This window comes from Ceratotherium simum, chromosome 15 (genome assembly GCF_057802395.1).
Source record: "Ceratotherium simum simum isolate JZ-2026a chromosome 15, ASM5780239v1, whole genome shotgun sequence".
Lineage (NCBI taxonomy): Eukaryota > Metazoa > Chordata > Mammalia > Perissodactyla > Rhinocerotidae > Ceratotherium > Ceratotherium simum.
The window spans coordinates 48342190-48630547 of NC_141914.1; the positions used below are offsets into that span (position 1 = coordinate 48342190).

At 37.4% G+C, this 288358-nt stretch overlaps 1 protein-coding gene across 1 annotated transcript; it reads left to right on the forward strand.

The window, feature by feature from the left end:
* The first annotated feature begins 23304 nt into the window (after positions 1–23304).
* On the forward strand, positions 23305–243325 carry SPATA16 (spermatogenesis associated 16). The gene is made up of 10 exons (XM_014783174.2): positions 23305–23904; positions 78055–78200; positions 120027–120116; positions 153930–154014; positions 172146–172293; positions 199638–199784; positions 200838–200950; positions 207220–207384; positions 209921–210004; positions 243175–243325. Exons 1-10 carry the CDS (start codon positions 23305–23307, stop codon positions 243295–243297), a joined length of 1701 nt encoding a protein of 566 aa, XP_014638660.1. The 3' UTR covers positions 243298–243325.
* Positions 243326–288358: the final 45033 nt, after the last annotated feature.

A 288358-nucleotide genomic window follows, 5' to 3' on the forward strand; every position in this document is an offset into this window, starting at 1 on the left:
TGGTGGGTTCACTTTGTTATAATTCTTTGAATACATCTGCAGTTTAACTCATTTTTCTGTACGTGCCATTATTTCCTTAAAAGTGATACATATATTATTTGTTAAACTATAAAGAAAAAGAAGGGAATGTTTGTCATACAATTCCTAACAGTAGTGAGGAGAACGATGCCATCCTTAGGGATACATAGGTTCCTACCAATGGATTGATAATGTTCTACTTCCTAAAATGTGTGGACGGTACATACACGGCTGTTTTTTAAAAAATATTTGCTCTTTAACATATACAATAGGATTTCAACTTCTAATATGTATATTTCAGAGTAAAAAAAATTTTAATATTTTTCTTAAAAAAGATATACAAAACTTTAAACAGTGTATTTATGTACATCATATCTATGCATTGGAGTGTGTGCAAGAGGCCAAGAAGTGGCACGATCTATTTATTTTTTCTCTATTCAAACTAAAGAGTCTGCAAAGATACACACTAAAACGGTCTTAGCGTGTCTCTTTAGAATACAGCTCTTTTTTATTTTATGTACACCTTTTTGTAACTTCCAAATTATTCTTAGCGATCACATTACTTTTAGAAAGGAAAAATACAAACCTTTTCTTACTATGGAAAGAACATCAGGCCCCACGCAAGAGTCACGAGAGCGCCCGGGGCGAGCGCGGCTGGTGGGCGGGGCCGCGCGCGGCGGGGCGGAGTCGCGTGGAATGGGGCGTTACCAACCTGGGCGCCCCGCGAGCTCACGGAGCAGCGTGGCCTCGGATTGGGACGTTTGGGCCCGGGCGTGGGCAGATGCTGCCCCTGCGAGAAGTCCAGAGCTCCGCCCCGCCGCTGCGGGGCGTAACCACGACTGCGTAGGTAGGAGGAGATTCAGGTGTGCTCAGCTAAAAGTTTTCGCCTTCACTGGGTTGGTGGGAAGGAAGGGGGAGAGTTTCAGAGGACAGTTCCAGTAGGTTGGGGGTAAACGGGAACTCCTTTCTTCCTTCCTACCCGAGGAACGGGGCACGTTGCTTGTACATAAGCCTAATAAGTGGCCGAGAAATCATTTCCTGCAGGCCGTTAGAAGACAGGGAGTTCCAAAGTGGTTTCCTGTCCCCCATGGGCCACACCCCATCCCATTCCCACTTTGGTGAGAAAGGAAAGGCCAAGATCCGATTTGGTTTCCAACAGAGTTTTTGTTTTCTTTTATCCTAACTCGTATATCCTAATAAAGTGTGTAATTTGAGGAAAGCTACCACTGGTGATGTGAAAGATGATAACTATTTCATAGTCCAGATTTTTCTTACCATTTGTGATGTGGGCTGTTGTCTCCTTAACTCATGATTTTACTGTGGACTGAAGACGTTGAATGTCACTGAGTAGGGTAGAGAGACAATTTGAGCTCTCTTTCTCTAAAACACAGACCGTGTCTTAATCCGTGTATTCGAAGATCATGCCTGGCATAAAATGTGTGCTCTGATATACAAGTGAGTGAGTGAATGAATGAATGAATGAATGTATGTCTTTCACAAGGAGCCTGCCATTGAAAAGTGGTACAGCCTGAGCAAAGAAAAATAACTGTCAAGCTTGTTTAAAATTTGCGTGTCACATGCTTGTCTGTAAAATATTTACAGATATCAGTAAGGGTCTCTGTTTTTGGAACACCGGGGAAGTGTTTGCCATTTTTAGTAAGCCAGTAATACAAACTTACTTTGTATTGATAAATATTTTTGTTTAACCTCTTATGATTAAATTTAATGTGCTAATAATGTTATTATACACACCAAAGGACTTTGGATGTTTCAAATTTCACCAGTAAGACCTTGGATATCATACAGGTGCTCTATTTTAAATATTATTGCAGACTGGATGGACCATTTTCCTGCAAATGGAAAAATAACTTCAATTAGGACCCAATAATAATATTTTACACGGTTTGTTTTTCCATCATGTGTGACAAAAGCGCAAGGATTTTTGCAAAGGGAAAGGAAAATAAAGGAAGAAGAGAAAAAGAATGCATTACAAGTAAGAGATGGGCCAGAATCTTTCAAACTACCTAGGAATAAGGAAATAAGGAATGAAATACTGATTCTGATATGGGAGAAAAGGATACAACTGAAGGCAAGACTGTGTTGTGTAGTGTTTCAGAGAGGTTTAAAATAATTTTTAAGCCTCTTTTTCAAATGCATAGAACCAACCTAAATTGGTGAGTTGTCATGGTGTGCAACACAAGTACATAATCAAGATAGAACTGAGATTTTTTTTTGTTCCCAAAGTGGACTTTTCATTGAAGTACCTTTTCAACCCTGTTCAATCTGTTACTCATCAGTGTTATTATAATCAAATGGCTAACACTTCTGATCTGGTCCTTTTCAAAGACATTTCCAAAAGGAAATAATTTTAAAAGCCATTCAGGAAAAATGCTTGCTTTTTTTTTTCTTGCCACAGTTCCAAATGGAAAATAACTACTTGTAACAGAAACCATCCTAAATTCATAAAGTTATTCATCTTCTGAGCAGTGAAACTAGCACATTGGAAATTGATTACACCTTGAAAGAAAACTACAAATAAACAGGAGTCATAATCATGAGATCCAGAACCTTAAAATGATCTGCAGGCATAAACTCACAGTTTATGCCTTCCTGTGGGAGAATTTTTTCTAATTAAGATGCACAATGACTAAAGCCACATCTCTCTACACAGAATTTGACTGCAATTTCTTTCTTTCTTTTTTTCTTTTATGTGACACATCAGTTGAAAATAGATGAATAGGTAGCCCAACAATGGTAGGCTATGGTGACAAAAGCCATGCAGACACCATATGCTCAAGGATTTTTAAGTCCTTTTACATCAGGGAGCCCAGAATATTGTCTCTCAACTAGGATAAAATATATTGAGTCATCTTCCTGGAAAGTAACATTCAAGTTGTAACATTTCACACCCATGAAGAGCCTTGTTGAATTTTTTCAGGGATGTTAATAAAATAAAATATTACAGCAGTCTAGCTTAAAGATCTCTGAGGTAGAGACTATAACTTATCACAGCTCCGGCTAAATTTCAAAATATACATGATGAATGAGCATGAGCCAGGTGTCCAATAGAAAGAGCGTCTTTCTAATTGTCTGATTTTTAAAAATTGCTGGGCAGTAATAAAAATGAAGATAGCAGTAGTATACTAGTTAACCTTTATCGAGTACTGACTGTTATCAGCAACCTTCTTCTATTACTCTTCTCAACAACTACATGAGGCAGATATTATCATGAGCCCCATTTTGTCAATGAGGAAACTGAGAACCCGAGAGCCATGACTGTTATCAACATTATTCCAAATTCTCTATACGATGGGAAAAACGATTGTAAAATAAATGTGATAGCAAAGATTCAGCTTTACCTCTACATTTTAAAAAGCCTTAAGGGATAAATTTATTTACGTATTATATGATGTGATACACGTCTATGTACATCTATGTACATCTATTATGAAAAGTTCAGGATTCGTGTATTTGATCCACTATTTCACAAATTTTAGGCAACTTTGAAAAGTAATTGAGCTGATTTGACACCAGTTAAGTGTTAGAATATATCCCTTTAACCTTAATGAGTAGAAGCTGAAGTTGAAGTCAGTTGCAATCTAGAGTTGCATGAGAAGTGGACAATTGATGTGGTTTTAAGTAGATCATTTAAAAGAAAATGTTTCAGGAATACTAGTATTATAATTACTGAGTAGAAATAGAAACTACTAAGAGAAATCAGAGCTCCTGATTCAATTCCTTTTCACAAATGAATTAGTTGTTCTAGCTGGCTATTTACTTAAAGAAGATTTATTAAAACATAATAAAACATTAAATTATTAATAAATTAATTAAATATTATGAATAAATAAGATTTATTTACTTAAAATTTACTTACGTTTTCTGTGTGCCTTTCAAGAGTAAGCATTAATACATGGAACCAAAATTAAGAAAGTAAGATTAAATTCTCTTCAACAGAGGAAGGGAATTGTATATAACTTTGTTTAAGCTGGTGTTTTTTAAATGTGTTTGAAAATATAGAGGTGAAAATGTTGGTCTCGCTTTTCTTCAGGCACCTTTAGTGGTTACTTATTAAGATGATAGCTCCACATGTTAGTTTCAAAGTTCCTGGCACTCAACCTGGGCCTGTGTTTCTCTGCTAGAATGACTTTCCTTAGGAAATTCCACATTGTGGGTGTTCATCTGATTTCACATGCATGAATGCTCCAGTGCTCTCCCACAAGTTATCACTTAAATTCCTATTAGCCAGCATAACTCAAGCAGAAGAATTCAATGCTATCTTTAAAGATCACCTAAGTTATAGCTTGAAAAGACATTGTATTGTCACCCCCTTCCAAAAAAAGTGTGCATTTAACTTGTTAGAAATCAGCTCAATTTTGTTAACTTGAAGGTGTAAGGAGCAAAACTATGACATAATAACCACTTTACATCCCTGCTGAACAGACATTTGGAAACCTAAGTTTAAGTTGTAGGGAAAAAAAAGGATTGCAATAATCTATTGCTTCCACAGACAGCTCTCAGCATATATTCCCAAGGCTAACATATCTAGTCTCTACTTTGGGGAGATATGTGTGTGTGTGTGTCTGTGTGTTGAGAGACCATGGAATCCTACTCGGAGAAGAAGGATAATGGAGGAGGGAACACACGGAAGGCATCTAAATCTCCTTGGGTCCTGGGGACAAGGCTTAATTAAAGACTCTCAAAAGTTCAGACCTCAGTTAATTCCCTCATCTTTTATATTGACTAATGTAGTTAACAGTGAAGGAAACATCACATTAAACATGAGGGTCATTACCAGACTGAGGGACAAGACTTGATATACCTTAAAAATGACACCATTTATGAGTTTAAACTTTTCAACCTGACTTTGTACAGAATCCCTTCAGATGTTGGCCATACATTCATTGGCCAATTCCATGAATGTAGGATTGAGTGTTGACTGAAGTAGTGTTGATCCTGAGGTCATTGATCTGGTCATCAGGTCATCATACTCACCAATTAATGTAACAAACAATTGTAGGGAGATTGGGTCATGAGGCAACAGGCACAGATGGATTTTTTCCCTCTTACCATGACTAAACTTTAAAGAATTATGATAATGATAGCAAGCAATTTCTGCATGTCCACTGCAGTTTGTTCAGGCTCTTTGGGGCCTTCAGAAACAGGCAGATCTCTTCCAAGCTACCCACCATACACACAGTCTAATACTTTCCAAGCCACTTGCATGAACTGCTTTTCATTTATTTTGTGTGGTTTTGCCCTCCTGGAGAGTTTTGTAGTAAAACACCTCCTGACTTCCTGTCAGATTCTTTCCTTGTTGTATTACTCATATTTTCAGGCAACACAGAGATTCTAAGTGGGGGAGTAGAGGACATGTGTTTAAGAAAGTCTTGCCTTAGGTAAACTCAAAGTTTTTAATATGTAAAATTTCAAGCTGTCCTGATCTGTGATTTTCTTAAACCTTTTATTGATGTATAATGTATATTTTGTAAAGTACACAAATTGTAAATGTACTACAGCTCAATCTTTTTTTTTTTAATCAAGAGACCACACTTGTTTAACCAGCTTTCAGACTAAGAAATGGTGGTATCAGTAAGCCCAGGGGCTCCCTCCTGGCCCATTTCTGTTACTACCCACCCTCCTACTAGTGGGAACCACTAGTCCGACTTCTAACACCATAAAGTACTTTGACTGCCTTTAAACTTTATTTAATAAATCATACAGTATATATTCTTTTTTATCTGTCTTTTTTGACTCAACATTTTACTTGTGAGATTCTTCCATGTGGTTGCTTGTAGTTATAGTTAGTTTATTCCCACTGCCATATAATATTTTTCCGTTGTATATATATCCCACCATTTATTTATCTTTTCTACTGTTGATGGACATTTGGAATATTTTCAGTGTTTTGTTGTTATGGATAGTGCTACTGAGAACATTCTTGTCCACGTATATTTTTGAGCATATATATGCATTTCTGCTGGGTATATAAGGAAAAAATTACCCAGACATAGAGTATGGGAGGAAGTAGATGCTGCGAAACAGTTTTCCAAAGTAGTTATCCAAATTTGCATTCATGTCAGCAGTATGTAAGTGTCCCAGTTATGCCATATACTTGTCAACACTTGGTATTGTCTAGCTTTTTAATTTTAGTCATTCTGGTGGATTTTTGGTTGCATCTAACCTGGGATTTCAATTTGCATTTGCTTAATGACTAATGAAGTTCATAAAATTTTATAAGTTTACTAACCATTTGTAGATCCTCTTTTGTGACATGTCTATTAAAATGTTTGGCTCATTTCTCTAGTGGGTTATCCTGCCTTTTTTATATTTATTTATAGAAGTACTTTATATATTCTGGATATGAGTCCATGTCAAATATATGTCTTATAAATATTTTCTCCCATTCCATGACTTGCCTTTTCATTTTCTTCACAGTGTGGTTTGATGAACAGGAGTTATTATTTAGTAAACATAACCCAATTTATTATCTTTTGTATCCTGCCTAAGAAATCTTTGCCTACCCCAAAGTCATGAATATATTTTATGTTTTCTTCTAAAAACTTTGTTATTTTTTTACACTTAGTTTTGCAATGCATTTGGAATTGATTTTTGTGTATTATGTAAGGTAGGAGCCAAATACATTTTTTCCATTTGACTTTGCCCAGTACCATTTACTAAAAAAAAGATATAATTTCCCCCATTGCATGTAGGGCCACTCTTCTCATAAATTAAATGACCATTTATGTGTGGGTCTGTTTCTGGAATTTTTATTCTGTTCAAGTGGTCTAATTATTTTTCCTTGCATCACAACCATACTGCCTTAATTATTATAGCTTTATAATAATTCTCAATATCTGGCTGTTTAAATCTTCCAGCTTTGTTCTTCAAGTTTAACTTAGCTATTCTTGACCCTTTGTATTTTCATATAAAATGTGAAGTTTGTTGTGGCTTGACTTATGATTGGGCCATGGTCAATTTTGCTAAACGTTTCAGGTTCGCTTGAAAAAGAATGTACATTCTGATGCTCTTGGTGCAGGATTCTGCATATATCAATTAGGTTAAGTTTGTTACTTGTGTTACTCAGAACTTCTATGTCCTTAAAGGTTTTTTTTTTTTCTTTTTCTTTCCTTCTTTCTTTTTTTTTTCAGGGAGGGGTGTCCTGAAATTCCATCAGCTATTGAGAGAAGTGTGTTAAAATTTCCCACTATGATTGGAGACTTGTCAATTTCTCCTTTTATTTCTGTGAATTTTTGCTTTATGTATTTTAAGGCCATGTTATTGACTGAATACAGATTTAGAATTGTGCTATCTTCTCCTAGTATAGTCTTCTTTTTGTTATAAAATATCCTTTTATATCAGTTAAGGTACAGTCAGAAAATAGAAACTAAATTAAACAGGTTTACTACAAAGATTTGTTAACTGGATTAAAAAGTGGTTAACTACTAAAAGGAATAGAAAGAGAGCTCCAAGGATTATAGAGGTAGAACCCACAGTGCACAGGCCACTCCTCTTAGGGCTGAGGGACAGTTAACAAAAAAGGAATGTAGGGCCTTAGAGGAGGTCCTGCAAAGCTAAGATTCAGACCTCTGAGAAGAAGGTGTGACTGCCTCTGGAACTCACTGGCCACAGATGGTTAACTAAAATGAAATTCTCTTGCCTCGGATCTGGGAGAGCAGCATGGATGTGGTGCAGAAACTTGCCAAAAAGACACCTCAGCTGAACTGTGAGGGCCGCAACCCACAGAGGTAAACGCTCCCTGGACCCCTGCAAACCAATCCACTTGCTACTGGCTCAAACAGAACACCTGAGGGAAAAGTGCATTCTTCCTCTTGCTACCTTGCAGTGTTTCTCCAGGACCCTTTACTGGTAGGGTACTCAGCCAGCTGGTAAAAGGGAAATGTAGTCTGCAGAATTTGGTTCCAGTTAATATAGGGCGAAGGGTACTTTTGGAGCCGAGAAACAATCAATTAATAACTAACACACCTTCTTTATGTCTAGTAACACTTTTTGCCATAAAGTCTACCTTGTCTGATGTGAGTTAGAGCCATCTCGTTCTCGAGGTTATGTTTGCATGCTGTTTCTTTCTGCATGGTTTTATTTTCAACTTTTCTGTGTCTTTATATTTAAGGTGTATCTCTCATAAGCAGAATATACCTGGGGTTTATATTTTTTCCCAATGTGATAATCTTAGACTCTTAGTTGGAATTTTTAGTACTTTTAAATCTTGCTGATACATTTCAGTTTATATGTACCATAGTGCTATCTGGTTTTTATTTGATCCTTTCTCTTTCATTTCTTGCCCTTTTTTGGATTAGTCAAAAATATTTAATTTTTCCCTATATTAATTTGTTACTTATACATTCTTTTACTATTCCTCAATTTTTACCCTAGAAATTGGAACATGAATCCTTGACTTATTGCAATCTAATACAAATAATTTTGTTTGCCAAATTCCTGCTAATTTTAGAACATTAGAATTCTTTCACTGCATTTACTCTTCCCATCTTTTGTCTTATTTTTGCCATTCTTTTAATTCTATATACATTTTAAACTTGGTAGAAACCTTTCTGTTATTGTATACAGTCAATGGACAGTCAGCATTCATTTTTGTATATATATTCTCACTTACTTGCTTTTACAATTTCTCTTCATTGCAGTTCTTTCTTGCTTCTGCTTCGTTCTCACTCTGTGCTCCTTTTGGGTTCCAACTCCACTTCTGGTAGACTTTTTCACTGTGTTCCACGTGTCTGTAAAGTTCTTTTCTGTATTTTTCATTATTTTACTTTTCTGTCTAAATTCAGATATTTTCTACTGACTGTTTCTTGAGTTTACTAATCCTGTCTTCCACTGCATCTAAAAATCAGTTGTTTAATCCATCTAATGAGTTAATTTCAAATGGTGTATTTCTCAGTTCTAGAATTTTCATTTGATCCTTTTTTACAGATTCTAATACTCTTTGATAAAATTCTTTTGTCTTTATCATGCTGTGCTCTGTTGTCTTGACCATATTGAGTTATTTTAAACTCCTTAGCTAACTCCAATATTATGTTCACCTATTGGTGTGTTTCTATTGTCTACTTTTTCTTTTGTTTTTTTGATTATGTTATCTTGAGGGGGGTTGGGGCATACTTAATAATTTTTTATTAAAGGATGAATATTGTGTATAGAAGATTGAAGAGGATCCAGATGATGAATCTTCCTCCATAATGAATTCATCCTTCCTTTCACCAGGTAGATAACATGGTAGTTCATCTTAATTTAATCATGAACTGTTCCACCTTGAGGCTGTGTTGCAGCCCTGGAAAGAGTCTACCTCTGGTTCACTCTGGTTCTCAAGAGTTTTCAGCTGAAGATCTGATGTTTCTCTAAGGCCCTTCCTCCTGCTGATCCTTGTCTCACAAGACTACCCAAATTTTGCATTGCTTGTCAGAGTCTTTCCACCTAGGTCTTCAGCATCCAGCCCCATGTAGCCCCAGAAATTGGCATTCTTTTCTGTGTAGTAAACATCTCTGCTTGAGGCCCCCCAAGTATCTACCCAGAACCACGCTGGTTTCTCCGTCACCCAGAGGTGCTCCTTCTTCAGTTGAAATGCTGAGATTCTCAAGATAAAAATGGCTGTAAGTAGCTCACTTTGATGAAGGAATTATACCCTCTCCATTTCTCATTGTCTCCCCAGCATTCCAGTGCACTCAAACAGATGATTTGGTGTTTTATTCTGCTTTTCTATTTGTTCTCAACAGAAGTTCTGATCTGCGTCAAACTATTCACTCCACCCATAAGCAGAAGCTTAAGTTAGAAAACCAAATAGTTTGAATGATATATTTTGGCAGATTCAGGCTGTCAAAACAGTAATTTAAAACTTATGTCTTTGTTTTAAGTTTGATACACATCAAAACTTTTTTTCCAAGCAGTTTTCTGACTTTATGGTTCTCTTTTTCTGAGATAAACTGTGACAATATTAGCGGATGATTAATATACAATCAGTTTTCAAATATTTCTCAACTCCATAAACCTGTAAATCTTCATTAAATGTAATTGAAACCTGATTGAAAAAGTACAAAATATATTTCTAAACTATTTTGATATCTCCTCTATCTTAATTCCAAAATTAATTTCTCCCACAGACAAATGCATTTCTGCGAAGTCAGTATCATTTCTTATACTTGTAAAAGATTCTGAAGAAATTTTCAAATAATAGTATTATGAAAAACCATACAAGTAAGAAATTAAATTATTTTTTTTTCTTTCTTTTTTTTTGATGGAGGAGAAGGGGCAGTCTAGTGTGTATGGTAGGAGAGGCCCAGAGGGCTTTCTTTGTCCCCTACCCCCTTTTTATATCCCAGGGGAAAGTAGTGGGAAGCTGACTACACCTTGAAATAAGGCTGTGTGTTTTAAACGTGGGAACAGGGGTAACAGGGATCTGAGCTTTGAGCAACCTGAGCCAGAGGCAGAGGGGTGTTGGAGGTTTGAGGGGAGGGTGCGTGATGCTTATCGCTTTGTGCCTTTCACTGGGAAGGAGAGCAGCAGCCAATAGCAGCTCACAGGTTTGTAAACTGAGCCCGCTGTCTTCAAGAAGGGAGGCAATGAATTAAATATAAAAGAGTCATTTGTGCAAAAATAAATATATACAAGATCTAAATAGTTCCATTTGAAAGTACTTCAAAATTATATTATCTTTAATGAAATATCAAATTGAGAATCTTACAAAGAATCAGGTAAGCCCTACTTTTGGCTCAGATCTCTATGATGTGAAATGGCTTGGCGTACATAGATAGGTAGATAAATAGATATATGTTTTTTAATCTCTTTCTCTCTGTCTTTCTGTTTCTCTCTGTCTCTCGTCTTCTCTTTCTCTTTTCTGCCAGTTTCTGTGGTAGGTGCTGTACAACATTTTGCCATTAATCCTCAGGCAAATCATACAAAAAATCTTATCCAACAATTTCTCAAGGTTTAAATATGATTCTTTATTCTTCAACTTCTAAGGGGAAGGACAATTTAGGGATTGTTAAGCTAAAATGCATTGTAAATGTATTAGAAAATATTAAAATGACAACAATGATAGTTTTTGTTGTTGTTGTTGTTTTTTGTGAGGAAGATCAGCCCTGAGCTAACATCCATGCTAATCTTCCTCTTTTTGCTGAGGAAGACCAGCCCTGAGCTAACATCTATTGCCAATCCTCCTCCCTTTTTTTTTTCCCCCTTTTTCTCCCCAAAGCCCCAGCAGATAGTTATATGTCATAGTTGCACATCTTTCTAGTTGCTGTAACAGTGATAGTTTTATTATACAATACGTTTGGAAATTAGGGGATTTCTATGTTTACCGTCCACTCCACTCCAAAAGGCGGTTTACAGAGACTTATAATGATTTTAGATGAAAATAAACATCCATTTCAGCCTTAGGGGGAAATAATTTAGAAGTAGTCTTATCTTCAGGCCTCAGGCTCTGTTTGTGAGGTAAGAGTAGCCAATATGAATTCTTCACGCGGTACGCGTAGTGTACCCATCTTATGGATCATGCAGTATTTGGCTGGGTATGTATGATAACAGTGGAATGTAGATCAGCTATTCCTGTTTGTGATGGGTGTTCTCTTATTTTACCAACTGCTCTCCAGGACACACGATCCTCAGGGAACAAATATCTTGAGATTCAATTTTTATGTAAGTATTAATTGCCAACTTGTTGAAATGTAGGAGGAAAAATGATATATATATGTGTATGTGTGTGTGAGCATTATAAACAAAGTTTCACAATGTAGAGCAAAGTACCAATAATTAAACATTATTAGTTTGTTTTATGTGTAAATATTATGCTTATAATCTGTTCATGATATAGTGTGTATACTATACTTAACACCATAATAGCTACCCTTTGTAGAGAACTTATTATGTGCCGGATGATGCATTAGTTCCTAACACATGCTCTTTTATTAATCTTTCAATCATCCCTATGAGGAATGAGTAAGTTTTCATGTTTTATGGATGAGGAAACCAAGATCCATCAAAGTTAAGTAACTTACCGAAAGTTTCTTCAGCAAAGAAACAGAGTTAGGATTTTAATTCATGTCCCTCCAAGTCCAAAAGGCATGTCCTGTCTTCTGTGCTGCTTTGACTCTTGAGCTTGGAACACTCTCCCAGGAAAGACAGAATAGAGGCTCTGATCTCTTGCTCCCAAGCTCCTATGAAGCATGATCCATTTTGTTCATCTTTGTAATCCCCCAGGAATTAGCTCATTATTTTCACCTAGTAGGAACGCAACAAATGTTTGTTGACTAGATGGATGAATGAATGTCTACCAAGAATCCATCCTTATAATCTTCTTTTTGGGGAAGGTGAGCATGTAGACCTTACAGTGTCTCTTTAGCATCAACAGCTATCAGCTGAACCACCTAAACCAGATCAACAGAGCATCGGCAACCTCTGTCTTCCTGGCAGAGCTTCATCAGTGCCAGCTCAGGTACCAGTTTTACCTCAGCAAAATAAAGCATATGAATGCATTGGCCTGGGACCAGCATGGTCACTAGACCACATATATCAGACTCCCCTGGACTAGACTGACCATGAACATGCTTGGTACCAGTAAAGTAGCATTACCAAAAAATAATTTTTTGGGAAAACTTGGTCCTAGCATTTAATATTTCAAAAAAAGTAATTATCATAGTAATATCTGAACCTTGAGCATTTAAAACATTTATTTTATAGTTTGGTATTATTTTTACTGATACTTTTAATTTCAAATGGTAGGGGGTTGGAATGGGAAAGTCAGGAGGTGGTGCATATACTGTAACCGTTTTAATGTTTGGACTTCTTGTGGTTCTAGTACAGCCGTCTTCTCCTTATTAAACACGCAGATTCCTATGCATTCACCTCAGACCTAGTGAATCAAAAACTATGGGGCTGGAACCTAAGAGGCTTCAGGGGATTCTGATGCCTACTAACATACGATCTCCTACTACCCCATAAACTCCTGGAAAATAGAAGTGATCTCTGGTTCAACATGGCATCCCAGTGCTCAGGTCATGACACAGAGTAGTTGCTTAGTCAATCATGAATGAATAATTCAATGAACTAATGAATTTTTAAAAGGTGTATTTTTTAAATCATGACTGTATAATCCACCCTTATCTTGCCTACTTTATGCCAGGAGTTTTTGCTTCCAACTAATGAGGACACTATGTTTTTAACAAAAAAGTTTTGATTACATTTAAAGTAATGTGGGTATGATGGAAGCCTAGAACCAGAGCCTGTAGACCAACTCAAGGTCCTGATGTTGCCACTATAAAGGGATGTGCCCTCGCTGGCCCTCATCTCTAAAATGAAAGAATTGGAGTAGATGTGCCCTGTGACTCCCTTCATTTGCTAAAAATTCATTTTTCATATTTAAAAATGTTTGTTTTAAACTAAAATGTGCCTATTATTTAAATGTTTTAGTACACTTTTACTTAATTTGTGTTTCTTAAAAGCACAGGTTTTACTTTGTTTAAAAAATGAGAATAAAGTTAAGAAACAACAAAGCATTGCAGAAAAAGACAGGGTAAATGTGTTTTTATCAGATTGTTTAGTGGTGGCCAACTCTCTGTCTGAGCATTCTAGTAATACTGTGAATTAAGAAGGGAAAATCACCATTTTGCTATCATCATAGTTAAGAATGGTTCAGGCAAGAATCATCAGTGGATGCTAAATCGAGAGAGGGAAGCTTGATGAAGAGCAGAATAATTTCATGGTTTCAAAGTGTCTCCCAAAGACTGTTTATAAGTGGCAATGGGGAAGTGTTTAACCACACTCTGGAGAAGCTAGGTAACGTCTTAGCCAGGTGATTAAAATGGGCATTACCAAAGAAAGGCAAGTGGACATGTGTACTTCTGAATGTGATACCTAGAGAAAGACACCACACCGTTCTTGTAGTATTCTGACTGGGTGTGCTTAATTTGAATCTAATCATGTGGAAATAACAGACAAACCCAAACTGAGGTAGATTCTATAAAGCAGCTGGCTCATACTCTTCAAAAGTGTCAATGATATGGAAGACAAAGAAAGGCTGAGGAACTGTTCCAGAGTAAAAGAGACTAAAGAGACATGACAACTATATACAATACATTATCCTAGACTGAATCTTATACTGGAGGAAAAAATACTAAAGGACATTATCAAGAACACTGACAACATTGGAAAAGGGACTACAGCTTAGACAGTGCTGTTGTATCAATGTTAACATCAATGGTTTCCATGACTCTATTGTGTTAACATAAGAGAAATATCCTTGATCTTAAGAAATGTGCACTGAAGTAATAAGGGCTAATGAGGCATGGTGTATGCAATCTACTTGCAAATGACTCAAAAAAAAACAAATGATATACTATAAATGTATATATGTATGTGTCTGTCTACACCTGTCTACACTACACGTATGCACGCGCACACACATACATATTAGGAAGAGAATTATAAGTGTGGCCAAAATGTTTAGAATTGGTAAATATGGGTAAAGGGCAATTGATAGTTTCAATATTATTCTAACAACTTTTCTATAAATTTAAAATTATTTCCAATAAAAAGTTGGAGTTTGTTTATTTAAAGATATATTTCCCACCTCTGCGTAGATTTAACTTTAAAACATGTTTGAGGACAATTAGTTAAGTAATTAAAAGGGTATGTCAAAAGATAAGAAATCTTCCTGGTTACTGTTCATTAACTTTGTGAGTCTCTGCAAACAAAGCACTGAACTGTCCAATATATATTTCTTCGTTTGGAAATGGCAATTGTGATAACCATTTGATGGTTATCCACGCGATGTGATAACCTCGCGTATTGCGATGGGAGGCAGTGGAGTGAGGTAGAAAGCATTCTGAGAGCTGCAAGATGTGAGCTGCTATAAGCACTGATTTGCTGTGTGACCATGAGCAGGTCATTTCACCTGCCCCTGAGGCCATTTCTTCATCAGCAAAATAAGGAGATTAGATTAGTGTGTTGAAAGCCTCTCCATCTCTACCCTCCTACAATTCTGAGTTATAGTTTAAGAAATAAAATGTGAACATCTAAGAATTAACAACTATATCAACAGAATTAAAGAGTTGACCAAAGTTAAAGGAGAAAAAAAATTTTCTTTACACATCTGTACAGTCTCAGCCTCTTAAGTAAATAGAAATTTGGATCATTTTTGTAGAAGGACAGAGCAATGTTTGCAAAGAAACAGAACAAGATTCAAACTTTCTCTCAGGATGCCCATGAATTTGGCAGACTGATTGCATTTATGTTTCGAGAAGAAATGTAGCCAAAGGTCTCTGAAGTACGCTGAAACATTACTTCTCCTACTCTCATATTCCTGCCACAGCAAATGAGTTATTGTTTTTACAATCAAATTAGATTAAGGATTTTAGAGAAGTGGAGTTGTGTCCGCATGGACCACACTTGTAAAGAGAGCAAGTTGTACCATTGTCACTTCCCCAAAAAGGTCTGATTTTTCTGATGCTTTTGGTTCTGAATGAGCCGCACTTCATGTCAACAAAGAATCAGTGAAATTATTTACTCTCTAACAAAGACTAAAATAAAAGAGACCAGAGTAGGTGCATCATAAATATTGTTGACTTAGAGTAGCAAACAATAAAAAATTGAAAAAAAAAAAAAGAAAGAATCAGATGTCACAGTGCCTGGAGAAGTTTTCCATGATGAAGCCAATTTGTAAAAAGCTAGCTTATATTTAGGTGACTCCCAACCAAACTGTCTAAACATTTGTAATGTGGTGCAGCAAGGAAAAAAAAGATAATTTTGAATTCTAAATTAAATGTGCAATAAGATGAGATACAATCATCCATTTGTCTAGTCAACAAATATTTACTTTGTATCTACTCTGTGTTGAGTACATTCTGAATAAAAAGCAGTGAAGGGCCGGCCCTGTGGCTTAGTGGTTAAGTGCGTGTGCTCTGCTGCTGGCGGCCCGGGTTCGGATCCCGGGCGCGCACTGACACACCGCTTCTCCGGCCATGCTGAGGCCGTGTCCCACATACAGCAACTAGAAGAATGTGCAGCTATGACATACAACTATCTACTGGGGATTTGGGGGGAAAAAATAAATAAATAAAATCTTTAAAAAAAAAAAAAAAAAAAAAAAAAAGCAGTGAACTAGGCATACAAGGTATGTTCTCTCATGGAGCTTATATTGTGGTGGAGGAAGATAGATATTGATGAAATATACATAAGTAAATATCACTGTGATAAGTGGTATTGAGAGATTTAAAATTGATATATGACTGGGGGGTGGTTGCTTTAATTCATCAGAGAAAGTTTCTTTGGGAACAGTCATTTGAGCTATGATCTGAATAACGTGAAAAACAATAGAAAGAATATTCCAGCCCAACTAGCGCAAAGGCTCCTAGGTGAGAATGAACTTGGTAAATTAGCAAAACAGAAGGAAAGTCATGTGGCTGGAACATTGTCACAAGAGAGGAAAGACTTGTGATGAATTTTTAGGGAGGGAGGCAGAGGCATAAGGGATTTGTATTCTATTCTAGGTGTTATGGGCAGCCATTGGCAAGAACATGGTAGGATCTGATTTTCATTTAAAAAGGATGACTTGGACTGATGTGTGTGAAGAGGAGATTGCAATAATCTAGGCAGGAGATCATAGGGCCTGGAGGAAGGTATTGTCATGGATATGCAAAGAGGTGGAGCTTTGAAAGAAAGAGTCAATAGGACCGGATGATGGATTGGAGGATGGGGGTTAAGTGAAAGAAAGCAATTAAAGATAACTTGTAAAGTTCTGTCCTAGCCAACTGGATAGATGTGGGGGTATGTACTGGAGTAGCGAAAACTGGGAGAGGGGCAATCTGAGGGGATGGGAATTAAGAGATCTGTTTTGGGCTTGTTAATTTTAAGATACACATTAGACAATCCAAGTAGAGATGTCATATGGACAGTTACGTGTACAGTTTTGAAGTTCTGGGAGTATATAAGGGCTAGAGTTGTGACAGTGGGAGTTAAGAGTATATAATGGTATTTGAAGCTATAGGACTGAACAAATCATCTAAGGAGAGAATGTAGTTGGAGGAAAGAGGTGGCTCCAGCTCTTGGGTGGAACAGAAGAGGAAGAGCCAACCCAGGAGACTGAGAATACGTGGCTCGTGAAATAATAGGAAAATAGGAAGGGCATGGTGCCATAGAAGGTGAGAAGAATGTGTTCCATTAAAGAGAGTGTCACCTGTGAAGAATGCTACTGAGAGGTCTGGCAGATGAGAGCCTAGGAGTGGCAACATGAAAGTCATTGATGACTTTCATTGTGGAGGGGAGCAGCGACATGGGATAGCAACAGATAGGCCCTGTAGAGGCAAGGAAGTTTGTTTCCTTGTTTGTTTTTCTTAAAAGAAAAGTGTAGCTAAATCAGTGTGCACATCAACAGGATTAAGCACAAAAGGAAGAAGTGATATGGAAAGGTGACAATTTCAGGAGCATAGTCGTTGAGAGGATGGAGACCTGGGATCCAGACAAAAGGGCTTAGCCTTTGAAAGAGCAGGGAGATGTTCAAGGAGGCTGCTGGTGTAATTCCTCACCTCTTAAAAATTTATGTGCCATTAAGTAAGTTATCTCATTTGATACTTACATGATTCTTGTGTATTCAAATATTCCCATTTCCAGAGGAGGAAAATAAAGTTTAGAGAGGTTGGATAATTTCTCCTAGAATATTCAGTTAATAAATAATAAATCTAAAATTCAAACCTTTCTTGCAACTCTAAACTGAAGTTTCAAGTTTGAAATGCCTGGAATCCATTCATGTGGAAATTTAGCATTCACATCATTTTTTTCTGAATTTAATGACTGCTGGAATATAACAGGACCATACTTAACACTTGCAACTAACGATCGTATAAGAAACACCTAAATCTAATGTCTTTCTCAACAAACTTGGTTCCTATACTTGTTAACTAGAAATTGCCAATTCATTTTAATACCATTTTAAAAGGAGTCCCACACAATAAAACAGTGGTAAAGTTAAATACCTGGTTATTAAATTTAAAAAGCATTTTTTAAATTAAGGAAATTACAAATCGCAATCAAATGGTGCTGCAGTGCATAGGAATATGTTATCCTATGGTCCAAAAAGTATGGAATTCGACACCAAATGTCCTGGGTTCAAATCTTAAGTCTGGTAAACTCTCTTGGTAATCTCTTTCAAGTTGTTTAATCTCTTGGTTTCTTCATTAGTAAAATGAGGGTAATGATATTTATGCAAAAGAGTTGTGAGAAACAAATGGGATAATCCAGTGACAGAACTTTGTAAACTGGGAGTACCTCTTGGTTGGTATTATTTATATAATACTACATGTTATGTTTTATTTTGTATTTCTTAACAAGCATTGTGAGCCAAATTCACTCTCCCTTCTGATAATGGTGAACTATTTCTCGTGGGTACTTGGATAAAAGAGAAGAAAAATTGCCTGATAGGGACACTACTCATTCTGCCTCTTCTAAAAAGCAAATCTCTTGAAACTGCATCAGTCCCATGTTCCCACAGAAGCACACCCATTATTTCTACTATAGTACTCACTTCAGCCACACACTCATTTGAATAACAAATGTGCATTGAAGGCCTATTACCTTCCAGGCTCTGAAGGAGCTAGACATGAGAATAGAAAAAGGATTGTAATACATTTCCGCCTCTCCAGCAGTTCACAGTCTGGTGAGAGAGTGTCTCCTCTGTATAAAGTTATTTATCTAAACACCCGCCTCTGCATCCTCCACCCCTACCGCTGGCTATGAGCTGTAGAATGCCAAGACCCTGTCTTGGTCATCTTTAGTTTCCTTCATATTACCTAACACAATACATTGCTTGTAGAAGGTTTTCGATAAATAATGATTGAATTGAAGAAATATTTTGTGGTGTGTTTTAAAAAATATCAAGGTGTGCTAGTGGACAAACAAGCAAAATGTTTTTCCCCATAATGTCTTTCTGGTTACATTTAACAGCAAGTTAAAATTAGATCCTTTTCTTTATTTTTTTTAAGAAAGAAAACCATAGCAACTGTGATGTTGAATGTTTCAGAGAGCACGTTTTTAAAGATTCTCTTTTTCTGAATTGCCCATGTTTGAACTGTCTATTTCAATCGAAATTGTAATAAATAGTTTGTGGTATTAATAGCCATGTAAACTACTGATTGTATCTATGAAGTAATAGAAACTCCCACATAGAATAGAATGCTTGATGAAATGCTTGAAGAAAAAAATAAATGTGTTGAAAGTCCGTTGAATAAATTTTAAATGGTTATCTCCTGGAAGTGATTGAATATTAACCTCTCTTTTCTTCTTGTATCTGTATTTATTTTAAAACCTTGGAGATTGTTCGAATGTTTCATATCAATATTTGCCAGAGATCTTTTTTTAAGGCATGTCTCTATGAGGAAATCAATTTTACAGTGCTGTCTTCTGTATTAAAGAATGGGCATTTTTACAGAATGTTATCAGTGAGTACTTCTCTGACATACATAATGATTGTATAATAGTTTTCTCTAAAAGTATTTTTATGGAAGTAGTGATTAAAGTATAACTCAGTGCCTCGGGAACACTGACTAATGTCATGTTAATCAACTTGACTACTGAAAAAAATGAAGAGGTTGATAGTTTAAGTCTAGTTGGTACATGATTCACTTGAACTATCGGAGAAGAAAATGTACTTTATCCAGGACCAAATTTAAAATAAAACAAAACGAATCTAGCAAAACCCCTCAGAAACAAATTTTACAAAGTTACAGGCCATACCTTTAGAAAAATCCAATTTTGTTTCTCTTAAAACGTGTAAATTAGCCTTTGATTCGCAGCATCCATATTGATCAACATCTATTGAATGCCTGCTCTATGCAAAGCACTGGACTCATGTCAAGATAAGTAAAGCATATTTCTGCTTTGAGGGAGCTGATTGGAAGAGATGAGTCATTCACGCATAACTGCAGTATAGAAAATAAAGACTGTAAATGCCGTCGGTATTCTGAGGAGGGAGAGATGGATAACTGCTGGCTCAGTTTGGACAGGTAGAACAAGGCGGGAACAGGAAGATGGAGAATTCTTAGTAGACAGACTAAAACCAAGTATCTTTTGGAAGTAACAAGAAGTTCAGCTTGACTTCAGAGCAGTTTACAGAAGGAGTGCTAAATAAGTCTGATAACACACATCAGGCTAGGTGGTGAAAGGCCTTGAATTTCAAATTATTTAAATGGAGTTTTATAATTTTTTTAAAAAGCTCCAAGTGAGCAGTTGCATAACTCTTCTGTAGACGTGCAAGAATTTTTGTAAAGAACAGGCTCTAAATCTGAAGCAGAAGTCACCTGATTTGCAGCCTACATTGAAAATTATTGGTTGGGTGTGGCTTGCTTTTTCATTTAGGCCACTTTTAGACCTTAGGATATTTATTTTGGGTTTTTGAGGAGGCCTGAATTATTGTTTCTTGGATAAATTTGGAGTAATTGATCTTCCAGGTGTTTGAAAATGAGACATTTGCTTACAAATTTATTCCCTCTGAGTGCTGTATGTACCATATATACTTTTCCCCCTCTATTATTGATTCTTGTACAAAACTGCACTGAAAACCAAAATTATGATTTCTATGGAGAGGTTTAAGGACTGATGCAGAAATACTCAGAAACCTGTTTCTTAAAAATAATAAAACCTTCCTTCTTACAAAGAAAAGCACAAGGAGGGGTGGGGGACAGCTGGGAGAAAGATTGGAATGGGAGAGTTTGAAGGAAAAAATAGGCAGAGGAAGGGAGGGAGAGAGAGAAACAGAGAGAGAGAGAGAACAATTACCTTCTAGAAGAAGTGGTTGTAAAGATAAGTTTATACATTTACATGTGTTCAAGATGTGAAATAAATGTAGAAGAGATAGGTAATGCTGCTGTAGGTGCTAAAAATGTTACTAACTACAAGCAACTACAGATATTCTGATACATTTTAGCCACTGGTGCTAACGTAGAGAGAGAGTTTAGAAAAGATACCTGAGAGATACCACAAAAATTTGGAATACCTCACTCACCAGCATTTCCTTTTCGTATTTTTTTGTCAGTTGTAAGAATGAATATGAATCTGAGATCCTTAAAATCAAATATTTTGAGCTTTGAACAAGTTTCAAGAGCTTCACATCTCTTTTACTTAACAGATAACATTGGGCAAAGAGGGAAACATAAATATAATTTCTATCGTATTCATAAGAATCAAATATTTTTTTGGAACTTAACCACACTGTGGAATATAAATTTTACTCAAAATGTCATATGACACTAAAAAGCCATACCATGCATATATGAGGTGTTGGAGTTGTGCTACTTCCGTTTCTGCATCTCTGCTACTGAGACAAACTTGTTGGTGTAGATGTATATCCCTAGTGTCCATCCACCAGAGATCTCAATTCAAGGACTGAAGCCAACTTTTTCTCAATCCAAATCATGTGTGGCACAAGAGCAAACATAAGATAGAGTGATGGTCAAGATAGTTTTCCCCTCACCACTCTGATTATCCACATCAGTGGTCCAAAAGATGCATGTTTTGGGTGCCAGGAATGATTCTAAGAAAGGAAAAGAAAACAGGGCTTTGCTGAAAGTAAAGCTGTGTTGAGGAGCCCATGATTCCCAGCCATGATGATCTCCTTTGATATTGAGTATAATACAGACTGGCAAAAATTTTAATCTTTTATGTGTTTTCGCCCCATAGACATACAATTCTAATATGTCAGTATAAATCACTGGAGAATCCAAGATAGCTGTTATTGGAGTTACTGGAATTCAATCTTTCCTGTGAGATAATATGAGATCATCACGGTAGATTTTCTGGTATATTCACGTTTGACCTAAACCGTTTCTGACGACACAAATGTACAATGGTAGGGACAGGGCAAGTGGCTCAAAGGTTAGAGGCTTATATACAGTTTTGTTTCTTCCTTTACTTCTCTTAAGAATTACTGGGTCAAAGTTCAAGGTGTTTTAAAGAGTTTCTATGGCAAACTGCTATCTTTCAAACAAATGAAAATAATCAACAACATTAGCAAAATCATAAGTTTTGAGAAGCTACTCAAGCTTTATTTTGAGTCAGGCACTGTCCTTGTGGTAGTTGAAAAGAAGCAGGAATGTTAGCTTTTATCTCATTGTTATCTTATTATCATCCTCAGCTCTTCTTTCTTGCATTTTCTCTTCTCTTTGTGTTCTGATGTAAGTCTGCCATTCGCTATCCTGAAGAACAGCATGCTTTAGAGGAAGAACCCTAGGCTAGGAGCTAGTGAGTGCAAGTCCCAGGAAGGAAATAGCAATCCAGTTTCTGCTAATGACAAACAGTGTGACCTAGATGAGCAACTTAACCTCTCTATCCTTTAGTTTCTTTGAAAAATGTGGTCCTTACTCCTATTTACCCTACAGAATTGTTTCCAGGACAGAATATATAGGTGAAAGAGTTTTAAAAAATAGGCACTAACCTATATTATTAAATGTTAGGACATTTTGTATTTTGAAACTAATATAGAAGCAGAGATAGTATGCAGAAACCTTTGACTCAAAAGACTTAGTTATTATATTTTTTTGAACATTAGTGAATTAGGAAAATGCCTCATCTTCATATAATGTACAGTATTGATATCATTGCTACAAAAACATTAATACAGTAGACTCGAGATGAATATGTGGCTTCACATTTAATGTGAGATTGAAGGTCGTGTTCTCCTGCTTTCAAGTCGGTTCTGAATAACAGTTATCTTTAAAGCTCTTTAAACTTGAGATTTTCTTTACTAATAGAAGAAACAAATCAAGGAAACATTGTGCTCAGAACATTTCTGGAAGCTTTTCAGAAGCAGCAGCTGTGGTTTCTTTAGACTCCCGAGTCTATTATGCAGGTTAGCAGTATACTTTATAATGAGTTCTAGACCACCTGCCTTTCTGAGGAAATTAATATCAAGATGGATTTTTTTTTGTCTTTTTTGACCTCAGTAGCTAAGTATAAGATTTTCCTATGCGATGAATTTGAGCACCCCCTAAATATGTTCATTCAATGTTGTTCAGCTATAGATGATTATTTTTTAAGACATTGTCTAAATGTGTCTTCAACAAATTCTTGGTGAATTTTGAGATTGAAACATATACTTCCTTAGTAAAACAGTCAACAGATAATGTACATATAGTTTTACTTTAAGGTGATAAATACCTATAATGAATAAAACAGTGTTTTAAATGAATTTGACTATGGTCTTAAACCATTGGAATTTCAAAATATTGTTTTAATTATTTTTCTTCTTCTCACCCTTACAGGAGTTTCAGGGAGGAATAAATGGATTCAGGAAGCAGTAAGGGTTTGGAGAATACAGTTAATAGAGTCTATCCTGACCAGCTGGTTCCAAAGATAAACACATCCACCTTAACAAACCCATCCATCATCCCGGAAATGTCACAAGAGATTAAGACAAGTTGTGGAGATAAACAGGTAGAAATCACAGTTGAAAGAATAAAAATGGCAAAGAGCATCAAAGAAAAACAAAGCAATGATTTAGAGAAAGTGGCCTTTAAAAGGAAGGCAGAAGGGGAAGAAAAGCCAACTGGAAGGAAAGAGGCAAAGATAATGGAACTTGTCAGCCCGTTGACGACCATGCCACTGCCTCACATCCCCTTAAAGAACATCATGGATGTGGAGGGGAAGTTGGTTTATGTCGACGAAGAGGACGTCAGCTATGAGTTTGTAGAATCCTTTATTTCCACTGAGATGCGGCCAACATGCCAAGCTGCTGAAATAGTAGACCCTTTGCATGTACCTAATTTCAGCTTTCTGCCTCAGATTGACAAATGGCTTCGGGTAGCCTTAAAGGATGCCAGCTCTTGCTACAGACAAAAGAAATATGCCGTGGCAGCAGGACAGTTCAGAACAGCACTGGAGGTATGGAATTAAAGAAAATATAGATTGATGACAGGAAGCTGTGAAAAGGAAAGTTCTGATTACATTGAGCAGCTCTGATCATACTATAATGAACAGTGATCATGACAAGGGTGAAAATATTGAATGATAACAGGATTATGTGGCTCCCAGTTTACATAAGAAAATAAGATAGGCCTGCAAATTAATATACCTGTGTGTACTTGACATATAGAAATCACCCCAAAAGTATACCTCGTGCTTTTTCTCTGGTAACCTACCCTGCAGTGAATGGTAGCATATATAAAAATGCAGCTGGTTTTGTAATTTAGATGTACACCTATAAAAGCCATAAAGTTTTAGTACAGTGGTGGTGGGTAGAATATAGATGCTCTAGAAATAGGCAGTTAATGAGTATACGAATTGTCCCCTTTTGATATGTGGTCTTTATGATTAAATGTAACCATCTTTACTTTTTAGCGTGGCTGATAATTTATACGATACTTAGTAAAAACAGAATAACACCATTTTACTTTATCATCAAACTTTGCTTTCCTTCCCATTCTAGTGAACTTTATGAATAATTATGTGTCTCTTTGCAAGCAGCTAAGTTTGTCAATATCTTGGCATAAAGAAATAGCCCACGGACTAAAATAAACTTGAGAATCAGCACTAAAACACAAAATAGTTAGTGGGAAAATTACTCCATCTCATGACTCACTGAACCTAGAGAAAGATCACGATCACGGTGTATAACTAGAAGTCTCATTGGACTGGCAATATTGGTGACTGCATATTTCATTAGTTACAAAAAATTTTCAATGCATTCTAGCATTCTATATACGCCTGGTGGCCAGTAGAGATATAAGAAATGAGTTAAGACGTGATCCCTTTCCTCTAACAGTCTGATGAGGGAGACAATTAAATAGAGATGGCATAAAGGAGTGATTGATCCACCATGGGAAGGCGGACATGGGCAGGAGTCAAATGTGAGATGTTTTGTGATTGAGATTTAGAGAGTAAAGTATTATTTCCACTGTTACTTGCAGGTTAAAATGACAGCATCTATAATGAATTATTAATGGACAATACCAGACAATCATCCCCTAAATATTTAAAAAGAAAGTCTAAGCACAAAAAGGAGGCCCAAAGATATATGAAGTGATGAGGTAGCAAAAAATAGATGGGTCTATAAATATTTGTGTCCTCGTAAAGGGTCATCTACACAAAGAAGGGAGGAGTGATGCACTATGTAAACTTCTGAACTTTATAAACGATGCCCCCCCAAATTAAGTTATTCACAAACTACTGAGAACTCTGCTGTTTTTTGAGTGCAAGTCCAGCAGCCTCTGGCTAAGGAAAAGATGCTAAAGACAGACACCAGGAAAAATCCTGGGCACTTCTGCTAGAACCATTTTCAGCTGAAATTTTTTTGGAGAGGGCAGGGAAATTAAAGGGTTAAAGGTATAATTTTATAGATAAAGAAAAGTAATCATTTTGGCAATAAAAAGGCATAAAATAAAAGATATATATTAATTTAATATAGCCTTAATATATGTAATAATAAGTTTCAGTATATGTATATAATGATATAAACTTCAAATTAAGTCTAGGTAGAAGCCCAAGATATCTGATTAACTGGAAGAAAATACCCTGTTTTCCATAATACCCCAGTGTTTAAAACTGTAAAATTTGAATCAGGTTTTAATGACCCCAAGTAATTGTACTAAAAAATGCTCTTGTTCTGAGAGAGTCAGAACTCTCTCTTGTACACATTCTCTCTCTCTCTGTCTCTCTCTCTCTTCACCCCCAAGGGTTGTTAGGAAACCTTTGGATGCTGACACTAATTATTGGTAATTAACAAAGGTAATTATTTTGAGACCACAACTTAGCTTAGACATCTGCCCTAGCTTTTGTCTAATTATCTTGGAAGCTAACTTTGAAATCTTACCTAGACTGTCTCTTAATAAACCAAAGCTACTGGGAATAGAAAAAGATTTTTAACTCCTTTAACCGTTTCTTCTCCTGAATTTAACTTCTAAATTTAACTGCTTCAATACTGAGTGTTCTCAGGTATTATTTAATGGATCTCTCTCTTTTCCTGAGGTCCTAACGTGGCTTTGAGTAAGGTAGGATGGACAACAGATACCACAGCATAATGATAAAGATCACACCTGAAAGACGGATGCATCGATAGATCTTTGAGTGTGTGTAAGTTAGGATTAGGTTGGGTGCAAGTGGCAGAAAACTCAAAATAACAGTGTCTAAAGCAAGATAGGACTTTATTTTTCTCACACATAAATGTAGATAGTCAAGTGCTGGTATGGTATGATCATCAGGGTGCCAGATTCTATTTTGTTCCTCAAGATGTGGCTTTGACCTCATGATCCAAAATGACAGCTCCTGTTAGTCTCATCACATCCACATTCTAGCCAGCCAGAAGAGGAAAAAATGGAGAGAGGCACACTCTGTTCCTATAAACACACTTCACAGAAGCTGCACACACCATTTCCATTGACCCAAGTATAGTCATGTGGCCACACAAACACACAAGGGAGGCTGAAAAATATAGTCTATTCTAGATGGCCCTAACATTCATGGTCCTGTTACTGAGGAGGAAGGAGTGAAGGGTAACTAACAACTTTCCCACAGACTGGTTATTACGTGGGAGGCATTGCGAGGCATACAAAATGCTTGCCAACTGGGTGGTACAAAGTCAGCTGTAGGAGTCTACAGAAGACTGGTTATGGTTAAAGGGAAGACCACAAAAAAGAAATAGAAACGTAAAAACTGGGAAAGGCCCTGGAGAATTGTGAATATTTATTAATTGACATAACAATTTCTAATGCATCCAAGAAACCCATTAAGAATATTCTGCTTATATGTTAGTTTCCTTGTGCTCTTGATAAAGTATTAATTCCTTTTGTTTTCATAACACTGTCATTAACTAGATAGGTAAATTTATGATAACATTTTATAATGATTAACATAAAATGTTATGCAATGATTCAGAAGGCAAGAGTTTAATTTCCAAAAAGCAGTCAACTTTAATCTTTTAGATTTTCAGAACACAGGTGGCATTTATTTAAATGTGTTTGAGGGGATAACTTATTTTTGTATGCTTTCTTTTCACTATATAAAGTTGAACCAGTTATGTAGCTAAGATTAGTCCTTCACTCTGTGACCAACTCATCAATCTTTGTTAAGTTTTGTTAAAATCAGTCATGTGCTCTTGTGTTTGAATTCACATCAGAAGTCACATCAGTAGAGCAAAAAGTATAAGCTGAAGGTAAAAACACAAATTCATATTAAATCACATTTTCATGCCTAGATGCTATTCCCTGTGATTTTTAAAGGACAACTGTATACATTCACCCACTATAAAAATGGTAGTGGTTCTATAAGGAAAAATATAAGATACTGACCTCATGCAGTTATATTTGCATATTAGGCAATACACACTACTATTCAATAAATTGCTTGGCTGTCAATAAAAAGTAGGAAGGGATTAATTAATAAACATTCTAGCTGTACATTCATGGGAAGAAGAATAATTATTAATAAAGTAAAGACCTAGAGGAGAATTTAAAGGTGTGGGAATGTACTAACCGGATTTTTCTTATCATTTATAGGAAAAAAACTCAAAGAAATTATCAAAGGTTCTTCTAAGTTTGTGACATTCAACCTAAACAATACCATCATTTCAACGTTACTCATAGGATCTTAGTAATTAATAGGCTTACACCTTTTGAATTAGAACAGATCTATATATACCCTTCAAGATTCACAGCTTCAAACAATCTCACTGAACCAGCCAAAGGAGGCAGAACACAGCTTATCCCTTACCAACTGGAACTTTCAATTCTGATTTCATCACATAGGAACCGCTAGAGGTGCTAATCTTTTTCTAATATCTTGGCACTCCAGTCACTGATCTGTGAAGTCAGATATATATAATAACTCACATTTATGGAGCTCTTTCTATGTGTCAGGAACTGTGTTTTACATTCTGGGAATATCACATCCGTTGTTGCATTTTATTATCACAGCAAGCCTGTGAGATAGGATGATTATTATTATTCTTTGGTTACTAATGAGAAAACCAAGGGTTAAGTGACTTGCTCAGGGTCAGCATCTGGAAGTGGTAGAGCGAGGAGCTACACCACAGCCGTCTGCTTTCAGAGCTCACCAGCTTGGCCACTAAGCCTTTGCTGCTCTAAGTGTGAGTTTGTTGGAAATACAGAACTTTGGACGGTGCCAGACCTGCAGAATCAGGATCTGCATTTTAACAGACACCAGGTGGTCCTTGTGAGCATTGCAGTTTGAGGAATACTGTACTCTGATTTGCCCTCCAATTAGAAGTTTGGTCCCTAATTTAAAATGTTCTAGGCCCAACACTAATTTCATAAAAAAGCATTTCCTTTTAAGCAGTTGTTTCTATAACAATGATTCAGAATTTTAGGATTTCAAGGACCATAAAATTTTTAAAAAATGGGAGGAGAGTTGACATTGCATTTGCATTATGTAAAAACATTATAAAAATTACCCTCTAATACTCTTATTATTTATAAAAATATGGAGCAGTTTAACACCAAAAAGATAGAAGAAAAGATAGACAGAAAAAAGAAAGGGCATATTTAGAATGAAGGGTATTTTTAAAATAGATTATATTTTAATTTTATGAAAAGTTGACTAAATTGTCTTCATTTTTTTTGTTTCCCCTTGAGTGAGTAAAACATTGGTCTGAGAACCAGCTTTTGGGAATCACTGTTCTAGAACACATTCCCTTTATGGTAAATGTTAGGTATCCAGGATGATTGAACCCACACCAGGGCCTTCTTATAAGATTACTCCCAGTGTAATGGAATTTGATATGAGGCAGGTCCATTTTGGAGCCCATCCAAGGGGGTTTATTTAATGAAGTAGCAAAGCTATCTCATTATAGCGCAGCCTCACCTATAATTGCTCTGCTGAGAATGATTCTGTAGCAGATCTCTAGGGCATGAAATGTGTATATCCCAGAAAGCTTAACTTGAATGGATTCTAACACAGTTAGTTCCTAGTGCAACATAATCAGGAAATTGAGAGTTCACTAAATTCTGAGTGCCTGAGCTGTCTTTTTATACATCTGTGGATTTGTATATGGATTCAGTATACCTTTCTTAAACTTCTGCTAGGGTCAGGGCACTTTTATTCAGATAACCATCACAATAACCCTTGAAATAGATATTATCATCCCCATTTTACAGATGAAGAAACTGATGCTTGTAGGGGAGGAAGAAATATTCCTTTACCCTTCTAGGTTCTTCTGGCTGGTCTAAGAATTAAAGTGACATGAGACAGAATAACAGGAGAAAATCAAACAAAGCTTAGTAATATGTATACATGGGAGAAACCCAGGAAAACTGAGTAATCCCCAAAATGACCGAAGCTGCCACCTTAAATATCATCTTCAGCTAAAGACAAAAGAGGATGTTGGGGATAATAGTTTGGAACTTCAAAGGAGAGGAAGGCAATTCACATGGAGACAGAAAAGCCAACATTTGGTAAACAAATGTTTGCCATGCCTTGCAGAGACAATGGGACATGGAGAGGACTTTGATCAAATGGGCCTTGCTGGGTTCCTCCCTATCTACCACACCTAGTTCATATTATACTATAGTTATCTATGGTGATAACTCCTTCCTGAAACAGGCCTTCTATCTTAAATTCTTTTAGGCAGTTAGGAGAGAGGTCCAAGTTTCTTCTTGGTCTTTTGTTCTTAAAAATAATCAAGCCAAAGAGAGACATTTTGGGATAGCAAATTCTGCTCCCTTACATGTTCTAAAAAGTCTTAAAAATTTACTTCAAGTGCCACAGCCTGTTTCTGGTAGGGCTGCAGTTGAATTCTAGTGCCCTGATTTCACATCTGGAATTCTTTACACTATTGCTTTTCATACTTTAAAGTGCATAAAAAATTGTATAGGTATATTGTTAAAAATGCAGATTCTGATGTGTTAGGTCTGTGGTGGGCACCAGATGCCTCATTTCAAATAAACTCCCAAATAATGTCCATGCTGGTGGTCCTGGGACCACTCTGAGTAGCAAGGGTTTATGCCACACCACTGGTAGGTTCTCAGTGCCTGCCCTTGCCCCTCTAGCAAGTTAGTAGTAATCACTTCCATATATCTAGCTCATAGAGCCCTAGGTGGCCACACAGGTTCAGAGCTATGATGAATGGGGTCAGACTATGTGTTTGATGCCACTTCTGGTGAAGTGTGACTTTGAGCAATTATCTTAACCCCTCAGAACACAGTTAAGTAGGAGTGATAATAAATAATGCCCAATTACAAGGTGCTTTCCCATAGGATATCAGAATTGCTTGTTGAAAACCATGATGAACTCTAAATTCATGTACAAGTTGTCATTGTACTTCTCAAGCACCTCATTTCCCTGTACAGTATGTACTTAACTTAAAACTTTAGCACCCCCAAGGATTTTGCCCAACTCGGTGTTTCTCATCATTGTTTTAATCCATATCCTATTTCTGCTTTGATTAACGTTAAAAATTCAGTCTTCTTTTAATGAAATTGGAAATTCAATCAAAGTAAGGGGCCAAAATAATGCATTGCTTTCTACTCTGTACCCCCTTTCAGAAGCACTAATCTAAATCAAACACTATTTTGAACTATTAACTGCTTCTGACAAAAATATAAGGTTTCACTTAAAATGTACAAATTGTTATGCTAGAAAGAGTTCAGTTTTTCTTAGTTGTCAGGTATAAACTGACTGTTGAACTCTGTATGTTCAGGACTAAACATTTCAGTTTTTAACTTGATTGTTGCCATCTTTGTTCCATCCAGGAACACCATAACTAATAAGTATTTAATGATAAAAGGTATTTTTTTAAATGCTAGCAAATTTACATAGCAGGAAAATACAAAATGAGTGCCTCTCTTAACCTCAAAAATAAAATAATAAATTAGATATATCCCTATAATTAAACACTAGTTAAATAAGGCAAATCTCTAGAAAAGCAGGATTTGTCATTATAAGAAAAAAGTATGTTAATACCACTAACATTTACCAGCCATTTCAGCCTGACATACTGCTAGATGCGGGGGATGCCTATATAAATAGAACTTAGGCCCTGTCCTCGAGGAGCCAGAGTTAAGACACAAGGAATAGTCCTGCTGCCTAAGTTCCAAGACTTCATTTGCATTTTCAGGTTATGTATTTTTTTATTTTTAGTTTAGTGTGTTATTATTGTTTATATCTTAAAAGATTTTTTTCCCTGAAATGTGTCCTTTAAGTGGACGTTTAGAAGGACTTTCTACATATTTCAGTGTAATTTAATCAACTTCCATGGTCATCATCCAGACCCCAGTGCAATCAAAAAGATTAAAAGATTCATGTTAAACAAAGGAGAGTTGATAATTGGTTAAAGGAACACAATATTTTTCAGACTGGGTATTATTGAAAGGAGATGGGAAGAATGTTTAAGGTGTTTCCTCAATTTAATGGGCCCCTGTCACTATCAAGGCCTTTTATCCAGATGGCCCTGGCTCCCCTGCACATCTACCCTCCAAGTTATCTGACTTACCCCCCTACCTTTCCTGCACAAGAGCAGCCATTGACACAGCAAGGAAAGGAGCAACAATTCTTATTTCTATGCAGTGCCCATAATATGGGAGAGCTTGTGCAGAGGGATGTGGGGAGAATCAAAAGGAGGGGAAGTGTGGAAAAGGGGGGCAAGTGAGGATTGCAACGCAGGCATTGGCTGTCTCAGGGAGAACTGAGTTTTCCCATTCCATAGATAGTGGTAGAATGTGGAGGGAGGAGACAGTAGGAGAATTTTCAGTAAATAAGACTATACTATAATTTTTATCACTTTACAAATGAAAGAAGAATCACATTCCATATAAAAATATTATGAACCTCATAGATTTGTGACATAACTAGAATCACCCGGGGGGCTTTTAAATATATATGAATGCCCAAACCTACCCTCAGAGAGTCTGATAGAATTGTCTGGCGTCTAGACAATGAGCATGCCTGAGGCATTTTTAAGTTCCCATGTCATTTTATTAAGCAGCTAACAATTGAGAACTGCTGGCATAGAAGATGCTTATCCCTTCCTTCTCCTTTAAAATCAGCTACAGTAGGTGTCAACCCATATGCACCTTTCTAAAGGGCATTAAGAGAAGTATTATTTAAACATGCTAAAGCTATTAAAAAGCATCAAGAAAATGTACATGTCATTGTCATGAAAATTTACTCTTTGGAAATTTACACTTAATCTTCTCATATTCACTTAAAAAGCAAATTAACTTAATGACTACTTTCCTATTAACACTGAGAAATGGATTGATACTAAACTTCAACCAGTGGTTAGTATGTGTCTCGGAAATATTAAATTCATCCCATGAGTGAAAACTTGATGAAAAATGAATTATTAATCCACAGGAAGCTGAGCAAGATCTTTCTAATGAGCAGGATCATTTCCATAGTTTACAGGTGGTCGTTATGTGTGTGATTCAAATGACAGTAAATATCAGTATGGTTTTTAAATATAGTTAACCCTTTTACAGTGTTATGAATCAAAACCCAACCAACTCATTCACTGAAGTCTTACACAACCCTAAATTGTAATTCAATTTGATAATTCCATGTTGAAGTTCACACATACAAAAAAAGACGATTCTTATCCAAATATTGGATAATGTGGCTCAACATTTCTTCCACTATCCAACTTTCCAAATTGATTGCAGGGCTCCCAAAGCCAGATAAAGTCAAAGACAGAAATCCTGTCTCTTTTCCTCCACTCCTTTCTAGCCTTTATACACAATGTGGTGTGATGTTCCAACAGATTCTGCGGGTACTGAGTAGGTGAGATCCCCTTGAATTTGCTCACAGAAATGTAACACAAAGTGAGCCTGTGGTTTCTCTTTTGATTCAGATTATCTAGAGGAAAGGGGAAAACTTGTATTTCGGCATCTAGTTATTTGTTTAACTCTTCTGTTGCCTCATTTGACGTTCACTAAAATAGAGAAGACTTTGTTTCTACCTGGGAAATGATTCTATGCCTATCAGAGAATAGGATGTAGTTACGCAGTGGGTAATAAAAAAGGGAAACAGATAGATTTTTATTACACTGTCTCAGTGTGATTTCCTTATTTTGTGTGAATTGTTACGTGTACCAAGAACATTAGAGTCATACATGAATGCTACTACCAAAGTATGTTTTATATCCAGAAATAAACAACTTCTGGAGTACTTGTTTTGGCCTATGATGATGATGATGATTCAGGTTACGCTACTAGTATATGAATAATTAAACATTGATTTTGTGGGGTGAGTTATGCCAAGAAATCAAACACAAATTATTAACTGACCACTTTCTCACTGTTTTCTATCAACTTGTTGAGTGACATGGGGATAAGAGCACATTATATGACAGGGCTTTGGTTCTCAAGAAATTTAGAGTCAAGCTTTAGATATAAGTCCTACAGCTGTAAGGCAATTAGGAATCTATCAAGTGTTCAGTGATGTGCAATGGTTATGTAGAACAAAAGTTTAGGATGGGAAAGTTCTATGGAGTTTGTGATACACATTTATAAGCATGAACTGTGTGGCAGGCACTTTATGTATATTAACTCCTCTAATCCCCAGAACAATCCAGTAAGTCAAGAACTGTTATCATCCCCTATTAAAGATAAAAAGATAAAAATACATACAGTACTCATGGAAATGATCAGACGACTTTGGGTGAATTTGGGGGTTTAACTGGACCTCAAAAATAAATAGCTGAATGGAAAAGTGGGGTAGGTAGAGGGGAGGAAAAATGAGCATGATATGTGAGAGAAACATTACTAGCAGGATGGAGAACTTGAGGAAAGAAGTATGAAACAGAAGGACAGCAAAGAGATGGGCAAGCCAGGGAAACCATTATTATGAAATAAGGGTAGATAGATAGAGCCAGATTCTCGATGGTCTTTAAAACCAGGCAGAGGAAATTGGAATTGGTATTAAAGGCAAAAGATTGGTTCTTGGATAGGAAAGTAGTAATGTAAGGAAAAAAAGGATTAATTGAGAATCAGTAAAGGAAATGTTGAATAGTTACTATTATATCAACATTATGCTGGTTATTACAGGAGCTACAAAGAAGTATAAGATTTCAACCCCCTAATTATAGTTCTTTATGCTTTCTTCAGTTGCCTCTGAAATATAATTAAACTGTTGTTATGGTAGACATTTTATTTGCCATGACCCAATTGTTGATTATAGGGGAAAATGACCAGGGAGATGAGGGTATGAGGTAACCAGAAAGGCAAAACTCAAGGGTAAAATAGGAAGGATTTGAGTGTTGCTAGGGTAGACGGTGCGGGGCAAAATGGGAAGAAATGAAGTTGGAAGAGCTGGCAAGTTGCCAGGGGGTCATGCATGCCTTGTCAAGATCTAGGACATTATCCAGTAGGCAATAGGAGGTCTCTCAAAAGGATTAATGTGGGGAATGGTGGAGTCACACTTTTGTGTTGCTATGTCACTTTAGCATATAGATAGAACACAAACATAGTGCTTAATCTCTGGGTTATAACCTATTACTGAACTGTGAAATCAATTTAATGGGTTGTGACCAGCATCATGTTTAATTGAAATCAATAGAACAGAATAGAATAAGAATATAATACAATAGAAAATGTCAGAGTTCATGGAATATTGGAAGGTAAGTTTTGCTTTGTGAAAGTTTTGTTTCTGTTGTGTATTCAGGTATATCTATATCTATCTATAAATAGAAATATAAATAGGAAGAAGAGAGAAAAATAAGTTGTGTGTGCTCTCTATCTAACTCTGTGTGTGTGTGTGTATACCCTGGTTGTCATGTAAAATATATTTCTTACCTTTCTTACCATGGATCTTAGTCAGAAATCTTTGAAAGCCACCGATTTAGGGGCAGATTTGAGAGGGAAAAGACTAGAGGCCATTAGGAAGTTATGCCAATCATAATCTAGGTGAGAGAAGTAGACAGCAAAACCAGGTGAGTAATAGTAAGTATAAAGAGGAGAAACCAAAGTAAAAGAAGTAAGGAAAGAAGGAAGAAAAATTTTCACACCTTGATGTCAGGGGAGAAACAAAAGAAGCATTTTCAAAGGATCAAAGTGCCACTAACTCAGGAAGATGAGCACATTTAGAGTTAAAGTGGATGAATGCAATTTTGCATGTGTTTTGCATGAAGGCTGGTGGCAAGCTCAGTTGGAGCAGCACATTTGTTAAAGGGATGTAAGAAGCACAGATGAGAGTTTATGACCACAGATAGACATTGAGGAATCATCCATACCTGATGACACCTGAAGTCTAATAAGCAAGAGGGAAAAGGAAAGAATCCTGGAGAATGTGAACAAATAAGAAATGACTATTGCTTAGATTAAGAAATGATGAGATCAAATTAATTAAAAGGAAACTCTAAGAAGTTACTCCTCGTGGACTGAAGCTTTGGGAAAATAGCTAGTTACAGAGTTTCCAGGGGTAGCATTAAGAGTGAAAAATTATCTGTTTGGCTGTCAAAGGTCCATGGAGAGAACAATTTTAATGGTTATTGCTGCAACTCAACTATGAAGACTTGCTTCCTCAAGAATTGAACTAGACAGAGAGTTGGATCAAGACAGCTGAGTAGGAAGATCCTTAGCTCACCTCCTCCCATGGACACACCAAAACTACAACTACATATAGAACAATGATCACTGGGAACAATATGGAGACTAGCAGAGCAGATTTTCCACAAATAAGGATATAAAGAAAAAGCCACATCGAGACAGGTACAAGGGGCAGAGACGCAGTCTAGTCAGGACCCGCACCCCCAGCCTGGCAACCCACAAGTGGGAGAGATATCACACCGTGGAGGTCCTCCAGGACCAGTGAGGGGCTCAAGCACCACATTGGGCTCCCCAGCCTCAGGTACCTGCACCAGGAAGATGAGCCCCTATAATGTCTGGCTTGAAAACCAGTGGGGCTTATGTCAGAGAGAGCCAGAGGGCTATAGGAAACTGAGACTCCACACTCCAAGGTGCTTGCACAAACTCACTTGCTTCAAGTCCCAGCTCAGAGGCAGCAGTTTGACAAGTCCCTGGGTTATATGTGAAGGAGATTCATTGACTAATTTTAGGGTATGTACCAGAGGGATCTGTTGGAACTTTCTGCAGGGACAGAAGCACTGGTGGGTAACTTTTATTTCTCTCCTTCTACCTAGCTGGCCTTGACCTGATGGGCTCCGTTTCTAACACTCTTCTTCTACCTTGCTAGCACTGCTCGCGTGCCTGCCATTCCTCTGCAGACCTACCCCAACCGATGACCCTCCAAAGCAGTTTCCACCCTGCCCCACCTGGCAGGCAGCCCCAGCCAGCACCAGAGCCCTTCCAAAATGGCTACCACCCCACGGGGCTAGCCCCACACCTGCATGCCTGCAGCAATTGTAGCCCAAGCACAACAGGAGGTCACATGCAGCCTACACAGGGGATGCACCTGGAGCACCTGGTTCTGGTTACCAGAGTGGATTACCCTACTAGGCCCCAGAAGATACCTTCTACATAAGGCCACCCCTTCAAGACCAGGAGATGTAGCTGATCTACCTAATATTTAGAAACAAACACAGAGAGGTAGGCAAAGTGAGGAGAGAATGGAATATGTTCCAAATGAAAGAACAAAGCAAAAACCTCAGAAAAAGAACTAAACAGAATGGAGATAAGCAATCTACCAGATAAAAAGTTCAAAGTAATGGTCATAAAGATGTTTACCAAACTCAGGAGAAAAATGGATGAACACAGTGAGAACTTAAACAAAGAGATAGAAAATATAAAAGAGAATCAGTCAGAGCTGAAGAATACAATAACTGAAATGAAAAAAAAAAAAAAAACCACTAGAGGGAATCCACAGCAGATTAGATGATACAAAAGAATGAATCGGCAATTTGGAAGACAGCGTAGTGGAAATCACCCAGTTGGAACTGCAAAAAGAAAAAAGAATTTAAAAAAATGAGCATAGCTTAAAGGACCTCTGGGACAATATCAAGTGTACTAACATTCATATTATAGTGGCCGCAGAAAGAGAAGAGAGAGAGAAAGGGACAGAAAACCTATTTGAGGAAATAATGGCTAAAAATTTCCCCAACCTGGTGAAGGAAACAGACATCCAAGTATAGGAAGCACAGAGAGTCCCAAATAAGATGAACCCAAGAGACCCATACCAAGACACATTAAAATTAAAATGTCAAAAGTTAAAAATTAAGAGAAAATCTTAAAAGCAGCAAGAAAAACCAACTAATTATATACAAGGGAACTCCCGTAAGACTATCGGCTGATTTTTCAGCAGAAACTTTAGAAGCCAGAAGGGAGTGGCATGGTGTATTCAAAGTGCTGAAAGGAAAATACTTACAACCAAGAATACTCTACCCAGCAATGTTATCAATCAGAATTGAAGAAGAGATAAAGCATTTCTCATGCAAGCAAAAGCTAAAGGAATTCATCACCACTAAACCAGCATTATAAAAAATGTTAAAGGGACTTCTTTAAATGGAAAAGAAAAATCCACAACTATAAATAAGAAAATTTTGAAAGGAAAAAGTCTCACTTGTAATGGCAGACATATAGTAAAGGTAGTGGATCAGCCATTTATATAGCTAGTTTGAAGGGTAAAATACAAAAGTAGTAAAATCATCTATATCTAAAATAATTAGTTAAGGAATATAAAAAATAAAAATATGTAAAATATGACATCAAAAACATAAAATGGTGGGGAGTAAAAATGTAGTGCTTTTAGAGCATGCTCTAACTTAAGTGGTTATCAACTTGAAATAGACTGCTGTATACATAAGGTTGTTATATATGAACCCCCACAAACCAAAAACCTGTAATATATACACAAAAAATAGGAAGAACTATAAACATAACACTAAAGAAAGTCATCAAGTCACAAGAGGAGAGAACAAGAGAAGAACTACAAAAACAACCAGAAAACAACTAACAAAATGGCAATAACTACATACCTATCAATAATTACGTTAAATGGAAATGGATTAAATGCTTAATCAAAAGACATAGGGTGGCTGAATGGATAAAAAACAAGACCCATGTATGTAATGCCTACAAGAGACTCATTTCAGATCAAAAGACACACACAGACTGAAAGTGAAGGGATGGAATTGATCAAATAGGTTAAAAAAACAAGATCCATATTTGCTGCCTACAAGAGACTCACTTCAGATCTAAAGACACACACAGACTGAAAGTGACGGGAAGGAAGAAGACGTTTCATGTAAATGGAAACTAAAAGAAATCTGAGATAGCAATACTTATATCAGACAAGATAGACTTTAAAACAAAGACTGTAACAAGAGACAAAGAAGGGCATTACATAATGATAAAGGGATCAATACAACAAGAGCGTGTAACACTTGTAAATATCTATGCACCCAACATAGAAGCACCTAAATGCATAAAGCAAATATTAACAGACATAAAGGGAGAAATTGCCGATAATACAATAAGAGCAGGGGACTTTAGCAACCCACTTACATCAATGGATAGATCATTCAGACAGAAAATCAACAAGGAAACATTGGCTTTAAACAACATATTAGACCAGTTGGACTTAATAGATATATACAGAATATTCCATCCCAAACAGCAGAATACACATTCTTTTCAAGTGCACATGGAACATTCTCCAGGATAGATTACATGCTAGGCCAAAAACAAGTGCCAACAAATTTAGAAGATTGAAATCATATCACACCTCTTTTCTGACAATAATGGTATGAAACTAGAAATCAATTACAAGAAGAAAACTGGAAAAAACACAAACACATTGAGGCTAAACAACATGCTACTAAACAGTCAACGAGGAAGTCAAAGAGGGAATTAAAAAATATCTTGAGACAAATGAAAACAGAAACACAACATTCTAAAATCTATGGGACACAGCAAAAGCAGTTCTAAGAGGGAAGTTTATAGTGATACAGGCCTACCTCAGGTAACAAGAAAAATCTCAAATAAACAATTTAACCTTACACATAAAAGAACTAGGAAAAAAAGAACAAAGCCCAATGTTAGTAGAAGGAAGTAAATACTAAAGATCAGAGTGGAAATAAATGAAATGGAGACCAAAATAATAGAAAAGATCAATGAAACTAAGAGCTGGTTCTTTGCAAAGATAAACAAAATTGATAAACCTTTAGCCAGACTCATCAAGAACAAAAGAGAGAAGGCCCAAATAGTAAAATCAGAATTAAAGGGAAGTTACAACCAACACTACAGAAATATGAAGGATCATAAGAAATTACTATGAACAATTATACACCAACAAATTGGACAACCTAGAAGAAATAGAGAGGTTCCTAGAAATGTACAATCTTCCAAGACTGAATCAGGAAGCAATAGAAAATCTGAACAGACAAATTACTAGTAGTGAAATTGAATCTGTAATCAAAAAGCTTCCAACAAACAAAAGTCTGAGACCAGATAGCTTCACAGGTGAATTCTACCAAACATTTAAAGAAGATTTAATATCTATCCTTCTCAAACTATTCCAAAAAATTGAAGAGGAAGGAACACTTCCAAACTTATTCTGTGAGGCCAGTGTTACCCTGATACCAAAACCAGACAAAGACACTACAAAAAGAGAAAACTACAGGCCAATATCTCTGATGAACATGGGTGCAAAAATCCTCAACAAAATATTAAGAAAACTGAATTTAACAATACATTAAAAGGATCATATACCATGATCAAGTGGGATTTATCCCAGGGATGCCAGAATGGTTCAACATCCACAAATAAATCAGCATGATACACCACATTAACAAAATGAAGGATAAAAATCATATGATTATCTTAATAGATGCAGAAAAAGCATTTGGAAAAATTCAACATCCATTTATGATAAAAACTCTCGACAAAGTGCATATAGAGGAAATATAAGTTAACATAATAAAGGCCATGTATGACAAACCCACAGCTAACATCATACTCAACGGAGAAAAGCTGAAAGCATTTCCTTTAAAATCAGGAACAAGACAAAGATGCCCACTCTCAACAATTTTATTAAACATAGTATTGGAAGTCCTAGCCACAGTAATCAGACAAGAAAAAAAAAGGCATCCAAATTGGAAAGGAAGAAGTAAAACTGTCACTATTTGCAGATGATATATTATATATAGAAAACCCTAAAGACAACACAAAAAAATATTAGAACTAATAAATGAATTCAGTAAAGTTGAAGGATACAAAATCAATATACAGAAATCTGTTGGGTTTCTATACACTAATAATGAACAATCAGAAGGAGAAATTAAGAAAACAATCCCATTTACAATTGCTTCAAAAAGAATAAAATATCTAGGAATAAATTTAGCCAAGGAGGTGAAAGACCTCTACTCTGCAAACTATAAGACAATGATGAAAGAAATAGAAGATGATACAAATAAATGGAAAGGGGCCAGCCTGGTGGCGTAGTGGTTAAGTTTGCACGCTCTGCTTTGGTGGCCCAGGGTTTGCAGGTTTGGATCCCAGGCATGGACCTACGCACCTGCTCATCAAGCCATGCTGTGGCGGTGTCCCACATACAAAATAGAGAAAGATGGGCACAGATGTTAGCTCAGGGCCGATCTTCTTTACCAAAAAAATAAGTAAATAAAATAAAATAAATGGAAAGATATACCACGCTCATGAACTGGAAGAATTAATATTGTTAAAATGTCCATCCTACCCAAAGCAATCTACAGATTTAATGCAGTCCCTAACAAAATACCAACAGCATTTTTCATAGAACTAGAACAAATAATCTCAAAATTTGTATGAAACCACAAAAGACCCTGAACAGCCTAGGCAGTCTTGAGAAAGAAGAACAAAGCTGGAGTATCATTCTCCCTGATTTCAAACTATATTACAAAGCTGTAGTAATCAAAACTCTATGGTACTAGTACAAAAATAGACATATAGATAAATGGAGGAGAATTAAGAGCCCAGAAATAAACCCATGCCTATATGGTCAATTAATCTATGACAAAGGAGGCAAGAATATGAAATGGGGCAAGGACAAGCTCTTCAAAAAACAGTGTTAGGAAAACCAGACAGCTATATGCAAAAGAATAAAACTGGACCACTTTCTTACTTTATCTACAAAAATAAACTCAAAATGGATTAGAGACTTAAATTAAGACCTGAACCATCAAACCTCTAGAAAAAGGCAGGCAGCTCTTTGACATCAGTCTAAGCAATATTTTTTTTGGATTCGTCTCCTCAGGCAAAGGCAACAAAAGCAAATGGGACTACATCAAACTAAAAAGCTTCTGTACAGCAAAGGAAACCATCAACAACAAAAAAAATGGCAACCTACTGAATGGGAGAAGATATTTGCAAATGATATATCTGATAAGAAGTTAATATCCAAAATATGTAAAGAACTCATACAACCTAATATCAAAAAAAAACAATACAATTAAAAAATGGGCAGAGGATGTGAATAGACATTTTTCCAAAGAAGACATAGACACATGAAATAGACACATGAAAAAATGCTCAATATCACTAATCATCAGGGAAATGCAAATCAAAACCACAATGAGATATCACCTCACACCTGTCAGAATGGCTGTTATCAAAAAGACAACAAATAAGTGTTGACGAGGGTGTGGAGAAAAGGGAAACCTCATACGTTGTTGGTGGGAATGTAAATTGGTGCAGCCACTGTGGAAAACAGTATGGAAGTTCCTCAAAAAGTTAAAAGTAGAACTACCATATGATCCAGCAATTCCACTTCTAGGTATTTATCTGAAGAAAATGAAAACACTAATTCGAAAAGATATATGCACCCATATGTTCATTGCAGCATTATTTACAATAGCCAAGATATGGAAGCAACCTAAGTGTCCATCGATACATGAATGGATAAAGAAGATGTGGTATATATATACAATGGAATATTAGCCATAAAAAAGAATGAAATCTTACCATTTGTGACAATATGGATGGACCTAGAGAGTATTATACTAAGTGAAATAAGTCTGACAGAGAAAGAAAAATACCATATGATTTCACTTACATGTGGAATCTAAAAAACAAAACAAATGAACAAACAAAACAGAAACAAACTTGTAGATACAAAGACAAACTGGTCATCACCAAAGAGGTGGGGGGTGGGGGGATGGGCAAAATAGGTGAAGGGGATTAAGAAGTACACACTTCTAGTTATAAAATAAATAAGTCATGGGGATATAATATGCAGCATAGAGAATATAGTCAATAATATTGTAATAACTTTGTATGGTGACAGATGGTTACTAGACTTGCCATGGTGATCATTTCATAATATGAATGTTGAATCGATATGTTGTACACCTGAAACTAATATAATATTGTATGTCAACTATACTTCAATAATAAAAAAAAGAAGAACGGAACTGGACACACTCTAGTTTAGCACACCTGGGGACAAAATTGTTTGGACCTGAAAAGTTAGGCTAACCATGTTCGTATGTCTCATGTTTAAGATGTGGATCAAAATTTTAGCAAGCATAATTTGTAGCTTGAAATTTCACACACTGGCACAATTAGTCCTTGCATTCATTATATGGTTGAGCATATGAGATAATCTCAGTGACCTCTGTTAAAAGTATAAACCATCATCTGAAACTAACACCTGATTTCATTGCTTATAATCAAGGCAAACTTTGCTTGTAGGGCACAGCCTTTCTGAACAAAGTCAACTGCCAGAAGCAGAGGTGAGACAGGAAAGAGAAGTGGCCACAGCATCCAAAAGATTTAACTTGAAATGAAGAGTAGAAATGGGATGGTAGTTCAAAGGGAATGTAGAGTGATGGGCTGATTTTTACTTTTTTAAGAAAATGAGCAGTGGACATGATTATATTGGAAGATCCCATGGAGAGAGAGAGAGAGAATAAAAGTAATGAAAGGATGATTGAAGGTGTGAGACCCCCAAGGAAGTATGAAAGGATGGGAGTCTGGAGACAGATGGAAAAGTTAGACTTGAACACATGGATACCTATTCCATTGAGATTGGAAGGAATAGTTTTTATGGGTGGAGGGTAAATTGAGAGGATTCTTAGCTTATATTTTTTTAATTGAGTTGGAAGCAGTTGAAGAATTGGAAACTTGAAGCCAAAGACTGGACACAACAGAGACAAATTAGATAAGGGCTAAATAGGATTAAGGCAGAGGATTCAGGACCTGTCGAAGGAGAGGGACCATGAATCTATAATGACAACAAACTGCAAAATTATATGATTTTCTACAACGTGTCTCTGAGAATCCAAAGGTTTAATTGACTCAGATTTGAGGTTTTGATGAGAAGGACGAGAGGGCAGAACTATTGCGATTAACGGTGAGAGAATAGTTATAATGGTGGACTGCGGGTCCAGGCTGAGTAGGAAAGGACAGAAGAGAGCTGTCAGACTGAGTGCATAGTGGTCCAGGGACTGACGGTTAAAGGCAAGCGTTTGAAGATAAGAGAGTGAAAGAGCTGAAACGCCAGGAGGTTTGGTCACGGAGAAGTACTGGAGTGTGAGATTTGAGACGTTAAGCAGTTCCATGGGATTGGGTTGCTAAATTAGAAGAGTTAAGAAGATTAAAAAAAAAAAAAGAAAGGCCAGGATATTAGACGAAACATTCACAGCTGGCTGTCTGAAGTGAGGATGATGTTGGGACAAAGAGCAAAGAGGAGCCATAATCCAGGTGTCAACTCTTCCTAAATGTGGGGAAATAATGACAGAGTCAGAGAGGGTAGCATAGCTGGACGACACGGTGTTCTGCAATACGGTGCTAAGGGACAGGAATGACAAAAACCTCCCTGTGACAGAGGCTATAGGGGACAGATGTGAGCTCCTTGGAGGGCCCAGCTTAAATTGAAGAACAAGGAAAGAATATTCAACGTCTCGATTAAGGGTATGGGTTGATTGGTCTACAATGGGATGGACCATGTACATGAAAGTGAGCAGCAGAGGGAGGACAGATTTCAGAGCAGAAGCCACAGAGCACAATTGGAATGAAACTTTGGGAGTGTCTCATTCCCAGAGGGGTTGAAACATGCTTGGGGCAGCAAGTATTCATTACCGCCCCTCCATTCCGACAGGTCGATAGTCTAGCCCGGTATAGTCAGTAGGTAACCCACCTTTGCTCAAGCAGTCTTCTTGGAAAGCTCAGCAAGCCTTAGTCTGAAGGAGAAGGAAAAAGAGGGCTTTCATACTCAGCAAAGTGTATGGATAATTTTCTTCTTTTTGTTACTTGTACCTCTCCTGTATCCTTTTTTCCTACATATGTACAGCACTAATGGAAAACCAGTAAGGGTTATTAGAATTATGTAAACTGCTACAATGATAAATTGCTTTTATAATACACCTTTGAAGTTAGCCAGCAAGGTTGTTTGTATATTTTGGCATGTTCATTTATGTTTATTGGATTTTCCTCTTGTTTTCGATATTTGAAATATTACTGAATAATTTTTTAGGACTACTTAGGAGGAAATGTATCAACGCATATAGCGGTAAGCACATCTTTTTAATGAAAATATCACCCAAATTTACCTTGAGTGTTTAAAAAATTAATTTAAAATATTGATAAATAAGAATTCTCAGTGACTTTATTAACATACCCTGTGTGTGTATATGTGTGTGTGCATGCTGTTTATGCTTTTAATACCCTCTCTTTGGGATGTTTCCTAGAGCACTGGCTTTGAGATAGGGTGATAATTATTTGTTGGCATGTAAAGTTTTAAACACAACAGATAAATATTTTTAAATACCAGGCAGAACGGGGAAAAATGAAAATTAATGAAACAATCAATATTCACACTTTCTGATATGTTGTGAATGTTGAAAGCTGGTAACTTCACACCAGTTGGTTCTTTTGTTTTTATTTTAATCATTTTATAACTTTAAAACTTCACTCAGCAATGGACTAAAAAAAGATACCCAAAGTAGTTTTAAAGTAGCCAGCCGTGATGCTCATCTCAAATTAGGAATGAATGGAATGTTCTACCATTTGTATGGGTTATGGGAGCAGCAATCAAGGAGCCACTTAAGCAAAAGAAGAAAGTAAAATATTATGCTGTGTAAGACCAGGGACATATGTCATCTTAGACGACAGGAAGCCATCGCTGGCACCAAGGGGCCTGCTCAGCATTTCTGGCTCCCACAGAGAGTTGTCTTCACAGCTGCTTTAAAATTGAGTTATTGTATATTTCCCTCTGCTTTAGTGGCATAAACATGGAGGGTGCATTCTAAAGCAGGTCTCAACTGCTAAGTGGTGGATTTAAGCCGAGTTCTTCTCAGAAGGGGCGTCCAGAGAACACGATCTTACACATGGGGATGTCCACTTAAGGCATCACACAGTTGCTGCCACTGCTACTTGTTAATTTAGGCTATCAAAGGAGGAATGTGCAACAATGAAAATGAATGCCAGAAGGCTTAGCTGAAGCTAGAGAGAGCTGTGGCTGTGATAGGTTTTTGACCTCCACTTAACTGCATCCTGATGACAGTAGCATGCACAGTGGAATCCTCAGGTCAGTCATCAGCTATCCCACACACAGCATGACTATCACAAATGGAAGGTGTGCTATGCCACTCACTGCGTTTGTTTTATATATTTTAAATTTCTCACTTATTTTTTGAATAGGTAATATATTCACATAGTTTGAAATTCAAAAGGTGCAAAACAGTATGCATAAAAAATCTCCTTTCCACCTCTATCCTCCTTCTATCCAATTTACCTTCAAATGGGCAACCATTGTTTATCTTTTAAGTTAATAAATATAAGCAATATGGTAGTATATAATATTCTTGCTGCAACTTTATTTTTTCGCTTAGAAGTAAGACTTAGAGGCTATTCTATATCAGTGTATAACATGTTTCCTCTTTATCATTGAATAATATTCCATTATATTGAAGATATACAGTCCTCACTGATGAATATTTGGGCTGTTTCTAATGTTTTGCTCCTAGAAATAGTACTGCAATTGATAACCGTGTATACCTGTCATTTGGCATGAATGCAGGTATGTCTGCAGGATACATTTCTTGAATTAGAATTCAAGAATTTGCACATTTGAATAATATTGCCAAGTTACACTCCCATCAGCTGTGTATGAGAAGACCTATTTTCCTTTACTCTCACCAAATCAGTGTATTATCAAGTTTTTTTATCTTTTCCAAAATAATAGATTAAAAAAATCAAAGTATAAGACAAATTTGCATTTCTCTTATCATGTGTGAGTTGAGAATCTTTTCCTATGTTTAAGAGTCATTTGCATTTGCTCTTCTGTGTATTTCTACTTCAATGACTATATACCCCAATTTTCTAATGAGTTGTTGGTGTTTGTCTTAGGAATGCAGTGGTTTTAAATTCAAAACAAATTTGAAAAGTTCTTTGGGCAAATAAGTTTTCCCCTATATAATTCTGGTAACTCTCTGCAGAGTGGGAGAAAAGCAACGTCCCTTTAATTTATGTGAGTTATAAACTGGCATTAGAACCCAGTTACCATCCTTTAGTAGTGCCAGTGCTGACCTGAGTGGCCGTTTCCTACAGTGTGAGGTAAATGTCTCTAAAATGAAGTGCATGCTCATATTTTCAAGAAATGGGATAGTAGTTAAGCAATAACATTTAGAAAAAATATTCCTAGTCGATAAAAATCAGAAATCTCTTTATTAGTAGTAAGTTTCTTATATAAAAGCATTATTTCTCTTATATTTGGAGATTGTAAAATCTTTGGCAATTTAGGAATTGTTTATTATTTGAGATTGCAACATGTTAGATTTTGATGTTGTTTCTAATGCACTAAGTCTAGTGTTATCATTTCTAGAAAATGCTGAGAGAAAAAATATAGTAGAGGTTAGTAGCTAGCTAAAGGGAGATTTCACCTGGAATATTCATCTAATAATGCATTTTATAGGTAGCGTATGGTAGCACAGTTATATTAATTCTGGGTAAATTTTTCTTTGTTAAATTTTGTTGAAAGTGTTACATTTTAATTACTGTCTAGTACAAACCACTGTTTTCAAATAGGAAAATAATTTGATTCCTCCTACTACGTATTTACTCGAGAACAGGAAATATGAAGTCTGCCAATAATGGCTAAGTCAACCAAGATACCCAACTTGGAATTCTCTCTGACTGGTGGCATTAATTTGATAGAAAGGCTATTTTTCCTTTGTGACATCAGAAGACCAGTGCTGAACTTCGAGTACCGATTGTCTCTAGTAACACTGCTTAAAAAATTATCTGAAATTTATATATGTATATTACAGATACATAGGTAGATTTTAATATTCTTTTTATTCATTTTTCATCTCTAAGATGTAAAGGAGAAGAAACGTTTCTTTACTTTCATACCTAGCAAAAAAAAAAAAAAAATGCTTTTCTATTATTGTCCTGAAATTGCTTCCATTCAAATACTTAGAGATGTGGTCTTAACTCCAATTTGCTTTGTTGTTTGTGTGCTTAAGGCAGCATTTATTAAGTGGTTAGTGTGTGCCAACAGTCCGCTTACTATACCTCCTTGGATTCTCACAATCACCCAAAGAGGTAGGACTATCGTTAGTCCCATTTTGCAGATAAGGAAACTAAGGCTCTGGGAAGTCAAATAACTTGCTTAAGATCACCCTACCAGTAAGTGGCAGAGTTAGAGCTTGAACTTAGGCCTATGCAATTCTAAACACATAGTAACTATAACCACTATGCAGTACTGCCTACTTAGCAGTGAAGCCCTTTTTCAAGTAAAATCTTACCTAGAACTATGAGTGATATTCAAAATGTTTTATCATCAACATAGCCAAATCACTGAACAATCATAAAAAGGGCACTCATTAATCTGAACAGACGCCTACAATCAATGGCTGAATATGAGCTCAATAAATTTAGATAAAATGGAGCAGTTCTGAGTCTACCATGGAGGGCCTATGACTCACCCCTGTGGCCTACCCGTCACACTCTTCTGGAAGAAGCTTTTTTCATCCACATTTCCCCCTCCAACCCCCACCTCGTAGAGACTGGGGTTTGATATTAAAAGAAAAAAACTCTCATAAAGCCTCATACTGTTTGTCTTAATCCATGATCTAATAGAAGAGCTCATATTCTTCTTATTTGTACTCCTCATGAGTAACTGGAGATAAAGATATAGATTCACTCAAATCCCTTTAAAATATCTTTTGACTAAACCTAATTCTAATATTTCTGGTATCATTTCATAAGGAAACCTGTCCTCGTACACTTTAGCATACACCTGCTGGGAAATATATGTCTGTCCTTTATAGTCATTTACTGAATTTCACAACTATATGCTTGCAATTCTCCTTTAGCTCAAAATTACTTTCCCTTTTAAAACGTTATACAGAGAATATAATATCCAAGAGGGGGTTTGGCTTTAAACATTTATGCTTCATTTATTTACATAGTTACCGGGTAAGCTACACAGTGGGAAGATGACCCTTGGATGTTGTTCTTACTGTGAGAAAATCAGACAAAGTCTGGAGGAAAGCACGTAGGACAAACTTAGCAATTGTGGCAGCTCGTGTATTGGGGCCTCAATACATCAGTGACTGAGTCACTTAGTACCTTAATTTTTTTTTTCAGAAAGTACTTATGGTGGCTTACTATACAAAAAAAAATAGCTAAAATAAGAGTAAAGGAACACAGATCAAAAAGGGAATGGAATAGGGAAGGGGCAGAGGGAGTAGGGTAGGAAAGAGGAAATGGAGTACATCAGAAAGCCTGTTCTGTGCTCCCTGGTGCTCCAAATGAGACGAGAAGGAGCCAAGGTGAAAAGAGAAATGGAACTCATTTAGCTAACTCACATTTACTAATTTTAAATAATACTGATCCATGAGAAGAGAGTTTTTTTTACTACTACTAAGCTCTAAAAGAAATTTGTTACATAGGAATCTATAGGAGGAGTAGCAGCATCTTTTGAAGTCATTGATTTGGGAATATAAATATAATTTTAGGAGCATGCTATATGCAAAAGCAATGGCTCTGTTTTTGTCTCAAATGCATAACTTTCACAGGTTTTTATCTTGGAGTGTTTGCATGGTGAATATGATCTTAATACTTATAGTATCATCATATACATATTAATCTCCTGGAAATTTTTATTTCCTAATTCAATGTCATTCAACAAATTTTTATTGTGTGCTTGTTCTGTGCCAGGCACTGTGTCAGGCTCTGGGAATGTAATCCAAAATAGTCATGTTCTCTCCTTTATGAGGATTCTAGTTCAGAAATGAAAAAGCAATAAAAATGAGATGTGATGTGTGTTACAGTGAAGGAAGAGTAAGATGGTATGATAGCACATGGCATTTGACAACATCGAGAGCTGTGGTTTCCAGATTTTTTATTTCATGAATCAGTACATTTTTTTAAAATGGGGATCACCATAGGTTGCCAACATTTTATTAGCCAAGAAAAGAACATTTAAAAAAGAGAAAAAAAAGGAGCTACTGCTTTCTAACAACATCATTTCACTTAAAGGACATTTTAAATTAAAAGTATAGGAAGAACATAGTCTTAGAATGAAGGGCAGACTTGCACCAGAAAAGACAATAGATGAAGACAACTGTCAATCTTAACCTGAAATATTATAAGATTTTAGCTGCATAAAAATTACAACAAAACATGATTTTAATTACAATTTGTAGAAAGTGCTACAGAAAAGCATAGTGCTGTGATAGATAATAACAGGAGGGAGCATCTTCAGAAAGAGAACAGAGACCTCTCCTTTGAACAGGTAGGACATTTATACTGGGCCCAAAGGATAAGCATACAGGCAAAGATAAAAAACAAAATTTTCCCTGTCAGAAATGTTTACCATGCTCCCCCTGTGTTAGTATGCTATGGTTGCTGTGAAAAATTACCACAAACTTAGTGGCTTGTACAACACAATTTATTATATCTTAGTCTCACTGACTAAATGAGACTCACTGGACTAAAATCAAGGCATCTGCAGGGCTGCGTTCCTTCTGGAAGCTCTAAGGGAGAATCTTTTCCAGCTTCTAGAGGTTGCCTGCAGTCCTTGGCTCATGGCCCCTTCCTCCCTCTTCAAATCCACAGTGTAGCATTTTCACATCTCTGCCTGACTCTGACATTGACATTTCTACCTCCCTCATCCACATTGAAAGAACCCTTGTGACTACATGGAGCCCACCCAAATAATCCAGGATAATCTCCTTTTCTTAAAGGCAGCTGATTAGCAACCTTAATTCCATCTGCAGTCTTCATTCCTCCTTCCCATGGTACATGACATATTCACAAATTCCAAAGAGTAGAATGTAGATATCTTTGGAAGGCCTTTAATCTGCCTATCACAGCCTCTGACTAATGGAGAACACTCTGTGCTAAATTGCTTCCTTCCCAACTACTGGCTTGTCAAGAACTGTGAAGAGTATGAGATTTTACTTTACTTGCAAGCTAATAGGATAGCCTGCCGGAGTTCATGTATGGCAGTAGAAGACACAAGACTCCTGGGTCACAAACAGGATTTTATTTATGGCACAGCAAGCAGCGTGAGCATCATCACATTTGCATCAGCTCCACTTATCTCCACGTCCCAAGGGGGCGATATCGATGAGGACTGATGGATGTCTGTACACATCATGGACTGTGTTACAGGAGAGGAACCTCAAGCTTAGGGAACCTGAATCATTTATAACAGGCAGTAAGTGATATCTAACCTCTTAATCTCAAGTTCATGTGCCCAACACACAGTAAGCCAATCACTGATACATCTCCGGTGCTTGGAGATGGAGACAGGTTTACTCGAATTGGCCAAAATGAGAAAGTGGGAGAATAGATACTCTCAAATCTGCCTTAACAAGAGAAGAAAGCAGGGGGTTTTATAGAGCTCAGGGGCTTGACAGGAGGAGTTTTGGAGAAACAAAGAGGTAATCTGTGTTTCTTTCACTCTAGATAAGCCCTTGGGCAATCTGACTTCTGGGCATCAAGGCAGCTGGGAACTGGTTATCTAGTGATCATAACTTCCTTGAAGGCATTTTTTTTCTTCTCTAAAACAAGCTCGTAAATCCTTGTGACCCTTGAGTCACCTGTCAGGTTAAACAAGAAAACAGCAAATTAACAAGATTAACTTCTTTTCATATGTCTGTGTTGGGAACAAGGTCAAAAGGTAATCATGTTCTTATTGAATATTTACAGTAACCCTCAGGTACCCAGCTTCATTAGCATGCTTTCTCTTTTTTTCCAGAGGGAAACATTACGTCTCTCTTCCAAGGCAATTCATTACACAAACATGCTTAAAAAGATAATCCAGAACAAAGGGTGATTACTGTCGGGGGAAGAGGGAGAATCTCCCTCTGCCCTTTCCCTTAAGGTTCTTCTGGCTGGCCAAACAATCAACAAGACAGGTTAGCAGGAGAAAATATTACCAAGTTTAATAACATGTATACATGGGAGAAGCTCAGAAATGAGCAACTCGTCCCTCTGTCTAAGCTGCTTGCTTAAGTATTGCAGCTAAAGGCGAAGGAACGTGTTGGGGGTGGGTAGTGGCCTGGGACTTCAGAGGGCAGAAGGACAATTCTTTTCAGGGTCATCTATTGATAATTTGGTCAGGGAGAGATAGAGTTTTTTGATAAAAGGGGCTTGGTGCCCCTCCCATTGCAACATCTATTTTACATTATCTTTATAGCCATCATGATAGAAGATCTGTTCCAGGAATGAGCCACCATGCCAGATTCTCTAGGCAGTTAGTGGGGGAGGTCAAATATCCTTATTGTCTTCAGCTCGAAATAATCCGCATACCAGAGTGGTGCTTCCTGGGGCAGCTTGCCCTGAGTACCATCATTACTAACTTGTTTGCAAGACATGCAAAAAAGCTAGAAACCCTTGGAAAATTGTCCTCTAATATCTTTATGCTGCATCTGCATTTACTAACTTGGTCTACATCTTTTCAAATGTAGGGACTAGTTCTTTGAAAATCATTTTAAAATCAGTTAGTTTTAAGTTAAAAGATTTGTTTTTCTCTTTTCGAACACCATTTTTTCAACTTCTTTACTTGTTCAACAGAACCTCCATTTATTTATACATCATATTTAAACATTTTTCTAGTGCCTGCTCTATTCCTTGTTATTGTCTTATTAGGTAATTTTATATGAAAACATGTTTACTTTTTGGCTAATTTAATAAGCAAATGACTAATGCAAAAAGACAACTTGACCTCAGTTCAGAATGAGGAGACAAATATTAGCAAATTTAGTAATTAAGGCCCTGACACAAACAAGTAACTATGAAGAAAAACTAGGTGCTAATATTACCTTGACGCAAAATGTCATTCTATGAAAACAGTGACTGAGAGAGGCCCTTCACTAAGAAGCGGAAAACAGACAAATCCATTTCTACATGCTAAATTCAAACTCATTCTCACAACAATGGCTGCAACAAGTTAAAGAGACCCAGTTAAATAAACAAATGATTATATTTGACATTGGAAGTATCAATATTTATGAATTTGATAATGGGTCTATTCCCTCTTTTTCTGATATTCTCCTAAGTTAAAGCTACTGACTACATATGTTTCAAGTTTTAAGGGCAAAGAAGGCTACAAGGAAAATATTAAACCATCTAATGATAAAAATGAGCTAGGCCACAAGAAAAAAGAAATAAGAAGAAATATATTCTATCCTTATGATAGTAGTAGGTGTGTATCAGTAAAACATATTCTTTGAGCAACTTTTTCCCCAGAAATGATAATACGTAAAGTGAGTTGTCAATGTCCTCCCTTGTAATAGTCCTGAGACCAACATTATGATGACAGGGCAAGGGGAAAGTGACAGGCCTTATTCATAAAAGAGTCACTCAGAAGTCAACTAGGTTGTATTTATACTTTACATATGTAGTGATTACAATCTTGCCACTCATAAGTTTTTATCCCATTAACGGTTCTGAAAAACTGAAGTAAAGCACCATCCCTACTTTTACTATAACCTGTGCTGTAATCGATCATTGCTCCTATGTTAAATTTGTCAATTTGAATATACCGACAAAAGAAGCACTTACAAATTGCCAAGGAGCATGACAAACTGCAGCAGCTCTCCTTGACAGGTAAATTGCTGCAGCAATTCAGTGGAAGGCATTTAGGAGTTGCGATCAGAAAACCTGCGTTTTAAATCTGGCTCCTCCTCGTCCAATCTCTGTGAGCACTAAGCCTCAGTTTCCTCATTTACGAAGAAAGGATGAAAATATGTAGCCCTGCCTCTGATCTCACAGTGACATGATGCGGTGTTTGTGGAAGCATCTTAACTCATAAGTGTAAGGCTTTTTTTTTTATTCTGGATTTTATCCTCTTCGTTTTATTTTTGTTTTGGAATTTTCTTTGAGGGAGTTCTTCAGCACCTGTTAACAGTGGGCTTTTTAGTAGCTAGCACAGTTGAAAACCAAGGAGTGTGATTACAACTTGCAATTTACAACCTGCTCAGGTCAGAAATCTTGGAGCAGGTCTCACAATCCCAGCCCCACCTCAGACCCTGCTGTGCAGAAAGGGCTGCAAGCGCTGGGTCCAGGAGGAGCCACACTTCTGCAGTGCACCTTCCCATTTCCTCCTGCCTGGCGTCCCAGGCGTCCCAGTCCCTTCCCTTTCGCTCACCATTTTCCCATTGGTGCCTTTCTCACTCCCCATTTTAACAAGGCGCAACATAATATACCCCTGACTCTGACAGCTCCTCATTCTTGCCTTTCACGTTCCGACACAAACTGCCACCACCATTTCTTCACGTACCCTCAAGTTGCAGAGACTCTCCTCTTCAGAGCCTCCATTGGCTCGCTTCCTGCAGAAACTAATGGGCCTTCATCCTTGTCTTCACTGACGGCTGTCATTGATATGGGCAATCTCGCTCTCCATCTCAGCTGTTAACTCCGTGGCCTCCTCTGTCTCCGGGTTCTTTCCTGAAATTCCTTTTAGGTACTAATTTCCTCAGCCATCTACATTTCAATAGCTAAGCTGAGAAAAACTTGCAAGGACCATCTGATGTGGCCTCCCGCCTCTGGAGGAGGAGAGAATGTGCCACACAAGATGCGTGTTTCCACGTCCTCTTGCTGTGTTTCCGGTAACTTCTAGTCACAACCTGAAGTGAATTGTTACTCTGAAAATAAGTTCTTCCCTTATGTCCAAACCAATTCTCCACTGAGGTGGTTTGAGTCTTATTGTTCCTCTTTGATCTCCTCTGGAGAACTCGGCCCTGATTTGGGCATGAGATAATGAGATTCTCAAAGTTTGAAAGTCATCTGGTCCAATTACACATCTACTTTTTATTTATTTATTTTTTTGTGAGGAAGATCAGCTCTGAGCTAACATCTATTGCCAATCCTCCTCTTTTTTTCCCCCAAAGCCCCAGTAGATAGTTGTATGTCATAGTTGCACGTCCTTCTAGTTGCTGTATGTGGGACGCGGCCTCAGCATGGCGGGAGAAGCGGTGCGTCGGTGCGCGCCAGGGATCCGAACCCGGGCCGCCAGTAGTGGAGCTCGCGCACTTAAGCGCTAAGCCACGGGGCCGGCCCACACATCTACTTTTTAAAATACCATCACTGCCAGTGAGTTGTGCAGCCTGAAAGGAAATTTGCTTAATTGTAGGTGGTCTGTCCATCTTTGAACAGCTCTGACCAGGAGAAATGTTTAACTTGAATTCCCTAAAATTTGCCTTCCTAAATATTCTATCCTCTGATTATACTTTTTCCCATCAGGATGTCACAATAGCTTCCATGGTCAGACACTTGCCTGTCTAGTACCATTCGTCACTGCTTCTCCAGCTCCTAGCACAGGCTCCTAAAACATAGTAGGCTCTTAAGAAACATTTGTTGAATGAGTGAAGGTTTGTGGTCCCTTCTACAGGACACTTTGAGACTAAGACTTTTATGAAATATAATCTGGGTCTTCTCCAGACTAGAACTTTTCCTTCATAAGGAAAAGTTTCAAGTTCAACACAATTCCCTTTTTCTGATCTTTCTCCAGCGTGTCTAAATTCATCTAGGTAAACATTAAAAAAAGATATTAAGTATACATTTATATATACACTTGTATATAATCAAGTGTGTGTGTGTGGGTATATATATAAAATTCAGTTAATCTATTTTTCTAAATAAATAAAGCTACATCAAAGTATAGAGCACAAGTAAACAAAAACTAATTAAAAGCAGTCTCATTAACTTATTAAAAATATACTTTGGCACTCAAAATCTACTCATAGCTAAGTGGTTTTATTTAGTATTATTAAATTAATTTTTATTTTTGGACAGACACTTTGTTATATCATCAAACTATTTTTAAAAGAAAAATTTGAACCACAATTCTGCCATCCTGCTGCAGCTGTTACATTTTTCTGTTTTTCCCCATCTTGTTCATATATAAAAATAACTTTAAGTTACCAGATCTATATGATATACATCTTGCATTGTACTTTTTTCACTTAAAATTACAATGTACATATTTTTTGTATCATCATGAATCTTTATTGTTATAATCTCTTTGGCTTAATAGTACTCCATCAATTTGATATACCATAACCATTTCCCATTTAGTAGTGATTTAAAATGCTTTCAGTTGTCTTTCTTATAGAAAATGTTGTTAGGAATATTACATACATACAGATTTTCTTTCTAAATCTCTTGCTGTACTTAAAAATATTCTCTTCTCTCTATTATCATTTAAAAGGATTTTTCAGTTTCTATATGTATGAGTTTCATTTATATGTATGCTATTTATTTCTAGTTTTAAGCAATGTAGTAAAAATTTGAAGCCTATTAAACTTTGACTTTTAATTAAAATTATTCATTAAGACCTAAAACCTGATAATTTTGATAAATGTCACAGGTATACTTTAAAAGATATAGTCCCATTTAAAAATGACTAGCATTGTTTTCATTCCAAAAATATTTATAAATATCTAATTGATGCCAGGCACTCTGCTACGAGCTGGTGATGCAAGAATGAACAAGGCAGATCCCTGCCCTTGTGGGGTTTAAAGTCTAGCAAGGAATAAAGAAGTGAAAATAAACTGTGATAAGTGTTATGATTGATTAGATGGTCCAAAGTACTACCACCACCCTTAGACTCAGGTGAAAAAGGCATTTGCCCTTGGCCCCAGGTTTCAGAGAACCCCACTCTGGCTTTCCCCCAGCTGTGCCCCTTCTCACCAGGCAAAGAGACCATTGCATTTGTGGGGCATCCTGGACATGCCCATCTGGAGCCCACAGCACCCACTAGACCCACCTCTGGGTAGCAGGGATGCCGGAATTCCATGCTCAAACAGTTCAAACCCAGTTCTAGGGCCAGAGCAGACTTCTTTAGCTCTACCTCCTGAAGGTGGACACATAAGCACAATGCTTGGGGGAGCTTGTGAACAGGGTTTGAATATGTGGTCTGGGTTGTCTCCACACATGCAGGAGAAGCCCCTCACAGTTCTGGATGGAGGCAGGAATGGAAAGGGAAGGAGGAGTGGCCACAGACCGAGGACAAGGGGCTGGGGCCAGTTCTCCCCAAAGTCATATTCTAGCACAGAACTCCAAAGATTCTGAAAATTCTAATTTGAACCCAGTTTTCCAGGTGGCTTTGAGGATATATTTGTCAAGGTAGGAGAGTTGAACATATTTCATTTAATGGTTTGTTAGCTTGATTTATAGTTTTAAAATATTTAGACATATGGGACGTGGGCCTTCATTTGTGTTCTTGCCCCAGGCCTTGCAAATGCTGGGGCAAGCCTGGTACAAGGTGCTATTGGGACACCTAACAGGGGGATCTAAGCTTATATGAGAGTGTAGTAGAAGGCCTCCCAGAGTAAATCAGCCATGGGCTATTCTACTTATGTAATCCACTGCATTTACAGGCAAAAGGTGAAAAGTCATATGTTCATCTTAATAAATGCCAAAAATGCATTTGATAGAATTTAAAAAACAGTCATGTCCAAGTTAACTCTTAAGATTCTAGAATAACAACATACTTAGCATAATAAATGATATCTATATGAAACTAAATACTAACATCATACTTAAATGGTAAGTGCTAGCAGTGTTTTCTTTAAATTTAACCAAAGACAAGATTGCAATTATCACTCAATTATTTAACATGGATCTTAAATTTGCAGCCAGTTCATTTTGGCAGATGTTAATTTCTTTTTCCTTTTCTGGGGGTTTAATGACAGTTTTAGGTGAGAAGAACTGTGTTTTCATTTACTCCATCACTTTTTGAAGTCACTTACCTTGTTCTGGTTTGCTGTCATTTTTGTTGCTGGTCTATACCCTGTCTTGAAGGCATGAGTTCCATAAAATTACCACCTACTTGTTAAAATACATTTTTATTTATCTTGAATTTTCCTCTTTCAAGATTCAGTGGAAGCCTCCATTTTCCTCTTTATGATTTTGTATTTGTTTGGTCAGCCATTGCCTGGAGCTGGTGTTTAGACCAGGAAGCGACTCATTATTCTCCCAAATGGTTCCTGCGTCTCAGTTATTAATCTGCATCAGCTGGAGGCAAATAGCATTCCCTACACCCTCCAGCCTTAACCCATAATCAGGAACTTGGCATAGGAACAGGAGCGTGGTGGTGGATGGTGCAGGCCTGGCTGGCTAGGAGGAACAAGCAGTTAATCGAATATAAACAAGTCATATGGCATTTTTAATTTGAGTAAGAATACAAGTCTATTTTAAAGTTGTTTGTCTGGTCACTGCCAGGCATCTGTTAGCTACTGTGTTTGCAGATTCATTCTCCCTCTCCCTCTCTCACTCTTTCTCTCATATTTCTAAACTAGAAATCCCCATATAGGATTTCGATATTTTGATATTCGATATTTGATAAAGGACTGTTATTAAACAACGACTAGTGGAAAGATAAGGCACCTTTATGAAACAGTAGTTTTGGTGTTGCTTTCTGGCTCCTCAAATTTTACAATAGAACACTTGAGAACTGGGATGCTGCCTGTTCTCACGGTACCTTTTCAGAGAAAATATCTCATTCCAAAGTTGTATAAGATATAATTCTTTTCCCCCCAACAATTCAGGACCCGTGATAATTTTTGGACATCAAGCGTATTTACACAGAACTCGCTGACATTAACTAGAAGGCAAGACTTGAAGATGCATGCGTTTGCTCCTCCCTGCAGCGCCATTTTATAAGTTCATAAATCAGGGAATCCATTCAGAATTTGTCTCGCCGTGCCCTGTTCACTTAAATTCAAAGCCTTGGCAAGATCAGAAATTGCCTAAAACTGATTCTTCCATTAGTCATCAAGTACAATTTTGACAACAAAAGAGATCTCTAAGATACTGTTTCCATAAAATAACAAAATTCTCCACAGTGGCTTCCCAGAGCCTCACTTCCCATCACCCTTGTCCTACCTTTCTCTTCATCCCCATTACACCCACAGCTCTAGGTCTCAGAAAGAACAATCAAACGACAGGTGAGGGGCACCAAGATGGCTTCACCTAGCATTTTGGAGTTTGAGCATGAAAAGCCCATCCTTGGTTTCTCTCCTCCACGGGGAGCACTCCAGTCAGCTCTACAATTTTCTTGCCTGCCTTCTGACTCTCTCTAGTCTTTGCCTAATCTCTTTAACTACTTGATCCTCTGAGGAATTTCTTCACCCTTTTTTGCTTCCTCCCTTTGAAGAGTAAGTCAGTGGGTTCTGGTAAAAGTCCTGGCCTGGGCCTAGGGAACCTCTTACCCTAGGGCAGTGCCAAATTGCAAGGCTTATGTTCTGTCCTCTCCTAGACTTCTGTTCTAGAAAATCAAGTTGCCTACAACTCCACACACTGAGTGGGCAATCAAAAGGAAGAAAATGAAAATCTCAAATAATCCCATAACTCAACAATGATAAACGTTGTTGATACTTTAGGGTATGCTACGGCATGGTATGTTGTGATGTGGTGTGGTGTGGTATAGTTTAGTATAACTAATGCATAGAACATAATTATACTAAGCGATTATTCGTTATTTATATAAAATTCAATTTTAACTAGGTGTCATGTTTTTTATTTGCTAAATCCGACAACCTTATAATAGCTCTAATCCCAATAGGCTTGTTTTCCTTTACATGTACCCTCACTAATAATCTCACGTTTTCAGACATTAAGAACGAGTAAAATAGCATTTCAGGAATAATTTTGCTTAGGAAATTAATAACATTTTGCTACTCATGCACTGGGTGGAAAAATTGTCTCCTTTATTGATTAGTAGTATATTCATGAAGAAAATGAGAGTGATTTTAGTTTACACTTTTGTGTTATTGATTGGGAGTTATAGCTTCAATATGTACTAACTAGTTGATCAGTGTATACCAGTTATTTCAGTTGTCTCTGAGTACTAAGTGAGGAAAGATTTTTATTTAAAAGTAAATAAAAGATAAAGTTGCCAGACTAAAATCTTACAAAGAGAGGATAGAGTAAATTTATGTGGAAAAGATATAATAATATCATTACTTTTTCTTCCCTAATGCATAAAAAATGTGAGATATGCAGTTTTTGTAGTCCTCTACAAAGGAAAAAAAGTATTATTTTATCAATGATCATGGGGTTTCATTTTTGGGAAAAGGGTTGCAGATTGTTTTATTAATTTTTAATTTTTTTGCTCATTTTAAATGAGGAGCTTGTTATAGACATTATGATTTTTCTTATGTTCACCATAGTATTGTCAACAATGCACTCGTTGAACCTCGAAGTGATTTCAAGTCATAATGAGGACTGCATATAAGATTTTTGTGACTTGTCAAGCTCACAAGAAATACAGAGAATTGTACCTGAACTTCTGCCCTATCTATATCAACTGACTGTCAATCTTTTGACAGTATCATATTTCAGACAGTAACTTTATAAATTTGGGCACCTAGAGAAATTCTTAACAAACTAAAACATTTTCAGGGTGACATTAATGACAGACATTTTTAGGTATCACATGCAGGCAAGAATTGCAAAATTGGTTTGTACCGCAAAGTCTTCCCAGTTCTTGTAATTAGGGTAACCATAATAGATGGAAAATAATGCCGTAAAGATTTCTTTCTACTCATCTGCAGACCCGTTTCCTTCTATTCATCACCAAAGACTAGTGTGGAAGACAGTCATACAGGTTGGACATTGGAGAGAGTCTGCAGCTGTGCATTGGGTGTTTTTGGAAAGTGACATGGCTTCAGGGCTCATGAGGAGCCTGAAGGAAGATCTGCAGTACTAATTAGGGGAAAAGCAATTCTCATTCATCTGGCTTGTTCTGATGTCACTTCTTGGCAGTAAAGAGAGACTAAGATAATATGCAAATCTGACAATTGGGAAGTCGATGAGTTATAGGGGATACTTGATATCATCTCTCCTTTCTGGTCGTCGGGCATCTGTGCTATTTTAAATATTATTTTCAGTGTTGAAATGATTTTACATGGTCAGAATCACTCAGGTATGGTCCGCAGTAAATATAACATTGCAGCAACTAAAATCAGAACCAATGCATGTTTCTAGTTGGTTCAGTCTTCAACTATATTTAACCAACTGGTATGTTTTTATTTCAAGGAATTCCCCATCTTAAAAATATGACACTTTTAACTGTTTTTCCTCAATCCATTTGTCCTTTTACCTTTGCCGTGTTGGAGGAGGTCATTGAGAGGACGTGACTGCCAGTTCACTCACAAATTGACCAGAAAATTGGACCTGGGCAATCAGAGGCTCCTCCCCGCCTCCTCTGTTCTTGGAATGTATGTTCTGCCCACTGTTCCCATAGCTGGAGCCATTTCAAGGATGCAGTCTTGAGAGAGCAATGTGTTGTTGAAACCATCTGGACTGGATACGTGACTGAACCCAGTTAAGGCCTCTATATAAACTTTTTTTGTTGTTTTTGTGAGGAAGATCAGCCCTGAGCTAACATCCATGCTAATCCTCCTCTTTTTTGCTGAGGAAGACCAGCTCTGAGCTAACATCTATTGCCAGTCCTCCTCCTTTTTTTCCCCCAAAGCCCCAGTAGATGTATGTCATAGCTGCACATCCTTCTAGTTGCTGTATGTGGGACGCGGCCTCAGCATGGCCGGAGAAGCGGTGCGTCGGTGCACGCCCGGGATCCGAACCCGGGCCGCCGGTAGCGGAGCACGCGCACTTAACCGCTAAGCCACGGGGCCCCGGCCCTATATAAACTTTTAAGATTCTAGCGGGCTGATTCATCTTGCAGCCACCCAAAATCAGCCTTATATGTAAATTCTCTTGCTTATTAAACCTACCACCTACCAATCTGGAGTGGTCTGCCCCTTTCTTCAGTCTCTCCTTGCCCTGGGTTTATCAGGGCCCAATTTGCAAACCAATAGCCTTGACCAATAGCCAAGGATAAGGGGTAGTTTCCTATGGAAAGATGTATATACATTTCCTGTCTGGGAGTCAATACTGTAGTAACAGTACTGTAGTAGCCAGTATATAAATACAAGAGTATTTAATAATGCAGCAGTTGGGCCTGGCCCAGTGGCCAAATAGTTCAAGTCTGCATGCTCTGCCTTGGTGGCCCTGGTTCTTGGGTTGGCACTCCAGGCACGGACCTACTCCACTCACAAGCCATGCTGTGGAGGTGTCCCATATACAAAAAAAAAAAAAAAGAGGAGGATTGGCACAGGTGTTAGCTCAGAGTGACTATTCCTCAGGAAAAAAAAAAAAGAATACAGTGGTTAAGGGAATACCCTCTGGGCTCTGAGCTATGTGAATTTGAATCCAAGCTTAGTTGCTTACTATAGCATTGTGACCTTCAGGAAGTTATTTAAACTGCCTAAGCCTAAATTCTATCATCTATAAAGTGAAAATTATATTAGTATCCATCTTAGATGGTAATACAAGTAAAGGGTTTAGCACAATTCATGGCACATGTAAATATTCAATAAACAATTGCTATTATTGTTACTATAACAGATGTCATTAACAAATTTAAGTTACGTTATAGTATAATTCACTATAGAAATGTTGTAATTATCATATTTCCTTGTGAGTTTTCTCCCATCATATATGACTAGCCAAAATATTGAGGCAGAAATATTTTTTTCCTTCAGACATTTTCTTCCAGGGGCTGCTGCTGTTCGTAGCATACAGGCAGACAGGAGATAGGAAGTTACATCTTCATGTTAAACCTATATTTCCTAAGCCAGGTCAGTACAGAAACTCACTTCCTATTTGTCTGGGTGAATCTTTCCCTTTCTTCCAGAAATGGAAAACATTTTCACAGAGCCTTTAGGAGACTCTGATATGAGGGTATTAGTTGGTGAGAGAGAGAGTAATCATTTCCTTCTTGAGCACTTGGACTGAGAGCCATCAAATAAGTTATCACCTGTTCTCACATCCCTTGAAATCCTGATTACTTCTCTAGCAAAACTATTCCTTTCTGGTATGTCTCACCACTAGCCCGAAACTTCAGTGGTTGTGCGTTAAATAAAGTTTTATCCTGGTGTGGAGAATGACTTGCATGTACTATAAAAACTTATTTTCCTCTGCATAGAGCCATAAATATTGCTCTAAAGTCCCTTTCAGGAATTCAGATCCTCTTCTCATTGCTTTTATGCCTTTTTTCCCCTAAAATATTTAAATTTGAAAAAAATACTTTTTTTAACTCCCACCACTTCTACCATTTCTCAACTAAATCGTGAGAGAGAGATGAAGTCTAATTTATAATATTAGCTACATATACTTGGGTCAGAAAACAAACCTTGTGAGCAAAACATTTCGAAAAGAAATGTATGAACATATATGGAAAGCACTGAATTTGAAATCAGAAGAATTATTTTTAATTTACTCCTTGGCTATATATGAACTGTGTGATCTTGGACAGGTCACTAGATCTCTCTGATTCTCAGTTTTATTACCCACAAAATGAAAGTCAGTGCCTGCCTGACCCTTAGTGTTGCAGTTAGGAGAAAGAAAGATAGTGTACAGAAGTGTTTTATAAATTCCAAATCCCCACTCAAATATTTTTAGCAGTACAGGATTAACTGTTCAGCTGCTCTTCAGAAACTTTCTTTAAATGTTCTGAATAGTTTGCTGCCTTTTATCATTGGGGACCATGCACTGCCCCGCCATGTTGGAGGGCTTGGGGTCGCCACTGCCAGAACATCCTACACCACATAATCTTTCTTTGAACATTAGGATATATTGATAAGAGAAGGATTATGCAAAAACATCCTGACATTTTACCTGAAAGATTAGTAGATAATTTTCCTTTATCCTATTTTTAAGAGCAAACTCTTAAAAAGTCACAATGTTGGCTAATATATTGCCCTCATCTAAATAATATAATATATTCTTCAAACTTTTTATTATCCCTGAGTGGCTATAAAATCTCAGCTGTTTAAAATGTATTTTTTTTCAGATTTATAACATTCCATAAAAATTTTAGATGTAAAAAATGTTTCCTACTGAGCTAAAACTGTCCCAGCCTCATGAGTGTTTTTCTTAAAGTGTTATCTCCATAGCATAACATCAAGGTGTTAATTTTGACATGCATTCTGAAAAGAAAAATATCCATTAGTATCACTGATTTTTTGTGTGTGTGTGAGGAACATCAGCCCTGAGCTAACATCTGCCAATCCTCCTCTTTTGGCTGAGGAAGACTGGCCCTGGGCTAACATCCGTGCCCATCTTCCTCCACTCTTTATGGGACGCTGCCACAGCATGGCTTGCCAAGTGGTATGTCAGTGTGCGCCAGGGATCCGAACTGGCGAACCCCGGGCCGCTGCAGTGGAGCACGCGCACGTAACCGCTGCGCCACCAGGCCGGCCCCAGTATTGCTGATTTAAAAAAAAAAATTTTTATACTAACCAGAATTTTACACCTGATATGGATTAAATGACCTCAGAACTTCATTCTTTCTGGACCTAGAAATAGAAATCTCTTGGCATCCGATATTAATTTGTAGTATACTTTAAACATGCACAAAAACATCTCTGAAATGTTTAAAAAGAGAACTTTAAAAGACAGTGAGAGGGGCCAGCCCCGTGGCTTAGCGGTTAAGTGCGCACGCTCCGCTGCTGGCGGCCGGGGTTCGGATCCTGGGCGCACACCAACGCACCGCTTCTCAGGCCATGCTGAGGCCCGCATCCCACATACAGCAACTAGAAGGATGTGCGACTATGACATACAACTATCTACCAGGACTTTGGGGAAAAAAAAAAAAAGGAGGAGGATTGGCAATAGATGTTAGCTCAGAGCCGGTCTTCCTCAGCAAAAAGAGGAGGATTAGCATGGATGTTAGCTCAGGACTGATCTTCCTCACAAAAAAAAAAAAGAAGATAGTGAGACATGCCTGGATTTGACCAACTTACTAGTAACATGAGTAACGTATAAACTGAAATAGAGTATACTAGCTCCTATCAATAATATAATTGCCTTGTGATCAGATGTGCTAAACCTGTTTCTTCCTGTCCTCAAATTCTTTTTAGAAACACTTATCTCAAAATTGGGGTATTAAATGATGCTAGCCCCATTTGAACTAAGTAAGAAAGATGGAAGTTGCCTTAGGACAGCATTTCCCAAAATGAATGCCACAAAACTCTAAGCCCTCAAGATGTTGCAGGAAGGGGATTCTATGATCAAATAAATCTGTGAAATATTGTATGCCACACCTTCCTCTTAGATATTTACAATATGCATCAGTATGCTAAGTAGTTTTACTAGCCCTATAGTCAAGCATGTCACAAGCTTATTTGATCTGAGAAACTTTTCTCATATAATAACTCCTTAACATCCTGTAGAACATACAATTTCAGAATTGCTTTTATCCCGAAGGAACCTGTGGTACTAAAAGAAAAGTAGTAGAGATCCAGACTTTTATCTCATATAACTCACACTGCACGCCTCCACACGAGGGCGTATGGATGAGGAATTTGGAAAAGAAAGTTGTAGAGAGATAGATCTATTTCTCTGCTTGTGGTAAATTAAGCTATAGGTCCCAATTCTTCACCTCCCACCGCCAACCAGTCATAGCATCATACATCCTTACCTGGACCATGGTCTCAGCCCTTGATGTGGGACTTGGCCATGTGACTTGCTTTGGCCAATGGGATGTTAGTGGACCTGAAATGAGTAAGGCTTTAAATGTGTTTGCCCAGTTGTCTTACCCTCTTCTTCCACTGCCTTTTCCATGAGAAAAACATGTCTCAGTTCGCTGCTGTTACAAGTCCTAGTTAACCTGGAGTTAGCTGTCATCTTAGAGCCAAGCCTGGCTGAATACAGCCTGAATTGGTCAACCTTAGTAAACCTGCAGATGCATGGACAAGAAATAACTGCAAATTGTTGTATGCCAATGAGTTTTGGGGTGGTTTGTTTTTCAGTGTTTTCATGGTAATTGCTGACTTATATACTGTTCCATAGGAGTTTGCACCAAAATAAATACTGCTGTAAATGCTATAACTGAAAAAGAACATGAGAGTGAAAATAAGTGGTGTATCATAGGGCGCTGAATTTGTGGATTATTGGTTTTTTAATTCCCTTAATTTTTAAGTTCTTGAAAACTATATCCTGTCAAAAGCATATAATTTTTTGATATGTCACTTGTCTTAGTATGGTTATCCCAACATTTCTAAAGAAAACACCCTCCCAGACAGCCCACCTTTCCCCACTTAAACAAAATGAGGTTATGAAAAATATTTAATTAACATGAATGTAAATTAGAAAAGAAATAAATCTGCAGTTTATATATTAGACCAAGGGTCCCACAAAATCTCAATTATTATCAAATGTTCTAAAAATATTCATTTTAATTTTACTGCTATTCAGCAAAGGGGATGAAGGAGTAGACCAGAAACTCCCTTGCCTAGGGAACAACGATTGGCCCAGCAGGCTCCTCACTGCTACCAGCCAAGGCCTTCATCGCTGGACCCAGACAGGGACGCCTGTGATCTTGACAAGACCTGTGTTCCCTTTCTCCCTACAGCACCTCCAGCGTCTGTTCTTTTTCTCGTTCGTTCACACCATCTAGTCCTTCTCTCCATTTCTACATGTTCTAGCCTCCTCTGCTTCTTGAATTAGTCAACTTTCTGTCTGTAAAATGGGTGATTGTTAGAATTAAATGACTCATGGACGTAAAAGTTCCTTACCTGGTTGCTCAATAAATGTTGACCTATCTCTCTCTTTTCCTGTCTATCCTACCTACCCTACTATTTCTTAATGGTAATCCAGTGAGATAGAGATATAGGTATCTGTGAATATGAATGCCGTGGGCATAAATAAGAAACCAGTGTTATGATAGCTGTTGGGATTCATATTGGTCCTTCTAGGATTTGACTGTGGCTAACATTAGTGGCCTGCTGAGGAGCACACCATGTCTGGAACACAGGATCTAGGTGAGACAGTATATCTGGATTTGAATCATAGCTCTAGAACTTACTGTCTGATAAGTTAGTACCCTCTCTTAAACCCAAAGCTGGTCTGAAAATTGAGAATAATTAATATTTAATAAGTTACCATCTATAAAGGGTAATATCTAATGGGATGCTATATATAAAGAGCTTAGCACAATGCCAAACACATAGTGCTTAATAAATGTTAGCTATTACAATTATTGTACAAAAGCTGAGTTTGTATGTGATAATGTATTTACTTTATAATACAAATAGCTACCTTAAAACAGGCATGCTATTAATATTATCTTCATTTTAAAATCACTACCTTTATGAGCAGAAACACAGGAGTAAGAAGGAAAGAAGATTTATGGTATTAATTCATCTCACTCCTGCCATATTTCTAATCTGCTTTACACATCAGATAGCTGGAGTTTAGGGGTATCCCTGAAAAAAAACTGAAGGTTAATGTGTATCATCTACATGCTTCAGAGCATAAACAAATTACTGGCTGGTCAGATCAAGGTGAAACACAATGGAATGAACCCACTGTGGCCACACCTCTATTTAAAGGCTACCTGGGGAAAAAAAAAAAAAGACTGAAGCACAGCTATTTTAACAAATAGAAGTAGGAGTGATTAATTACTTTTTACTGTCATTCAACAGCTTCTCACCCAGGGAGTAACCTCATTTCTCCAATTCCCATAAATTTAATAGAGGTCACATGGTGGCCTACTTGGCTGAAAAGCATTGCTCCTAAAACCCTGATGGTACTTTTAAGTCTGCTGATGTGTGAACATAATTCTCTGCATCTCTTAGCCCCACACACTCTGTCTCTCCCAGGGAGACACTTTAGTAGATCTATGTGGCACCATGTGGAAAGTTACAAGTGATGAGCTCTCTGATTCATTCCTCTTTCATGCAACAAGACGATAGAAAATTTAAAACCAATGGGTGTTATTCTACAGTGTAAAGCTTCCTTCCACTCTGTTAAGGGAGTATAAAAAGATATTTATCAAAATTGGAAACTATTAGTTACAAGACCCTTGCAGTCTGAACATTTAGTTTGGCATCTAAAAAGGAATTTTAAAGATCCCATTGAAAAATATGCAAGTTAGGATGGTGGTTATCTATTGTGCTTAATTCTCATCTCTTCATATGCATTAACCCACATGAAGAGATTTATAAAAAGTAGGATAACTGCAAAGATCTGCCAGGCATCAGGTGGAATTTCCTAAAAACAAATCCCCAAGGAAGTATAGATGATATAAAGTAGATTATTACCTATATCTATTGCATGACCAACTCAGTGACGCATGGCCTTCTGCTACTAGAATGACAGCAACCCCTCACTTTGTTCAAGGACTCATTTCCGGGGCTCTACTGCTATTTCATCCCCTAATCCCACTATTAGTACCTCTCTTTTTATAGCTATGCATAAATGTTAATCCCTTTAACATTTGGGGAATGGAAATTGACAAGCGGTGATTTACTTTACCTTGAGATATGAAGTTGATGAGAAGAAGAGGTGGTGAAAGAAAGACCAGTGAACTCTGAAGGTTGAAGTTTGTTTTGTTTTAGCTTTTTCCCCTGTCAATTCTCCCGGCAAAGTTCTGTATGTAAGTTCTAGCAGCACTGAGATGAGCTGCGGGGAGAACCAAGAAAAAACCACCAACCTAATCTCTAGCAAACATGTGACTTGGACCAGTGTCTTATACAAGGGCAGGCCTTTGGAAAGATTCTATATGGTGAAAAAAAGGAAAGCATTAAACTCAGGTGGAATCCAGAAGCCATATTTTCCAAAAGAAAATCATTGGAAGTTGTAATGAGAAGGTCTACTGAATGTCTAACAGAGATGCTAGGTACTAAGATTTTTTTTTTTAATTTTAGTGAATAGAATAATTTAGGACAACGAGCCTGATGTAGAGGAAAGAGAACTTTCCATTAAAAGAAAAAAATCAGTTCTAGCCTCTGCTACTTGCTGGGGCAGATCACTAGACCTTTTTTAGCACAGGTTTTAATATCTGTCAAATGGGGCAAATTGTTTTATCTACTTCATGGAGATCCTAAGAAGTTAAATGTAATTATATACATGAAAATGTCTTAGAAATAACAAAAAATCATTAGTAATGAAGTGTTCAATATTTTTCATTTTTTAGAGATTGTCCTCTACATTTCTGATTTGCTTTTATAACTTATTGATTCTTCACTTATTGCTTCTTGTTTAAAATTCATTCTGCAATATCATTTTTAATTTCTTTATAATTTTTTTTATTTCCTCCAATTCTCTAATCTCACTTTTTCAAAATAACCAAAGAATACTGACTTTCAAATTATCTTTCATATTTTGATTCAAGAGAACATCTTCAGGATTCAGTGTTGGGCTTTCCAGCTTCTCCATCTTTGGTTCCACTCGTTCTATACTGGCTTCATTCTCAGACAGATGTTTGTCCCATGTAGCAAAAAGGGGTCCCTCAACACTGGGCTCCTGCAGTCATAACATCCATACCTTGAAAAAGGGGTAGAGGCAGTTTTCCAGAGGAATTCAAATCTGTAGGATGGGGAAAAAATGCAGAACATGCCAAAACACCATGCTTCCATAATTGACCTCAGAGAAATTAACAAGAAAAATTGTAAGAACATAAAGACAAATGGTAAAGGATCTGAGCAGATAATCCACAAATGATGAAATATAAATGACTAACAAATATGCAAAAAAGGTCTAGTCTTACAAGTAACTAAGGAAAGCAGGTGGTAAAGTTTTAAAGAATAATAATAAGCCCATACTTTCTTAAATAGCTGTTGGCAAAAGAGATAGAAATAAAAGCTGTGATTTTTTTTTTCTGAGTAAAGCACAGAAGCATACAACAAACATATAAGAAAAACTAAAATAAATAAGCTACATATTCAGCTAAAGATGTCAGTAAAAGAACTACAGGAAAAAAAACTAAGGAAAGCAAGAGAGAAAAAATAACAAAGCCAATACAAAAACCAAAATCAAGGAATTAGAAAGCAGAATAGGAGAACCGATAAATTAATCTGAGTTTATTGTTTTTAGAGAAAACAAAATAATCAAACCTCTGGCAATTCTAGTTAGGACATAAAGAGAGAAAACAAAATTACATAGTACTAAGCATGACACAGGGAATGACATCACTACTAACAGGCATTTAAAGTGTTCTAAGAATATAATGTTCTCCACTGTCATGACAGATTTTAAAATCTGAGTGAAACTGATAATTTTCTAGGAAAACATAAATTAACAAAATTGATGCAAAACACCAAAAACCTGAACAGAAAAATAATCAAATAAGAAAAAAAAAAAAGAGGTGAAAGGAGCTGGGCTCAAGTTTTTTTCAACTATTTATTTCAAAATGTTCCAGAGTATTGAAAAAGATGGGAATCTTTCCAATTTGTTTTACAAAGCTAGCATAGCATAAGCCTGATACCAAAATGTGATAAACAAAATTCAAAATAAAGTGCACATTTGGAAAAAATCTAATTATATATTTACTAAATGAAAATAAGTCAATAAGAATTAGAATAGCCCAATTTAAAATTTTTTGCCTATCTGATTAGCAAAGAATAAATAGATTAAAACATTGCTGACACCTAGTGTGGGTGAGGGTATAGAAAAACAAGAACTCAAATACCTTGTTGGTAAAAGTGTAAAACTTGTCTGGAAAGAACGTTCATGATATATATTCCAAAATATGTTTTTTGGATTGTAATGTATGCTCCTGACTTGGCAATTGCAATATGTAAGAATACACTAGAACAGATAGAATATAACAATTTGGAAATGATTGAATGTGTGGGCAAAGATGTATATACAAGGCTGTTCAATGTACATTATTTATGACTTGAGAACTTTCAATGTCACTACAGAAATTTCTCACTAGGGAAAACATTAAATGGGGATCTAGTAAAATTATGCAGCCATTTAAAAAATTTAAAAATATACATCTATATTTATTAACGTCCATAATATATTCGAAGAAACAAACAACAAAGCAGGTTACATAATAGTATGAATAATGAATAATATTTTTGTAAATGAAGGGATAAAGAAATAGATGATAGATAGATGATGGATAGATAGATAGATAGATGATAGATGATAGATAGATAGATATATCCACACCAATATCTAACAGTGGTCATTTTTTAATAATAGAATTGTGAATGTTTTTTTCTCCTTATAATTTCTTAATTATCTACATTTCTAACAGTTTAGTAGAGTTCTTTTCACTATCTGTGGTGAAGAACCAGTTCTGTTTGGTTTTGAGTTGTCCTAATCTGTTGTGAACTGATACTTTATTAAATATAGTAAAAATAAATTACTATGAAAAATGAAGTAAAAATTAGACATAAAAATATAAAACCTTATTTTTTATTAGGAGATTCAACAGATATAATGTTTCTCTGTCGAATCGCTGCAAAAGTGTCTCAATGCTTACGCTCTCTTTCTGTACTTACCACATCACGGATCAGTAGTTCATGGAATGACACTGTGCAGCACTGGTGTGGTGATTAAGGACACAGACTCTAGGGCTAGACATCCAGGTGTAAATCCCAGTTACTACCTCTGTAGCCTGAGCAGATTACTTAAGCTCTTCGAACTTCACTTTCCTCATCTGTAAAATGGGTGCTATAGACTGAATGTTTGTGTCCCCCCCAAAATTCATGTATTGAAGCCTAATCCCTAATGTGATGATATTTGGACGTGGGCCTTTGGGAGGTGATTAGGTCATGAGGGTGGAGCCCTCATGAGTGAGATTAAGTGCCCTTATAAAGGAGACCCCAGCGAGCTTTCTGGCTCTCTTTCTGCCATGTAAGGTTAGAATGAGAAGTCAGCCATCTGCAACCTGAAAGAAGGCCTTCACCAGAACTCAACCATACTGGCACTCTGATCTTGGAGTTTCCAGCCTCCAGAACTGTGAGAAATAAATTTTTGTTTTTTAAGCCACCCAGTCTATGGTATTTTGTTATAGCAGCCTTAACTAAGACAACGAGCATGAAAATAGTGCTTCGTATTGTGATTATTAAATGAGGTAATAGATAGAGAGCACTTGGAACATTGCTTGTAACACAGTAAGCACTATTTAAATGTTTGCATTTATTATCAGGAGTATTGCTTTTATAAAAAGAAGTAGAGTTAATAATGGGGAAAATAAAGCCAATGATGTAACAGACTTTCTGGAGACACTGTCCTAGAATGCAGAAAAAAATCAGGACTCCTAATAGATAGGAAGAATAGAGATGGAAGATGCAACTTAAGAATTACTTTCTTAAAAAAGAAAACATGGCAGTTGGAATAGGACCAATAATCAAAGATGTAACTGAAAAAACCTTTTCTAAGTTAAAAAAAAAAAATACCTGAGTATGGAAACACAAAGACCTTACCTCCTTCCAGGCAAAATAGATGAAAATAGAGCACATCTGGACTCATGGTAGCAATAATTTTGAATTACAAGAAGATAGAAAAAAATACTACGTGCTTGAGGAAAAGGAAGAAAATTCATCATAGGAAGTTCTCTTAAATTATGTCTAGTTTTATCCAAAAATTATTATATTTTTTATCTACATACTAAATACAAGAATATAAATGGAGAACTATGTATTTACAGAGAAATAGTATGTCTCAAGAAATGTATACTCGGCTACATTCATTTACATGTATAAAGTCAGCAAAAATACATTCTCAGCTATGCATGAGCTTGGAAAAGTTACCATATGCATAACCCCTCTTGATAAAATTACTTGCAAGGTGAATACTAACATACTGAAAGATCATTAAGAAAAAAATAAATAATGAAGTCATTATGCAAAAAGACTTGCTAACTTCCCTCTGTGAATAACAGTAAATACAACCCTCATCTTACAGCAAATGTCCTCAAATAAGAGACCAAAATAATGAGAAGGTGGAGGAAGTGATTCATCCTTTCACAATGGCTTCTGAATAAAACTTCAGAGCAAACCTCTCAGTTATTACCCTTCATTATAGGAATCAGTCTATAATTTGACAAGAAAAACCCTATGGAAAACTGTTTCCCTCAGATATGATTTATCTTCTCATCCAAAACCCCAGTTAAACATGATTATAATTGTGCTAAAAAGAAGGGGGGGGGGGAGATAAAGTGAAAGACATGTAAATCTTAACATGATTATTTTTAATTAAACTTTATTTTGAGATAATTGTAAATTTGAATTATGCAGAGAGATCCCATGTACTCTTTATGCAGTTTCTCTCAAAGGTAAGATTTTGCAAAACTATAGTATAGTATCACCATCAGGATATTAACATTGATGCAATCCACCAATCCTAAGATTTCTCCAGTTTTACTTGTACTCGTGTGTGTGTATTTAGTTTTGTACAATTTTATGATGTGTGGATCGTGTATCTACCCACCCACGTTGAAATACAGTACAGTTCTATCACTACAAGGATTCTTTCCCACTGTGCTTTTATAACCACGATACCTATCCCATCCCTAATCCCTTACTATCACTGATCTGTTCTTGATTCCTCTAATTTTTTCATGTAATCATATAGTATGTAACCTCTTAGGATTGCCTTTTTTCACTCAGCATGATTCCCTAGAGATTCATTTAACTTGTTGAATGTATCACTCATTTTTTTCCTTCTCATTGCTGAGTAGTATTCCATGGTATGGATGTACCACAGTTTGTTAAATCATTTACCCATTGAAGGACATCTAGATTGCTTCCAGTTGGAGGCTATTATGAATTAAGTTGCTATAAACATTCATGTATGGATTTCTGCGTGAACATGTCTTCATTTCTCTGGGATAAGTGCCCAGGGGTGCAGTTGTTGAGTTGTACAGTAATTGCACATTTAGTTTTTTGAGAAGCTGCCATATTGTTTTCTCCAGTGGCTGTACCATTTTACATTCCTATCAGAGTGTGTGAGTCAGCCATTTCCTCACCATTCTCAGCTTTTGATGTTGTCACTATTTTTTATTTTAGCCATTCTGATAGGTTGTATTGATATCTCATTGTAGTTTTAATTTGCATTTCTCTAATGACTAGTGATGTCAAACAATAAATATGTTGAACATCTTTTTATGCACTTATCAGCCATCTGTGTGTCCTCCTCAGTGAAATGTCTGTTCACGTCTTTTGCCCACTTTCAAATTAGATTGTTTTTTTTTTTCACTGTTGAGTTTTGATTCCATTATGGTCAGAGAAAATACTCTGAATGATTTCAATTTTTCAATTTGTTGAGGTTTATGTTATGGCCCACAATATAGTCTATATCAATAACTTTTCCATGGGTGCTTGAGAAAAATTTGTATTCTGCTGTTGTAGGATGGAGTGTTTTATACATATGTGAATTACATCCTGTTGGTTGATTGTGTTGTTCAGATCTTCTATTATGTTTACTGATTTTCTTTCTAGTAGTTCTATCATTTGCTGAGAGGTATTTCAAATATTCATTGAAATACCCAACTATAATTGTAATATGAGTATATTTTTAACATGTTTTAGATTTTTAATTGAAAACATATAAAAAGATGCAGAGCATATGAAAAATGAATGCAAAAATTATATACAGTATATAATTTATTATGATACAAAAATATGAAAAGTATAAAAAGAAATATGCCAATAATTAATGGCAATCATATATGTTGGTAGAGTTATGGGTAACTTACTCTCCAACTTCAGATTTTTTTTTGTAATTTCCAAAAACAGTATAAAAACCTTAAAAATTACTAATTGGATGAATGATATATACTCTTTTTTTTTTTTTGGTGAGGAGGACCAGCCCGGAGCTAACATCCAATGCCAATCCTCCTCATTTTTGCTGAGGAAGCCTGGCCCTGGGCTAACATCCGTGACCATCTTCCTCTACTTTATATGGGATGCCGCCACAACATGGCTTAACAAGTGGTGCATCGGTGCTCTCCTGGGATCCCAACCGGGGAACTTGGGCCGCCGCAGCGGAGTGCGCGCACTTAACCCCTTGTGCCACCAGGCCAGCCCCTATATATACTCTTAATTGTAGAAATTTGAAAACTCAATTAGTATTACATTTTTTAAGGTGATTATTCGCTCTTAGATCTTCAGGGATCACTCAAAATTATGTACCAGAAATATAATGGGCACATACTCATCATACAATATTCTAGTAAGAGAGAATCTATTGGTAACATCATTCTTGCTAATGATGATCCTAATTAAAGAAAAATGTTTGGTTCCATGGAATTCACAATATAATACTAATACTAAATATACAATATAATATTAGTATTTAATTTAATGTTGGTTATTTCTGTTATTATTGGGCTTTATGTTATTTTTATCTGTGTTTTTAAACAAACCTTGAAATTCCTTTGTGCCATAATTTCTGAAGATAGGTTTGATATTTACTTCTTAAAAGAACTTTGAGATACCTTAAAAAAAAGTTTCATAACTCCAAAGTATTATCTTGTTTTCAAAAAGTAATCAAATATATTTTGTAAAATAAGTATTTTCTTATTAATATTTGCACTTATGGTTCTAATTTACAACTGAAATCTCATTTTAATATCTAGCTTCTCACTGAAACAACAATTATAAGAGTTTTCACTACATTTTCCCTTAACTATTATGCTTTTAATTTGTGCTTCATTCAAAAATATTTAGGCTTCCTTTAGAAATAAAAAGTTAACACCTTAAAAACTAGACTATTGGTGGTGAACATGATGCATTCTATATAGAAGCTGAAATACAGTAATATACACCTGAAATTTACACAGTGTTATAAGCCAAAATAATTTTCAAAAAAAGATATGGAAACAAAAAAGATTAACACCTAGTATTATTTTTTTCTAATTCAAAGCATTGTCACTGATCTACTATAACAGGTAGTTTAAAAGTTTTTATTCCCTTATCTCCATGACTTATTTCACCAAAGACTTAAAGTGTATAGTTTTAGACAGACATAACTTGAGCAAAGTCACCTTTCCTACATTCAAACAAATTCATACCACATTAAAGTCCTTCATCTTCTGGGGAATTAACTTCTTGGTCTCTACAAATTTCTGCATGGAAATTTAAAAATTCAGTAAAATATCTGGAATGTTTTTTATAATCCTGATACCAGTATTTTGTCTACATTTTAAGTCTACTTTTAACTTCAACATATTTTGTAATAATTTGCCTTATTGCAAAGCTTATTTTAAAGATTTACCATTGTGGCAAAACAAATAAAGCAATCTTTGATAAAATCAGAAAAGTTCTCTATCTTTTAAAACTTGATTGATAAACCAAGATTACCACAAATATACATAAAGTCGACCCAGCAGGCTGCCTGTTTTCTCATTTTAATGTGAGTTGAAAAATCATCCTTGTCTTTCACTGCTGTCTTATAGTTTGGTTTCATGAAGTGTATGAAGAGTGGTCATTTTTATTCCTTTTCTGGCCTTGAATCTCATGGAAGTAGAGAATATTGCAGACATTAGAAAATCAGGCATTTATTCTTCACCTTCTCTCAGTGTTGGTAGACAAAGCCTTTAATGTTAAATCTGAAGGTCAGCATCCTCTTGCCATGCGAGATCTGAACATCCTCATGGAAGCTACTCCCTGACTACTCCCTGAATAGCCTACACATTCATCCCAGAAAAAGTGTGCCTGAGGAAGGAGGCTTGTTTGTTCCACCGCATCAGAGAGGAACACAGACAGGAAGGGGCAAAGAATACATACAATATGCGGCTTGTTTGTTTCCTTTTTGTTTGTATAAAATTTTGTATGAAGAGTCCAGGAGGTTTGGATATTTAAAACTTGAAAAAAGAATGCGTATTTGATTTAGAAGATGAACTTAAGAAGATATAGAATTTTAATACTATGATATACCAACAAATAAAACTACACAATTTCTACTCATTTTGTTTTCTGCTGATTTGGCCTTCATAAAGAACTGTGTCATCCAAAAATATTTTTTTCTGAAAAACTTTTTCTTTAGGTATTTCTGGGTCCTTTGGGATCAGATTGCTGGAAGAGGGGAGATGCTCTCTCAAGCTGCCATGTTCAAACTACAACGCACTCTTAAATTATTTTTTAAGGTCTGTTTACAGTCACATTCACATTTGTTAGGTCAGACTTCAGGAATAGTTACTAAATCAGTGTTAAATGTTTGTCTCTTGTATTACCAATTTTATAAGGTAATCTTTATAAAACATCCAAAATTAGCATTGACTGAGGTCATTTACATTGTATTTTCCACAAATAGACTTTGCTTTTTTTTCCAAAAAAATTGAGGAAAATGTTTTATAATATGTACTCTGAGAGTCCTCATAAGAATATGAATAAAAGTTGACTCTTTTCTAAAGGATAATTTGGAGGGGAAAAATCCTACATTTGATCATGTATGTATAGTTTTTCCAGGAAAAAGGATAATTGCCTATATATATAAAGAACTCATAATTAATAAGAAAAAGATTAGCATGTCAATGGAAATCGGCAAGGAATAGAAAACAGAAATTTACACAGAGCAAAATAGTCAAATTTATGGAAAAGACTTATCTACTACAAATTAAAATGTAAAGGCAGTAATTTTTGTCTGGCAATTAGTACTAGATAATAAATATTTTTTGACTGAATGAATAAAGTAACATTTTTCACCCAACAAATTGATAAGGAGTTTAAAAAATAATATGAACTCTCAGAATTGACAGGATATCCAAGCAAAAGATAATAGCATCAGGTAACTACCAATTCAGACTAGGGATATTAAACATCTAGATTCTACATTCCCTTTTAGCTTATAGTTTTTGGCTAAAATTAAGAAGAGAAACACATGTTTAGAACACAATAGCCATTCTCAATCAAAACGCACTTAAAAAAAAATAATTGACAATAATGTTAATGTAAATGGAAGCCAATCTTGACTTAATCTATGAAAGAAAAATTAAACTACATCATTTAAGCAAACAGGATTTAGAATACAAGAAATTTTATATTAAGGTAGATAAAAATCGGTATCAACTCCAAATATTACTATCCCTGCTGAGAAAATTTCCCCGGTATATGCACAGATGGAGAGAGAAAAGAGCAAAGAAGCGGATGTCCTGAATGAACAGAAGGTGGGATTTCTCCTTTCCCATCAGTCTTGAGTCCAAGGAAGAGCATGAAATTCAGAGGGGGGAAAAAAGTGCTGATCTATTATCATATTAATATGTCATATTATCGACACTTCTTAATGTTTGGGGTTCTCCCAAAAAATTAATTATTTTCTTCCTTCCCAGTTTATCTATGGTGCCCAGAAACCATTGACTTCCTGGAATTTTTATGAAGAATTTCACATTCTTGCCATGTTTTTCGGATACTGTGGCTTCTGCCAATAGATTCTAATAAATTTTCCCTTCTTTTCTTTCAATAACATCCTAGAGAATATGATTCAGATTCAAATTAATCACCAATCATGTTAATGGCTCCTAGGAGTTTACTTCCGATACCTCTTATTATATTAAATCAAATTTGATAGTATGCTAGATCATTGCTCAGCTGGGTTTTCATAAAAGCACTGGTGTTTAATATGATTTATGCCAAGTTTTCTGTTAATATCTTTGCTTATTGTGTGCTTTATTTTTAAACAGACATTGTTAGCAAATGGCAACCCTTTAAAATACATCGTACCTTTAAAATATTTTACAGGAAGCATTTTACAGTAAAATGTGTTACTTATTTTATATTATAGTCACATAATAGTGAGCAGGCAGAATTTATTTAATTTACAATCAAAATATCAATATTTTACTTGTAGTTTGGAAAAGGTATGCATACATATACATGTTCTGCTTATTTAAAAGATCAATTACATGCCAAGATAACTAGAAAATTTAAAGTATGGTACTTTTTTAAAGCTTTGCAGCAAAGGAGCAGTTCTGGGAAAACCCTTTGAATCATCTGCTGAAGATATAGCAAGCATAGCAAGTTTTATTGAGACAAAGCTTGTTACATGCTATCTACGGATGAGGAAACCCGACCTTGCCCTGAATCACGCACACAGGTAAAATGAGGTATTAATAACGGCAAGTAAGTACTACCCATGAGAGCGGAGGATAATATGTGAGCTTGTATGATTAATTCTCATTCCATTTGAATTTAAAGACAAAACAGAAAACAGTTCTTTACTACTTGATTCATGTTAAGCTAGACAATCATAGAGATCACAAAGTGGACCTCAAAACCTAATGGATGAGGCCAACCCTGGTGGAGTAGAGGTTAAGTTTGCACTCAGCTTTGGCAGCCTGAGATTTGCCACCCGGATCCTGGTCACAGACCTACCCACCACTCATCAAGCCATGCTGTGGCAGGCGTCCCATATACAAAATAGAGGAGGATGGGCACAGATGTTAGCTCAGGGCCAATCTTCCTCAGCAAAAAATAAAACCTAATGGGAGAAATAGACATAAATAACTATTCATAATACAGGGTAAAATAACTGGCAGATAACTTGTAGTAGTGAATTACTGCAGGAAGAAAAGAGGAAGCGAATAAGGTAAGTAAGGGATGAGAAGGATTTCCAAAATTGCACAAAACATGGAGAATGGTAGAAGGAAATTCTGACTGTGAACCATGAGCAAAGACTTGAAAGTTTGGGGCTTATTTGGTGATAGCATAGCTGATTCAAAGGATGCTGTGCAGGGGTAGGTGTGACAGCTGTCCAAAGGTGTGAAACACTTTTTATCTATGTCCTTAAAGATTTCTTTTTCATACGTCTATTCCTCTTCAGAACTCTGCGTCATTACATTGTCTTGTGGCTTCCTAGTATCCCCAGAGTTACTCTTGCCTATCTTTTTTCTGTAAAAATACACCTTTCCTATGTCCTGTTTCCTAAAGGCCTTGCTCTTACCATCTTATCATATCTCATGTTATGCCTTTCGAATAACTCTTTCCTTAGAATTATGATGCCATTCTCTGTCCCTGCCTGACTGAGGTTGATTTACCTAGAAATTTTGTCTTGTCCATCCTCTGTTTTCATACATCCTGTACTTCTTTTGGATACAAATAACAAAACTAATATCAACATGAAAACATAATGCCTGCACTGTTAATAATCACTGGGAAACGTATCTATCAGTTATACTAAGACCCATTATGTAAGCAGGAGATCTGCCAACAAGGTGAAACTCACTTACAACTCTACATCCACGAGGATGTAAAAGTTCTACTCAAGATTCTTCACAGCCCTACGGAGACCTCATGCTTGTAGGCTTAAACTTGACATCAGGACCTGAAGATCACAAAATTACTTTGAAACTCGCAAGATAACCTGCTTGAAAGAAATTTTCTTGCTTAAGTAAACTACAGAAACTAAAGGCAGATGCTCTTTGACACCAAAAGAAAATTTGACTCTGTATTTTCTGGAAACATTTTATGCCACCATAGTTTCCAAACCAAATATCAGAATATATGTTCTGTCAAAGAATTTTATTCCATTTCCATTTGAAAGGACCAATATTGGAAATGTAATGTATATTTCAGTATATGAAAATATTGGAATTTCTGGGCTACTTGGGTAGCCCAGAAATTGTGAGCACAATGGGAAAAATATTTGAAATTAGGACTAGCCCAGAAAATTGATAGACATATGTAAACAATAATCAATTGAAATGCACTGAAAGTAATCATATGTCACCTTCTCCATAGCTTTCACTACACAAAAAAAACAGGCCACCAACATGGCCTACATTTTAGGGAAATAAAATCTCCTGGATGTCAGAATGGTTGGATGGATTTTCAAATCATTTTTAATAATAAAAACGTTCTAAATGGTATGGTCACGTCAAAATTCAATTCAGTGTTGTAAAAATAAGTAATGAACATGATTCAAAAATTCTACTATAATCCAAATATAAGAAACAATAAAATGCTATAATTCCTGAGGATGCAAGGATTAGCTTTAATAGGTTTACTATTTAGACTTAGAAACTTTTGTTTTAAAACTAAGAGTGTTCTTTTAAGACCTTGAAAATTACTGAGGGGAGGATATATAACGGTGAATAGTAAAATGATTTTCTCTACTATGCTAGGATTAACTTTTGTATCTTTTTTTCCTATTGTAAAATAACTTTTGCTTCTGTTTCTAAGTTGAACATTAAGTAAGAAATGCAAATCAATAGAGGTTAAACAGTCAATTCATATGATTAATAATGCACCAAGTAAAATAAATCATTTTCCTGGGCTTGCCATATTGCAGAACTACAGAAATCAGTGCATATGATTCTAATATTAAAATGTTTTAAAGATCTCAGATCTAAAAATAGAGCCTGACATATAATCAATAAATATATTTCTCAAAATAAATGATTTAATTAATCAGTATACTCAGTCTATAAATAGCTTACAACTACTGAATGCAAAATTTTGCTTTTGTATTATTACCACATTGTGATAGTTGATACTAATCATGGATCAAAATTAAAATATTCCTTTTTTGCATTTATTTGCATTTGCTGAAGCATCCTTTCTTTAATTTTATGTAAATGTGAAATCTATTGCATATCTTTAGGAGATTTGTTAACACAAAAATTAGCTTAAAACTATCACGTAGTTTTCCTTCTGATAAAAATAAGTGCATATTGTTTTGTCATGTAGAATACTACAAGAACCATAACTTTATGGTTTTAAGTTCAACGAAGATACATTTTGAAATTAATCAGCTGAATGTTGCCATTTAAAATATGATAATAAGTGACACAAAGGCTCTAGAAACAACTATTAACAAATATAGTTTTTCTTTTTTTCTAATAACATATCCAAAATGGCAAAATGGATATCATTTTTTTACTTCAACCGAAAGTGATGCTTAGATTCACCAAACACATCAACTCTGTGCTCACTTCATCAAACTACTGCCCTTGTTTATCAGTAGGTGTTTTGAACATTCCTAAGACTGATTTCTAATTACTGCTCTCTTATCAAGACTAGAAATCCTGCTATAACTCTTTTCCTATTATATAATTATATTTTGATGTATATATTTGTAAAGATTTTAATGATGCATATGCATATCACTTTTGGCATATTTCCCACCTTTAGATTTTTTTTTTTTTTTTTTGTAGTGAACATCTACATTCATTAGAGGCAAAAGATAGTGGCAGCCCTTAAACTTAACCCTGCTGGAACCCTGTCTGAATTTTTGTGTGGTTTCTGCCTCAACGTTTCCTGCTTCTCCAGGCCCTGACCACTTCTGTTAGCTCCATTCCCTTCTCTCTTGATCCACAATCCCTTCAGATTCTTGAGTCGGAGCTTGGAGTAGGATGAAAGAATTAAGAGCAGGAAGGACAACTGCCCAGCCTACATGTCCTTGCATCCAGGCCTGCCCACCTTCCCCGTTCATGCTTTTCTCCACAAAGCCTCTAGGGGGAGATATGTTAGTACCTACTTCACAGTATTACTGTGAGTTTTTGTGTAGTTTTTTTGGATAAATGAAAACTTTATTGCTGAGTAAAAACGGTTTTTTGGTCAAGTGTACATCATTATACCTCTATTTCTGCATAGATAATGTCATCTACTACCCAAATACTAGTTACAATCCATCACCACACACATGTGCCTAATTATCCCTTTCGCCCTTTTGTTATAGAATTTTGATGCCACAAGGTGGCAGGCAAGATGAAGTGTAAAGTACCAAATTTGTGGAAAAAATTCTATTTTCAAAATTATTTTATAATGGTGGCATCTACATTCGTTATTCATTCATTCAACAAATATTTATTGAATGCCTACCAAAAGCCTGTGCTCAGCAATAGGGAGGCAGTTGTGAACAGGAAATATGTGGTGTTTATACACAGTAAAAGAAGTAGCAAATGAAATGTAGAAACAAATATTAATAAATATATGAGAAAAAAGAGAATGTGATAGGTGCCAGCCCAGTGGTGCAAGCGGTTGGGTGCGCGCGCTCCACTGTGGCGGCCCGGGGTTCGCAGGTTCGGATCCCAGGCACGCCCCGACGCACCACTTGGCAAGCCATGCTGTGGCGGCATCCTATATAAGGTGGAGGAAGATGGACACGGATCTTAGGCCAGGGCCAGTCTTCCTCAGCAAAAAAGGAAAAAAAAAAAAAAAAGAGGAGGATTGGCAGATGTTAGCACAGGGCTGATCTTCCTCACAAAAAAAAAAAAAGAGAGAGAGAATGTGATAAATGCTATAAAGGAAATGAACATAATTTTCTGTTGCAGAGGCAGCATAGTATATTGAATCAGAGCACAGAATCTGGAACCAAACTGCCCAAGTTCAAATTCTGACTCCCGCATTCAGGAGTTAGCCTGGGTTTAATTCTCTATAAAATTGCTTATAATAATAGTACCTACTTCACAAATACCATCTCACAAGGTTTTGTGAAAACTAAATATAAACCCATGAATTTTTCACTCAAGCCATGACAGAGTTACTGGTACTGGACCCGCCTTCCTTCTATAAACAACTATAAAACTGGACAAAATATATGAGGCAATTGTTTTCAGGCAGTGGACAATGGTCACAGCAGGACTGTGATCCTTGAGAAAAGGGAAATATACATGGTGAGCCCCATAATTTTCTCAGCTTTTTGCTGGGGTCATTTTCCTGCCCTAATTCAGAGAGATGAAAATCAAGTTCAACTTCAGTCTTGCTGAGCTGAGGAGGCAGAGATTAGAATACTAGAAAAGCTATTATTTACAGGGCAGGTGGCCAAAGAAGAGGCAGCTGTGTGAGAGGGTTGGGGGTAGAAGTCTACATGAGGATTTACTGCAGGTTCTTGGCCAATGTGAGGAGTGAGACTTCATGTAGGAGAGATTGCCTGCTACAGGGCTGAGTGCTAAATGGAAATACTAGAGGATCAGCAGTGATGGGAGATATTGATGTACCAGTATGAAGAGACCTCACTGAGTACCTCAGGCATTCACCTGAGACCCCAGAAAGGCCATGCTTTAAGAGTGAGGACCATGACCTCCAGAAAGGACCACTCCTTAAGATTAAACTCAAAGCCAAAATAGATCTACCCTAACAAAGACTAAAACCAAGCATGACAAGAACAAGAGTATTCACCATTCAATTGCCTGATAGGAAAAAAATTCAAGTGTGCAGGAATGATGTCATAATCCTGATTTCCTACAATGTCTCATCCAAAATGTCCAGCATAAAATTAAAAATTACTACACATGTGAAGAAGTAGGAAAATAAGACTCATACTTAAGAAAATAAATGGTCCATAGAAACAGACCCCAAGATGACCCAGATGTTGGAATTGGTAGAGAAAGATTTTAAAGAAGCTATGAAAAATAGGTTCAAAGACCTTGAGGTAAAGATGGTCATAATAAGTGAAGAGATAAGAAATTCAACAGAAAAATAGAAACTATAGAAAAGAACAAAATGTAGATTTAGCATAGATTAATAAAATATCTGAAATAAAAAAAGTATCAATTGACCATAACATCAGATTGGAGATTGCTAAAGAAAGGGTTAGTGAGCTCAAAGACAAATAAATAGAAATTACCCAATATAAAAACAGAGAGAAAAAAAGAGTTTTAAAAAATTAGCCAATGCTTGAGTGACCTGTCCTTAGGGACAGTAACAAGCAATCTAGCATACAGGTAATTGCCATCTCAAAAGGAAAGGAAAGAGAATGGCACAGAAAGTAATACTGGAAATTTTCCAAATTTGATTAAAAAAAATGAAGATCCAGTTAGTTCCAACTAGGCCAAATACAAAGAGAACTACATCTAGAAACATGGTAATCAAACTCTTGTAAATCCAAGATGGAGAGAAAATATTAAAGGCAGCCAAGGAAACAACATGTTACATACAAGGGAGCAATGATACAAATAACAGGTGACTTTCAATCAGAAATAATGGAGGCCAAATAAAATGGAACAACTTTATTTTTTATTGAGGTAACATTGGTTTATAACATTATATAAATTTCAGGTGTACATTATTATATATATATTTTTTAATTTTTTGTTTATTGCAGTAACATTGGTTTATAACATTGTATAAATTTCAGGTGTACATCATTATACTTCTATTTCTGCATAGATTACATCATGTTCACCACCAAAATACTAATTACAACCCATCACCACACACATGTACCGAATTATCCCTTTCACCCTCCTCCCTCCTCCCTTCCCCGCTGGTAACCACCAATCCAATCTCTGTCCCTATGTGTTTGTTTATATATTTTGATTTCTTTATCGACTACATCATGTTCACTACCCAGGGACTAATTACCATCCGTCACCATACACATATGCCCTGTCACCCCTTTTGCCCTCCTCCCTCCTGCTTTCCCTTATGGTAAGCACCAATGTAATCTCTGTGTCTATGTGTTTGTTTGTTGTTGTTGTTGTGTTTATCTTCTACTTATAAGTGAAATCATATGGTATCTGACTTTCTCCATCTGACTTATTTCGCTTCGCAAAATACCCTCAAAGTCCATCCATGTTGTTGCAAATGGCAAGATTTCATCTTTTTTTATAGCTAAGTGATATTCCATTGAGTATATATACCACATCTTCTTTATCCATTCATCCATTGGTGGGCACTTAGGTTGTTTCCCAGTCTTGGTCGCTGTGAATAATGCTGCAGTGAACATAGGGGTGCATATATTTTTGGATAAATGTGTTTTTGTGTTCTTGAATAAATACCCAGCAGTGGAAGAGCTGGGTCATATGGTAGTTCTATTCTTAATTTTTTGAGGTACCTCCATACTGTTTTCCATAGTGGCTGCACCAGTTTACATTCCCACGAGCAGTATATGAGTGTTGCCTTTTCTCCACATCCTCTCCAACACTTGTTATTTCTTGTCTTGTTAATTATGGCCATTCTGAAGGGCATGAGGTGATATCGCATTGTAGTTTTGATTTGCATTTCCCTAATAATTAGTGATATTGAATATCTTTTCATGTGCCTATTGGCCTTCTGTATATCTTCTTTGGAAAAATGTCTCTACGGATCCTCTGCCCATTTTTTACTTGGGTTGCTTGTTTCTTTGTTGTTGAGTTGTATGAGTTCTTTATAGATTTTGGAGATTAACCCCTTATCAGATGTACAGTTTACAAATATCTTCTCCTGATTGTTAGGTTGTCTTTTCATTTTGTTGATGGTTTCCTTTGCTTGCAGAAGCTTTTTAGTTTGATGTAGTCCCGTTTGTTTATTTTTTCTTTTGTTTCCCTTGCCTGGTGAGACACGGTATTCAAAAAGATGCTGCTGGGGCCGGCCCCGTGGCTTAGCGGTTAAGTGCGTGTGCTCCGCTACTGGCGGCCCGGGTTCGGATCTGGGTGCGCACCAACGCACTGCTTGTCCAGCCATGCTGAGGCGCTGTCCCACATACAGCAACTAGAAGGATGTGCAACTATGACATACAACTATCTACTGGGGCTTCCCTATAAAGGGAAAAAAAAAAAGGAGGAGGATTGGCGATAGATGTTAGTGCAGGGCCGGTCTTCCTCAGCAAAAAGAGGAGGATTGGCATGGATGTGAGCTCAGGGCTGAACTTCCTCACAAAAAAAAAAAAAAAAGATGCTGCTAAGACTGATGTCAAAGAGCATACTACCTATGCTTTCTTCTAGGAGTTTTATGGTTTCAGGACTTAGCTTCAAGTCTTTAATCCATTTTGAGTTAATTTTTGTGTATGGTGTAAGATAATGGTCTACTTTCATTCTTTTGCATGTGACTGTCCAATTTTCCCAACACCATTTATTAAAGGGACTTTCCTTTCTCCATTGTATGTTCTTGGTTCCCTTGTCAAAAATTAGCCATCCATGGATGTGTGGGTTTATTTCTTGGCTTTTGTTTCTTTTCCATTGAGCTATGTGTCTGTTTTTGTTCCAGTACCATGCTGTTTTGATTACGATTGCTTTGTAGTATATTTTGAAATTAGGAAGTGTGATACCTCTAGCTTTGTTCTTTTTTCTCAGGATTTCTTTTGCTATTGGGGGTCTTTTGTTGTTCCATATAGATTTTAGGATTCTTTGTTCTATTTCTGTGAAAAATGTTATTGGGACTTTGATAAGGATTGCACTGAATCTGTAGTTGTTTTAGGATGTATGGACATTTTAAATATGTTAATTCTTCCAATCCATGAGTATGGAATATTTTTCCATTTCTTAGTGTCTTCTTCAATTTCTTGCAACAATGTTTTATAGTTTTCAGTGTATAAGTCTTTCACCTCTTGTTAAATTTATTCCTAGGTATTTTATTCTTTTTGTTGTGATTGTAAATGGAATTGTATTCTTAATTTCTCTTTCTGCTATTTCATTGTTAGTGTACAGAAATGCAACTGATTTTTGTATGTTGATTTTGTATCCTGCAACTTTACTGTATTCATTTATAATTTCCAATAGTTTTTTGCTGGATTCTTTAGGGTTTTTGATATATAGAATCATGTCATCTGCAGATAATGACAGTTTTACTATTTCCTTTCCAATTTGGATCCCTCTTTTTTCTTTTTCTTCCTCGATTGCTCTGGCTAGGGCTACCAGTATTATGTTAAATAAGAGTGGTGAAAGTGGGCATCCTTGTCTGGTTCCTGTTCTTAATGGGATAGCTTTCAGTTTTTCTCTGTTGAGTATGATATTAGCTATAGGCTTCTCATTTATGGCCTCTACTATGTTGAGGTACTTTTCTTCCATACTCATTTTATTTAGAGTTTTTATCATAAATGGATGCTGTATCTTGTCTAATGCTTTCTCTGCATCTATTGAGATGATCATGTGATTTTCATTCTTTATTTTATTGATGTGGTGTATCACATTGATTGATTTGCAAATGTTGAACCATCCTTGCATCCCTGGAATAAATCCCACTTGATCATGGCATATGATCTTTTTAATGTATTGTTCTATTCAATTTGCTAGTATTTTCTTGAGAACTTTTGCATCTATGTTCCTCAGTGATATTGGCGTGTAATTTTTCTTTTTTGTGTGTTGTCCTCGTCTGGTTTTGGTATCAGGATAATGTTGGCCTCATAAAATGAGTTAGGAAGCTTCCCTTCCTCTTCAATTTTTTGAGAAGGATACATATTAAATCTTTGAATATGTGATAGAATTCAATGGGGAAGCCATCTGTTGCTGGACTTTTGTTTTGTGGGAGGTTTTTGATTACCGTTTCCATCTCCTTCCTGGTGATTGGTCTATTAAAATTCTCTATTTCTTCTTGATTCAGTTTTGGAAGGTTGTATGAGTCTAAGAATTCATCCATTTGTTCTAGATTATCCAATTTTGTTGGCATATAGATTTTCATAGTATTCTCTTATAATCCTTTATATTTCTGAGGTGTCCATTGTAATGTCTCCTCTTTCATTTCTGATTTTATTTATTTGAGCCTTCTCTCTTTTTTTCTTGGTGAGGCTAACTAAAGGTTTGTGAATTTTGTTTACCTTTTCATAGAACCAGGTCTTAGTTTCATTGATTTTTTTTCTTTTTTGTTTCTTTTTTTTTTAGTCTCTATTTCCTTTATTTGTGCTCTGATTTTTATTATTTCCTTCCTTCTACTGATTTTGGGCTTTGTTTGTTCTTCTTGTTCTAGTTCCTTTAGGTGCACTGTTAGATTGTTTTTTTGAGATTTTTCTTGTTTGTTCAGGTAGGCCTGTATTGCTATAAACTTCCCTCTTAGTAGCACTTTTGCTGTATCCCATAAATTCTGGCATGTCATATTTTCATTTTCATTTGTCTCCAGGTATTTTTTTTATTTCTCTTTTGATTTCTCCATTGACCCAGTAGTTGTTCAGTAGCATTTTGTTTAATCTCCACATATTTGTGGCTTTTCCAGCTTTCTTCTTGTACTTGATTCTAGTTTCATATCGTTGTAGTCAGAAAAGATGCTTGGCATTATTTCTATCTTTTTAAATTTATTGAGACTTGTTTTGTGATCTAATATGTGATCTATCCTGGAGAATGTTCCATGTGCAATGTATATTCTGCAGTTTCTGATGAAATGTTCTGTATATATCTGCTAAGTCCATCTGGTCTAATGTGTCATTTGAGGCCAATGTTTTCTTATTCATCTTCTGTTTGGATAATCTATCCATTGATGTAAGTGTTAAAGTCCCCTACTATTATTGTGTTACTGTTTATTTATCCTTTTATGCTGTTAACAATTGCTTTATATATTTAGGTGCTCCTATGTTGGGTGCACAGAATGTTGGGTGCACAGATATTTACAATATTATGTCCTTTTGTTGGATTTTTCCCCTTATCATTATGTAGTGCCCTTCTTTGTCTCTTGTTATGGTTTTTGTTTTAAAGTCTATTTTGTCTTGTATAAGTATTGCTACCCCAACTTTCTTTTCATGGCCAATTCCATGAAGTATCTTTTTCCATCCCTTCACTTTCAGTTTGTGTCTTTAGGTCTGAAGTGTCTCTCTTGTATGCAGGATATATATGGGTATTGTTTTTTTAATCCATTCAGCCATCCTATATATTTTGATCAGAGCATTTAGTCCATTGACATTTAAAGTAGCTATTGATAAGTATACACTTATTGCCATTTTATTGCTTTTTTCCCGAGTGTTTCAGTAGTTCTTCTCTGTTCCTTTCTTCTTCTCTTGCTCTCTTCCCTTGTGATTTGCTGGCTTTCTTTAGTATTATATTTGGGTTCCTTTCTCTCAATTTTTTGTGTATTTATTATAGGTTTCTGGTTTGCGATTACCAGGAGGTTCATATATAGTAACTATGTAAATAGCAGTCTACGTTAAGTTGATGGTCTCTTAAGGTTGGCCTCTTACTAAAAGCCTTACACTTTTACTCCCCTCCCCCCACATTTTATGTTTTTGATATCATATTTAATGTGTGTGTGTATCTCTTGACCTCTTATCATGGAGATAGATATTTTTAGTACTTTTGTCTTTCGACCTTCGTATTAGTTTTATAAGTGGTTGATCTGCTACATTTACTGCATATTTGCCTTTACCAGTGTCTTTTTTCTTTGATAATTCTCTTATTCCCATTTGTGATCTTTCCTTTTCCACTTAACGAAATCCTTTAACATTTCTCATAAGGCCAGTTTAGTGGTGATAAACTCCTTTAGTTTTTGCTTGTCTGGAAAACTCTTTATCTCTCCTTGCATTCTGAATGATAACCTTGCTGCATAGAGTATTCTTGGCGGTAGGTTTTTTCCTTTCAGCACTGTGAATATATCATGCCACTCCCTTCTAGCCTGTAAGGTTTCTGCTGAGAAGTCAGCTGATGGCATTATGGGGTTTCCTTTGTATGTAACAACTTGCCTTTCTATTGCTATTTTTAGAATTCTCTCTTTATCTTTAATTCTTGACATTTTAATTATAAGGTGTCTTACTGTGGGCCTCTTTGGGTTCATCTTGTTTGATGCTCTCTGTGCTTCCTGTACCTGGATGTCTGTCTCCTTCCTTAGGTTAGGAAAGTTTTCAGCTATTATTTCCTCAAACACGTTCTCTGCTCTTTTGTCTCTCTCTTCTCCTTCTGGGACACTTATAATGCAGATGTTAGTATGCTTGATATTGTCCCAGAGGTCCCTTAGACTGTCCTTGGTCTTTTTGATTCTTTTTTCTGTTCCGCTTAGGTGATTTCCTCTACTCTTTTGTCCAGCTCACTGATCTGTTCTTCTGTGTCTTCTACTCTGCTGTTGATTCCCTCTACTGAATTTTTCATTTCCATTATTGTATTCTTCAGTTCTGATTGTTTTTTTTAATATTTTCCAATTCTTTGTTGAAGTTCTCACTGTATTCATCTATTCTTCTCCCAAGATCAGTGAGCCTCCTTATAACTATTAGTTTGTACTCTTTATTAAGTGGATTGTTTGTCTCTGTTTCAATTAGTTCTTTTTCTGAGGATTTGTCCTGTTCCCTTATTCGGAACATATTCCTTTGTCTTTTCAGTTTGTGTACTTCTCTGTGCTTGTGTCTATGTGTTAGGTAGATCGGGTACATCTCTCGATCCTGGAGATGTGGCCTTATGTAAAAGACATGCCTTATGGGGCCCAGCAATGTGCTTCCCACTCGTCACCAGTTCCAATTGTTCCAGAAGTCACTTGTGTGGGCTATGTGTGCCCGTCTGTTGTGGCAGTGTTGCTCTTGCTGTGAGTGTACTGGTAGGCTAGGCAGGCCACTGGGCTGGCTGCGTGTAAGGGTCAGCCGTGTGTGGCTGCTACGGTCACTGTATCTCTTTATTGGGTGGGACAAGCCCCAGCATGACTGGCTGCAAAGTCTAATAACACATACTGCTGTTTTGCTGTTAAATGAGTCAGGCCCCCAGCACGGCTGGTTGCTAGGCTCAGGGGCTCACAATTGCTACAGGACTCTGGCCTGCAAGGCTGTTGTCAGCTCTCTCAGGAGGGCAGCAGGGTGGGGCTGGCCCCAGGCATGGCAGCATACAATGGTTTCAGGTGTTGGAAAGTGGGGCAGATCCTCTGTGTGCCTATTTGAGGTGGCCAGAGGCACAAGTCAGCTACAGCCGGCAAGCCCCACTGCCTACAGGCCCATACACCCCACCAATGCAATCCTGTCCTAAGTGCATGCCTCGCTTCACAGAGGCAGACCCACTCACCCCACTGCAGAGGTCCCACACACCCTACACATGTAGGCTTACTGGTGGGTGGGGCCAGTCCCCAAGGTAGGCTGCTGGCCCTGGCTGAGCTGGAGTAAATTGGTGCTTTAGTGGGTGGGGCAAACCCCTGTGCTAACAGGCCAAAGGAAGAAATCCAATAGAGTCTGCCAGTGTCTGTGTCAGCACACCTGTACTAGGTCACAATAGTGGCTGCTGCCAGTGTCTCAGTCCCTGTGGAGGTGGGCCCAGCTGCCTCTTCCCTGTCTGAGATGCACTCAGAGCTTATCAAGTGAGTCTCTTTTACCAAAGGACTATGCACCTTTCTTTCCGGTGATTTTGTGTTGGTTTCCAGAATGGGTGAATCTTTCATGGGCACTTTAAAAGCAGGCTTTTCTGTCTCTTATGTTTGATAGCTTTTCTGGGAGTATTCCTTGTTGGTTTTAATAGCCAGCAAAGCCAGGTATTATGTCACTCATCTCAGTTGTGCTGAATTCAAAGGCTGCTTATTGTGGCATAGCTCTCCTGCTCAGATCCCCCGCTCCTCCAGGAAAAGCTTTATACCTTAAAATTACTCTTGGCAGTGAAGCACCATGGCTAGAATGTGCTTTTTTTCCTCAGCAGAGGGGTATTTCTGCCTCTTCTGTCACTGTCAATATTGTCCCTTGTTGTGAGGGTTCTTTTTATCCAGTTTCCCGTTCTCTTGCAGAGGTAATTGCTCCACAGATAGTCTAAATTTGTTGTATCCATGGGAGGAGGTGAGTTTAGAGTCTTCCCTCACCACCATCTTCCCAGCAATCCTCTAAAATGGAACAACTTTAAAGTGATGAAAGAAAAATGGTGTCAAACTAGAATTACAGGTTCAGCAAAAATATTCTTCAAAAATGAGAGTGAGATCAATATCTCTTTAAATAAATAAAAGTTTAAAAATTAATCTTTGGCAGATCTGCACTTTAAAAAATGATAAGGAACATATTTCAAGCTGAAATAAATGACAATAAATTGAAATTTGAATATACAAAAAGGAATGAAGAGCATCAGAAATGGTAAATAAGTGAGTAAATATAAAATACTATTTTTCTTCTCAAAATTTAAATTTAAAGATGAATAGCTATTTAAAGTAAAATCGTATTTTATCATATTATCAAAGTAAAAATAATAAATAATAGGATTACATTTTTCGATGTGAAATATTTGACTAAAATACCACAAAGTTCTGTGAGAGGGAGCACAAATGGAATTTTACTACTAAGCTTTTTATATGAGGTAGTACAATATTAATTCCAAGTAGCCTATGTTAAATTAAGGCTGCAAGTTATAATCCCCAGAGTAACCATTAAAAAATATAAAAAGTATACTTAGAAAGCCAATAATAGATTTAAATTATATGCTAAAGAATATTTAATTAGCTGCAAATAAGTCAGGAATGAAGAAGGAAGGAACAAATAATGGATAGGACACTGAGGTAATAGAAAGATGGTAGAATTGAACCAAAGCATATTAATAATTACATTAAACATACATTGACTAAACATTCCCATTAAAAGGCAGAGATTGTCAATCTGCATTAAATCACAAAATTCAACTATATCCTATCTACAAAAAGACATAGGTTGAAAGTAAAAGGAAGAAAAATGATATTATGTCAGGTTTGGCTATGTAAATATCAGACAAAGTAACCCTCAAGAAAAGGAGTGTTACAAGAGATAAAAATAAGGCTCAATTAAATTTTGAAAATGTGAAATCTGACAGAGCTTATTCTCTAGCCGTAATGGAATTAAATTAGAAATCATTAACAGTAAGCTATCTAGAATATCCCCCCAAATACTTGTAAATTAAACTATACACATCTAAATAACCCATAGGTCAAAATGTAAGAAAATAAAATAAAGACATGGATTTGAATCTCTGGTTCATCACTTACTAGCTTTGACTTTCGCAAGTAATGTAACTTTTCTTTTCCTCAGTTTTCTCATCTTTAAATCTAAGTAAACTGTTTAAAGTCATTCCTGAATCTCAAAATATATCAAATCTGTATTTTTATTTCAATCTCACCACCAATGACAACTGTAAATTATTTTCAATGGTAATAATACCAATAAACCCTATATATGCATAGAGGAGACTATTATTTTTTAAATACCCTTTCTGAACCCAACATATACTCAATAAAGTAGACAATTTGAAAACTTCTATGAAAATAAAAACTTTTGAGGTGTCATTATCCACAACTTTGAGGATAATCAAAATGCTCAGAGGTGATATGAGTTTAAAGCATTACAGATATCCATGAGTTTCAGGATGAACTTGTTCATAGTAGAAGTAACACGAATTTTGCACATTTCTTGCAGATCTCATGAAATGAGATATTTTAAATACAACATTCCCTTCTTTATCATAACTGAAAGTTTAAAATTTGGCCAGGAGTGACATCAGCAAGATGGCAGAATAGGAGGTTCCCAGCTCGTATAGCCCCTCAGCAACAATAATTTGGCAGCTATCCACAGACAGAAGGGTCTTTATAGTAGCTTTGGGATTCAGGTAGAAGACTGTGAAACCCTGGTGGGGCCCAAGACCAAGGAAGGCTGTTTTGATAAGGCAGGCCCACACCAAGGGGGCTGACTTACCTATAGTGGTCTCAGCTACAGACTTGGAAACAGCTCTGCCCCCTGTGGACTTGGCTATAGCCCCGCTTAGTCTTGGTCCTGCCACCAGCACCACACACCAAGGGACACAGGAGGAGTCACACCTGCTTGTGCCTCAGGTAATAGGTATGCAGACCTTGGTCCTGGTTGTGGACATTGAAATGACTCATAACCCAGCTCCAGCCCCTCTCAGCCACAGTCCACAAGCAGTCCTGCCAGCCCCAGGACCTGGTGGGAGACACACCCATTTGCATCCCCAGAAATCCTGAAATGTCCTGTGACACAGCTTCAGGCCCTCCCGCTTCAATCAGGGAGCAGTCCTACCCACCCAGGAATTTGGTGGGAGACATGACCTCCCATGCCTCTGGAGTCAGGACTACAGACCTTGGTCCCAGCTATGGACCCTGAAAGAGTCCTGGAACTCACTTCTAGCCCTTACCAGCCACAGTGTGGAGCCAGCCTGCCTGCCCAGGGACCCACTCAGTGACCGAGTAGCCCTCCCAAGGACCAGGAGGGAGCCAGATCTGTCCATGTACCTAGTAACAAGACCACTGTCTGCAGACCCAATTGCAGATCCTGAAGTGGACCCTAGTCCATGTCATCCCTACCGAACAAGGTCCTATAGGCAGTCCTGTCCATCTAGGGACCAAAGAGGATCCACACCTGCCCAAGCCTCTGCTAACAGGTCCACCAACCACGGACTCCACTGTGGCCCCAGCAACAGCCAGGTGACCCAGCTCCAACTCATCTCAACTGCAATTCTGGAGGTAATCTCATCAGCCTGGGAAACTGACAGGAGCCAACATTGGAGCACCTAAATATTTAAAGCAAATATTAACAGAACTGAAAGAAGAAATATACATCAATACAGTAATAGTAGGTGACTTCAATACCCCAATTTCAATAATGAATAAATCATCCAGACAGAAAATCAATAAGGAAACAGCAGACTTGAATAACACTATAGACCAAATGGACCTAATAGACAAATACTGAGCATTCCATCCAACAGCACCAGAATACACATTCTTTCCAAGCTCACACAGAACATCTTCCAAGATAGATCATATATTGGGCCACAAAGCAAGTTTTAACACATTTAATAAGATTGAAATCATGTCAAGTATCTTTTCTGACCACAATGGCATGAAACTAGAAATAATAAGAGGAAGAATACTGGAAACTTCAAAAATACATGCAAATTAAACAACATACTCCTAAAAATCCAATAGGTCAAAGAAGAAATCAAAAGGGAAATCAAAAGGTATCTTGAGACAGACAAAAATGAAAACACAACATACCACAACTTATGGGATGCAGCAAAAGCAGTTGTAAGAGGGACATTTATAGTGATAAATGCCTGCATTAAGAAAAAAGGAAGATGTCAAATAAACAACCTAACTTTACACCTCAGGGAACTTGGAAAAGAACAAACTAAGCCCAAAGTTAGCACAAAGAAATAAAGAATACAGATTAGAGCAAAAAGAAATGAAATAGAGACTAGAAAAACAACAGAAAAAATCAACAAAACTAGGAGTTGCTGCTGTGAAAAGGTAAACAATATTGACAAACTTTTAGCTAGACTAACTGAGAAAAAAAGAGAGAGGATTCAAATAAACAAAATTATAAATGAAAGAGAAGACATTACAGCTTATACCACAAAAATGCAAAGGATCATAAAGGACTACTATGAACAGTTATACACCAACAAATTGGATGACCTAGAAGATATAAACAAATTTCCAGCAACATACAACATTCCAAAACAGAATCATGAAGAAATAGAAAATCTGAACTGACTGATAATAGGTATGGAGATTAAAGTAGTAGTAAAAAGTCTCCTAACAAAGAACAGTCTAGGACCAGACGGCTTCACTGGCGATTTATACCAAACAATTAAAGAAGAATTAACTCCAGTCCTTCTCAAACTCTTCCAAAAAATAGAAGAGGAGGGAATACTTCCAAACTAATTTTATAAGGCCAGCATTACTCTGATAGGTAAACGAAGCCAGATAAGAACACTGAAGAAAGGAAAATTACAGACCAATATCCCTGATGAACATAAGTGCAAAAATCGTCAACAAAATACTAGCAAACCAAACTCAATATCACATCAAAAGGATCATACACTATCATCAAGTGGGATTTATTCATGGATGCAAGGATATATCAACATACACAAATCAAAAAACATAATGCATCACCTTAACAAAATAAAAGATAAAAATTATATGATTATCTAAATAGGTGCAGAGAAAGTATTTGACAAAATTCAACATCCTTTCATGATAAAAACTCTCAACAATTACATATAGAAGGAATATACCTCAACATAATAAAGGCCATATTTCATAAGCCAATAGCTAACATCATACTCAATGGTGAAAAGTTGAAAGATTTTTTTCTAAGGTCAGGAACAAGGCAAGAGTGCCCACTCTCACCAGTCCTATGCAACATAGTACTAGAAGTCCTAGCCAGAACAATTAGGCCAGAAAAAGAAATAAAACGCATCCAAATAGAAAAGGAAAAAGTTAAATTCTCTCTATTTGCAGATGACATGATCTTATATATAGACACCCTAAAGACTCCACCAAGAAACTGTCAGAACTGATCAAAAAATTCACAACAGTTGCAGGATATAAAATCAAAATACAAAAGTCATTTGCATTTCTATACACTAACAATGAACTATCTGAAAAAGAAATTAAGAAAACAATCTTATTTACAATAGCATCAAAAATAATAAAAAATACTTAGGAATAAATTTAACCAAGGAGATGAAAGACCTGTACACTGAAAACCATAAGATATTCATGTAAGACAGAAGAAGACACAAATAAATGAAAACATATCCTGTGTTCATGGGTTGGAAGAATTAATATTGTTAAAATGCCCGTACTACCCAAAGCAATCTACAGATTCAGTGCAATCTCTATGAAAATTCCAATGGCATTTTTCACAGAAATAGAAAAAGCGATCCTAAGGTTCATATAGAACCACAATAAATCCCGAATAGCCAAAGCAATCTTGAGAAAGAACAAAGCTGGAGGCATAACACTTCCTAATTTCAAACTATATTACAAAGCAATCAAACAAAGTAATTAAACCAGAATGGTACTGGCATATAAACAGACACATAGATCAAGGGAACAGAATAGAGAACCCAGAAATAAATCCACACATATATGGTCAACAAATCTGTGATAAGGATGCCAAGAATACACAATGGGGAAAGGATAGTCTCTTCAATAAATGATGTTGGGAAAACTGAATATCCACATGCAAAAAAATAAAATTAGACCCTTATCTTACACCATATACAAAAATCCATTCACAATGGATTAAAGACTAAAAAAGTAAGACCCGAAACCATAAAAGTCCTGGAAGAAAACATAGGAAAAAAGCTCTTTGACATTGGTCTTGTCAATGATTTTTCAGGTAAGACACCAAAAGCACAGGTAACAAAAGCAAAAATAAACAAGTGGAACTATGTCAAACTAAATAGCTTCTGCACAGCAAAGGAAACAATCAACAAAATGAAAAGGGAACCTACAGAATAGGAGAAAATATTTGCAAACCATATATTTGATAAGGGGTTATTATCCAAAATATATAAGGAACAACTCAATAGCAAAAAACGAGTAACCTGATTTAAAAATGGACAAAAGACCCAAACAGACGTTTTTCCAAAGAAGACATACAAACGGTCAATGGGTATATGAATAGGTCTCAGCATCACTAATTACCAGGAAAATGTATATCAAAACAATGAGATTTCACCTCATACTTATTAGGATAGCTAGTATCAAAAAGATAAGAGGTAACAACTGTTGCTCGGGATGTGGAGAAAAGGGAACCGTCGTGCACTGTTGATGGGAATGTTAATTGGTATAGCCATTACGCAAACCAGTATGGAGGTTCCCCAAAAAGCTAAAAATAGAACCACCATATGATCCAGCAATCCCACTACTGGATATATATCCAAAGAAATGAAGTCAATATCTTGAAAAGATATCTGCACTTCCATGTTCATTGCAACATTATTCACAATAGCCAAGATGTGGAAACAATCTGAGTGTCCATTGATGGATGGATAAAGAAAATGTGATATGTATACATACACACACACACAAATATACACACAATGGAATATTATTTCCTAAATACTTAGGAATATTTTTCCTAAAAAAGTAGGAAATCCTGCCATTTGTGACATCATGAATGAACCTGGAGGACATTATGCTAAGTCAAATAAGCCAGACACAGAAAGACAAATACTGTATAATCTCACTTATACATGGAATCTAAAAAAGCTTAACTATAGAACCAAAGAGTAGAATGGTGGTTGCCAGGGCCTGGGGAGTGGAGAAAGTGGGGAGATGTTGGTCAAAGGGTACAACCTTTCAGTTATAAGATGAGTAAGTTCTGGGAATCTAATGTACAGTATGATGAGTATAGTAATAATACTGTATTGTATACTTGAAATTTGCTAAGAGAGTAAATCTTATGTGTTCTCGCTACACCAAAAAAAAACGTAACTATGTGAGGTGATAGATGTGTTAACTTGATTGTGGTAATCATTACACAATGTGTACATGTGTCAAACCATCACGTTTTACACCTTAAATATATACAATTTGTGTGTGTCAAGTATACCTCATACAACTTAAAATTAAAAATTAAATTAAAAATAGGTAATTTTTTAAAAAGAAAAAATTAAAATAAAAATAGGTAAGCAAAAAATAAATAAATGAAATTTGGCCATTAAATCTAACAGTTCAGTAGCATTAGATAAAGCAAAATAATTCTCACAATCTTAAATGAACTTGAACCAAACAACAATACTAATAGTAAAACAAAAGGGAACATTGCTGGTGCCAGTTTCTTATGAACAAATGTATAGGCTACTAAGTATCACTGTTGATACTGCTTGTAGGGGGATAATAACAGGAAACACAAAAGAAAAAGGTGTGATCCTACCTCAAGATATGTAACCCTGGGTACCTCACAGTGTCTTGCTTTGGGAAAACATATGGATGACTGTTTTGATGACATTGCCATTCATTTCAGAAAGACATTACAGTATCTGTACTCATTTTTGTCAACTCTTAAAGGAGGAGTTTGTTTAGAAAATCCCCGTTTCTTGCTAGTTCTATCCTTCTATGATCCCTAGATTACTGGTCGTTCCTTCCAATTGAATGAAATAAGCACAATCTGCATGTGTTTGTGTGCCCGTGTGTGCATGTATGTTTGTATGAGCTTGCAAGTGTGGAGAAAACAACGGGAACTTATTACAGCATTGCCATTTTCAGGATATCTGGTTGGACTCTTTGCAAGTTAGGCACTTTGCCTACTCGAGAAGTTAGGCATGTTAAAACACTGTATTGATCATTAGTACCATTATGTCTCTTGCTGTTTTATCCCCATGGAAATACATCTACTTATAAAAAACATGCTTCCACTGAAGATTATATTAAACACTCCAAGTTTTCCTTTCAACTCTAAAAAGAATTTAAAACATGTCAATTTCTGTGGAAAGACAAAGATTATGTTTACTGTACCATACTGCAGGGAGCAGCCCGATACCTTTCTGCAGCACAAAGTTGACCACATTAAGAAAAAGTTCTTAAGGAGAAAGGAGAACAAGCATTTATTGAACACTTATGTAGCAGGCATGAATTGGGCACTTCATATGCTATATCAGTTTAACCCTTCCAGTAACTGCCTGAGAAGATTTCTTTACTACCATTTTATAGACAAAGGAACTACGCCTTAGCAAACGTAGGACATTAAGGTAATTTTTTTTCTCCTAAAAATTCTGGCTGTCATCTCATTTCATCCTGAAAATGATGAAAATCACAGCATCTTTAAAATCTGGAGGAGTTCCCATACAGGTTGCAGTAGCAGTGGGATGGAGTAGGCATAAAAATCTAGGTTCAACTACCACTTCACTGTTTTGAAAAAGCCTTGCTTTCCTCATGTGTGATTTATAGATAACATTTAGCAAGTCTACTGTACAATATTGATGCAACACAGTTTTTAAATCACAAGACTCTAACCTACATTGTCACCACTTTTATTCCTTCCTTTTACGTGAAACCCTGCCTGTTCTTTGTGAATTAATAAGAGTCTTGCAAGATAAACATGGAGCCTTATTTTGTAAAGAAAAAATTTAAGTAAGAAAACAGATGAAGATTAAAGGAAATAAATTCCAGAAAATAATTAAATATGGTTATATGTTATCCAAGGGATATAAATTCTAAATGTCTGAGTCAGCATTTGCTTATCTTAGTAGAAACATAAGAAACAGGCCCCTGATGGCTCAGACATTTTATTAGAAGGTTCTTTTCTGAAGAAGAAGGAGAAGGAGAAGGAGAAGGAGAAGGAGAAGGAGAAGGAGAAGGAGAAGGAGAAGGAGCAGAAACAGGAGAGGCAGGAAAAGGAGGAGAAGGAGAAGAAAAGGGAGGGAAGGCGAGAGGGAGAGGAGGAGGAGGAGGAAGAAGGAGAGAAGGAAAGAGAGGAAGAAGAAGGAGGAGGGGAAGAGGTGGAGGCAGAAGGGAGGAGGGGGGCAGGGGAGGAAGAGACAACGCACAACTGTGTCTGATAAGAGAGGAAAATTTAAGACATAGCAGAAACAGAGAAAATACTGATTGACCCCTTCTTGACTTTTCAATAATAAGCAGGTTCTGAAGCTTTATCAGACTCATTGAGTTGCTATTCAAGTTGCAAAAGACATGATAAAAGGATCATACTCTATTTATATTAAATATATTTACAAACTTTCATGCTTATATTTGTATTTTTTCATTATAACAGAGCTTGCAATAGAGCAATTAAAAGAACCCTGTCTACAGCGTCCCTGTATTGCCTCCGTTACACTTCGCCATTCTTCCCATGGCTCTTCACCCAGACATATCATCTTCTATTCTTATATTCAAATTGACTGCATTTTAGCTTACAATCATCTTGCTTCATGTTTTATCTCTCATCCTAGCTTCCGCTCTTTCTCTTCTAACAATTTAGCCTTGTCTTAACTTTGAGGTCAGTATCCCTTTGGCTTTTATCTTTCCTTTCCATTTACTCATTGATATAAAAATGGTTCAGAAATGAGGAAGCAGTATATTAATGTAACAGGGTGGTATTCTTAGGCAACAATACATCTGTCTGTGGAGACATCTTTAGAATGTAAATTTACCAGTTATTGTTGGTTTGTTCCCCTGCTTTTGATTTCCATGGGGTTCTTGGAAAACAGACCAGGGGGTGCTAACGCACAGTTCTCATACTGAGTACTGCCTTCAGGAAATGTCATTCACTTTGGTCCTCAAAGCTGGTAGGAAGGCTGCACAGACACTTCTCATGGGTGGGTTTATTCCTGTGTTATTTTAAGATGATTCTTTTTTTCCCCCCCGTTTTTCTCCCCAAAGTCCCAGCAGACAGTTGTATGTCATAGTTGCACATCCTTCTAGTTGCTGTATGTGGGATGCCACGCCCACATGGCCGGACAAGCGGTGCACCGGTGCGCACCCAGGATCTGAACCCGGGCCGCCAGCAGCGAAGCGCACGCACCCAACTGCTAAGCCACGGGCCAGCCCCCTAAGATGATTCTTTTATATTTGTTTCCCACTTTCTAATACACTGCTCTAAAATCCATTCTGATGGGTAAAGATGTCACTTAGCCTTTCTGCAACTTCTTCCTCTGTAAATTCTCACTGGGATATTAAAAGCATTCATAAACTTAAGACTTTGAGATGTTCTAAAACATGTAAGTGGTTTGACCAGGGCCAAGTATGAATAATGAAAACAGAAGAGATATGTTTGTTTCTACTTCCTGCAAGGTCAATAGATTTTTTAAAAATGTTCTAGACTTTCCAAGATTAATTCGGTAATTACAAGTAAAGAAAAGAAGAGGAACTGTAAGTTCCCTTGTAATGCAGTGAAACAAGCTTCAGCAAGCAAAGGCTTGGATTAGAATCCCTGCAACATCGCTGACTAGCCTTGACTTTCACAAATCACTTAACTCCTCTTTGCCTCAGTTTCTTCATCTCTGAACAAGAGATAATGACAGAATCTTCCTGAACATTTGTAAAGGGGGTCAAATATATTATAGATATGAAACTGTTTTGCAAATGGAAAATATTTGTGCAAATCTTAAACTTAATGTCATCGTTGTGTATTATTTTCAAACACAGCAGGTGACCAACCTGAAATTTTACAAGATATTGGAATTCACAAACTTCTTTTCATGAGCTCTTTTGCTCTGGTTAACACGGTGAGTAGTCGATCTATCTAATGCTCATCAACAAAGTGAAAACTATTTTGATGGTCCCAAGGGGACGTTTGTTTTTAGCCTCCTAATTTGTTGCGTCTACACACAAAAAGATTTCCAGACAAGTAGTTAGAAAATGGAATAGGTCAAGACTAATACTAAAACTGAGGAAGTCTAGGGACATACAAGGAGCTGGTGAATACGGGATGCCCAAAAATGTTAAAAAAAAAAGTAATTAACTTTGAGGAAAAATGGAGGACTACCCACATTTCCAAATTTAACCAACACAGTTTTAAGGAACTAAAGCTTATTCCCACTGAAACTGCCTCACTGGGCTAAACCATAAAATTGATGTTTGTGTCTTATTCTCAAAGCAATTTTCCTTAATGTCCTGCCACTCTTTCAGTCCTAAGGATCATTTCTGGGATATTTGGCATGAAGAAGTCACTTTATAGGCTTTCACGTATAGGGTCACAAGTAGCAAGAGATAACCTTGGAGCAGACCCATTTTTGTTTGAGCAGGTAAAAAACATGGCCTAGATGCCAACCTCTCTTCATTTTATAGCTCTTGTCAGCCTGTGTTTGATATTTAAAATTTTCTCTTTACTTCTTTTCCAGAGAAGAATCCTTTGTTGGGTGTGCTTGGCTTACTCTCACTCTAATAGTTCACCTTAAAAAGCTGATTACCTCACAGGTATAGGTACCACCCTATCATCCATTTTACTTTCACAATTTATGAATGTTTATTTCATGGCTATGGATATTTTCATGGATATTCCATGGATACTTTATATCATTGACAATATAGTACTAGCCTCCACTAGCATTTAGCAAATCCTAGGGTTATACTGTTACTGCTGTATTTACCTAAACTCTCCCTTATTTCCTGCTCTGTTGTTATGGCAAGAATTCTTCATCTTCACCCTCTCTTTGGCCTGTGACATTTCCTCAGTTTTCACAGAAGTCTGAAGAACAGCCAAGTGTTAAGTTATAACACCTTTAGTTTGAGAAGAAATGTCTGCTTGATGGCATTTCCTGTAACTTTGCTCACAGGTTGTAGCTGTGACATACATTTCTTATGAATATTCCTCACTGGAGGAAATGCAGACCATGTGCCTTCCCACGTTACCTGAGACAAAATAATTTTGTAATTGGATATAAATGTTCTTATGATGTTACCAATGATTAAGCTTTTGTTAGCAAAGATGACTTTCACACAGAGGACAGTTGATTTCACAGTAGTAGTTGATTTTTTAGATGTTTCACAGCAAGATTAGCAAATGAAAGAAGTCTACTATATAATTTTACTGTATATTTAGCCTCAATCTTTTTGCTTTTTCAGACTTTTAGTTCCTGTAAATTTTGCTTGTAGAACCTGTTCAACCCATAGAGGCTCTGAGAAAGTTTTTGTGGTTTTTGTGGAAAGAAAATAATGTGGGAATAACATTGAGAAGTCACATGTACGTACCCCAAAGAAGGAGGGAAAGATATTTTGGTTTTAAGAGAGAGGGAAAAAGGATGGTACAATATAATGCAAATTATTAAACAATTTGCAAGTATGTCCTATGTGCCTCTTCATCTTCATTTTTACAGTTAGAGCCTTCATACAAATTTTGACTATTTACTTGTACAGTGGTCCTTGAACTGGTCTTATGACCCCATTATATTTTTAAACATTATTGAGGATCCCAAAGAGCTCTTGCTTTATGAGGGTTATATCTATAAATATTTACCATATTAGAAATTAAAACGTAGAAATTTAAAAGTGGTTACTTATTCATTTAAAAATAACAATAAACAGGAAAGTCTCTTCAATAAATAGTGCTGGGAAAACTGGACAGCCACTTGCAAAAGAATGAAAGTAGACCATCTTCTTTTGCCATACACAAAAATTAACTCAAAATGGATCAAAGGCCAGAAGGTGAGACCTGAAACTATAAAACTCCTGGAGGAAAATATAGGTAGTACACTGCTCATCATCGGCCATAAAGGGATCTTTTGGAATTCCATGTCTACTCAGACAAGGGAAACAAAAGGAAAAATAAACAAGTGGGACTTCATCAGATTAAAGAGTTTCTACAAGGCAAATGAGACCAGGATCAAAATGAATAGGCAACCCACCAGCTGGGAAAAAATATTTGCAAGCCATATATCTGACAAGGGATTAATCTCCTTAATATATAAAAAACCCACACAACTGAACAACAAAAAAACAAACAACCCGACCAAAAATTGGGCAGAGGAAATGAACAGACACTTCTCCAAAGAAAATATACAGATGGCCAATAGGCACATGAAAAGATGCTCAACATCACTAATCATCAGGGAAATGCAAATCAAAACCACACTAAGATATCATCTTACACCCGTTAGAATGGCTATAATCACCAAGACAAATAACAGCAAATGCTGACGAGGCTGTGGAGAAATGGGAACCCTAATCCACTGCTGGTGGGAATGCAAACTGGTGCAGCCTCTATGGAAAACAGTATGGAGATTCCTCAAAGAATTAAAAATAGAAACACCTTATGATCCAGCTATCCCACTACTGGGTATCTACCCAACGAAATTGAAATCAACAATCCAAAGAGGCCTATGCACCCCTATGTTCATTGCAGCATTATTCACTATAACCAAGACTTGGAAGCAACCCAAGTGTCCCTTCACTGATGATTGGATAAAGAAGATGTGGTATATATATACAATAGAATACTACTCAGCCATAAGAAAAGACAAAATCATCCCATTTACAACAATATGGATGGACCTGGAGGGTATTATGTTAAGTGAAATAAGCCAGAAAGACAAAGACAAATACTGCATGATTTCACTCACTTGTGGAAAATAAATCAGCACACAGACAGATAGAACTGTTTGGTGGTTACCCAGGGCAAGGGGGGGTTGGGGGTGGGCACAAGACGTGAAGGGATGCATTTATATGGTGACTGACAAACAATAATGTACAACAAAAATTTCACACACAAAAACAAATAACAATGAACATTAAAAATAACATTACATGTTAGCATAAAATACATATTTTATGAAAAATAACTATTTTAAAAAAAACATGCATAGAGGAGTATCATTGTTTTACATTTTGTGGATCTCTTTAATGCATAGCATCATAAAACAAAACTGGGTTCTCATATCTGCTTCTGCATTCAATCTATTGCAATATGATTGAACTATACAAAGAAAATCCAGTCTGACATAGATGTATAGTTAGAAAAGGAAAGAGAATGTTAATAGACTTTTCAGATAATCCTGAATATTCTTCTTTGATACTGCACCAAGAATTGACAAGTGATAGTTTCTTAAAGATTAATTGCAATGTGGATTCTGAGACCGTATCAATCAACTTGTACTCTGTTACATTAAAAGCAAAGCCATTGGTCTTCCTTACACTGTGAATGGATTGTTTACCCATGCATGAGTTACTAACATTGTACATTGGTTATTTGGAAAATAATGCATCATTTGCAGATTTCTATTATGCAGATTTCTATTATGCAATGCTAAAGTTAAAAAATTGCACATGTTAATATCACCAACCTCATCAGAAAAGTCTTTAAGGATTGGGTGGCTGTCAAGCTCACAGTGACAAATATAAGTTTTCCAAAATTCTAATTTTTGCTTGAAAGATCAAACTTTTATCACTGGCAATAAATACTGTCAGTTGTGTTCCTTTAAGTGATAGGCACACTTATTTCATTTTGGAGAAATGTCTGCCAAATTCCAAATCTGATCATCATAGTTTGTTAGTTGTTCTTCCAAGTAAAACACGGTATTCCGTGGAAACAGCGGCTAAGTCAGCTCACAAATTCAAACAATGGCACAAGTGCATAAGTGCTTTTCCTTGAGACAGCCATCATACTTTGTTATGCAAGAAAGAAGTGTTTCATGCATATGTCCCATCTCATCATGCCAAATATTAAAAAGACATGTACTCAAGGGTTGAGATTTATAATTGGGGGCGGGGGCAAGTGCATGCAATGGTGAAGAATATACTCGACTATTAGAACAGTTTGATATCACTGATCTGATTCCTGCAAAAGAGCCAGCAGTTTTACCCACCATGGCTTTTGCAACATCAGTGCAAGTGTCAACACAGTGAAAAAGGAAAATAATATCTTAATATTATTATGAAAATAATAATAATAATATTGTGAGCCCCCTGAAAGCATCTAGGAACCCTTGGGAATCTGCAGGCCACACTTTGAGAACCACTATACTAGTTCATAGCATCCTTAATATCCTCCCAGCTTTAGTATCTCTCATCTTTCTTCAGAGTAGTTGCAATGATTGTCTTCTTAAAAAATGTTTCCATCATGTGCTTGCTGAGTAATCTTTGAAGCATTAGTAATTTCTTCCATAAAATTAAAAATCTTTTAACTAATGAACAGATCCTTAATAGGCTCCTGCCTTCCCCAATGGTCAATTTATTACTTTAGTCAAACAAATTTACATGACAATTTTTAATATGGTTTCCCATCGTCTATCACCAAGTCATCATTTTGGGGCCACTCTTCCAATTTGGATTTTCTGCCTCTCATCCGTAAATGTGACCATTTCAAAGTACAGCTCAAAACCCGGTTTCTCCTGATTTCTTTCCAAGTTTTACATTTTCCTGTCATTGCAGACCCTTTTGCCCCAAGCTTTTTCTTTTTACCATCTCCTTTGCATGCATCCCACAATTTAAGTGTTTCAAATTTTAGTTTATTTATTCTTGGTTATGTATGTATTTTAATGATTTTTCACAATTTGGTTAATACTTCTATTTGGGGGCTAGTCGCTTAGTATATAACATAGCTTTTTAAGCAAAAGAAGCATAATATATGCAGTTGTCCTTATAGTCATAGAAACGGCAGCACTTTCTAAAATATCTGGAAAATGTGTTCTTTCCAAAGTAGTGTGCTATGACATTGATTTGGTACAAGTCACAACAGGCTGTGGTTCAGTACTTTGAGCCAAAGAGAATACTATGTCAAATGGGAAGTTTAGTCATCTTTGTCAATAAAGGATTAATAAAAACATTAGAAAATCCCTTTGTATTTCAAAGAGAAACCATTAACATTCTCATTTATAATAGGAGTAATTAGTAGACTTCTCTAAGTTTTTTTTTTTTTTTTCTCTCTAAGTATTTTGAGTCATTTTGAGTAACGGTAATTTGGTTTATAACTAAACGTTGAATCCAACATTGAGAGCTTTTCCCCTACTCAAAGTCCATATCCAATTCAAAGTTTCTCTTTAAACTTACAAACTATAGTATACACTCTAGGGATTTAGCTGGGATGGACACTGTATACATAAATACATTGCCCATTGTGGTACAATCCCTTAATTCTGTCAATTCAACAAAGGGAAGTCGCAGACAATTGTCCGAAGTCTAATTGCTTCATAAAGCATGAGAGTTACATCAATATTTCTCTGGTATAGGGGCTACAGGGGACTTTATAGTAATATTGTTATCTGAATGTCATTTATTAGTCTCCAGACCAAAAAAAGCATGATTTTAATGTGAGCAATTTTAATACTTGATAATAAACAAATGGTTTTGATTTTGCTATCAAAAATCCCTCTAATTTTCAGATTCTAAAAGAAATAAGCATCTCATTTCATTATCCAGTGAAACTATATAGTAGTATCCACTATAATTTATTTCAGTCCATTTTAAAGATTCTCACATAATTGCCAGTTGAAGGCAGCATAGAAAAATAATAGAATGCAGGCAGACATTTATTTCCATACAATAGGGCTACTCAAAGTATTAGTTTAAGTGTGTATTTACCCTTCTGTCTCTTTTCTTTAGAAGCTGTACAGTGTTTGCCACATGGTTTCCACTCAATAATTGTTGCTGAAAGAATCATAAGTAATTTCTGGTAGGTTAGAACAGAGGGGAATTTATTAATTGTACTTTTCAAAGTAATCATTCTAAAACGCATCCCACCCGAGTAACACAGAGGATAGAAGAAAGCCGTGATGTTTGTGGCGCTGTTCTTGGACCCCCAGCACCACTGCTCCACCCTCCTCCCCCTCAGCATCACACAGACAGGTGAATAGGGCCTCACATCTACATCTTTGTCTCTGAATCTTGATAGCTTTTCTACAAGAGAGTTGATAGCTGGTGTTTGGTTCACGGACCCGAAAGAAAAGATAATAGGGCCAACACTGTATTATTTTTTAAGAGAAATGTCAAGAACAAAAAATGAAAATGTCAAAAGATAGGTTGATATACTGTATGACTTAAAGACTGTTTTGCTGCGAGGACTGAACAAGTGATTTACTAACAGCTTTTACTGGACAGTCTTTGGATTACAATGTAGATGAAAAATAAATGGGAATCCACTGCATGTTTGCCCTACCCAGGCATTTGACAGATGGAGAAAAAAATGGGAAGACACAATTACAGTCTACAAAAATGTGGGTTTTTTTCAGGTTTTCAAATTATGAAAAATAATTTTATATTGGGAATTTTTTTCCAAAGGGCCTACTTATCTGTCTCTATCTCTATCTCCTTTAATTACATAAACTGCCTTTCATTCCTGATCACATCTGCATAGAGGTAGGGATTATGAGATTGTGGAAATCTGACGTTCAACTGGCATATAGGTGCAAAAGTCAGTAGAGAGGGGAGTTTAGTGTATTCAGATCACAATAGATGTAGAACTCATTGGCGAATCTTAGATAAGATTAAGTTCTCTGATGGCTCCTGAGGAAGAGTGTGTTCAGTCACTCAAGTAACATTGCTGTATTCCATAAACACTCATTGAGTGCCCACTATGTGTTAGGCATTTGCTAGGTGCTGCACGTATAAAGATAAATAACATTGGTGAGCATTACTTCCCATTATGGAGAGGTCTCCAATGGATACAGAGTAATTATCTGAGTGAAAAAGTAAAAGAAGAAATGTAGAGAAAAAGAAATGTTCTCCATTGCTCAGAAAGGCGTATTACTGCATGCTTCTAAAGACCCAGCAGAGTGTCATACTTATTTTTGCTGATTATTTGATGCATGTTAACTGACAATATTCATTTTGATTAAGAATATGGGGGGCCAGCCTGGTGGGGTAGTGGTTAAGTGTGCGTGCACCACTGCGGCAGCCCAGGGTTCGGATCCAGCACGCACTGTCACACTGCTTGTCAAGCCATGCTGTGGTGGCATCCCATAAAAAGTGGAGGAAGATGGGCACGGGTGTTAGCCCAGGGCCAATCTTCCTCAGCAAAAAAAAAAAGAATATGGAAGACTAAAAGCCCTAGGAGGCCTCCTCCTATAGGTTCCTATTTCTTGGTACTGATGACCCATTAAATTTGTTACTTGCATCCCTTAATCTTCATTCTATTTTTCTAAACAAGGAAATCTCGTACTCAAATTCTAAGGTAAAATATACTTAAACCTAGATCCTAATCATTCTTTAGGGTGTGTTCATTATTAGCAAGACAAAGAAGACAGACCATATAACATCTCCCTTCTGACTGTATATTTTTCAGAACTGTGACAATATAGCAAATTTTTAAAGTATTTATCCTATTGACTCTTGGTCATGTCAGGAAATAATGTGTTTGTTGCTCACTTGAGTAATTTTATAATTTAATATATTTTCCACATATAATTACTTGTAATTTGGGGACAAAGCATCAGGGATGATATTCGAATTACTTTCCCATTTGGCTTCTTTAAACTTGTTCTCTTCTGCTGTGCCATGCACATGCTAGGATCTCAAGAAATATTTGAGCATGATTTCTTGTCATTGTTTCCCTAAAGGTTAGGTTTTATTTTCACACTTTTGCAAAAACATACTTTCCTACTGTTTTGCCAGAGCTATATGCTTTATGACAACAATCTACTGTAATTTTCTTATTTCAAAAAGCAATGCCTTTAATTTTAATTTTATGCTCTAATACTTTATAAAATAGTTCCATTTTTCCCATGCAAATCAAATTGGGTCATTCCGTTGTTCTGTCTTGTCAATGTAAGATATTTAAAGTGAATAGATAGACCTCTCAATTCTTCTCAATAAGTTGAGGATTGTTATACTTTATTTTAGCTTTTAATTCTTTTTTTTTCTTTTTTTTTTTGTGAGGAAGATCAGCTCTGAGCTAACATCTGTTGCCAACCTTTACTCTTTTTGCTTGAGGAAGATTGTCCCTGAGCTAATATCTGTGCCAATCTTCCTCCATTTTGTATAAGGGGTGCCACCCATAAGGGTATGGCTTGATTGAGTGGTGTGTAGGTCCACGCTGTGATCCGAACCTGCAAACCCCGGGCCGCCAAAGTGGAGCACACGAACTTAACCACTACACCACTGGGCCGGCCCCCTTAGCTTTTAATTCTAATGAATCTTCTGTAGTGAACCAAGTGACCAAATAAGACACACAATCACTAAGATTTCGCTGAATCCTTGTACAGTGACAGCACTATTGCATAAGTTTCCTTTACATTCCCATTCCTTCCACCTACCCCAGAATTTAGGTTACTAGATCGAGATTTTCAACAGCCACGTTGAAAGAAGCTCTAAGAAGCAACCATGTGGAACACTTTCTGATTTTTCTCTAAATCTGTTACTGAGGACACAAATTGTTACATTATAGGGCATCTTTGGATAAGGTGATCTTTCTGATTGTACTACAAGAAATATTTGAATTGAGCAACTGGCTTGTTTAAAACAAACTATATGTCTCTCTTTCCATCAGCTACTAGCAAACCTAGAAGAAAATGTATAGTCCATCTCAACCAAACTCTTAGGATCTTAGACATATGTTTTGTGTACTAACCTCATCCAGACTTCATCTTAACTTTCCTACTTTTAATCTTGCTTTCCTCACTTAGTTATTTTTTGTTTTATTCTTAAATTGTGATAAAACACATGTAACATAAAATTTACCATCTTGCCCATTCTTTAAATGAACAGTTCAGTAGTGTTAAATATGTTTGCATTGTTAAACAACCAATCTCCAGAACTCTTTTCATCTTGCAAAACTAAACTCTGTAGCATTAAACAACAACTCTCCAACCCCCTCCCACCCCAGCTCCTGGCAACCACAATTCTACTTTTTTTCTCTATGAATGTATCTACTTTAGGTACCTCATAAAAGTGGAATCCTACAGTATTTGTCTTTTTGTGATTGGCTTATTTAACTTAGCATAATGTCCTGAAGGTTCATCCATGTTATAGCATGTGTAAGAATTTCCTTTCTTTTTAAGGCTGAGTAGTATTCCATTGTGTGGATGTACCACCTTGTGTTTATCCACTCATCTGTCAATGGACACTTGAGTTACTTCCACCTTTGGGCTATTGTGAATAATGTTGCTATGAACATGGAGATGAATCTTCAAAACGCTACTTTCAATTCTTTGGGGTATATACACAGAAGTGGAATTGCTGGATCACACTATAATTCTATTTTTAATTTTTTGAGGAACTGCCATACTTTTTTCCATGGCGGCTGCACCATTTTACATTCCCACCATTTTACATTCCTACCAACTGTGCACAGGTTTTCCAATTTCTCCACATCTCTGTCAACACTTTTTATTTTTTGGTTTTTTGATGATAGCCTTTCATGAGGTGGTATCTCAGTGTGGTTTTGATTTGCATTGCCTTAATGATTAGTGATGTTGAGCTTCTTTTCATGTGCTTATTGGCGATTTATATATCTTCTTTGGAGAAATATCTATTCAATTCCTTTGCCCATTTTTTAATTGGGTTGTTTGATTTTCCATTGTTGAGTTATAGGAGCTTCTTATATATTCCAGATATTAACTCCTTATCAGATATATGATTTGCAAATATTTTCTCCCATTCCACAAGTTGCTTTTTCACTCTGTCAATAGCGTCCTGTGATGCAGTTTTTAATTTTGATATAGTCCAGTTTATCTGTTTTTCCTTTTGCTCCCTGTGAGTTATTTTCATTTTTATTTAACCTTATAAGTATTCTATAAGCTGCCTTAAACTCTTCCTAGAACAGAATATAAATAGATAATAATGTAATCACTTACTCTTCAATATTAGATATCCTATTTTCCTATGATATTTTAATTTTTTTATATGTTGTGATGAACCATTTTTTATTTGTTAATGGCATGAATATAAAAAATAGTTCTTGCATATCTGAACAAAAATTATCTATGTAGGGAGACAATTCTCCATGGGTCTCCTGCATTTTTGCATGTTGAGTGAATAAGACACTGACCGTCTTTGCTTTGGATTATCTTTTCAAAGATGATTGTGTAGTAAACAGCCTTGGAAGAAAAGGTAAGTCTGCTTACAGCTTTGGAATATGGAGATAGTATCTCCCTCTAGAGCTAAGGACAGGCATGCTTAGACTCCACTATAAAAGACTTGCGTTCCCTAAGCTCAGGATTCTTCTCGTGTAATACAGCCTACTGCATGTGAAGGTGTGACCCAGCCTTCTTTGCATTGCCATCTGGGAATTGTGGCTCAAGGAACCAGTGCAACAAAAGACTTATATACTGGCTACTGCTATTGCTGTGAGTAAAAAACTGTCCTTTGTCTCTGACCCTGAGGTTCACATCTTCTACGAGCATCCATGAAACTATGTCAAGCTAATTTGTTAGCCTGTATGTGGAGAAAAACTCAGACCCTTCACAGTACTCAACTATGTATTATAAGGTATTTTTGTGAATGTACTTGAAAGCCATTTAGCCTAATCTCCCACTCAGTCAAGAATTTCTTTTGCACATCCTGACAGATGGCATTCTAAATGTCATTTAAATGATTCCTGTAAAAGCAAACTCTTCTCAAAGCCTGTTGCGTCATTGGTTGTTAAGTCCCTCCTTATGTTGAACAGAACTATTTATAACTTCATAATATTGATTTTTGCCTGGCCTCATCTGGTATTACATAGAATATTCTATTTTCCACATGGCAGGTGTTTGTATTTGAAAGTACTTACTTAGTCTCCACTAATCTTATTTTTAACTCTCTACACATATCATTTTCATTCTATATTCTTCACACACTATCTTCTCCAGACCCATTGGAAGCTCTAGACACACTCCAATATGGAGATGATTCTTGTAGATGCTCAGAACTGTAGATGAATTCAAAAGACTATATGGATAAGGCACAATTCAGTGAAAACATATTTATTATTTGAACAGAATACCTTTGATTGATTTAATGTAAATTTTATGTACAGTTTTTGTAGCTCTATCATATTGTCCTATCACATTTGGCTTGTGATTAGTTAAAATATTCAGACTTTTTCCACATGGTCGCATTTAAGCTGTGATTATATTTGTAAAACTGATTTTTTAAATCCATAGCATAAGTTTTTTATTTTTAACCAGTCCAGATCATTTTGAATTTTGCTTCTGTAATCAGTGGTATTAGTTCCTTGTTAGGTAAACTTATGCCATCTGAAAATTTTATAGACATCCTTTCAATCTCTTAATCTTAGTCACTAATGGAAATATTGTCCACCAAAAGGGCTAAGGACAAGCCATTAAATTCTTCTTTCATAATAATCCAGACCATATTTCAATAGTATTGATTAGTTGTTCAACTAGTTATAATCTACTGAATGATGCCATTATCCAGCATAAATGTCACCATTTTATCACAAGGTCATCATGCTTCAGTAAAATTAAAATATTCCATATTCCTGGCATTCTCTAGATCTACCAACTATTTATAAAAGAATATGTCAGCACCTTACTAAGAGAGTAAGAGGAGTGTCATTCAGGAGGAGAATCAATTCTAATTTACTTTGCTAATGACCAAGCAAGGTAAAGGGAACTGGCCTTAGGCATCTTCACCTAAATAAGAATTTGCTTCTGTGATCCCTAATCTCACATAAAGCCGAAGCCTTAAGTTAACATTCTCAGTCACGGAGTCCAGGCAAAAATCCATGGCATCTGGTGGAGAAGTAGAAGCAAAACACATCTGTCTCTGGGGGAACAGGTAGGAAACTCTCCTGCCTCCATTGCCACTTTTGGGTGAGGTTGGAAATATTCTATATCTTTATTGTGGTGCTGGTTATAAATTTGTCAAAATGCATCAAACTGTACATTTTAAAATGATGAATACTACTATATATAAAGTATACCTCAATAAAACTGACAAATAAAAGTATATTAAAATAAGAAGTTAATTTTCTAAAAATTAGAGATTAAGTATAAAGATGAGAACAAAGAACATGAAATCAATACTGCCTTTTAAAACAAGCTGAATTTTGAAATGGTAATAATTACCATTAAAATTTAGGTCTAGAAAGATTTCCTAAGGAACTTAAGTGGAGTAAAGTTACCTATAGAGCAGTTTTATTTGGATCATTGAAAATCTTATAATTTCCCTTCCAGAGTTTCTAACAATACCTTACAAATGAAGAATATATTTTCTTCCACATGCCATTAAAATATTTGCAATACTCCATTATTTATTACTCTTGATATATATGAAAAGCAGAAATGCACAAGACATTTTGTATTTACATCATAATAAAGTGAGAAATAAACAATAAAAGTTATGGTAAGGAAAACTACCCTTTGGAAATCAAACAATGCTATCCTAAATAATATTTCAATCAAAGAGGAATTAAAATCTATAATTAGAGACTAGGGAAATAATATAGAATGAAACATACTCTATCATTCTTATGGACACGGTCAAAGCTAAAATCAGTAAACAAAAAATCATAGCTATAAATGCTTTATTTAGAGAGAAAACATAGATTGAATAAGTCACGAATGAGAAGAAAAACAATAAAATAAAATCCAGAGAGAACAAAAATGGATTAATAGATATAAAAGTAGAAATGAATGAACTGAAGGACAGAAAGAACAGCAGAATGAATAGCTAAATCTAAGATTAGTTTGGCTGAAAAGACTAACAAAATACAAAACCTCTGGCAACTCAATTCTAGCATAATATTTTATAAAAATCACAGTATAATAATTTTAAAAAACCCTTACTTTTATGTTTGTTCACTTTTTGTCCTGGACGTAGTTCTGTTTTATTATTCACTTTCTTTTTTTTTTTTTTTTTTTTAAAGATTTTATTTATTTATTTTTTCCCCCAAAGCCCCAGTAGATAGTTGTGTGTCATAGCTGCACATCCTTCTAGTTGCTGTATGTGGGACGCCGCCTCAGCATGGCCGGAGAAGCAGCGCGCCGGTGGGAGCCCGGGATCCGAACTCGGGTCGCCAGCAGTGGAGCGCGCTCACTTAACCACCAAGCCACGGGGCCGGCCCCTATTATTCACTTTCTTAATCCTTGACTTTAATATTCTGTTTATTAATTTTAATGCTTTTTTTGAATCAGTAATTAATCCAAATCATCCCTACAAAAGATCAAAGGACAAAGTCCACAAGATCATGTTGATGGATCCAAAGGGCATTTGAAAAAAATTAAACATTTATTTCTGATAATAACTCTTCAAAAATAATAATTTTTTCTCAAATCAATCCAAAATCATAGTTATCAGTGAAATATTGAAACATCCCTGGATCACCTCACTTATTTAAATTCCTTTTAAAAAATTTTAGCCTATGCAGTAAGAACAGAAGATATAAATATTGAAAAGCATTGCCAAGCATCATTGTTTGCAGATGATGTGAATAAAAGTAAATTTTTGCAATATTAAGTCAGAAGGATACAAAAATAAGTTTTTTTGTGTGTGTGTGAGGAAGATCAGCCCTGAGCTAACATCCATGCCAATCCTCCTCTTTTTGCTGAGGAAGACTGGCCCTGGGCTAACATCCATTCCCATCTTCCTCTACTTTATATGAGAGGCCGCCACAGCATGGTCTCACAAGCGGTGCTTCCGTGCGTGCCTGGGATTGGAACCCTGGGCCACCAGCGGCTGAGCATGGGCACTTAATCGCTACGCCACCGGGGCTGGCCCCCCAAAATAAGTATTTTTAAAACGTGTATCTAAATGCTGGCAATAAGAAGTTAGGAAATATAATGGAAAAAAATCCCATTCTTATTATGCATATATGTAGTGCTTCTCAAGTTTTAATGTGCATACAAATCATCTGAGGGTCTTGTTAAAATGCAGATTCAGTAGGTTCGGAGTGGGGATCAAGATTTCACATTTCTAATGAGGTCCCAGGTGCTGCTGATCATACTTTGAGCAGTAACTTGTGTATATCTATATAGATATAGATATATACACACACACATACACCTATATGCACATACATTTATACATGTATATCCTCATGTATAATTTTAAAACTTAAGAATTAATAAGAAATTAGTAAAACTTCTATTTTTAAAAAGGTAAAAGGAAGGTTAAATTATTACTCGGAGATAGATATAAAAGAATATTTGAATGCAGAAGAGAAATGTCACATTCCTGGATGGGAAGACAATAGTATAAAAATGTCTATTCTTCTTAAAATTAATCTAATGCCTTTATTTTAACACCAGTGAAAACCACAAAATGCTGTTTTTTGCAACTTTAGAAAATGAAGATTATAAAGTTCATTAGGAAGAATAAATATGCCATATGAGATAAAGTTTTTCACAAAGAGGACATTAGGAAGTTATTTCCCTTCCAGAAATTAAAGTATATTTTAAAATGACAATAAATAAAACAGTTTGTTCCTGTCACAAAAACAGACAGATCAGAGGGTGTGGGAGCCAGCCCTGATGGCCTAGTTGTTAAAGTTCAGTACACTCTGCTTTGGCGGTCCGGGTTTTGTTCCCGGGTGTGGAACCACACCACTCGTCTGTCAGTAGCCATGCTGTGGTGGTGGCTCACATAGAAGAGCTAGAAGGACTCACAACTAAAATATACAACTATGTACTGGGGCTTTAGGGGGGCAAAAAAAGAGGGAGAGGTAGATTGGCAACAGATGTTAGCTCAGAGTGAATCTTTCCCAGCAAAAAATAAAAAAAGCAAGTGTTGGATACAAAGTCCAGCCATCAATCCAAATATGCATATGAACTTAGTATATAATAAAGGTGACATATCAGATCACTGAGAGAAGGAGAAATTATTTGACAAGTGAATTGAAACACTTTGAATAATCACCAAAATAGACATATTCTGGCCTCACAACATTACAAACTTAGGACTTAGTAGAACAAGCACACACACATGCATGCACACACAAGTTAAATTACATAAAATTTAATATAAAAGATAAGTTTAAAGCAGTCACTAATAGAAATCATAAGAAGCATAAGATATACCACAGATAACACACTGATAAAGAAAATAAACTGTATCTATTATAATATTTATTATTTTACATGATCCCATTCTCTTAGAATAGGGCTAGTCAAGCAAGTGAGCAATCATGGCCCATTACTAACACTACCTCCATTCTACTGACAAAAATTCAATGAATGACTTCCATTATTTAGCTATTCTGTCTAACATGAGTCCTGTTTTTTTACCTATCAGCATAGCTAAATCAGAGTTATTTCCTCTTGGATAAAATCAGACCAATCAGCACAGAGATCTTCTCTCTCTGATGATAATTGTAGGGGTGTTTGTTGCTCTCACTCCAGCTCCACTTGGAGTGTCCCTTTTGGTCACAGACTGCCTCCCACAGCTCCCCAAATGGCATCAAATGATAAATGACTAAGAACTTCTCAAAGGCTAAATCAACATTTCCTCTACAAGTTGTACACAATGTAAAACACATCTTTGAAAGGCTATGTCATTTTAGAAAGCATCAAATAAATTAATAAATATGTAAAAAACTAGGCTTCACAATCACCACTGGCATTTCCTTGCCAAATATCTCATAGGGCATGTTATAAGCACACAGTGACTGCTGCAATAATCATAAGAACCAAAAACAGTAAATTGCCAAATATCATATCTCATCCTGAATTTCTAAACATTCTTTTGTGATTATACCCCACCCCTCAGGGTAGACTGGTGGATCTTCTTCTGGTCCCTCTTCTGAAGCTGTGACTCACATGATTCAGCGCAGGGTAGTGTTATGGTTAAAAGAACCTAGCAATGGTGATTTCCAAACTCATGTCCTCTGCTTGTATTTCTTCAACACCATAAAAAAGACTTTTTTTTTTTTTTGGCTGAGGAAGATTCACCCTGAGCTAATATCTGTGCCAATCTTCCTCTATTTTATATGTGGCTCACCACCAGAGCATGGTTGCCAATGAGCGGTGTAGATATGCACCTGGGAACTGAACCAGGCCGCTGAAGCTGAGTGCACTGAACTTAGCCACTAGGCCACAGGGCCAGCCCCCAAAAGGACTTTTAATTACAAGCAATTTAAAAAAAAATCTGTCCTTTTATAAAATCACACTGAAAGAGTGTTTACCTCACCAACCCTCACTACCCACAATAATCTTCTCCTCCATCTACATCCAAAGCCACTTTGATGACTCTTCCTCTCCCCCTTCCCTCTCTTTTACTAAACCCTTCCCTCACTACTCCTCTTGCCCACCACACCCCATCCTTCTCTCCAGTCTAATCCATTTTTGTCAAAAGAACTTGTCTGGCAAAGCAAGATTCTTGGAGAATAGCCCAGCAAAACCGTGACACTACATCATGGGCAAAGAGATGTCAAAGGCTAGAAATACCCATTCAGTAAGGATTCTACCCCATCACATTTGTTGACATTTATTATAAATGCATAAGTGAATTAATAATTACAAAGTAAGAGGGGAGAATTAGCTATAATATGGAAGAAAAAGTTCTGGTCGGAGTCGAAAGACCCAGGCCTGTTCGTTTCACTCTGATCTACTTTTACAAGAGTACTTTTACAGGGATAAAATATATAAACATGCTTTGTAAACATACTCTTTTTATGAATTAATGTAAAATATTAGTAGTAGATATTAATAGTTCAATATTAGTATGGAATAAACTCATGCAATAGATTTTAAATTTCCAACATTTTAATCAGAAATCACCAACGGGAATAATGTGTGTTGTTGGGGTATTAATGTATTCACTTGTACAAATTATTAGTCATAGAATACAGTAAAACATCACTAACTCAGGCTTCTCTAATTCAGAAATCATCCTAGGAGAGGCAGCAAGGTATAATACAAAGTACTGTGGCTAGAGATGGGAAATACAATGAATTTGAAACAGCACTCCTACTAACTAGTTGTGTGTGATTTTAGAAAGATCGTTTAACCTCTCTGGATTCTGTTCACTTGTGTTCAAAGTGAGCTAAATTATTCAATCAATTCATCTCAGCATCATATAAGTCTGTGATTCTACATGGGCCAGACAGATGTTTCTTTTCTACTTTATTCTTTCCATAAGCAATGTTTCTGAGAAGGGAATTATTTTTGTCTGCATGATTTTCAATCTGGAGTTCATGAATAGCTTTAAAGGGCCACATGAATTCCCTAAATTTGGGCAACTATGTTTATGCACATTTTTCTGGACAGAGGTTCATAGCTTCTATCTGATTCTCAAAGAGCTCTGTAAACCTCTCAACAAAAGATTAAGAACCACTTACTTCAATAATAAACTAATTCCAAGTGATCCTCATCAGCTTGTAAAAGAAGGCTCACAAGAAGTTGCTAAATCATCCCATGTTGGTTCTGTAACATTTGTATCTCACATCAATAACAGAGCACACTCTGCTACTATAAGGTACATTTCAAACTTTCACTAACGACTGCCTCCTCATTTGGTGATGGGCCATGGACTATGTTCAGCTAGTTCAGCTCATTATCTTGAATGCCTTGAACAGTGCCTGGCTCTCAGTGAGCAAGGAAGGGGAATGTCTACCACTTTATCTCTGGGGGAAGAAGGCAACTGTGGAGTGATCATCTTCTCATCTGGGCTTGGATTGAGACTTCAGAACTCTACAAGGTGATGGAAGAATCAGCAAGTAAGGATAGATAGATATTCTTAGCCACAAGTCCAGCCTTGTAATTTCAATAACACAAAATGGAAACCCAAGTGAATAAGGGCCTTACCAAAAGTGGCGAGGTCAGGACTAGAGTCCTTAACAAGGGCTCCTCCCCTTCTACTACATTGTCCAGCTGGAGGAAGAAGCAGAACCTAACTATGAAGTGCAAATGAACGTGTCACCCAAATGCCAGTTCCCTTCTTTTAACTGAAATTCAGCAGCTAACAACCTCCTCCTTCATTACAGGAAGACATACGATAAATAACCTGCGATTTTTGCCTGATTTATTAACATAAGCAAATAAAATAGTGTCATATCTTATATGTAATATAAGTCGGATTCAAATTCTTTGTCATTGTCATATCTATAAAAGATATCCAGTGCTGTAAATAAAATTGCTTTTATCATGCAAACTTAGTTTTTCAATAATGCTTGTTTATTTGTCTTAACTGACAATTACAGGAAGAAAAGGGCTTCGTTCATTAGTATCTTTTAAAATATATTGTATATAAAATTGAATGCATGCTATTTCATTCCTATACACTTCTGGTAATTGACTTTTCAAACCTAATAACATTTGTGTTTATCTTGTTACAGGAGCATTGTTTTAAACCCAGCCTATTTCCGAAATCATCTTCGTCAGGCAACAGTGTTTAGATGTCTGGAGAGATATTCAGAAGCTGCCCGGTATGTTTGTTATAACTTTTGAGAAGATTTATTTCAAGTTAAATTAGTTTTATTCTCAGCTTCTGGTAATAGCATAATAGAACTTTCCATTTCTCTCATGGAGTATGATTTTACCAGAATTATTGTCTTATAAACGTCAAACCAACAATTATTGACTATCTTTTTCTTTAATTAAAGCCATTCTGTGTTCATAGCTCTTAGTAAAATTCAAACTTTCTAGCCATAAGGTCACTGATAAAGATGGGAAAACTTCCATGGAAGATTAGAAATGAACTTGAACTCTTGCTCTCAAGTACATTCCTGATCTTGGTTGTAATGACACAATTCTGTGCCTATCTCTTTTTTGAGTTCTGGAAATAAAATCCAACCACATAAAAAGGACCCTGAGAGCCCATTTCTAGAAAAGATGGCATCAGTTATAACACCAAGGGTTGTAAGAGGTGTCCTAAAGATTGCCTCTTGGACTCCAATACGTTTCATAAAAACCCAGTGAGGCAGCTCTTAATATTCTCATCCCCAGAACCTAAACTTATGGCAAAGAATTGCAAGAACTGTGCAGCAGCCTCAGTGCTACACTCGGAATTCCTTCTCACCTGTGACAACCAAGGCTTTTTCCTTCCTGGATCAAACTGATCATATCAGACTCCCCTTCCCTTTGATTAATTCTCTCGAAGAAAATTTTCCTCATCTCCCAATATATAGGTACCTGCTATTTCTTGATCATCCACTCTTCCACCCCAGGAATTTATCAAGAAAGTGTGGGTGGTTTTCACATTTACTCCAAACATAATTCCTAAGGAGAAATTCACAGTAATGGGGCCGGGGGACCTAGGTTGCAGGTGGCTGCTGTCTCTAGAACATTTTCAAATAACACTTTCTTGGAAAATGAAGTTTAAGGAATTTAAGTGGGTAATAAAATGGTTCCATAAAATTGATGCCGTGAGGTTGACATCAATTCCATTTGTACAAGATGGTCCTAGCAGTTACCTGAACTCAATTAAATGATGAATAAGGAAGGCAGAATTAATCCCAACTACCCTCACTTTGCAGTCAAACAATCAGTATGCCACAATATCTATTTACCTGTCCGCTAATGTCCACTTTTAAAAATTAAAATAGGTCTTCATCTATCAATCTCTTTTTTTGCAGTCCGTTTTTCCTTATGCTCTTTCTCCAACATGTTTTAGCTTACATATTCACATATGACTTCTTCCTACTTTTCATTCTCTGCTGAGTTGTCCCTGTGGCTTACTTTCTGCCCACACAGTTTTCCTAACTATGTGAATGAGAGGGAATTTAAAAGATGATAGTAAGCTTCCTTCTGTCTCACGCTTTTTAAAGGTCACTAGTTACAATTGAAGATAATAGATTCAGTATAAACAGATAGTTATCTCTAAAATAGCTTTCCTTAAGAGATGGTTTATTAATTGTCTTCTGAATCTAATCAAAAGATAATAGGAGAAGGCTAGAAGCAACGTCAGAACTAGATTGCAAGGAGTAAAAAGCTGCTAGTGGTGTTTTGGAATCAGCTTGCACAGACTCTAGAAAGCTGATTGTTAAATATTCAGGAATTTGGGGACAGCTAGTTGTTAAACTGCAGGAGAAGTTAGCAATGCTGGGAGAGTTTACACTATGGAAATGGCAAATGTGGCAAATCTAGGTTTTTTGGGTTTGGGGGAGAGACAGAAGACTGGTATATCGTTGACTATAACTTAATTGTATCAAGCATAACTGTTTGAGTTCAAGTGGTGATGACAACTCCTTATGGGTCCTAAAACAAACAAGTAAACAATGATAACTTGAAAATTAGGATATTGTCAGTGTTTGCCATGTAAAATTGGCACTGAATATCCATTGTCCTTGGCGTGTATATCTCTGCAGTAAAGTAAGTATATCTGTTTAATATCGTTTGATGATTGGCCTGAGAGGGCTCCTTGAGAAAGTTTCTGGTAATTGTTGGTTACGCTGGTGTGGACTTTCAGCAGAAAAGCAGATACAATTACTTTCAGATACAAGTATTTTTCATCTTGGTTTCCTTGGCTATTATGTACATCTTCAACATACGGTATCAGTCATCCTTTTTTTCACTCCAAGGGAAAGAATGCAATGAATCGTGAACATGAATATCTTAGTGTCTCTTGGCTATTAGATTTCTAATGTAAAACAATAAATACAAATCAATATATAAAGCATTGATGTTTATCAATCAATTTCTTAGAGATTTGGGTAGTTTGGTTCAGGCCTCTTACGAGCACATTGTATTAAAACTCATTGGAAAAGTCAACACTTCAAGGTTATTTTCTTTTGGATGCCAACTAGTCATGTTTCTGAGATTGAGAGGCACCTACCACATACAAAAGAATGCCATTACTATGTGACTTAGGAAGTCTTAAAACCATGATCCCCAGTGAAATGGATCATCTCCTATCTGATCCAAGAAAGAATATATGTAATCAGTGCCTGGATATCGGGCTGTCTAAGGTTTCCCGAGCCTAACTAGCTCTACCCAGGAAGGAATTCCTAGTGAATAGGCCAGAAAAGAGTCTCAGGACAGCCTCATAAAAGCCCAGATTCTCAACCAGAGGCTAGAGGAAATGCTACTCCCTGTGATGGAATGGAAGGTATCAGCCCAGTTTACAGCAATGGACAGGTCCTTTTATTTTATGGGTCAATATCTTTTCAGTAACATCCTACCCGAAGAAAGAGCAAGAATATATAGATGGTAGAAAACTGAATAAAAATAAGAATATTTTATTTGATTTGGGCTCTGCAGGGATGCTAGTTATCCTTGAGGAGACAATTGGCAATGGTTAAATTGGTGAAATCATATTTTCAGACCACAAATCTAAATTGAGATTGCTGTAACCCCCCAAGACACAGCCAATCTGTGAGGCCTTACCTGAAATAGCAAGTAGCCTCTCTCTTTAACATCTCTCTGTTTCTATGCATATAAAAGTACACGTGTTGAAGTAGAATGTCCTTGGTCAAATCTGTCCCTCCTCCCCAACACTCACACTTACACACACACACACACACACACACATCATTTGGCCTACCTTCATAAGAAAGATGATAAGACAAGAAAAAATATGCAGAGATGTGAAACAAACAAAAGTCAACACTGACTACTTTGTGAAGAGAACTAATAACTCTTGATAATGTGAATGTCATGATGTCTTTCATCTCTGTGTGCTCATTGACTAGCACAGGGCTTGGCACATCCCAAGCACCAGTTCGGGGTTTGAAAATTAAATTAGATAGTTTTTGAGTATATGGTTAAAAACCATTTAGCTGCATCAATAAGGAGGTAATACATGAAATTGTTAGTACAACCCTGATTGAAAGATAAATATGAGAGTGTGCACACAGTAAAGTCAGGTGATAGTATCATCCCTCCTATAGTGGAGATCCATAAGGCAAAAAATAGATGACATTGTGCAGAATCTCTAGTTAAGACCACACTGTATAAGAGGAAGCAAACTGAAGGTAACACTAAAGGAGAAAGCACAACAAGGCCTCTTTCTCCATCACTGAGGAAGAATGAGCTGTGTATTTCTATATACATGAACTAGACAGGGTTATGCTAGAGCAGAAATAACACATTCAAATGCTTACAAAGCCCAAGCAGATGGTGTGCGAAGGAGGCCAATTATAAGATTAAAGGATATTGTTTGAACTACAGAAAACTGGAGATCACTAACTAGAGTGACCATATAACTTATCTTTCAAATTGGGCACTTGTGATAGTAAAAGTGGGCACTATTAAGGATTATACCAGGAAAACAGGAATAAACCAAGACTGATATGAGCACATTGGCTACATGGTCACCCTACCACTGGCCCTTCCAAAGGGAGTGGCCATATTCAAGTCCAGCTAGTGTTGCTGTATAGGAATGTAGGTTCAGTGTTGCAGATTTGTGGGTCTTCAAGAAATATTATAATAATTCAGAGCTTTCCAAGAAATTCTTTTACTTTTAAATTTTGGCAATTTCAAGTTTTTCAAACACAGTGTCTTAAGACTTAAGAAAACTGAAGAAGTCCCATGCATCAAAATGTAATTCACTGAAGAATCAATTTGCCAAATGACCAACTAGCAGAATTCACCAAATTTAAAGTTACTAAAAACTTATTTTAAGAAATAATCTTATTGAATAATTAATATGAATACATTTTCTTATGTACATATTCTTTATGAATACATTCAGCAAATTTTTTTTTTTTTAGTTTTGGAGAATTTTCCATTTTTCAAAAGCTAAAGCCATGGAATGGCTTATTATGAATGTATTCTTCTTGTGTGTATGATTATTACTCTACTGTTCTTGAATATATTCTATGACTGTTTTCTCATGTATATAACCAAAATTTTAATTTGGAAGTTTAACAGTTTATACTGATTTCTTTCTCATATTTTAGAAGTCATTTTTGATTTTTAACATTGTATCATTTTTAGGATTCTTTCCCCAATTTTTGGAGAGTGACCAAATTTACCTATTTGATAAAACGTATTTTTAACTATTTATAACAATTAATATTTAATGGGACAATTTTGTTTTTTGTTTTTTTTTTTTGGTGAGGAAGACCAGCCCTGAGCTAACATCCATGCTGATCCTCTTCTTTTTGCTGAGGAAGACTGGCCCTGAGCTAATATCCGGCCCATCTTCCTCCATTTTACGTGGGACACCACCACAGCATGGCCTGACAAGCAGTGCGTAGGTGCGCACCAGGGATCCGAACCGGGGCCGCCAGCAGCGGAACACGTGAACTTAACCTCTATGCCATGGGGCCGGCCCCAATGAGATGATTTTAACAGCATTCTACTGTATCTCCTGAAGCTACAGAAGGCGAAGATAGAGAAATGGACAGTAAACAACACAGCACAGTCTGGGCTGTGGATCCCACAGATGGGAGACTGAAGAACAGAGAGGAACTGGAGGCCCCAGAACCATGGAGTTCTGGCTCCCTTCAAATTCATCTGTAGGATTGCTGTAAATTTTCTAAAGAGTTAAATAGACTAAGTTTAGTAAATAAATATATTTATAAATTTGACAAATTGGTCATTTGACAAACTCATCATTTGATGAATTGACCTAGAGCCCACAGAAGCCTGTGGACCACAGCATCAGATCTGAAGCCTGGATCAAGTGCTCTCTTCCAGCTCTAAATGAATACTGGGGTTTAATCTCTCCAGGGAAAAAGCTGAGCCTCCTCCTACCAGCATGAGGATTCCTTCCCATGTCAAATTTTGTGCTAGGCAACTTGGGGGAAGATTTTAGTTGAAAACGAGCAATCCACTGTTAGAAAAAGATGGTATTTTAAGAGCTCAATAGCTTTAGCTAATTTACTTTCTCCAACAAATCTGGTCTGTTCTACCTGTTATTTTGTAATATTATTATTTAATACTATATAATATATGCAATATTGCAAGAAATAGATTAAATAATAAAATAAGTTGTCTAAAATTTTCTTATCTTTGTCTAAAGTACTGCCGTAAATGACACACTGGATTTCAGAGCTATTTTATATTACATGTGCCTTTTAGGATTAAAAAAACAAATTGGTGAGATGCCACCAAGTTGTATCAGTCTGCTTGTTGCTGCACTAGGAATTTTCTCCCTCATGCTAATTCCCCACTTTTTGTCTCTCACTCTTGACCTCTGACAGTGTCTTTTAGTTTACTCCTATTTTACCATTTTGGCTGCTTTCCACTCTCATCCTCCTTCTCTGCGCTTGCCTCTTGTTTCACGCCTCTTACCTCTTTCTGAAAAGTTTCTCCCTTCCTTGTGAGTATCCCCTTCCTTCTAGTCACTAATAAGCCATCTCAATGCATCTCATCCAGTCTGTAAGACTTAGCTCTCCTTGGTGATCACGACTGTTATAACTGATCAGCGATTACACTTGCTTTATCTTATATTTTATACTCTAAGTTAGAGACAAATTAGGATATTGGAATTTTCTGGAAATCTTCTCTCTGGATAAGTGTACAATGAACACCTCAAACACTAAATCCCTTGAAAAACAGATTCTTTTAGAAATGAATGATCAGCCATGCCTAAGGTGTGACACATTAGAGTATCAATTTTTGAATGAGAATTAGTATAAACGCTTAGGGTCGGAACTCCATATGATCATCAGGACGTCCCAGGGTTGTTCTTTTGCCAGGTAGTATGTTTCTCTTAAGCCAAATCAAAACATAACACTTCAAGATGCATTGATTCATGGCTATCCTCAGTGACAAGCCAGATAGTAGAGGTTAGTAGACATGGGAGTAGGTAGGTTTCTTGAGACCCAGCAGGGGACTTGGGGGTTGGTTTTGTAGTCATTGTTGGCTTCTTATGAAAGTTGATCCTACCGGAAATTGGAAATAATGCATATATAACTCACAGTCTGCCAAAACAAACAAGATATCCAAAAAGAAACTGAAGTATTCATTCAGAGATCTGGTAACACAAAACAGTGGTGCTGCTACAGATAAGCAGTCACTCAGGAGGAGGACTACAGCAGCGAGCAGGAAGAAACTGGGTCAGCTTTTTTGGTGTCATGAACTCTATGATTTTAAATGAGATTATTATGTATCCTTCAAGGAAGGAGAATATACTGACAGGTAGACTCGAGACAAGTGATTCTGAAGAGATGATAGTAGTGTTGAGAGTTTATTTTAACAGTTCTGATTCAACTGAAAGTGTAAAACCCATTCATTCACCATGCAAGATGCTAAAAATACATCACGGATTTTTTTGGTTAAAATAAGTTCTCATTTATGCCTACAAAACAGATTCAATGAAGACTGTAGGCTAATTTTTATTCTTAAACTGGCCATCTGCCTGAAAGGCTTTCTTCCTCTTTATTGGAGCTAGTTCACCATTGCCAGAATAGCTTGACTGTGGTCTGACATTAGTCAGTCATACATAACAAGGGTTATATGTTGGAAGATGAACATGATCATTCCACCATTAAGTGACCTTCCTTTTTCTTAGATATAACAAAGCTGTATGAACCCTAACCATTGTAAAAATGTTGCTTCTTGGTGTGTGATTTCTAAAACTGACATTAATAAAGAAACATCTAGTCATTTCACATGGCTTAGGTTAAATATCTAGCTATAAGACTTCAACACATCCAGTTTTTATGTATGTAAGGTGTAGTGTTTGTGACTTCTAGGAAAAAAGTGAAGGTTAAAATATACTAGAGCTTCAAGTTTCTAGCCATGTCTTATGTCTTAAGGATTTAAAATTTCAGAGTTGTAAATGTCTAATTTTATAACAAAAATATTAACTTTAAGGCTGTAATGACATCAGGTGGCTAAAAAGTAATTCTGTTGCCTTAAGAAAAGTTGACCCTTTTGGATGTGATCCAAGTTGTAAGTAAATTATTGCAAGGATACATAATCTTACATAAATACAGGAAAAAATTATTTAACTGAGGCTGTTAAAAACAACATCCAAAAATTCATTAGAGAAAAACAAACATTGATTGACCTTGTGAATTCCTCCATCTTGCTGATGTTTATCATGATAATTTTTTGTCCCTTTTCTCTTTTGGATAATGTGCTGCGTATTTGCACTACCTCTAAACATTTCTAAAATAATTTAGAAATGCACAGTTCTAAATGGACTGTGTGCTTTCTGCAAATATTGGTCTAGAAAACTTGTGGCAGAGTACAGAGAAAGACTTTTATCTTTACTATAGATACAACCTTGCATCTTAAAAAAAGTGGGTAAAGCAATGAAGAATACATAAGAGAAAATGCAGAAAAGCCCTAGGATGTCACATTTTAAGTGTGAAGAAATAAGTATCTTCTCTTCCCTCCTTTCTTTCCTTCAATCAGCTGTCCACCCAATTCCACATTTTCTACAATAATAGAATATAGAAAACCAATTAAACAAAAAAGCTTAATCCAAAGGAGCTGAAGTTCAATTCTGAGAGTTCTGTGCTGTTTTCTAATACCTAAGCGTTGCCAAGTGAATTAGAGTTTAGTCTGCAGATGCTAAAATTATGACAAATGGATCGAAACCTCCATGTTTTTAATCCATAAATTGGAGGTAATAATAGCATCTATGTCACAGAAGTTATTATGAGGATTAATGAGACAATTTATATAGTGTACTTAGCACAGTACTTGGCACATCATAAACTCTCAGTAAAAAATGAGCTATTGTCATTGTTTTTGTTATTGTTGACAATTAGAACTCCTCGAAGATAGATGAAGCTACCTCAAGAAAGGAGTTTCTCAACATTGAAACCAGAATTTGTTAAGCAATGATTTAGCTGAGTGCACTACAAGAGGCAAGACTGCACCATAAGACTACTAGATTCTGTCTCACTCGGAGAGTCAATGCTTCCGTGTTTTTGGAAAGCCCAGTGTTAACATAGGGACTGAAGGGCAAGAATCTGATTAGTTTAAGGTGTTAAAAGGGACAAGATTCTGACTTTTTACAAAAATTCTGTGTATGAATATATCATGAATTTTAGCATCCTATTTTATTCTGAGTGATATTCCAATTATTCCTGAAGGGAGTTAAGAGTGTGAGGTCCCCCTAGATGGGCAAGTGGAACTTCAAATTACATAGAGAAAGAGAAGAGTTCAGGTCACCTGGTCTTGACTCCAATTCTCTCTTTTTTCCTTTCCTCAAAAATAGCAAAACCCTGACAAAAGATTAGGTTGGAAATCCTAACAACACACTGCCAGAAACACTGAAATTTTTCATCCTTTTTTTTTTTCATACTGGCGTTGGTTCATCACACTATTATGCACATAAATTAATCTTGATGCCACTAATTGTGAAAATTGCTTATAAGTCAAAAGTTCTATTTCTGTCTCTGTCTGCTAAAGATGAAACATTGCACTAGAGAATTATAGTCAAGCCAGAGAGACCTGTGTTCAACTCCCAGGGCTGCAAATGACTAGGTATGTGTGACCTTGGGCAAGTTAATTAAGTAAGCTCTTTGAGTTTCAATTTCCTCAGCCATAAAATGGAGATAATAATACTGCTTTACAAAGTAAGCATAAGGATTAAATGAAATAATGAACATAAAACTCTAAATTCAGTGCCTGGCACATAGTAAGCCCTCAATTAATTATTGCTACTACTGCTGTTATTGTTGATGTTGTTGCAAGCTTTGAAGAATGATATTTAAAGCCCTAATACATTCACTCTGAATTAATTCTGTTGAGTGAAACTTTGGTATAAAAATTGTATTCCTGAACTACCACCTCAATTTTATCTCAATTTTAGCAGCCATCAACTACGACCTCCTGCTCCTTGCCAAACTTTATGTCAGATGTTTCATCTTTGTTCCTCACAACTCTGCAAAGAAGTTATATTCTGCGTTTTGTAAGTGAGGCAGCTTAAGCTAGAGTTTGAAGGACGTGTTAAAGATCATACCATTGATAAGTAGCAAAACTGGAATTTGACCTTAATTTTATCATCAAGACCCGGACTCCTGCACAAAAGGATGCACTCAGTATTGTCAGACTTTGTATTTGCCATTTGGGTGAGTTTGAAATGATATTACCTTGTTGTGGTTTACATTTTCACTCTTTTTATTACTAATGAGCCTGTGAATTTTTAGTATTTTTATTAGCCAATCATGTTTCCTCTTCTGTGAAATGCTCATTTGTGTATTTATCTTTTGCTAATTTCCTATTAGATTATTTGTCTTTTTATTATTGAATCTTAGGATTCTTTATATTTTCTGGGTACTAGTAATTTTTGGTAATATGTGTTGCAAGTAATTTCTTCCAATTTATGGTTTATATAATCGTACTCCCCATGTATCTTTTGATAAAAAAAATAAGCCTAAAGACTTAGTTTTAGTGTAGTTAAATGTAGTCAAATTCCTTTATGATTTGCACTGTTTGAGTTTTAAGAAATACTTTCCTATCCCAAGCTCATGAAGATAACTTCCTATAATGTCTTCAAAAATTTTAAAGTTTTCCCTTTGCCTTTAAAGTTTTGACCCAATGATAATTGATTTTCATATACAGTGTGAGGTAGGAATCTATTATCATGTTTTTCCCTCAATGGATAGCTGGTTATCTTGACATCATCTTATTAAATCCTTTTGCTATTGATCTTCAATGTTGGCTCTGTCTATATCCGTTTTCCATATATGAGTATGTTGATTCCTGGTCTCTATTCTATTCATTCATCTATTTGTCTGTTGCATTGCCAAAACCACACTATTCTATATAGGATGGTTTTATAATATGTCTTGATATCTGGCAAAGCCAACCTCCCTAAGTGATTCTTTTCCAAGAAAGTCTTGTCTATTCTTGGCCATTTGCTCTTCCACATGAACTGCAGAAAGTGTGAATTTGAATTCCAAGCCAAGATAGCATAGGTTCTGGTTAGGAATTCCCAAGGAAGACTTTCTTACTTTTTCTTTTGCTCCACCAGGATCCAAGGCCAAGTCTGGCATGTAGTTCCACTAATTTGCTCTGTTAGGGTTTCTCCTAATTCTGCCATTCAACGTGTTATCTCTCAAGGAAATCTTTATGTGGGTGGTCTTCCACTCAATCTTCAGTCTGCTCAGGCCTCAGGCTTTGTCTCCTTTTCCCCATGCACGTGTCCTTTTAAAAGACAGTTACTAGACCAGGAAATATTAACAGATATCCTCAGGAAAAACACCAACTTAGTGCTTGCTTACCAAGCTCTCTTTACTTATATAACACTACCCAAACATTTTTTTTAAAAAATGCTTATTTGACACAAAGACACTCCCAATTACCAGAGCTGAAACAATTTGAGTAACAAAGTTGATATTGATAGTATCAAATTATAACCCATAGAATTAAATGAACATCCATATCTATAAGTTCCTACTAATATAAAAATAATTGAAGAAATAAATATATAGGAAACAAAGAAAAACTCTTTCTTGCAGAAGAATACCAATTAATAAATGTAGAAAGAATGGGAGAAAATCAATATAAGCAAACACCACAGAAATAATTGTTGCAGGCAAGATCCACTAAAGGACTCTCAGTTTCCAGTCCAACATATAAGGAGCTTAGAAGTCACTACTCCATCCTAACAACAAGTAAATAGCTAAACAAACTGAAAAATCAACAACTTTTCTTAGATCTGTAAGAGAAGTGAGGTCACAGGGTAAACCAGCTGTCCCAAAATTAGAGAGACAGACAGACAGATACAGAGAATCACAACTTACTGGAGGAGAAATCTCTGATCAAAAACCTCCATGGGAACCAGTGCTGGAGTAGAAAAACCTGAACTATAATTGACAAATTGCTGGAGGCTCAATGTGGGCAACTCTGAGAGCTAAAAATTCCAGGGGGATTCAGTCATAGGGAGGCCTCTACACTTTTGTGAATTTTACCTCCAGGACCTGTGCCAGGTCCTCACAGTGAATATGGGAGAAGATTCCCCTCACACTTCCAGCAGGGGGAGGGGAAAAGGAACCATTTCGAAATATGTAAGAGCATTCTGCTCTTCTTAACAGGGCCTACCTTTAAGACAAACTATTTTCCTGGAGCCTAACATACCTGGAGGAGTGGAAATACCCAACTCTAATCTCCTCTAGCCACTTTGTCACACCTAAGGGAGGTGGACTGAGAAGCACTGTGAAGTTCACAGTCCAGGGATACAGACTTACCTGATGTAAATCATAGGACTTCAGAATGCTTCCCCTCTCCTCACACCTTACCACCACGTTACTAAAAGCCTATTTACTGCAGTTCCTTCTACCCAGTACATCATGTCCACCTTTCAATATAAAGTTACAAAGCATACTAAAAGGCAAAAAAACCCACAGTCTGAAGAGACTGAAAAAGCATCAGAACCAGAATCATATGTGGCAAGAATGTTGGAATTATCAGAACAGGAACTTTTTAAAACTATAATTAATATGCTAAGGCTTTTAATAGAAAAAATAGACAACATGCAAGAATAGACAGATAATGTAAGCAGAGAGACAAAAATTCTTGGAAAAAAAGAAAAGAAACACTAGAGATCAAAAACACTGCAATAGAAATGAAGATTGCCTTTGATGGGCTCATTGGTAGAATAGACATGGCTGCATACAGAATCTCTGAGCTTGACGATATGCCAATGGAAACTTCCAAAACTGAAAAGCAAGGATAAAAAGGACTGGCAAAAAAAACCAGAAAAGAATATCCAAGAACTCTGGGACAACTACAAAAGGTATAACATACATGTAATGGGAATACCAGAAGGAGAAGAAAGAGAGAAAGGAACAGAAGCAATATTTGAAGCAATGACTGAGAATTTCCAAATATTAATGTCAGACACCAAAACACAGATTCAGGAAGCTCAGAAAACACCAAACAGGATAAATGCCAAAAAACTACACCTTGGCATATCAACTTTCAATTACAGAAAATCAAAGATAAAAAAAAAAAAATCCTGAAAAAACACAGGAAAAAAATTTTACATATAGAGGAGCAAAGATAAGAATTACATCCAACTTCTCCTCAAAAACCATGCAAGCAAGAAGAGCGTAGATGAAATATTTAAAGTGCTGAGAGAAAAAAATCACCAACCTAGAATTCTGTACCTTGCAAAAGTATCTTCAAAAGTGAAGGAAAAGTAAAAACTTTCTCAGACAAACAAAAATTGAGGGAATTTGTTGCCAGTAGATCTGCCTTGCAAGAAATGTTAAAAGAAGTTCTTCAGAGAGAAGGAAAATGATATAGGTCAGAAACTCAGATCTACATAAGGAAAGGGAGAGCATGAAAGAATAAATAAGTGAAGATAAAATAAAAACTTTTATTTTTCTTATTTTTAATTGATCTGAGGGAACAGTTTGTTCAAAATAATAATAGCAACAATATATTCAAATATGTATGCTTATGGATATGTATATAGGCACTTATATATGCTTTTGGATAAGTGAAATGAATGACAGCAATGATACAAGGGATGAGAGGGAAGAATTTGGAATATTTTGTTATTTTAAGGTATTTTCACAATCTGTGAATGGTATAGTGTTATTTGAAAGAGTACTTGGATTAGTTGTAAATGTATATTGCAAACTCTAGGACAACCACTAAAAAAAATTTTTAAAGAAGTATAATTGATATGCTAAGAAGGGAGAGAAAATTGAATCATATCAAATGCTCAAACAAAAACACAAAAGGCACAAAAAATGTGGAAGACAAAAATAGGAACAATGGCAACAAATAGAAAACAGTAACAATATGGTAGCTATTAATCCAATTATATCAATAATCATTTCAAATATCAATGGTTTAAATATACCAATAAAAGACAGAGATTGTCAGAGTGGATCAAAGAATAATACCCAACTATATTCTGTCTACAAGAAACTCAATTTAAATATAAAGGCACATACAGATTAAAAGTAAAGAGATAGAGGAAGACGTAACCATGCTAACACTAATCAAAAGTATGACAGTATGCAATGAGAAGGACTCCACATCACATCTATAGTATTCTTGCCTGGAATGCGTAATTTCAATCTAATCATGAGAAAACATCAGACAAACTCAATTTGAGAGGCATTCTACATAATTACCGGTCAATACTCATTAAAAATGTCAAGGCCATGAAAGACAAGGAAAGAATAAGGAAATGTCATGGAGGATACTAAGGAAACACAACTAAATGTATTGCAGGATCCTTGATTGGATCCTGGAACAGAAAAAGAGCATGAAGGGAAAAACGTGTGATTTGTGAAATCTGGAAAAGTCTGTAGTTTAGTTGATAGTAATGTACCAATATTAATGTCTTGGTTTTATTCTTTGTACTGTGGTTATGTAAGTAGTTAAAATTAGAGGAAGCTAGTGGGAGCTGGGTGGAAGGATATACGTTAACTCTGCACTGTTTTTGCAACTTTTCTGAAAATTTAAAATTCTTTCCAAATAAAAAATTTTTAAATAACACTTGTTTGTTATGTTTGTTTTTATTCCATCTTGTTTAAGAGTATCAGCTGTTCTGGGTATGGTTTTTCTGATCATCTTCTCCACCATGTTCCCAAATTTGAAAGCCAAGACTTAACATTTTAAAGACATTTTTATCATCTCTTTCTCAGCCTATTTTGGGATATCCTTTGCCTGCTATAATTTAAGAACATGTTCCTTTTCTACATATTATATCTCCTACAGATTCCATCTTAATTTTAGTGTCTGAAGCTTATTCTGTTATTCTTTCACATTCTTCTTTAATTACCTCAATCATAACATCCAGTGCTAACTCCATTAGAATTGGGGCTAGACATTCAGGATCAGCAATCCAGCTTTATTACTTACAGTTGTGTTGGCCTTGGCAAGACCTTTAGCTTCTGGGGAATGGGAATAATCATAATGGCGGTACCTAGTCTCATCTCTCCAAAAGTTGCTATGATAATCAACTCCCTCCTTTTTCCTGGATTCTCTGACATCATACTCTCTGGATTTTTTCCTACCTCTCTGAATTTTCCTTCCCAATCTCTTATTTCTCAACCTACTGCTTAAAAATCAGTATTTCTAAAGTATTTGCATCTGCTTTACTCTTTTTTTCAATTGTGTGATTACTTTTCCTTGGCCATTAAATCCCCTCTCCTGGCTTCAACTAATCAATATACTAATGACTCCCAAATTTATGCTTGCTTTCTCAAATCCTGCCTCCAACCTCCACATTTATATATTCAAGCACCTTCTGGATATCCCCATTTGGCTGATTTATAAGTGTCTCAATCAAAACATGTTCTAAACTGAGCTCTTTATTGCTCTCAAAAATGTTAACTCTCCAATATCTTAATTGTATAACTTAAGGGATTGATTAATTAAATAGTGAAAATACCCAGGGACTACAATGCAATCATTTTTATTAATAGGCAGATAAATATTTACTAATATGGAAGATATCCTCATCATATTGTTCATTTTTAAAAGCAGGTTAAAAAACAATATATGTAGTATGCTTTATTTACAGAAAAAATTTGAACACATGTCTCTCCAGGCTAATTACTTTAAATGGCTCTCCATAATCTGCAAAATAAATCCTGACAAAAAAATTAAAAGGTCTCTTATAATTAAGATCCTGTTCGTCTCTCTGGCCTCCTCTCCATACACACACGTACACACTATTCAATACTAAACTACTACCCAAGCACAGCATGCTATTTCGTGCTTGCACATATTTGCATATTCCATCTTCTCTGCTCAGAATAGCTTTTCCCTCTTTGGTCAATTCTTATGCCTTTCTTGGGGCCCACCTCCTTGGGAAGGTTTCCCTGACTCCATTTTCTCCCAATAGGATTGCTCTTTTTTCTGTACTACTTCTATGCCTTGTCTTTGCAGCTACTGGCTCATATACTATGTTACAATTATTTCCTTAAATGTCAATTTATCTTAAAAGACCATGGGTTTCTGGAAGATGGAGAACTGACCAATCCACCATTTTTACCTTCACTACCTATATTCATGACTCAATCACACTCGTCACAATATAAATATTTGTGGAACTGAAATTAGAATGCATATGAAAACACATAATATATCACAGATAGAGTGTTCTGAAATGAAAGATAGTATTATTGCTGTTTAAATTCATACTATGACATTTTAAGTCAGCATTATAAAGAACAAATTCTTCAAAAAGGGGCTTCTTACCTAGATTAACATAATCTGGGTGTCAAAATCTTGAATCTAATAGTAAAGTAGGTAAGATCTCCTTAGACCAGGTGTCTATATAAAAAAATACAGAATAAAAAAAAGAAAATTTTTCTAAAATTTTATAAAAGACAACAAAAGAACTTATTGGGAATAATGTGGCCCAAATTCTGTAATGAAAACTTTACGTTTTTACTGTGTATCTTACATGACTTGAATTTTCCCAAGTCTTATCAACCTGCGAACACAAATCCAACGATAATAATGGCAACAACCCAATATACTGGCTTATAGCCCCACAGGACTTCATCTCTCCCCCATCTAACTTGGGATTCCTGAGGGCTGACTCACCACACTCCAGAAAAGGATGGAGTGGAATAGCATAATATAAAGAGGTTAGTTTTTAATGTCAGCATCTAGGGCAAAAAAAAATAAAACAGGTAAAATCAGAAATATCCTTAGAAGTCATTTGTATCGTCCACTATCACCGTGTGCATGGTTTTGTGTATACAACCTATGTACAAATGTGCTCACAAAAATTTAATGTTTTTTATAATATTCAGTATACAATTCCATTGGGATAATATATTCAGAAACTGTCACTCAAGGATTTCTCTGCTTGAAATACTCCAGCCAGTTAATGAAGGTTCTGTTGTGTTGACACTTCCTGTACATCTTCCATCGATGACTTTATCAGTCTATCTAACTCTTCCTTAGCCCTCGATTAATTATTGAAGTTCTTCCTATATGACCTGGAGGACCACCCACTTGCCTGGCAGATGTTTGCTTTCTTTGCCACTGATTAGGGAAACCCTTAACATCTTTCTCACATTTTTAAAATAGGTTTAAAACTTGAAATGATTATTGCTGATTTGACTGACTCCATTCATTGCCTGTGGGCTTAAGCTTATTAAATAAAATGGCAAGCTGGCACTGGGCACTATTTAAATTTCCATATTTCATTTGTTTTTTCATCAATATTTTGGAATCCAACTAGGTTAAATGCATGCATTATGTGACCTGGCTGTTACTGAGGTTTCATATCAGTCTTCAGTCTCCAGGTTCCTCACCATGAAACTGGAAACAAGCCCCAACCCCAGGGCTAAGGGAATTCCCTCTCTGCTAGTGTAGTCTGGATACTCTCTTAGGGATTCCATAGCATTCTTTTTCCTAGATTTGTTATGTTTTAAGTGTGATTGCCCAAAAGAGTATCTTTGAGTGATGAGTCTCTATCAATTGATTTCTGTGAAAGATTTTGCTTTCCTCAAATAAGTTCTGTAAAATCCTGGCCAAGGCAGTAGATTCCTAAATCCCTGCCTCTCCCAGGGGTACAAATGACTGCATTGTGTCTTGAAGGAGGCAAGCCTCAGCCCTTTGATGGGAAGAGTCCTTTCCTGAATCAGGAAGAGCCGAAATGGATCCCATTTGTACAGGGCCTTGAGACTTCCTGGTCTCACCTTTGATCATCCCTAGGGCAATAGAAGCAGCTCAGAAGTACATTAACAGGCTTACTATTAAATCTCTTCTAGCCCGAATCAAGTGGATTATATGAATGCAATAAGAAGCAGGGTCTCCCCTACACTCACCATGAATTTTTATCCTTATAATGTGTCTAGCGCCACTCAACCTCACTCCCCCCACCAACCCTACACACACGCTAGAACTCCACAACTTCCTTCAAGGGATACGCTTATTCTTTTCAGGTTTTCAGAAAATTTGGAGGCTTTTGCTGCAGTCTACTCTTCTGTAAACTTGTATGTTTGTTTTTTAGTGCCCACAGAGCTGTTTCTTTCTTTCCTTGAAAACAATTTACATGAAAAAATACTTGCCAGCTGTTACTGCTTTCCAAAATTATTTATTTGTATTTTAATTTATAAATATGCTACCAATACTTAACACCTCTGGGCACATTTGAAAAATTAAAAACACAATTAAAAAAAAATAAGACAAACATCATGCAAACTGTGGTTTAGGAAAAAAAAAAAGCATTATCTCTGCCTACATTAAACCCCCTTCAAGCAAACATCTAAATAAACAGACGGATATTGTACTGTGCCCCAAAAGAAATATAAAAGTTTCCTAAAATCATTACCATGAACCAGTTCAAGGATGCAAAAGCTTCTCCTAAGAGTGAAAGGGGGATTGCCTTGTAAATTCAACAATTGTAGTGCTAGAATCCAGTGTCGGGCTTCTAGGATCTTCCATGTATTCTGTCCCAAAAGCTCAATAATATGAAAGCTACTTGTAACAGGCACATAGTAAGTGCTCAATAAATAAGTAAATAAATAGTTGTTTGCTTTTAATTTGCATTTCATTTTAATTCCAAACTCCATAGCTTTCCTTATGCTGTTCATATCTGGAATGTCTCATTGTTTTTTTTCCTACAATCCTGCTTGTGTTCTCTTTTCATCTAAGGAAGTATATGGAAATTTTACTTTATGTTAGTGTAGTTGTTTGTGTATGTTTGATAATGTGTGAAGTAGCAAAAAATACATCTAAATGTCTATTAGCCAGGCTTTCTGATTCCAATCTATAAAGTAAAAGCTACAAAATGACTGTCGCAAAATGTGCAGTTTCAGCATAAAAATTAGGGTTCCTGTGGATTACATTTCCTGATAAATTCTGTAAGAAAGTCGTCCAGCAAGTTGACTGAGGATAAATATGTGTACTTTAAGAAAATATATATCTTATAAGAGAAAAAAGTGCACATGCATATGCATTTTTTCCGTAGAATCTTAAGTCAGGGAAAAAGTTAAATATAATTTAATAAGAATTTATTGCAACCTGTTATATAATCAGTTCTTGCCAGGAAGAAGGAATAGAAGCAGCAGAAAATGAGATTCCTACCTTTCAAGAGTTTACAATCCTACTAGAGATAAGACAAACAATTCTCTTCACAGAATATTAAACAGGTATACTCAACCATGAGGATGGCTATGCAGTAGGCATTCATTCTCTAAAACACCTTCTCTGAGAGAACAATAGGAGAACGCATCATTTACCATCTAAACCATGACAATTTTGAGAGTGAAGGGGGCCCTGTTAATTACCCTAGGACAACTGGCATAGACTAGAAGTGTCTCGGGAAAGCCTAGGTGTATGGTCACCCTAAGCATGGAGCCAAGAGTGTGGGTATCACAGTGCTGACCACTTTCCCCTGAGGTTTTCTCCTGAGCAGAACAACCTTAGCAAACATATTCTCAAGGTGTTTATCCATCAGGGCAGCCTAAAGTAGAGAGGAAGATGAAAGGGAGGGGACCTAGAGGGAGCAGAGATCATTTTGTTTTTCTTTTTCATTCTCCTCCTGCTACTCACTGTTTCTTTTTTGAATGTCCTAGTTCTTATATGTCTATGATTGCTAGTCATACATGTTTTGGCCAAGATGTTTGGCCTGAGTGGTGTCATCAGTCTCTAAAACTTGACTGCCCATCGTCCTCCAAACAGTAAAGAGGATCAGGACTACCTAAACCTGCTCCTTCGTCAGGAGGCCTGGGGGGCAAACCGTTTCTCTTAGAAGTGGACTGGGTGAGACCGTCATGCTGTATTTACGATGGGCAAGAGCACTACACTTTATTTCAGCTACTCAGACATAAACTCTGTGATCAACATCTTTGTGAATCCTTCCTGCCTCAGGCCACCCATCATCAGTCACAGAGTCCTTCATGAACCAAGGGTCAATAGCTTTTGGTTGAATGAAGAAATGAATGAATGAGGTGGTAGAGACAGAAGAATATAGTTAATGGATAACAACTATTACTACCCTCCCCTACCTGCAGAGAAATATCTCCCAAGGTGCAAGCAAATGTCCTGACGTGTCTGCCATAGTTTGCTTCCCCAATGCACATTTTTTCCTGGAGGAAAAGATCTCAAGATGTTTAATGTAATTCAGTGGAAAATTTGGTTTCATATATAGAACCCCATTTTAACCTCAACAGCACATCTGCGCCTCCCTTCATTTAACAAAATCATCAGCAAATATTTATTGACCACCTGCTATGTGCCAGTCACTGTTCTAGATGCTTGGGGATACAGCAAACCTTCAAAACTTTCTGTCTTTATGGATCTTCAATTATTCATTCACTTGACAATGATGTAGCAAATGCCTACATGAGCAAGTCTCCGGTGAATTCATAATGATGAATGAGACGTGATCCCTGCCCTCCACAAAATTGTCCTATATCAGAGATGACTTTAAAGAATACCAATATTTAGTCTACAAGGAAGAGTTAAAGGGCTCTAAGAGAAGACTTATAACAGTCATGACAGCTTTGTCATGTGGAAGCTTGTCTTGTGGAAGAGAAGAATATTTAAGTATAGTAAGGGTTAAAGAAGACTGCACCAAGACAGTGGCATGCTCATTGTAGGCATATAAAACTCCGTGACCTATATTAGTGGTAAGGCTTTATAAGTTTTTTAAGTGCAAGAAAAAACTCTAATAAAAATGAGAAAATCAATATACTTTTAATGCAGTCTAAATAAGCATGTTTGGGTATAAGCTTGTCAACAAAGCAATGTGTATTTCATTTTCCTAAAGAGCAGTGTTAATGCCTGGGCAGAATAATAATTTGCAAGCTAACACTTATTGAATGCTTCCCAAGTATCAGGCATTGCTCAATGTGCATTACATGTACTAGAGCATTTAATCCTTCTGACAGTCCTATAAGGTTGGCAACTATTATTATCTGCATGGTAACTTGAGGAAACTGAGGCACAAAGAGGTTAAGTAACTTGCCCAAAGTCATATAGATAGCAAATGGCAGAGTTAGGATTCAAACAAAGGCAGTCTAGCTCCCATGTCTGAATTCTCAATCCCTGTGCTGTATTGCCTCTCTGTTAATCTGATTAAAATAATTAATTCAAAGTTATTAATGAATGACAATGTCTATACCTTCAGAGAAAATGCAAATGTGCAATACCATTTAATACCTCAACCTAAAAAAGTGACTAATGCACTTCAAGTCATTGAGGGAAACACTTTTGGGGCAAGAGATTTTTTGATGCCTCGCAAATTACCTATTTATCTCTAGATGTACCATTGTCTTGAAAAAATTAGAAGCAGAACAGATATGCTCAAATGAGGGAAGGTATTGGAAAAGGGAGAAGTTGAATCCTGTCATACAGACCTGAGGCCAGTTGAAGGTGGGTTCCACCGTGGGAGACCTTGGGTGGCCAGAATACAAGCAGAGTACAGAGGAAAAAAAGAACAGAGATGCCACAGCAGAGGCATGGATTATTTAAAAGGGTCTAGCAAAATGTAGAAAGCAAATCTGAACATATCATAATTTTTCCTAATGTCTACCCTGAATATATATCACTCATAAAACTCAGCAAATTCTTATATGTTACTCTTATAGCCCTCGGCTATCTGGGAAGAGTGAGCCAGTCTTCCACCAGTGAGCTGTTAATACTTGGAGAACAGACTCTTTATTGTATTTTCACGGGATTTTTACAAACAAGTTTTGTTGTTAGTGGTGGTGTTTTGTTGTTGTGGTTCTCCTAGTTGGATTACATTGAGCATGCTACATATAAAAGTGTTTTCAAGATCCATTCTCCTTGGGTCACAAGTGTCCTATGTAACAATTTTGACCATATTAATATAAAGACATTCCCAGGTATAAGCTACCTCTCTCCCAGCTCTATATCCAACTCATTCTGACTTTTCACACCATTCCTATTCTATCAGTACAGGCACCAAGCTTGCCTGAGCTGGGAAGTTCTGACGCAATTTCTGACTCTCACCATCTCTACATTCACTCTCAGGTTGGCAACCACAATATTAGTAACAAGGGTATCAACCCAAAATGTGTAGATAATTTCATAATTTCAAATTATTTTGTATATAATATTACTTACACACACACACCCCTCCAGATTATAGGTATTACTAAAATCATTTCCATTCTAGAGATGGACCATAGAATGTTAGGATGAAGACTTGGATTAAGTGACTTGTCCAAGGTCAAGCGTGTCATAAGAGAGTAAGAGGCATGGCTCCACGGCCTGGGCTCAGCCTTCACATAGTACCATGCAAATGATGCTTCCTCCTTTCTTTTTCTCTCTCCCTATCTGGTTCTTAGATTATTACACCTCAGGGAACCTTTTCTAAAATATACGTACTCTTCCAGCATTGGGCACTTTTCTTCTGTCTTGTCTCTTCTGTTCCATTTGGGAGCCAAAAAATTATCCAGTTCAAGACTGATGAGAAAAATGCTCTTGATAATATGGTCTCAACTAAGAAATATTATGAAGTAAAACGTAACCTAAAAAAAAAAGTCAAAATCTGTTCCATCAACCTTTAAAGTGCCCATGATTCCCTTCAGAATCTCCGTAAACATCTCCAAGTGGTTCTCAGTCCCTTTCCATCTCGTGGGAAGTGAGTGAGGGTGTTCGGGTTGTTAAAATAACTGGCAAGTACTATTGGCACATAGAATGGGGTTTCCAGAGATGCTGAACCTTCTGCAATGCACAGGACAGTCCCACATAACACAAAATGTAACTACCTAAAATTGCCCAGAGTGACCACTGTTGAGAGATGCTGAAAATGACCCCTGCTTCTACTCAGTTAAAAATTCAGCAGTATTAAGCCACTTTACTCTTTTAGTTGGTTTTATTTTATTAATAAAATATTGCATAATTGTTAAATGTATATCATTTCAGTAAACTGTAGTTTAAATGGGTGTCTGTAGGCTACCTTGAAAACCTCACCACAGTGTATGTATACTTTGGTTCTATAGGAAAATTGATTCCAAGTTCCAAAGAACCAGTTTACCGTATTGCAGCCTGCCTATGCTGGCTAATCACTCTTTTCCACACTCTCTCCCTCTTTACCTGTGGGTCACAGGCTCTTGAGAAATAAGTAGCTACGTTTATTATTGTGGTCCAGTTGCACAATATGCTAAATAATCCAGATGTTCTATCAGACACTATAATCTGTGTACATTCGGGAACTTTTTCCTACCCTCGCTGAGATCAGGAGATAGAATGGCAAGCAGTAAGATGATACTTTTTCCTTACTTCTAGGGATTACAAGAAGTTCTGGCTACTTTGGCTGTAAACTGTAGCTCTGCTGTGAATGGGTTTATTTTCTACTCTGGATAATTTTCTTTCCAACTGCTTTACATTTTTTATTGGCTCCAGAGACTGCTGGTGCGAACCACTGAAAGCAAAATTAGATTCAGGATTGTCTGTTTTTATACAGCTAGACTCTCTAGTTTTTTGTCCCTTTTCAGGATGACCTAAAATGACGTTCTTTGTTTTTTCCTAATCTTTCCCGTTCCTTTGATCCCACAAGAAGTTGGAAAAAACATTATAATCTTGTTCAAGATTAGAGAAAGATATGGCCTAGATTTTCACACATACCGAAAGGTGAGGGTGCCCTCTGCTGGTGAAGAAATGTTCCAAGGATGGGAGCTCAATTCTTGGTTATGGGAGAGTGACCTGGGATGTGGTAGGGCAGGAGACAGGTCACTCGCAGGAACGTTCCCCAGAGGAATGTTCCATAAGAAACCTTCAAGAATAAGCACTAAGAAATCTTCTCAGATTTATCAGCCTCCGTAAACGCTCTTCAGAGAGTCAGGGCAGCACATTATTCAATTTGATGCTGGTTTATGATACCAGTCAGTCTCTACCCTCGAGTTACACTGTTGACTTCAAGCCAAGTCCATTATTGTATTATCATTATTTGTGATTTCCTTGAGACTCAGATATTAGTTCATTCATCTGGAAAAAGAAAGAATTCAGTTTTAGATTTCTCTTTTCTCACAAGACAAATAGAATATTCCTTTATGGAATAGGGCTCCTAGGGTCACCACAGGGCCTGGAATATTACCATATTTAAGGACTCAAATGCCTTCTCACATGCCTTTGTCATTTGATTTTGTCCTTAGGAATGGTGCCAATATCTCAATTTCCTTTTTGCCTACACTCACTGTCTAGTTTAGGCTCGTCCATTATGTCTTAGGTGAAATTCTGACAATGAATCTCTGGTCTTCTCACCCTCAAATGCAGCCTTTAAAGAGTTGCCAAGGTTCTCTCTATAAACCACAGAACTGCCCATGTCAGTCTGCACTTAAAACTCACAGGATAAAATCCAAGCTCCTTCATGCCTTCTCCCTGCCTTCCTTGCCTGCTCTGAACTCAGCAAGATGGTCCTGTTGGGGTTTCCCACTCTTCTTCCTACTTCTAACCTCTGCACCTGTGTTCAAGCTGAACCCTAAACCTAGAATGCCCTTCTCAGGCTTATTCTCCCTTTGCTTGGCTAACTCCTACTCATCATTTTAGGCTGATCCAGATTCTCATCTCCTCCAGATCTCCCCCCCGAAGACACCAACCCTTTCAGCTGCCTTAATATATATATCAATTATTCCACTTCACTCACTGTGTTATAATTATCTTTGTGCATATTTGCTTCCCCATTAGACCTTAATGATAGAAAATGCCTTATTCATCTTAGAATCTCCATCTTTGTGCAATGAATGAATTCATGAAGTATGCAAATAAGAGTCCAATAAAAACATATACTCGAACCCCTTCCTATATCCATATGGCCCTATTAGGATCCAGGTTCCCCAGACGGTCTTCTTCATCCTGGAGAGCAAGTGGGGTCCAGAAACCAAGGGATTCTTGATCAATCTCGTGTTACTCTTCTTGCCAATAATCCTTCAATTGTTCCCCAGTGTCTACAGGACAAAATCCAAACTCATCTGCCTGGAATCCAAGGTCTACCCTAATCTGTCCCCAGCATAATTTTCTGGCCTTTTCTCCCTCTCTTCTTTTACACAAGCCCTCTGCCTCTCCTCAGGTCCTTCATTAAGGCTTTCCATCTTCATGCCCCTTGTATATATGTTTCCGATTTAAAAAAAAACGCTCCCTTTTCTTCATTACCACTTAAAAATAATGCTAGCCATTCTTCAGGTCTCAGCACTGAATCCGTCTATTACAGCCAAAAGTAATCATTAACTCCTTCAAAATTCTATACTTTTGCTCTGTACTTATGCTCTGTACTTCTTGGTTAACACGGTGTACTTAACATTTGCATAGTTCTTTATGGCTATAAAACTGCCTTATATTTTGATTACTCTTTTCAAATATGGCTGTCATATCAATAGTCAAATTGGCAGCTCCTAGAGGTCTGCAGCATGTCATTATACTTTTGCATGTTGCCATGACTCCAAACCTTGCCCATTGCAACAAACATAATAAACATTTGCTGATAATGTTGGGAGCCCCATTTTTTTGGCTCCACACAGGAAAAATACTAGTCCAAAATGAAATCAAACTTTCATACATAATCTGAGATGAGTCTTATTCATCTAGGCCTCTTCAACCAGACATATATTTTCTATAGAAGTAATAACACATCTCTCGACATGGCCAGGCAAAGAATAGTTGACTGTGTCAGATTAATAAGCCAGAACTAAGAAGAAGTCATGTCTGCTGGTGAGACAGCATGAGATGTAGATAGGGGATGAGGACCAGGCATCAATAGGCAATAATAATTACCCCCTTGTTTAATCAACCATAGGAACATAGTTTTTAGAGAGTGTACCAGTGGTCAACAGTTTGGCAAGAAATTAGCAGTTGGGAAGTCCAAGAAAAGGTAATAGACTCTTGTAAAAGATGCATAGGAAAAGAATGGCAACATGGAAGTGGTTCAGAACAGTGATTAAAGGGCCAAAATTTGATGACAAATATATCGGCTTGAATCCTGACCCTGCAACCAACTTTTTGGAAAATTAATCTCCTCAAGTTGAGGAACATTAGTTTCCTCATCTCAGAGCTTGGTTGTAAGAGTTAAATGAAATGTAAAAGCATTTACTATGTACATGGTAAACACTCAATAAATATTGGTTGCCATTACAAATAGTAATAGTAATGCTATTATTGTTGTTGTTATCAATTGAGAATCTAGAGATAGGCAATATTTGAAATTCCAGACTAGTAGGCAGGCAGTGAACTTCCAGAAAAACTCTCATCCATTCTTGGATAGTATTGCTGGGGCAAGCATGGCTAGAACCTCAGTAATAATAAAAATCTGGAACTACAATCAAGGCAGGAACACATTAACTAGATTTGGTCTGCAAAAGGTAGAGATTGATCTCAGGGACAATATTCAGCTATTAGAATTTGGCAATTAGGCACAGAGGCAGACTTGTTACTAAGGTCCAGAGACCAAACTATAACATCTTCAAATGCCCATCAACTACTGAAATGGATGAACCCAGAGCACTGTAGGGACTGAGCCTCCTAATGAACATCAGATGAAGTAGGGAGAGAGGATGACCAGGGCAAAGTGCAACCAAAAGCATAAATATAGAATTGGCTCATGCGATTACGGGGACTGAGAACCTAAGATCTGTAGTTGGCAAGCTGCAGACTCAGGAGAGCCAGGGATGTATAGTTTCGGTCTGAGTCCAAAGGCCTAAGAACCCAGAGATCCTATGGTATAAATTTCAATCTAAGTTTGAGTCTAAAGATAGGAGAAGACTGATGTCCCAGCTTGAAGACAATCAGAAAGCAAATTCTCCCTTACTCAGCCCTTTTGTTCTATTCAGGCCTTGAATGGATTGAATGAGCCACACCCGCATTGAGGAGAGCAGTCTGCTTTACTCAGTCTATAGATTCAAATGTTAATCTCACCCAAAAATACCCTCACAAACGCACCCAGAATAGTATTTAATCAAGTATCTGGGTATCTCATAGCCCAGTCAAAATGACACATAAAATTAGCCATCACAAACACCTACTATTTACCAGGTATTGTGTGAGGCACTATAATGTAGACTCCTGCGGCTTATATTCTAGAGCAGTGCTGCCAGTAGGACTTCCAATGTTGGTGGAGCTGTTCTCTGTCATTCAGTACAGTAGCCACTAGCCACATGTGGCTGTTGAGCACTTGCAATGTGCCTTGTGCACCTGAGAAACTGAATTTTAAATTTTAATTCATTTAAATATAAACAGCCACATGCGGCTAGTGGCTACCATATTGGATAGTACAGGTCAAGGGAAAGGAGGTTATAAACAAGTAAACCAACGATAATTGTAAAATGTGAGGCTTATGCAAGAAAAGATTAAGATTCTGGTTGAGGGATGGTAGCCAGAACTTATTTATATAGAATGGTCAGAGAAGGTCTCACTGAAGAGGTCATCAGTGTTTAAGCTAAAGCCTAAAGGCCCAAATCTTGAGAAGGCACAGCCACATGAAAAACTCAAGGAATAGATTCCAGGCAAGAGAAACCACATACACAAATGCCCAAGGTAGGAAAATTCATATTTGCTTTGAGCAACTGAATAAGCCACTCTCGACTGGAGAGTGACGGAGAAATGTGTTTAAGAGGAAAACAGGGGCAGCCTATTACCAGAGTAGCAGGATGCAGTAGGAGCTTGGATTTTATTTGAGGTAATTTACATTTACATTTTTTAAAAGATCATTGTGGCTGATTGCTGTGTGGAAAATATGTGAGCCTTTGAAAAAAGTGCTTCATGTATGCCTGTGTGTGTGTGTGTGTGTGTGTGTGTGTCTGTTTGAGTGAATTTGCTAGGTTGATTCTCCTCCTGATCAGAATGTAATCTCTTCAATGTTAGTGTGTATTTGTATTCAAAAGGAATATATACTTTGCATCAATATTAATTCATCTAAAATTAATGACATGTATATACATATGTTCTTGAGCTTTTTTAAGTACAGGAGGAAGGAAATAACCTCCTAAGTATGTTGATAATAGGGAAGGATTCTGTAATTAAAACTGTCGACACACTTCTAAGAAGTACCTATACTAGTTACATAAATGAAATAGCTGCGTACAAAGACCATAAGATTATCAGACTCTTGAGAGAGGTCAATTTCTGGTTATAGAGAAAGAAAAGGAGGAACTTAAAGAAGTTGAAAAGACAACCATGTAACTGACTAATGTCAAGCAAAGGGGACCCATGGAGAAAGATTAAATCAATTGGGTTTAATCAATTAACCCAGGGAAGAGAAGATTAATAAATTATTGCGAGGATATGTAGAACTGCTATTCAGAGGATAAGGTCTAGTTGGGTTGCATTAACACTGGAGAGAGAACTGAAGCCAGCAGACTCAGACTGCAAAAGACGCTATTTATGGCTGCGAAACTCTAGAATCGGTGAGAAAAGCAGAGCAATGTCCTTCTGTGGAGGTCTCTAAAACAGAATAGATTCTCATCAGTCTCATTTGAAAGGTTTAAGTGTGATCCTGCCTAAAGGCAAGGTGCTGAACAGAATGACTTTTCAAGGTCCCAGCCAGTCAGCCTGATGAGACCACACAGCTGATTGTGTGCTGATTTTCTTTTGTTTACCCATATCTTATTGTTTTACACCACCAAGTGGCCATGCTGAGCAGAAATGTTATAAATTTTGAATCTGAACATACGCCTTAAGAAGTGTCAGTAGTATATTTTCATACCCTTAGAATTGCACAATCTGGTTAGAAATATTCAATCTGAGAAGTCACCTGGCATGAACATGCTTATGCATCATGATCCTTTCATTGTATTAATTTGGAAAACAACACTGGTACCTATCTTATGATAATAGCGTGTCAAATTCTTTTATTGTGCATTTGCCATTCTATAGGGATGGGATGTGATTCACAATAAGCTGAGTTCCTGATATAAAAATCTTTTATTTTAGATGCATATATATTTAAAAGCCAGATTCTGACCCTTTTACATTTAACAAATGTATTAAGTAATTTAAATATGACTTTAGAAACAATTTTGTAAAATGAATTCAAATTTACTATCAAAAGAATAGTAGATTTGCTTGCAGGGAAACGATAATTGTTGACAGCTGACTGAAGGCATCATGTTAAAAATAATTTTAGATATAGCACATTCAACCAATGTGCTTCCTGGTACCTTTCCTCTTTAATTTATGTAATAAATACGTCAACATCCATTAGCATTTAATAAGCTCTCATATGAGCTAAATGTTGCATTGGATTTCGCATTGGACAAATTAAATTGAAAAAGCCCACCCTGTCATCCATTCCCATCACCTCCACTACGGAAGCATTCTGTTAAATGTGGACAGTGAGGTAGCCCTAGGGCCAGTCTGCTTGTGTGAGAATTCTAGTAAGCTACGTAACTCTGTAGGCCTCAAGTTCTTTGTAACAAGAATTTAATTTTTTTTTTTTAGTTTAAATAAATGAATAAGATAATGTTTGGTTGTTAAGTCAACAGATATTTATTGGGTAACTACCACACCAGGCACTGTTCTGGGCACTGGGGATAGAGCAGTGAATAAAATAGGCAAAAATCCCTGCCCTCAGGGAGCTTACATTCCAGTAAAGAGCCAGATAGTGAATATTTTAGGCTCCAGTATGGATAGTGTTGGAGTGTGGTCGGAGTAGTCCTCGCTGAGAAAATAACACCTAATAAAGACCTGAAGGAGGTGAGAAGAAGGTCAGGGGGTATCTAGGGAAAGAACATTCCAGGACAGGGACTGCCAAGTGCAAAATCCCAGAGGCGATGGTGTACTTGTTCTTTTTGAGGAACAGCAGGTGGACACTTTGTCTGGAGCAGAATAAGTAGGAAATGAGATCAGAGAAGGAATGTGTGACCAGATGGCACAGGGCTCAAATGCCAATTTAAAGACTGGTTTTTACTCTGACTGAAATAGGAAGCCTTTGCTGTTTTAAGCACAGGAGTCACCTGCTCTGACACACTAATTTTAATGGACTTGTTCTGACTGCTGTGTTGAGACTAGATGGTTGGGGAAGCAGGGAGCCCAGTTTGGAGGCTGTTTGCAATAATCCAGGTGAGATATGATGGACCAGATGGTAAAGCTGTAGGTGGTGAAAAGTGGCAGGATTCTGATGTAGGTTTAAGATAACCCAACCGGAATTTTATCTTGGATTGGGTAGAGAATGTGAGAGAAAGAGAAGAGTCGATGATGACTGTGAGATTTTTTGCCTGAGCAATTGGATAGATGGAGACCACTAGAGATTGAGGGAGGGGAAGTAAGGAGAATCAGAGTCTCGGGTATGGTTATGTTAAATTTGAAATACCTATTAGGTATCTTAGTAGAGATGTCGAGAAGGCAGCTTCTATAAGAGTCTGGAGATCTAAGAAGGGTTTAAACTCAGCATGTAAATATAAGTGGTATTAAAATCGTGGTATTAAAATCATGGAACTGGTGAGATCACCAACGGATTGAGTATAGAAAGAAAGAGAAGGGGTCTAAGCATTGTGCCCTGGGGTGCTTCAAAGTTAGGAATCCAGGGAGATGAATAGATACCAGCAAAGGAGACGGAAAAGAGCAGCCAGTAAGCTAGGAGGGAAACCAGAAAGAGCAGAGTTGTGGAAGCAGTGGTAAAGCAGATACTGGAGGGGGACAAGCAGGTGCCTCACTTGCACCTGAGAGTGTGTGTAACCTGAAGTCTGAGAATTGCACCATGGCATTTACCGCACGGAGACTAGTAGCGCTGACAAGAGCAGTGTCAGTGAACTGGAAGGAAGGAGAGCCTTGCTGGAGTAACTTCAAGAGGAGTGTTTTATTTTATTTTGTTTTCAGAGAAGGAAAGAATTAAGATGATAACTGGAAGGGAAATGGAGCAAGAGAGGTTTTGGGGGTGTTTTGTTTTGTTTTAAGGTGGTAGAAAGAACAGCATTTTTGTGTGCTGGTAGAAAAGCTCCAGGGAAAAAGGAGAAATTGAAAGGGAGAAAAAAAAAAGAGAGAGAGAATTGCTGGAGCCGTTTCCCTGGGCAGGCGCAATAGGATGAGATCTGGTGCAGGAGTGTGGGTGGGTTGGGTTTATTCTACTCTATAAAATGCTTAACATGCTGCTTGGCACTTAGTAAAGGCTCAAAACTGACAGATATTAAGCCACCAACTGTCAGTTAAAAGCATTTGGCTAACATGATCTTACAGTTCCAGAGCAGCCACAACATTCAATAGATAAAAGAAAGTAAGTTGAATAGAATAGTGACAATGAAATGAAACATTTAGAAGCAACACTGAATGACATTGACTAGCATCTAGGATATTGGTCTAAAAGGTCAACAGAGATACCCGAAGGAAAGTGGGAAGGATGATGGGTTACTGTTTGCATTCCATTCATGAAGTGAATCAGCCAGACGCAGGATCCCACAAGGTACTTGACTCCTTGTAGGTGCTCTGGGTTAATTAATTAATTATCTTTGTCCTTTGTAAATTCAGCATGATGAAAAACAGCTTCTCTCTTGCCTCACAAATATTGCATGGTGTAGTGTTATTTCCATGCTATTTTCATGTTCTTCCATTGAATTTTATGCTGATTCATAAAGTCTAAGCTGTAGGGCAAGCTCTGGTGGGGACCAGACAGAGGAAGGTGGGTGGTAAATTGTGACTGCCATTTCCACTGGGAAGAAAATGGAGTTGGAGCAACTACAGTCTAAACTGTGTTCCTAATATGAACACAGCTCTCCATAAAAAATATCTCAGCAAACATGCAGCTTTATGAAACCATATTTTGTTATTTAATACTGGTACCTTGTTACTATTATAATAATTGTGCTTCACTAAGGGCAGGTAACAATTGCAATGATTCTTAATTCGTCACTTGTTTCGATATAAATTTGGAGATATGTTCTTTTGGAAAAAGACTTGAGCCCCCAGGTGTCATAAAATCATACTTAAGAATGTAGCAATTTGACAATACGTCATTACAGAAAAAGCAACTGTGGGAAAACATTAATAAAAATACTAAAACTTCTAATTTTACACGGGTGAACTCAAAATCAAATCACCAAAAGCATAAAAAATGCAGGAGAGCCCTAGAAACCCACTGTGGCGATCTATCTCACTTTCTCTCACAATCCTTCCAATCGGAGGATGACAATCACTAACATGATAGAACTATCAATTTAGCTTTCGCTTAACTCAAGCCACTCAGTCTATGATCCAGGATTATCTTTTACATTTCTTGCATGTTTCAAAATTATAAAGTTTCTTTCCTGAACTTTGCACAGTAATTTTAGTACAATGTGTACATTGTCCCTGAAGAGAAAACAGTAAACTGAAATATTTAAAGGAGCCTGTGGCCTGAACGTATAGAAGCTAGCATCTGACAATTATACCAATGCTTGTCACCTGTTGCTCGACCTAATAATTTGTTTATCTTAGAGTTAGACAAACTATGCCAAATCTGGCGTACCAAATATTTTTGGAAATAAAGTCTTACTGGAACACAGCCCCACTTGTTTGTTTACTGATTGTCTATAGCTGCTTCCGCAAGGCAAAGTTAAGTTGTTATGAGACCACATGGCCCACAAAGCCTAAAATATTTACTATCTGATCCTTTACAAGAAAAGTTTGCCCACATCTGATTTAACTAATGGCTGGTGTCCTCATTAAACAATGTCTGTTAGACCATATTTAGGTATCCAAATACTAACAGAAGGAGGAATCGGAGTGCAGAATCAAGTCATCACCTAAGAGGACCCAACCTCTATAAATACAGCATGTGCTGTCCTTGAGAGTGAGATTTTTTTACATTTTTCATTGATTTCCTAAATTTAGAATTTATTAAATGAATTTCTATTAGGTGACAGGCACCTACACGTCAAGTAGACTTCCTTTTTAGGTTGTCATGGGAAGAAAATTTTCCAAGAGTTTCTATCAAAATGCAAATGTTTAAAATTCATTTTTGCTCCTCTTATTCTATAACTTGTTTTCTACCCCACACATATTCACACAGCATCAAAACCTCCTAGCTCACTTTATCTTCTCATTAAAATAGGGCTTAGAAAAATATAAAAAGATTCTTAAAAGATTAGTTAGTCTTAAATTATTGTCATTTATTTTGAAATGTCAATGGACAGATTCTTTCCAATACCACATGTGTAAAAAGAACTATATTGGGTGCCAAGCTAGTGGCATACTGGTTAAGTTCGCTCTCTCTGCTTCAGCGGCCTGGGGTTCACTGGTTTGGATCCTGGGCACGGACCTATGCATCGCTCATCAAGCCATACTGAGGTGGCATCCCACGTAAAACAACTAGAAGGATGTACAACTATGACATACAACTATCTACTGGGGCTTTGGGGAGTAAAAATAAAAGGAAAAAAGTAGGAAGATTGGCAACAGATGTTAGCTCAAGGCCAATCTTCCTCAGAAAAAAAAAATAAAAAATTTAAAAAAAGAACTATATTGAACTGAATAATCCTCCAAATGGTGGTATTTTTTTCCACTGTTAGTTTTTAAAGTCCTAATTTTTGTCTGTCTTGAGCAAGAATCTAAACATTTTAATTTTTTCAACAGAGTACCATAGTAATTTTACAGCTGCTGTGCCTTAGACAACCTATGTTTAGGGAAGGAAAATTTCTAATTCAACTTACAATGATGTCAAGAAACAACACATATCTGCCAGCAAAGATAAGAAAACATTCAGGGAGTACACAGTGATAGCTCTACTTAAATAAATAAACTTTTGGTACTAGTGATTAGGTACACAGGATTATTATGTTTAATTGGCTAATGTGACAATTTGGAATTACTTCTAGTCCCATTTAATTGGATTTGGAATCTCTGGGGAAAAGAAATAGAGAGGCCTAGTAGAGAAACAGTCATAAAAGTAAACTGTTTTTCCAAAGGGTGCTAAGCAATAAATTAATATCCATTGCACAATAGTTTTTAATATCCCCTCAGATTAATAAGACTAATGCAGTGGTTCTACACACTAGATACTAAAACCAATTCAATTAAACACAAAGGTTGGGGGAGGGGAGTGTTTGTTGAATTGGAAATTTTTTATTTTCATTTTTAAGGAGGCTAATTTAATTAAAGGTGAATAATCTTTAACTCAGGTAAAGTCTGAGATATGCTTAAATACCAGTATAATAGTTAGCTACATCTGCTATGCTAGGTTTGAAGGTATTTTAGAGTCCGCAAAATACGCTACTCTATAAATGCTTTGAAGCTTAATAAGAAGCAACCAAAACAAAGCATTCTCCCATAGTCTTTAAATATTCTTATACTGTACAAACAGAAAAACCATCCGGAAGACAAATGGTTTGTTGCTTCTCTTACAGTTTTAGTTTAGCTACCAAAAAACAAAAAACCTGCTTCGTACATTCTAAAATGTGCCTTATGCTTTGCTTAATATTAGTCTAGTCAATACATTACAAAATCTTCTTCCCCAGTATTTATATATACTGGCTGTGATGGTTTTCCTTGTGTCCTATAAATTTGTTTTTTAAAAAACCTGTCTTTGTTCTTAGGAGCGCCATGATTGCTGACTACATGTTCTGGCTCTGTGGAAGAAGTGACCAGTGTATAAGCAAGCTCATCAAACTGTATTGGCAGGTAAAAATTGATGTCCCAGCTAGGGAGGAGGAGGCTGTCTCATTTTTAGAACAAAAATGAAGGATTGGTGCTTAAAAGACTGCTGAAAAAGGGAACTCTGGGCATATCAATTAGAAGCACACTACTCAGTAGTAATGTATTTATAATGAAGTAGATTTTCTGAAACTAATTTTAAGGGCAAAATTCAAGATTGTTAACCCTTGGCCCATACTTCAGTTTTACAACCCAATATAAATTTGAGACATCCCAGGAACTATTCTCCCAGGCATGCTGCTATAATGACATGATCTTTTAAAATATGAATATTGCATTTTCATAGATTCTTCTTGATCTATGACCTGTAAAAGCAGATGCTAGAAGTAATACCAATTACATAATAAAAGAAAATGCAAAGATCAGTTGTATTTGTTGGGTAACATTTAGTATTTGGAAACTTAACCAATAACAAACTGCAGATCTTCTTTCCTATTTATTATTCAAAATGGCGGCAAGAAGTCATACCAAAGGTCAATTACATGTCAAGAAGAGAGTCATAATTTCTTAGAGTTATAAGGAGAATTTAGAATTTACTAGTTCAATCTCCTTCACAATATACAAATCTGTTCTTGCCCTATCCTCCCTCCACAAATTATCAATGACTTTCTGCTGAGATATATCCAAAATGAAGAGTTCACTTATCCCCAAGAAACAACATCCAATTTGCTAATTATTAAACAGTTTTCTTCATTCAAAGTGAACTTCTACTCCCTTAAAACTTCCATCAAGTGGTTCTCAGTGGGGCAACATGGACCAAATGGAAACACATTTCCAAATGAAATTTTTTCAAATTTTGAAGATCAACTACAAAAGCCAACTCCCTCCTCCAAATCTTCTCCTCTCCAGACTGTGTGGGGCTTTTTGTTCCTGGTATTTCAAGATGGTTTAATTTAATTGAATATGAAATTTTTGAAACAACTAGAATAAGATCTGCTAAAATACTAATATGAAAGTGAGAAATAATCATCAGCAATGATGCTTCTTGATTTTCCCCACATTTTCACTGTTGTGTCTTGACTCCTAGTTTTCTAGGAGTATATCACATTTTATCTTCATTAAACAGTAAATTGTTAGGTTTACCATAGAAAATTCTCAGTGATTTATATGGTCTATCTAAATATTTGGAGCTCAATTTACATACTATAAAAAATAAGAATTTAAATTAGTCCTACTATACTTAAGACCTATAATTATTAAAAAAAAAAAAGTTGAGGGGCCCACCCGGTGGCACAGTGGTTAGGTGCGTGCGCGCTGTTTTGGTGGCCCCAGGTTTGCAGGTTCAGATCCCAGGCACGCACTTGACACACCACTTGTCAAGCCATGCTGTGGCGGCGTCCTATATAAAGTAGAGGAAGGTGGGCACAGATGATAGCCCAGGGCCAATCTTCCTCAGCAAAAACAGAGGAGGATTGACATCAGATGTTAGCTCAGGGCTGGTCTTCCCCTCACACACACACACAAAAGTTGACCTTCAGGTAGAAAAAATTTTAATCTCAAAGAAAATTATTGATTTCCTGATAAGTTTTAGATTTTCCTCATGGAATCTGGAACATGCAAAACAGTAGTAGTTGCCCATAGGCATGTAAGTAAATAGTTTTAAAGAATTGCTAGATGTGAAAAATAAGCAAATAATATGGGCTGTAGATATAGTAAAGGAAGAAGGCTTTTTATTAAAGGATTTCAGAGGCTTCTGGAGAGAGATGGGAAAGGAGCTGAATCTTGAGGATTAGATAATAATCAGCAGGCCTGGCATTTACTAGGTCCCAAATGAATGTTTGTTTTAATTTAGTCATTCATTAAACAAACATATATTGAGTACCTATTGTGTTTTCTACATTGAAACAGGAAAAAATAGATCCAATGTTGGTGCAACCCAAGATAGGTTAAAAGCTTGAAATTTTTGTAAATAAACTTTTTTTCTGTTTCTTTTAGCTTTCAAAGAGCACTAATATCCCTATTTTATTTACCTCAAACTAAGAAAATAACCTCCATTTACCAATACATGCACGTTTGCTGTTTAAAAAAGGAATAAAACAAATACTATTATTTTACTATTCTGTATTAATAAAAGATTTTTAAAAAACATATTTATTTTTGTCTTCTCTTTTTCTCCTTTAATTTGAAGCAAATTGGCATATTGGTAAAGAGCCCCTGTCTGGAAGTCAAGTCTGATTCAGTCCAAGTTCTAACAGTAAATAGTTATCTAACCTAAGGCAAGTTAGTGTCTAAAGGAGCATCAACTAGAAAATAAGAGATGACTAGCATAAGGTATTTGAGAAGGTCTGTTCTTAAAACCCATTTCAGCACAGAATCTCATATTTTTAGGCACATCCAAAAATATCACAAATGTTAAGAAAAAAAGAAGTAACATAATTATAAATTGCATCCTGCAGATAAATTCCATAAGATAAATCCCTCTAACTAGTCCCAACATCAGCACACCACACCATTGTCTCACCAGTTGTATAATTCCTTCTGCTAGCCAGCCTCTTCCTGATCTTAATTCAAACGTATACATCTTCCCCCCAAACTTTGTTTTGTCCTAAATCAAAAACGGGTTTTGGGGCATTGCCAGAGAGTGCCCAGTCCATGCCAACTTTAAACACAAGGATGTCCTACTACCCAAACCACCATGGCAATTACACTGTTGAATTTAAGAATGCCCCAAACATCACAGACCGGAAATTGTATCTGCATGTATGTTTGTAGACATCCATTAATGCTGAATAGACAGGGGCTATTTTCACTATCTTTGTAAGTGGAGAAGTTACTATACATCTTCCTTTCAACCACAAAAAATCACTACCACTCTGGTCAGTTATGCTTTTTAGAAGTCTTAAAGAGGAAATGGAAAATTTCAGAACGTACAAATTTGAGAACCGGTCTACACCTCCTCTCATAGATCGTTGACTTTAAGATGCAAAAGAACAGACCTCTGCCTTGATGAACTCAAGAACACCTTTCAATTGTATTAGGAATATTTTTCATATCGTCAACCCAGCAAGAAAAATATGGCATAAAGCTCTACACTATATGACAGCTCACACTGGGATACATCACTTCGAATAAAAGTGTTTGCACATATTATTCTATAATAGCACTTCTTCAGAGCTAGAGAGGGTTGGAAATAACTTGGTACAGCCATACTTGCATGCAGGCCTCTGCAACCTGATACCCATCTTCTGTTATCAGCCACCTTCCTCTTCTCAAACACCTCAAACACGAGACTTTATCACAATTCTGAACTAATTAGCAAAATGGAAAGTCCCTAGTCAGACTGACAATTAGCTATTTTGAAGCAGCAACCCTTATGTATTTATATATTTCTCCTAAGTAATAATATTATTCTCAGAAGAACTTTACAGTAAACTCTTGTCCACCGCCCAAGCCCCCTTAGATCCGGTGCTAGATTTAATAACATCAGGAAACAAACAAATAAGACTCCCTCTTCTTCCCCTCCGCTTTTCCCGCCTTCACTTTCAGCCGTGTTCTCAGCCACGTGGGTTGTCTTTGTGTGGCTTTATCTCCTGCAATGTGAGTAACAGAGCCAACTCTGGTCTACAGGGCTCAGCAAAGAGGAGTGAGAAAAGGCAATGACAGCTAATTTTGTTGCAAAACTCCCAAAAAAGGAGTGCAGAGGAACCCCGCTAAACAGGGCTAAGCTGCTGGATCCGCTCATTCTTCATCTTAGTTGTTCTTTTTTAATTTCTTTCTGTCTTTTTCTTTTTTGAGTCAAAAACCCCTCTAAGAACCTGATTCAATTTACAAGCATCCATCTAGAAACAATACTCATAAACACATACACAGAAAAAAGTGTGCTTTCTATTTTTCTCGTTGCGTTGGAAAATGATCTCCTCCACGTAGTCAGAATACCAAAGCAGCGTTTACAGAGAACTATGGCTTTCTCACTCTTGAATAAGTTGTGCAATTTTTCTGGAATGAGAAATTGAAATAGCATATTTGACATCACATCAATGTCAATGTTTCATTTTAATGGCACTAAGAGGTAAAACCCTGATTTACCAAGTCTCTAATAGCAAATGGAGTAGAGCTCCTGCAGCTCACAATATCTCCTATGGGTAGGCATGTGTCAAGAAATACCAAAATTCATATTACATCATTTCCCTTGTCCTCCAGTCAATGAGATTATCTTTGTTAAGTCTATATTATCAAGGCTATCTGTGTCAGTGTTTTGTTTCAATTTAAAACCATCTGAACAAAAAGTGACCTTGATAAAAGATAAGCCATTTGCTGAGTGTCTGTAGATTTTTGTCCCTAGAAACTCTCGAGACTTTGTCAGTCTCACTCCCAGTATTGGAAAATTCATATTGTTATTTGACTCTAACCACCTCATTTAGAGTGGCAGCTTGACTAAAGAAAGCTCATGGTTTATCAGCAGCATCTCTAATAGTAAATTCAGCATTTCAATGAAAAGATTTGCCTCATTTATGTGAATAAGATATCAGCCATTATAAAGCTAGTCCTGGAATGAACTTCTCACAATCAATTTGTTCTAAGAAGGGGTTTTCTTTTCTCTTAAAAAGTTTTAAATAATTAGCCAAACCAAATCACTTCTAAATCTCTTCTCTGGGTTGCCAACAAACTTATCTAATAGGAAAGAACTTCATGATACGCTCTTGTATCTTGACAAAGATCTACTGAAAAGGCACTGATTTGAGTTCTTGGCTCTGAGGAAGTTGAAGACTTTCACAGCAGTGAAAGACCTCTTTTGGGATTGTTGGAAGGGCTGTTGACACCAACACAGGCCCATGTAGAAAGCCTGACGTGCAGAGCATCGTTCCTCAGTGAAGCAGCAAAGGCTGAGGCAGCGCCAACTTCACGGGTCCTCCATCTGTGCAGAGAATACCAAGACTTCCCTTCCAATTCAAGTTGTATTTGGCATTGAAATGTTCACCATCTTAAAGATATCAATGGCTTAAATGGTTTCCAAAGACAGAGCACCAAAAAGAAATATTTCTTTGGTGTAATTAGTCTACTCTCAAAGGACAAAATCGGGGGCTGGCTGCCCTGAGAGACAAAAGATTTTCCCCAGCCACATGCTTGAGGAAGACGGTGCAGTCTGTGGCCCCTAAAGCCCCTCCATGGTTTTCAGGGGTTCACAGGTCACAGGCTAAGATCCTTGCACTATACCTCCTCTTTGCAACAGCTCTTCTTCTCTTTGGTGTTGGGCCTAGAGGGAGACACTTACTGCTCCCAGTACTCGAAGCAAAAAATCGCACCCAGAATGTTGGTGTCGTGTATGCCTCCTTAAACTGCATTAGTCATTCAGGCTTGAAACGTTCCCAATCCAGAGTCTCCAGGCTCCTCTTAAATTAGTGGATACCTTCCTTCTTTACTTCCAATTGTCTTTGTCATTCATAATCATTCATCAAATATTTATTAGGCACTTATTAGTGACTATGTGTCAGGCACTGTGCTGTGTGTTGGAAATACAGCAGTGAACAAAATAGACACCACCCTGTCTTCAAGGAGCATGTATTCTAGCACAAAATATTTACCAAGAAAAACAACTGGTACTTAAATTAGATACCACTTCTTATTAATCTGTTTTTCTTCCATGGTACTATCAAAGTGAATTGCAAAACAGCTCAATACATAGTTGTTAAATTAATCAATCAACCAAATTAAATATTGGTTTGACATGAAGCTCAAATCAATAATGCTGAGAATATTTTGGAATCATGTTTTGGTTTGTGATTAAAAAATTCAATGTTCATATGAATTCAATAAGTGTTTCTGTGTGTGTGTGTTTTAAGTTCATGATTGTGGACAACTTTTCTGCTTTAGTTGAATTTTGGATTCATCAGAATATTTGAAGGAGGTTGCAGGTTTCCAAGAGTCTTTTGTCTCATTGGTTTCTGTGCTCACGAATGTCTCCATGCAAATCCTAAGGTCTTAGCTATTAGCTTCTTCTTTCAAACATGGCAATCAAGGGAGCAGCAAACTAATGGATTTCTCTGCACTAACCAGAGAATGATATAGGGTAACAACACTGAACGTAAATCAATCCCTTATCCTAATAACGAAGACTAACTTTTTCACTCCAATTCTTTCTTTTTCTTCTGGATATTGCAAAATCATCCCAATATTAGTCATTTACATGGTAAAAATTTTTGATATTTCCACCTCAAAATAAAAATAAAATCTTTAATGTGAAATAACAGGCAAAGTAAGGTCAAGGAACCAGAATTTTTTTGTTATCTTTAACAAAACACCTACATATTCTGGAGAAGAAAAATGTGTTCTCTCTAAAGATTTGCTTCCATGTGAAAAATTTTTTCACAGAAAGGAACAAAATTAAAATGCCATATGAGCATTTTTCTTAATGGCCTATATTTATAATCTATTTATTTATTTATTTGGCCCTGTCAGGCAGAAAGTTTATAAAATATTTGGACAAGGAGTGTCTGAAAGCAGCCCAGGCCTTATAGTATTTAGAGTAGATATAATTTGAGAAGCACCAAAGCCACTCTCCTAAAAATATCTTTCCTATAAATTTCCATACTTAAATTGGTATCATTTGGCATTGAGTCTCTAGTCATCTCCAGGTCATATGCAAAAGGAAATGTTTAACTGGAAATGTTTAACTCATTACTGAATGACCCCTGAACATAATTGTGAGAATTAGTTTATATGAGACTTCTTAGTCTCTTTGGAAACATGAAAACAGAAGCCTGAAGGAACAAGATGGAAGGAAAGATAAGCTCTGATGAGGAAAGGCAACAGAATGTTCTGGAATATAGGGAATGTAGGCTGAGCAGAAGGATATGAAGGCAATCGATATCTGAGCTTAACTCTGTGAAGGAGAGGAAGCAAAAGAAAACAGGCAATATATAGCAGTAGGAAGAAGTCAGGCCTGAGATTCCCAAGATGTAACTTCTAGTTCCAAAGCCAGAATTCAATTTTAGATCAGTCATTTCATGTCTATATTAGTCAGCTACTGCTGCAATAATGCTGTGTAACCAATCACTCTAAACCTCAGTGGCTTATATTAATAAGCAGTTTGGCTCGGATTTGACTGATCTAGACTGGTCTTGGCTGGGCTTGGCTAGGCTTAGCTCCAAGCTGCAGAGAGGCCCAAGCCTAATCCACATGTCTCTCAGCCTCCTTTGACCAATGGCTATCTGATATCTGCTTTTCTTATGGCAAAATGCAGGATTCTAAGAAAGAAAGCAAAACCATATAAGCACATTTCAAGCCTCTGCTCATACCATGCTTGCTAAAATCCCGTTAGCCAAAGCAAGCCATGTGGTCAAGCCCAAGGACACGGGATAGATTTTTCTGCTCACCACAAAGTCATAACAAAGGTATGGATATGATATTGCTACAGGGAAGGGGAAAACTGAGACCAGCAACTCAATCTACTACAACTGCTCCAGACTTCAGTTTCTGCTGCTGTATGATGAGAAAGTTGGCCTAGGTCAGTGGTGCTCAAACGCTGGTCTAGTGACCAACTGCATCAGAATCACTTAGGAAAACATTTAAAATATTAGATTCCCAGAGTTGGATGAGGTCCTTAAAACTGTATTTGTCTACTGGCCCCCACCTAGGTGATTCTGATGCACAAGCCTAGGCTAGATGGTCTCTAAGACCACTTACAATTTTTTAAGTTAATGACCAACTTAGCCTACCATAGAGTTTATCTAGGGCTTCCCTAGGTGCAAAGGTAGAGCGTTAGATGACCTGTGCAGGTGATGCTGCCTGACAGTGCAATGGATGTAAATCCATAAGCCCCAGATTCTCCCCTCAGTCTTCCCACTATGTAGATGCCTCCAGTAAGTGAGGCAACGTGTGCTCCCCATTTTTAAAGGTTAACAACTGCTCTCCCCTTATCACCATGATGCAAGTCGATTTTCCTGCCCACCTCCCATCCCCGAAGCAAACTCCTTGGCTACTTCAGGATCCTTTCCTGCATTCAGAGTTACATCTAGACAACAATGGGCATTGCAATATTTTTTAGTCACTTGCCTACAAAGATATTTGCCCAATAAGCTATGCAATATTAAAATTCTTGTTTTATGAAATCTCATATTTTTCAGTTAGAAGACAGGCTAGAGAGGAAGAGTCCAAATTGAGAGGAGAAGTAAAAGAGAGCTTCCTTTCCTGGGTCTTAGAAAAAGATATATGTAGAAATGAATTTCTCATCTAATTATTCATTCCTGTTTATATATTCTTTAATGATATGTTTCCATGGTTACCAGCGTTGTTAAATGCTGCCTGTGTTTCATTTTGCTTTGATGCTATTTGAGGTAGCATGCCAGTAGGAGAGGTTCACTTTTAAATGAAAGATGTAATTGAGGCATATATTTGATCCAAGGTTGAGTGTTCCTGTGAAGGAGATAGTGACCGTGCCATTATTTTCTGTTTGTATAGTTTTGTGTAGCTTTTCTATTGATGTTCTGTGAGTGTCCCAGGCATTAGGAAGGAAGAGAGAAAGGAAGGAGGGAGGGATGGAGGAAGGAACATAAACTACACACATATTAGATTCATGTGTACATTTCAGTACTGTTATACATATTTAGTGACATTGATTTGGCCAGACTGTCAAGTCGGTGAGGTTGCTTTTTACCTGCCCCATCCCTCCCTTCTCCCCTCACTGTCCCTCCTCCTCAACCCCCACGTACCTGCCAAGAGCCAAAGCCTTCTTTCAAAAATGAATTGAACATTCCATTACTTCACCTCAATGTCAATTTTAGTCAGAGTTCCAGCTTTTTTGGAGGTTGTCTGCTTTTGAAGGCCTAATTCTCAGGGAGAAATAAACGGCTTTGTCTCCTGCTAAAACAATGTCAGGCATCCAGATCATGTAAAAATTTGGAGACAGTGACTCAGAATGTGCCCTGCAGGGGGCAGCATACTTCATTTGTACATCAGCCCTCTACCTGCAAATTCATAGTGGAAGCTCGTCAGAAAATAGTGGCATCATGTCAAACAAAAAACTTAATTCTCAGACACTCCTAAGAAATATTTACTTAGTATTCTTCTTCAAAAATGTTTATATATATATATATATACATTTTAGATAGATAGATAGATATAATTTTTTTTAATGGTGCTGGTTTGGTTTTGCAGTAATATCAGTAGGTGCTAGAGGAAGCACACACCATTTAAATAGAGCCAGCTTTTCCTTTTCTTTTTTTTCCTCCTAAAAATCTTTCTGGGTTTCTGAAGGTTCTTAAAGGAGAAAAAAACAGTAACCTCTAAATTTCTTTTCATTTTCTCTCATTTAAGAATGATATAGTTTTCAGAGATTTAAGGCAATTTGGGCCTTCTTTTACTTGAACAAATTTAGGTATAGCTATTGGATTCCCAGGAGTCCTGTGGCCGTTCTGCTAGGTTGCCATGAGGTTATTTTGTTTACATAGAGGCTTTGCCTTCCAGCTTAGATTTGCGAACATGTTGATTCCTTCTTTGTTTTTGTTTGCATGTAAAAATCAAAAATTGTTATGAGCAAAACCAAATTTAGAGGGTTTTACGCTTATCTTTTATATTTCCCGTAGAGTTTTATGGGTTATTGGTTTACAAGCTTGCGGAGAGATTGAGGTCACTTTTTTAGCAGTTGGAGATGTGGAATAACTATTCCATGAAATCATGAAATTTTTTAAGCTATGTTCACCCAGGTATAAGACAATCTATAAAGCTCAAAGCTTTTAATGTTTTTATTTATATGCAGCCATCCTTTTGATGGTATTGCACACCAATTAAAAATAAATTCTCCTCTTTTCTTGAATTCATATGTCTGCATTTTCCTCACTAATTTTTGAAGACTGCCTACTCTACCTGTACTGTAGTTCCTGGTTGAATCATTTTCTTTTTCATAAACTTCCGTCTTCCAAATAATGAGAACTTTGCATTTTAAATGTCAACCTTTAACATGTGGCACAATTGACTTTTTCTCAGGATCATAAAGTAACTGTTAAGCTAACCTATTTTTATCCAAGAAAGCATAGGTGCTATTTTATATAGTGCAGTCTAAACCAGGAGTCAACAACCCATGAGGGACAGTAACCTCCAGAAAACCTTGGGAGGATATTTCAAGCCTAAACCTACAGGGATGGAAAACATCATAATTAGCATGGAAAGTCTTCATTGTATTCATTCTTCATCAGGCAAGGGTTGGTCTGCTTTAACATTCATATATAAGACACAAATCAGAGATAAAACTGGAAGTATAGTGGCAGGTCTCTTGAAGATAGCTCGTTATTTTATTTTATTTTTTTAATTTTTATTTATTTATTTTTCCCCCAAAGCCCCAGTAGATAGCTGTGTGTCATAGCTGCACATCTTTCTAGTTGCTGCATGTGGGACGCGGCCTCAGCCTGGCGGGAGAAGCAGTGTGTCAGTGCGCGCCCGGATCTGAACCTGGGCCGCCAGTAGCGGAGCGTGCGCACTTAACCGCTAAGCCACAGGGCCGGCCCTAGCTCGTTATTTTATTTCATTTACTATCACTTGAAGTTGTAGTTTGTTGTTGTTTTCACAGATATATATACTTTGACAAGTCTGTCACATTTCTCACAGATGCAGTTATCCCCCTTCTGAGACATCTTTATGATGCGAAGTCACATATAGGAGCACACCTGCCCCATAAGATCATCCTCCTGCAATCTGTTACTTTCTAAAATACAAAGTCTCCTAGGAGGAGCCATAGCCTGGAAGAGATTAATTACAGGCAAATGAGAGAAATAAGAAAGAAAAAGAGAAGGTGTCTGGTTGCCAGGAAAGCTGAAACTTGAAGGAGAAAAGAAATTATGGGGAGGTAGGAGTACACCAAATACCAACTTTGAGTAATAGACTCTAGCACTTTTCCACATGGCACAGTTGTCCCTTTTACTGGATTCCAGATAGACCATCATCCCTCCTTGGTCTGTGCACCACCAGGGCCATGGAGCTACTAGCTTCCAAGAGGAACAGTTCTGTCATTGGAAGGCTCTATTAGAATTTTTTTTCCTTCTGCTAGATTCCACTTCTGCCCTCTGAAGCTTTATTGAGTAGCCCTTCTTATATCTGGACTCCTCTGTTATTGCCGAACGGGACTATAGACCTCGTTTATGAGTCCATGTAGCATAAACGGCTCAGAGCACGAGGCTCTGAGAGAGAAATGACTTGAATCCCAGCTCTGTCACAAAGTAGCCACGTGAACTACTGCATATTGCATATATAAAAACTGAGTTTTCCTCATCTATAAAATGGAATAATATTGCCTGTTTCCCAGTGTTTTCTTAACAAATACACAGAATAATTTATCTACAGCACTTAGCCAATGCACAGTGAACACTCATTTGATTAATAAATGAGTTTTGCAGATTTATCAATGAATTGAATGAAGTCTACATAGGCGGAGTATAAGAGTAGGTTGCTCTCTATGACAGAAAGTTAGTCCCTGCAACCCACGTCTTGTTTCCAAATTAAACATCCTTGGATTCTATCAACTTCTTTTCCAATACACACTTTTTCAAGGGCATCCTTGACTTTTCCACTCAGAGTCATCTTGCATAGTAGCCCAGGAGGTAAAACAAATGCATGGTGGAAAAAGCAGTACAAGTCTAGGTTATACAAGTCTAGGAACCAGATCACCAGGTTTTTGTCCCAACCCTGGCATTTGTAAGCTGTGTGCACCAACAAGCCATACCCAAATCTAAAACCACCAGTCAAGAAATACAATCAGGAAACAACACACAGTTAGGGAAAGGAATACCTACCTTCACATAACTAAATGAAGTCTAGAGATGAAGGGTACAATGACAAAAAAGAGGCCCAAAGTCTGTTGACATTTACCACTGAATGCAGAGGCTAACGCTCATTAGTAACACCCAGTTGTGCTTATGAAATAATTGTGGGTAATGCAGCTATTTATTTCTGTAATGCCTTTTGGTGATTCATTTTAAGTCACAAGAATAAAAGCTCTGTGGCATCCTAAAGAGTCTGGAGGCTGCTGAAACCCACACTTGTAACTCTGAGTTTCTATCAGCTGGTGTTTCTCTAATGTGCAAGCAGAGAAGTACTCAGGGTCTTTAGAACAAGAATGTACTTAAATTCTATTTATAAATTATATGTGCTTTGCCATTAAATAAGTTAGACCAACCCACACACATTATTATTTAAGTTCCCCTATCAAGAAGGCTTTCATTTAATTTTTGTAAATGTTTCTGAGACAGGCATGCTAATTGATAGCATATCCTAAATCTAATGAGTGTCTGGTGGACAAAATAGTCTTATTGTGGCCAGTGGGTGTGAAGGATGACTATTCTGTTTTGTGTTAGGATTATTGCTATGAAGAAGATCTTGACCTGGTTGAGGTTTGATGTGGTCCATTTGTTTCTCTGTTAGTGTTAGAGTCAAATTCTTGCTGTCTTTGAAGACAAGAATAAGATAGTCATGGATAAAGGAAAAAGGAAAGTAACACTTGATCCTATACTTCTAGGAATTTACAATCTAATTAGAAGCATGAACAGTCACTCAGTGTTAAGAGAAAGCATTGGTTTAGGAGACTTGGGTTCTTGTCTGCTTCCATCTCTATTTTTGTGACCTCAGGTAGGTCACCAGAACTCAACAAGCCTCAGTTTCCTTGATTATAAAGTTGAGTGATTTTAAAATAATATCTCAGAGCCCTTTCATCTCTTTAGCTCTATGCTGAAGGGACATGAAATAAAATTTTTCTAGCAAATATAAATGATTAAAAATTAATACAGGATAAATTTTAGACATTAAATGCTGAAGTTATTCAGCTAATGGGAGCATCATATATAATCAAAACCTTAATTCTACCCCTAACCAGACTGGATAGTGGACAGCAGTGAACACACACATACACACAACATATAGATATACATACATACATATATATATGTATATGTTCTAAAATTCCATAGCACTCATGTACACTGCAAAACTAAAGTAAATTAAATACTTTAGAATTTAAAATTATATTTATTATGACTGTTTTTAAACAGATAAATTCCAAAATAGAGAATTCAAAACAACTATATAAAAATTTGCTTACCTTGGTACAAGTAACCTGTTCATACAATCTTTGGTCATTTTCAGACAATGCAAATAAAAATTTAAGTATCTTGATTTAAACTGCATGAATATATTTATAACTCTCACATCACTGGACTGATAAATGTAATGGCAAAGCTGCCATATATTCCCTTATATTAGAAAAATACAGAACTTACAGTGAAGGTTGTTTAATAAGAAACTGCTATAAATCCAAGGTAATATTTCAGCATTAAAATGTTGATCGTCAAGGCAGGGGCAAACAATCAATTATTACATATTTTATTCTGACTTACCATTATATTAACAAAATCATCATAAAAATGTCAATCCTGGCTATTGTGTAAATGAAACAATGAATACGTTTATTCAAGGGGAGTCTCAAGGTAAGATATTCTGCTCTTTAGGAAAATCTGCTCTTTAGTTTAATTCTAAATTTCAAGAAAATTGAAATCTTTTAAATTAAATCTAAATATATATTTAAAGGGATTAAATTTGAAAAATACTTCTCAGATAATTTTATTTTTCCATTTTCTAGAAAATTCTAGTCATCATTCAAAATTCCATCATTATTAATGTAGTAACAAAGAGCCATTTTAGCCACTAAAAATTAAAGGTTTCCATCTCAATCATTTATAGCACTGCTTCCTTTAAATCTAATAGTGTTAACCCTGAAAATAAAACATACAATCATGGGGCCAGCCCCGTGGCCTAGTGGTTAAGTTCAGTGCACTCTGCTTTGGCGGCCGGGCTTCAGTTCCCTACACCACTCATTGGCGATCATGCTGTGGTGGCGACCCACGTAGGATGTAGAGGAAGATTGGCACAGATATTAGCTCAGTGCGAATCTTCCTCAGGAAAAAATAAAAATCATAATATTCATTCACTAGTAGTACCTTCTTAGATGGACTTTGTGAGGATTAAAGGAAATAGGATATATAAAAGCATTTATCACACTGCTAAATGAAAAGTTATTTTCTCTCAAAATATTATGGTTTTTTTCTTTACTTTTTCACTAATACATAAGGCTTAGTAGAAAGGAAAATGGATTATGAGAGAGATTCCAATTTTCTTTTATTATTGTTTGTTTATTAGGTAGACTAACTGCTACAACAAACAACTCCAAAATTTCAGTAACTTGAAACATAAAAGTTGATTTCTCTCTCACACTAGAGTCCAGTGTGGGTGTTCCTGATTGGTTCTCCTCCAGTCAGCAACATGAGAGCCCATTCTCCTTCCATCACGTAGCTCCATCTTCCCCCATGACCTGGGAGTCTTCTCTTTTCAGGCAGCTGATAGGGAAAGAAAATAGAGGATCATGCTAGGCAGGGTTTTATGGGCTAAGCCTGGAAAGGGTATCATTCCCACGTACATTCCATTGGCCTGCACCCAGCCACATGGCCACACTTAACTGCAAGGGAGTCTGAAAGACACCTAACCTTGTGCCCAAGTTCTACATACATATCCATGTTCCAAAATTCTATAGCATTCACATGTACTGCAAAACTAAAGCAAATTAAATACTATAGAATTTAACATGATATTTATTATGACTGTTTTTAAACAGGATGGTAAAACCCAGGCGATAAGACCATAATTTTCAAAAGAGAAAGTGAAATATAATATTTGAGACCCTAATTATGAATTCTATAAAATTAAAAAGCTGTTCATCCTTAGAAAAGTCACTTAAAATCACTTGAGTCATCTCCAATTCAGTGAATTGGGCTGGAAAATTCCCAAGGTTCCCTCCAGATCTAATCTTGTAAGTAAAGCAATTTACTGCAATTATGGTCAACCTTGATATTGGGAGCATTAAAGGAATAATTTGATAATAATCTATAATAATTTGATCACATTTTCTAATTAGAAGTGACAGGATTTCTACTTACTGAATCACCATCACTGGACACATGGTTAAAAGGTTACAATTTGTCCAAATCCTCCAGCAAAAAGATAGGCAAAAAAAACTTCGTTAATATCATCATCCTGAAAATATTTGAGGTTCATAGTTTCTGCCAGTTTCTGCCGTAGTTTCTTATCCTGCACACCTTGAGTGCTCTTAAAAATTTACCAGGAAGAACCAACCCACTTGGGTTTAGGAGAACGAGATGAATTTTGTTTCTTTCTTTGTTGCTAGTTGTCTTTCCCTCTACTTTGATTCTTTTCCTTTACTCTTGATGGAGTATATCTCTCCCCCTCTCTCTCCCATGGTCTCTCTTATTATACAATTATCCTGGGCAAGTTGATTTCTGAGGTAGCAAGTGGCTCTTTTGGCTTCGCTAAAGTAGAAGGAGAAACTATTATAAGTTACTGTTTGTAGAGGAAATGAGCTGCCCACATAAACTCTTTGTTTACGTAACTATAAGCTTTAAAATTTGATAAATGTGAGGAAAGTAATAAAGAGTTATTAGGACCCCCAAATGTAAACACCTAATTTCAAAGCTTCTTTTTCTGTAGCAGCAGAGAAAGCATAATTAACAGTAATATACACTTAACAACAGGACACGTGGACTGATGGTTTTCCCCATTCTCTGCACACATTTATTGGTACTAGAGAAACTCACACATTGGGAAAGAATGACTCAATTGCAGAAAATTTTTGTCAAGTTAAAAACTATCATTTGAAATCTGCCTTCATTTTTAGTACAGCTTACTTTTTACAAGCTATAATTCCTCTTCTGGTCTCTTCCTCTATTTATTTTCAAAATCAAGAAAAATCTTTGATGATAAAAAGTAAATTAAAATCTATGTTTTAATATCTATGACTATTACAAAATATTCCATTTTTAAAAAATATTTTATAATTTTTTAGATTGCGTGTATTAGACTCTTCATGAAAGACAAACCCAACTCTACCCAATTATTACTATCACAAAATGAAAACCTGATATTCTGATGTCTAACCCAAAGCAATTAAAAATTCCCACTATTTTAATTAAGCTAGTTTTTTTCTAGATTGTTTCACTAATGAGTTATTCAATAATGTTCCAGAATTATTGTGGAATGTCCCCCTAAAATTCATATGCTGAAGTCCTAACCCCATGTTGGAGATTGTGATTGTATTTACAAATAGGGTCTTTAAAGAGTTGATTAACTTAAAGTCTTTAGGTGGGCCTTAATCCAATATGACTGGTGTCCTTATAAGAAGAGGAGATTAGGTTACAGATACACACAGAGGAAAAGCCATGTGAAGGCACAGGGAGAAGCTGCACGGCCATCTACAAGCCAAGGAGAGAGGGCTAAGAAGAGATCAGCCCTGTAGAAACCTTGATCTCAGATTTCTAGCCTTTGGAACTATGAGAAAATAAATTTCTGTTATTTAAGCCACCCAGATACTTTGTTACGGCAGCCCTATCAACTAGTATGGGAACTAACAGCTTACAAAAGCCAGTAACATCAGATCATGACCTGAGAACAGAGATCTAGAACAGCTTCCCTCTTCAGCACGTCACTCCACACGCTTCTAGGAACCACTGCTTACTTTTTTGGCCTGGACAGGCCATCCAAGGATTGATTCCAGCAGTGAACATATGTAAGCACCAAGCTGGAGAAATTATTCTCCTCCTCAATATAAAGGATCTTTATTTTTGCTGGAGGACGAGAACCTGGTGCCTAAACACCTTGAGTTCTTAATCCACATCTCTGAATTCCAGATCTGCTGCCTGCATTACCCTTGTTGGCCTTCCAAATCGGCATCGAGGCCTCAGCACCCAGGACCTGCTGCACACTCAGAATCCACTGCTACCTCCGTCTGAGTGCTGGCTCTGGGTTTGGCATCACAATCACATTCTTTGTTCCCCTTCCAGTTCCTCAGACCTGGAAAGGACAGTGTTGTGAGCAATGTAAGTTCTTTCATTCAGCCATTCAGAAATTTGCCCACAACAAATTTAAAATGTAAATTAGAACATTTACATAATTTTTTAATTCAAGTCTCAGAGAAAGGAGGACACTTTGCATCCAGAAAATTCTTTCAAAGCTGCTCTTTTACACATAATATAGATGATCATAGAGGCCATTTGAAGTCACTGAAAAATGGAGTGGGCAATGCACAAGTTAAATTAGGCTTTTTGGTTTAAAGTCAACTCTTTATTGCCTTTAATATCTATTGAAAACTTATTCACAAAATTCTATGCCAGAAATAATATACATTGCTGTCTGTTAAATGGTTTTTTTCTTGGTTGGAAAGTTCGAATCTATTATTTTTCCTTCTTGGTTGTTGGCACTCAGTTTTCAGGAAAAAATTTATTCCTATTAATAAATACGGATTTTTATAATATACTTTTATGCTATGTTCAGAAAAAATGAGGTAGCTATAGATACTTCCACTTTTTATTCAATGTTCAAGGCTCATTAGAAGAAAAAGTTGTAGGAAAGGGATAAATTCCTTTATAAAACTTTACACAACTTTCTTTTTGGTCTGTTTCAAATAGTAATGGACCTAGTTAAAACAGGAAGCTCAGGATGATAGCAGGCTTTATCAAGAATGATACACGAGCAAAGAAAATTTAAAGAAATTCTTAAGTAGCCAAATCTATCTCAAAAGGCTCCTGTGATCTGGAGGGAAGGGAAGCTTTGCTGGGAGGAAGTTGAGAATGATTTTTCTTATTCCAAAAGGCTTTCTCAGGTATTGGAAGAAGAAAAAAATGTAGTTTGTCTAGTTTCTCATGTTATTTATAGAAAATACTTAAATCTAGATATTTCAATTAGTTTCTTAAAGTACAAATTGCTCATCAATGTCTGTTCGTAAGATAATTGTGTTAGACTTAAGAATTTGATTTTTAAAATCAAGTAACAAATGACACCTTAGAAAATAGAATTTTTATTTTTATCTTAAAGCAAGCTCAGGTTAGAGGTATCTGTTTACAAACTTTCTTCGTTTAATTGGTTTTCTTAATATGAAATAGTATTTCCAGAACTAATTAAAATTTCATTCTAATGAATAGTCAAGACCAAAATGTTATCTTCGCAGTACAGTATATAGATTTTTAAATCATCCATAAAGGTAATTATATTTTTTTACATTCTTAAAAAGTCATATATTGTTATTGATGCCAAATGGGTTGTTTGCTTCCTCTCAGGCCATGATTGAAGAAGCCATCACCAGAGCGGAATCTTTCTCAGTTATGTACACACCATTTGCAACAAAAATCAGAGCTGATAAAATAGAAAAAGTAAAAGAGGTTTTCACAAAAACTCATCCTGCATATGTGGAATATATCTATACAGGTAAAGTTCAATATCTTCAAGCTATCGGCTGGTACTTTATTTCCATTAAAACAAATACAGGGTCATTTCTGGTTTATTTGTTTATTGTTTCAGTTTTAGAGGTATGTTGTTCTAATCTGATAAATTGAAATGGGAAGTTATTTTAAGGTTTTAATTAGGGCTAGCTCCACGGGTCTAGCACAATATTCCTTGTGCCATCACGTTTTTATATTTTAAGAGGAGAATTTATTTAGAAACTCTAAGATTTTGAAAAATGAAGGAATAACCTGTGGAGAAATGGCGCCTTTCTCCATATCCTTTAGCAGTAAACTAGGTGATTATAATATTTTCCTGCAGACGGATTTTTTCCAGTTCCTGCTATTTCTACTTTTCTTCCTCCATCTGTTTCATGCCTCAAAGATCCCATCCAGATCCCCTCTTTCCTTATGTTCTTGAATCACTGGCATCCAAATGAGATCTGGATAGCCGAGTGTACATGGAGGACACAACACTGGTATTACCCTTTGTTTTTCTTTTTGTCTTTGGAAGCCACTTACTTTTATTCATTCATTCAAAACTACTTTTACTATCCACTATGTGCCAAGTGTTATTCTGAATTAAGGCAAGGATTTTCTTGTACTAAATTAAGAGCCGTTCAACAATGACTACTACATTAAGCTAAATCTCTAAATGCACATACCTAATATCCATCCTCCTATGAAAGCTCCTTCATTCTTTTTTCCAGAGCTTTGGGGCCAAGTCACTGATTTATATGATTAATAATGTACTCCGTTAGTGATCATTTTTAAGGTGCCAGCCATGCTACATTCATTTTTTCTTGTTATTCCCTAACTTATGAAGTGAGATGATTCTCATTTATAAACAAGAAAACAGCAACCAGAGAACATGAATTGCTTTTCCAAAGACGCCCAGCAAATCAGTGGTAGCAAGCCTTGGATTTGAACCCAAGTCCTTGCTATTGAGCTACACCATTTCCATCTGACAGGAGCAGAGGTGTGATGGAAGCATTAAATTTAGGTCCTATGGAGTCCTTATGTTTCTCCACAATGCCTCAAGCTCATCAGAGGAAAGATATTAAATAAATCTAACTAGCGATGATTGAATAGTGAATCCCTGAGGAACAATGTGAATTTGAGGGCAGAGAAAGGGAAAAGAAGAAAGCACAATGCTTTCACCATTGATGCTGAGCATTAGTTTGAACATTTTGTAAGGAAGTATATGAGAATGTTTCAGAACTCGCATTTTTTGCTAATTGTTATAAATCATTTATTATTTTGTTGTGGATATCTTCAGGGGTTTTTGGGGGGGGGCATGAATAGCACACAAAAGTCATATCTATCTAGTGTCATAGAAAATTAATCAGATTCAGCTATTTCCATTTCTACTCCCAGATCCATTGGTAATGAAGAGAGATTCATTGAGGAGATCACCAGTTTACCAAATCCTTTACTGGTAGAATGAGTTTTGTTATATTTGAACTGCTTCACAGAGAAGTCATGAAGATTAATTAATACTTAGGAAGCACTGTTACCACTGAGAGTTTAAAAACAATAATAACATTAATGATCCAGATTCGTGTCTCATGTAACTCCATCAAACCTGTTATCAAGATGAATTATGATCTGTTGGCAAGACGATTCATGCTAAAGGATTTTATACTTGGAAGAGAAGATAATTATAAGTTACTAATTATTGTTTCTATTATTTTATAATTACTAATTGCTCAAGTATGACAGTGCTGTATAAGAACATAGAGAGGAAAGACGCAGCTTCTGGAGGGAGAAGGGAAGGTAGAGAATGTAGTCTAGAATTTTAAATTTCATTGGGACTGGTTACATTCTTTGCTCTGTAGAACCTGTACTTTGGGCTAACAAGGCTGTTGCATTGATGACATTACTCACCTCAGTTGCAAAGGATTAAAGGGTCTTCACCAAAACCATTGCTGGAATGATTGTGAAACCACTGTTACTAACTGTCTGTGCATAGTCGTAGTGGTATGGCTTCTTTTCCCCCAGCAATTCCAAGGTGAATGAGGGCACAAAACATAGAAAGAGGGAAGGTCAGATGTTACCTTTAGCATCTGGATATCTCTAACAGGAGGTGCAGAGTGGTGATTAGGGCAGGCATCAGTAACCAAAGGCAGTAGCTAGAAAGTGAGTCACACAAAGAGAGATAAGGCCTAGAAGAGTAGCTACCTTGTTTTGTTGGCACTTCCTCAAAACCAGGATTCTCCTTTTATCCACCTTATAGATAGAATTTAAGAAGCTTCTATCCTGCCAAAAATTTACTCATTTATTTCAATAAATAGTCATTCAGCAGGTGTGACTGAACAATCACACAGCAGATGTGTACAAACTGTTTTTACTTACACATATTGGTCTTTGGTCTGTCCAGAGCCAAAAAAATATAGTCTATCCCATCCCAGGGGATTCAGTCCCATCCAATCATTTCTAAAATTTAGTCTCTCTTCAGTAACTATCTAATCAAATTCACCACTTCCTTCCCCTTTTCACAGGATTCTCCTCTCCCTCTGGTCTGGTTTCAACTTTCACAGAGCTCAGGCATACCCAATGTCCAAAGGGGTCAGTGGACATGTGAAAAAAGAGTCCTCTTTCAACGTCTGGTACAGGCTGGTAGAGCTGCTGATTACGTGGCTAGTGAACTTGAGTTCAGCACTGTTGGCTTAAGCAGGACCTAATGGGCTCATTTATGTGACACATTAGGTGACCCAAGGGCACCTATATTAGTTGCCCATGCTGCCTCTTGGTGTAGATGCTTCTTTATATGTACGCCAACCACTCCTGCCACACAAGCTGGCCCAATCTATAGCCACTCTGAGATTCCCTCTCCCTGCCAGAATGCTGGCTCGTGAACTCAGTTGCCTTCTGGATCTTACTGTAGAAATCCCCTATACTACACTGGAGACTGGAAGTAGTTTTAGCCCTCTCTCCAGCTTGCTATGTTATTCTACCATTTCTCTTCTCGCTTTCTCTATGCTCCAGAATTCCAAGATCATAAGGACAAGAAGAAGATCTACAATGGAGATGGATGCTTTGTTCATCTATTCATCTATTCATCAAATATTTATTGAGCACATATATTCCAGACACTATTCTAGGTAGTGCTAGAATATACCTGCTCCTAAGAAAGGATCTGACTTTAGTAATTTATACTTCAGGGTAAATATCAGACTATATTTTTCCTCTCCTCTAGAGAATATTTTCAATTAAAATCTAAGCTCTAATTGTGGAATGGAAGGCTGACTTTAATTAAAAGAATGATGGAGGAGAAAACAGATGAGGGAGCAGTCTGGAAATAGAAGTCCTTTCCACTGAAAGCGGCAAAGACTGTCTAGTTGTTTACTAAACTATTTTCTTTTCCCCTCATGCATGTAACTAGAATACAGTTAGTTACAATTAGGTGACGCTTGTGACTGAGTAATGGCCCATAGAATGTGGGCAAAAATAATGTATGCCACTTCCAGGCCTAGCCCATAAAACCCTACCATGCAGAACTCTCTTTCCCAACCACTGACTGAGTGGATAAGACCATGGAACTAAAGAAGCCACAAGACAAGAAGCTTGGATCCCTGAGGACCATGTGGAAGGTCACACTGAATAACCATATGAGCAATAAACAAAATTCTCTTACTTTAGATTACCGAGATTTGGGGGTTCTTTGTTAAATCGGGTAGCTTTTCTCTAACTAATACACTGGTCTTACAGCATAAAAAGTAGACAGCTTCCTACTCCATCTACAATGTACACAAATAAATTCATGCGAACTCAGTGACTGAATAAACACTCCTCTATATGCAATCATTTCCATCCTCAGAAATACTCAATTTGTGCCCATTCTCTTCTACCTCACACTCACTCATCCTTCCATGGACAACTGCGGGTGGTTGTTCTCATACACATGTGTTTGTACCCACCCACAGAAAGATAACATTTTAGGAGAGACACTGATGCCCCATGGGAGATAGAACACAATTTTGTAGTTTTCATTGCAGCAAGAGAAATTGAGGGCATAGGTAAGAATTTCTAAATTATAGAGGTCATCTAAATAAACAGTCAACAGATGAAGTTCATAAAATCTGCACCTTAAAGATCTTGGATGAGGAGTCTACCTATCAAAGTTTTGCTGGATAAGTAGTTATTATCATTAAAACTTGGAGACTAACACATTTAATTCTCCCAGCAGGTGCTGGCAGACAAACCTCCAACTCAGAAACTCTGCCCAACTCCAGGTCACCTTCATCAAGCCTAGATAGTATTGAGTTCATTACTCCTTGGTCACGTGACAGTGCTGTGAGCCCAGCAATAGCTGGCAGAGGTGGTGGTGATGAGCAGGAAGACTACTGATGATAGAGATCCCCCAGGCAGTGTATTCTCTCTAGCCAACCCCTAATTCACAGTCACCCTTGTCAGGGATTTCCACATGAAAAACAGATGCAAGGGGAAAAAATAATAAAAATAAATTCATTTTGAAATGCATGTAAATCTAAATATTTTTAATTTATTTATTGAATGGACCAACTAAATTAGTGATTCATTATGAGAAAAACCTACTTCACCCTCAGTGGCAGGCACTAGGACCATATTGCCCTTATAAATTCTACAAGACTGATGATGGGGGTTAAAATTCAAATTGGCCTTGTGGGACAACCAGGTTTATACATCCTCAGGAACTGTGCATCTTTTGCTATTTTGGGAATATGGTAAGACCCACCAAAATCTTAAAGCCGTATTATAATAGAGCTGTAGTGTATTATGTTTCATGGAGAAAAAATTACTGAATTTTTAGCAGTGTAGCTATCCATTTTTCTTATTTAAGGAAAAATTCAGTTTGATTCATGCAGAGTAGTCAGGGTATATAAAACAAATAATAATTCACCAGCCCCAGAATTATTATGTTTTCATTTATAAAGATTTTTCTTGAGATTTTTATTCATATATTCCAATGAAATAATGCAATTCTGTATAGTTCTTATTCTTGCATGGTTGTATTTTAATAATAATAAAGTAATACAATAAGCATATCCTGTCTCCTCTTGATGAAAATATCAAGATTTATTTGCTAAATAAATAAATATTCGGTAATGGATCTATGCTTAGTAATGTTTAATAGAAAAGTTTTCTGGATCAGATATCAATTACTTTAACACTTAGATGGATAGAGTCATATTTTGTCTTTCCAATGCAATTTAACTCCCAAGAGTAAATATGTATGTTCAGGGGAATAATATATTGTTTTAAAATAGACCTTTAAAAATTGCTTTTCACTAGAATTTATAACCTTGTTCTTGTTCAGTCATCATTTACCAGTAAGGATAATACATTCTTATGCTCTCTAAAACATGAAGTTAAAATTCCTCATTTTCTTCTTTCTACTTTAAAATAAGAAAAATATTATAATTTTATCATGATCGAGAGTTTTCAAGATCAAACTATTTTCCTCTTTGTAACCCACTTTCTCAAACGGAAAAGGTTATAGAATTAAAGGCCTACATCCCCAAGATTATCACGAAAGTGTTACAGTCAGGTTGGTTATCAAGATGATAAATCACCTCAAATTTGTACCACAGAATTCTTGTTAGAAGCAGAATCATTCTCAAAGTAAAGAAATCCGTCATAGATGGGGCTAAAGTCTCTGTTCTTGAAATATTAAAATCTTGGTCTTCCCAATGGGCAGCGTGGTGTTCTGGCCTGTTCTATCTAAGGAAAGTAAACACTTCTCAGCAAGCAGTTCTCTTCTCCTTTGCAGTAGCAGGTTACAGCACTGTTTGCCTCTGGCCTCCATCGTCTACTGTCTCTCACCTTCTTTGACTGCATTTCTCCTGGACCTCCCTGGAACTATAATGCATCCTGCTTAGTATATTTTCTTATGGGATCTGACTAAAGACAGACGGAGCTGTAGTTAAAGAATTACCAGTTAATAATCCAAAAATAATTGGAAGTAATGTAAATTTTTACTGCTGCTTCTCAAGAAAAACCAATGGGTTGGGGCAAGGTGGAAGAGTTGGAATGGGATACATGGCACAAAGCAGGTATTATAGGTTTATAGGTTTTGTATCCATAACGCTCAGCAAAAGCTTGCCACACACACACACACACACACACACACACACACGCACGCACTTACATGGCAGCTCCCCTCCAAGTCTCCTTTCCCACTCTAAGCTCTCCAGATACACTCCGCAAGTTTATTCCCTCATAAATAGACAGATTAGTCCCTTTCCAGTATCAATTTTGGTAGCCTTACTGGTTTCTCAGGTTCTTATCTATCACCAGTTACCACAGTCTGTATGAGAAAGCTCCATAGCCATTTTAAAACAGACAGAGCTCATCTTAGCAGGTAAGGGAGTAGCTAGGTAAATACTCATGTTATGGCTTTATTTTTCCTGAAACGCTTACTTATGCTGTCTAATCTAGCCAATCTGTAATGTTATAGCTAATCATTAGACACTGCCATCTAATAAATCATGCAGCTGAGCATTAAAATCCTTGAAGATAGAGCTCCCAATCATATAAAACAATGTCTCTACTTTCTCAATTTTAATTTCTACAAGTCATTTTTGTGGAGAATTAGAAATTTCTGTTTTGTAGTGTTATCCTTCTTTTTAGTTGTTTAGTTTTAGATATTCAACATTCAAGTCCTATTTATTTCTGCTTTGCTACGTGGCTCACAGTAAACTTACATCTTATAGACAGGAGTGTTTCTTGATGCCCTTGGGGTCCACAGATAATCCTGCATTTCACATCTAAAATAGAGCCCCATCCAAGCCATTTGTATTTTTTTCCTTTTATTTATTCTTAAAAACATTTTGATTGTGAAATATCACACATATATAAAAATGCATGAAACAAATGCACAGCTTAACTAATTATTACAGAATAAACATCTAGTCAAAAAACAAAACATTGCCACCTCTCCAGATATCCTCAACTGGCCCGTTCCCAATCCCAAACCACTCCCTACCCGCTACCAAGGTAACTACTCTCCTGAGTCTTAGAACAGTGACTTCCTTACCTTTCCCTACAGTGTTGTCACCTAACTATGCATTCCTAAACTCTGAATTTTAATTGACCTGCTTTGAAACATTATAAATATGAAATCATGGAGTAGATATTCTTTTGTATCTGGCTTCTTTTGCTCAATATTTTGTTTATGAAATTCATCCATGTTGCAAAAAGCATTAGTTGGTTCATTTTTATTGCTATATAGTATTCCATTATATGAACAGTCCAGAATTTATATATTTATCCCACTGTTGATGAACATTGGGGTTGTTTCCAGTTTGTGGCTATTACAAATAATGCTATTATGAACATTCTTATATATGTTTTCTATTGCAATATATCTAGGAATAGAATTGTTGAGTCATATAGTATATATATTTTGCCTACACTTGTTATTTTCTGTTTTATTTTGTTTCATTTTTACTAGCAATCGTAATGGGTGAGAAGTAGTATCTTATTGTGGTTTTCATTTGCATTTCCTTAATGATTAGTGATGTTGAGCATCTTTTCATGTGCTTATTGGTTATTTGCATATCTTCTTTGGAGAAATGGTTATTCAAATCCTCTCCCATTTTTTTTTTTTTTTTTTTTTTGTGAGGAGATCAGCCCTGTGCTAACATCTGCCAATATATCCTGGGCTAACATCGGTGCCCATCTTCCTCCACTTTATATGGGACACTGCCACAGCATGGCCTGACAAGCGGTGCGTCAGTGTGCACCCAGGATCCGAACCGGCGAACCCCGGGCCTCCACAGCGGAGCACACGCACTTAACTACCTGCGCCACTGGGCCGGCCCCCCCTCCCATTTTTTAATCAAGTTGTTTTGTTGTTGTTGTTGCTGAGTTGTAGGAATTCTTTATATATTCTGGACATGAACTCCCCATCAGATATATGATTTGCAAATATTTTCTCCATTTCATAGGTTGCCTTCTCACTCTGTTCATAGTGTCCTGTGATGCAGAAAAGTTTTAAATTTTGATGATGTCTAATTTATCTACTTTTTTTTTTGTCCTTTTAGTATCCTATTCAAGAAATCATTGCCAAATCCAAAGTCATGAAGTGTTTCCCCTTATATTCTTCTAAAAATTTTTTAATTTTAGCTCTTACATTAAAGCGTTTGGTTCACTTTTGAGTTAATTTTTGTGTATGTGTAGAGTAAGGGTCCAATTCCATTCTTTTACATGTGAATATCCAGTTTTCCCAGCATCTTTTGTTGTTCAGAATGTCCTTTCTCCATTGAATGGTCTTGACGCCCTTTGTGAAAAATCATTTGACCCATATATGCAAGGGTTGATTTCTGGGTTCTCTATTCTATTCCATTGGTCTGTATGTCTGTCGTTATGCTAGTACCATTACTGTTTTGATTACTGTAGCTTTGTAGTAAGTTTTGAAATCGCAAAGTGTGACGCTTCCAACTTTGCACTTTTTCACAATTATTTTGGCTCTTCAGGGTCCATCGATATTCTATATGAATTTTAGGATGGGCTTTTCAATTTCTGCAAAAAAACTGTGTTGGGATTTTGACAGGAATTGAATTTGTGGATAGCTTTGGTATTATTGACATCTTAATATTGAATATTCCAATCCATGGACACAGGATGTCTTTCCCTCTATTTGTCTCTTCTTTCATTGCTTTCAGCAACACTTTATAAATTTCAGTGTACAAGTTTTTCACTTGCTTGGTTAAGTTTATTCCTAAGTATTTTATTCTTTTTGATGTTGTTGTAAATGGAACAGTTTTCTTAATTTCTAATGTTTATCATTCTTGTACATACCTTTGTGCTTTTACTATATACATATATGGATATACATGTATGTATTTTTAAAAGATGTATAGAATTGTCCTCCAAGTTTTTTGAAATTCATATAAACGCTATTTTTACTATTTGCATATTCCTACACATTTCTTTTATTGAATATTATACTTATAAGATTCATCTATGTTTATATGATAAGCTCTCATTCATTTATCTTCAATGTTTGTGTGATTTGCCAAAATTTATATATGAAATCTAATGTTACTGGTCATTTAAGTTGTTTCCCATAGATTCTTTTTTTTTTTTTTGTGAGGAAGATCAGCCCTGTGCTAACATCTGCCAATCCTCCCTGGGCTAACATCCGTGCCCATCTTCCTCCACTTTATATGGGACGCCGACACAGCATGGCTTGCCAAGTGGTTCATCGGTGCACGCCCAGGATCCGAATCGGCGAACCTCGGGCCGCTGCAGTGGAGCACGCGCACTTAACCACTTGCACCACCGGGCCGGCCCCATCCCATATATTCTTATTACAAACAAGAGTGGTATTAATATTTTTGTATGGTCTTCTTATGCACATGTGCAAGAGATTCTCTGAAGCATATACTAAGGAGTAGAATTAATCCCTGTGTCATAAAGCATAAGCATCTTCAACTTGTTAGATGTTGCCAAATTGCTTACCAAGGTGGTTTTATTGTTTCACCATCCAAATACGAGTGTACCAGATTGCCTATTGATATATATCATTATCAATCTAGTACTGTCAGACTTTTAAAAATTTTGCCAATCAGTGAGTGGGAAATGGTATCTCACATTTTTTAAATACGTATTTCCCTGATTATTAATCAAGTTGAACATCTTGTCATGTCATTCATTGACCTATGTTACATTTCTTGAAAAGATATATAGAATTGTTCTCAAAATTTTTCAAATTCATAAAAATGATGTTTTTACCATTTATATATACCTGTAAGTTGCATGTTCATATCCTTGGCTCATTTAGTTTTCTGAATAATTTTACTATTGATTTATTGGAGTATTTTATATCTTATCCCAATAAGAGGCTTGTCTTTTCTATGGTGTCTTTTGATGAACTAAAGTTTAAATTTTAATGTCATTTTATAAAATTTTAATGATTTGTGGCTTCATGTATTGTTTAAGAATCCATCCCTACTCAAGTACATAAAGATATTTATTCTTTATTTTTCAAGTTTCTGTTGTTCTGACTAGGACCACAACACAGTCTTGAACAGAGGAAGTGATAGTGGGCATTCATATGTTGTTCTAGATTTTAAAGCAAAAGATTTTTTTCTTTTGCTGAAGAAGATTTGCCCTGAGCTAACATCCACTGCCAATCTTCCTCTTTTTGTATGTGAGTCGCTGCCACAGCATGGCCGCTGACGATGAGTAGTGTAGGTCCATGCCCAGGAACTGAACCTGGGCCACCAAAGCAGGGTGCACTGAACTTAACCACTAGGCCACTGAGGCTGGCCCTAAAGCAAAAACCTTTTCAGTTTCACCATTAAATACAATGTTTACTGTAGGTTTTTGAAAAATATTCTTTATCAGTTTGAGGAAGTCTCCATCTATTTATATTATGCTAAATGTTTTAGCATTATTGATCATCTCTGTTTTATCTTTATTTTTATTTCATTACTTTCTGATCTTATATTTATTATTTCCATTATTTCACATTTTGAGTGCTTGTTCTGTTATCACCTAGTTTCCTTCATTGGATTCTGAGCCCATAAATTTTTTTTCTTTTTTTTTCTGAGGAAGACCAGCCTGAGCTAACATCTGATGCCAATCCTCCTCTTTTTGCTGAGGAAGATTGGCCCTGGACTAACATCCGTACCCATCTTCCTCTACTTTATATGGGACGCCCCCACAGCATGGCTTGACAAGAGGTGCATCTGTGCACGCCCCGGGCCCAAACCTGCGAACCCTGGGCCATGGCAGCAGAGCACGCACACTTAGCCACTATGCCACCGGGCCAGCCCCTGAGCTCATTAATTTTTAACTTTTTCCCTTTTTTTAGTAGAGATTATAAATTTCTCTCTAAGAATGATTTTGGTTATATCCCACAAATTTGGAAAAACAACATTTCATTATATTTTATCTTAAAATATTTTCTAAGCTCTAATATGAAATCTTCTTTGAGCCATGGCTGACTTAGATATGCTGTTCTTAATGCCTAGCCTAGATGTAAAGAAATGTTTAGCTATCTTTGTTATTGATTTGTTGTTGTTGTTGTTGAGGAAGATTAGCCCCTGAGCTAACATCTAATTGCCAATCCTCCTCCTTTTGCTGAAAAGATTGGCCCTGGGCTAACATCCGTGCCTGTCTGCCTCTGCTTTACATGTGGGACGCCTGCCACAGCATGGCTTGATAAGTGATGCCTATGTAGGTCTGCGCCTGGGATCCCAACCTGCAAACCCCAGGCCACCGAAGCAGAGTGCACGAACTTAACTGCTGTGCTATCGGGCTGGCCCCTATTATTGATTTTTAACCTAATTGGATCATTTTCGAAACTGTAATCTATATTACAATTCCTGAAGTTGTTAAGGCTTGGTTTATAGACTAATATATGGCTTATGTTAATATATGGTTTCACTAATATTTCATTTATGCTTGAGAAGGTGTATTTTTCTCATTGCCAGATGCAGGGTTTTTAATGTGTTCATTAGCTCAAGCTTGAAAATTAACCATATCTTCTGGATATGCTACAAATTTTTTGTCTCCTTCATCTATCAATATACAGAAAAAATGTTAAAATAATCCCGAATGGTGGTTGATTTGTCAATTTATCTTGATAATTTTGCCAATTTTTATGTTTTAAGTTTTGGCTTAAAAGTGTGTACACTTAAGGTTGTTAAACTTCCCTTATGAATTGTATGTTATCATTATGTAATTATGCTCTTTGCCCTTAACAATGTTTTTTATATTAAAATATATTTTGTCTGAGATTAATATAAAAACACTAGTTTTATTCTGACTGGTATTTTTCTGGTGTTTATTTTCACATCCTTTTACTTTCAACATTTTGTGCCTTTACATTTAAATATTCTCTTAAAAATAACACATAGCTGAACTTTTTATTTATTTATTTACTTGTTTATTTAGTCAATCTGTCTTTTAAAAATTCCTGATTTCCTTGAGTTTTTTAGCCAATACACAAGTTCTTCAAACACAGAACTGTTGTCTGTTTTGTTCACTGATATATCCCGTTGAGTTAAATAGTGCCTGGCGCATGGTAAGTGCTAAATCAATCTTTGTTGATTAAGTTTATTTCTACCATGTTATGGGCTTTTATTCCATGGGTTTTTCCCCACTCCTAACTTGCCTTCTTTTATACTATTCAAGGGTTTTTTTCCTTCATCTTTCCTTTCTACAGGTTTGCAAGTTACAAATTATGCTTCTAGTTTTAAGAATTACCTTTGACATTTTGCCACCCATAGACAGCTTAACAGAATTGAAATTTAATAATTATCTTTACTGAACAAGATACGAGTCTTAGAATACTTTAACTAAAATTACCTCCCTAATGTATAGATCCCATATTTTTATTCCAACTTGATTTTTTCCCTTATTCCTCAAATTAGTTATTGTAGTCATAATTGTTTTTACATAATCAATATTTATCTATAGTTATCTTATATACATGTCTACCAATTGTTTCTTACATTTCAGTCCTTTTGGGTTTCATTTCCTTCTTTCTGAAGTACATCCTCTAGAAGTGCTTATAGTGAGGGTTTCTTGGTAGTAAACTCTTCATTTTTGATTGTCTAAAATATCTCTAATTCACCATGCTCACCCTGGATGATATAGTTCAGCTAGGTATAAAATTCCAAACTGAAAAAGTAGCACTTTGAAGATATTATTTTACTATCTTCTGACTTGTATCATTGCTGTTGAGAAGTTAGATCTCTTTCCTTTGTATATAATCTTCTTTTATTTCTGGTGCCTTTAAGATTACATCTTTGTTTGATGTTCTACAGTTTAACTAAGATGTATTTAGTTGTAAATTTTTTTTTCTTAACCCGCTTAGAAGTCATTGGGCTTCGTAATCTAAGGAATCATGTCTTTCAGAAATTCAGAAAAATTGTTGTCTATTTCTTTTTTAACACTCCAGTCCTTAATTCTTGCTATTCTTTCATTTAAGAATTTTAACTCGACATTTGTTACTTCTCCTCATTCTATCCTCCATATCACTGAGGCTGTGTGTTACATTTTCTATCTCTTTGTCTGTCTGTGCCGTCCATTTTACTTCTCCCATTTTTTTAACAACCATCTAAAAATTTTCAGCCTTCTGACTCGAGCCCCTTGACACTCCCCTTGTTTCATTCCTATCAATTTTTGCTTTATTCACCCCATTTCTTAATAAACATTAAAAAATTTCCACTCTGCTGGGATGAGGCCCTTGACTCTCTCCTCTGTCTCACCCTGTTCTCTTGTTAATTATTCTAATGCTGTGGAAAAATAATAATAATGATATAGATCAAGAAAAATTATCCTAAACATTTATTATTTTTTGTTATTATCTCATATATTTAAATCTACTTATCAGCAATAGTATCATAATGTTATCATAATAATGACATCACCAAGATGTCTTCAATTTTGTTATCTTTGTACTAGCTGTAAAAATTAATAATTCCTAATCCTCAAACTGTTGTTTCTTAAATAAAAAAAGCATTCCCAGATAGTCACTTGAAGAGGTTTATGATTGTCTTTCTTCTCAGCTAGAATATTTTAAAGGTTCCTTCGTATTTGTAGATATACTGAACTACTAACTAAATCTTTCTGTCAGAAATCTTTGGTTTCAAGTGGTAGGAATCATAACTCAAACTGATTTCAGTACATCTAAGTTTTAAAGGGGGAGAGGGAAGCATGAAATATGTTGATTTATATAAACGAAAGAGCCACACATAAGACTGCCTTTAAGTACAGCTGGAGTCAACAGCTCATTCAGTACTCTATTTTCTGCAGTCAGCTTTATTCTCAAGTTCTATCTGGTATTCCACTATCTGTATCATACCCTCAAGTGCTAGGATCTTGAGTAATAGCAAAATGCTCAAATGTCGTTATTGATCTCAAATCACACTGTCTCAAGGAAGAGTGAATGCCTCTTCCACAGAATTCCTGGGACTTACTCTTTCTCATTGGCCCAAATTACATTATATGCTTATGATTGAACCAAAACTGAGGTCAAAGTAATGGCATGGATTGATTGGCCTAAGTCAATTAATTCTCACTTTTAGAGCAGGTAGAGACTGAGATAATTCTCCAAGGGAATAAAAGGGGAGAAGGGAATGCAATAAGAATTCTAAGTGAAATGAAAGTGAACTATGCATAAAAATCCTGGGGAATTATTTGTTTTTCAAAGTTTATAGATGGGTTATAAGAGGAAACTTAAATATACAAAGATTGGTTTTGGAAAAGTAGATCAGCAGCCTGAAGTGAAAATTAGAAATCTTAGGAATAGAAACTATTTTTTTCCATTTCCACTTGCATCTATAATTCTGAAATTATAATGAAGGTCAAAGAGAAAATATACTTATTATACAAAGATTCATTTTACATGTAGCTTTCTCATACATCAAATGCAAAAATCAAAATATGCTATCTATGTTTTTAGAAGTAGAAACTGTTTTATTATTTATGGGGGGCAATAAGGATAACTTAGCTGAAAAGTTGCTGCCTTTTGCTATTTTCTTGCTGATGTGAATTTGTGGATAACTTCCAAGATAGAAGTATTGACATTAAAAAGAGTACAGGATAAAACTCAGAAAATGATTGGGAAAGAAGTAATGACAAAGTGTTGGCATTATGAAGGTATGGTAGAAGCTAAACTCTGAAACTGATCAGTAAAAAGAAGTCATATAAAACTGACATGGTCCCATCTCACACTGAACAATTGGGACATTTAGAAACGAGATTTTGCTCTAACCCAAAATGTCAGAACATTTTTTTGTGGACAAAGGGCAGAGAAATGACATAGACAACAGAAAATAGACAAGGAAATGAAACTTAAAGAAAGGTGTTGCTAGAAGACTAACAAATTTGCATATTTCTTAAGGAGTTTTAAAGTTTCTATGACGTTTCTTTTTAAAAAATTGCTTTGAAAAATTCACTCACAATCTGTTGGCTGTGCTTATGATGAGGTGTCCAACAGAAAATACTGATTATGATGGCCTCTATGTTTTGTACTTTACTTCCAGAGAGCTCACATTTTATTTTACAGATATTTAACTTCATAACAAGTAAAGCTATTCCTCATATATATAGATGAGTCTGCTGATCTACAATCAATATTTCATGTTTTTGCAAATGCTTTTCTGGTGCTGCTGACAGTTTCACTAAGTCAGACTCTCTCTATTAATCCAATCTTCTTTTTGATTAAGAGTCCATATTTCCCAGAGAACAAGCTGCAGCAAGGGTACAACCTGAATATGAAACTCATTTTTCCATCCAGGCAAAGCTGCTGTGTTCATTTGAGCAGCTACTCCCCTGAGTTATCTGATACAGATTATTTTACTCGCTCACCCTTTGTAAGTTGAACAGAAACCCTCAGGTTTGGGTAAAATAAAGAACAAAGACTGTATGATATTCTTTTCTAAGTTTAGTGACAAAGAAATAAATCATATCTCAGAAACTTTAAACATTTCATCAGTTTTGATTTTTTGAAGTTCTATTCTTATTTGGACCATTAAAAATTCAGGATTTGGAAAAGTTTGTTTTTAGATTCAATTCAGGTATTGATTGAGTGCCTACTCGATGCTTGGGGCATGAACATAACTTGAAACTGTGATCTTCAAGAGGATTGAAACTTGTTGGAGAGATAAGATATACCCCCGTGAAACATGAGGAGATTCACTGTCAAGTGAATGGTATAGATTTCTTTAAGAGTTTGAAGGGAGTTACTGAAATATTCAGGAAAATCTTCACGGACAAGGTGGAACTTAAATTAGCTACATCTGGAGGGATAGTGATCGATTGAATAAAGGAAAATTGAGGAGAATAGGTGTTTCTGGGTGGAAAAGCACAAAGAAAAGTTGAGGCAGGATAAACACAAGCTGGTACGACTTATTGAAATCAGTAGAGCTGATGACAAAAGTTTGTACTGGAGAAGACATAGGCATTAGGTATAGACTGTGAAACAGATGCACACGGTTAAGAGCCTTGAATACCAGGAAAGAAGTCACCATAGTTCCTGAAGAAGGATGTGACAATGACAAAGGCGATGTTCCAGAAATATTCATTGGGCGGTGGTGTGGAGATATATTGGCAAGAAATGATACCAATGGCCATGAGGCTGGTTGGGAAACTTTTTCTCTAATCCAGATGTTATGTGATCAGAAATTTGAACAGGGTGGTAGCAATGATAATGCAAAGGAGTTAATATGAGATGTATTACAATGGGCAGATTTAATTAGTTTTTGAGACTCACTAAGTGTCAGGGAATAAGAGGAAGGAAGAGTCAACAATAGCTTCAAAATTTTAAGCCAGAATAATTGAGTGAATAATGGCTATCCTTATAATATATTGCTGAAAAGCAGGTAAGAGGGAAGTTGTGGAGATTATAAAAATCACTTTTGAGGAATATATTTGCTATATTTGAGGTAACTTTTTAATGATGAGCAAATAGCAGTGTCCCAGTAGGTATATGGAAATGCTGTGTTTGAATTTGGTGAAATTTTTCAGATGAGATTATAGCTTTGATTCCCCAATCTTTTGGTTAGAAGCAATAGCCAAAGCCACAAGAATAGAGAAATCCCCCAAGAGTGCATGTATAAAGAACGTATCAGTGAGCCAGAGATAGCTTCCAGGAGCACTGAATGAGAAGAGGGGAGGAGAAAGAGAGAAAGAGAAACCAGTATGTATGTTTGTGTGTAGGAGAGGGGGAGACAGAGACAGACAGAGAGAGAGACAGACAGAGAGGGAGAAATAGAGAAGAGACTGTCATTGAACTCCAAGGAGGTGACTTTAAGGAGGAGAAGGTCAAAGAACATGAATAACTTGATCTGAAAATTGGTCAGTTCCAGCCTTCTGTGGTACAATAAAAGGTTCTTGATAAAGGGCAAACTTTATCCTCTTTTGCTGAGAGTTAGATGTCTGTCATTTGGGGAAAAAAGAATTGAAAGATTATGCTTCTGCAAGAAATTTAATCTGCATAATCTTTGATATTCTTATTTTTGGTGAGGAAGATTGGCCCTGAGCTAACATCTGTTGCCAATCCTCCTCTCTTTGCTGAGGAAAATTGACCCTGAGCTAACATCCGTGTCCATCTTCCTCTATTTTATATATGGGACGCCACCACAGCACGGCTTGATGAGCAGTGCCTCGGTCTGCACCCAGGATCTGAACCTGCAAACCCCAGGCCACAGAAGCAGAGCCCGCGAACTTAACCTCTACGCCACCAGGCTGGCCCCTCATTGATATTCTTTTTTAAAGCATCTACTTCCCTAATGGTAAAAATTTGGAACTGTATCATACCTGTAAACTGAGTTTTTAATAATAAACTCAGTCATAATCTGAATATCTCCAATATCTCCGATGATCTCAAATTGTAAAGGAATGCACTAAGGAATTTATTTCTCTCAAGTTTTCTTCTGACATCACAGGAGCATAGACATTTTTAATCAACTCCACTTTCCTACCAAAGGACAATATTCTGGTTAACATTCATATCCATCAGAGGCATAGGGCTTTTCGGACGTAGGTAGAGGTTTATGAGCATAAAATTGAGAACAATTAGCACTCAAATTAATGTTACATGAGATTCAACATCTGGTAAGTGTGTTGTCATTTTGGGTCATAGACCACCTGCTAGGCTAAATGTTCATACAACTGCAATTTACTCTGCATACAAATGGAATAAAAATGATACATTATAAAATATTTTTTCTCAATTTAACAGGATGTATATAGGGCCTCTCACATTTTAAAACTTCAACTAGAAGATAATAATGGATTGAACTCTCACAGGATGAAACATATAGGATCAAAAGGAACAGAAAATACTTATATTTTTGCAAGCATATTTTATAATAAATTAGGTACAGGGCTAACATTAGTTTCTCTAGTGCATCAAATCACTGCCACTATTAGTATGGATCTCCTCTTTATCCACCAAACATTTAAGAGCAAGAAGAGGTCAACCTCTCAAAGTCTTTGTGTTATTTATATAATAGAGCCCTCAAACGTCTGGCTGCTTCTGGCAATAGGGCTGCACCAGAAAATGACAAATCTCAAGATGCCTCCTGCAATCCACTACTGACACCAGCCCATGCACAGCCTGCCCCAAACTGTTCTGAACTTCAGGCCTCGGGGCCCTCCAAGATCACTTCAGGGTAGGCCTTAACATCTTAGAGGTGTCCTGAAAGGAACCCTTTCTGAGCTGGAAGCAGGTGCTGACAGGGGCTTCAGGTATCTGGGATCCAGAAGCTTCTATGTCAACAAGCTAGAAAAACTCTGGGCCTGTGTGGAGGTCAGAGCAGCCATAAAGTCTATACACCCATTCAGGGGGCCTCTGGACATCTAGAGTTACCCAGGAAGCCAAGGACCTCCCGTAGGACAGCCCCAGACATCATTACCAGCATGGCCAGGAAGCCCTGGGGCCTTCTAAGCTGGGGAGCAAAATGAGAGTAAAGAGCAAACCATAGCCAGGGAACATATACCTTCTCCTGCCCTCGATCCCCAGAATATGCCAATTCTTGAAAATGCTAACATCTTATAGAGTGCTAAAGGATGACCAGAATCAAAAGAAATGTGATGACCATCTATCAGGAAGGTGAGCTAGTGTCCATTTTATTTTTACTTAGTTGCCTTTTCACATGATCGGCTATTTACAACTTCAGTAAAACTGGTAAACTCTTCCCTAATTCTATAGAGCAAGAGAGTATTAGGTTGGAAGCAGAGGGTGTATCCATGATTATCTGCAGCAGATTTCAAAAGCAAAGAAACTTCCTGCACTTTTGAAAGTGAAATGCAGAAATCACGCTTTTACCCTTTTTATAGAAACGAGCCATCCTTTAAAAAAGGAATAGTTTGTAATTCAAATTCCCACTGAAGAAGCATCTAATTCTGCAATCTACATGTTAAGGTGCCTGAAAATTACTCTAGACCTTTGCTATACTTTTCTGGACAGAGAGTAAGAAGTGTTCTATCTAGAACTGTGTCTGTTAAAACCATGTATTTATTGACATTGATGTGCTTCTGTAACGTGCTTCCTGTGGATTTCAGAGTGATGACCATGGTCATGGCTAAACTGATAGTCTTGAGAGTTAACCTTTTGCTTTGATGTCCAGCTGCCTGGCTCTCAGTTCTGGCCCCTACGTTTGCTCACTGTGTGATCTTGGGCAAGTTTGTAACCTCTTTTTTTTTTTTTCGTGAGGAGGACTAGCGCTGAGCTAACATGCATGCCCACCTTCCTCTACTCTATGTGGGACGCTGCCACAGCATGGCTTAACAAGCAGTGCGAACTTGCGAACCCTGGGCCGCCGAAGTGGAGCGCAAGCACTTAACAACTTGCCCACCGGGCCGGCCCCAAGTTTGTAACCTCTTAAAGCTTCAGTTTTGTCATCTGTACAGTGGGCATAATAATATGTGGTTGTTGAATGAAAAAGATAATCCTGAAAAGTGTATGCCACAGAAGTGCCCGATAAACGTTAGCCCTCAATAATATTAAGGGGTTACTTGCTCCTGAGTCACCAAAGAAAGACTAAAGCATGTTTAGTATATTTTAGTTCCATGTTTGTGTTTAAAAGATATTTTGTGATAGTTTAATTTTTTCAGTAATCAACATATACATTAACTCTCTGACAGGCATATGCTATTACTTAACTAAAATGTGCCAAATATCTTACTGCAGTATTTTCCAGACTGTGCTTTGAAAAATTGGGACTCTGTGGAGGGGTTCAAGATGGCTATTGCATGTGGGGTGTAGAATGGGGTACAGTGATGAGGATGGGTGGCCAGTGTTCCAGGCTTCAAACAAAATGGCTCTACTTTTATCGGCTTTAAATATTGGGCTTCTCAGTAAATTTTAGTTTGAACAAAGGGTTCTGCAGCTTAAAAGGGGAGGAGGGAGGTGGGAGGGTGGATTAAAACACTTGTGGTTTACTATGTCTGTTGTTTATTAAAGATTATTACAGATAAATAATGAAGGCTGTATTTGAACCATTACCATTTGAGTTCTGATTCTACATTAAAAATTGACCTTTAACTAAATCATATAATTCAAGGATATTTGGAATATCATCTTTTTCCCTTTCTGGCGGTGTTAAGTAGGAGGGCTCATTAAACCTTCTGTTCATCATCCTTCATTTGAGAAGTCTATTACAATAAACCATAGCGTTATTACTCAGAATGGAAATGAATTAAGTGAATCAGGCTTCCACGACCCCGTGGCTGATATTTGTCCCTATCCCAAAAGTAAGCCAGAGCCGGGGAAACCTGCCGCAGAGTGCAGTGGTTAGGCCTGTGTCTCTGGAGTCAGACTGCCTGGGTGTGAATCCCACCTCGCCCACTTACAGCCTGTGTTCTTGGGCAAGTCACTTCCCATCTATGTACCTCAACTTCCCGTGTGTAAAATGGGAACAATAGCACCAATTTTGTTAGGTTATCGCAAGGATTTAGAAAGACAATACACCCAAAATACTTAGAACAAGGTAAGGTAGAAAATAAGTACTGGGTAAACATTAGCTCTTAAGAACTAAGTTTGGAGTGACATCAGCATCATGGCAGAGTGAGCTTTCCCGTGAACTCTTCCCCCGACAAGATACAACAAAAGCAACAGCCACAGACCAACAACGGAATCCCAGACAGTGAAAAGGTAGAGTGGAGGGATCCACACTGCCGCACATCTGAGAGCTGGACGTGCTGGGCCCCCGGAGGAAGTGCGGAGAGGTAAGGAGAACTCCGCTCCCTCCCCATCAGATCAGCGATCCCGGTCCGCGCGGCTCCCAGAGAGGGGGGAGGGGCGGCCCTCGGCGGGGAAACTGTGGCTCTTTGGACTCTCTCAGCCAGTGGGAAACTCCTGCACAGAGGTCTCAGAGGAGCCACAGGGCTACCATCAACATCTGAGCACCCCAGAGAGCGGATAAAGAGGGGCAAACGAGAAGCCTCCCACGTCAGTGACCCAGAGGGCAAAAGAGAGAGCTCCCCTCTCCCCGCAACCCGGAGTCTGCAGCTCGACCAGACCAGACCTAGTGATCCGAGGCAGACCTGATCAAACAACTGGACCCGTGGATCGCAGCGGGGAAAAAAAAAAACAAAACTGCGGATCGCAGCAGAAAAACCGGGGCAGAGCGCAGGGGGCTTAGACTACACAGCCCTTTACCACCAGACAGTGGCGGCAGGTGGAAATTGCAACCAGAGACTTCCAGGATGAGGAAAAACAAAACCAACACAGGAACCACAATGCAAAAATATATGCAATCACCAGACCAGAAACAAAATGACAAGCACCCAGAAATCAACCCCGAAGACACAGAAATCCATAAACTAAATGACAGAGATTTCAAAATAGCTATCATAAAAACACTCAACGAAATACGAGACAACACAGACAAACAATTCAATGAGATTAGGAGTTTCTTCACAAAAGAGATTGAAATCATAAAGAAAAACCAATCAGTGCTGATGGAGATGAAGAACACAATGGAGGAGATAAAGGAGAATCTGGAATCTTTAAAGAACAGAGCTGACAATATGGAGGAAAGAATTAGTACTTTAGAGGATAGGAATACAGATATACTCCAGATGGAAGAAGAGAGAGAACTAAGACTAAAAAGAAATGAAGAAAGACTCCGAGAAATATCTGACTCTATTAGAAAATGTAACATAAGAATTATAGGTATTCCTGAGGGAGAGGAGAGAGAAAGAGGAACAGAGAGCCTATTCAAGGAAATAATAGCTGAAAATTTCCCAAATCTGGGGAAGGAGCAGGAAATACCAGTAAGCGAAGCCAACAGGACACCTATATATATTAACAGACAAAGGCCTTCACCACGACACCTAGTGGTAAGGCTAGCCAGGGTCAACGACAAAGAAACAATATTAAGGGCAGCTAGACAAAAACAAAAATAACGTACAAAGGAACTCCTATCAGGCTCTCAGCGGATTTCTCAACAGAAACTTTTCAGGCTAGAAGAGACTGGAATGATATATTCAAAATACTGAAAGACAAAAACTTTCAGCCAAGAATACTCTATCCAGCAAAAATATCCTTCAAATATGATGGAGAAATAGTAACTCTCCCAGATAAACAAAAGCTAAGGGAGTTCATGGCCATGAGACCCCCACTACAAGAAATACTCAAGAAGGCCCTCAGGCCTCAAAAAGAAGAGAAAGGGAACACAAAGCTTGGAGGAAGGAGAAAAGTAGGTAGACAAAATCAGAGAAATAGTAGATCTTTACCGGAATAGGTTAGCAACCACTTAAATACTAAACTCAAAGATCAAAGGAAGAAATTCACCAAAAATAAATTTAACCTCATCACTGTAAACACACAGCCACAACACAAGATAGAATAAGGTATAACAAGAGCAACTTAGAAGGGGAAGAGGAAAGTGACTGAATTGACTTAGTATAAGGAAATAGGAGGCTATCAGATAATGGACTATCTCATACACAAGATTTTTTGCCCAAACCTCAAGGTAACCACTAAACAAATAATCAAAGCAAAACCACATATGATAAACAAAGAGAAAACTAGAAGAATCATAAGACAGAACAACCAAACTGAATTGGCAGTCCAAAACAAATGGGACAAGAAACAAAGGAAATGCAAAAGAACCTGAAAATAAGTGACAAAACAGCAACATTAAGCCCTCATATATCAATAATTACCCTAAATGTAAATGGATTGAACTCTCCAATCAAAAGATACAGAGTGGCAGGATGGATTAAAAAGCAAGACCCAACAATATGCTGCCTTCAGGAAACACATCTTAGCACTAAAGACAAGCACAGGCTCAGAGTGAAAGGATGGAAGACAATACTCCAAGCTAATGGCAAACAAAAGAAAGCAGGTGTTGCCATACTCATATCAGACAAAGTAGACTTCAAGATAAAACAGGTTAAGAAAGACAAAGAAGGGAAATATATAATGATAAAAGGGACACTACATCAAGAAGACATATCACTTATAAATATATATGCACCCAACATAGGAGCACCAATGTACATAAAGCAACTATTAACAAACCTAAAAGGAGAAATCAACAACAACACAATAATAGTAGGGGATCTTAACACCCCACTTACAGCAATGGATAGATCATCCAGACAAAAAGTTAATAAAGAAATATTAGACTTAAATGAAAAACTGGACGAGATGGACCTAGTAGACATATACAGAGCACTCCATCCAAAAACAGCTGACTACACATTCTTCTCAAGCGCGCATGGAACATTCTCTAGGATAGACCATATGTTGGGAAACAAAGCAAGCCTCAATAAATTTAAGAAGATTGAAATCATAACAAGCATCTTTTTAGACCATAAGGCTATGAAACTGGAAATGAACCAGGAAAAAAAAACTGGGAAAGTGACAAAAATGTGGAGATTAAACAACATGCTACTGAACAAGCAATGGATCATTGATGAAATTAAAGGAGAAATCAAAAACTATCTGGAAACAAACGAAAATGATAACATGCCATATCAAACCATATGGGATGCAGCAAAAGCGGTCCTGAGAGGGAAACTCATAGCGATACAAGCCCACCTTAACAAACAAGAAAAAGCCCTAATAGGCAACCTTAAATTACACCTAACAGAACTAGAAAAAGAAGAACAAACGAAGCCCAAAGCCAGCAGAAGGAGAGAAATAATAAAAATCAGAGCAGAAATAAATGATATTGAGACCAAAAACAGTAGAAAGGATTAATGAAACAAAGAGTTGGTTCTTCGAGAAGATAAACAAAATAGACAAACCCTTAGCCAGGCTTACTAAGAAAAAAGAGAAAAGGATCAAGTAAATAAAATTAGAAATGAAAGAGGAGAAATTACAATGGATACCATGGAAATACAGAGGATTATAAGAGAATACTATGAGAAATTATATGCCAACAAATTGGACAATCTAGAAGAAATGGATAAATTCTTAGACTTATACAACCTCCCAAAATTGAACCAAGAAGAAATGGAGAATCTGAATAGACCAATAACAAGTAAAGAGATTGAAATAGTAATCAAAAACCTCCCAAAAAATAAAAGTCCAGGACCAGATGGCTTCTCCAGTGAATTTTACCAAACATTCAAAGAAGATTTAATACCCATCCTCCTCAAACTATTCCAAAAAATAGAGGAAGATGGAACACTTCCTAAATCATTCTATGAGACCAACATCACCCTGATGCCAAAACCAGACAAAGACAATACAAAGAAAGAAAATTACAGGCCAATATCGCTGATGAACATTGATGCAAAAATCCTCAACAAAATATTGGCAAACCGAATACCATACATTAAAAAGATCATACACCATGATCAAGTGGGATTTATACCAGAGACACAGGGATGGTTCAACATCCGCAAATCAATCAACGTGATACATCACATCAACAAAACAAAGAATAAAAACCACATGATCATCTCAATAGACGCAGAGAAGGCATTTGACAAGATACAACATCCATTTATGATAAAAACTCTCAATAAAATGGGAATAGAAGGAAAGTACCTCAACATAATAAAGGCCATATATGACAAACCCACAGCTAACATCATACTCAATGGGGAAAGACTGAAAGCCATTCCTCTGAGAACAGGAACGAGGCCGGGCTGCCCACTCTCACCACTCCTGTTCAACATAGTACTGGAGGTTTTGGCCAGAGCAATTAGGCAAGAAAAAGGAATAAAAGGAATCCAAATAGGTAACGAAGAAGTGAAACTCTCACTATTTGCAGATGACATGATTGTATATATAGAAAACCCTAAAGAATCTGTTGGAAAACTATTAGAAACAATCAACAACTACAGCAAAGTTGCAGGGTACAAAATCAATCTACAAAAATCAGTTGCATTTCTATATGCTAATAATGAACTAACAGAAAGAGAGCTCAAAAAGATAATACCATTTACAATTGCATCCAAAAGAATAAAATACCTAGGAATAAATCTTACCAAGGAGGTGAATGACCTATACAATGAGAACTACAAGACATTATTGAGGGAAATCCATGATGACATAAAGAAATGGAAAGATATCCCATGCACGTGGACTGGAAGAATAAACATAGTTAAGATGTCTATATTACCTAAAGCAATCTACAGATTCAATGCAATCCCAATCAGAATCCCAATGACATTCTTCACAGAAATAGAAAAAAGAATACTAAAATTTATATGGGGCAACAAAAGACCCCGAATAGCTAAAGAAATCCTAAAGAAAAAGAACAAAGCAGGAGGCATCACAATTCCTGACTTCAAAACATACTACAAAGCAATAGTAATCAAAACAGCATGGTACTGGTACAAAAACAGACACACAGATCAATGGAACAGAATTGAAAGCCCAGAAATAAAACCACACATATACGGACAGCTAATTTTCGACAAAGGTGCTAAGAACATGCAATGGAGAAAGGAAAGTCTCTTCAATAAATGGTGTTGGGAAAACTGGACAGCCACATGCAAAAGAATGAAAGTGGACCATGTGCTATCACCATTCACAAAAATTAACTCAAAATGGATCAAAGACCTGAAGGTGAGACCTGAAACTATAAAACTCATAGAAGAAAATATAGGCAACACACTATTTGACATTGGTTTTAAAGGAATCTTTTGGATGACATGCCTACCCAGACTAGGGAAACTAAAGAAAAATAAACAAGTGGGACTTTATCAGATTAAAGAGCTTTTATAAGACAAATGAAACCAGAATCAAGATGAACAAACAACCAACCAGCTGGGAGAGAATATTTGCAAAACATACATCTGACAAGGGGTTGATCTCCATAATATATAAAGAACTCACAAAATTGAACAACAAAAAAACAAACAACCCGATCAAAAAATGGGCAGAGGAAATGAACAGACACTTCTCCAAGGAAGATATACAGATGGCCAATAGGCACATGAAAAGATGCTCAACATCACTAATCATCAGGGAAATGCAAATCAAAACAACACTAAGATACCACCTCACGCCTGTTAGAATGGCTATAATCACCAAGACACAAACCAACAAATGTTGGAGAGGATGTGGAGAAACAGGAACCCTCATACACAGCTGGTGGGAATGCAAATTGGTGCAGCCTCTATGGAAAACGGTATGGAGATTCCTCAAAGAATTAAAAATAGAGATGCCCTATGATCCAGCCGTCCCACTACTGGGAATCTATCCAATGCACCTGAAATCAACAATCCAAAGAGGCTTATGCACCCCTATGTTCATTGCAGCATTATTCACCATAGCCAAGAAGTGGAAGCAACCTAAGTGTCCCTCGACTGACGATTGGATTAAGAAAATGTGGTATATATATACAATGGAATACTACTCAGCCATAAAAAGACAAACTCGTCCCATTTGCAACAACATGGATGGGCCTGGAGCGTATTATGTTAAGTGAAATAAGCCAGAAAGAGAAAGACAAACACTGCATGATCTCACTCATATGTGGAATATAAACCAACACATGGACAGAGAAAACTGGACTGTAGTTACCAGGGCAGTGGGGGTGGGGGGTGGGCACAAGGGGTGAAGGGAGTCATATATGTGGTGATGGACAAACAAAAATGTACAACCCAAAATTTCACAATGTTAGAAACCATTAAAACATCAATAAAAAAAAAAAAAAAAAGTCTGTATGTTTATCATTTTGGATTTCCTTCTACAGTTATAGGACGGATGGTAACTAAATTAATTAGCATTATATTTTAATTCTCACTTGGTAATCTTTCTCTTTGCTTTTATGTAACATTATTTCCTTAAATCTCATACTATGAATGGAAAAATCAAATTCTACTGAAAAGAGTCACACAGAAAAATACTAAGCCTGAAAACTCATCCTGAATTTTCTATTATTTTGAATATGGAGAAAAAGGACTGCATAAGCTAACCATATTTTATTACTATGCTTTGTGTATGTTTACATTTTAAGAAAAATATAAACAATGAAATATGATTTTGATATATCAATTTGACCTTTATTGTGTGTGTGTGAGGAAGATCAGCCCTGAGCTAACATCTGATGCCAATCCTCCTCTTTTTTCTGAGGAAGACTGGCCCTGAGCTAACATCCGTGCCTGTCTTCCTCTACTTTGTATGGGACACCGCCACAGCATGGCTTGACAAGCAGTGCGTCGGTGTGCGCCCGGGATCCAAACCGGCGAACCCAGGGCCGCTGCAGCAGAGCACACGCACTCAACCGCTTGCGCCACTGGGCCAGCCCCTCAATTTGACCTTTTGATGTACATAATTTTAGTTTGTATATTTAATGTTTGTATTTGTCATTTTTTTGCAAGTACAATTCCTGAAATCCAGAAAAAAAAATACCCTGAAAACAATAAAAGGATCACAAAGCCTTTAGTTCTTTTTCTGTCATATTTCAGATCTTCAAGGACTCCATATGTTGCCTCAGACAGTTGACTGGTCATCTTTTCCTCCCCAACAATACCTCTTGACTCTTGGGTTCAAAAACAAAGAAGATGGGAAATTTTTGGAAAAAATATCAAGTAGGAAGCTGCCAACATTTACAGGTAAATCACCTGGATTATTATTATTATCTTGCAATACTGCTACAAGGCAGGAATTGTGCATTGTTCATCAGTCTTGTTCATCACAATATAGTAGGATGTGGGCCCCCCAAAATGTTTGTTGGGTTATAGTTAACTCCTTCCAATCTTCTTTGTGGGTTAGTTAACAATACTGGGAATCAGGTTCCCCCAACACCACACACAGTCCTAGAATGCCCACCCCACTCACTCCAACCACCTCAGCCCAATTGCACTATCACCAACGCCTAATCACAGGGCACTTAAAGAATACAAGCTTTTGTCATCATCAATTAGCAAGTGTAGGATAAAATTATGCAACAAAACTATTATATGAAATCAGAAATATAGCCAATGACAACTTTAAATCACTTGGATTATCTCCCATCGTCTTAATACCTGTTCCACTCTTTTCTTACGTAATTAACCAAAAGCTTACATCTCCTGAAGAGTATTATAGTTAAATGGTGTTCAGTAATTCTAGCTGAAACTTTCAAATATCAAGAAAATATTCACATGGAGTTGAAGTCTCAGACTTGTGGGCTAAATTCATGACCAGGTTGAATTTATTCCTTCAGCTCTACCACATAATTAGGGATTTGGGTTTTGTCTGGCACTGTATCCTCTGAGGCTTATCTCAACTTCGAGCTACATTCAAAGTCAATGGGATCTGCACACTTGAATAACACCTGGGAGGAACAAGACAAGAATCAGACACATTTATGACAACACTTTTTCACAACTCAGGAAAAACATACTCTGCAGAGGGAAGTGAATTATTATAGGCTGTCTCTTAGATCTCTCAATCAGGAAACACAACAAAATGAATAAATGATAGTCTCTAAAGGGCAATGTCTCCTCTGCCTTTCTCCTCATAGATCTTTCATTGTTATACATGTGGGCTAGGGATGGGACTAGTTCCTATACCAAAGATTTTGTATCTGTTAACATTGAGATCTGTTTATAGCTTGCCAAAGAAAGCATTTTGAAATGGAAGCCTGGAAAAAATAGTAAAAAGTTTATTGTTACAATTTTTAGAACATAAAACTCCCTTCAGTCTGCTGACCAGAGAAGACACAGTGCGACACATGGAAACAATGGGGAAGCGAATCTTGCCAATATTGGATTTTATTAGAAGCACCCAATTGAATGTAGGTATATGAGTTTTTTATTTGTCCGATGTACAAATTTTAGACAATTGTAGAAGTATGGAAAGTTTGTGGTGCAAATATTGCAAATATTGGAGGACTTTAGAAACTATCAGGGGCCGGCCCCATGGCTTAGCGGTTATGTGCGCGTGCTCCGCTACTGGCGGCCAGGGTTCGGATCCCAGGCGCACACCGACGCACCGCCCCTCTGGCCATGCTGAGGCGGCGTCCCACGTACAGCAACTAGAAGGATGTGCAAGTATGACATACAACTATCTACTGGGTCTTTGGGGAAAAAAAAAAGGAGGAGGATTGGCAATAGATGTTAGCTCAGAGCTGGTCTTCCTCAAAAAAAAAAAAAGAAACTATCAGTAAATCTCATTTGCAAAATCAAGCAAAGTTTAGCTAATTATTTTATTCCTTTTGTGTTTTAAAACATATTACAATGCTATGCTTTGCAATTTCCAGCATTTATTAGGCTAGTGTCTCTTTAAAGAGCCTTTTCTTTGGGCCTTTCTGATATCTAATTCAAGGTTGTAGTGAATTTCTCATTTTAAATCAATAATTAAATTTTAGCAAACACAACGTTTTCCCTATTTCATATATTGGGCTATTGCATATAACCATCTCTTTACCTGCACAAGAATTCAGAGCTTTTCAAGCTAGGGCCTCTGCACCACACTGGTAAATTGGAAGCTACTCTAAACATTGGTAATTGATCTTCGTATACCCTTAAGGTAAATTATCTAATCCCTTTCTCAGATCCAGGGAAAATATGCCCTTTCTACTTTTCAGTCTTAAAAAGCCCAAAATAAGACCTGAATTATGCTGTGCTATTTTACAAAATTTAAGCCATGGTACTGAAAATACATAAAAGTAACTTCTCATTAACAGGCTATAAAGGCTACAGATTCCCCTCTTTTAATATTTTTCAAAAGCCCCGTAAGCTCGAAATTTTAAAGAATTTTCTTTTTGTGGCTTTTGTATTACATCATTGTTTTGATGCTCTTACCTTGCAAGGAGAACCAAGGGGGTCATCACAGACAGCAACTTAACATCTGCTTAGCAGTTTATCTGCTCAATAACATTATTCAGCATTTTAGAAAAGCTTTGAAACCTCTAATCTGTTTGCATGATTTGTAATTCTATGCACTACAAATATAAAAGCGTATTTTTGCTAATATTCTGACCACATAATTTCCCCACACACACACAACTGTGTTCTATTTAATTCTCTCCCCTATATGTCTATTAATAAGAAATCCATCTCTGTCTTAGTCATCTCAGGCTGTCATAACAAAATACCATAGCCTGGATGGCTTAAACAACAGAAATTTATTTTAAGATCAGGTTGCCAGCATGAGCAGGTTCTGATGAAGGCCCTCTTCCTGGCTTGCAGTCAGCCACCCTTTTGCTGGGTCCTCACGTGGCAGAGAGCAAGCTCTCTGGTGTCTCTTCTTATAAGAGCACTAATCCCATCAAGAGGGCCCCACCCTCATGACCTCATCTAACCCTAATTATCTCCCCAAAGGCCCCATCTCCAAATATATCACACTGTGGGGTAGGTAGGGCTTCAACTTATAAACTTTGGGTGGACACAAACATTCAGTTTATAGCAATCTCACTGGCTCTACTGCAAATTTTGGGTCCTGTTCTCCAATTCAACTTCTATCACAACCTCTTCCAGACACACACACACACACCCACCCTCACCATTTTTCCCCTCCTAATTAGAGACCCACTATCTGATCTCACAACAACTCTGTGAGGTGGGCCTGGCAGATATCAGCTTATTTTATAAATGAGAAAAAACAGCTCAGAGGTTAAGTGAGCTGTTGCTTGCACTGTCACCGTGCAAGCAGTGGAAACTTTGCTAACAAGAACCATCAGCGTGTAGCATGATTTCATCTCAAACGCACCTGGTCAGCCTAGCAGAGCCAGTGTGCTGGATGTTGTGGAGGTGATCTCGCTGTAATTTGGCCCTTCGGGGTGATACCTGCCATACCTTGTTACTTGTCAGGAAGCTCACCTCATCATCTGTTGCCAGCTCAGATTTCAGTGAACGCAGGTTGGGCCTATCTAGGCATTGGGCACTTTTCAAATGTTCTTATCTCATTGCCTTCTCACCTTTCAAAGGGCGTTCTTGGAAATTTGTACATGTATGTATCTTTATGTGTTTATAAAGGAGATTTGAAAAACGTAATTAACAAGATTCTTAGCATCTAATTAATAACTCAATCCTCTTTAGAATGAGTCAGTACTACTTTGCTAACTGGAAGGAATTTCACCAACTTTCCTATGTTTGTTCCTGTGGGAAATAAGTTTTTGGAAGATTTTCTCAAAGAGTTTTAATAGAATTGAAGTGAGTGAGCCTGAAGGGACCACACGTAAATGCAAATATTGGCTTCTAGATTTCTTATGATATGCCCAACCACAGCTTCATAAAGCAGGACTAAATAAAATTGGCTGCAAAGGTAACCTAGCTTAATGAAGCAAGTAATGAGTTGGTGAGTAGTAATCATTCCTACATGGTACCATTAACTGTGACGTAAGCAGCCCTCGACAGTGTTTTTAAGATCCCCTGAGGGGTGTTTTTTCTTGTCAGATATCAAATGCCATCCACTTGAATGTTTAGGCATTGCATCATCCTTATTAGCTGTTATCCTACTTTGTGACACCTGTAGATGAAGACTTCTGTCCAAGGCTGTGCTCTGGCTGTGTAACCCTAGGGCAAGTCACTTAACCTCTGAGCTGTTTTTTCTCATTTATAAAATAAGCTGATATCTGCCAGGCCCACCTCACAGAGTTGTTGTGAGATCAGAAGTACATAATCCGTGTTGAAGCACTTTGTAAACTATTACAAATTTTAGAAGTTTTAATTATTTGTATCAGTTTTAGTTTGCTTTGACAAAACGACTGTTTCATAGACCTTTCTTTTTCCTTATACAAACCGTGTTCTTTGAAATTACATATCCTTCTAACACGAAGATGGTACGATTGTCCTGTGGATTTCCACTTTTTTTTGTTAAAGTGATGTGCTCAGCGTCACAAAGATTAGGTACCTTTGTGCTTTGTGTCACAAAGGCAGGATTAGAGGTGTCATCTCCAGCCATGGAGTAGATCTACTGCCCACAGTAGGGCTTCCCAGGGAACATGAATGTTCACCTCTTGCTGTGAGGTGGTAGACACAGTCGGTGAGGGAGACAAACGACATGCTGGCATGATGGAAGTTTCTAGGTCTCAGGCAATGATTCTCCTTACGCTCTGACACCGGTTTCTTATCTTTATAGATTCCTTTGCTAGCCACACAACGCACAGCCAAACAAGAATGATGCTGGTATTTTAAAAGTTATAATCTAAAATATTCTGCCACCTTCTTATCTGGTCTTTTAATCCCACTGAACATCAACCCCATTCAACCAGTAGCTCTGCTCTAACGGTATTTTTCCTTCTCTGGATCTTTGTCCTAATTATTTCACACGCTACACCAGATGCCGCTATGCTTTCCCATTCATTGACTTTATTGGCTGCTCTCAGTTTCATACCTTATGTACTATGCTTCCTGGGCTAAATGTTGAAAAGTTAAAATAATAAAATCTCTTGCCATGCATGAAGCCTCCTTCACAGGCTGACTTGCCAAAAAATGACCTAACTAACCATGTTTTTAATACCGCGTTAATTTTATTTTTAATTTCCTGCAAGTAAAGCATAAGAAATGTTTACATATGCACATTTGAAATGAACAATAATGTGTTCCATACTCCTTTTTTTTTGCAATTAATGTTTCTATATGTTACGTCAAATGGAAATACATTCCTAATACTTGGGCTCTGCTTTTCAGCAGTATTATGTCGTGCCACTTATTTGCCAAACATTTATCCATACCTGCTGTTAAAATCTAGGTAGTTCTCTGACTGAAGCCTTCATTTGAACTTGCTATTTATCTAACCTTCGTTGCACCTGGGTGAGGTTTCAGCATCAGCCTTGGCAACTTTATGACACTCTCTCCCACAGCAAAGGAGCCCTTTGATCACTCCTGGAGTCTCCTGGGAGGGCTACTTCCCCTTAGACTTGCTAGCATTGCATGTTGAAGCTAATTCCTTCATTTTCCATTATTTCTTTTATTTTCTTAAAGCAACAGCGTTAAAACATTCCTGCTGGCATTATATATTGATTTCTATTGCTTTTTCACTTTGTCTCTCAAAAACCCCTATCTTGTATAGATAAAACATTAATCTATAGTCTCCTGATAACCAAAACTGCATTTGGCTTGGGGCGGGGGAGAGGCTGGGTGACTATTAACAGGCGACTATATTCTTTCCCTCGAATCTTATTCGGATGGAGCACTTCCTGTTTTGTTATGCATCCGACAATCAAGCTAACAAAGCACCATTGCCTTCCACTATTTTTATTTTCCTGATGTTTTGGAAAATTACACTGATTGTGTTCCTGAACAGGCTGCCGTTGTTTCTGCTCCTTGGAGTTGAGTCGCTACACCACTTTCCTACAACTAGCCCCATTGTTTATTTTAAATAAGGACAAAGAAAGCAATTTTTCTTCAGAAAGAAAACTGTTTCTCCTGCAACTTGCTTTCCTCTACTTGACAGAAGCCCGTTGTTTAGCTACCTGTTAAAACTAAATGGGTAGGCTAGCTATTTCGTCAATTCAGAGAAGGGATCCCAAATTCACAATTTAAACCATCACTCCTATAGGTTCATAGATTTTCAGATAAATGGTTAATCAGAAGGAACAAATTAGCAGGGATAGAGGGACATTAGTCGAATGGCATAGATAGGTAGTAGGGAGAAATAAAGCAAATACAACGCAATGGTGCTCAACCTGCCTTTATTACCACGATTCTAGAAATGTGCCAACTTCTAGAGGTCGATGTCAATCAAAATATGAGTATGACATTTCAGAAAGAACAGCTTTCTAAATTCAAGTTGAAATTCAGATGCTCTTTAGTAACACTAGTTTCTAATAACTTTTCTCTTTAGAAGAGACTATTTTAAGAAGTAAAAATCACATCTGCCTTCTCTAATTTCTGGGGGAAAAAAATCTGTTCTATAACTGTGCACAAACTAAAATAGTCCTTGCTCAGATACTAAGCTTTAAGGTAGTGGTTTGTTCAACTTCTGTTTGAAATATTTGAATATTTTGAGGGGCACCTAGCTAAAATCCATGTTTCTAGGGCCACATATCAAGAGATTGTGATTCACTGAGTAAGGCTCAGGACTCTGCCTGGTTAACAAACCAGCCTAGTGATTCTGGTGCAGGTGGTCCAAGAGGAACCCTGCCATAAAGGGATGCAGGTCACCCAGCCTTCCTCTTCTGAGCACCAGGATGCGGAATGCAAGTACCACAATAAATCCTCCTGTGACTTCCCATTTATCGTCATCCTCCAAACGTAGCAGAAACCCAAGGCTTTTCTTTTAGCCCTTAGATGCCCCCTTATGTCAGAAGTACTTTTTCCTAAACATAAATGTGAGAATTTTATGATAAACTTTGTCTCTTGTATAAAGCATTACAATGTGTATTAAACTTTTTAGAGAAGGTAGTAGACTGGCAGTAGCAAACACCTTATTTACGTGTGCCCCTGTTTTTGAGAAAGCCAAAATACCAATAGATTCATGGGGATTGGTGGTCCTTACAAATGTATGCAATAGTCTATTTCAAGACAGATCATGTCACTTGCTGGGATGGTCCTGGAATAAAGCACTACAATGGTAGAATAAAGCGCTATAATGCCACAAGGAGGAGCCAGAGTCTCAGGCCATCCAATGAGAACTAGAGATGAAGCAGAACTAGAGGTTAATGTAAGCCATTGGGGTAAACGGAATTCAACTTGCATAAAAAACGTTCTTTTATATAAACAAGATAGCGGGCAACTCTTAGCTCTTATGATGGCTTGGTGATGTAGATAAAGTCGCCCCTTTAAACAAGCACAGCTCTGTGGATCCGCACGGGGAGAGTGAAGCACAGGTTCCATCCCAGTCCCCTCTGTTCCCCTCAGCCCAGCTTCCTTCTGCAGGGCCACCTGCAAATCCTTCTCAATAGTCCTGCAAAGTGTTCCCTTTTATATATATTCATCTGTTTGAAGGAACAGCGCAGACAATTCTCTAAAATGATGAAAGGAAACATTTATTTGTACTAGATACCAATCCTTCAAAGGATGGAAGTATATTATAACAAGCCCTGGCTTTAATCCCCGGGGAGAAGTCTTTTTCTGTGGTTCTAAATGTTCTAAAACATTTCTTTTCCTGGGAGACTAGGGGAGTTTCTGTGCGTGTTCGGGTGTGATGGAGAAGTTGCAATACGCCAGCCTCCTCAGCCAGCTGCAGAGAGTAAAGGAGCAGTCCCAGATGATCAATCAAGCAATGGCAGAGCTAGCCACCCTCCCCTATCTCCAGGACATCAGTCAACAGGAGGGGGAATTGGTAAGTATTTGTTTTTCTTTGTTTAAGGCTTTCACAGGCCCTGAGCCCACAAAAGAGTGATATGATCTGAAAAAAATTGTGATAATAAATGTAGCCAACCCTCATGAAGTTTTCTAATGAAGAAACTGGAAAATGTAGAAAGGTGTGCGTGTCTGGTTTTTATTTGCTCATGTTGACTAGCTTCCAGTTTTTATAGCAAGAACTTTGTGAGGTGTAAAAACATTGGAAGGGGCTGATTACTCATATCATGTGTCAGGCTTTTGGTTTTAAGGTGAAATTTTAATAAATTGTTCTGTAAACTCCAAGATACATTAATATATGATTCTCTTCTATGAAAAAATGAGAGAAGAAAAGAGTTAATTGCTGTATAGCAAACCAACCCTACAAAATAGTCTTTAGAGTTTCTTATTCTCTTCTAGGTCACATATATGTTGGCAGCGCCAAAACACACGCATATTTGTACATTTAGATTAAACAGTTGTTTTATTCGAGAGGAAAATGTAGTTGGTCAAATGGCTGTTTTTTTAAACTGAATTGACCAGTTAACTCAGAAAACACAGAGCCAGTCAAAAACTAGTTGAAGGAATGTCTCATAGAAACATTCTTCACACATTTATTATATTATAATCATAATTTATATTAGAAATGATAGCACCTCGTTTGAAAAACAATTACTAGACAGTGTGCTGGCCATTTGGGGAAAGGTAAAGTTTCCTACATATGGAGACCCCAATGTGCTGTAGGACAGGGCTCTTGATTTTGAGGCTTTCATTGAAGGTAGCAAAAACTCATTATAGACCTGAATTGAGTTCACAAAGCGAGGATAAGAGCAGCCCCAAACGATCATCTGTCATTTTCAGATAACCAAAGGAACCCTCCCTCTTTGAACTTTTAAAATTGTAACAACCCACCAAGAAATGAACTGCCGACATTCATAATGTTCATCTCATTCTGTAAAAGTGTTTTAAATAAATCCTGATATTCAAAGTAAGCATAGAAAATGGTCTGACTAGCCAAATAATAAAACTAGGCATACTAAAGATGAAAACTATGAAAAAAAGTCCATTAATCAAGGAATTACTAAGTCAAAACTGGCAATAATACATTCTCAACCTTTCTGGTGTGTGCAGTGGAATGCCTTCTAAAAGGCTATGTGTTTATCCTACCATTCATAAGGCATGCAGGAGTGCAGTAATATGGAGCTTTCAAAGTGCATATTATAGCCAGTTATAGAAGATTAATGCTCCTCTGACATAAGAGGAAGCAAAGAAAATGTTAATTTAAGAAGCTGGCACAATGTTGATCCTGTCTTCCTGAAAAGCACATTCAAGATTTAAATGAAAAATACTGGGGAGTTTTCTGCACTTAGGTCTTCTTAACCACACATCTGCTGCTTTCTTTTTTCTGGAAATACTTATATTTCAAAATATACACAAAGAGCACCAAATTAGCATCATTGTCATCCCTCACAAACAAGTTAGTGCAATATTCCACTATATGAAACCTTGGAAAATAGGATTTCATGGGATATTTTCATAATGTATAAGCCTACTAGAAAAAAATTTAAATGTATATGGATGGATATGTGCAGGCCAAATATTTAAAAATCATGTATCTTGCAAGATTTCATGACCTTAAGTAATAGATTGTACTTTCCAACTTCCAAGCATGGGTTAACCTAGAAAATAAATCCTCGTAATACCTTTTATGGTGCTATAGACACAGTGACTGCTCAACAGAAGAGTTTCGAGTGACTCAACTCTCTGCCCTCCTGCTCTGCAATATCTAAGATACAGAAAGATTATCTAAGGGTTCATACTGTTTGATGACACAGTGAACTGAACAGGCTTTTGTTCTTTTTTAGAGAACTTCCTTTTTTAGCTTTGAATATCACATGGCTTGACATGGCCTCATTACTTTGCAGCCACATATGCATCGTGTGTATAGGATTGTCTTAAATTGGAATATGGCACTTTAGGACAAAGGGTGGAATTTTTAAAACTTGCCTTTGAATGGAACCTAAAAGGAAAACTTGGGTATTTTGAAATTTTAGAAAAAAATAGGGAAAAGAACTTAAATGAACTAGTTCCTTTAAGAGGCAGTAAAACAGCACAATTTTCTTATTGTCCTCTGGTGAGCTTTTGTATGATGCCTGGAATTATGATATATTAGCCTCAGGAGAAAATACTAAAAGGCATTCATGTACTACATGCCATTTCCTGAGAGAATTAGCTACCGCCTTCCTGCTTTACAACCTAAATCTGTTTTTACAAAACATCAACACTTACTACATTAAAACCTATATGTTTTCTACAAATTTTCCAGAAGAATCTTTTCATTGTTTCAATATTTTATATCTGCAATAATACTCAGTAATGACTGAAGCAAAGATGAGGTGGCAGTGCTCATTGTCGGAAAGATGAGTAATAAAATCATCAGCGTACAAATGATTTTTTAATTAGGTTTTAATCTGTGTATTTAGAGAGGTTATTTCTGTGTGAATTCCACACTGATAATTTTTATCTTGGTGCCACAGCTGCAGTCACTAATGGCAGATGCTATGGACACCCTTGAAGGAAGAAGAAACGATAAAGAACGTGTGTGGAATGCAATCCAAAAGGTAAAACTTTCAGCTGAAGGAAAAAGATATATTATTTGCAAAGAAAATGTCTATCTTGGGTCAAATCTGTTTAGAAGATAAAGAGAAAAGAAAGTTCTTCGGTTTGTTTTATTGTATGTTTTCTTTTTTTAAATAAATGCAGCTCTCTCCACAGAAGTGTAACCAAAATCAAATATGCATTTATTTAATCTCTTCCCTCAGGTCTGCTTCTTTTCCAACAAATTGCGGTCATATGTTTTCATGAGTCTTCTTATCAGACTCATTTTCCTATTCTATTTTTATTATCTGCTTCTTCATTATTGGTTATCATAGATTTTTTTAAAAAGCCCTTTTATCAGTGTTTTAGTCCACTCCCCAACCCTTTCCCCCACATTTTGTCACTTAAGGAATAATGGCTACATTTCAGGGAACTACAAAGAAACTAGCACATTGATGTTTTGGGTGGAGGAGTGACATACTGGTTGTTAGAAGTGGAGGAAAATCCCTTCACTGGCTACTGAAATTTAAATAAAACAGCACCAAGATGCACCTGGCTCAGGAAACTTGTGTGACACTACACAGCCCTCTGACAACATAGCAGGAAGTAAGGTTGGGTCTCCAGTTCAGCTAAAGGTAGTAAGTAATATTCTGATCAGTCTACTCCCCACTCGGTCTCCTCTAACCACGTAAGAACCCACAAAGGAAGAAGTGGGATCAGGAGATGTGAGAGGAGCAAGCCAAAGAAGCTGTAGTTTAAGAGGCAGAGTCAGCCATGAGGAATTCTAGTGCGTCTGAGGAAACGCGTGCCTTCTGTAATCAGTTCAGAGGCCCTATGATAAATGCATAGAATAGAAATCAGCAAGTATTTGTTGACTATCCACCGTGCCTTAAAGAATACTAGATGTTAAGGATATTGTGCTAGGCAAGACTAACACAGCCCTGCCTATATGCACCATACCATCTAGGAAAGAAGACAGTTATTGAACAGTTACTTATAAATTTACTGAATATTACAGTAAAAAATTGGATGTTCAATGATCTATGGAAACAAACAGGGGAATATAATTTGGTCTGGGAGGTCAGAAAAGCCATCTCTGAGAAAGTGATATTCATACAACATTTAAAGAATAGTAGTTATCCAGATGAAAAGGGAAATTTCTAAACAGAGGGAACAGTTTGTATCAAGAATGCAAAGGAAGCATAGCATATTCAAAAACTGACAAAGGAACAAGGAACATATTTCAAAATGAAGTGGAGAAGCAGAAGTCAAATCACAGAAGGACTTATAAAGTATGTTAAGGATTTGGAATGTTTCAGAAAGTATTTACCTGGAAAATGTTTTTAAGACATCTCTAGGGCTGTAGCGGGAGAACAGATTGAGAGGCTACAGAAATGTGGGGAAGTCAGTGATAAGGTGTTGGCTTGATCTGTGGTGGAGAACATAGAGATGGAGAGAAGCAGATAGATATAAGAAATATTCAGGAAGCCAAATCTATAGGCCTTGTAGTTCATTGATTGCATATGGGAGTTTAGAGAATAGAAAAAGTTAAGAATGTTGCCCAGATTTTGGGCTTGAGCCATTGGGCAGGCGATAGGGAGTGGTGGGCTGGTGCCATTTACTAAGGAAGGAAACAATGTCAGAGGAGCAGCTTTTGGCTGAGAATATAAACTCCTTCTGAGTCCAGTTGGGTGACAGAAACCATGCCAGATATTTGGAAGGGAATTTAATATAAAGAATGGTTAACCACATATGAAATTGTTAACTAGGTAACTGAAAAAGCAAAGTAGAACAATAATTTATCACGGAGGAAGCAGAGGAAGCAAAGGAAGCAGCTACCACTCCTTAGTGCTCAGGAATCAAAGAGAAGACGTTGGAATTACCAAAACTGGACACGGAGCAGGAACCCTGCTGGGCTAACGCTCGGACCTCCCACTAGGAGGCGCTGCTCAGCTGGTGCTAGTGTCTCTGAGCCTGGAGGAGGGATCACGGAGGGTTGAGACCCAGACTTCTGCGGGGGGAGGGGGGGCTAACCCACTGGTGCTGGTGTGTGTGGGGGGGGGGCGGAGAAGAAGTGGTAATGAAGGTAATTCTGCAATGCTTGGAAAAACTAGACGCAACTGCTGCTACAGAAAAGAGTGTGTGTTTCTGGAGTGAAAGAGCTTTGCGGAAGAGATGCTCACAGGAACTGCAGGCAGACAGGAACTCAGCAGCAAGTAAACAGGCAGCAGCAAGTCCCTCCTTTCTCCTTTGGCATTGCAGTGTCCCTCTATCCCCCCTAGTGACAGAGACTGACAGCTGGCAAAGTAGAAGTGGGTTTTGCAGAGTTCCAGCCTCAGCATCACAGAGCTAAGTGTAGAAGGGTGGGTTTGGAGTTGAGAGACTAGAGGGTAATAAATGGCACAAAAATGCATGGAACTTAGGGTGCTGGCAAGATATCCAAGGAGAAGTACAAGAGCCTGGAGTTCTGGATAAAAGACTGCATGGAGATAAAGATTTCTTAGTCATTGGCAAATTGATGTTAACTGAAATCATTTGAGTGGGTGACATGGCGGAGAAAGAGCATAGAATAAGAAGGGAAGAGAGCCTTGAGGAACACATGCCAAACTTAGGAGGAGACCCCTCCTAAGGAGACTAAGAAGGAAGGGCAAGAGGAATTTGAGCTAGAGGTAAACCAAATCCAGTGCTGATGAGAGTCAAGCAATATAATCAAATCTCTCCATTGGCTATAGACATAACTGTCAGCAAACTACAGCCCACATGTCAAAACCAGCCAACCACTAAAATAGGTTATTATTTACAACAATATGTAAATAAAGTTTATTGCACACAGACATACCATTCATTTACACATTGTCTATGTTACCTTGGACAAGTTGAGTAGTTGCTATGGACCATATACCTCACAAAGCCTAAAATATTTACTATCTGACCCTGTACAGAAAAAGTTTGCTGCACCCCGGTTTATAGCATTATCCCTCCCAGAAATATTTGCATTTGTACAATAAATATTTGTATTTACAAATCCAAGTGATAATAGAACAACAATCCAATTATGAAATTCCAAGGACCGGCCAAAAAATGGAAGACAGAATGACATTTGTCTATACCTGTCCACATCTTGCAGACAACCACCAATTCCACCTCACTCTAAGCTACTGTTTTTGATGTCCATGTTCATAGGAGCTCTTAGCCTGTGGCTTCCCACTTTGCCCCTATGGCAGTTATCTATCGCTGAGTTACAAATCACCCCAAATATAGTGGTTTAGAACAAGAATTTGATGTTCTCTCTCACAGTTCTATGGGTTGATCAGACGAGCTATGTGGTTCTTGCTCAGTGTCTCTCATACAGTTCAATCAGATGGCTTCTGTGCATGGGGCTGGGGTCATCTGAAAGCTAAAGTGGACTGGACTCCAAGGTGGCTCAGTCATGTGGCTGATAGTTGACACTAGTCAGCTGAGACAGTTGACTGGAGTGCCTAAACATGGCCTCTCCATGTGAATTAGGCTGGGTTCCAAGAGGAAGTATTTCAAGAGAAAGGAAGTGGAAACCATCAGTCCTCTTAAAAGGTAGGCCCAGAACTGGCAGAACAACTTCCAGCCTATTCTATTGGTCAAAGCAGTCACAGGCCAGCCCAGATTCACAGGGTTAAAGGAATAGACTCCATTTCTCCACAGAGGAGGATATGTGCATTCAGTGAGAAAATGAAATCGTAATGTTCGTCTTGGAGATTAGCTTCAGCAGCAGAGCCGTGATTCTGTGTTCTGACTGGAAAACATATCTGCAAGCAGCAGGAGTCAGGAGCATAGTCAAGTCAAGGCCTCCAAGGCCTCTGAGATTGGAACACTGCAGAGCCACTCCACCCAACCACTGGGTGTCTAGAAAGACTCACTGGTGAGCAGCCAATCTTTCCAAATTAAAAGCCCTGATAATGATCCTAGCTTCTAAATGGAAGCTCCTGAAAGGTCTTTAGGAAGATGTGAATGGGAAGGAACAGGGTGCCAAATTTTTCCCAAGGGCTTTTAATTTGGTTAATGTGACTCTACAACCGATGATTGTATCACTTTCAGACAATTCCGGTAGCAAGTAAGTAATTTCCTTTTACTGCTACCGAGTTAATTTGCATGTGCAGAAAAAAAAAATAATTAAAAAAAACTAATTGTACAAGCTACACTGTGTTCTGAGCCCACTAGAAGTTGACATCAGCATCACCACCTCTGAGATCTGTTATCTGTAATAGAAACAGATGTTGTACCTAATGAAAACACTTGAAATTTTCATCTGAAGCAGCAGAATTATAGCAGCACCTCCTAGTTCCACGTAGTTAAAGGGTCTGCCAGAATCCCTATTACCTCACACAATTTTCAGAGCTCTACTTTGTTATGGGTCTGTAAAAAGCCTATCAAGATGAAATTTGATTTATGAGTGCTGACCTCGTGTCTAGATTTTGATTGTTTTTTTTTTTGCTGAGGAAGATTCGCCCTGAGCTAACATCTATTGCAAATCTTCCTCTATTTTGTATGAGGGCTGCTGCTACAGCATGGCCACCAACCAGCAGTGTAGGTCCACGCCTGGGAACTGAACCCAGGCCACCAAGGCAGAGTGCACCAAACTTAACCTCTAGGCCACGGGGGCCAGCCCTACATTTTGTTTTCTTTGAGATTTTTCTAAGAACCCAGAAAGAGAAAGAATGAGACAATTGTTTTTTTTTCTAATTCACCAGAACTAAAATTTATTCTTTATAGAGTTTTAGGAAAGTGACTCTTATTTTGGCTTGGCTTTACAGAGTATTTCCTTTCCAGTAATTAACTCAAAAAGGATATGTATATGTTGGTTTAGCTGTGCACATACAAAAATGAGCAGATTATGTCAAAAAATGGTAAATTTTCTTGTGTTGGAAAGTTCCATGACACGGCAGGACTCTTTAATTAAGAGTATCACACTTTGCTTAGTTTTAGTCTATAACAAAAATACCTGAGAAAACACAGCCTTTTGAATATCCTACAGGTCCTGTTAACACGCTGCTCACTCACACACTCATCAAACATTCATGCCACCTCCTCTGCTTGGACACTGTTCTAGACGTTGTAGATCCAGCCATGAACAAGCAGTGCCCTCATGATGTTTGCACTCCACTAGAGAAAAGGAAGCGATAAACCACCTAAAGAAATATGGAATAGATGCTGGCACGGTGGTGCAGTGGTTAAGTGCGTGTGCTCTGCTTCTGTGGCCCGGGGTTCGCAGGTTCAGATCCCGGGCACAGACCAATGCACCACTTATCAAGCCATGCTGTGGAGGTGTCCCATATAAAGTGGAGGAAGATGGGCACGGAGGTTAGCCCAGGGCCAATCTTCCTCAGCAAAAAAGAGGAGGATTGGCATTGGATGTTAGCTCAGGGCTAGTCCTCCTCACAAAAAAAAAAAAAAAGAACAATGGAATATGTTATAATTAATAAATGCCATAGTGGGAGGAAGCGGGAAAGGGAAATGGAAAGTGCCAGATGATTGCAACTGTGTGGAATAGTCAGAGCAGGATTCACTGAGGTCACATTTGAACAAAAATTTGAAAGAAATGAGGGAGCCAACCATGCAAGGATCTGTGGAAAAGCATTCCAAGTAAAGGAAACAGCAAAGGCAAAACCCTGAGACTGGCGTGTGCTGGCCACAAGCAAGGAACTGCACGGAGGGCAGCGCAGATGCAGCAGAGGGATCAAGAGTCACAGGAGATGCAGTGAGAGAGGAGAGGAGGTAATGCTTTGTCAAATAAACAGACAAAAACCCGCTAAGCTAAGCGGCTGAGCTGAGAACAGATTGAAGGGGGCAGGGAGACTAGTTGGTAGGTTATTGCAATGATGCAGGAGATTAGTTATGGTGGCTTGAACCTTGAACACAGGTGGTGGCAGTAGCTGTGAGAAGTGGTCAGATTTGTTCTTCTATCCAGAAGAACAAAGGCTTATTTAGAGGGAGGATGGTGCAGTAAAAAACACCCTGACCTAGCCATTCGGAGCCCTGGGTCTGTCCCAAATTAGCTCAGAAGCCACTTCCTTTCTCTGGACCTCACGTTTCTCATCTGTGAAATAAAGATATTGAACCAGAAGATTATAAGTCCCTTCCCAGCTCTGAATGAATGGATATTCTGAAAGCCAGACCATCAAAATGAAGAAATGAGAGCTAATATTTACTGAGCTCTTAATATGTGCCAACACTCTCCTAATCCACTTTACGTCACCAACTCACTAATCCTCACATGAAGAAAAAGGTGTAGTTTATTAAACAGAGAAGTTCCATAGTCTGCCTAAAGTCACACAGCCAGTAAGTGGAGGAGCCAGAACTTGATACTTGATCTGGCCCTAGAGCCTAAACTCTTTATTTTTTGATTTTATATATATATACGTGTATTTTTTTTAGAGACAAGGTAGTGCATTCCTGCCTCCCCTTCCCGTTTCCCACCTCATGACAGTCTACTGGCCCAGCCTCTCCTGGCAGGTTTTCCTCCTTTGCTGGAGCCACGCCCATGCATTGGGAGGGAATGACATTTCCCTCCGTGTGAAGGCACACAGGGTTTTATTTATATTTTTTATCGAGGAATAATTGACATAAGATATTACTTTCAGGTATACAACATAATGATTCAGTTATTGTATATATTTCGAAATCACCACAGTAAGTCTAATTAACATCCATCACCATACATAGTTACAAAATTTTTTTTCTTGTGCTGAGCATTTTTAAGATCTACTCTCTTAGCAACTCTCAAATACGCGATACAGTATTGTTAACGATAGTCGCCATGCTGTACATTATATCCCCGGCACCTTATTTATGTTATAACTGGAAGTCTTTTTGACTCCCTTTTGACCCCCTTTACCCATTTCACCCACCCCCTAAACTCTTTCTTGATAGAAGCCTAAGCTTTGTGCTGTCTGAAAAAGCCTGGCTGACCAGCACTGTTTTACGTATAGCTGAGCATCCAGGTGTGAGGCCAAATGGGGAATTACAGTGACTTCCAACCAAAGTAGAATTTGGCCGTGAACTAGCCCAGCTTGTCTGTCCAGTTCTCAAATTAAAGTTCTTTCAATCTAAGCCAAAGAAGTCACTAAGGAAGGAATTTGGTTTAGTCTACCTTTGTAATCCACCTATATAGGATTCTCCTCTGTTCCTTAGTATTCCATCTATAACCAGAAAGAATACAGAGCCTAAATCTTCAAATCCTTGACTGTTAACTTAGCTGCCACTCGGATGTTGGGCAAGTCACAACCTTCTGAGAAACACAATGTGTTCATCCCCTTACTACCTTCATAGTCTATGACTTTGTGTTACTTAGCACTGAGTCCTAAGGCCCATTGAAGCTTTATGAGCTAAGCCTGAAGATAAACAGAAAAAGGAGTCTTTAGAAAAAGGAGTCTTTAAAAAAATGTGCCAACTGTTAAGTTGGAACATGCCTATCTCTTCTCACCAGAGAATCAGTTAAGAGAAACAGTTAAGCAATACTCTGTCTGCAACTCAGAAGAAAAAGTTATTTGCTCTTCGTTTACAAAGCCCAAACTTCACACTGAGAAGATCAGATTTTAACCTGGTATAACATATAGTATTGTCTTACTCTGATATGCCTCTGGATCACTGATTTGAGACTAAATGAGGAGAAATGAAGCTTTGTTATTTTAAAAGTAATGAGAGAAATTCTCTAGCATATAATCATGGTCCTGTGAATTTTCATGAGAAGAAATGTTACTTTAAAATTTCATCAAATACTATAACATAGCACATCATAATCTTCAATGAATCCAACTAATGGAGTGTATGGGTGGATATCTTTATACCATCCATATGAACTTATTCAAAATTATTTAGCTTTTTATGTTCCTTTTTATCTGAAAATCTTGACTTAAAAATCATCATCATACAGAATCATCAAAATACTCATCATCTTACAGAAATGACATTCATTGATATACTAATTTGATCTTTTAAGGTGAAAATGGGGTAGAATTGTATGTCACTTCGCATCTCTGTCCTGTTCAAGGCTGTTGATGTAGGCAGACTAGCAGGGGAGAATATAGATTTGGGAGGTGGACCGGGGCAGCTGGTTTAGGAGGGAGAGGGAAGAGCCTATTGCAACATTTTATTTACTTTCTACATCAGCATTGAAACCTGAATCCTTCCAGAAACTCTTCTGAGAGAGATGGCACAGGCAGCACTATGATTCATCGGCCAGGCATTTGAGCTGACTAATACGTGGTGTGGCCATGCAGTTGTGTCTCTCTGAAAGTGCTGCTTTTCAAAGATTCAGCAGCCATACCACTCATTGCAAAGCAGTTTTTCCAGCAATCAGGCTTTTCCTGTGTGTCTTGTTCTTTAAGGAGTCTCCGCAGATTTATTGCGATTTGATTGTGAATCTTCTCAGCTTCTTGTTATGGGCTTCCTCATTAGCATATCCCCAAATTCCTTTACAGTGTGTGCTTCGAGCACTGCTAAGCAGTTCTGTTCATGGCGTAATGCAGATTGTGCAGAGAAACCTAAGCGGTCTTGTTGCTGACCACGCTGGGGGTAGGGCGGGGATAGGCTCCAAGGACCAGGAGGGAGGAAGGCAAGGCCCAGGGGCTCAAGAGGCCAGGTGCCTGGGATAAGTCATCATGGTTCCTGGGATAAATGGGTCCCCACCAGCAGGTGTCCAGGGGGCAGCTCTAGTGAAGGAGTGTTCACCACAGCCCTGGCAAACCTCCTGATTGTGGTCAGAGGCTGAGCCCTGGGGCAATCAGACCTGGGGGAGGTCCTCCTCCTCGAAGGTTAAACACTGCAAAGCCTGGGAAGCGGAGAAAGCCAAGAGTCTTGGTTTGGCCATCTCCCCCACCCACAGTGCAATGCTCCAAATCTAGATGGCAAATTTCAATTATCATTTAAGCTGAACAACATGTTTCTCCTCTGACTTAAAGGAAGAAGTATGCAGTTAATTGGTTAAACATTTTCAACAGCTGCATTTGCTAATCATTCACTTCTCACCTGCACTTGGCCTTTCCCCCAAAACTGGGAGTACCTCTTTTATATACTTTGCTGGCTGAAACTATTCTAAAACTTTCATGATTTGGCAGGAAATTTCTGCAGCAGAAGCATTTCTGTGCAGGAGTCGAATCTTAGCATGGCCCTCATCTAGGGAGCGTGTATCCAGGAGCTTTGCCATTTTTAACCAGAAGTTTATCAAGGGGCAGACAAAGCTGCCTGAAATTGTGCTCACATACCTAATAAAGTACTGTGTTACCCAACAAATTATCAAACTATGCTAGTCTGTTTGAAGCTTGCTTTTGAATAACTATCACAATCAAAACAAGCTATAGAAAAACTTATTTTGTACAATTAATAAAGTGATGACAACAAATATTATCATAATTACTATTGATCTTTCAGTATGTGCCAAGCACTTGAACAAGTTATGACGTTTAACGATTGCAGCCCTAAGAGGGAGAAGTCATTTTCTCTCCTTGAAAGGTGAGGAAAAAGAGCTTTGAAGAATTAATAAGGAAACAAGCCCAAGTTTGTAGTGACAGGGTTTGGTTCTGAAGCAGATTCCTTTGGGTCAAAGACTCTGTTCCTAATCCTTAGCTACAACACTTATGTTAAACCAAATGCAGCTACTAAGTCAGTGGCACCAAGAACATAACCTGGCTGAAGCTCAGATTCTGTAAGACAGCCAATGAGACAAACGTTGAGTCTACTTTGAGTGTGATAGGAGCTTCAGAGGCTATTGTAGGCATCCTCCGTCCTTCTCTAGATCACAGCTGACTGGCCCAGCTGTGGACTTACCCAGACTGCTTTGCGGCAGCTGCCTGACCAGATCTGAACCTGGCACAACCTATCCCCTGAATCATGCTGCTCTTACTGTCCTTGCTCACCATGCCTCCCTTTGTAGACATATCGTGTTTAGGTTTGCTTTAATAGCTCATCTTTCCTCTTCCTGCAACATCAGAGATTCAAGAAAACGGCTTGGCAGTCTAGTCATCCCCGTGGTGTACTTACTGTCGCTCTGCACATCACTCTCTGGGGAGGTATCTGGATTAGCGTTCTGTAATGCACCAGGCAGGCTCTCAATGAACACACAATTTCAAAAGAACATATTGACATAACCCCTCCAAGCTTTACCCTCACAGCGCAGAGCCCTCAAGGCTGGGACTGGACAGCACATTGCTTACTTCTTCACTTCCTGGCTGTCTCCCTGCCTGTCCCACTAACGAGCTAATATAGGGAGGGGTTAAAACAGAAATTGGAAATGCTCATATTACTCCAAACCTATTAGTATTTTTATCTTTGTAAAAGCTTTTCAAAATGCATCTTTCAGAAGTTCAGTGAAATATTCTGGGACGAGGGAGGGGAGCATTTATCTCAATTGTATTTTGAACTGAAGAGTGAATTTGCAGTTCATTCTAAAAGTTCTCTCTTTAAATTACCAAGAGTGTCATCTTTGCTTGGCAGCCCAGCATTTTACTGCATGTATTTTATACATTAAGTTTTGCAGTCCTTTATAATTCTAGAGAATAACAGAATAACAGCTTATACCACTTGGTAGCTAAATGAATCATAGGGCATCTTCCATTCTGTATTGAAAGTGGGATTAATACAGAGTTCAGAGCAATTGACTTGTAGCTCATTCAATCATTAATAGTATACTCATTATACCTTTCATCTTTTGGAGAAGGGTAAAAATGAAAGTGTCTTTACATGCAAGCCTAAAAGAAGGTATGGGTCATTTATCATTCTGATTATTACTTTCTTAAAATGGTGCATATGGAGGAGGGGACAAGACTGTAGTGTAAAACACATACAAATGCCATAAGCACAAACACACCCATATCTCTTAGCATCAGCAAAACTCGGTGTATGTAAAACTTGTGTGTACTATACTAAGATGGCCTTCTGCTGGAGAAAAGACTGTGGAGAGGAGCATGAGATGACTGGTGGAAAGATGAATATGGACCTATGTTAGAGAGATCCTAACCTAGAGATAGGATAAAGTGAGGCCCCTCTCTTATTGAATTAAAGGAATCTGAGAGGCTTTTAACTTCTCAAGTCCTCTTAATGGGACAGAAGACCCCTTCAGCTTCACAATTATTCACTTCATCATATTGATTAAGATATTTAGAAGCAACTGGGAAAACTGATTCAAGAAATGAAAGTACATCTACCCAAGGTACAAGAGTCAAAAATCACTTTTTAAAAAGCCATGATAGAAGACTTCCACTTCTGGGAATATGGAATACACGTGCTTTTCCCTATTTCTCCCATTAAGTACAACCAAAAGCCCTGGACATTATATGTAAAACAAATATGTGACTCTGAAAGGTAGAATGAAAAAGGCAGACAACCTAAGGACATGGGGACCTGAGGAATGACATGGTGGTGAATTCACTGGGTTTTTTTGTTTTTTGGGTTTTTTTGCCTCATACATTCCACATTTGTTGCTGTAGAAGCCAGTAACCCAGAAACACTAACATGTGTAGTCAAAAAAGCCCCAGCAAAAGCCTGCTCTCTCTAGCCAAAGGATAAGGAAAGGAGCAGCCTAGCAAGACAGAAAACTCTTAGACAATCATTCTACTCCAGCCAAATACCACAGAAAAAAATGGTGGTCCAACTCCCACCCATGTCAGCAAAGGCCGAGTGAGGAGTTAAACTTCTACCCTCACTGGGCTATAACAAGGTATCTCAACCTTCCCACCCTAACAGGGTGGTGTCACGGAAGACCAAATAAGGAACCTGGCCTTTCATCCATACTGGGTGGTAAGGTACTCCTTTCTCCCTTCCCCACTGGTGTGGTGTCAGAGGAGGCCTAGTAGAAAGAATTTTCGCCACCCAGCAGCAACCATGAGCCTCCCTCCTCAATGTGATATCAGTGGAGGCCACACGGGGAGCAGTGATGAGGTACTCCTACCCCTGCCAACTAGGGATGTATCAGTGTAAACTTAGTGAGGGGCTTGAATGCTCATCCTCACCCAGAAGTAATGAGGACCCCTCCCTCAGATGTCAATGGAGGCTAAGTGGGGAACATAAACTTCTATCCCTACATGGCAGTAACAAGGCAGTGCCCCTCCCATTCCCTGCCATAGCAGTGTCAGAAAAGTCTGGCTAAACCAGAAACTTTAAATGAGATCCACAGTTTCATAACATAATACCTCAAATGTCCAGATTTCAGTGGAAGATCACTCCTCACACCAAGGGCTAGGAAGATCTCAAACTAGAAGAAAGACAATCAATAGATTAACACAGATATGTTAGTGATATTAGAATTATCTGACAAAGAATTTTTTTTGGTAAGGAAGATTGGCCCTGAGCACCACGGCATGGTTTGACAAGTGGTGTGTAGGTCCACGCCTGGGGTCTGAAACTGTGTACCCCAGGCCGCTGAAACAGAGTGTGTGAACTTAACCATTATGCCACTAGGCAAGCCCCTCTGACAAAGATTTTAAAGCAGCCATCATAAAAATGTTGTGTTTTTTTTTGTGAGTGAGATTGGCCATGAGCTAAGATCCTTTGCCAATTTTCTCCTTTTTGCTGAGGAAGATTGGCCCTGAGCTAACATCTGTGCCCAGCTTCCTCTATTTTATGTATGGGACGCTGCCACAGCATGGCTTGATGAGTGGGGTGAGTAGGTCCGTGCCCAGGATCCGAAGCTGCAAACCCCGGGCCGCTGAAGTGGATCGTGTAAACTTAACCACTACGCCTCTGTGCCAGCCCCTCTGATGAAGATTTTAAAGCAGCCATCATAAAAATGTTTTAATAAGCAATTACAAACACTTTAAAACAAATTTAAATAGATATAGATAGATATCTGAGAGTCTGAGCAAAGAAATAGAAGATATAGAACCAAATAGAAATTTTAGATCTGCAAAATACAATAAATGAAAGAAAAAACTCAGTGGAGGGGTTCAGCAGCAGAATGAAGGGGACAGAGGAAAGAATCAGTGAAATGAAGATAGGACAATAGAAATTACCCAATCTGAATAACCAAGAGAAAAGAGACTGGAAAAAAAAAGTCAACAGAGCCTCAAGGACCTGTGAGACTATTACAATAGATCTAACATTCATGTCATCAGAGTCCCAGAGGAGAGGAGAAAGTGGACAAGACTGAAAAAGTTCTCAGAGAAATAATGGCTGAAAACACCCCCAATTTGGCAAAATATGTAAAACCATAGATTCAAGAATTTGAGTGACCCCAAACAGGATAAACTCAAAGAAATTCACAACAGGATACCTCATAGTCAAACTTCTGGAAAGTAAAGGTAAAGAAAAATCTTGAAAGCAGCAAAAAAGAAATGATACATTATTTATAAGGAAAAAATAATTTGAATGACAGGAGATTTCTCATAAGAAAATATGGAGACCAAAAGTAAGTGAAACAATATTTTTCAAGTACTGAAAGAAATTGTCAACTCAGAATGCTATACCCAATGAAAATATCTTTTCAAGAATGAAGGAGAAAATCAAGACATTCTCAGATGAAGAAAAACTAAGAAAATTTGTCAAAAGCCAACCTACCCTAAAAGAAGGGCTAAAGACAGTTCTCTAAATGGAAAGGAAACAAAACATTAGACTGTCCTTCTCCTCTTCATTATGTGTGATAATGGAAGTAAAATAACATTGGATAATGCAGTTCTAAATGTATGTAGAGTTCCAGTTTCCGATTCCTCATGTAAGCAGACTGGAAGTCAACATGCTGCCCTAAAAACAAGTAAAAAGCTGAACAGACTGAAAAATCCAACTCTTCCTGGATTTATAAGAGAGGGAAAGACACAGAGCAAACCACTTCCCCCAAGATCAGAGAGACCAACAGGTGAGTACAGGAAGCTGTGGCTTCCCAGAGCAGAGACTCACCAGGGGAAACAATATTATGAGCTTTACCTCCAGGAGCTCAACCAGGCTCCCATAGTAAATATCAGAGAAAAGTCCACTTGGGCCTCTGGCAGGAGGCGAGGTAAAGGAACCCTTTTGAAATTTGCCAGAGCACTGTTCTTCCTAGCAAGGCCTGCCCTCAGGGGAAACTAGTTAACCAGAGCCTAACTGACCTAGGGAAGAAAAATACCCAATTGTAGCCCACTCTAGCCATCTTGTTCCACCTAAGAGGGGAGAAGAAACTGAGAAACACTTGTGAAGTTCATGGTCCAAAGGCATATGCTCACTGGAAGACCTAATCATAGGACTACAGACGGCTTCCCCTCACCTCACAATGCACAACCACATTACTAAAGGCCTATTCACAGCAGTTCTTTTACCCAGTACATCATGTACAGCTATCAAGAAAAAATTACAAGGCATACCAAAAGGTAAAAAACACAATTTGAAGAGACAAAGCAAGCATCAGAACCAGATATGGCAGGGCTGTTGGAATTATCAGACCAAGAATTTAACACAGTTATGATTGATATGCTAAGAGTTCAATGGATAAAGAAGACAGCATGCAGGAACAGACGGGCAATAATAATAGCAACAATATACAGGCATACCTCGGAGATATTGTGGGTTTGGTTCCAGACCATAGCAATAAAGCTAATATTGCAATAAAATGAATTACAGAAATTTTTTGGTTTCCCAGTGCATATAAAAGTTATGTTTACACTACTGTAGTCTATTTAGTGTGCAATAGCATTATGTCTTAAAGTATTTAAAAAATACTTTATTGCTAGAAAACGCTAACTATCATGTGAGCCTTCAGTGAGTCATAATCTTTTTGCTGGTGGAGGGTCTTGCCTTATGTTGATGGCTGCTGACTGATCAGGGTGGTGGTTGCTGAAGGTTGGGGTGGCTGTGGCAGTTTCTTAAAATAAGACAACAATGAAGTTTGCCACAGCGATTGACTCTTCCTTTCATGAACGATTTCTCTGTGGCATGTGACGCTGTTTGATAGCATTTTACCAACAGCAGAACTTCTTTCAAAATTGGAGTCAATCCTCTCAAACTCTGCTGCTGCTTTATCAGTTAAGTTTATGTAATATTCTAAATCCTTTGTTGTCATTTCAACAATCTTCAGAGCATCTTCACCAGGAGTAGATGCCATCTTAAGAAACTACTTTCTTTGCTCATCCTTAAGAAGCAACTCCTCATCCATTAAAGATTTTTCATTAGATTGCAGCAATTCTGTCACATCTTTGGGCTTCATTTCTAATTCTAGTTCTCTTGCTATTTCCACCTCATCTGCAGTTACTTCCTCCACTGAAGTCTTGAACTCCTCAAAGTTATCCATGAGGGTTGGAATCAGCTTCTTCCAAATTCCTGTTTATGTTGTATTTGGACCTCTTCCTATGAATCATGAATGTTTTTAGTAGCATCTAGAATGGTGAATCCTTTCCAGAAGGTTTTCAGTTTAATTTGCCCAGATCCATCAGAGGAATCACTATCTATGGCAGCTATAGCTTTATGAAATGTATTTCTTAAATAATAAGACTTGAAAGGCAAAATTACTCTTTGATCCATGGGCTGCAGAATGGATGTTGTGTTTGCAGGCATGAAAACAACATTCATCTTATTGTATATCTCCATCAGAGCTCTTGAATGACAAGGTGCATTTTCAATAAGCAGTAATATTTTTAAAGGGATCTTTTTTCTGAGCAGTAGGTCTCAACAGTAAGCTTAAAATAGTCAATAAGCCATGTTGTAAACAGATGTGCTGTCATCCAGGCTTTGTTGTTCCTTTTATAGAGCACGGGCAGAGTAGGTTTAGCATAATTCTTAAGAGCCCTAGGATTTTCAGAATGGCAAATGAGCATTGGCTTCAACTTACAGTCACCAGCTGCATTAGCCCCTAACAAGAGAGTCAGCCTGTCCTTTGAAGCTTTGAAGCCAGGCATTGACTTCTCCTCTCTAGCTATGAAAGTCCTAGATGGCATCTTCTTCCAATATAAGGCTGTTTCATCTACATTGAAAATCTGTTGTTTAGTGTAGCCAGCTTCATTAATTATCTCAGCTAGATCTTCTGGATAACTTGCTGCAGCTTCCACATCAGCACTTGCTGCTTCACCTCGTACTTTTATGTTATGGAGATGGCTTCTTTCCTTAAACCTCATGAACCAACCTCTGCTAGCTTCAAACTTTTCTTCTGCAGCTTTCTCACCTCTGTCAGCCTTCACAGAATTGAAGAGAGTTAGGGCCTTGCTCTGGATTAGGCTTTGGCATAAGGGAATATTATGGCTGGTTTAATCTTCTATCCAGACCACTAAAACTTTCTCCATATCAGCAATAAGGCTGTTTTGCTTTCTTATCATTTGGTTGTTCACTGCCACAGCACTGTTAATTTCCTTCAAGAACTTTTCCTTTGCATTCACAACTTGGCTAACTGTTTGACACAAAAGGCCTAGCTTTTGGCCTATCTGGGCTTTTAATATGACTTCTTTCCTAAGCTTAATCATTTCTAACTTTTGATTTAAAGCGAGAGATGTGTAACTCTTCCTCTTGAACACTTAGAGGCCATTGTAGGGTTATTAATTGGTCTAATTTAGATACTGTGATGTCTCAGGGAATAGGAAGGCCCTAGGAGAGGGAGAAAGACAAGGATATGGCAGGTTGCTGGAGCAGTCAGAACACACACAGTTATCGACTAGGATCACCATCTTATATGGGCACTCTTCACGGCACCCCAAAACAATTATAATAGTAACATCAAAGATTACTGGCTGGGCCGGCCCCGTGGCTTAGTGGTTAAGTGCGCGCGCTCCGCTGCTGGCGGCCCGGGGTTCGGATCCCGGGCACGCAGTGACGTACCGCTTCTCCGGCCGTGCTGAGGCCGCGTCCCACATACAGCAACTAGAAGGATGTGCAGCTATGACATACAACTATCTACTGGGGCTTTGGGGGAAAAATAAATAAATTTAAAAAAATTAAAAAAAAAATAGATTACTGGCTGCAGATCACCATAACAAATATAATAATAATTAAAAAGTTGAAATATTATAAGAATCACCAAAAGGTAATACAGAGACACAAAGTGAGCAAAAGATGTTGGAAAAATGGTGCTGAGAGACATGCTTGGGTTGCCACAAACCTTCAATTTGTAAAAAAATGCAATACCTGTGAGGCACAATAAAGTGAAGCACAATAAAACAAGACATGCCTGTATTCGATTATGTATGCTTATATATATATGATTATATGTAAGTAAAATGAATGACAGCAATAATACAAGGGATAGGAGAAAAGAATTAGAATTATTTTGTTATTATAAGGTACTCACACTACCTGTGTAGTGGTATAGTGTTATTTGAAAGGGGTCATAGATAAGTTGTAAATGTATATTGCAAACTCTAGGTCAACCACTAAAAAAAGTGAAAAAAAAAAAAGAAAGGAAGAACCGATATGCTAAGAAAGAAGAAAAAAATGGAATTATATAAAATGCCCAGTCAAAACCACAAAGGGCAGAAAAAGAGTGGAAGACTGCTATGACTTTGTTAAATTAACATTTGTTAAGTAGAGCACAGAGTGTCAGATGGTAAGCCCTGGTTCAACAAAAGACCATAAGAAAAATTTAAGTAGAGAAGTTTATTACTCACAGGTCCTGGAGAAAGCAAATGGCACATCACAAGAGGATACACAGGCAGGGTACAGACAGAGAGAGAGACATGACTGGGGCACGTGCATTTATTAGGGCCCAGGGGTGGAGTGCTTTGGGGTTCTCAGGCTGAGATGAGATTGGTCAATTCAAACCAAAAAGAATGGAGTTTTGGTAAGCTCCATGAAGGTCTTATCTAAGGGGCACACAAAGTGAAGGCCCTGGGAGGTGGAGGAGACTGTTGATGACAAGGGCTGTTGGAGATGTCGCGTCAGGAGATTACATTTGCTTGTGATTCTATGGGCTGTTGTCTAGGACATGCATTTGCATGAGGAGGCTAGTGTTAGTTTAAAGCCCCCTGCGAGCCACTTGGTCAAATAAAATGGATGCCAACGCATCAATACCGTGGAGTAGCTTAGCTAAACTCTTGACAAAAACAAAAATAGGAACAAAGAACAAAGGCAACAAATAGAAAACATTAATAAATGTGGTAGCTATTAACCCAGCTATATCAATAATGACTTTGAATGTCAATAGTCCAAATGCACCAATTAAAAGATAAATTGTCAGAGTGGATCAAAAAACATGATGCAACCATATTTTGCCTACAAGAAACCTAATTTAAATATAAAGACACATATAGATTAAAAGTAAATGGATGGAGACCCAGCCCTGATGGCCTAGTGGTTAAAGTTCGGTGTGCTCCACTTCGGCGGCCTGGGTTCTGTTCCTGGGCACGGAACCACACCAGTCGTCTGTCAGTAGCCGTGCTGTGGTGGTGGTTCACGCAGAAGAACTAGAAGGATTTACAACTGGAGTATACGACTATGTACTGGAGCTTTCGCGAGGAAAAAAAAAAAGTAAGTGGGTGGAGAAAAATATACCATGCTAATACAAATCAAAAAAAAAGTGAGAGTAGCTATATTAATTCCAGACAGAGGAGACTTCAAAGTAAGGAAAGTTATCAGGGATAAAGAAGGCTATTACAGGGCTGGCCTGGCAGCATAGTAGTTAAGTTCACACGCTCCACTTCGGCAGCCTGGGATCTGCAGGTTCAGGTCCCAGGCACAGACCTATGCACTGCTTATCAAGCCATTCTGTGGCAGGTGTCCCCCGTATAAAATAGAGGAGGATGGGCATGGATGTTAGCCCAGGGCCAGTCTTCCTCAGCAAAAAGAGGAGAATTGGCAACAGATGTTAGCTCAGGGTTAATCTTCCTCACAAAAAAATAAATAAATAAAGAAGAGTATTACATAATGATAAAGAGGTCAGTTCTCCAAGAAGACAAAACGTTTCGTAACGTGTAAGTGCCTAACAACAGAGCATCAAACTTCATGAGACAAAAACTGATAGAACTGCAGGCAGAAATAGATGAATCCTCTATCGTAGTGGGATACCCCTCTATCACAAATAGACAGATCCAGCAGACAGAAAATCACTGAGGACATAGTTGAACTCAACAGCACATCAATCAACTGGATATAATGGATATCTATGTACTACTTTATTTAACAACAGCAGAATGCATATTTTTCTCAAGGTCACATGAAACATTCTCTAAGTTAGACTACATTCTGGGCCGTAAAACACGCTAACAAATTTACAATAATAGAAATCATACAATGTCCGCTTTCAGACCACAATGGAATTAAACTAGAAGTCAATAATAGAAAGATAACTGGAAAATCTAAGAATACGTGGAGATTAAACAACACTCTTCTAAATAACACATAGGTCAAAGAAGAAATCTCAAGGGAAATTTTAAAATATTTTGAACTAAATAAAAATGAAAACACAGCTTGTCATAATTTGTGGGATGCAGTAAAAACAGTGTTTAGACGAAAACTTATAGCATTGAATGCATATATTAGAAAAGAATATTTGAAAAGATTGGAATAAGTAGATAAGCCTCTAGCCAGGCTAAGAAAAAAGAGGACACAATTACTAATATCAAAAATGAGGGGGGTCACATCACAACAGATCCCATGAGAATTAAAAGTACAATAAAGGAATACTATAACAACTCTATGCCCACAAATTTGATAGCCTAGATAACATGGATCAATTCCTTGAAAGACACACTCTGCCAAAAGTCACACACAAAGAAATAGACAATATGAATAGGCCTATACCTATTAAAAAAATTGAATCAATAATAACTTTCTAAACATATGCAGGTGAAACATTTAAGAGAATTACAAATGGGTGAGGGTAAAGAGACATTAAAGAGGGAAAGGTTCCTACATTTCAATTTAACATAAAAAGAAAATAACCAGTAGACTGAAAGATTATATATATATTTAGAGCAATTGAGCTATACAAAAAGATATACCAAAACACTCTAGATAAATCAAAATGGAATTTTCAAATATGTTCAAGTACCCATAGAAAGGTAAAGGAAAACAATGGAGAAGCAAAAACCATAGAGAACAAAAAGAAAACCAAAAATAAAATGACAGACTAAGTCCTAACATACCAATAATTATATTAAATGTAAATAGTCTGAATACACCAATGAAAAGCAAAGATTGGCAAAATGGATTTAAAATCACGATCCAACTATATACTGTCTATGAACTCACTTCACATATAATGACATAGGCATGGTAAAAGTCAAAGGATGGAAAAGGATATTTCAGACAAACATTAATATTAGCAAAACAGTGGTGGCTATATTAATATTAAAGTAAAATTCAGAGCAAAGAAAATTACCAGAGAGAGAGGGGGGCATTATATAATGATAGAAAGGTCAGTCTACCAAGAAGACATAGCAATTCTAAATGTGTATGCACCAAACAGGTTTGCAAAATATATGAAACAAAAACTGATAGGATTAAAAGGAAAAACAGACATGTCCACACTTATAGTTGGAGATTTCAACTCCTCTCTCTCAACAATTGATAGAACAACTAAACAGAAAAATCAACGAGGGTATGGAACTCAATAACACCATCAACCAATAGGATCTAAACAATATTTATAGAACAATCCATTCACCAACAGCAGAATACACATTCTTTTCAAGTGCCCATGGAATATATACCAAAATAGACAATATCCTGGGCCATAAACCATGACAGATTTTTAAAAACTGAAATCTTAAAGAATATTTTCTTCAACTGCAATAGAATCAAAATAGAAATCAATAACAGAAGGATAACAGGAAAATCTCTAAATACTTGGATAGTCCATGAATCAAAAAAGAAGTCTCAAGTAAAATTTTAAAAATGCATTGAACTGAATGAAAATGAAAATACAACATATCAAAATTTGTGGGACACAGCTAAAGCAGCACTGAAAGACAAATTTATAACACAAAATGCATACATTATAAAAGAGGAAAAATCTCAAATCAATTATTGAAGCTTCAGGGACCTAGAAAAAGAAGAACAAAGAGTAAAATAAACCCAAAACAAGAATAACGAAGGAAATAATAGAGATAAGACTAGAAAACAATGAAATTGAAAACACAAAAAGAGAGAAAGTCAATGAAACAAAGAGCTGGTTCTTTGAACAGATCAATAAAATTTACAAACCAATGGCATGACTAATGAAGAAAAAAAAAAGAAGACACAAACCACCAATACCAGGAATGAAATGGAATATCACTATAGACCCCTCAAACATCAAAAGGATAATAAGGGAATACTATGATCAACTCTACATGTACAAATTTGATAACTTAGATGAAATGTACCAATTCCTCAAAAAACACAAACTACCACAACTCAACTCACCCAATATGAAATATTTTGAATCACCCTATAACTATTAAGGAACTTTAATTTATAATTTAAAACTCCCCAGAAAGAAATCTCCAAGCCCTGCTGGTTTGACATTAATTCTACACAATCTCTTTCAAAGAATATAAGAGGAAGACACACTCCCCGATTCATGTTATGAAGTTAATGTTATCCTGATATGAAACAGGCAAAAACAGTACCAAAAAAAAAAAATCCTGCAAACCCAATATCCCGTATGAATATAGATACAAATATCCTTAAAATGTTAGCAAATAGAATTCAGCAATATGTAAAAAGAATTATATGCCGTAACCACATGGAGTTCATTACAAAGATTCAAGACTGTTTGAGTATTTGAAATTCAATGTAATCTACCATATTAACAGGATACAGAAGAAAAAAAATCACGATTATATCAATTGATGCAGAAAAAGCATTTCACAAAATTTAATACCCATTCGTGATTAAAAACTCTCAGAAAACTAGAAATAGAGGGGAATCTCCTCAAATTGCTAAACAGCATCTATGAAAATCCTACAGCTAACATTACAACCTAATAGTGAAAGACCGAATGCTTTCCCCAGAAAAGCAGGAACAAGGCAAGGATGTCAGCTCACACCACTCATTCAACATTGTGCTGGAAATTGTAGCCACTGCAGAAAGGCAAGAAAAGGAAATCAAGGGCATATAGATCAGAGATGAAGAAATAAAACTTCCCTATTTGCATATTGCATGATTGTCTACATAGAAAATCCCAAGGAATTTACAAAAAAATTCTCAAAATAGTAAGTGAGTTCAGCAAAGTTGCAAGATACAAGATAAATGTATAAAATTCAATTGTATTTCTATATACTAGCAATGATCGGGGACACAGAAGTTTAAAATACAACACCATTTACAACCACCAAACAAAAAGTGAAATGCTTTGGTATGAATATAATAAAACAAGTATAGAACTTGTATGCCCAAAACTACAAAACAGTAATGAAAAAATTAAAGATCTAAATAAATGAGGAGACATACTGTGTTTATGGACTGAAAGACTCAACATAGTATAGAATTCAACTTCTCAAAATTGATATACAGTTTCAATGCAATTCCTATTAAAGTCCCATCAAGATTTTTTATAAAGACAAGACTATTCTAAAATTTATATGGAAAGGCAAAGGAAACAGAAGAGCTGCAACAGTTTAGAGAAAGAATGAAGTGGGAGGAGTCAGTCTACTCAATTTCAAGACTTTTTACATAGCTATAGTGTTGTACTGGCAGTATTCACAGTACTGGTGGAGTGATAGACACAGCTCAATGAAACAAAGTAGAAAACCCAGAAATAAACCCACATAAATATGCTCAACTGATTTTTTTATAAACATGCAAAAGCAATTCAGTGGAGGAAAGATAACCTTTTCAACAAATAATGCTGGAGTATCTGGACATCCATAGGCCAAAAAAAAAAAAGAGCCTTGACTTAAGTCTTACACTTTATACAAAAACTGACTCAAAACGTAAAATTATAAAACTTTTAGAAAAAAAACACAAGGGAAAATCTTTGCGATCTTAGTGTACGCAAAGAGTTCTTAGACTTGGCACCAAAAGCATGATCCATAAAAGTCTAATTGATAAATTAGACTTCAACAAAATTAAAAATTTTTGCTCTGTGAAAGGCTGTTAAAAAGGATGAAAAGACAAGCTACAGAGCAAGAGAAAATATTTGCAAACCCACATATCTGACAAAAGACAAGTATTTAGATTATATTTAAAAACTCTCAAAATTCGACAGTAAACAAACAGTTAATCCAACTTGAAAGTGGGCAAAAGATGAACATTTTACCAAAAAGAATGGCAAGTAAGCATATTAAAAGATGTTCAACATCATTGGCCATTAGGAAAATGCAAATTAAAACCACGATGAGATAAACCACTACACACATATCAAAATGGCTAAAATTAAAAATGGTAGCAACAGTAAATGCTGGTGAGGATGCAGAGAAATTGGATCAGTCATATATTGCTGGTGGGAATGTAAAATGGTACAGCTACTGTGGAAAACAATATGATAGTTTCTTTATAAAACTAAATATGCAACTATCATATGACCTAGAAATTGTACTCCTGGCCACTTAGCTCAGAGAAATGAAGTCTTATGTTCACACAAAAACCTGTACACAATTGTTTCTAGCAACTAAATTCATAATAACCAAAAATTGGAAGTAATCTAGATATCCTTCAGAGGGTGAATTGTTAAACAAACTGTGGTACATCCATACCATGGAATACTACTCAGCAATAAAAAGGAACCAACTGTTGATACACACACACCTGAATAAATCACCAGAGAAGTATGGAATTATATATTGTATTTTTCCATTTATATAACTTTCTTAAAATGACAAAATTATAGAAACGGGCAACAGATTAGTGGTTGCCAAGGGTAAAGTGGGGGGTGGGACCAGGAGGAAAATGGGTGTAGCTATAAAAGGGCAACATGAGAGATCTTTGTGGTAATGGAAACTTTCTGTATCTTCACTGTATCAATGTCGATATCCTGGCTGTGGTATTCTACTACAGTTTTGCAAGATGTTGCCATTGAGGCAAAAGAGTACATAGGTTCTTTGTTTCTATTGCTTCTTACCGATATGGTGAATCTACAATTATCTCAAAATAAAAAGTTAAAAAATGTTATTATATATTCAAACTTGCATATAAATTATACCATTAAATGTTGAAAAATAATTTTTTAAAAAGCCATGGTATGTGGTTTCCTGGACAAAGTGATAGCAAGATTTTGTAATTGTTCTGTAACTCTATGCTAAACATAAAAAGTGTTATCATTATGGGCATTTTCAATCAAGAGTTAGTAATAAGTTTAAGCAGGAAGTTTTTTTGCATATTTTGTAACATCTCAAATGTAGGTGCCTCAGATTTTCACGTTGTACTTTTATGACAAAAATACTGAATAACATACCAAATTCACTAAATGAAAAAGGAGAAATACGGGGCTTGTTTGGCTGTTTGAATGCTAGCCAAAAGCTAAAGGAAACTGCTATATTATGAATAGCAGAAACAACTCCGTTACAGAAACTGTTTATTTTAGAAATTAATTTCAAGCCTGTTTGAAAACAATTGTCATTCTAATAAGAATTAAAATTCAAAACATTTTGGATGATAAATATTTAAAAGCATTTGGTCTGGAAACTAAACTGGAACAGGGCAGAGAAACTAATGTTATCAAATCCACTGTGGTGGAGTGAAATGTCTCTTTTGCCGAGAGGATTTTGGTCCAAGCTGCTAATCGCTGGAAACACATTCTCATTCTGTAACCACCATCACAGTCTTATAAACCTGATATTTACTCCTGAAGAATCCAATTCTTATTTCATCTACCTTTTTTCTTCTTAAAAAAGTGTCTAAAACTTTACTAAAAAAATCCTTTGAGCACACAATTCTTGAGGCATGAACACATGCAAACAAACCCCTATAAACATACCTAATCTTCTCTTCTTGATCTAGACTACATGAAATCCAATAGGAAGTCCCAATTCAAGCCCAGTATCTTCCTTCTCAGTGTAATTTACCCAGGCTTTCATGTTCAAGGTCAGCTTTCTCTCACTGCCATTATTGGAAAGAAACCACCTTAGTTCCCAAGATGTACAGTAAGCCTCTGCCGGGGGCACCAACCAAGTAGGGAGCATCAACCAGGGGGAAAATGAATTTTAGAAAGCGTCAAAATCATGTTTGAGGGGAAAACTAGAACTTAATTGAGCTTCTGTTCACTTTATGGCTTAGTAGTTATAGTAGTTTGTTGGGGCTACTGTAACAAAGTACCACAAACTGAGTGACCTAACAACAGAAATTTATCTCACAGTTCTGGAGCCTGGAAGTTAAAGATCAAAGCGTTCTCAGGGTTGGTTCCTTCTGAAGGCCATGAGGAAGAATCAGTTCCGTGCCTCTCTAGCTTCTGGTGGTTTGCTGGCAATCTTTATTGTACCTTGGATTGTTGGAGTATCGCGCCAATCTCTGCCTTCATCTTCACATGGCACTCTCCCTGAGTGCATGTCTGTATCCAAATTTCCCCTTCTTATAAGGACACCAGTCATTTTGGATTAGAGCCCACCCTGATGACTTCATTTTAACTTGATTACCTCTATAAAGACCCTATCTTCAAATAAGGTCACATTCTCATGTCTGGGGATTAAGATGTCAACATAGGAATTTTGAGGGAACACAATTCAACTCATCCCAATAGTGTTTGATTTTAAATGACTTTGGGAGGAAAAGGGCCGTCCATATCTTCACAGTGAATCTCCTTCCCCTCTACCACATCTGAATGACTCCCCTTTCAAAGCTCTATTAGGCCACTGCTGTCTAGTTCCTTATTGTGATCGTGTCTCACCAGCTTTGCTCATGTTGAGCTTCTTGCCATTTCTTTCCTTAGTTTGCCCCATTCCTAACTCTCTATTGCCCTAAAATTCAGTTTCCTCCTCAGCAACACCCTTGGTCTTATGGCCAGCCTTTGCATAATAAACGGAAGGCTGTGACGTTGTTTTTACCTCTGGCTCACATGCCTTCATTTTTGTTGTTGTTAGTGCCATCAAGTCGATTCAGACTCCTAGCAACTCTGTGTACAGCAGAGTGGAACCCTGCCTGGTCTTTTTTGTACCACCTTCTCACCTTCTGCTGATATATCAGACAATGCTCCTCTGTTATCGATAGGGTTTTCATGTCCCGTTTTTTTGGAAGTGGGTGGCCAGGTCCTTCTTCCTAGTCTGTCTTTTCTGGAAGCTCCACTGAAACCTGTCCACCATGAGTGACCCTGCTGGTATTTGAAATACCGATGGCAGAGCTTTCAGCATCACAGCCACACGCAGCCACCACAGTATGTCAGCCGACAGACGGGTGGTGTGGTTCCCTGACCAGGAAAAGAACCTGGGCGTGGCAGTCAGAGCTTGGAATCCTAACCACTAGACAGCAATGCCTTCAATTACCAAAAGGAAATAGGTTGGATCTATGTGCAAATGAAGCCACAGTCAGCACCACAAAATGGAGGAGAGTCAACAGCAATTCTCCTACACAAGAAAGCTCTCAAACAAACAGAAGGTCCCCGACCCAAGGGCACCCCCATACTTTCCACCTACATATAAGATACAAACCAATTTTACAGTAAAAGATTATTGGAGTAAATATTCAAGTACCTTTTACCATGCCTATATTGAAAGTGATTATGGAGTAATTGTATGTGGGAAAGCATATTATTTTAATCTGTAAAAATGTTGCATTTTATCCTGGAATCAAGTAGAAAATCCTGTTTTGATATGCTGAAAAAATATAGAACCACTAACTACAAAGAAATTTTTTAGTACCAGTGAATAACCTGGTGCAGTTGTAAAATGAGAAGGAAATAAAGTGTGCTGTGAACTACCTTCTGCTGTTAAGCTAACCCTTAATAGGGGCCCTTTGAATGGGAGATAAAATTGTGATACATCTGGAGAAGAAAATATAGGTCTTATAGATATGATAATTTTATAACTGGGACATAGCAGAGGCCTAAGAATCCCCATATCTACGGTGTTCATATTAACCAGTTCAGTACCTTTCATTATATACAAACTGCAACAACAGGAGTGATCGGGTTCCTCTCATTTCCATTGTGCTTCTCCATGTGGTGCAAGGCAAACTGCAACATGTCCTCCTCCCATTGAACACCTGTCTGTAGAGTGAATCTCGGTCAAACCAAACATCATAAAATTAGTGCTTTAAAGTTGGAATGGATTTTAAAAGTTTATTTAATCCAACCTCCAGCTCACACATGACTCACAGATACTTCCTGTCTCCCAAGGAATCATCTAGGGTTTGATTTTCAATCTTTGGTAATGGAGGTGGCCACACCTCACCCTGAAGTCCCTTCAATTTTTACAGAGTTGTGAAAAAACTGTTAGACCTAATATTGATATAATAGCTACTTTTTCACTTATTTGACTACTCATTCAGTTATTCATTGATTCAACAAATATTTATTGAGAACCTATTAAGAAATCATCAGGCTCTATACAAAGTACAGCTGTTATAATCTTCATGGAGTGCTTATGAAGAGCTTTTCATAAACATCAAGCCATTTAACCCTCACAAAAAACCCTGTAGATTATGATTATTATTATTAATTTGTCACATTAGAGATGAGAAAATTAAAGTTCAGAAGTTAAGTCACATCACTAGTGAAAGAAGTGAGAATCAAACTCATCCTCTAACTCTAGATAGCACTCTCTTTCCAGGGTAAACGAAAACAAAACAAATGCATCATCCTTTCCACATAACAATCTTGATATAACTAAAGACAACACAGATTCCTATTATGTTTTCTGTTCTCATATTAAACACTTCCAGATCCTTCAACTTTTCTTCATACAATTTGGAGGTAAGACCCTGCACACACCCAGAACTCAGCATGATGGCCCAGACATGATTTGACTTGAGCAGAGAAGGGACAAAACCATTGCCACCTTTGAGACAGACATATTTTAAACACTGTAGTCTATAATCAGATCAGGTTTTTGCGAGGTAACCAGAGAATACTGTGATTTTTATTAAACTTGCAGCTAATAGGTACTATCAGAAACTCATATCTCTCTCCTCCTTTCTTGGCGCCCTCCTAATTCTGCCTTTTCTATAGTGGAATTTTGAGACCTAATCACAAGACTTTGATGAATGTCAAATACCCACACTTAGCACAGTTACTGAGGCCAAAAACACAGTGACTATTAGATCAAGTTGCTTAGTTTTTTATCTTATTTCACTTTCCTATGTATTTTTTTCATTTATTTATGTTTTTCCTATTTACTGCATACACTTCCAGATTCAAGTATTAATACTACTACTAAATCATAGCAATTCAGACCTATGCAAATACTTCACATAAACTGTTTGATTTAATCTCACTAGGACCCTGCGAAGCAATTGATAGATGAGGAAACAGGTTAAAAGAACGTAAATAAGTTTGCCCAAAGTCTCACACCAAGAAATTGCTGGAGATGGGATTCCAACCCAGATATATATGATTTCAACCCAGTAGGTGGTCTCTCTTCCATGACCACAGTTTTGTTCTGAATAACTAAAAGCATCATTTTTTGGTTTGTTTTTCTTAGCACTTTTTAACTGCTAGAATGCTTCTCACATGATAGACTACAAAAGAGTGGGTGGTTTTTTCTTTTCAATTTGGAGTTTTGCATCATTCTGGCTAAAAAGCCTAGTACTAGGCTATTATCACAGGTCTATTTTTTAACGTGTCCCCGATTATGTGAACTTTTTTCCATTTCTTGTATTTGTGACTAATCAAACTCATTCTTTTTCCCTAAAATTGTTCCTCTAGTTGTATTCCTTGCCTCATTAAGATATCATCATTATCTCAAGTTAGCAACTCCACAGTCATTCCTAATTCCGCTTGCCTTCTTATTCCAACACAGACTTCTTCATCAAGTCTATAGCTCCCACTTCCTAAATGTCTCCTAAATCCTTAATGCAGGCCCTCAGAGTACTTTTCCTGTCCTATTGCACTGGCCCCCTAATTGAACCACCTGCTTCCAGTCTCCCTGGCTGCATGCCACTCCACATCACGGCCCTAGATTTATCTTTCTAGCCACATAGCTAAATATTTTTCAACTTTTTGCAAGCTGACCCCAATCTATATTTCCTGCTGTATGTATCTCTACTCCCAGTCCCCTCATACCCACATCTATGCTATAAGCCACTCATCCCTATCAAATTGCCCATGTTCTTTCACGACCTTGCTTCTGTGGATGACATTTCCTCTGTCTGGAATGCATTCCTTGTCCTGGCAAAGACCCAGCTCCTCTCACATCCAATACATCTTCACACTCCTTCAGATAGAATTCACTGCTCTGACATTTTTGCGAACAGAAATTTTGTACATAATTCTTATATAAACACCTCTGCATTATTGCAATCATTTTTTCATTAACTGCCTCTCCCACATGAACAGCAGATCCTCATAAAAAACATATTGTTATTTTTGTTTATTACTCCAGTGCCAAATACATATTAGATGTTCAACAAATATTTGCATGAAAGAACGAATGTACTCCTGTTGAAATCCACACTGACTAGAAATTTTCCTGTAATATAAATATTGATCTATTTAGTTAACTCCACATTTATTCCTAATTAGCATTATTCGTTTTTATACTGTTAGAATTTCGATTTTGAGATCTCCTATACTTCTCAAGCTGTCTTCTCTTTTAGAGTTTCATGTTCATCTTTGTACTGAACTTTTTGAATCTACACTAAATCATGACTGATAGACTTTTGTGCATATGAATTAAAAGGCTCTGAGAAATTAGTTGATGACAATTGCCTTACTCTTTGATGTGGATTTTGACCAATAGCCATATGATAGGTGAGAATCCACCCTCCTTCAGAACTTCAGTTCTCCTCTATCATCTGACATCCCATAATTCTCTGCAAATGCATTAGGTCTGATGTCCACATCTCTGTAATGCCAAGTCAGTATTGGCACATGGATACACAAGAAAATGTTACCTGCTCTTCTTGCAAATGGGAAAATTAGACCCAGAATGACCAAGTAGCTTATCTGATATAGTTAAGCAAGCAGATTCTGTACGGAAAAGAAAGTCTGATAAGACTGCTCCCAAAACTGGCTCATTTCCTTCCTTACATGCTTACATATTTCTTTGTGTATTATTTCCCTAAGGGCTTTATAGAAATTCCTATCACTTGCAATCTGTTCTTCTTAGTTATATGAATCTATTTTCTCTTCAACCCGCATTTTTCCTTCCTTGACTTAAAAAAAGAAAATAAAGAACTAGCTTTACTAAAAACATGTTGCAGCTCTCCTACACCTCAGTAAGTACAGAAGCTAAAATTGGCTTACTTTGTTGCATATTGTGTCATTCATCTAACGGTATAATCTGAGAGAATAACCTCTGATTTGAAAAATGTGAGGGCTCATACTAAGACTGGACTGCTTAGATTTAATGTCAGAACAAGTCATGGAATTTTTGGCTTGGTATGTCCTTAGAAATTATCCAGGCCAATTCTTTCTTCACCGAAGGTGGGTAAAACTGAAGCTCAGAAAGGCCAAGTGACTTCTCTGGGGTCACAGATCACTGTTATAAACCAGGCCAAGAGCAGAACCCAGTGCCCTTTCTACCTCTGCCTGTTTCAAGTATGGAGACCACACTTGGTTACTACTTTACCTCAAGTGTCTCAGAGCTAAACAATGGTAATAGAACGATGGCATATGAACACAGTGATTATTAATTTGTAAAAGAAAAGAAAGTCTTCTGATATGCTCCATACCAGGAATCACTTTGAGTAGGGAAAAACACATTGGTTTCTGAGTGTCTTCAGCTCTATTATCCGAGAGTAGGATTATTGAGGGTCTACCATATCCTAGGTGTCGAGAATAGAGGACAACACGGACCTAGTTCCTGCCTCATGGAGCTTAAAGCCCAGAAGGGAAGACAGTATACAAATCATTATAAACATTTAAGTAAAATATTCAATATGCAAAGAGATGAATGGGCTGTTATTAGACTATGTTAGTGAACGAACCAAGCTGGTCTGGGTTATCAAGGAGGACTTCCCCAAGGCACTGATATTGAACCTGAAATCCAGAGGATGTGTAAGGGTTCCAATAGAGTGTTCCATCAGAGGGCATAGCATTAGGAAAATCCACTGTGCAGAGAACACTACACAGCTGTGCTCAGATAACTGAGAGATGTACCACATGGCTGAGGCAGATGGAGTGAGAGGAGACTGAATTAGAGACATAAGTGAAACCAGGTCATCCAGAGCTGTGGAAGCCATGTTAAGGGCTTGGGAATCCATTTAGGTATTTTAAGCAAGGGAAAAATGTGACTGGGTTCACATTTTAAAAAGATCATCCCAGTCTCATTAGGAGAACTGGTTGAAAGGACAGCATGTAGGGGCCGCCCTGGTGGCCGCAAGGGGTTAAGTGCACGTGCTCCACTGCGCCAACCGGGGTTCGCTGGTCCGGATCCTGGGCGTGCACCCACGCACCGCTTGCCAAGCCATGCTGTGGTGGCGTCCCATATAAAGTAGAGGAAGATGGGCACGGATGTTAGCCCAGGGCCAGTCTTCCTCAGCAAAAAAAGAGGATTGGCAGATGTTAGCACAGGGCTGATCTCCTCACAAAAAAAAAAAAGAAAGGACGGCATGTAGACAGACCAGGTAGGCGGTGAGCACGTGGGCCAGGTGAGCCAAGCGCGTAGCCTGTACTCTAAGCCTCCCAGCTTAATTCAGTGATGCTCTCTATTCCAACGACACATGTTGTGTTTCTTCTTTGTCTTTTTTAATGAAAGGCAACCCAGTTAGTGAACACTGCTCTTAATAAACCCAATGAAGAAGAAAAAACAAAAAAACAGCAGCCACCTAATGGATATTTAAAAACAATTATTTTTCTGTATCATTAAAGGAAGCTTTTTTGTTGCATTAGGATTGTAATTTTAAACTGTATTTGGGCTAACTGCAAACATTCTAATTGTAAAGAGCTTTGATTTAAATGATACATTTTCAGTGCCAATAACATGAGTGAGTCATCAACTCAACTTTAAAGTAATGGTCAAGTGTCATCCGTTATGTTTGTTTTGATTGTGCTCTATGTTAACGTTTTACTTATGATTTCAGTGTAATTGGATAGTATAAATGTATGGAATACATAGAATAATGCATTGACTTCATGACTGTATCTAAAAATATTCTGTCAAATAACTTTGATGATTGCTGCAATGATCAGACATCATAAACAACAACGTGCTTTTGGAAAAATCTACCTGAAGTAATTTTAGGTTTTCAAAAGAATTATTTTCACATAAATTAAGTTATCTTATTTTCTTAAGGAAACCAATGGACAGTTTACATCACCGGGTGTGATATAAGACCTAAGCATAACATATAGATGAGTGCTACCATTTATTATTCTCTTTTTGACAATCTGAATTATCTTTTGGATATTACTCTGAATGATAAATCAAGTTATTTAAAGATAGAACTCAAAATTGGAAAATTGAAGTCGTAAGTGCTTTTATCTTAAGCAGAGGATGTGTTCACGCACTGTGAATAGTAAGTGCTCTAGCTTTGAGCTAACTTTATGAGAGTGGGCTCTTCCGTGAGCAACTTGAGGCTAATGCATTATGCAGGTCCTGGGAGTCAAGGTTAAGTGTGAATTGTTATATCTGCAGACTTTCATGAGCCCAACTCAGCATATATGTAAACTGTTTTATTTTGTAGTTCTCTCTGACAAATAGTATAATACATTCAATCGTCATTAAATAATTATGTTTTCTTTGGAGAAAGACTGATAGTTTATTTTTAAGAATTATTGTTTCGTATATTATTATTTTTATCTTATTCCCTAAGGTGTGGCATTTTTTAAGAAAATGTATTTTTTCAAAATTTCCTTTTGGTTTAAAAGAGAAATGGTTCTTGCTAAGGCAATCTGGAATATTCATTTTTCTCCCAAGTTGGCCAGGGGCATGCAAATGCTAGACTCTCTGGCTTTGAGAGGGGTGGATTTGTTTGTTTTCATTCTTCTTTTCAACAACAGGTTAACTTTTCACCATTCATTTCTTTTTGGAATCCCTGGTTTTACTGACCATTAAAGACGGCAAGTGATGATAATCCTCATTCCCATACCCAGCACGTAGGACCGATTGGTAAAGCAAACTCCTGCTTGTCTGCTTCATGTTCCTAAAACAGGGACCCTGAAATGGAGAGAGAAAGAGGTTTTTATGTTTAATCATTTCCGCCTCTGCCAGTTCTGTTCCCATGTGGACCTGTACGTGCAATTTAATTTTGAATACCTCACTATTCTCATAAACATACAAAACATGGGAAAACAACAACAAATCTTGTGGTTTCTGTTTATTTCTTCCAGGTTGGACAAATTGAAGACTTTTTATACCAATTAGAGGATAGTTTCTTAAAAACCAAAAAGCTGAGAACTGCTCGAAGGCAAAAAACAAAAATGAAGAGGCTTCAAACGGTGCAGCAAAGCTAGTCACTGGGGAGCAGGTGCCACCGCCAAGATGACCCAGGATGCAACAGCATCCCCCAGCCTGACTGTGACAGCCTGGTGGCAAAGGCCTATCACCAAAGGAAAGAAGTGACATTCCCCTTGACTCATCTTCAGCAGCGATGTTCTACACTTCATTAATCTCAAGTGGCAGCAATAAATGTTCTCAGAAAGTTTGACTTGACTCTTGTTCAAATTTGTCTTGTTTAGTTAAATAGCATAGAAAATAGCCATTGCTGCCTCTTTCACTTGCCTTGTTCTTTCAAGATTGACTAAGATATACCAAGTTTATCCGAGTATGCTTATAGTATATGTATATATTCATGTATACTCATTAAGAATTAGTTACATGCCATAGATAGATATGGACAGACAATTTAAAAAATTGTAAAACTGATAATATGCTTTCTCAATCTTAGAGAGATAGTTATGTGCTATGGCCAATATTATCATTTATCTCCTTATTCTTTCCTCTGGATCCTTTATATTCCCTCCCCTTCAATGACTCAACACAAATGCACATATATGACAAGGTAGTGAGTCAATAGCCATCACTCAAGACCTCAGCTGACACCAACAAGGAGGTTTGAAGATAGGATAAGAAGGAGGAACTCAGATACAGAGTAAAATAGACAGGAAAACATAATTTTTAAAAATAGTGGAAAAAAATGAATAAAATCAGAGTACGTTGATAGTAAACAAGATGGAAAGGAAAAAAAGGGAATAAAATAGTGCTGAATTTTTTATTATATAATGAGATTGTAAAGGAATCAATTTATAATTTGGTCATAAATTTATGTTAGATTTGTGTAGTCATAATTATGCAGGATATAAATATTTAAAATTTTTGCAATAAAAATAAGACCTTGGTTTCCTTGGCAACCATTTGTTTAATTCCTACCTTTATCAAATTGTCCCCACTTTTCTAACCCACTCCACTCAGGGAACACCACCATTGCCACCACCTTCCTTCAGGTTAGTTATTAATATAACTCTAGTCAGGTAAAGACAGTGGCATTTTAAAAAATCCTTTCTGTTTTTTTGTTTGTTTGTTTTTTAATTTTTTGTTTATTGGAGTAATATTGGTTTATAACATTGTGTAAATTTCAAGTGTACATCATTGTACTTCCATTTCCGCATAGATTACATCATGTTCACCACCCAAATACTAATTACCCATCACCACACACATGCCAAATTATCCCTTTCGCCCTCCTTCCTCCGCCCTTCCCCTCTGGTAACCACCAATCCAATCTCTGTCTCTATGTGTTTGTTTATTGTTGTTATTATTTACTACTTAATGAAGGAAATCATGCGGTATTTGACCTTCTCCCTCTGACTTATTTCACTTTGCATAATACCCTCAATGTCCATCCATGTTGTCACAAAGGGCTGGATTTCATTGTTTCTTATGGCTGAGTAGTATTGCATTGTGTATATATACCACAGCTTCTTTATCCATTCGTCCCTTGATGGGCACTTAGGTTGCTTCCAAGTCTTAGCTATTGTGAATAACGCTGCAATGAACACAGGGGTGCGTGTATCTTTACGCATTGGTATTTTCAACTTCTTTGGATAAATACCCAGCAGTGGAATAGCTGGATCATATGGTAGTTCTATCCTTGATTCTTTGAGGAATCTCCATACTGTTTTCCATAGTGGCTGCACCAGTTTGCACTCCCACCAGCAGTGTATGAGAGTTCCCTTCTCTCCACATCCTCTCCAACATATGTTGTTTCCTGTCTTGTTAATTATAGCCATTCTGACGGGTGTGAGGTGATATCTCATTGTAGTTTTGATTTGCATTTCCCTGATAATTAGTGATTTTGAACATCTTTTCATGTGTCTGTTGGCCATCTGTATATCTTCTTTGGAGAAATGTCTGTTCAGGTCTTTTGTCCATTTTTTAATTGGGTTATTAGTTTTTTTGTTGTTGAGACGCATGAGTTCTTTATATATTTTGGAGATTAAGCCCTTATCAGATGTATGGTTTGCAAATATCTTCTCTCAACTGTTAGGTTGTCTTTTCGTTTTGTTGCTGGTTTCCTTTGCTGTGCAGAAGCTTTTTAGTTTGATGTAGTCCCATTTGTTTATTTTTTCTATTGTTTCTCTTGCCCGGTAAAACATGGTGCTTGAAAATATGTTGCTAAGACCGATGTCGAAGAGTGTACTGCCTATGTTTTCTTCTAGAAGTTTCATAGTTTCAGGTCTTACATTCAAGTCTTTAATCCATTTGGAGTTAATTTTTGTGTATGGTGTAAGGTAAGGGTCTACTTTCATTTTTTTGCATGTGGCTATCCAGTTTTCCCAACACCATTTGTTGAAGAGACTTTCTTTTCTCCATTGTATGTTCTTGGCTCCTTTGTCAAAGATTAGCTGTCCATAGATGTGTGGGTTTATTTCTGGGCTTTCGATTCTATTCCATTGATCTGTGTGTCTGTTTTTGTGCCAGTACCAGGCTGTTTTGGTTACTATAGCTTTGTAGTATATTTCGAAATCAGGGAGTGTGATACCTCCAGCTTTGTTCTTTTTTCTCAGGATTCCTTTACCTATTTGGGGTCTTTTGTTGTTCCACATAAATTTTAGGATTCTTTGTTCTATTTCTGTGAAAACTGTTGTTGGAACTTTGATAGGGATTGCATTGAATCTATAGATGGCTTTAGGAAGTATGGACATCTTAACTATGTTAATTCTTCCAATCCAAGAGCACAGAATATCTTTCCATTTCTTTGTGTCTTCTTCAATTTCTTTCAGAAATGTTTTATAGTTTTCCGTGTACAGCTCTTTCACCTCTTTGGTTAAGTTTATTCCTAGGTATTTTATTCTTTTTGTTGCAGTTGTAAATGGGATGATATTCTTAATTTCTCTTTCTGTTACTTCGTTGTTAGTGTATAGAAATGCAACTCATTTTTGTGTGTTGATTTTGTATCCTGCAACTTTACCATATTCGTTTATTACTTCTAAAAGTTTTCTGGTGGGTTCTTTAGAGTTTTCTATATATAAAATCATATCATCTGCAAATAGTGAGAGTTTCACTTCTTCCTTTCCAATTTGGATGCCTTTTATTTCTTTCTCTTGCCTGATTGCTCTGGCTAGGACTTCCAGTACTATGTTAAATAGGGGTGGTGAGAGTGGGCATCCTTGTCTGGTTCCTGTTCTTAGAGGGATAGCTTTCAGTTTTTCACCATTGAGGATGATATTAGCTGCGGGTGTGTCATATAGGGCCTTTATTATGTTGAGGTACTTTCCTTCTATACCCGTTTTATTCAGAGTTTTTATCATAAATGGATGCTGTATCTTGTCAAATGCTTTCTCTGCATCTATTGAGATGATCATGTGATTTTTATTCTTCATTTTATTAATGTGGTGTATTACGTTGATTGATTTACGAACGTGGAACCATCCGTGCATCCCTGGAATAAATCTCACTTGATCATGGTGTATAATCTTTTTAACGTATTGTTGTATGAGATTTGCTAGTATTTTGTTGAGGATTTTTGAATCGATGTTCATCAGTGATATTGGCCTGTAATTTTCTTTTTTTGTGTTGTCCTTGTCTGGTTTTGGTATCAGGGTAATGTCGGCTTCGTAGAATGAGTTAGGGAGCTTCCCCCCCTCCTCAATTTTTTGGAAGAGTTTGAGAAGGATAGGTATTAAGTCTTCTTTGAACGTTTGGTAGAATTCACCAGGGAAGCCATCTGGTCCTGGACTTTTTTTGGGGGGGAGGTTTTTGACTACTGTTTCGATCTCCTTACTGGTGATTGGTCTATTCAAATTCTCTACTTCTTCTTGATCCAGTTTTGGAAGGTTGTATGAATCTAAGAATTTATCCATTTCTTCCAGATTGTCTAATTGGTTGGCATATAGCTTTTCATAGTATTCCCTTATAATCTTTTGTATATCTGAGGTGTCTGTTGTAATTTCTCCTCTTTCATTTCTGATTTTACTTATTTGTGCCTTCTCTCTTTTTTTCTTGGTGAGCCTAGCTAAAGGTTTGTCAATTTTGTTTATCTTTTCAAAGAACCAGCTCTTGGTTTTATTAATTTTTTTTTTTTTTTTTTTTTGGTCTCTATTTCATTTATTTCTGCTCTGATTATTATTATTTCCCTTCTTCTACTGATTTTGGGCTTTGTTTGTTCTTCTTTTTCCAGTTCCTTTAGGTGCATTGTTAGATTGTTTATTTGAGATTTTTCTTGTTTGTTGAGATAGGCCTGTATTGCTATAAACTTCCCTCTTAGAACTGCTTTTGGTGTATCCCATAAATTCTGGCATGTCGTATTTTCATTTTCCTTTGTCTCTAGGTATTTTTTGACTTATTCTTTGATTTCTTCATTGACCCAGTCGTTGTTCAGTAGCATTTTGTTTAATCTCCACGTATTTGTGGCTTTTCTGATTTTCTTCCTATAGTTGATTTCTAATTTCATACCCTTGTGGTCAGAAAAGATGCTTGGTATTATTTCAAACTTCTTAAATTTATGGAGACTTGTTTTGTGGCCTAATATGTGATCAATCCTGGAGAACGTTCCATGTGCATTTGAAAAGAACGTGTATTCTTCGGTTTTTGGATGGAATGCTCTGTGTATATCTACTAGGTCCATCTGTTCTAGTGTGTCATTTAAGGCCAATGTTTCCTTATTGATCTTCTGTTTGGATGATCTATCCGTTGGTGTAAGTGGAGTGTTAAAGTCCCCTACTATTTTTGTGTCACTGTCTATTTCTGTTTTTATGTCTGTTAATAATTGCTTTATATATTTAGGTGCACCTACATTGGGTGCGTAGATATTTACAAGCGTTATATCCTCTTGTTGGATTGTTCCCTTGATCATTATGTAATGCCCTTCTTTGTCTCTTTTTACAGTTTTTGTTTTAAAGTCTGTTTTGTCTGATATGAGTACTGCTACCCCAGCTTTCTTTTCATTGCCATTTGCATGGAGTATCTTTTTCCATCCCTTCACTTTCAGTTTGTGAGTATCTTTAGGTCTGAAGTGTGTCTCTTGTATGCAGTGTATATATGGGTCTTGTTGTTTTATCCAATCAGCCACCCTATGCCTTTTAATTGGAGCATTTAGTCCATTGATGTTTAAAGTAGCTATTGATAAGTATGTACTTACTGCCATTTTTTTTAACTTTTTTTTTTCTCAGTGTTTTTGTAGTCCTTCTCTGTTCCTTTCTTCTTCTATACAGAATTGATGGTCTCTTTAGTTTGACCTCCGTCTGAAAGTTCTACTCTTTAACTCCCCTCCTCCCTCCCTTTATGTTTTTGATATCATATCTAACCTCCTTTTTTGTGCATCTGTATCCATTACCCTCTTATCATGGAAATAGATAATTTTTCCTATTTGTGGTCTTCTCTTTTCCCCTTAAATCAGTCCCTTTAACATTTCTTGTAGCACTGGTTTCTTGGTGACAAACTCCTTTAATTTTTGCTTGTCTGGGAAATTTTTGATCTCTCCTTCTATTTTGAATGATAACCTTGCTGGGTAGAGTATTCTTGGCTGTAAGTTTTTTTCCTTTTAGCACTTTAAATATATCATGCCATTCTCTTCTAGCCTGTAAGGTTTCTGCTGAGAAGTCAGCTGATAGCCTTATGGCGTTTCCTTTGTATGTAACTTGTCTTTCTCTTGCAGCTTTTAGGATTCTCTCTTCATCTTTAATTCTGGACATTTTGATTATGATGTGTCTTGGTGTGGGACTCTTTGGGTTTATCTTGTTTGGGGCTCTCTGTGCTTCCTGTACCTGGATGTCTGTTTCCTTCCTTAGGTTAGGGAAGTTTTCATCTATTATTTCTTGAAATAGATTCTCTGCCCCTTTGTCTCACCATTCTCCTTCCGGGACACCTATAACATGGATGTTAGTGTGCTTGATGTTGTCCCAGAGGTCCCTTAGACTGTCCTCACTCTTTTTAATTCTTTTCTCTTTTACCTGTTCAGCTTGAGTAATTTCTTCTAGTCTTTCGTCTAGCTCACAGATCCGTTCTTCTGTATCCTCTACTCTGCTCTAGTGAGTTTTTCATTTCCAGTATTGTATTCTTCATTTCTGATTGGTTCTTTTTTATATCTTCCATTTCTTTGTTGACATTCTCACTGAGTTCATCTATACTTCTCCCCAGATCAGTGAGCATCCTTAACACTCTTTGTTTGAACTCTCTGTCAGGTAGGTTGCTCATTTCTGTTTCACTTAGTTCTTTTTCTGGGGTTTTGTCCTGTTCCCTTACTTGGAATACCTTACAAAGGTATTCCTTTGCCTCCTCATTTTGCCTCTTTCCCTGTGCTTGTGTCTATGTATTAGGTAGGTCAGCTATGTCTCTTGCTCTTGGATAGGTGACCTTATGTAAGTGATGCCTTAGGAGGCCTGCAGTGTGCTTCCCACAGTTCTCAATGTTCCAGGGGTGACCCCTATGTGGGCTACGTATGTCCTTCTGTTGTGGCCTGTTTGCTCTCCCTGTAGGAGCCCAGGCAGGCCAAGTTATGCTCCTGGCCAGCTGTTGTAATGCTCAGCTGCTTGTAGTTTTTGTGGGCCTCTCAGTCTCTTTATCAGGTGTGGGGAGCCCCAGCACAGTTGGCTGCAAGTTCTAATACCACATATGTGTTGCAGTATTTCTTTTAAGTGAGTAGCCCGCCAGCCTGGCAGGTTGTTAGTCTCAGGGGCTTACAATTGCTATAAGCCTCCAGCCTTTAGGTCTCTTGTCAGCTCTCTGAGGATTGCAGCTTGGTGGGGCTGGCCTCAGGCAGGGGAACACCCAATTGTTTCAGGCTTTGGAAGGTGGGGCAAACCCCCTATGTGGGTCTTTGAGAAGCACAAGTCCTCTGCAGCTGACAAGCCCTGCCACCCACAGGTCCACACACAGTCAACACAGTCCTGCCCTGTGTTCGTGCCCTGACCTCCTGAAGCAGACCCTGTCTCTCCACAGCTGGAGCCCCACACACTCCACCACTGCCCCACACTCTCCATCCGCTCCTTGTGCATGCCCTGCCCCACTGAAGTCGGCTCAGTTGCCAGGCTGCAGAGAATCCAGTCACCAATCTATGCAGGCCCACAAGTTGCCTGAGGGCTTGTTGTTGGGTGGGGCCAGTCTCTAGGGTGGGCTGCCTGCCCTGGCTAAGCTGGATTAAATCAGTGCTCTAGTGGGTGGGGCAGACCCTGGGCTAGCAGGCCCCCGGAAGAATTCCAAGGGCATCTGTGTCAGCACGCCCACACCAGGCCACAACAATGGCCGCCGCCAATGTCTCAGTCCCTGTAGAGGTCTCACCTCTCACCGAGATGCACTCAGAGCCTATTAGGTGAGTCTCTTTTCACCAAAGCACTGTGCACCTTTCTTTCTGGTGATTTTAGGTTGCTTTCTGAAACGGGTGAGTTTGTGCCTGGGCCCTTTATGAGCCGGTTTTAATTTCTTTGAGAACCAGCTTTTCTGGGGGTACTCCCCAATGTTTTAGTAGCAGGCAAAGTCAGATATTATGCCACTCATCTCGATTGTGCTGGGTCCACAAAATGCCCACCACGGGGGCGCTCCCTGGCTCAGGGCCTCATTCCTACAGGGAGGGCTGTGTACCTTTGGGCTGCCCCCGGGCGGCCGTGAGGCACTGCGGCTTGTGAAGGCGGCATTTTTCCTCTCCAGAAGGGAGTTTCTGCCTCTTCCACCTCAGTTAGGATTGTCCTTTGTTGCAGGAGTTCCTCTTATCCAGTTTTCAGTTCTGTCTCAGGGGTAATTTTTCCACGAGTAGTTGTAAATTGGCTGTGTCCACGGGAGGAGGTGAGTTCAGAGTCTGCCTATGCCGCCATCTTGACTTCCCCTAATCCTTTCTGTTTCTAAACTCACACCGGCATGGTGTCTTGGTTCTCTTATCACAAGCACTAGAAAATCACTTCTTTCTGTGGGCACTTGTGTCTAGCCAAACGTGGGACTCTAAGGCAAATGGCTTAGCTTCCCATCTGACCTCTTCTGCTGTTATCACTTCTGAGCAGTGTCCAGGGATTTTCCCATTACTAAAAAAAAAAAATCCTCACGACACGTCTAGGAAACAAAACCTGTCAGCTTTGAATTTTAACTTTAGCATTAACATTTTATTTTCTGAAAGGATTTCTATGTTCTGTGAGTAACAGTTTTTCTTTTTAATTGAGTTGGAGTCTTAGCACCCCCTGTTTATTTACTCAGCTATTTTCTGACAGGCCTGTTTTTATTCAATAGCTGTTCAATTGCTTTATCTTTGTTCTTTGAAAATTAGGGTTCTCTCATTCCACAGAGCCTAAAGATTGTATTTGAAAATAACGTAATTACAATTATTAGATTTAAGCTTCACTGTTTGACCATTTCCCTCAAATCCAATACTAAACATCCATTGATTATTTTGGCTGGGACTTGGGTAGAGAAAGGAGGATGGTTTTAACTGCTCTTAGGAAGGATGACATAAAATGGAAATCCAAAACTTTCAAAGGAAACTTTTTTTAAGAAAAAAATCAATATTCATAGCTCTTCAACAAGGTATTAAATCTTTAGAGTTCTTAATAGGTGCAATAGCAATGTCCATAGGAATGAATTTTGCTCACGGTTTCAACATTGGTGTCAAGAGCCTTGAATAGCAATAATGCAGCAAAATTTACTGCACCTAGCCTCCAATCCCTCACTTGTTTTTAGGTTGTCTTCAGAGGAAGGATTTGTAAAGCAATATAGTATTAGCTAAAAAAAAAAAAAAAATACTAGAGAAAGCAAAGTTTACAAAGCACTTTCAGAATGCTTATTTTATTTCAACTTTACAAGAATCTCATCATACATGCATTTTCTCCATTTTACAATTGAGGAAACCAAGTCCCGAAGAGGTTAAGGCCTTGCTTGACTGCAAAGACTTGTTCTGTCCTCTACTTGCTACGTGAAATGTGGTCCCGGAACCAGCAGCATCAGCACCACTTGGGAATAAGTGAGAAACGCAAAATTTTCAGCGCCTCCCCAGATCTACTGAATCAGAATCTGCATTTTTAACAAGATCCCTGGGTGATTTATCTGCACAGTAAAGTTTGAGAATTGCACTTTTACCATATTGGAAAATATTTTCCTGTCAGCTCAACATTAACCTGACACGGGGCTGGTAATGTAGCCACTCTTAGGTTTTTGTCCAATTGAACATCTCCTAATATAATAATTTCTGCAAAGGTTTATGCACCAAAAGAATCAAAAATTAAAAGTTCAATGGTAATAGAATATGTACTCTTTCTCTGCCATTTTCTTGAAGACATATGGGATTTTATACTGTAACATTTCAAAGACAGTAAGTGAAACAAAAGAAAGACATATTGGCTGAAAAGGAGAAATGATAGACACTTGATGATCAGACCAATTTAAATATTATTAATTGTATAGCTAGTCTGTGCCCTAAATGCTTTAACAATCTCCGCTTCCTCTGTCTCCCACTGCTTCCTATGTCCCGCCATCATTTGCTGATGCATCTTGATGGGGAGTAGAGCTATGCTGAGCTCTACTGCTGGGAGCAGCCTGTCTTTCAAAATATCTAAAGAGATTCTTCCCAACTTGTATACATTAGGGTGATAAATTCTGTCTATAAAATGTATTTTTGGGGGACTGGATATTCTACGGTAAGAAACAGTTTAAGTTCAGAAGTCCCACCCCTAAAGAAGGAATCCCAAAGGAGGCCACCCATGATCACATGAAAATCATATCTGATCTGATCCATGTCTACCTTAATGCCAGGGAGTTGATCATTCTCGATCATTCCTTGATCGTTCTTCAAGGCATCTTGGTGTTGTTTGTATGTGTAGGGGTTAATAATATGTCACCCTAAGATATACCATATTGGCATATTGATTATTTTGAATTAAAGGTACTTGAGAAACAGCCGATGCAAGAAGGACACTCTGACCCTCCTTTATCCCCCTGAAAGCAGGAAATAAATCTCCCATTGAAAGGTGCCCTCCCTGTACCAGGAGAGTAAAGGACATCTTTGTCAACAGATACTGGGAATTTAAGGCCAGGAAGGCTGTATAAACAAACCTATTAATTCTTCACCATTTACTACCCCTAGCCCAAGCCCCTCTGCCATGTCAATTCTACACAAATTTATTGTTTCTTTGTCTAAAAGGTGTAAAAGCTTCCTGCTTTGGTCACTTCTTTGAGTCTCATATCTTTGTGGGGTTCCTGTACATATGTACATAATTAAATTTGTTTTTCTCCTATTAATCTGTCTTTTTTTTACAGTGAGGTCTCAGCCAAGAACCTAGAAGAGTAGAGGGAAAATTATTTTTCCTTCCCTACAGATGTTTGTTTTTCTCAACTTTTCAGTTTCAAACTTTTCAAACCTATGGAAAAGCAGCAAAAATGATACCATATAACTGATATACCCTTCACATAGATTTCCCCAGTTATTAACATTTTGCTTCGTTTGCTTTCTCTCTGCCCCTTGACTCTCTCTGTCTCTCTCTCATCAAGTAAAATCCATTATAACACATTCCATAGAAAAAACAAATTTGTTTTAATAAAATTACCTTATCATGAACACACTGTGCTAATCCTCCATTTGCAGATCTCAATTTGTTCTCTGCATCAAATTAGCCAAGTGACCACAGTTACTTAGAAACAGCTGGGGGAAGAGGCTATGGACAGCACACACCACACAGTCCCTCTCCTCCTCCTCGCTGCTGGCCTTTCTGTGGCGTTGCTTTGATGGTCACCGCAGCATTCAGCAGGGGCAGGGTCCTTGAAGAAGGAAAAGCAAGTAGCAAAGGCTCTTTCCTACTTGCTGGCAAGATCAACCTCAGAGCTGGTAATTCATGCTTTTCTACATCTTCAAGGGAGGCAAACCTTTATTCTTTGAGAACAGATGACGAAATTTTTTAAAACAGCCCAAAATTACTCAGAACCCAAATTGGTGAATAGAGTAGATAGTCAACTAAATAATGCTACCCTGTGTCCAAGGTCACGTGCAGCTGTGAAGTAATGGCACGCACAAGGGCGACTGCATTGAAATAAGTAGAGCTGTCCAAGGTGACTCCTCTGAAGAGAAACACATGTACCTTGGTGTCTACATGCTAGTGTGTTTGTTTAAAAAATATCTTGCCAGGCACTTCTATATGCTTCTGATGGAACAGAAAATTGGGTAAACTAAAAACCTGTCTAAAAAGCAATTTGTCAGTGTGTATCATGAGCCCTAAAGATGTTGAACACTGTGCCCCAATAATTCCACTTTTAAGAAACTATACTAAAAAATAATCAAATATATGTTAAAAGATAAAAGTTCAAAGGTATTCATCACAGGGTTATTTTAAATAGAAAAATAAAATGAACTAAACCAAAATTTTCCAATATAGGTAATATACAACGATTTATGACAGTCTATCCAATGCTTAACCTAATAACATGTATAAATTTTATACTGTTAAAAGAAAAAAGTAAGATATAAAATTATATACAGCACAATTATAACTAGGTTATAAAATATGTGCATATAAGAGACCGGAAGGAAATACAATAAGATATTAAGAATGGTTATCTTTAGTGGGGGCAGTTATGGGTGATTTTATTTACTTTTTCTTAATATTATGCAATAGGTTTATGTTCCTTGATAATAAGAAAAAAATCCTTAAAAATATTTAGTATCACTCGGCAGAAAAGGACCAAATCATATCAGCTTTTCTTTGCCTGTATGCAAGAAAAAAATTATATATTCTGATACTTGCATCCCAGATAATTGCTGTTGCATAGACAGAGGCCAATGGAAGCATTTTATTTACAGAATTCTTTGTGGCATAAAATTTTTTATGACTGCCTCCATCAGACATCCCTGTGACACGCAGTCCAGAAGGTCACTGGAGTAACTATTACACGGAGCACCAATTATGGTGTTTTACCTGCCTTTACAAATACCAACATGATACCACATGTGGGTTGTCCCTATCTCCCTTGCTTGGGCTCCTCATCACTGTCTCCTCTGATTATTTTGTTTCATTCTTTCCCTATAGTCACAGGATATCATCCCAAATATGAGATGATCACAGACCAAAGTCCCTTAAATCAAAATGTATTGAAAGTTGAGAGACCACTGGCAGAGCAAAGCTTTGATTTACAGTGGCTTGATGCATTGAGATGGTGTGATAAAGTCCAAGTTCAATCAGATATTTCACAAGTTGCCTGACCCACTCAGCAGTTCCCCGGGCTCCCGGGACGTGGATACAAAGGACTATTGTGCAGCCTTGACAAGCAGCAGGTTGTCAAGAGGTAACGGGATATAATGACGCCTTGGGGCAGGCACCTATTTTTGACAAGTTATCAAAGGGAGGGAAAATCAGAAAACAGACCCAAAGAGCATCCCAAAAGGTATAAATGTAAGCATATTCTGCTTGTGCCTTAATGAAAAGAAGCCAGAAACACTCAGACTGCATGAGATAATCAGAGTTCAAAATCACTCTCCACGTACATTCTTTAATAAATGGTATGGGAACTTGAACATTAAATATTGGATATGCTCTTTTGTTGTGATCTTCTATCGATCCAAGGCAATGTGCAGAACTAACATGCATTAATAAGCAAGACTTAACTATCTTTTTAAATAAGTGTTTGGGGAAGCAGAAACGCAAATATTTACTGAGAAATGGGAAGAGTGAATCCCTGATATTGGCGGCAACTCAACCTTTTCTCTAAGCCTTTACAACCAGTTTACAGATATGAATAGTTGTATCAGGCTCCACTTCCTTAAAACCACAAGGGGAAAACTGGTGTAGTACAGCTATTAAATGTAAAGCCCTAAGAACAGTACCTCTCACAGGTACGGCTCAATTCCAGTTAGCTGATGATGATGGTAATCATAATATGGAAAAGAAAATGGGCTTAGATTTTGAAGACCTGGGTTCAAGGCATAGCTCTGTTATAATGAGGGATAATAATTCTTTCCCTACCTAATGAGGTTTCAGTAAAGAGCAAATAAGATAATGAAATATAAATGTTTTTTAAACACTGAAGCAATAATACCTTACCTTTATTAATCCACTATAAGCTAGGTATTGTCCCATTTAGTCATTGCTACAAAGCTGACACAGGAAATGTTATTATCCCCTTTTACAGGTGAGTAACCTGAGGTGAAGACTATTATAGCTAGAAAGTAGCAAAGCTGGAGTTCAAATCCAGGCAGCTTTACTCTAGAACTGGGGCTTGATATACTGCCTCTCTGTTTTATTCTTATATTACTGTTTTTAAGACCTGGTGGTTCCCAGGTAACATTAGCATTATACGTAACTGGGATTGCCCAAAAATGACCCCAGGAGCTTGCTCTGTGGCCAATACAGTAGCCACTAGTCACGTAGGACTGTCCAGCCCCTCAAATGGCCCCAATGCAACCAAAGAACTAATTTAAATTTAAATTTTTTTAACAACTTTTTAAAGTTAAATTTAAAAACTGATACTCAATTCAGTTATTGGAAAACTTTGAAGTATATTTGAAACAATTTGGGTATAAAAATCTGCTTAACTGTAAATTTTATGAAATCTAAATACAGATCAAGTATTTCCAAAGAAAATTTAGCGTTCAAATTGAGAGGTTCTGTTAAGTATAAAACACAGACCTGATTTCAAAGAGTTAGTATTAAAAAAAGAATGTAAAATATCTCAACAACAATTTTTATATTGATTACATGTTGAAATGATAATATTTTGGATATAGTGATTCAAAGAAAATATATTATTAAAATGTATTTCACCTGTTTCTTTTTTCTTTTTTCTACTGTAGCAAATAAAACACTCAAAATTGCATATGTGGCTCCCATTATATTTCTATTGACCAGCACTGGCCTGGACGATAAGTCAGCTGGAACTGGGAGCTCTCCCCTCGTCCCTGCAGGAGGGGCTGAACAGGAACTTGACCTTCCTACCCTGGCTGTAAGTTACCTTAGGCCCCAAGGTCCCCAGAGGCAGGACAATTGGCTTTCCCAAACAAATGGCCATGAAAGCCCTGCAGTCTGTCAGTATCCCCTTGATGAGTTTGCTCTCGTGCTTGCCCTATAAGATGAAAGATCAATGAGGAGGCGGGTCCTGCTCTGGAATGTACACCCTCAGCATGTCTAGCACAGTGCCCTGCCCCTGGCACACCTTTCTGTGGACGTCATGAAGGCCACATCTTGGTGAAACTTGCTTTAAGTTTCCCTAATAAAGCCTCTCTGACCCACAGAACGATAGAATTTTCCTTGGTTCATGACAGATGACCACAAAGGTACCCATCTTGCACCACAGGGGCTCCTGGGAATACTTGGAAGGTAGACACTCAAAGAGCCCTGAGATTTGTGATCTTATTGTAAAGTGACACATGTGTACTTACCACAGGAGAAGCCAAGGACATACTGGTTACATTTGTAAGCGGTGTTAGTCCCCTGAGTCACATTATCCCATAAACACTTAAGTGGCAGCAAAACGAAATTCTTGTACTAACATAGATACTTCATTTAGCCCAGAATAAAACTGAAACACAATACAATTTATATACTCCAGGGACAGGGGGATCCATGACAGAGAGCTACCTATTGATAAGAAAATCCACCTCCGCACAAATGCTAATTAAACATCTACTGAGAGCATCCAACTATATGCCAGGACGTAGAACAGACATTAGGAGAATAATGTAAAATAATATAAAAAGTATTGGCCTCCTCATTATGTGATCTGGGTCTCAGTCTCCTAATCTGTGACAAGACGATAATAGTCCTCACATGGGTATTGACAGCCTTAGGCCAAGCGTATATCTTAATTGCCATGATGGTGTGTGACACGTGGGAGAGACTCTGTATTAGTGCCTTCACTCTGAGAGAGAGGAGAGGAAAACAGTCGCTGCCCTGAAAGAGTTAACACTATAGCTGGAGGGGCAGAGCTGCCCTAGAGGCGAGGTGTAACTCTGCACCTCTATAGGGGACGCAGGAAGGAAGGGGTCACTGCTGCATGTGGGTGTGAATGCAAGACAACTAGAAGGTGGTTGTTCAGAATTAAGAGGGACAGGAATGTGACAGAGAAGATGTAAGAAATTGAACTGATACGCAGTGATCCCAGAACAAAAAGTAGGAATTGCTTCCTTGGAAATAAAATTGCTTTCAGCTTGTTTTCTTGTCATTTGACTTTCTCATAGATGTTTAGCACAGAAAAACCAATTATTTGAGGTATTTAATGAGCTGTGTTCCAAATCACAATTTTAAACTAAATATGTTTGTGTTTTAGATTTTTGTAAAATGGAAACACCTCTTCTCCCTTATCCTTTACAACTAAGCAGTCTTTCTTTTTTCTATTCTGTCTCAAAATCTCAAATTTGTCCACCCTACTGCCTTGATTCTCCCAGTCACTGCCTCAGTTCAGGCTTTTTATCATCTTCCGTCAGTTGCTCTCGTTCCTGATGGGCCCCATTCTCACAGTTCCTCCTCACTCCAATCCCTCTCCCATTGGTGAGCAGAGCAGTCCTTCAGAATTCCACAGGTGTCGGTTGCTGCCCTGCTTTTCACACCATCAGCAGCTCCCCATTTCACAGAATAGGCCAGACCACCCGGAAGACACAGAGACTTCAAGACCCAGTGCCCATCTCTCCAGCAGCCCAACCACCCATATGTCAGCGATGCTGGGCACCACCCCCTGACAATCTGTTGCCTTCATTAACTTGCTCTCACTCTTCCCTATGCCCTTTTCTTTCTTCTCTACTCAGCCTTCAAAGCCTCAACTCAAAATGTCACTTATTCTTTAAAACCTTCATCCATTCAATTCTCCCTTCTCCAACCCCAGGCAGACTTTATCACACTTTTCTCAACATTCATGTAACACTTTGTTCATACCACTAGCATAACTCTAGTCATGTCCTATTTTATAAGAATGAATTGTATGCACATTATTTTTCTCCATTACATTGTGGACTTTTAGAGGAAAGGAACATTTTTTTTATACCCAAGCCTCCTTTGAAGTGTCTGGGATAGAGTGAATTCTCAGAAAATATTTATAGAAAAGAAGAAAATAAGGATGGTAGAAAAGGAAGAAAGAGAAGGGGGATGTTTAGCAATTGAGTTTAGAATTTAAAACAATTGGTTTTTAGCCTATTTCCTACAGATAAAGTTACTGCGCTGAGATTAAGGACAACCCTCATGGTTTCTCTGAGTGTCACTCATCCCATCTGCAAAATAGAAATAATAATAATAGATCTTACCTCTCTGGGACTCTTAAGCAAATATGCAAATGAAATGAAAGAGTAAAATTCCAATTTTGAATTGCATCCAAGGTCATCCTATTTTTAAAAAATGTATTTCTCAGAAAAGGAAAATTGGAAATTTGTTCTAAAATTTTTATTGAAAAAATATTCTCTTTTGTTGAATAATGATAGGAGATAAAACATACCACAGTTCCAACTCATCCCCCTTTATTAATGAATTAAGCCACATCAAAATGTAATAAAAAGAGTATAAGAGGCTTCTAAGAATCATTCAAATTTTTATCAGTCATTTTCCCTTCATAAAATGAGCATTTCTATTAAAATGATATTACATAAAAATGGAATTTTAATGTGTGGAGATTTTTTAAAATCATGAGACCAACTGGTAAAAGGCAGGCTGGAAACTATTTTTCCCTCCATAGAAATTATAAATGAAAGAAACACAGAAATCAATGAAATTGGAAAATGCAAAACCAAAATAGCCACAAAATAAGACATGCTCCCCAAATGTGGACGTGTCAGGACATCCAACTCAAAGATACACATACTTAGGAGTGTTAGGCTCTTGGTCAGCAGTGACCACGGGAAATGAGAAGTTCTCTATGCAGACAAAGACCACATGAGTTATGCAGGAAGACACAACTGCAGCTGAAGGAGTAATGTGTGACCAGAGAACAGGGATTGTGACATCACAGCACAGTCCAAAATACGAATTACTTGCCAATAAGGTATATGCTGTGAGAAAGAGTCACAGTAGGCAAAAACACAATAAAGTTGAAAGGATGGTCACTCCAGAGAGAAACGGGCTCCTGAAAGGACAGGAAAATGATGCATTTGGTAAATTTGTATTAACAGACAAGTTTTAACGTCATTTTCAAAATATGACTATGGTGATGCATAGAAAGCATTTCAAATTGAGAGGTGTTCAGATAGCAAGCATAAAACTTCATATGTCGTATTTGTAAATATTTGGGGATGTGAATATTTATCTTGATCATCTCTGAAGAATTTTGATTTGAAAAAGAAAAATGAAAAATCTATGTGAGAACAAAAGACCCAACAAATGAGATTCTTCCAGGGTACAAACTCAGCACCTTGGAGAGTGCATCATCTCCATTGTTCCCTGGGACACAGCTAAGGAAATAACTTTTCATACTCCCAATGTCTCCCAAGTGTACCAGAAGAAGAACTGGGTCTCCCAAGAGACCTGATTCACTAAGTCTTTTATAAACAGGAAAAATCCAGCTCAAAACATTCCATGTACTTAAGAAATCTACAAGGCCACAAATCAATATGACTACTATCTCCTCTTTGGCTTTTTCACCTCACTGCCAGATTTCAATACTGACAATATTTTACATTTGAAAAGTCAGTCCTAGTTCCCAAAGCACCTTCAAACACATTAGCTCGTTGGATCTTCAACGCAGCCCCGTACAATAGGTAGTGCAGTTACTTTCTGGATGAGAAAACAAAGGCTCAGAGAAGGAAGGTCATACTCCTAGAAAGAGGCACGCTGAAGATAAAAATCCAGGTCTTCCAGACCTAAACCTACTGCGTCTCCTGCTCCCATTTTAAATTGCATAATGATCATGAGAATGGTTCAACTCTGCGAGAAGAGCAAAACCCTTGGCAAGCGCTCCTAAATTTTTCCAGAGCCCCTTGGAGGAGTAGGTGCTGTGTTTTAATCACTTGGAGGGGAAGGGACTGTGGTGGGCTGAATTTCTGCTGTGCAAGGCGCTGGCAGCAGGCTCAGGCTGCAGGTAGGCAGAGGGAAGGGAGACCAGGGTGCACGCTCCAAGCTGCGATTAAACATCCAGCTCAGAAGAGAACAGCTGTAGTCCCTTTACATTATAGTTTTAGAATTCCGAGCATGTAAAGAACTATCAAAATCACAAGTAGGCCCTGGATCATAACAGATGAATAAGGGATTTATAACCTTTAAACTGCAAGGAGAATGGCTTACATTTGTACCATTTCCTATTTTGATTACAATCATTGTCCTGAGAGCAGATTCATGTTGTGCCTTCTCTGATTCTTTTTGCAATCTATCATGAGGAGACAACAGAATGGTAATGCTGCTGTACATTCTTTGAAAGACAATAAAAGCCTATGTAACTTCAGACTTTTCCATTTTTTTCCTTTTTTTTTTTTCTTTGCTTGTTTGTCATAATTTGATTGGGCAGTCATTTTCTATTGTGGCTTGTTAGCTACCTCATTAACTTGGGAGGGTGAGATGGTCTGGACAATTAGCTTCCAGAATATTAAAAAGGTTAGAGCAGAAAGCTGCTCTTAGTGCTGCTTAGTGCCTTTCTTTAGCTCTGGTATTAAATGCTGATATCTTGTTCCAGGTTCCCAGCCTGTAATCATAAGAAATGGCACAACGCAAGGCTTTTCCTGAATTGTTTTAAAATGGCATTCTTCTAATGATTTCTCCATATGTAGTTTATATGTCAATAAACCTTGGGGAAATTTCTACCCCTCCCTTCCCTACAACACCCTGCTACAATAGAATGTCCTGTATCCCTTAGTAGGGGCTTTTTCAGCTCAACCTATTTTCCTCTGTATTAAACTTCTATAAAATTGATAAGAGCCTCTGTAACAACCAAAATTCTCAATTTTTCTAGAAATTCACCGTTCATGAAATGCATTGTGAAGATAGCAAAGCTCATATGTAAAGAAACAAATGTGAAAGTCTCAGAACTAGTGCCTCTGGGCTCTGGCCTGGCTATTAACTATTATGGCCTAGAGCAGAGCCACAGCAGTGTGCACCTACCTGTATTATTGTGCTGTATATGCAACCATCTGGAAAATTATAGCCACACCAATGCAAGAGAAATGAAAAGAGGAGACATGGATTACGTTACATTTTCAAGTGTTATTCAAATCCCACAGTTGGGTAAATGCAAGGATGACATAAAAATCCAGTAATTTCTAAATTAAAAAAGAAACATTAACTTTTTCTTCTCTATGTTATTTTTTCCACCCTTGGTCCAGCCAGATTGCCTAGCCTTTTAGAGCATAGCACATATATGGAGCATAAGAAACCGGGAGCATGCCCATAGCTGACCTGACTTTATAGAACTGCACTCCTAGCCCCATCACTTACTTTACACTCCTACTGCCCCTGGGTGGCTTTATACACAGGTGACATTTGGGGCCTATGGGGAGTTTCCCCTCGGAGGCTGCAAAGCTTGGGATAAATTGTACCACATGTGGCATATCTAGGAGCTCATTAAAGCATTTCCACCCAGTGCTTTATGATGGATTTGGCAGCCTCAGGAATTCCATTAGGATATATAAACAGCCTTATTCTAACTGTGGTCATTATACAAATGTAAATGAAATGTACACTCTGCTCTTCATTTGCATGTAGATTTGGCAAGCAGTATTTGAAAAAAAAAAGCCTTGTCACCCACTTCTTTTACCAATCACTACTCTTCTCAGACAATGGATTAACTCATTCGTTCATCCATTCATTTATTCCACAAAGATTTACTCCACATCTACTATGCACTAGGCAGTGTGAGATGGTAACAGGCATGGGATATACAAAAACGATAAGGAGATAGTCCCTGCCCTTAAGGAGAATATGGCCTAGTGGAGAGAGAAATTTAAACAGATAAATTACAAGTACTATTTGTTTATTAAGTGGTGGAATTTGGGCATAAACAAAATTCCACGCCAGGAGAACCAAGCAGGCTGTTTTAACAGAGATGTCATTTGAGTTGGATTTTGAGGGTTGAGTAGGACATTTCCAAACGGAGACAGCTCAAAGGACATCCTTGATAGGGGATAGAGCAAAGGCAGGAGAAGATGTGTGTGGAGGGAGTGCAATTTAAGCTCTGGCCTAAGCAAAATATAATTAAATAAAGGAAATCCGCTTTCCATTGCCTCCCCTCCCCCTTCCCTAAATTACATAGCACAGGCAAACTCTAATACAAATAATTTGGAACTTTGCTTCTGTTCTCTACGATTATAAACAAAGATAAGATTTTATTACTAACAACCACAAAGACAGCAACTAACTTGGGTGCCATGCTCTTTCACATTGGTATCTCCCTTGGTCTCACGAGTTGTAGAAAATAATCAAACCAGACTTGCTGAGAACTGCTGGCTGACCAAGCCCTCCTTGGAAGAAGGAATATGTTTGCACCAGGGCATGAGAAGTATTCAAGGGGGCCAGTCAAGATCTCAGCTGTAGAGTCCTCAGCTGTGCAGTTGTATTACAGGGACTGCCTGAGCAAATGGTTCCTGCCTTCTCAGGTCTTATTGGACATCTCCCATGCGGTTGTACCATGAGGCTGTAGGACAGACAACTCCTCAAGGAGCTGGCTACTGCCCCAGCAATGAAGCAGTACAGGGACTATATTTTCTAAAGACAAGATGAAAACACGTGGTCTGGTAACAGGACTTGGTATTTGAATGCAAGACCATCTTGAAAAACTGCCAAGACGGAGGGGTGCAGCAACCATTTCTCTGAGAAGGATTCGGCTCTCTATACCAATGCTGTCCAATAAAAATGTAATATGAGTCACAAATCTGAACCACATATGTAATTTTAAACTTTTTTATAGCCACATTAAAAAAGTAAAAAAAAGACGTGAAATTCATTTTAACAATATATTTTATTTAACCTAATCTGTCTAAAATATTGTAATTCCAAAATGTAAACAATATTTTAAAATATTAATGAAGGGCCGGCCCCGTGGCTTAGCGGTTAAGTGCTCGCGCTCCGCTGCTGGCGGCCCGGTTGGATCGATCCACCGGCGAGCACCGACGCTTCTCGGCCATGCTGAGGCCGCGTCCCACATACAGCAACTAGAATGGATGTGCAACTACGACATACAACTATCTACTGGGGCTTTGGGGGAAAAATAAATAAATAAAATCTTTAAAAAAAAAAAAAAATAAAAAAAAAAAAATAAAATAAAATATTAATGAAGATGGGGCTGGCCCAGGGGCGTAGTGGTTAGGTTCCCATGCTTCACTTTGGCGGCCCAGGGTTCACAGGTTCAGATCCTGGGCGCAGACCTATGCACCACTTATCAAGCCATGCTGTGGCAGGCGTCCCACATATAAAACGGAGGAAGATGGCACAGATGTTAGCCCAGGGCCAATCTTCCTCAGCAAAAAAGAGGAGGATTGGCAACAGATGTTAGCTCAGGGCTAATCTTCCTCACCAAAAAGAAAGGATTAACAAGATATTTTACTTTTTCTTATACTAAGTCTTTGACATCCAGTATGTATTTTCCAGTGATGGCACACCTCAATTTGGACTAGCCACACTGCAAGTGCCCTATAGCCACGAGTATCTAGTGGCTATGGTATTGGACAGGGTAACGCTATACCAAAGGAAGTATCTGTGGTCCTCTCTTTCCGGCACCACTCTGTATGGGTAATAATCCCCAAATAACCAAAGGATTAGCCAGGGCTAATTAAGACTCTGGCTAAGGACATATGGTAAATATCCTTGGTTCTTAAATTTGTTCATTTATTCACTTAGCAAACACTGGTTCAGTAACTATTATTGTGTGTCAAGTTATGTTCCTCATGTGGTGACACAAAATGAAATAAGACTTGGCCTCTGCTTTCAGAATCTAGTTAAGGAGAAACAAGTAAAGCATAAAGATGCAACGCCTTCAATTCTTTGACAGTGTGTGCACAAGGAGCCTTGGGAGCTCAGAGGCCAGTCAGAGAAGGAGCAAAGAAGAGAGGGGAACTGGGGAATCATTCAGAGCACTGTAGGACCAGTGGAAGTTTAGTTGGACAGTTGTACAGTGGAAGGGAAAACATGCTTGGAAGAAAAAGGAACATGTGCGAAGACCTAAGGCACCATTCTACAGAAGTCAAAAGCAAAATCTGTAATAAGGAGGTTCCAGGGCTGTCAGAGAATATGTTAGGAAACCTTGCATGGCGTGGAACCAGAGAACCTGCAAGCATCCAACACCAGTTTAGAGTCTTCTGAGAAGTTCCAGTCAAATCCCTGCAACTTGTGTTCAGACAGGGACAGTATATGTCTGTTATCAACATTCCAGAACCAAACTAAAAATCCACCGAATTATGCTGCAAATGTACACACTGAATGTGAATGTAAGGTACTGCCACAGTTATTCATACTTGCAATCTTTTCAAACCGAAGGCCGGGGGCTTACGGTCAGGATGCCTTGCTTAGAAAATAGAATTTTTTGTACCAATTCGGAAAACTCTTTGCCAAAATATTTTCAGCCACAGTAGCAGAATTACACTTACCTTGGCTGACTGCCTTTGACTTTAAGATGGCGGGCAAGATTCCTCCCCTGCCCACATCTCCAGCCTCACCTCCACCTTCCTCCCACCCTGACACTCACACTCAAGTACACTGCACTCCAGGAAACTCCCATGGTTCCTGAAATACAGAGCTGCATACCTTTACACATATGATTCCCAGAATGCACTGCTAATTTCTACCTGACCAGATCCTTAACAGTCAGTTCAAGTACAACCTCCTTGGGGCCGGCCCGTGGCTTAGCGGTTAAGTGCGCACACCGATCCCAGGCGCGCACCAATGCACCGCTTCTCCGGCCATGCTGAGGCCACGTCCCACATACAGCAACTAGAAGGATGTGCAACTATGACATACAACTATCTACTGGGGCTTTGGGAAAAAAAAAGGAGGAGGATTGGCAATAGATGTTAGCTCAGAGCCGGTCTTCCTCAGCAAAAAGAGGAGGATTGGCATGGATGTTAGCTCAGGGCTGATCTTCCTCACAAAAAAAAAAAAAAAATACAACCTCCTTGAGGAAGCTTCCCCATCCTCTCCACTCTCTGCCCCTCTGGGTGGGTGCCACTCTTATGTGCTCCCATAGACCCCAGTGAATATCTCTAATATCTTTTTCTTCCATTTACTTATCTTCTCCCACAAGCCTGTTAACTCCTAGTGGACAAAGCTTTTTTTTTAATTTCTATATCCCCAGCACCTACTCCAGTGCTGAATAAGTGATTAATAAATGGATGAATAAATGAAACGATCAATTAATCATATTGTCTTTAGAATAAAATGATTCAGGTTAGAGAATTTATGTGTTATGAATAATTTAGATACAAAAGGCAGAGTTGTGGCTAATCAATGATATATTTTTTAAGCAAAGTAATGCAAGGTAAAGGATATAAGGGGCTGTGACTAGTTTAAAGAGAGGCAGGTTTTGGCTCAAGGTAGAGCTTTCTAACAACTAGGCTGTCCCACAAAAAGAATGGTCTATCTCAGAGTAGGCAAACTATGCCTGTGGGCCAAAGCCAGCCCACTGCCTGTTTTTGTAAATAAAGTTTTATTGTAACACATCTACACCCATTTGTTTATATATGGTCCATAGCTACTTTCACACACAAAGGCAAAGTTGAGTAGTTGCAACAAAACCCTAGGGCTTGCAAAGCCTAAGATATTTACCATCTGGCCCTTTACAGAAAAAGTTTGTCAACTCCTGGTGTACTAATGATGTGAGGTTCCTATTATAGGAAGTATTCAAGTAGAGGCTGGATCTGTCCAGGATATAGAAGGAACATCTGCCTTAACAGGGAGAATGGTAACCTTTAAATTTCTTCCCCTCTGGACAGGTCTGTGATTATAGGCCTGCTTTTCTAAGACAAAGACAAGTCATACTCTCTAATTTGTCTTTGACTGACAGCCCTATAATGGGCAACATTGCTAGTTGTAGAAAAGGAAATCATCGCCTATACAGCCATGGTTTAGGTAATGCACCTGCCTTCCTAAATACTCTTTACTGCCACTCTGAATAATGAAGGAAATGCATTTTTGGCTTTAAGCATCACCAAGGCTCTATCATAGGAAGAAATCACGAAAGATTCGAAAGAAACCAAGAGGACAGTGACCTGACCTGCTGCTAACTCTGCATTTCCCAACAGATCTAAAACCAGGCTCTCCCACCGGACCACAGGTGTTAACCAGGGAGCAGCCCTCCAGCCTTGGCTGTTCTTTATGAGGCTGGATGGTCACGGTGGGAAGGGAGCCATCTAGGAGATTACCTCTTCTGCTTGTTTTATTCTTATTGACTCCCCTCCACAGTGCTGGAGGTCAGGTCTCCAAGGCTGCTTTTTCATCCTTTGGCAGGTTTATCTACTAGGGATGAAAAATTCTCAAACTGAAGCACTCTGGATGAAAAAGAATTCCTTTTCAGAAATCATTCCATTTTCACATATTGAAATGACACACTGCAAAATGGTTTTAATGTTGAATTAAAGCCACGTGTGCACATTCGTCTGTTGTTTATTAGAAGGGTTGAAATGTCTGCATGCTTCCATACTTTCGTTTCCAGAGGATGTACTTTTGGGTAGATCAAGGAAGGAGCTGATGCATCTGGAAGAGAGAAGGTACTCCTGTATCCCGTTACACTGGAGAAGGTGTTGCTGCAGGAAACCGACCGTGGATGGTAGGTTGAGGGGCAAGGTGTGTGCTTGCTCCCACCACCACATCAGTGAAGCTCAGCAGTCGTCTCAGCACATTGCTGGTCTCACTAGCTATACTGCTCTATAAAGAAAACAGGGACAGAAGCAAGTTCCGAAGACTCCATTTTAAAGTGGTTACAAGAGCTATCCCCAAAGAGAACTATATTCATTCCATCCTTCTTCAAATATCTCCTCACAAACTACGTCAAGTCCCAGAAGATGCTCAAAGAGGAAGGCAGCTGAAAAGATGCAACAACATTTGTGGTCGAAATTATTTACAGCTGCTGTTTACTTCTTTCCAGTGGTCATATTTGAAAATGCTTATAGGTTTCTAGTCAATTCTCCTTCTTTCCCTCCCGTCCCTTTATGAAGTGATTCTCTCTCTCCTTGTTTACCACGGCTGCTGTGCCAGTGAGCTGCACTCTTGCTCTCGGATTTCTGCCGACTCTTGTTATCAATCTGGAGGAATTGGCTGCTTTAGAAGAAAAGAGAAGCAATCTCTCCAGCATTCTGTAGTATAAAGGGAGGATCACGGGAGTTATAGCTGTCTGGGGCCAGCTTGCGCAGATACTCGGCGTTTGTTCTTTTCCTCCACCTCCCCCCTCCCCTGTGCTGGAGGATACCTGCTGTAATAAAAAATAATGGAGAAAATTCGCTCCCATGAAGCCTTATTGAAATGCTCCCCTGGAAGGAATGACTGTAGGTCGGGAGGGGAGATGCTCGGTCAATGGAATTCAGAGCCACGCTCCCTCTTCTGAACTCCCATGGCACCAATTGGCTGAACCAGTCCATGGCATTTATCAAATCCTGCTCTGCTCTGTTGTCTGTGCATGTCTGTCTCAGCCACTCAAAGAGTGTGTAAAAATGCCTGAAAGGAAGTATAATTCCACATACTCTCCTTTGTGCCTCCAATAGCTCCCAGCACAAGGCCTTGCACCCTGAAGTCATTGGAAAATATTTTTCTGTGCTACTTTGAAGCCTGTGAACTAGTTTGAATAATTTTAAGAATTGTTAAAAGTTTGAAGAACCAAAAGAAAGGGGGCAGATTTTTTTTATCCTTCTTCACTGTGATAGGCAGAATGGTAGGACCCCTACAGATGTCCAAGTCCTAATCCCCAGAACCCATGACTATGTTATGTTATATGGCACTGGAATTAAGATTGGAATTAAGGTTGTTAATTAGCTGACCTTAAAATAGAGACATTTTCCTGGATTACCCGAGCAGACCCAATATAATCACAAAGGTCCTTAAAGTGGAAGCAGGAAGCAGAAGAAAAGTTAGTGTCAAAGAGATGCTGTGTGAGAAAGACTCTACTAGCCATTGCTGGCTTTGAAGATGGAAGGGGACACAAGCCAAGCAATTCAGGCAGCCTCTAGAAGCTGGAAAAGGCAAGAAAATAGAAATTCCCTGGAACCTCCAGAAGGAAATGCATCCCTGCTGATTCCTTGCTTTTAGCTCAGTTCTGACCTCCAGAACTGTAAGATTCTAAATTTGTGTTGTTTTAAGCCACCAAATTTACAAAAATTTGTTACAGAGGCAATAAGAAACTAATAGACTCGACTATCCAAGACTTATGCAAAAGGAAGTTTAATATTGAGGCATTTTCTTCCTGATAGTTTCTGCCTTCAAGAGGGCCTTCAGGGGCCGGCCCGGTGGTGCAAGCGGTTAAGTGCGCATGCTCCGCCGCGGCAGCCAGGGGTTTGCCGGTTCGGATCCCGGGCACGCACTGACGCACCGCCATGCTGTGGCGGCGTCGCATATAAGGTAGAGGAAGATGGGCACGGATGTTAGCCCAGGGCCAGTCTTCCTCAGCAAAAAAAGAGGATTGGCAGATGTTAGCAGAGGACTGATCTCCTCACAAAAAAAAAGAAAAAAGAGGGCCTTCAGTCCTGTTTGACCAGAAAGTTTCTAAGTGATAGGGACTAAGAAGGAGTCAAGTGACTATAAGGAAAAATCTTGGCCTCTGAGGCCCTTGTATGTTTCCAGTAACATCAATTGTGGAAGGCAGAGCTAGCCTTGCTCCTACATGAAATGAGCAGCTGCCTCTGTAGTGTTATTTCATGGATAAGGTTTCCCAATCTACTTCTCCAAAATTGTCCCTCCTGCTTCCCCACTAGGTCCTGAGAACTGGGAGAGTAATATCATAGCCAATTGAATAGGCTTTCTGTAAGGATATATCTACAGAAATCTATAGATATCAAGAGTCTAGTTTTCACAATGGAAAACCACTCACTATAGTGCCTGGACAACAAAATGTCACGTGAAAGTGGTGTCCTCAAACCTGCTAAGCAGTGGATGTTGCTGATTGAGATAGGCTCAGAGCCAACGACACTGGCTGGAAACACAGAGGCGTTCATGGAGACACCGGTGTTTGCCTAGCCAGGGAAGAAGATAGAAAGAATTGGGCTCCAAAGACCATCTTCGCTAATATCACAATTCTGCTTACTGTCAACACTTAAAGGGGCAGGCTTCCCAATTCAGTCTTTATCGAAGTTGATTAGCCCGGAAAAGCTGCAAAGCCTGCCTCTATTACATCCTCCGGGTGAAACAGGAGCCTCCAGGGTTCTCGTAATTGCTCATTGCTCAGGTACAAGTGAACACATTCATGGGAGTTGGCCTCTAGCCCACTTCCTACAAATACACATAAACACACCTTTTATTGCTCAATGTTTTCCCTTTTGCAACTTTTTATGAACCACTAAAAAAAATGGGGCTTGTATTTTAATTTTTTCGGGAGAAGAAACCACAGAAATACCAAATCTTCCAAATGGGAACTTCTCTTGCCTGCTGCCTCAACCAAAAATTATTTGTCAAGGGAGTGGTTGAAGCTTCAGCATCAACAACTCGAGATATTAATTTGATCCAAATCCAACTGACTTGCTCTCCAGACTGAGCTTCTGCATTCCTCTTTACGAGCCCTACCTTCTTCTCTGGTGTGCTGAAGGTACAGAGCAGTAGAATTCATCAGCTCGACATGCCTATGGGATGTGCTCCCCACTGGCTCTGTTACAAATCAGCATTCTCTCGCCTTGGCTCCCGTCCAGAAGAACAAGAAGCTCTTTCATCCACGCATACCTTTTCACTGCCACCTCTGCACCGTGAGTCCAGGCCTTCATGACCTCCTACCTGGACAATTGCAATAGCTTCCTAAATGGTCTCCCTGTTTCCAATATCCACATTCTCTAATTTGTGTAACCACATTGCTGTCAGATTAATCTTGAAGGAGAAATACAATCATATCACCCCAGTTTAGATGCTTCAAGCATTCTCCATTTTTCACCAAGTGAAGTTCAATCTCTTTAACCAGGCCTTCAGCCTCTTACAACCCGGCTCCAAATTACCTTTCCAGCTGTATCTCTCACCACTCTCTTTCATGCATTCTGTACTGCTGATAATCTGGATGGTTTGGCACTCTGCAGTTTACCCCACATATGCCTTTATTATTGCCACTTTGAGTTCTTTGTTCCAAGCTACAAAAACTGACTTTGGCTACCTCAGGAACAAGGGGATGTGCTGGAAGGATGTGTGGAAGGTCACAGAATCTGCAGAACAGAGCACAGTAAGGACAGGAACCAGAGTTGTTCAGGGCAGGGGGTGCTCATTAGCAGGAACTGTTGGACAATCTCTTCAGGGCATAAGCCCTAGATTTTTGAGGTTTTTGTTTTGGCTTGGTGTTTCGTCACTCTGCTCAGATTCCAGTTCCAGAGAGTATTCAATTGACCTGGCTTTGGCTAGAGAAAATCAGAGCACCTTGATAGATAACTTTATAAACATTATTCAGTAGGAGAAGAGAATTCCTCGAAAGTAAATTACAGGGTTAGTACCAAAAGAACAAAAAATAGAGGCTGGGCAGCCAAAAGCAACAAGCATTTACGATGCATTATCTCCATCTGGAACATTTGTTTTCCACCTACCATTCTCTGTCCATCCTTTAAGACCCAGTTCAGACATCATTTTGAAGCCTGATCTCAACTCTCTTGTTATAAACTTCCAGTTCAGAGTGTGCTCCTCTCTTTCAGTCTTCTTTACTTTTTACCTTGTTTTATAGTTTTTGTGTCTTATCCCCTTCCTCACTAGCTTGTAATGAGAAAGTCACGTCCCCTTACTGTGCTCCAGTTTCTGGATCTACAAAAAGGAGATAAAATAACTATTTCACAGAATCATTGTGAGTAGGATTAATATCTGTATGTAATGAAATTAGTTCAGTGCCTGACACACAATAAGCCCTCAATATGTATTGTTGTTGTTATTTCTATTAGCCTGTCATTATCATCATTATCAGTATATAACTCTTTCAGACTGGGAACTATGATTTATTCATCTTTAAGAAGCAAGGATCATCATAGATGTTCCAAGAAATAGATAGGAAGAGAGCTTTCCACTGAACATTTCGTGGTTCTGAGGCAGTTGGAAACACAGCCCCAGTTCTGTTCTTTTGCAGCAATAGCCTGTGTCTGCAAGAGATTTTAAAATTGATAATAAAAAGAAGGAAGGTAGGAAGGAAGAAAGGAAGAGGGGAAGGCAGGCAGGAAGGCAAATTTTATAAGAACTTTAGGGTGACCCATGGTGATAGGAAACAGATATCCCCATCCCCAACCTAGTTTTCTAACTCTGTCAGTGGCCCCCTCAAGAGCCATTCTTGGTGCTGCTACTATGTGCAATAGTTGGGGTTGCTCCTCAGGCATCCTTATCTCCCTGGGTTACCATTATGGGTCTGTCATCTATGAATTTATCTAAACCTTTTCAAATCTACTTATATGTTCAGCCTTTGTCACTTTCCACTTGTATCTTAAAGCTTTACTTTAAGTCTCATCTAGATGGCTAGGGAAAAACGAGAAAAAATTAGCCCTTCTAACAGAAAACTGGAGAAAGTTCCGTTTTAAATCTTGCCACTCACTCAATAGCCTTGGGTCAGGCATTTGCCTTCCCTGCTTCACTTTGATCCATTTAAAATTGATATAATAATCTTCAGATTAGTGCATTAAAGGTTAATTAGATTTTAACTTTTTCATGTCACTCAGAATATGAAGGAGAGTATATAAATGTTACATCTTATTATAGATTCTGGATAAGAATCCTTTTTTAATTTGACTAAATTAGTATCCCTCCCTGATCATTCCTTTGTCCTCCACACCACCATATTTTTTACACACTTTGGATAACCCCTGTAGGACCACAACATGTGATTGTGTAGATTATGCATTGCATTGCTCCAGGGGGTAACATTCATATCCTGTTTATGATAGACATGTCCATTCGTTATTTCCAGACAAGTGTCAGTAAAGTATCTCAAGGAAGGGGTACCTTTTTCTACTTCACACAAAGATATTAAGGAGACATTATGGCTGGATTTGAGACATCAGTATGTCTTCCTCCCCTTAGTTTTGGGCCTTCAATAAACTTCCATTTATTAAATAGACTCAAGAGAGCCCAGTGGTATTTCAAATATAACACACATGTACTAGTTACCTCCTACATCAGACTTCACTCTCGGTGTATAGCCCTTTGAGCTGAGCTGTTCCTCATGGAGCTAGTTTTGAGGCCCAGCACTTCCTCTTCCAGCCCTGGTTCTGAGTCCAGAAGATACAGACTTTAATGCAGGTCTAGAAATTAATCAGATTTGAATGTCTTCTCCCCAGATCCCCCACATCTGGCATAGAAATCTGTGTCAGGTTGAGTGTGAGGGTACCAGGCAAATCCACAGAGTAGCACTAAATTTTTTTCCAATTAACATTATCTTTTATTTTCTCCTCAAAAGGAAGTTGGGCCCTGGATTTGGCTCCTTTCGGGCGCTGAAAAGTATATTCTTAACCCTCAGAGTGGAGCCAAAAAAACATCTCTTGCTCTGTTTCTAGATTTAATGTTTCCAGGTGGATTTAAGGAAACCACTATTATTTTGTTCCAGGTACATGCACACATACACACACACACACACACCCGATCATCTCTATAAAACAAGATTTAACCATTTTAACAGAAATGTTATGCATTCACAGATTTGGAAGTCAGAACTCAGGATGAGCAAGCAATCATCCATCAAGTATTCACTGAGATCTTATGTAAAACTTTGCTTTTGTTGAAACCACAGGGGGTGCAAAATCCTTGTCCCAGGATAAGAATGGAAAGATTTTCCTAATCTTTAAAATGAGAATAATAATAGCTACCTCACAGACCATTAGTTACTTGAAATAATAAGCATGAAATCTCTTAAGTAGCTAGTAAATATTCAACAAACACTTAGGGAAACTACTGCTCTAATTTAAAAGACAAGCATTGTTCTTGCCTTCAAGAAGCTTTTAGTCTTGTTAGAGTCTTTCTTTTCCTCAAGAGGTTCTTGAGCAAGGGAGCAACCAATGATGTGCTGGAGGCAGCTTGTCCTGGTTTGCAAGAGCTAATTATTAAAAGTTCAGAAATAGTTGCTAAACCATTGGTAGCTTGAAATGTGAACTGGTTGTTAAACCATTGGTAGTTTGAAATGTGGGAATACTTACACCACAGAAATTGCCAACCACTATAAATCAGGCTTTTTTTTTTTTTTTCTCCAGAAAGCCAATTTCTCCAACACATTGTTGGGAGGAAAATATGAAAGCATGAGAAATATAGAATAGTGGTTAAGAACAGGAATCTGGAATTGAAGAAACATGAATTAAAATCCTGGCCCTACAATCTACAAGCTGTGAGACTTTGGGCAAGTCATTTAACTGTTCTGATCCTCATTATCCTCATTCATAAAATGGGATAATATTGTAACCTACCCATAGTAGTCTGCTCAGGCTGACATAACAAAAATAGATTCAGTGGTTTAAACAATACTTTTCTCACAGTTCTGGAGGCTAGAAGTTCAAGATCAAGTTGCTAGCATAGTCAGTTTCTGGGGAGGGCTCTTTTTCTGGTTTGCAGATGGCCACCTTCTTGCTGTGTCCCCACATGGCCTTTCCTTGGTTCATGTGCATGGAGAGAGAGAAAGAGATCTCTAATGTCTGTTCTTAAAGGACACTAATCCTACTGGATCAGGGCCCCACCCTTAAGATTTCAGTTAACATTAATTAGTTCTTTAAAGGCCCTGTCCCCAAATACAGTCATATTGGGCTAGGGCTTCACCATAGGAATTTTGAAGGGACATGAACGTTCAGTCTATAACACTATCTCATAGGTTTGTTGGAAAGATAAAATGAGACACAGTATGTAAATGCAATGCCTAGTGCTTCACAAGTGCTCAATAAATATTAGTTATTATTATTACTTGTTAGAAGAGTGAGTCTGGCTTTGTGGGGTGGTGGAATGGGAGACTAGAGAGAGGAAGTCTACAGTCAAGAAGATCATTGAGCAGACTTGGAAAACCTCAAACAATTAGAGTCTAAACAAAAACAAATCCTCTTACATGAAAACTTAACAAGATATAGAAACTGACTAGATATGGAGGCAATAAGAAGAAATGATCAGAGATAGCTCTAGGGAGACTGGGTGAAAAGGAATTGATGGAAAAAAGACACCATAAGATGAAAATCAGTTTTAAGAGTTTTAAAAGATAAACTAAAACAATTGAGAATTCAAGATAATGGCTAAAAATATCCAAAATCCCCAATTTCAAATTCTGAGAGTATATATTTATTAACTAAATATTTCTTGAGTTTTTACTATGTGCAAGGCAGTGTAAGGGATACAAAAATGGTCAGGATATGCTGCCTGTCTTATATGCCTATGGCCCATTAAGGGAGAAGACATGAAAAGAAAATCATCACACAAGCTTGAAAGAGATTCAGATTAGGTGCAATGAATTTTCAAAAGAAAGAGACATAGCTTCTTGCTGGGGATAAATTAGGATTCCATGGAGGCAAAGGGATGGAGCCTGAAAGATAGATTGGATTTAGGTAAATGGGAAGATGGGGATGAGGACAGAGAAAGGCATCCGCATAGAGGCTTCCCTGTAGTATAAGAAAAGGCATTGAGTTGAGAAAATGTATTCAGAGGGCAGTTCAGTTCACACAAAGCATAGACAGCCAATTAGAGAATAGTAGGAAATCAAGCTAGGAAGTTCGTCAAAGACCAAACCACAGAGGATCTTAAAATCTAGGTTAAAGGATTTGAACTTGATAAAACATTGATGAAGGAATTTGAAGAAGACACAGATAAGTGGAAATATATCACATGTTCCTGCAATAGAAGACTTAATATTGTTGAAATAGCCATATTACCCAAAGTGATCTATAGATTCAATGTAATCCCTATTAAAATCCCAGTGGCATTCTTTACAGAAAAAAAAATCCTAAAATTCATATGGAACCAAAAAAAAGCAAATAGCCAAAGCAATCTTGAGCAAGAAGAACAAAGCTGGAAACATCTTACTTCTTAATTTAAAATACATTGCAAAGCTACAGTAATCAAAAGAGTATGGTTCTGGCAGAAAAATAGACATGTAGACAAATGGAATAGAATAGAGAGCTCAGAAAGAAACCTACACATCCACAGACAACTTATCTTTAACAGGATTAGCAAGAACACACAATGGGGAAAGTATAATCTCTTCAATAAATGGTTTGGAAAAATTGGATATCCATATGCAAAAAAATGAAATTAGACCCTTATCTTACACCATGTACAAAAATCAACTTAAAGTGCATTAGAGCCTTAAATGTAAGACATGAAACCATAAAACTCCTAGAAGAAAACAGGGGAAAATCTTTTCTGGCAATGGTCTTAGCCATGATTTTTGGGATATGACACTAAAAGCACAAGCAACAAAAGCAAAAATAGATAAATAGGATTGCATCAAACTAAAAGTCTCCTGCACATCAAAAGAAACAATCAACAGAGTGAAAAGGCAACTTACAGAATGGAAGAAAATATTGTAAACCATACATCTGATAAGCAGTTGATATCCCAAACACATAAGGAACTCATACAACTCAATAGCAAAAAAACAACTCAATTTGAAAAATGGGCAAAGGACCCAAATAGACATTTCCCAAAAGGTATACGAAAAGGTACTCAACATCACTAATCATCAGAGAAATGAAAATCAAAACCACAATGTTAGAAAGGCTATATCACACCTCTTAGAATGGCTATTATCAGTAAGACAAAATATAACATGAGTTGGCAAGCGTGTGGAGAAAAGGGAACGCTTGTGCACCATTCAGGGGAATATAAATTCATACAGTCACTATGAAAAACAGTATAGAGGGTCCTCAAAAAATTAAAAATAGAACAACCATATGATCCAGCAAACCCACTACTGGGTATATATTTAAAGAAATAAAGTCAGGGGCCAGCCCCATGGCCTAATGGTTAAGTTCAGTGTGCTCTGCTTTGGTGGCTCAGGTTCAGTGCCTGGGCGTGGACCTACACAACTTAGCAGCAGCCATGCTGCAGTGGTGACCCACATACAAAATAGAGGAAGATTGACACAGATGTTAGCTCAGGGACAATCTTCCTCAACCAAAAAGAGGAAGATTGGCAACAGATGTTAGCTCAGGGCAACTCTTCCTCAGGAAAAAAAAAAAAAAAAAGAAATCAGTATCTTGAAAAGATGTCTGTATACCCATGTTCATTACAACGTTGTTCACAATAGCCAAGATGTGGAAACAACCTAAGTGTCCATTAACAGATGAATGGATAAAGATAATGTAGCATATATGGATATACAATGGAATATTACTCAGCCATATAAAAGAAGGAAATCCTGCCATTTGCAACAACATGGATGAACCTGGAAGACATTATGCAAAGTGAAATAAGCCAGACACAGAGAGACAAATGCTGTTTAATTTCACTTTTATGTGGGATTTTAAATACTCAGTTACACAAGCTGAATAAGTTCTGGGGATCTAATGTACAACAATGTGACTATAGTAAATAATTCTGTATTGAATACTTCAGATTTGCTAAGAGGGTAGATCTTAAGTGTTCTCACCACAAAAAAAAAGAAGAAAATTTAAAAAATGGTAACTGTGTGAGGTGATGGATATGCTAATTAACTTGATTGTAGTGATTATTTCACAATGTATACATATATCACATCAAGTTGTACACTTGTACATATATATACATATAATTTTTAACTGTCAATTATACTTCAATAAAGTTGGAAAAATTTTAAAAATAAAAACTGCCTCCCAAAAAAGAATTTGAACTTGATTTAGTAGGAAGTGGTGAGTCACTACCACATTGTTCAAATATAAGCATCTTTCACCCCACCCACAATTGATTTACTTAGATTCTTACATTCCCCAAATCTCTAAGTAACCTTGTATCAGCTATGCTGACTTTTAAGGTGCCTAATTCCTGGCATTAATGCTCTTGCAATTCCTTTAGCACCCAGGCTGTCCAAGATCTCAGTGCTCCATTTCCTAATCTCTGGAAAACTAAACCATCTCCAGCCTTTCAACCTTAGCTTTCAACCTCAGAACTTTGTCAAAATTATTAAGTAGCAAAGTCTATTACTCTCACTTGTTCACATGTTCTGATGTGCAGTATAGTTCATGGTAATATCAGTTCATAACACTCAATAAGCAAAAGAAAGAGAAGTTAAAAAATCCAGCTGACTTGCCAAGAACCTTTGGAAGGTCTCCTCTGAGGCCCTGCTCCTCTTTTCCTCCTCACTGGGAGTATTTCGGAAGAAGAGAATCAGAGGAAGAGTGTGGAAGCAGAAGGCTTTGAGGCTCCAGACCACACACATGTACACAACTACTGTCTCCCTCACAAGCATTTGCACCTATGCCTCTTCCTACCTCTGAGTGAGAGGCTCCCCTATGAAACTACAGGTCTCTGCAGAGCGTGCCCAATACCATATTTATGCCTGTACCCTCACATTGGAGGAGGTCATCGAGAGGGCGTGACTGCTGGTTGACCCACAAGCTGGATCCAGGCAATCAGAGGTTCCTCACTCCTACCCCATCCTTGAAATGTATGTTCTGCCCACCATTCGTGCAGTGGGAGCTGTTTTCAAGAACACAGCCTTGAGAGAGAGCACTGTGTTGTTGAGACCATCTGGATGGTATACATGACTGAACCCTGTTAATGTCTCTGTATAAACTTTTAAGATTCTGGTAGGTGGGTGAGGAGATCTACTCATCTTTCAGCCACCCAAGACAAGCTTTGTGTGTAAGTTCCCTTTCTTCCTAAACCTGACACCTACCAATCTGGAGTGGTCTGTCTCTTTCTTCCATCTCTCCTTGCCCTCTGTATACCTGGGCCAGCTTCCGATTTCACCCAGGGAACTCCCGAGCTTGCGAACCAACACCCCAGCAACTGGCTTTGAGCCTGACACAAAATAGACCCAGTAAATGATGGTTGAAGAAGGGATGGAGGGAAGGAGAAAAGGGTGGGAGGGAGGGAAGGGGAGGCAAGACGACAGGGCACAGGGCTTTGGCACTGCGACATGCCAGGCCCGGTTACTTGGGTGCAAGTTTGCTCCATTTTTAGTTTTTGAGCTTAAGAACAAAGGCAGTAATCTAGAATCACCTTTTTTTCTTCCAGCCAAAATGCCCAATATAGAACTCAACATGTACTGGACATTCAATAAATGTTCACTAAATTGAATTTCCTCAATGAAGTGAATCTGCTTTCTTCTCTCACTTTCAGGGAAGCCAATGTGTGGGTTAGCCACACTTTTTAAAATCCACAGATTTTCGAAGATGGGTAACTTCTAAATCCAAAGTTATAATGGGTTTATGTTTATTATTATTACTACTACTGCTGCTATTCCTATTTCTTGTGCCCAGGAATACTTCAAGATCCCAAGGGTAAAGGAGACTGGAGTCTTTTAAAGACTCAAAGCTAAAACAACTTGCCTTCACCTTCTCTCCAGCACACCAGCAAGAATTAATTACCTGCATGGGGAAATGAACAGAAGCATTATCCCATCTAGAATGGGAAAACCAGGCCCTCGGGAGTCAGAGGGCTTCAAAGCTGAGCCTGCTAAGCTGCATCAATTTAAGGAGGATTAATATGCTTTATCTTGCTTTCTCGCTGTCAGAAGTGAATCACATTGAGATGAGGAGGAATTCTAGCAATGACAGCAAGCATCTTGCATGAGGTCAGTTAGTATAGTCTATTCTAGATACATGAAGTCTAAAGATGGCAACTCTGTCTCTAGAGTTAGCACATCTTTGAATTATCAAGAATAGGGATTAGAGACTAGAAAGAAGCCTTGTTTTTAAAAACAGATGGGTTTCTCTTAATTTCTAGGGAAACTAGGAATGCCCAGATGATGCTGCTGATAGAATTGACTTCTATTAGCGTACTGCACAGTTGATGCTGTGTCATTTGTGCTTTAGTTCAGACGCTTTGTCATTTGTTCAGAGTACAGAAAAAACTAGCAAACCAAACCTGGAAGAGCTCCTTTGTCCACATCCCTCATCCTCTTCCACTTCCCCTCTGCTGCTCTGCACCGAGCACTCTCTGATTAAAAGACAGAATGCAGAAGCCCAGCAAAGTACTGTGTTCTTTCCACTTGTAAGGTGAATGGAGGGCTGGCCCGATGGCATGGTAAGTTCACATGCTCTGCTTCAGCAGCCTGGGTTCACAGGTTCTGATCTTGGGCATGGACCTACACTCCATTCATCAAGCCATGCTGTGGCAGTGCCCCATATACAAAATGGAGAAAGATGGGCACACATGTTAGCTCAGGGCTAATCTTCCTCACCAAAAAAAAAAACCATTCCAAGAAAACGTTTGTTATACGTTTTCTTGGAATGGCAGAAAACCATTACTAGTCTAGCTGGAAGGTGACCAGTCTCAACCTTGATGGGTCCATCGGTCAGAAGCAAGTGCGTGGTTTAGGTAAAACTGAAATGTCCGGTAAAATGAGTGGAATATCAATCCATTACCCAATTTAGCTGCACATCAATTTTAAAGATCTTCAGCAAGCTTCTTACATGGTAATCAGTGCAAAAGAATTCACTGATTTATTCAACAAAATCTTCTTTTGTGTGTGTGTATATTTTTTTAGTTTAGTTATTTTATTGAGGTCATATTGTCTGATAACATTGTGTAATTTCAGACATACATTATTATATATCAGTTTCTGTATAGACTGCATCATGTTCACCACCAATAGTCTAGTTTTTATCTGTCACCATACATATCTCGCCCTTTAACCCTTTCGTCCACCCCTTCACCACCTTCCCCTCTGGTAACCACTAATCTATTCTCCTTATCTATGTGTGTTTGTTTATCTTTCACATATAAGTGAAATCATACTGTGTCTGTCATTCTCTGTCTGGCTAATTTCACTTAGCATAGTACCCTCAAGGTCCATCTATGTTGTTGCAAACAGCACACTTTTGTCTTTTTTTATGGTTGAGTAGTATTCCTTTGTATATATATATACCACATCTTTCTCCAATCATCAGTTGATGGGCACTTGGGCTGCTTCCATGTTTTGGCTATTGTGAATAATGCTGCAATGAAGATAGGGATGCATAAATCTCTTTGAATTGTTGATTTCATGTTCTTTGGATAAATACTCAGTAGTGGGATAGCTGGGTCATATGGTATTTCTATTTTTAATTTTTTGAGAAATCTCCATACTGTTTTCCATAGTGGTTGCACCAGTTTGCATTCCCCTGCAGTGTATGAGGGTTCTCTTTTCTCCACATCCTCTCCAACATTTGTTATTTCTTGTCTTGTTAATTATAGCCATTCTGGTGGGTGTGAGGTGAAGTCTCATTGTAGTTTTGATTTGCATTTCCCTAATAATTAGTGATGTAGAACATTTTTTCATGTGCCTATTTGCCATCTGTATATCTTCTTTGGAAAAATATCTGTTCATATCCTTTGCTCATTTTTTAATCAGGTTGTTTGCTTTTTGCTGTTGAGTTGTATGAGTTCTTTATATATTTTGGAAATTTACCCCTTGTCAGTTACACGATTTGCAAATATTTTCTCCCAGTTGGTGGGTTGTCTTTTCATTTTGTTCATGGTTTTCTTTGCCTTGCAGAAGCTTTTCAGTCTGATATGGTCCCATTTGTTTATTTTTTCTTTTGTTTCCCTTGCATGAGTAGACGTGGTGTTCGAAAAGATACAGCTAATACTGATGTCAAAGAGTGTACTTTCTATATTTCCTTCTAGGAGTTTTATGGTCTCTGGTCTTACATTCAGGTCTTTAATCCACTTTGAGTTAATTTTTGTGTATGGTGTAAGATAATGGTCTACTCTCATTCTTTTCACATGGCTGTCCAGTTTGCCCAACACCATTTATTGAAGAGACTTTCCTTTCTCCATTGTATGTTCTTGGCTCCTTTGTCGAAGATTAGCCATCCACTGATTTGTGATTTTATTTCTGGACTTGCAATTCTGTTCCATTGATCTGTGTGTCAGTTTTTGTACCAGTACCATGCTGTTTTGATTCTTATAGCTCTGTAGTACATTTTGAAGTCAGGGACTGTGATACCTCCTGTGATTGCTTTGGCTATCTTTTGTTGTTCCATATAAATTTTAGGATTCTTTGTTCCATTTCCGTGAAGAATATCATTGGGATTCTGATTGGGATTGCATTGAATCTGAAGATTGCTCTCAGACATTTTAACTATGTTTATTCTTCCAATCCATGAGCATGGAATATCTTTCTATTTCTTTATGTCTTCTTCAATTTCTTTCAATAATGTCTTATAGTTTTCAGTGTATAGGTCTTTCACCTCCTTGGTTAAATTTATTCCTAGATATTTTTTTATTTCTGTTGCAATTGTAAATGGGGTTGTATTCTCGACTTCTCTTTCTGCTAGTTCACTATTAGTGTATAGAAATGCAATTGATTTTTGTATGTTGATTTTTGTACCCTGCAACTTTCCTGTAGTTGATTATTTCTAATAGTTTCCTGGTGGATTCTTTAGGGTTTTCTATACATAGAATCATGTCATCCACAAACAGTGAGAGTTTTACTTCTTCCTTTCCAATTCAGATCCCTTTTATTTCTTTTTCTTGCCTAATTGCTCTGGCTAAAACTTCCAGTACTTTGTTGAATAAGAGTGGTGAGAGTGGGCAGCTTTGTCTTGTTCTTGTTCTCAGAGGAATGGCTTTCAGTTTTTCACCTTTAAGTATGATGTTAGCTGTGGGTTTGTCATATATGGCCTTTATTATGTTGAGGTGCTTTCCTTCTATACCCATTTTATTGAGAGTTTTTATCATAAATGAATGTTGGATCTTGTCAAATGCTTTATCTGCATCTATTGAGATGATCATTTTATTCCTCATTTTGTCAATCTGGTGTATCACATTGATTTGTGGATGTTGAATCACCCTGAATCACTGGAATAAATACCACTTGATCGTGGTGTATGATCCTTTTAATGTATTGCTGTATTAAATTTGCTAACATTTTGTTGAGAATTTTTGCATCTATGTTCATCAGTGATATTGGCCTGTAATTTTCCTTTTTTGTGTTGTCTTTGTCTGGTTTTGGTATCAGGGTAACATTGGCCTTGTAGAATGAGTTAGGAAGCATTCTGCCTTCTTCAATTTTTGGAATAGTTTGAGAAGGATAGGTATTAAATCTTCTTTGAATGTTTGGTAGAATTTACCAGAGAAGCCCTCTGGCCCTCGGCTTTTGCTTTTTGGGAGGTTTTTGGTTGCTGTTTCAATCTCTTTACTTGTGATTGATCTATTCAGATTATGTATTTCTTCTTGATTCAGTTTTGGGAGGTTGTATGAGTCTAAGAATTTACCCGCTTCTTCTAGGTTATCCAATTTGTTGGCATATTGTTTTTCATAGTATTCTCTTATAATCCTTTGTATTTCTGTGGTATCTATTATAATTTCTCCTCTTTCATTTCTAATTTTATTTATTTGAGTCTTCTCTCTTTTTTCTTAGTGAGTATAGCTAAGGGTTTGTCAATATTATCTTCTCAAAGAACCAGTTCTTAGATTCACTGATCCTTTCTATTGTTTTTTTTTTTTTTTTTTGTCTCTATTTCTTTAATTTCTGCTCTAATTTTTCTTATTTCCCTCCTTCTTCTGACTTTGGTCTTTGTTTGTTCTTCTTTTTCTAGTTCTTTTAGGTGTTGTTTAAGATTACTTATTTGAGATTTTTCTTGTTTGTTGAGGTGGGCCTGTATTACTATAAATTTCCCTCTTAGTACCACTTTTGCTGCATCCCATAAGACTTGGTATGTTGTGTTTTCATTTTCATTTGTCTCCAGGTATTTTCTAATTTCTCCTTTGATTTCTTCATTGACCCAGTGGTTGTTCAGTAGCATATTGTTTAGTCTCCACATATTTGTCACTTCCCAGCTTTTTTCTTGTAGTTGATTTCTAGTTTCATAGCATTGTGGTCAGAAAAGATGCTTGATGTGATTTCAGTCTTCTTAAATTTATTGAGGCTTGTCTTGTTTCCCAACATATGGTCTATCTTTGAGAATGTTCCATGTGCACTTGAGAAGAATGTGTTGTCTGCTGTTTTTGGATGGAATATTCTACAGATATCTATTAAGTTCATCTGGTCTAGTGTTTCATTTAAGGCCATTGTTTCCTTGTTGACATCCTGTCTGGATGATCTATCTATTGATGTAAGTGGGGTGTTGAGATCCCCTACTATTATTGTGTTGCTGTTAATTTCTTCCTTTACGTCTGTCAGTAGTTGCTTTATATATTTTAGTGCTCACGTGTTAGGTGCATATATATTCATAAGTGTTATGTCGTCTTGGTAGAATGTCCCTTGCATTGTTATATACTGCCCCTCTTTGTCTCTCAGTATCTTTTTTATCTTGAAGTCTGCTTTGTCTGATATAAATATGGCTACACCTGCTTTCTTTTGCTTGCCATTTGCTTGAAGTATCATCTTCCATCCCTTTACTCTAAGCCTATGTTTGTCTTTAGCACTGAGATGTGTTTCCTGGAGGCAGCACATTGTTGGGTCTTGTTTTTTAATCCATCCAGCCACTCTGTGTCTTTAGATTGGTGAATTCAATCTATTTACATTTAGAGTGATTATTGATAGATGAGGGCTTAATAGTGCCATTTTATCTCGTGTTTTGCGGTTATACTGTATTTCCCTTGTTTCTTTTCCCTTGTATTTCTGACTGCCGTTTCATTTTGATGGTTTTCTGTGATGGTTTTCTCAATTCTCTCTTTATTTATGATTTGTAATGCTCCTCTGATTTTTTTGTATTGTGTTTACCATGAGGCTTGTATAAAAGATCTCATAGATGAGACAGTCTGTTTTCTGATAGCCTCGTGTCTCCATTAGCCTGTGCCGTTTCCACCCCATTCCTCTTTCCCTTCTATGTTTTTGTTGTCACAAATTATTATTTTTTGAGTTGTGAGTTTGAAGTGTTTATAGTTGTTTTCAATGTTTTCTTTCCCTTTAACCTTTATGTTATAATTAAGTGTTTGCTAACCTATTCTGATTGAGAACTGCCATTTTCTGATTTTGTCTATTTATTTCCTTGCTCAAAGCTTTGTAAACCTTTCAGGTAGGAGGGCTCCCTTCATCATTTCTTGTAAGGCAGTTCTAGTGGCAGTGAACTCCCTCAGCTTTTGTTTATCTGGGAAAGCTTTTATTTCTCCATAATATCTGAAGGATAATTTCACTGGATAGAGTATTCTTGGCTGATAGTTTTTGTCTTTCAGCATCTTGAATGTATCGTTCCATTCTTTCCTAGCCTGTAAAGCTTTTGCTAAGAAATCCACTGAAAGCCTGATGGGGATTCCTTTGTAGGTTATTTTCTTCTCTCTTGCTGCCCTTAATATTTTTTCTTTGTCATTGACTTTTGACTGTTTTACTATTATATGCCTTGGAGAAGGTCTTTTGCATTGTTGTAATTAAGAGTTACATTGGCTTCACGTGCTTGTAAGTGCAGTTTCTTCCTCAGATTTGGGAAGTTCTCAGCTATTATTTCTTTGAACAAGGTATCTGATCTTTTCTCCCTCTCTTCTCCCTCTAGGATACCTATATTATATTACTTTTCCTAATTGAGTTGGATATTTCTCAAATAATTTCTTCATTTTTTAAAAAATCTTAGTTCGCTCTCCTCCTCCACCTTAAGCATTTCCAGGTTTCTATCTTTGGTGTCACTAATTCTCTCCTCCATAAGATCTACTCTATTTTTTATGCTTTCTACATTGTTTTTTAGCTCATTAATTGTGTTCTTCATATCCAGAATTTCTATTTTTTTTTTTTAGAGCTTCAATTTCTTTGGGGAAGTATTCCTTTTGTTCATTAATTTTATTCCTGAGCTCATTGAACTGTCTTTCTGAGTTTTCTTATAACTCATTTAGTTTGTTTATGACTGCTATTTTGAATTCTCTGTCATTTAGATTGTAAACTTTTGTGACTTCAGATTTTCTTTTGGAGAGTTGTCATTTTTCTTCTGATCTGCCTTGTTACTGTAGTTCTTAACAGTGCTTGATGAACTGATCCTCTGCTGGCACATTTGGGATAGTATTCACATTCTCTTATTTGGGTATGGCTTTGGTTACTTTGCTTTTGGTCACATAGGTCTCATGTTCCTCCACTGGTTCTCTGCAGGCTCAGAGGCTGCCACACTATGCACCACCTGCATTGCTGTTCCCAGGTTGTCTTGGGCTGCTGGTTGCACTGCTGCCAGAGGTGCTGGGTTCATGGGTGTCACTGTTGCTGGTGGGGCTTGAGGACCTGGGGACTTGTATACAACCCCTGATTCTGTTGCAGCTGGTGTTGGGATTGCTGCCCCTGGGGCTGGTTCACCAGTTCTGCTGTGGTTCCTATTGCTTCTGGTCACAGATTCCACCTGCCACTGTTTGCAGGGTCAGGCATAATTTTCTCTGTTCCCACCCTGTCTGCTCTTATTTGTGTTTGTCAGCTGCTCTGTGTTCACATGGGCCAGGCCACTGCCTCTCAGTGGGTCGCACTCGTGTGAGCAGGGCTGCCACCTGGTGGGCTTCCTTTGCATGGACCTGGCTGCCATGCTTGGTGTGTGTGTCACGCTTGCACAGGCAGGGCTGCTGCTCAGTCAGGGTGCCTTAGCATGGGCCAAGTCACTGCCACACAGTGGAGAGCATTTGCACAGGCAGGGCTGCCGCAGCATAGTGGGCACTCCTGCAAGCCGGGCTCTTGCCACTCCACAAGCATATGGGCGCAGGCCAGGCTGCCCTGCCTCCACTCACAGTCATGCTGGCTGCTTTGTGAGGATCCACAGCCTGGATCCCTGCCGTTAGGGAGATGGAGGGGGCCACTCCCCTAGTTCCACTACTTCCCAGGGATCCAGTTCACCCACCTTCAAATGTATAGCTGGATGGATCTCTCAGGTGTCCTGTTGTGTTGTGTAAAGAATCCTCTGTTGGTTAATGGATGTACGTTTAGTTGTAACTTAGAGGGGAGAGACAAAGGGAACAACTCACTCTACCATGATGCCGACGTCACCCCTCCAATTCAACAAACCCTTCTTGAGCATCTATGTTATTCCAGGGATTGAGCTTTCAGAAGTGCTAGTCAGAGTCCATCACCAAAACTTTATGACAAAAGACCAAAGGCTCAGACCTCACATGCATGGAGGCCAGCGGAGTCCTGTGAAATGTAGACTGTGATATCTTCCCAAAGATACACTGGCAAAATTGAAAGAAGATGTTCTTCATAGTGCCTATAGTGGACTTTAAAATAAGTTTTTATAAATCTTGTGACTATCTTGTAAAAAACCTATTTATATTACAGTGTATTTTTGTGTTAAAAGAATTAAATTATCATAGATAGATAGATAGATAAGCATATATATACACATTTTTAATACACTGCAGTTTTTAATCCTATTTTAGCATTTCTCCATTTGTAAATGTACTGAGTGCCTCAAAATGTGGGAGTGGCCCAGGCCTCTCTGAGAGCATAAAATAATAAGGATAGCATGAAACCTTGGAAATTACATCATCGTTTTCCAGCACTTAAATAATCTCAAAGTAACAATAACTACCCTTTTGTTTTAAATCTCCACTAAAGGTTTCTTATTGACTCTCTTTAATGGCATGATGGCATTTCTCTGTGGTTTGACAGTGTATTCTGCTGCACTTTAATCTAAATCCCTCCTGCATCAATTTCACTTCATTCTTTCTTGACCTATTGGTGTACATAGAAAAAAAGAGTCACTTACCATTTTTTATACTGGCTATTACTTACCTTTTGCAGTACATGTGGACAGAGTACTTTGCTTATCGAAGATGCTGAATAAATGTTGCTCAAATTTAACCAATCAAGTCAAGCAGATTCATATACCAAAAAAATTATATATATTGGTTATTAAGCAAACTACTTCTTCCAAAACACTTCATATATATTATTTTACAACATTCCTTAAAGTTGTTTTTATTATCCCTTATTATACAGCTAAGGAAACTGAGTCTCAGAGAGGCTAAGGAACTTGCCCCAGGTCACACTGCTAATGAATTACAGAGCTGGAACTATGCCCAAGCCCATTTGACCTCAAAGGCATATTTTTGGCTGCAGGCTACTAGGTAGTGTCTCATCTTTAGTCCT

Excerpts from the sequence above, each read along its gene's own strand:
- SPATA16 (XM_014783174.2), top strand. The coding sequence starts at position 23,305 with ATGGATTCAGGAAGCAGTAAGGGTTTGGAGAATACAGTTAATAGAGTC. Across the intron at positions 172,294-199,637 it reads TGTGGAATATATCTATACAG|ATCTTCAAGGACTCCATATG; the intron begins GTAAAGTTCAAT and ends GTCATATTTCAG. Across the intron at positions 199,785-200,837 it reads GAAGCTGCCAACATTTACAG|AACATAAAACTCCCTTCAGT; the intron begins GTAAATCACCTG and ends TACAATTTTTAG.